This window comes from Colletotrichum phormii, assembly GCF_030913505.1.
Source record: "Colletotrichum phormii strain CBS 102054 chromosome Unknown BDP81scaffold_15, whole genome shotgun sequence".
NCBI classification, from domain to species: Eukaryota; Fungi; Ascomycota; class Sordariomycetes; order Glomerellales; family Glomerellaceae; genus Colletotrichum; species Colletotrichum phormii.
Window position 1 is genome coordinate 267,169 of NW_026851457.1, and position 232,951 is coordinate 500,119.

Below are 232,951 nucleotides of genomic sequence, written 5' to 3' on the forward strand. Positions count from 1 at the left end.
CCGCATGCCGGTTCCTCATGTTGGGTTTTGACCATCACCTTAGGTCAAGACCGTTCAGGAGATTCCTCCCGAGTCCGGTATCCACTATTGTTCGCTCAACTTTCTCGGCGCCGCTGGAGGAGAAACGCCAAGGCCATCGCCGAGTCCATCATCGACACCACTGATCTTCTCGGCCTTGCTGGGAGCACGTAACAGCGGCCAGTACTATACTTGTCGACAGAATCATCAAGTCAATGCTTTGCCTCGCAGGGCGGATGAGGTCCGCGCGCGCCGCTCTCTACAACGCTCCCGGTCAACCGCAGCTAACCGTGAACCCGTTATCGATATTGCTCTTACAGCACCCATCAATCGGGGACTCCGGGACTCGATATTGGTTTCGAAATAGACCCCAACTTCTTTGCAACGCTATGATACCAAACTTTTGACACCACTGTCGTCCAAGACTGATTGACATTCGAGCTGGGCGATCCCTGCCATGTCTTTACAGTTCGATGAGCCACCTCCGCATCATGTCAGGGGCCGTTGATATGGATGCCGCCGGCATCAGAGCAATTTCCCTGAATCGGATCGTTCTGGAATGTTCAGGACCCCAGAAACCCCTCATTTGAGCACGTACAAGGTTTTGACAGCTGCAAACCAACAGGCATTGAGTCGTAATAGACGGGGATAGATCGACGACCCTATATCGTCTACAAACCGCCTCAACCGCGCAAATTGCATCAGTCGCTGTACACGCAAGGTATACAGTGATGATCAGGAAGCCTGGGAAGTTCCGCATTCGACTCGAGGACTCGACATCTGATGCAACGCGAACGCGCGCTTTTGGTTGCGGACCCCGAGGCTCTCTATCGATGGCCACGTACATTCCAACGAAGCGGCATGATGCGGCAACCCCAGACCAGACCATAACAAAGTCCCAGACATGCAGACGTATCTGGACCATGAAGTGATTCAAAGGTCTCGGGGACTGGTTCCCGGAACGAGGTCGAAACGTGGCATGGCAAGCAGAGTTTGGGCACCCGAGGAAAGAATTAAGCATCTTGGATCTCTGGAGCTCGAGTCAAGCTTGAGTCCCTGACGCTGGAGTCAACGCAGACTGAGCCCACGACGCGGTTGCCCCGGGGCTCCCTGGCTGGCGGTCACGAACAAAGCTCGCACATGTGGTCCATAACGGCGGGGATGGTGCCTGCGGTTAGCTCCGCTCGGCGGTACTCAGTGGAGGATTTTGATGGAGCTTGGCATGAGCGGGCGGATGCCGGGCACGTCTCCAGGAGCCAGACAAATGGCTCCGTTCGCAGAGGGGCCGGAATAGCGCCGCAAATCATCTTGATCCAAAATAGCTGCAGGTCCCTGGCAAACTTGGGACTGAAGAAAGCTCAGCTGAAGCCCCAAACGAGAGAAGGGCTACCAAGGGGGCAACACGGACTCGAACGTCTAGGACGACTTATTTGTTCCCTCGTTTCTTCTGGCCATTTGCCTTATTTTGAGCCGTTGCCGTTCCGTTGTGCAGCTCATCCGAAGTTGATTGGTCTTGAACCCTTTTCCCCCGCACATCTCCAAGGTCATCCCTCGATTTGGTCCATGGTCATCGTCAGATCGATCTTTCTTCTCAACTTCTTTTCATCATCAGCTGACTCACAAGACGACCACCTCACACGACCTTTACCTCAGCTCTACTGCTATTACTGCTACTTACCTACACAGTATACCTCATACCTCTCAGTACGGATACAGAAACGGCAGCAACCCTCCTTTTGCTCGTGGCCGCCCCTCATCCTTTCCCCCCCCTTCTCTCTCCGCTTCTCATTCGCCTCGAACTGTCGTTTCTTTTTTCCCCGCATTTGCACAGGCAAGCCGCAAGCTGCACGCCGCACCGCACGCCGCACCGCACGCCGTACGCGCAACGGAAGACGAGACAGGAAGACAGACAGACACTGGACGTCCAGACGAGACGAGACAAGACTGGACAGAAACTGGACAGGACAGGACAAGACCGACAGCCGATCCCGACGGTCATCGAGCAGACATCGGACACGGAGTGAGAAGCTGAGAGCAGCAACCAACAAACCTTCATGCGCTAGCGACAACCAACAAGACAACCCCCCGACGCCATCCACCAGCCAGCTACCGACACCTCGACTGATGAGGCGAGGACTGACGAGAGACGCTACTTACGCTACGCTATCCGTACATACATACCTACCTTCCTCCGTACCCTACGTACTTCACCTCACAGCCAGGCCACACCTTACCGACCCTACCTTACCTTAGCTTCCTTCCCCTTCCCCTTCCCTTGCCGGTGAGGGGCTGAGGCGGCTGAGGCGGCCGAGAGTGGACTGGAACTGGCTTTTTGACCGGGGGGAGGCTGGGCTGCAGCACTGTCCGAGTCGAGGCTTGTTGCTCCACGACAGGTCTGCTTCTGCACTGCACTGCTTTTCTGCTGGACTGCGACTAATCATCACTCCACCGCGAAATCTCTCGCTCAAACTCTTTAACGGCCGTCACCCCTGTGACAAGAGTCCTGAGCCTGTCTCTGCCTTCTCCCTTCTCTCGACTGTTCCCTTATTCTTATTGCGTCATGTTTTGAGTGATGGACGACACAGATACCGCGAGAAATGCTGCGAGCAGAGCGAGCTCTGCAGAAGTGAAGGCCGAGTCACCAGGCGCGACCACCACCGCCGCCACTACCAAGAGCCAGCAGCACCACCACCAACAACAGTCAGCGCCGCCAAAGAGGACTGTATGCGATCACTGTCGAAGGAGAAGTATGCTGTTCCACTTCTCTCACGTTATTATTATCGTCGTATCTCAATTTGCATCCTCCTGCCGGCCCTCGCATTCATGAACTTTCGTGCGATTCTCCCTCTTCCCAGCAGTCTGCCGCCCGGACAGTCCATCTGTCGGCTTCATGGTACCATCCCGCCTTAGCTACTGCTGCCGCTGCTGCTGACGTTGCTTTGCTGCACGTCATCACCATCTTCATATTCATCACCGAGAACTGTTCATTTCATGTCCGCAACTCACGTCTCTTGCCACGTCTTTCATTCTTCTCGTTTCTCATACGATGGAGCTTATGAAAACTAACTCGCTGTAGGAATCCGTTGCGATGGCAAGTTCCCTTGTGAGCAATGCGTGCACGCTTCACTCACCTGCAAGCGCGAACATGTCCCCAAGAAGAGAGGACCGAAGCGTGGCCATGGACGGGTCATAAATGAGTTGCGCGCCAGGGAGTCGTCCCAAGGAAAGCAGCATTCAAAAGTCCAGAAACCTTTCAATGCAGAAACTGCGCTCGAGAGTCCTACAGAGTATGTGCGGCGTCGATTATCAGCAGCATGCCCGCCGCTGAACCTAGACAGCGTCGACATTGGGATGAGCGGTAGCGACCTTGGCGAAGCGACATCTCAACATTCGTCCAACGCGTCCGCAGCATCGACCCCGCCGAGCTTTTGGGCCGCCGTCACCTCGAACCCAGGACACAGCAACGTACCGGAGCCCAGAGGCATCTTTTCGAGCGATGAACTACGACCGAGAACGAGGAGCTATTTCCACATGATCCCCCAGCTGGTCGAGCTATACTACGAGCACATTTACCCCATCATGCCCCTCGTCTACATGCCGACCGTCCGCGAAACGATCAACCGACCCATGACGCCGAGCGAGAAGAACCTGATCTACGCCCTGTGCGCCTTAACGTCGATGCACATGTCTGGTAAAAGCATCGGTGCTCCTGGACCTACGTCTTGGGAAGTTGTCGGTCGCTTCTTCCTAGACGAAACCATTTCAACGAGGCAGACGTACGACTTCCTCGAGGATTTGTCCCTGTCCGCCGTGATTTCGTCCTTTTACCTGAGCACATCCTTCTTTGAGATCAACCAATCGCGCAAATCGTGGTACTACCTCCGGGAGGCGTTGACCAACGCACAGGATCTAGGACTCCAGGACGATTCAACATACTACGGGCTGAGTCGCGAGGAAACGCTATGCCGGCAGAGGGTTTTCTGGATTCTCTTCGTAACAGAAAGGTTCGTAACAAGCGGCCGCTGGGCGATTCAAACGTGAACGTGGCTGCCACATCCGAGATACTAACGCATCCTGTGCTACATAGGTCTTTTGCGATTCTCCGCAATAAGCCGATTACGTTCAAGAGAACACCATCGCTACCAACAACACGGCATCCCTACGAAGGCCCTGATATTCATGCCGGTTTTCTGCAGCTCGTTTCATCGTACACCCCTCTGGACGAATCGTTCGTGACGGCTTGGAATGAGGGGTCTGATCCCCGCGTCAGCGCAACAACGTTTTTGGCTCTGCAAAACCTTCTCTCCCTCCCTCCCGCGTTCCTCCGCCCACATGGGCGCTCATCACCACCAACCCAGCCTCATGGACAGCTGATGGGTTCTTTTGGTTCAACGTCAGCCTCGCGAGATGCCGGGGCGCCAGAGCCGACAGACATTCAGAAAGCCGACTTGCTTATCACACAACAATGGCTTCGACTAATTGTGTGGCAGTCGTCGATGAGACAAGGTCTTTTAAGTTGGACTAACCCGGCCGACTCGGGAGGTGGGGTGTCATCGGGCAGCGGTGTCGGTGGTGGGAACAGCATGTGTTTCTCGTTCCCTCTGACGGTCGCACGTGACACAGCCTCGATTCTGTCAAGCTTGCCCAGCAAAGCTGTCGAGGTTCACGGGATGGGTATCATGGAGAAGATTTTCGAAATCGGAACATGGTGCGTTAATGTCCTGGGGGCATGCGAAAGTGTTGGCTTCTCGACGGCGATGGACTTTACGTCAGGCGATATGGGTGTCCTGGGCAGTGGTCGAAAGGGGGCGAGTCTGGATCCGATCGAGTTCTTTGTGCGTACGCTGAGTGCGAGCGATAACTCCCGGAAACAGTTTGCTGAGAAGCTGCTCACCGCTGCCGGCGAGAACCCAGGAAGTATGCGAACACAACTCAGCCCCGCCATGTCTGGCATGAGTTCAGCCGCCGCGGCGATGATTGCCGCGGGTCAGGCGCACCACATGATGGAGCAAGGCTGGGGACAAGTCGGACAACAAAGAGGGAGCGTTGTGGGTGAAGTGTTCGACGACAACGAGGAGAACAATAACAACAACCATCAGCAGCAACAGCAACAACAACAAAGGCTAGACCTCGGCGGTAACTCTATGCACCATCCTTCTACTATACCAAGTATGGGATTGGGAATCGACCTCGGATCCGACCGCTTGACGGGAGGGATGGGTGGAGTCGACATGGACGCGAGCAGTGTCGACCTCATGAGCCCGCTAGGCCTGACTCGAAGCAACACCTCCGATATGGCAGCGATGGGCATGCCCGTATATGATACAGCCTGGAGTCCTAGTAGCGGCGGGACGGGGCCGCGAGAATACCCAGAGCATAATCCTGGACCGTATTCAAATCAACGTGAAGGGGGTCAAGGCTACCCCGATATGGGCAACGGCATGTTGATGCATGACCGGATGGCTACCGGTACTGGCGGTCCCGTCGGGGGTCCCGTCGGTGGGGAGAATCCTGGCACGGACCCGCGGCAGCAGCAGCAACATCAACAGCAACAACATCAACAGCAACAACATCAAGGGGATAATGGCGGTTATGACGGACGGAGACCGGAGGACAAGAACGGTGGATACCCAAATGGCGGCAGAGTAGGTCTGTGGTTAGGGACATGATAAGCCTGTTGCCACGTTGTTCAATGTTTGACGTTGGACGGACAGGTAGATGTTCAAGGCCAGAGTTGGCCGGATGTACTCATACTTCAACACTATTGGATAGGAAAAGGAAGTAGGACTGGACGGGCGTGAATTGGAGCATTTGCACAATCGGAACTAGGGATTTACGTCGGCCAAGGTTTATCGGGCAATGCAGGTTATCAAAGCTAGCTACCGTTTGCACGCTGGATGGCGTGTCGTAGCTGACCTGGGTGTCTAGTGACCATTTGGCGGGGTTCGGACTCGGCGGCATTCTACGCGTACATGTATATACCTCTGGAGGCGACACTGGATGAAAAGTCTCCCCAATATAACTCTGTAATCATCCTCTGGCGTCTTGACTCACTCATTGACCCGTTGACCTGCGTGTGCCTCTCCGGGCAGTCCCACAACCCGCTGTCCAAAGAAGGATGCCTCCGCGAGTGTGGAGAAGTGCCGGCCGTCGTGGCCCCGGATGTTCGGCAGCAGATTGGAGGGGGCTGCGGCAACCTGCGAGCGGGCAAAGGTACAAAGCTCGGGCTCGGTTGCAGGACTTGCAGGACACTTGCAGCAGTGTTACGGCGTAGTCTCCTGACTCTTGACTCTTGTTCTTCTTCTCGAAGGATGCGAAACCTTGTCAAGATCTCCCAAGCATGAATACGGATAGTCTGTAGATAAGCTTTACGCTCGTCACGAGGGCAATAATTGCCGATCTGACCCTAGTTGCACAGTTGCACAGTTTCGGAGGGCTTTGCTTTTTTGGGGGGAGGAGAGGACCAGGAAATGCTTCTTACAACTTACATAGTAGCGTCCTCCCACCCCGTGCCCTACCTGTGCGCATGCAGCCATCATCGAAAGCTTGGCACGTCAATTTCCCTATGGGATAATAAGATTGTCCACATTTCAAGTTACAAGGTGCCAGAGACGAGGTGGGGAGGGGTATATTTGATTTTAATTTTGATGATGACGGCGTCGGCGGCGGCAGGTATCCTAGCCTCGCTCTCGCTTCAGCATAATGTCTGCATCGCGACGGCGCGGTTACGGCTGCGGCCCGTGGAGGCGGGTGATTTACATGCGATTCATCGGATGAGGTTGGATGTTGAGGTTATGCGGTACATGTATGTGCTATTACATACATCCTTTTCTTCAATTGTATCCCCCCTCCAATTTCATCTCATCCCACTGTATCCCAAGATTTAGACTTTCGGGTCATTACTGTTGCTTCTATATTGCTTCTAGATCGTTTGATCTGGTCTGGAATGATCTGATCTGATCTGATCTAATATTAATGCAATTAATCGTATAGGCCTGGCGTCGAAACTGTGATTGTGGCGGAGGAGAGTCGACGGAGTATCGAGAGGGTGCGACTCATGATGAAGGAGGGCGGGTTCTCATTTGCCGTGACAAGGAATTGCACGATAGAGGAACGAATTGACAGCAACGACAACGATAGCGAGTGCGATATTGACAGGAATGACGAGGTGGTCAAGGCAAAAGTGATTGGGTTCATCGGCATCACGAGCCCGCCGCAGATATTCTACATTTTCCAACGAGAATCTTGGGGAAGGGGTTACGCCACGGAGGTGTTGCGGGCGTTTTTAGGGGCATACTGGGCTGGCAGAAAGATCTCCGGCGGTGGTGCCAACGGGCCCGACGGCAGACGGAGTCCGTCGTCATCGCCGGAGAAGGAGGCCCAGAGAGTATGGCATGGAGAGGAAGAACTTGGGGATGTATTGGAGGCGCATGTCCATGATGGAAACGTGGGCAGTGAAATGGTGCTACGAAGGTGCGGGTTTGAGTTTGCGTGGGAGACGGTCACGTCTGCGCATGGACGGGATGATGTTAGGTGTATGGTGTATCGAATTGAGCGACCGAGGGGATGAGAATCTGTCGAGTGGTTCGTGTAAGCCGTGGTCACGTAAGGAGGTCACTAGAGTGAATGAAGGTCATGATCAAATGTGTGGGAAGTAGGACGAGAGCGTCTCTAGGGCTCTCTCACTCTCATTCTGTCTTTTGTATCTCTATGTTTTTGTCGTGTCCAGGCGTCATTTATGCCTAGTAAACTTTTCCTCCTGACATCTAATACCGAAAACCCATCGTCTATTCCGAAAACGCCGGCCACCAATGCCTCAAGATGTATGTGTGTATCCCAGGTATACGAATCCCCGTATTTCCCCGTCGTAGACAGTTGTATGAGGGTATCAAAAGATATGTAGTGCTGCTGTAAACAAGCTCATGATCTGCCTCCCCAGAAAAAAGGATCTAAGAATCTAGAAACGTCCACCACGTCTTCCACCGCCGCGGCCACCACCGCGGCCACCACCTCCACCTCCACCACCGCCGGAGCCACCGGGGCGGCCCTCACCACCACCGCCACCGCCTCCGCGGTGTCCGTGCCGGCTCTTGGGCGCGTCGGGAATGACAACCAGACCTCTGGTTCCGCGGAGACCCATCTTGCCGATAGTGCTCTTCTGGATCGCGGGCGTCTCAGGGCAAGCGAGCGCATCACGGGCAAAAGTGTTGCCCTCGGCGACGAGCTGGTCCTTGTCCCACTTGAGCGGCTTCATCCAGTTCTTGTAGTAACCAAGCCAAGCCTGATAAATCTTTGCCTTCTGCGCCTCATCAATGCGCTGCTCCGCAATCTCGTACACTGCCTCAGCAGACGAAAGGTCGGCAGGGCGGGTTTGGAAGGTGATCTCCTTGAGGGTCCACTGCGGGAAGAAGCCCTCGACCTCGGCAACGATAAAGATGCCGCGACCCTCTGCACCTGCGCGAGCGGTACGGCCCAGACGGTGGATGTAGGACTCCTTGTCGGCGGGAATGCCGACCTGGAAGACGGAGGTGACGCCGGGGAAATCCATGCCACGGGCAATAACGTCCGTGGCGACGAGTATACCAGACTTGGAGTCACGGTAGTCGTTTGTCGTCTTTGTACGCTTGCTCTGGGAGATGCGGGAGTGTAGGACGGCGGTGGGGGGCATGCCGGGCACGTTGGTGAGAACGTCGCCATAGAAGTCGGCAAGCGCAGCCGTCGGGGCGAAGATGATGGCCTTGAAAGTATCCGGGCCAACATGGGCTGCCTCCTCGCTGATGGCACCGACCATGGCGGGGGCAACAGCGGCGAAGGTGGGCACTTTGATGAGGTGCTGGGGCACGCGCTCGTGGGTGTTTGCCTCGCCGGCCGGAATGGTGGAAATGAACTTGTAGCCCTGGGAGAGGACGAGGCCGGCGACCTGCTCGACGTGGGAGGCGATAGTGGCAGAGAAGAGCATGCCCTGGCGGTTGGTCTTTGTCTTGTCGGGAAGGGCACGGACAATGTCCTTGAGAGCGGGCATGAAGCCCATGTCGAGGAGGCGATCGGCTTCGTCGAGGACGAGGGTGTCGAGGTGGCGGAAGGCATCCTTGATGTACTCGTTCGACATGTGATCGATCAGACGGCCGGGGGTGGCGATGAGGATATCGCAGCCGTTGAGGATCTGCTTCTCCTCGCGGTCCTTGTTCGTGCCTCCGATGGCGATGCATACGCGATATTGCTTCAAACGCTGGAGGAGAGCCTCGGCCTCCTTGGCAATCTGCATGGCGAGCTCGCGGGTAGGGGAGATGACGAGTAGAGAGATGCCGGCGCCGCGACCGCGGTTGTTCGTGATGAGGGTCTGGATGGCGGGGAGGAGGAAGGCAATCGTCTTGCCCGTACCTGTCTTCGCCTGTACGAGGCAATCGCCACGCTTGGGAGGGAGGAGCTCGCCTAGGGTAGCGGCCTGGACGGGCATCATGTGGTCAAACTTGAGGTCTTGAGTGATGGCCTGGACTAGAGACTGGTCAACGCCAACCATATCGGCGAATCTCGGTGTGTCCTGGGGAACGGGCTCGGTGAGAGGCGGCGCCGTCGACTGGGCGGCTGCTGTTGCTGATGCTACCGGCGCCGGGGCGGGCTGGCCCAATCTAGGGGACTCGTTGTACGGCGCATCGCGGCGGTCACGTCTAGGACCGCGCTTCTGGTTGGAGCCTCTGCCTCTGCGATCCATGATGTCGAAATATGGAGATTGCTCTGGTTTCTGTCCTCAAACGGCGAAGATTCTAAAATGCCGTGGTGAAGAGTGAGTGATGTCAAAAGGGAAAATTTCCTGGAACAAACAGGGACCTGACGAAACTACTCTCACCTAAGCCTAGCGTATCTTCGATAAGGAATTGCAGAAAGAGCGATAAGAATCTAGGGGTCCTGCGCATTCTGTTCACACCGCTCGACCCACCTGCCGCTCTGCCCCTCTCCCGCTTAAATGGGCCTGCTGATGGGGTACGTCCTGACATTTTCAACATCTTCAACGGTCAACCAGGATGATATTTAAGAAAGATATTGTTTTACATCGATCAATCCAGCCTCGCATGAATCCTGTTTGGGTACAGCTATTAACATTAATTAACTAATGAGCTACCAGAATCCAACGCCAGAGCTTCAAACAAAAGCCCACCAAAGCCGTCTTTCACCTGCCCTTTTTCAACCCTATTTCGCCACGATTCAAGAGTGCACCTAGTTGAAGCCCCGACGAACTCAAGCAAAACAAAGGCATGAACGCCCAATTAAAGAATATCTCCCGAAATGTCTGGGTATAAAATTACTGAACTGATAGATGCCCGAGAGCCATGTGATTTGGGAACAAGAGGAACCTTACAACTGCTCTCGATAAGCCAAGTCCGTGTCCCTTGAGTGCAGGGGTTCAAAGGGAATGATGGAAACATAAGAGAAAAGACCACACTTTAAAGAGGCTCAACTCGGATTAAAATAATGACGATATACATAAGGGGCTTCCCCGCGAGGATGCGTTGAATTCTGGTCATGACCAGACTCTGTAGGTAACCCCCACGGCACTGCAGTCATAGGTGGTTGTTGCTGGGGGTAATTTTCGGACCTCAAAGGCACGGGTACCGTTCCGTGCCGGGGGGGAGGTAAGCGAAGCGGAAGTACTTGACCTTGGGTCGAGTGGGTATCGTAGTGTGAAGTCGACAACTCCTGAGGGTCCAGGGAGAGCGGAGAGGCTTCTTGAACCCTGCAATCTCTGTGAAATGAATGTTCTCTCTCTTGCGTCGGCTCACGACTCAACGGTCCTGCGGGCATGCTCCCGCTGATGGAGCTGGGGCTGGTCACCATCGTACGAGCGGGCTCTAACATGGTCTGCTGGCGATCGATATCGTCGCATAGACTCCCCAGGAACATCTTGTAAACATCTCCGTCGGCCGGTTCGGTATCGATGAGGTCACTGTATGCAGTTTTTGTCAGTACTATCAACTTCCAGTAAGTAAGGCCGGACGAGAAAATTACTTACGGGCATCCGTAGTTGGTCATGTCATCATCAAGATGCCTGAGCCTCTCGTATCCCTCTTTGTCGGTCCCAAATCGCACGAACTGGATAGTAATTGGGCGAATTGTTCCAATGTCTTCCTGGGCCTGACTGTGAAGGTTGTTGCGGACCGGAAGATCTTTGTGAAGGTCTCGCAAAAGTTGGAACACGGCCCTGAGATGTTCATCCAGTGTATTTCGTATGTTCATGCCGCTCCAAACACCATCAGTCAGAACAATTATAGTCTTCTTCTTGGGGTGTCGCTTAGAAAGCATCGCTTTTGTGTAGTCGTTGATGATTCGTGCTAGTTCCGGGACAATCATTGTCTTTTTGTCGTCCGACGATGGCTTGGCTAGCTTCATCGCTTCTGAAAATGTGCTGACATCTTGTTTCCTTGACTCTTTGATGAATGCTGCAGGAGGAGTGTCTGGATCGGTGAAGCAAAGTTCCATTCCGTTTTCATCATAGCCCAGAGACCGCCAAACCAGCCCTTCCAAGATAAACTTTGCATGTTTCCAGTGCGGTTTCATGGAGGTGCCGTTATCAACAAGGTAGACCTAAGGATTGTCAATCTCATATCACATCTTAGTGCAACAAGTAGACAAGTGACCGAGTCTACTTACGATGTCCCTCTTTCGAAACTCCGTCTCCAGTCGTTCATCAAGATGTTCGGTCAGGCTATCCGTTTTCCACGCTGCCTTACCTCTGACGGAAACCCGTTTCTTTTTCCCTAAAAAGCTAGTGAGACGTCGCCCATGGCCATGCTCTTCGAGAACTTCCATCACTTCCCACATTGTTACAGCAGTCCGGGGAGGTGGTACTTGAACTATGGTATTTCCTAGTGGCGATTGTATTCGCGAGTGATGACCTCCGAAGCGCTCCGACGCGTAATCTTGATTGTAACGGTAATCGGAATATTTCTGCGTTGAAGTGGCCTGGTCAGAAGGCATAACCAGGGCCAAAGTTGGTGGGTTCGGCGAGTTGCCTCTGGCTGGTCTATGAGCTGTTGGCCGAATGCCTTGGTCGAGAAGTTCTTTCTGGCTCTTGAAGTCAGGTTCCGTTGAAACTTGAGCGTTCCTCGATGCCGGCCGATTTGGTACGATAATTGTGTCATGTCGCTTGATTCCAGAGTGTTGTTCGTACTCGAGCTCTATTTGGAGCTCAATGGCTTGAAGGAGGTTTTCAATTCTGTTTGGAACCTCCTCAATTGCAATTGGAGACCGTTCCAATCGTCCTTTGAACCAATCCCGCACTTGACTGGCCGTGAATCTTTTATCAGGGGCTGCGACCAACATGTTTTGATCGACCATGTTTAGTACATCAGCCGTGTACATGTCTGTCTTTCGTGCCACTGCTCGAAGGTATTCGTGCCACTCTATTACTTCAGAAAGAACGGCGCCGTTGTTGTGGAAGGTGTCGCTTGTCTCCCCGGTCTTCTCGAGTAGGCCAGCTCTTCGAACTCTGTCATAGATCAAAACCCCTTGGGGTCCTAATACGACATAGGTTGCTGCGATAGAAAACACACAGCCAAGTGACCAGACATCACTTGTTTGCGTGACAGAAGGCTCTTGCGCACTTTTCCCATCCAGATATGCAGCCTTTTCTGGGGCACCTACGGCAGAAATGTGAGTAAGGAATATCCATGGCCGCCACACCTATTAGTAGTACTGACCATAGGTTCTTGTGCCTCCGGTCACTCTGGCCACTTGTCGACGATTATCTGCATTAGACAATTGAATGTAGGCCTCTCCAGGGTCCGCCAACTTGAATCTGTTGTCAACTCGAAGTATGTTTTCAGGTTTGATATCTGCATGCCAACTATCATAAGTGTCAGCATGATACCACAGTTCCAAAACTGTTCCAGGAATCTTAAGTGGACTCACGTGTTGTAGACCACGCCACCAAACTGGAGCTTATAGATAGACGCGAGCGCCTCGGAAATGCCAAACATTGCCTGCCAGAAACTCAAGATCTCCTTTGGAGACACAGGAGGTTCCAACTTGCGAATAGCAGTGTATAGATCAGAATCTCCGAGCTCCAGAACGATGTTATGGTACTCTCGCCGTTTCCCTTCGCCGTCGGTCTCAAGTCCCTGGTACCACCCAAGGTATTGGACCATTCCGTCTTTGTCCCTGAGATGTTGAAACATGTTGGCCTCGTTTCGGAAATGACTAATTTTCTCGAACTCGAACTGTTTTAGGGCAAATCTATATCGCTGTTTATTGTGATGTCAGATCCTTGAATAAATGCCACTATATGAACACCGTCGCCAACTCAGGCAGCAGGACTCAACTTACGTATCCTTGGGAAGGATCCCCTTGGCGCTTGAACCTTGCTGACGCCATCTTTCGTTGTAACGTTGGGCCAACCATCTCTTCGGGAACCTCGATCGAATATAATGACGCAGTGTTCTTGCGTGGTCCACGACCGTCTCGATGAGGCTTGATCTCAGTTTTCTCCAGAACGGGCATGATTCTGTCGAAGTACTTCTCTCTCATACCAAGTTCGAACTGCACTGGGCACCAGGCTAATTGAGCCTTGAAGAAAATATCGAAATATGTTTCGAAATCTCGCGCTCGTATCTTAGTTTTCAGCGTTGCCATATCGATCGGCAATTTGTTGTCGCTGAGACCATTTTCGCGAAACACGTCGATTTTCGATGGAGCACCGATTTCAATCAGTATATAGAAAATACAGCGATAACCCTTCAGAGCTTCCAGTTGCATCGTTGGCGGTTGCATGGAATTATGACGCAGCCAATGAGTCTGGCATAGCCTGTCGAGATCGTTCTTGAACCTGCGATGGCATGTCTGTGACCTATTCTCGAGTCGACGGGTAACATTTTCAACAATGATGAATTCTCCACCGCATTTCGAGACCCTACTCTCTTCAGCGCGAATGGTCTTGAACTCATTGAAGGCGGTATTGAACTCGGCACTGTAGTCGAATTGCGTGGCGTTGCTCATGGTGTGAGACATCGTTTCTGCCGCCTGGCCAGGGCAGATCAAGTAGGGGGGTTGTCTCTGGCACACGTATAACAATATGTGGTAACTATCGCACAGATAAATTCAATGCGATCTTGAAGACGTTGGTGGGGGTTTCTGGTGATTGCTTCGTTGGGCCCGAGTACGGAGTTGATGTTGGAAGCGAAGACGAGCGGGGAGGCCGCAGGCTAAAGCAGCGCAAGCAGGCAAGCAGACAGGCGGGACAAGTGCGAGGACACTGGATGAAATGGAGCGGGCGAGGAGGAAACCAACAGAAGAGCGAGCCAATAAACAATATTGGGAGGAGCTGTAGTTCCCTACTACAGGTGATGGGCTTCGCCCAACCCCCAGAAAGTGCGGCTGATGGGCGGCTGACCTGCATCAAGAACGGGGGGTCGCTGATTCTCTTCCAACAATTTACGTCTATTACTTCAAGGAATGGTTCGAACAACGACAAGCCGTCTTTATATCGAGGAACTCATGGCGACTCTTGGGGGAACGTAAACTACCTGCCTAAGAACCTTCGCTTTTTGGCTTGTCAGTCGAAACTGTCGGATTGGAAGTCCAATTCGGCCGCGAGTAGGGGCAGAGCATGGGCCACCTTGAGGGGGTACACTTAGACCTCGACTACCCACCCAACCTCCGGTTAGAATCTCCCTTCTACTCCTTACGCAGAATCAATCAATACAGAGATATTGATACTTCGTCACCCCCAGGACCCTACGGTTCGAACCAACTTCCCTGTGATAGGGATACCAACAGAAACGTAGCAAAATCTATGTTGATAAGGAAAACCCACCAGGACGAATCTCATCTTGCTCGATCTTTTCCCTGGCAATCGTGACATACCTACTTGTGACATGTCCATGCAAGAAGTGAGGGGTAAGCCCTTGCTTTTCTACGAAGGGGTGCGACCATCCATAACCTGGCCGGTAATATGGCTTCAAGAGGGGGGGCGAGTGTCTTACGTTGTTTATGACAAGGCTCTGGCACGACTAAACTACCTTGGATTGAATGAACCAGATCAGAAGTGGCACACACTGCTGGGAGCCCTCTCCGATTTACCCACCGCGTAAAACTAAAGCACCCCACGCAATATTCATACCGGAGACAGAGGTACAAACCTGCGACCTGAGATGCCTGGGTTCTATCAATCGAACACCCAGGCCATCATATATGCTATGGGTTTGCGCGTTTACACACTGTAAACGAGGCCATTGGACGCATTCTCCATGTCCTTGGGGTATGACGGTATGATCAGCTCCCAAAACTAAACAATAACATATTGCTCGTCGAACAGCACCTGTAAAGCCTTGGTTCGACTACTTTACCTACTCAACCACTCAATGATACCATTAGTCAGCGAACAAATGTCGCCTACCTGACAAGGGCAGCCTACTTTATGCTTGTTCGCGCACCGTGCCTTTCAGACGCCTTGCTGAGCCATCAGACCTCGCTGCCTACGAGGCATCCCGCCACGTTTCCATTTAAGTATCACCGAGTCCTCGGGAGTTTACCCTGCAGTTTCTACAGGGCTTTCATCACGGTCTCACTTGTTCTGAGAGAAAGCCTCGGGGGCCAGTCACCCTTCGCCTCCTCGAAGATCGCAACACAGATAGCAAAATTTCCCTGCGCCCTCATTCACACCAACATCGCTTCTCATCCACTGCTTGGAGACTACCTGTTAAAGTAACTTATCTGAAATTCGAAGAGGCTGAATATGTTTCCAGCCTTGAACAAAAAGTTCACCTCAACCTGGAGCCCATCGCGGACAAATACCAACGATGCAAACACCCAACAAGGCAGCGCAACTTCGGCAAACTCCCAGAAGCTCCAAAGATCTCAAACAATGCCGAAACCTCCCAGCGACTGGGTCACAGAGCATGTTAGCTCATACAACTTGAGATGGGATAGACTGCAAGAGTGGCTACTCAAGCACTTCGAGAACGACAATGTCAGCGCCATGGGTAGAGGCTTCAGTGAGAAACAGGTTCGTCTATTACAGTACAAAAAAAACCTGGAGATCTTCTAACCTGAGATGTAGCATCTCAATGACACCTACTTTTTCTATGCACCGCGTCGCCTCACAAAGGTTCGTCGAGTAATAGTCCCTGGTAGCACGCCATGAGGGCAAGCTTCATCGCATGGCATTCTAACCTCAAGTAGCAAGACAAGGACGCCATTGATAAAATTAGAGACAGGAATCCAGATGATATCACGAGGCAGGAGCAGCGGGAGATACACACTCCAGATCCCGAAGAACAGATAACAGATGAAGATTAATGGGACTCGAATGAATAGGTCAACTTAGTATAAACTTTTAGAGAAATCTCGGTTTTGTAGCGTGGCAAAAGTGAAAGTCGTGATTCTTCTTGAACAGCCCTATCTATAATTGTCACCGTTGCCGCTTTTTCATAGTCTCCACGTGTAAAGGCCGGCGTAAGATACCGGCGACCTTCCTCACCAGCCCCTCATCGCCCACCTCAGATAATGGTGCTTAACATTGAGGGGGGGGCTGGTTCTGGAGTTTTATTGGCCATTTGAGACTTTCACTCAAACTGCATGTGAATTCCGCCGCAAAGTCATTTGACCAAGTTTTACTTACCGAGAATAATCGGGCGTGGCGTTTTACCTGCTTAGCTGACCGGAGCCTGCCTCTGTGGAACGACTTGGCAAAGGACGCAGTCCATACACCTTGTCTCAATTGATGTGATAGGCGACAGCGAACGATGCCTTGCAGAAAGCCCAGGGGGGCTGACGCTGCTAGGCTTTTGCCGCCTGAATTCGTTTTCTCGATGTCTTCAATTCATGTTGTCATTTCGGCCTAAATCAGACATCCTAAAAACTCGTCATCTACCGCGCCTTTGATGGTTCAGGGGCACACATGTTTGTCAAAACTCCTTTTGATACTTTTTAATCTGGGAAAGCAATCTATCGAATTAGTCGACCTGCATCCACCATGCCGACTCCAACTCAGCTACCTCCTGAATTCGAAAGATCATATCTTGCATCAGACAGCTACCCGCTCAACCATGTGTCAGCTAGCTCTTATGGACAATCTAGCCTGTCAGACCAAAGAAAGAGGCTCAAGAACAGAGATCAAAGCCTCTTCGTCAGCAATGAAAAGGCCAAGATTCCAGTTCGTGACATAACTCTAGCTGGAAAAGTCAGCAAAGAAAACGTACTGAGCGATGATCACCTGAAAGAGTTTCTTAGCGATCTTAATGTGGTCAATTCAGACCCACAGAGACACACTGAGTCTTCCAGAGTCTTGGCATTTCAGATGGATGTAAAATGCCGATTTGTGTAAGCCTTCCGCATATTGGCTACAAAATTTAAGACTAATCCACTGATGCTCAGATTCCTCGTTGCGGAGAACGCTCTAGCACCTCTGGAGGCGCAATCCACGATGCTGAAGCGTCTCCTGACATTTTACCAAGTCATGCCGCAATTCCTGGACTTTCTCTACGTCTATGGATCCCCACACGGTGAAGACAAAAACCTTCGCTTCAGTGGTTTTAGGACAGAAAAGGCTCTCATAAATCCCGTCCCGGGGACATGTATTCCAGACATGGGCCGAAGCGGAAGGAGATTCCAGATTTGTTACAACTTGAAGACAGTAGGGCTCAAGTCTGAGCAACCTGGAAAACAGGTTGACAAGGTCTGGAAAATCAGGCAAGCAGCTGTTCATCATCAGTTTGACGTCGGATCCGGGGTCCAGAACTGGATATTCGGGGATCCGCATGCAGTGGTCAAAGGCCGTATCCAGGAGCTTTTCCATGAGAGTCGGGAACACTCTTCCAAGTTCGGAACGGTGGAGCAGTCACTGTTGTCATCTCTAGAGATACATCTTGCTCTGGCGAGGTGGGCAACATCAGAATGGAGATGGAATGTGCAGTCACTCGAAGAAATCATTGACAATCTGGTGAGCTTGTGCCAACAACATCCAAATTGCGAATTAAGTTTAATCAGAGCATCCCAGACACTCGATATCATTGCCATACAAAAGTCTAACTTGGATACCCTTGATTCTGAGTCCCTGGGGAGAGTCCAAGAGTGGGAAGACAAAACCAATGAAACCATCATGGTAATGGGATCGAATGCCGACATCCTAACTCTTTTGAGGAAGTTCTACAAGGAGCTTATTGAAGATCAGAATTTCCCGAGTTGTGAACTCCGAGCTTGTAAGCAAGCTGTCAACGACTTCGCATTTCAACTCGACGAGATCATATATGATACTCAAATGCAAATCTCCAGAGCCAAAGTCTTGGTGAAAATTGTGGCAGATAGAAAGACAATTGTATGTTCAAGACGCACATGGCACCCCATATGTTTTCACTGACTAATGTCTTGCCTTCTTAGCTCATTCAACACCTGCAGGCACAGACTGCTCTGGCTGCGTCGAAGCTCACAGCAAGTATGTACGACCAAGCCGATCGCAGTGCAATGGAAGCGATTGCCATGCGTATCGTCACAGTAGTCACTTTGTTCTACCTTCCAGCAACCTTCTCCAGTGTAAGAAATCAAGAATCTCCAAGTTGCAAACCTCTGGCGATGCTGACAAACACTTTAGACCTTTTTCAGCACAGACGTTGTGAAGTATCAAGATGGAGTCAAGTTTTCTGGAGTTGCCTTTGAAAGATTCCTCCAAGTCACCATCCCATTAATGGTCGTCACTTTCCTCTTTGCAGGAGGTTGGTTCTGGTGGGAATGGCAAAAAAGAACACGGAGCTCCATGGCGACCAGAGATGCGAACCCGGACATTTTCCCACTGAATGAGATTGTGTCAGGAAAAGTACGGTTATAGTTAGTCGATTTTCCCATGGCAAAAAGCCCATTTATTCTTGCTGTCCGTCTCTGTTTCTTTCGAGGTTAAATCATCTTGTCAAATTAGGCCATATTCCATAGCGAGGCAAACAACCGCACCGTGAAGAATAATTACTTAGTATTTTGCATTCCATCCTAAGACAGGATATGCAAAACTCTAGACAGTTTTGGCTATGTTAAGACCATGGAACAACTGCACGGCTTTGCAAGTACATGTATCCATCAAAAAAAAAAATAGTCAAAGGTCTGTGTACTTGGGCAAATCGCTGTCTCCATCTCAATTCCCGACAAACGTTGAGACTTCCTGTCACTCAATTTGATGACTACATTCTCATCTGATCAAACGATCTCTGTTATTGTAGATCCCTATCACCCTCTCCCACCGGATCTCTCTCATCTGCAATTGTATTTCGGCCTCGGGGTCGTTTGATCTCGGAGGATTTGTGCAAACAAGACTCCATACCGCTTGATCTTGGTGGTGGAGAAGTTGTTGCGGGAGACTATGCCGCTCTGTGTTATGGAACCGATGGTTTGCCTCAGGGCGCAAATCTACACACACCAATGCAGGACCATCACCGGTCGTAACCTCGACGAGCAACATTCCGCTAGACACCAATGTAGCCAAAGTGGGCTGTACGTCGATCGAGAAACTGTCCCCATCGCCGATAAATGTGAAAGCACTGTTGAAAGGCCCGCGACTCCTCAGTGGCGTCCGCACTTCCGATGACAACAGGAACACGAGTATTTCCTGAGCATCTAGACCAGTCACACTTACAATCTCACTCACGCTTCGGCAAGTAACCCTCCCGAGAAGAAAGTCACGTCAAGGCCATTCCCTAACACGAATGCTCTTCGAGACCAGCACGATAAACCCGGCAATGATCCAAGAGAACATTGTCAGGTTAAATGGATCGACGCCTGCAATACCCTCGCCGACGAGAAACCCAGACAGCAGCCCACCAAAAACCAAAAATGAGCAGCCAGCCATAATTGAAAGACTGTAGCGCAAACATCTGATCGTGATGGCAGATTCCTCTATCGCCCACCCTTGTGAAATGGCCGTGTGGGAACAAACGGCAATCGCTAGGTATACACGGAGCCGAGCTATATCAAGTGTCTTCGGCACGTGACACACCTCAGCTCCCTCCTTCCATATCACGAGCCTTCGCGTTTAGATACTCTCCTTAACAACAATAACAACAACAAGAACACCAGATTAACCCAACGATATTGCTACCGATCGCGATACCAGGAATACCTGTGTGACTAACCTGTGGTACACGCAAACCAACAGGCCGCTTTGCTTCCTCGGTAGGCTGATATAACATGGTTGGACGACTCAGTTACATGCGCAGGAATCGATGACCAGGGCTGGAACGTCCTCCGATGTGGAAGAGGGTCGGGGCTTAGCCTTTTCTCTTCAAAGAAGAAGGACTGAGACAGAGATCTGCCTTGATATCGATTCGAAGAAGGGAAGACTTCTCCAAACTCTCTGACGTGTCGCAAACTGACCTTAGCAGAGTAGCCACGTGCTGCCCTTTGGATCTTCGCTACCCTACCAAGCTCACCGACTGCAACACATGCCTGGAAGACAAAGTCTGACATGATTGGATCCATGCATGAAAGAGGAACCATGATTCTGACGAGTTCGTTCATGGATGAGATTGAATAGTCGACGTTGCTTTTGTTTGAGAAAGCCGGCACCGCAATTCTGAGTCGAGGTCCAGTATTTGCAGTCGAGGGATGCCGTTCACTTTCAACATTGCCAGTGGTACAAGGCTCAGTGATGGACGCCGTAGTCTTCAGAAGCACACTCAAAGCAGCTTGACTCATGCTTACTGCCACATGACTCGAGGAGCCTGTGATTTGAGCCTGTCTGTCTTGATATATGATGGCGGAAGCACCTCCTGCCTCGGTGGAATAAACCACGGCTGAAATATCGAAATCGTCCAATCGGTGGCCACTAGCATTTCGAGTCCGTAAGTCGGTCAATATACGCCAGAAGAGCTGGAATAGTAGTGCCGATACCTCTGACATGTTAGATTTGTATCTATCGGTCTGCAATTGTAAGACTTCTGGCCTGATCGTTGCATGCAAAGCAGGAAGAGCTGTTATCTCAACTTGGTCGAAATCGGGGTCAGACACAGAGTCGATGGAAGACACAGATACGCTGCGTGACCTGCTCCTGGATCTGGTTCTGTATGTATGGCGTCCCCTGCCGTCTCGAGGGTCCAGGGGATTCCGCAAGTTATTCGTGTCACGTAGAGCCGCTACTATATATCCCGGCAAGTTGTGACCCAAGACCTTCATCTTAGCCGACATCTTCGCAAGTAAAGTCAGCGTGATGGCATGCCAGGATGACCCAATTCTGGAGATCGATGTTTCGCCTGGCGCAAGGGACACAATTCGAGCCACTATGACCGTAATGCAGTCGATTAGAGCATAAAATGCTGGAAGCTCAGAATCCAAGACATCAAGTTCTGTTCTAGCTCTCATAGTGGCAGCGTTTTCCAGGGTTGGCTTGCATGCTTTGTGTTTTTGGATCGAATCAGACCAGCTTCCAGGATGATCTTGTCTTGAAAGATCCTCTAGAAGCCTTTAGCTATGCGAGACGATGGCGATGTCTTGGCTTGTACCCTCGATTCTCTGAGATCTCTCAAGCTTGGAAAGGGCGTTCTGATCGTGGAGACCATAAATGGCAAGGATGCAAAGAAGCCGGTCAGCCAAATACTCAAGCTGGGCGAAGCCAAAGCCCGTTATCTCTTCAGGTATCATTGGAGTAGAAGTAGCCTCCAAGAAACCCTCGTTGTTTTCTAAACCATGGGGAAGTCGATTAGCTTCCATGTCCCATAGCTTTTCCTCGATATCGTCGTCGATGTTGCAGCTGGAGAGACTACCAAGTCTCAGTGAGCGTCTGGCTTTGCTGTTTCGGCTGTACTGTGTGTTGGAGGCTAGATCGCTCTGGTCATCGCGCGGAATCCGAAGTAGTCTCATCTTTTCCATGAGCGCGTTTTTTTGTGACGTGATATCGTCATCACGAGACCAATCCATATCGCCTTCAAGTTCTATACCAGACTGCGGGCCTTTACTAAGGTCCCCATACTTTGCTTCGTCTTTGGGCCTGGTGATCGATGTAGAGCCGGACATGTTTGTAGGCTTAGATTTGGACGGTGGAATTGTGACGGTTAGGATCAGGGGGGCATTTGTTTGAATAACTATGGGTATGTGCAATTTGCAGGGCCGATTGTCAGCTGACATGAGAAATCAGGCGAACCAGTGACAAGTGCAGCAAGCCCCTCACCTGCTCGACTTTGTCCACCTCAGCATGCAGAGTCCCGATCAGATATCAACTTAAGATGTCTAACTCATACGAGCATTACGAGGCAAGGTCGTCTGTTGACGGAATAAAGTTTTGCGACACCTCCATCCTTCATCGCTCATGGCCCACGAGTATGCGATTACCCATCCACGTCCAATTCTCAACAGTCAGAAGCTTTCGTAGAAAAGCACAATGAACTCTGCAGCAACTTCCTCATACTTTGAGAAATTCCAAGACGCATTGAAGCAGTCACATCACGGCCCAGTGCCCAAAACCAACCCTTCTTCTAAACCTGCTTCTAGACCTGCGTCAAGAACGTTTACATATTCTTCTCTTTCTAGGCGCCCAAACGACGATTGGAGGTACGTTGACCAGGTCCGCGTGAAATAACGACAAAATCTTAGGCCTGGAGACTTGAGCTGACTCGATGAGGGTAGTGACACTGATCAGGGCGGAGACTAGAGAAGAACGCTCATCTGGAAGGGGAGAGCGACTCTCGGACTATCACTTCCTTGGAAGCAGTGTTGGAATTCACCAAATCTACTTTCGCAAGAGCAGAGGAAGCTCAGGATCAGATACGGGCGACTGGAGTGGCTTCATTCGACTACCTGTGGACAATATTTGAGCCTGGGCAGATCATTTACGAAAAGCGGCGTGTAACAGATAATAGCTGGCTTTACGAGCAATTTCTCAAGGTCAAGAACCTTGAGTTTGAGTACAGTGAGTTGAACAAGGCTGTCGGGATCTCCTTGTTGGTTGAGAAGATTGTTCATCAGCAAGCACCACAAGCCGGCACTTATCTTGTTACGAGCCAACGACAAATCAGATACTTCACTGATTTGAAACCGTTAACATCAGAGACAATTGGATTCACTCCGCTAGATATGATACAAGAGCCTGAGCGAGGGATCCTGCGGGCCAAGTTTATCGACCTCGGCCGTCGTTACTTGCATCTCAGCTCTCAACCCTTCACAGTGTGAGAGTATGAGGGTCCAATTTCCATAGGTGTCCGTTATAGAAACGACATAATCGAGGAAAAAAGACCATGGAATTTCTTGCAGGTAAGTTTTAGACTTTTCTTGTTTCAGCGTCCCATTCGAAGACAGGTGTGTACTGCTGGAATTCTCACCAGACATCTGGCTTCAATTTTGAGAAACTAACAGTGCCTCTAGAGGAAGGCGAAGGAAAGAGTTGTTGGTATACACGTCAGCAGGGGCCTGTGGGCCGGTACGAAGCTCAATAATCTTGGTATCGAACTGCGTATATCTGTGTAAGGAGGAAGTTGGTGGGCGTAGCCCACGATTCCTCCGTTGGGTGTAAGTAGGTGGAAGGGCCGTTTGCAACGGCCCAGACCACCTTCCAAATCCACCCTTTTCTGCCGTCAATATTCCAACAGTTGTGGTTGCCGATCGCACGCTAGGTTTCATCTCGGATCATGAGACTTCGAGCCGACACCCAGATGTACTACTACCTCTTGATGATGGCCAAGCTAACGGCAAGCAAAGCGACCCTTCGGAAAATGATGAACTCTATCTTATTTGTCGAAATCGCATTTCTGCATATCTTCTCAGTTCGGATATCGAAGCCAGCGTCATCATCTCTCATCTGCAGGATATTCATTGGACACCAGTTCGCTTGTTCCCCCGCTTCGTCGATATTGGCTTATTTCGTTCTTTGATACAGGAGCATACCTTCTTGGACGAGAAGAGAGCGCTTCCAAGATTATGCCGTGGCGTACGGGCTGCGGGCTTGGTACTATTGTTTCATGGGCCACAGAGCACAACTCGGAAAATTGCGACTAGTCAGTGCTTTACTCCAGACCTTCACTCTCACATCAACAACCGCTAATCTGCCTGAAAGATATTGCGGAGTACCTTCAAAAAGCTATCTTCCGAGTCCAGCTTACACCGAACTTCCGAGATTTTCATTTCAAGACATTGTGTGCTTCACTGTGGGGAACAATCATTTTGCTTGAAAGAGCAGACTCTCTGCGGTTGAACGATGACACCCTGGGTTACTTCCAGGGCTATTTCTTACGTTACCCAGGTGTCATCTTCCTGACGACAGAGAACATCAAAAATGTGGACAGCACCTTGCTTGGGGCAGTTGATTTAGTCACCAACTGCGAGGATGGGTGGGTTCAAGGCGACGATGACATGGAAGAGAGCAAGACCCAAAGGTTATGGAGGCAGCACTTATCTGACGAGCTCCCTGGTTCATTTAGTGAGTCTGGAAATCGTCTCCGGGACTTCTGCCACATTCTCGCGGACTTCGAAACCCAAGATGCTCGTATGTCCAAAATTCTACGAATGGCAGCTCGGCTAGCTGAGACACAGGGCGAGGTCGTCGGCGAGAGGCATGTATTTCGAATCATTCGGCAATCTCTTGCCCTCAGAGATCTCGGGAGCTTCGACGAAAGAACTCGCCAGCTAGCTCAGGCCACTGCTTAGCAGACTTCTTGGAGAAATAAACGAAGTTCTCGATTGGGCCAGATTGGTTTCGGGACTGGAAGCAATTTCTTGGGACTGGAATGAGTAAGCGATTTCGATGCCAGGTTTTAGACTACGCCCATATCTCAACCTCTTGTTTATGATCTCTCCAACATGTCACATTTAGTTCTGTATTTGGGACCGCAAAGGTTCTTCCAGTCGTTGGATTCAAGCTATCTCATCAATGCTACGCCGATGGGCTTTTCATCAACACAAATGCCTCCCGAGTCCCGAGACCTTCTCTCTATAAAACAGGCAAAATCAAACAAGCAAACCGCAGATGCCAACAACGTCCTTCCCTTATGCCTTGAAGAAGTCGGTGACAGCCTTGGTGAACTGATCAGGGTCCTGCATGGGCGCAAAGTGGCTGACACCAGTAAGGATAGTAACCTGGCTGCCGGGGATGGCCTTGTTCAGGATACCGGGAACATCGCGGTTGACAGCCTCCTCGTGCTCGGCGCCGGCAATCATGACCTTGGCACCAGCAATGCCCTTGAGCTGCGCGTCGGTGAACTGGGGCAGGGTGCCCTCCATCGTGGCAACCTTTGTCGCGAAGTCGGTGAAGTTGGCTCCGGGCTGGATGGTGCCGTACTCGGTTCTGCAGCGGGCAACCAGAGTAGAAAAGATGGCCGTGTCGCTGAAGGTCGCGTTGGTCTGGTCAGGCTTGGCCGAGGCGCCGAAAATGAAGGCCTTGTTAATGGGCTTGGCCGTGACGGAGTTGATCAGCGCCGCGAGGGTGGTGATACTGCCATCAGACCATCCAACGACGTTGTACGACGACACGCCGGCGCCCTCGAGGAGGTCGTGGATGTCGAGCGCCATCTGGTCGTACGTGAAGACGTCGTCCTTGTTGTACGTCGTGCGGCCGTGACCGCGGCGGTCGACGGCGATGACGTAGTGGCCCGCGGACACGAGGCGGGAGATGACGGAGCCAAAGTAGGCAGAGTAGCCGAGGCCGCCGTGGTCCATGACGATGGGGACGCCGCCGGCCGCCTTGTTGTACTCCTGGAACCACATCTGGATGCCGTTGATGGCGGTCTTGGCCGTGGAGATGGGGGTGGGGAGGTCCGGGGTTGCGGGGAGGGTCTGCCAGATGGGGGTCTGGCGGACAGCGAGGCCGGAGACGGAGCCGGCGACGGCGACGGCGGCCATGAGGGCGTTGTTGAAGTGCATCTTGGCGGGTTGTTTCTTGGTTTTGAGTGGAAACTACAAAGAAAGAATATGGTGACTGGTTGAAGAAAAAAAGAATGTGTGGGACAAACAAGTGAGAGACTGAGTGAGAGACGATGCAATTTGGGAAATCCAAAAGCGAAGCGATTGATGAGGGTGGAGGAGAAAAAAAGAAGAATTCTAGAACTTGTCGGAGAACAATCGTGTAAATAAATACACGATTGTCATTTGACTTCCTTCATCTCCCCTAGCTCATCGTCTTTTCGTTCCCCGCTCGGCGAACCGAAGGGCTGGAATTGAGTTAATTGCAATTCATCCAGTCGTGGCGGAGCAAGAACCTGAAAATAGGAGGCGTGGTGCCAGGATCACGACTCACGCAAGTTCGCAAACCCCGGCTTAGAGTTTTTCGCACTTTTCGCCCTCTCCGTAGCCCGCGCCCACAATCGGTGGCCTTTTCGGCCGGCCGTGCCGGGGGAGAGCCTCATCAAGACATCTAAACTCGGGGGGCCGCGCGCGGCAAGCGAAAACGAAGAAAGCCTAGAAGTACATAGTATTAGTATGATCTGTATCGTGGGATGACCAGGCGTGCTAGTCGGCTAAGCGGCAGCTCTCAAATGAAGTCGGACGACTCCGTAAAAGGTGACAAAATGCCACTATTTCGTTCGCAGACTCACAAAGGCAAATGGGGGCCATGCAGCTTGTTAACCCCCCCCCCCGCGAAGAAGTTCGGACAGAACGGACTGTTCCAGCCGTAGGGCTCCTCGCACACATACACAACACTCGGGAGGACCCGACTGGTTCATCACTTTAACACATGGGATGGCAGGGGTATCCTGCACAGATCACGTCTGGAGTTGATGGGGGCCCATGGCTATACCGCAATGCGTTGTTCCAGTCAGCTCACTCAGACTCTCACGAGCCTCAATGTTGTATTCTTCCAAGCCTTACTGGGCCTCGAGACTCAAGCCGCGAGCCGATACAACCGTCTCTTGCTCAGCCAAGCCCGGACTTTGTCGATACTCAGCATCGGACTTTGATCACTATAATAGTCGCAGCCATTCTGGAACCCGAGACCGAAGCGTAAAGTCCTCAACTAATGGATTTTGACCATTACTTCTCAAACATACTCTAAAGCCCGCACCGTGGCAGAACTGTAGAAGCTTTTATAGTATAGCAAGATATAACAAAAAAGTGATGCAACAAACTAGCAACTCCTTACTGATGAATCCCTTGCGTCGGGCCATGCTCCACAACCTTCCCCTTGTCCAGACGGATAAAGTAATTGGCGTCCTGAACGGCCTCGAGCCGATGAGCAATCGTGATGACAGTGCTCGTAGTCAACTCGTTCCTCAGAACCTCCTGCACTCTAGCAGCCGTCTCCTTGTCAATCGACGCGGTAGCCTCATCCAACACCACAATAGGGCTCCTTCGGAGGACGGCCCGGCCGATCCCAATGAGCTGCCTCTGTCCCTGGCTCAGGTTCTTCCCGCCGCCCTCGACGTGGGAGTACAGGTCCCAGCCGGGGCCCAAGACCCGATGGAGGACGACCACGCACTCGGTGTCGGTGTACTGGTGCAGCGGATCGAGGTTGTCTCTCAGCGTTCCCGGGAAGAGCACGGGATCTTGTGCTACGAAACTGACGCGCTGCCGCCATACGTGAACGTCCACGTCCGATAGCTTGTAGTTCCCGACGCGGATGGCGCCTTCGGAAGGGTGGATAGTCGCGAGGAGGGCGAGAGCTAGGGTGGACTTACCAGACCCCGTCCTACCGAGCACCGCGCAAGTGGAACCCCCGGGGATGGTGAAGGAGGCTTCCGAGATGGAGGGGTCCAGGTGAGGCGCGTACCTTAAAGTAACGTTGTCGAAGATGACGTCGTCCGAGTGGTGAGGCCAGCTGATGGGGGGCGTCAGTTCGCCGCAAGGCTCCTCGGGGATGTCCAGGAGCTCAATCACACGCTCGACCGAAACAAAGTCCATCTGCAAGGTACCGTACTGCTTGCAGAGGTTATGCGTCGCCTCGACAAATGCAGACGCGGTTGTCAGGACGAAAGCGGTCAAACCGGGCGAGAGACCCTTGTACAGCGCGAGAAGAGTGAGCGCAAATGTGCAGAAGGCAGAGAGGGCGTCGAATCTGTACATGAGCCAGGCCTGGAGACTCCAGTAGAAGTGATCCATCTTCTGGAAGGCATCCGTGACGACAATATTCATGTTTTGGAAGTGATGTTGAGCTTTGAAGGCGCGGATGGTTGCGAGTCCATCGAGTAGGATACCAAAGTTGGACATGAGAGGGCTGAGGGAGACCATTTCCAGTCTTCGGAGGCTCTGGGAGGTAGGCAGGAACCGCATGAAGATGTAGACGAACCAGAGCGTCATGCCAACCGAGAAGAGCAGAAAGAGCGGGGTGACTGAGGCGATGACGATCATGCTGGAGAACCAGGTGATGGACTGCACGGCAACTTCGCGCAGGGGTCTCATGATGCCTCCGTCGATCATGCCAATGTCGGAGACAAGGCGGTTCATCAAGCGTCCTACCGGAGTAACGTCGTAGAAGCGGAAAGTTGCTCGGCCGACTTTGTTGATGACTCTCTTGAAGAGATCTCTTGCCGCGGTGATGATCATGAGCAATGTGAGTCCTTCCGACAGCGTGTAGATCACAGCCTGTGCAACGGCGATCCCGAGATAAACCCACAACCAGGGCCTCAGATCGGTGTCTGGGTCCGGAAGTCCAGCAAAAAGCTTGGAAAAGTCGATACCGTCGGACGCTCCCTTCGTCGATGTCTCGTGCTTGTATGCCTCACCCCACGCCTTGAGGAACCAGTAGTTGAGAAGACTGCCCAGTCTAAACAATGCAAACACCAAGACTAACACAGCCCACCACTTGAGCTTACCAGCCTTGATGTACGTCCAGTAAACCGACAGCATGACGCCGCCATGAGCACGGTGCTCTTCTTCGATGAACTTGGATGGTATGGCGGCGTCTTGCTGGCTTTCGTCGAGGGTGTGCTCGTGCTCGTCCTGGTGAGCCGCCGGATCCTCGTCTTCCAGGAGGAACTTGGCGACTTCTGCCGATGCTTCTTCAGAGTTCAAAACGCGAGCGGTGCCGTCGACAACTTCGACCATCTGGCCAGCGAGATGAAGACACAAGTCCACTCTATGAGTGACGAGCACCACGGTCCGGCCTTCTACCAGCGGACCCTGGAGGACCTTCTTCACGATGGATTCAGCTGTGTTGTGGTCTAGAGCAGCGAGAGGGTCGTCCAGCAAGAGCACGCGAGACTGACTGTACACGGCGCGTGCCAAAGCGACACGCGCTCTTTGTCCACCTGACAGACCGATTCCATTTTCGCCCATGTCCGACAGGTCTCCATGCTTGAAGGTAGCCAGGTCGGGAAGTAGGGCACACGCATCGAGAGTCTGGGTATACCTCACAGAATCAAAGGGTGCTGAGAAGAGGATGTTATCGCGGATGCTCATGTGTTGAAGCCAGGGGCTTTGAGCACAATATCCGATGGGCTCTGTTGGAATAATAACGTCGCCTGTTTGCCGGTCAAGTTCTCCAAGGATTGCTTGGAGCAATGCAGTCTTGCCGGAACCGACTTTGCCAAAGATGACCGTGAGACCCTGCGGGAAGCTGATGTCCAGGTTTCTGAGCACCGGTTGCTCATATCCAGGCCATGAGAACGTAGCCTTTGTGAATTTGATATCGTTTGTGAGATGGTCGGAAAACACGCCGTCCTTGTCAGGTTCGCCCATGAACTCCTCGATACGGCCCATGGCGATAGATGCGTTCAGGACAACAGTGATAAGTCCCGGCAGTTCCTTGAAGCTGGTCTCCAGCAAAGTGAAGAGAGACAGAGCGGGAAAGGCCACATCAACGGATAGAGTCTTTCCGGCAATAAATGTGTAGGCGAAGAAAGTCGCCACCGGGAAAAGCGTGCCAGAGGTGATGTTGAGTGTGGAAATCGCGATGCTCCATAGGCCGGTGATGACCCTGGTCCTGAGCTCGCGTCTCCGTGTGACCATGATAGCGTCTAACCACTTTGACTGCCAGTCGTACCATCGTAAGTGCCTGATTCCTTCCACGAACTGCGACGTCGACTGCAACCGAGCATCAGTAGCAGCCCTTCGTACGCGCTCCTTTTTAAGAAGCTGGGTGATGAAGATGGTGTTGAGCATCTGGGCAAGCACGACGCAAAACATGCCAAACATGCACGACCAGCCGAGAAGCTGCCAGACGAGGAAGAAGGAGAAGATGAACTGGAGCGGTTTCACGACCAGGGCCGGGAACTCCCAGAAGCGCTGGGCAACCTCGTAGACGTCATTCCTCATCAGATTGAGAATCTTTCCAGTGGTGGCGGGCTGCCTGGATGGTTTTTGATCTTGCACCCGGCGGTACTTTTGATTCGTTGATCGCCCGCGTTTGAACCAACCGAATAGCTTCCCGAAACGGCTGGTAGGCTCGCTGCCACTGTCGTTGTCATCGGTAGCAACTTCTGTCTCTTCGTCATCGTCGTCGCTCTCGTCATTTCCATCTTCCTGGGATCCATCTATCATCTTCTCGGCAGCTGGCTGGCCAAAGCGCTTCCGCGACAGAGTCTTGGCGTAAAGTGTCGTAATCATCTCTCCGCGAGACCGCTCATAGCAGCGCCTCGAGAACCAGAGTTGGAACACGGCAGCCTGGCAGGCAATAAGACGAACGGCCAAGATGCCAATGGAGTAGAGGATAGACACCTCAATATTCTTGGACCCGCTCTGGATGGCCCGCAAGAGCTGCTGTAGTAACATCGGGACGGAGAGTGCAGCGGCGCATTCAACGATACCGAGGAGCGTCTGGATGATCAAGTCCAGGCCGTTTGCTAGGAATAGCTTGGGGGTCATGGGCCCGCGAAGCTCGTGAAACAGTCCGTGGAGGCGCTCATGCTGGAATTCGAATGGCAGTTGCCATACGTCCTCGTTGTGCAGCTGCTTCTCGTAGCCTTTTGAAATCATGGGCGCCATCCATGACACGGTCATAAATCTCCAAAGAGAGAGGTTGTCTTCGGGACTGCGGAGCTGGTCGGTGGGTTCGGTGCGCGCAATGTCAAAGTCACCGAGTGACGGGTCCCGTATCGGCATCGCTACAATACCAATGATGCCAACCAGGCTGATGATCGGGTCCGCGAGGACGAGAGTGTGGACTATTTTGTGAAGTCTGTAACTGAACGCCGTCGAGACAATTCCGCAAGCCAATATTGTAAGGTAGAGAAACAACAGCGTCTTGGGCGTCTTAGTAGGCCGGTCCACGGCGGTGATTAGAGCGGCGATGAACCAGGGGACCAAGTCCAGCAAGTCAAAAAGGCGGCGATGCGCGAGAGTAGATGACACGCCCTGGACCAGCCCGGCCAGAGCAACCGCGAATAGGTAGACTGTCCAGAATGTCCAGGGCTTCTTTAGAGATGGATGTACTGCAACCCCGTAGGAAGACTCCTGGGCAAAGCCAGAGCACCAGGCGGGTCTCCTGCGAAGAAGCGGTCTCAGGACAACGAGGCACAGCAGCGATGCCGCGACCGAGGCGCGGATGATGTTGGTGATTTCCATGACTCTAGAAGCATTGAAAAGTTCGGCCGTAGTCAGGATCGTCGTCGTCGTCGTCGTCGTCGTCGTCGCGTTCTCAGCTTGAAACTGTGCGTGGGATGGAGAGTGAAGGTGAGACGGGCCAGCAAGGACATCTTGGAAGGCGACAAAGCTATAGAACGGCAAACCTTTTGACGGCAGCTCGCCGCCGCCGTCCAGGTCTACGAAGCTACTCATCTTTCTGAAAAAAGTTTGGCAGCGATTGCTGCCGCTTGAGACGTGTGGAACCCGGAGCGTGGTTGCGATACCATCAAGCTCCCAAACCGCGGGGCGGGGTGAAGGTTGTGTCTTGGGTTGGACAGCGGGGGAAGGCAGATAACGGAGTGAGGTTGGAAAATCGGGTACCAGTACCGGATCTCACCGCTCCAAAGGTTCTCACAGTTTCAATTCGTCAATTGGTCAATGTAACGAAGCGTCAATTGGTTTAATGTAACGAAGGATCGGACGCAAAAGTGGTAGCCTTGTCAATCTTATTCCCGAAATCATGCCTGCACCTGACTGCTCACGTGTCATCTTCGGATAAGCGCTGCATTGTGTCGCAAAATTGGGGGGAAACCCATCGGCCGCATTCAGATGTTTGATAACCAAGATTGGGCGGTAGATGCGATGTGCTAGGCAGGACGATGAAGCATGTTCGCGAACAAGTCCTTCAAGGTCTGTTTCTGGACAAAGGGGTAAGTAAACGGCGAATCGGAGGGCCTTGGCGGCAGCAGTTCCCGCTGTCCCCGCTGGCACCGTCTGCCATCTGGGGCAGTACGGGATGCATCACGTGACCTGATACTATGTGCACCTTGATGTGTGTTACCTAAGGTACCTTGCCTTAGGTAAGCTAGTCAACTCCATGCAGACAGATGATTCGGATGACATAATGCATCCGTCGATTTGGCAAAGGGTGGGGCCGACTTTTGCTTCCGAACGGGACTCGGTATCCTAAACCGGCCTCTGGCCACGAAATTGATCCGGCTCGCCACCCGTCACTAATTCCCGGGCCCCCGACCCGTCTAGGCGGTGCAATCTGAGACGAATGTCGGTTCGTCCCAGCGTGCATCCCATACGAGACGGCCCCACAATGCGAACACGAACCCGATCATCCATGCATTGACAACTACAACCACAACCACACACACCTATTGTCAATCTCGACCACCCCTACTCCCCGCCAAAACCACCATCGATCTGCATTGCTAAACATCGCGGCAACTAGGCATATCCTACGCGAGTGCTACCGTCCACCAATCCATCAATGTGGGGCCTTGACACCGCCGTCTCTAATCAGAGGAGCAAGAATTGCGCTTATGCGGGGAGGGGGATGTTTAGTGAACGACTCGTCTCCCTCCCCAGCGTCATACCCGCGCTGGATCCCCAAGCCAGGGGCTAGCTAGCGATGGAGGAGCAGCAACATGGTATACAACCGGTCTCTAGGCGAACCCATCCGCACCGTTGCACTGTAGTGTGCGGAGGTGCGTGGGTATGGTCGACGATGAGACGACTACATAAAAGACTGGACACCCTTCAGGACCCCTTCAATGAGTTCGAAGTTCGTCCGTACTCAGCCCCTCACATCCGGTCCTCCTCCCACCATCTCACCGCTGTGAAAGACCACTCGCCACAATATGGCAAACGCAACCGACCCCGTCGCCGCCGCCGGCACACTCGACCCTCATCTATCGCAGCACTGGCCAGCAGCGACAGCCGGCCTCGTCTTCATCGTCTTCACCCTCCTCGCACAGAGCTTTTTCAAGGTCGACCCCGTAGCCCACGTGCCCGTCGTAGGAAAGGGCGGGAAATGGACGCGCAGAAAAGCGTATCTTGCAGGCAAGGGGCCGCAGCTGTACGCCGATGGGTATAAGCAGTTCAAGGACAGCATCTTCCGCATCACGACGTCCAAGAGTGAGTTTGCAGGAATAGGTCAAGACTATGTTGACAGTGACTTGCGCTGACTTACACGCCTTAGAGGAGGATACCATTTGCGTGCCTCCCAAGTACCTCCCCGAGTTGAAGAAGGTCCCCGACGATGTCATCAGCTTCACGAGGGCCATTGACGAGGTATGCGAAGAGCCGACCCTCTTCTTATCCCCTAGACTTTGCAAATAGTTCTAAATACTAACTTGACCAAAAGTCCATGCAAGTCAAATACACCCAAATCTCAAACGACATGCCCATCATTATCCACGCCGTGAGAGCGTCCTTGACCCCAGCTCTACGTGCGTACCGCCTTCACCCATCTCCCAATATCAAAGACCTCCTCCCAAAACTAACACCCCCCTAAACAGCCCGCCTCAACGAAGGCATCTCAGACGAAGTAATCGACTCCATGCGCCTCGAACTCCCCCAATCCCCCTCCTGGACCGAAATCAACATCAACGCCAAACTCCTCCGCATCATCGCAATGGTCTCGGGCCGCGTCTTCATCGGCTCCGAGCTCTGCCGCGACGAACGCTACCTCGACGCCTCAATCTCCTACACCGTAGACCTCATGACCGCAGTCCACGTCATCGCCCTCGTCCCCTCCTTCCTCCGCCCCCTGGTAGCCTCCTGGCTGCCCACCACAAAGAAGCTCTACAAGCGCCTCGCCGACGCCGAAGCCGTCTTCCGCCCCATCGTCACAGCCCGCAAGGAGGCCGCCACGAGGGACGATTACCGCGAGCCCGATGATATGCTCCAGTGGATCCTCAACGCGCAGTCGAAATTCGGGGAGCTGAGTGATCGCGAGCTTGCGTTGGCGCAGCTGGGGATTAGCTTTGCTGCGATTCATACCACGTCCATGACGACGCTGAATGCGGTGTACTGGCTTGCGGCGAAGCCTGAGATTGCCCCCTTACTCCGGGACGATATTCAGAAGGCTCTCGTCGAGTCTGGTGGGAAGTTTACGAGCAGCGCGCTGCAGAATATGAAGAAGCTGGATAGCTTTCTCAAGGAGGTGATGCGCGTGAACCCGATTTCAGCAGGTAGGTACTCACTCTTCACACACGCACCCACTTCCTATGGGGAACCACAGACTTGGCCTTTCATCCGGTCTAACACCCCCCCTCCAAAAAAAAATTCCCATCAAAAACTGAACCTTTCACCCCTTTTTAGCCTCCTTCACCCGCAAAGTCCTTAAAAACGTAACCCTCCCCAACGGCCAAACCATCCCCGAAGGAATGTTCATCGAGGTCCCCGCCGGCGGCATGAACAACGACCCCGAAATCTTCCCCGACCCAGAAACCTTCGACCCCTTGCGCTTCTACAAGCTCCGCGAGGCAAAAGAGCTCGCCACCTCGGGCACCAAGGCGGCAGAGGTCGTCATGCAGGCCCAGTTCGTCAGCGTCGGCACCACGCACTTGACGTTCGGGTACGGCAAACACGCCTGCCCGGGGAGGTTTTTCGCGGTGAATGAGATTAAGATGATTATGGCGAGTATTATCTGCAATTACGAGGTGAAGCTGCCGGAGGGCGTGACGGAGAGATATGAGAATTTGGCTTTTGGCGCTGCTGTGAGTTTCCCTTTTTCCCCCCTTTTTCCCCCCTTTTTCCCTTTTTTTTCCATTAAAAAGCCTCGATCTAGGGGATATGATTATCCTGCGACATGGAATGGAGTGATGCTGACGTGGACTGCTGCTAGACTGTTCCGGATCCCAAGAAGACAATCATGATCAGGAAGCTGTAAGTGGGCATTAGTGAAGATTGTGATACGGATACGGATACGAATTCGGAGAGGGATGATGAACTTTGCAGCAATGCGTTACTGTCACTCGAGAAGAGTGCGGAGTAACGAGCGATTTACTTTTTGAGTCATGGCCAGACCCTGCCAGCCTTCCTTATCAACCAAGTCCATCATCTGAAAATTTGGCAACATCCAATGTACATATAGCGCTTGAAATTTCCGTGATGCTTCTGGACTTGTATCCTTTTTTTTTTTTTTTTTTTTGAGATTTACGTTCAAGGGTCTGTTATAGACGGTATACTAGGAATGGGGGGGTATCAATTCAAACTTCCATATCGTCAACGTCAATCCTCTCAACCACGCTCCGCTTCGGCCACTCAATCCACGGCTTCCACTCGTCGTCCAACGTCCTCTCAATCAAGCGCATCACCGCGCTACTCCACCCGTCGCAAAGCCAGTCGGTCTTCTCACACGGCTTCGCCAGAGCGGCGTAGTGCGCCAGGATGACGAGCGCGGTAGAGTGCCCGCTGGCCACCATGTCGATAAACATGGCGGGCAGGGTAGCCGACCACCCCCACACCCCGCCGGGCTTCTCCCCCGCGCCCTTGCTCATCTGGTGCGCCCTCCGCAGCCCCTCCAGCGCCAGCACGCAGACGGACTGCGGGTTGATGACGTCGGTGAAGGACGCGGGCACCTCTCTCGCCAGCGAGGTGATGGCGTCGAGGCGCTTCTGGAAGGCCGACGTCGATACCCAGCCGCCCTGCGTCAGCACGGGCGGACGCAGCAGGGCGTCGAGGGGACCTCCGCGCTGCCTCCATGCCTCGATGGGCTGGAAGTCGAGGATGCCCTTGACGCCGTGAAGGAGGGAAAAGGACTGCGAGACGTCGCTGAGCGTGATTTGCCTGCCGAAGCCCTCGCTGTGTGCCACGGAGCAGATGCTGACAATGAAGATAAGCGTCGCCAGGAAGAAGTAGGCCTCGCAGTTGTCCTTGTTGATGTCGTTTAGACGGAGGGCGAAGAAGCGCAGTGCCTCATTCTGGTGGTTCACCGAGATGATGTCGTACTTTTTCCGCTCTTGCGGGTGGATGTGTGCGTAATGGAGGGCGGATAAGGCCAACAGGCCGTGCATGAGGAATTTCTGTTGTTGAGTTGTGGTGTTAGCAAGACGAACTGGTTCGCAAACCTCGAATCGTTCCATTTCACCCACCACCTCTCCACGGCAGAAGAAGAGGGGTGGAACGAAAGCACAGTTGGCCCGTTGGGGTAAGGTTCTGACATACGTGAGAGCAAGCCATCTCGGGTATAGCCGTCTTCCAGAGCTCTTCGGTACAGGCATCTTTTGGCAGGACGTGCCGGGTACTGGTGCTGTAGTGGTGCATCAGGCGTAAACTCTGTAGCCAATCCTCCGAGAGATCCCAGGGATCTGCGGCGGGGTTGCGAGGATCTGGCGCCGCTTCACCCCCGGGATAGGGAGGAGTGCTTCTCACTGAGGAGACGAGGTTAATTCTCTAGTTCTGAGCAGATGCCAAGGGTCTGTGAGATTGAGATTGATCATATCATACCTGCTGTGTTGGGGGTGAGACCTGCTTCACTCGCCGCTTCTTGCACGCCATGATTTGACTGCTGCGAAGACGAGGTGGACGAGGTTGTCACCCCCGCTGCCGCGGCCTGAATGGGTGCGTATCGTTGCGCATTCTGAGCAAGCTTGGCTGCGGCGGGTGGCGTGAGAGGCGCCGTTACCGATGCGGGACGGTCGAGTAGACTGCAGTGTGCCCCATGGGCAACACACTTCTGACACGGTCGTTCCTCGTCACACTACACGAGACACACACACAAAGAAACATGAGTTCATGTCTATACGTAGAGCGGGAAAACAGAGTCGCGTCGAACACCAGGGACGTTATCGTACCTTGACACGACGTGCTTTGCAGCGCTGGCAACCGTTCCTCGACTTTTTGTGACCGAGGCGCCTTGTACGCTTCTCCATGGGCGCGCGCGCGCGATGCCGGCACGGGCTAAGGGTGGTGGACAAGGGGTGTTTGAGGTACACCGTTGGTTGGATTTGTGGTGGAGAGATAATACACCGTGGATTCCGTGGGAACTGGAAGTGTCGAAGCGGGTTCGGGTTCGTAAGATGGCCGCGTGGGTGAAAGGGTTGGAAATGGCCAGGACTCACTCAGCAGAGAAATGAGGGAGAACAATGAAAGAAAAAGAGAATGCGAACGGCCAATGCACTGACTACGAAGGACGTCGCCCAATAAGGGCCGGTATTTGCCGAATACGGGGGGGGATTTCGTAAGTCAATTACGAGGGGGCCATTGAGGGAAACGAGGAACCTGACCACCTCAAGCTTCAAGGTCGCCTGCCGGGGGCTGTCCACAGGGCGCAGGTCGCTTGGCTGCTGCTGCTGGGGAAACTCTTGCAGATCAAACCGCCAGTCGTCACGCTAAGACTGTGGGGGAAACGCCGGTGGAACCGCTGAAGCAGCACGAGATACGAATGCGGTCTCACTAATGCGAATCCGAGGTTTCCTCGACGAGTGCCGCGGGGGAATAACACTCGGAGACTCAAACACAATCCTGAATCTACGCTATAAGGCTGAGAACCCGGGGCACTTGTCGACTCTTTCAAGAAGGCGAATGTTACCCGGACTGAATCATTTCAAAACTCTCTTTTTTTTAATGTGGGTAAAACCCGCGTACCTTATTTCTACGAGATCTGGTAGCCTTGTTCAACGACACGCACTGCATGGATGGAGTCCGTTCAATAATACCTTCTACAAGGGGGATTCGAACCCGAGACCTTCAAAAATCAAAATCACCGGGGGTCGAGCAGCTGGCGCGGAGGTCGGGAGTGAGCAGTCCCAACTGTTACGCCAAACGGTCTCCTCATCCGATGGTGACAGAAAGAAGCAAAAAACTAACCCATAGACCATGCCCAGCCGGTGACTGTGTGGCTCCTTCCCTCCAAGTCACCTGCTTCCATCAACGCCACTACAGTCAGAACAATATCAATGTTTGTCTCGGCAGGAACAGCGAGTGGCTCCTACTTTACTTGTCTTTCTTTCCCTCCACCTCGTTTTGAACCACGACTGAGCACGTAATCGATCCAACAGTCTACAGTGTGTCTCACGGCTCGGAGGACTCATCGTTTATGTGACCCTCGACAACATCGGAGCTGGACATTTTCAAGATCCCGAAGACTGGGGTATCGACCCTGCTACTACATACCTGCATAGAAATGGCAAGACACGGCTGCACGGCACTCGGCATCCTCTCAGCCCATAGCCCACTCGAGTCTCACCTCCATCATTTTCCTACCCGGGTCTAAACTACTACTGGCGCATCTCGCTCTTGAGAACAACGCGGCTGTGACGCGGTTCAATGGTGCCTAAATACTAGCTTTCATACTACATACTAGGACCTCGCAATCTGGGTGGATGCGACGCCGTTGGTGTTCACCCTGATGCCTCCATATTGGTGGGTATAAAGTCAAGCTGACTACCTTTGCTACGGCAGCCGCTCACGAAAGCTACTGTTGTTCTCTCTAGGCTGTGGTACAAAGAGATATAAAGTTAGGCGGCTGGTGAGTCCTTTTACTTCTGTCTGATTCTTGAGCCACTGCTTAGTTCTCTTTTCCCTTTACTTATAATCGCTTGTCCTCTGGCTCGCTGTGCATCTACATGCTAGAGCCAACGTATCCGTGGACAAATACGTTAGATCGACCGGGGACCACCTAACGACCGTTTAGGTTTTCTAACTCTACGGATTGATGTATTGAACCATAACCGATACCGTTGTTTGCCAACCAAGCCCATCGTAGATCCCGGTCCTATACTTCAAGTCTATACCGGTCCTTCCCAGATTGAAGGCAACAGCTGAGGCACTTGATATGAAAGTCTCAGGGCATGAAGTTATTTAGGTCCTCGGGCTGAGACTCTTGCCGCCGCCCATGAGGACAATACGGTAAATTGAGCTGCTATACACCAGTGCCCGAGCCATGACCCAACCCCGAGTCTCATTTCCCATCCTGTGACCCTATGGTTATGCCATCTAGTTATGTCAGGCCTTAGTCATTAAGATCGTGGCCTTGCCTAACAATAGGCAGACTTTTGATAGATACATGGAAGAATTCTCATTGCTTTCCGGAACTCATTTTACGGTCACGACACATGGAGAGATCCGCGACTGACGCGGAAAGCCATTATTCTCTAGAGAGCCTACGCATTCAGAGATACACACCTCATTTATGGGAGAGGATGGGGCCTCACTGGTTACTTTGCACGGTGCTCTCATAATAATATTCGATCTATTTTTATTCCTATTCCCATCTCCTTTTCCAATTCCCACCGTGATCCATACTTTCCCAACCTAGCTCAAGAAACGATACATAGCGCTACTTCCTACCTCCCAGCAACCCGCTGTCCAAGTAACAGTGTTCGATCTAAGGTACCTAGGGCTTCGGGCCTTGTACCGAAGGGAAATTGTAAGTCTTCTTCTCGCCCGCAGAGCGAGGAAGGCACTCAATCTTGAAACACGATTCATCATCTTGCTTGGAACAACTTGGGCAAGAGGAAGGCTCAAAAGGTGGAAAGTCGTCGTCAGATTTAAACCTGCTAATGATGTGGTTGAAGCAGTACGTCTCTCCAGGCTGGGCTTGGTCGATGAACTCGTTGATCCCCACAATCGGATCATAATATTTCGTGAGCATGGGAATGACCGCAACAAGAATATCCCGAAACTCATCACCATCCTCCGGCATATCGATATCGATGTTGAGACTGCTGAGGCTGGTAAAGACGTCTCGAAGGCAGTGCTGCCAGACGGACGTGTTCTGAACGTACTGATCGTACCGTAACTGATCCTGCTTCTCCACCTGCTGCCCGTTGTAGATCCGGATCACCTCCCTGGCGTCGTCGAGCTCGGCCTTCAGGCTCGCATACTCTTCCCGGAGCTTGCCGACTTCTTTGGCGAGGCGGATTCTCGCGGCGCTCTCCTTCTTCCACCATTCTCTGGCAATCGCGGGCTGGCGCTGGCTGTTGTCTTCCCGCTGCTGGTGGAGTTGAAATTCGAGCGCTAGTCTCTGCTGCATGCGTCGGAGCTTTGCGGCCTCGGCGTCCAGTCTGCTCTTGGATTCTGCGTCTGCGTTGGCTGCATGTGTGCCAGTGGAGGCATCACGGAAGTCAGAGTCCTCGATCCCGAATGGGTTGGCCAGCGGTCTGCGCTCCGACTGCGCTCTATCGATAGAGTCGAAGACTTGCGGGGTTGCTTGGAATTGCTGGTATGGCTGCTGCGACTGGGGTGCGCCGCTGTCTGAACTCGCAAAGAACGGTCCTTTGGGGCCCGTGATTTGCTGACCGAAGTTGCCTCCAGTGAATGGGCTGTTTCCCCTAGAAAAGCTCGACAGGTTGAGAGAACCAGTGGGAGGCGATGCGGGGAGCGTCATGGTAGACATGGCGCCTAACTGGGGAGATTGCATTGGAGGCATGTTCAACTGATGGAAGATGGATGGAGATGAAGTTGCTGAAGAGGTGTTATGGACCGCTAGTTGTTGAAAGGGAGTCGTAGGTATGGATCCGGAGGGCCTGGGTCGAAGGCCCTGTCCTCCTTGACTGCCGGCTCCGGTATTGGTATTCATCTTGATGCCGCTGGATAGTGACTGACTGCAATGAATGTTGCAGAAGAAAGTTTGATGGGAGAATGTCGAAATGAGGGCAGTATATAAAGTTAGATCGCGTCGACTTTGTGAATTGAACTACTCCTAGAAGATTTGTCTACTTCATTCCGGAAGATGGAATCTGAAAGACCAGGCCTCATTGAGCAATGTACCTAGATTCACATGTGTCTAACGACAGCCGGTCACTTGACAAAGAAACGCTACATTTACAAAGAGGAATGTGGTTATAAAACATCAGGAGCTTCAAACCCACGTTGGATGAGTTCCAAATCCCTTGTCATTTTGAGACATCGGCCTTTGAGGTATGAAGAACATGGCAGAAGCCAACTTACCCTGAGACAAGTGAACACTCATAATCTCCAAGACTGACACAGTTTTGAGTGGTATGCACTTGAGTATCAAGCATCAGAATAATGCTCTGATACTTTAAGCCTGGAGCTCCAAGAAGCGAATAGAACTGGAGTCTAGTCTCTCGGTTTCATAGGATATGTCGGCCTGTACCCTAAGCTATCGAAATGAAGCATGGAAATATGACTGCATTGTATTGTTGGTTAGATTGTAGCAAGGAGGGTCTGCTCACCGTTACTTTCCTCCCTACCGGTGGCATAGAAGCAGTCACGGAGGACCCCGAGTATAGACCCACTTAATCGGTGCCGAATTTCTGACAGAACATGCCAAGTCCGTGCACCCAGAGCGAACTGGTCTCCACTTAAAAGCCGCACCAGAAACCGACAGGGACCTTCATCGGCCAAAGGGCCAACCCTTAATCCGTTGCAATCGCGCATCGCCAAAATTTCGGGTCCTGCACCATACCAAGCTACCCATTGCACCACTACCAACCCGGAGCCTCCTACGAAACGAGGTAAAGGCGAACCCTCGAACAGCAAACCGACGAAGCAACAAGCGTACACGATACTGGTCAATTGACCCTCAACCCAGCCCCAGCCCAGCCCAGCCCGATCACACACACCAAGAATCCTCCCCCACCCCGAGCTCGGGAAAGAGCCGACACCGACAACCCAAACCGCCCAACATGAGACCCTCACCCGTCCTCCAGGTCCTGAAATACAGGCACCTGAAGCTGACGACCAAGGACGTCAACAAGGGCTTCTACAAGGGAAATCGCACGGGCGCCATGGGTCGCCACACAAAGTACGGTGGCTACGTGATTGAGTGGCACAAGGTGCGGACGTACGTCGTGCCGGAGGGCTTGAAGGATTTCAAGGTAAGGGACAGACAGCAAACCTATGGCGCATCCCCCGTTGCTTCATGAGAGCGATGGGATGGGGCCGTATATGGTAGACAAAAACGTTTTGGAGACTGTCTGGCTGACTTGGTAATGTGACAACTTTGTAGCTCACGCCATTCGTCTCCGATGCTGTGCGGCCCCTGAGGGGAGCCTACGCCACGAAAGAAGGTCCCCGCGACCCCAAGCTTTACCTCGAGAACTGGAAGCAAGTGAACGGTGTGGATTAAGGGGTGGAGTCCAGCTTCGTGGGAGGATCAATAAGAAGAAGAAGAAGAAGAAGAAGGAAGGCGTAAGAGAGCGAGACACGAGAGTCCGCTGATCGACGACGAGAGGTCGACGAATCCGAAAACAGGGGGGGGCAGAAACACATATTCTCCCCCCAAACAAGAGTGTACAAGAGCTGTATATACCCTCGACGCTGTAACAATATGTAACAAAAAAACACATATCCAACAACATTGCAGAAGGGTCTCGCAGAGTGTTAGGGTTCGTGAATGAGACCCAATGGCGAGAGAACAAGCCCCGCCAAAAGGGGAAGGTCTTGGAACTATGACGATGAAGGTTTGTATACACACTACAATTGAAGCTTTTTTATATCCTGTTCTTATTTACACAGTAAAGTCTCATACAGTCTGCTCCAACCCCCCACCATTAACAACCTCCTTCCCCTTCCCCTTGGCGAGGGGCAAATCCTCCGCCGCCGTGACAAAGTTCTCCAACGGCGGCCTCTTACTCTCAGTCTCTCCTGCTGCGGGAACCTGGGTGCTGGCCTCGGAAGCCGAAACCCCGTTCCCATTGACCCCATCAGTCGCATCCGTGTCCGTCCGGTTCAGCTGCGGCATGGGGCTAATCGGCCGGCTATCAGCGCCCGACATGAGCGTCACCATACTCGCCGTCTCAGCGTCCTTCTTGCCGAGACTGAACGGCAGCGCAATGCCGTCGAGGAACGGCCGCTTGCCTGCGACGCCAGTGCCGCCGGGGATGAAATCCGGGTTAAGGTGGTTTCCGTCGGCGGCGGCCTGCTCATTATGCTTCTCTTGTTCCTTCCTCTTCTCAATGAGAGCCGCTACCGGCGTTGCATCTTCCACCGCCGTCGTCTGGGAATCTTCCACCTGAAAGGGATCCGGCGTCTCCTCCTCCTCCGTCTGGTGCTCGTCCCGCACGAACCGTCGTTTACTGCCCGTAGGCGAAGCAAGCGGTGCAGGATCCTGATGCTCAATATCCTCAAACGACCTCGCTCCCTCGCCGCCCCTCGGCGAAGTCTGCGACTCCCGCGTCTGCTGCGACGTCCTGCCCGCGGCAGCGGCGGCATCGGAATCGGCCCTCTTCTCCCTCTTCGTCGTCGTCTCGTCGTGCTTCGAGCCCCAGAGCGACCACAGCGCCAATCCGATACTCTTGGTCTTCTTCCTGTCCACCAGCTCATCCGACGCCTTCCGTCGACCGGCCAGCGCCGTGGGCGGGGGCTGCTCGCCGTCGCCGAAATCCATGTACCCGTCCGCCAGGTCCTTGATGATGCTCTTGTGGACCTTGGCCTTTGCGCTCGAGAATTTCTTGTCAAAGGTGGCTTTGGTGTCGAGCCACCGCCTCACGGGCGTGGGCCTGACGACGCCGACCTCTTCCGACTTCATGATGCAGCCGTCTAGCTCAGATTCAGGGGGTAAGTCGGAGACGACGCCGCGGGTGCTGATCTTTTGCCGGATCATGTGCTTCTTGAAAGGCGGTAACGGCATGCCCGCCTTCCCAACCAGTTCCGGAGGCCCCGCGTTCTCCGTCTGGTCGACCCCCTCCTTATCAGAATCCGACGCGGAGCTGGAAATCATGGAGATGTCATCGTCGTCCAGAATCTCAATCTCCGTCTGCTGCGCCCTCGCCAGCGCCCAGGCGCCAAACTGCGCGACCGCGCGGTACATGTGTTTCGCGGGCCGGGTGAAGCTGAGCGTCGGCGCCACGTGGCACAGGTCGTCCCAGACCTGGAGCTGCACATCCGTCGGCTTATACTGCTTCAGCTGCGCCATCCCCGCGTCGTCGAGGCCCGGCGGCGGGTATTTGGCGGGATTCGCGCACTTGTGCGCCACGTAGATTTGCTCGTCGCGTAGGACCTCGCCACCACCTACCATGATGAGTAGCGGGCAAAGGCCGCCCAGGGTAGGCTGCATTACCGGGCTGACCATTGGATGGGAGAGCAAGGCGTTGGTTGTGTACATCTACAGAGCCGTCAGTATATCCCGTGAGAGCGAGACAGCACGAAGAAAAGCTTACCTGGATCTGGTCCTTGACTGTGGTAAGCTTACCGTCAATAGTGACGGAAAGCTGCAAGGCCGTCTTTGTGGGATCCGCATTTCCATCAGAGTCAGACGTGCCCCCCAACGTCTCGTTGCCATCGCCCAGCGCAATCGGCGCAGCCTGCTTCCTCTCGAGCGTATTAAGCTTTGTGGCGCTCTTCTCCTTGCCCGCCCGCGCCTTGATGGCCTGCTCCCTCATCATCTCCATATCATCCTCGTTCGGCGGCGGCCAGCTCCTGGACGGCTTGTGGTGGAAGCCGGACGACGGGATATAGTCCATCTGGTTATCCCCCGAGACGCTGGGGAACGAGTGCGTGAGATCGACCCAGGGGCTAATGAGGACCGCACCCGCGGGTAAAGGAATACCCCGGTCTCGCAGGATACACAGCATCGAGAGCACCATGCCGCCGCCGGCCGAGTCGCCCGCCAGCACGATGGTAGTCGGGTCCTGGACGGTGAGGAGGTAGAGGTAGGCCGCAAGACAATCCTGCAAACCGCAAGGGAACGGAAACTGCGGCGCGAGACGGTACCGCGGCGCGAGGACCCTCGCCTTCAGCTTGCGGGCGTGCCGCTGCATCTGGTAGCGGTGCTCGTCGACGCTGCCAAAGAAGTAGGCGCCGCCGTGGACGTAGAGCATCACCCTCTTCGTCTTGCCGTCGTTCTTCTTGCGCTCGTGGTAGTCTGCGCGCATCTCGATCCACTCGGCCTTGAGGGGGCTCTGCGGCTTCCGCCATTTCCACCACTTGCACCCCCCCACGGCTCGTATGCCTTGAGGTCCCAATTGTGCCGCAATCAGACCGGTCGATTTCTCGAGCTCGGTCTCGGGGATCTCGACATCTTCTACTTTGACCCATTGCGGGTGGGGAACCCATTGGGCTGTGAAGGCTTGGAGCTCCTCGACTGTGTGTTGGGCAGCGAATTCGAGGAAGGATCGGACGAGATGCAGGCCTTCGTCATAGGATAAGTGGGAGTTGGGCCCTCCCTTTGAGGTTTTTCGATTGAGGTACTGTGAGATTGAGGATCAGTCAATTGCTTCTTGAATTGCAGTAGCCATCGAAATCCCCGAGGGGGGTTGCATTGCGTATTCTGTGACATCAAATCCGGGGAAAGCTATGCGCTGGGGAATAGGGGAGAGACTCACATGTGAAAAGAGGGTGGATACGACGGTTGGCGTGACTGCCAACGACACCGAAGTGGTGTTGAGCTTCAACGGGTTCATGATTTCCTCGTTCTGGTCCTCCCTCACAGAGTAGAAAGCCGAAACGAGAATCTGCTGCAGCTCGCGCCCCTTCGACCTGCGGGACTTCTTGGCTTTTGAAAGCTCCCCCCTTTGACGAGAGCGGTGGACGATCCTATACGGTTTGTGGAACAGACCATCACGTCGCCGGAGCACAGAAGAAAGCCGTACCCTGAAACCTCCTCCCCCCTCCCCAGATGGCTAGAGCTCACTACCGGATTAGGGGACCGATGACATCACTTGCAGCGCCCAAGTGGATGAGCCAATGTCCGCTGGGCCTGGTCAACCGGCCGTAGCTTCATCACCAGCTGCCAGGATCATGAATAATGAGGAGACTGGCTGCTAAGATTACTTAGGCATGCGCTGATTTTATGAGATATTTCATAGGATTTAAGCGACATTTTGGACGCGGGCATTTGTCTGTCTTGAGAGAAGTTGCCCGGTGCTTAGGTGCTGGCAATTGGCGACCCAATTGTGCATCTCCAGCTGAGAGTTCCCTCCCGCACGGGGCCCTGGCATGCCTGGCTAGGCGCCGAGAGCGGGAACCGCCCGGGATGGGGTGGCCACGGTCCCCACACAGCACAATTGACAGTGCAAATCGTCGCATGCACTATCCATCCACCAGGGGGGGGGGAAAAAATTTGTGACCTGAACAAACTGTTACCGTACCCAAAATCTGCCCCTCCAAGATACCCCGCGAAAACAAGGTCAGTCAGTCGACTTTCACGCATCAAAGTCAAACATGGCAACCACCGCCCCCATCACGGCAGGCAAGTTCCCCTACACCAAATACAAACACCATCTACATTGAAACATCCTAACATCAGTGATGTAGAGGCCTGCCAATCAACCTTTGAACAAGCCGTCGCCCTCTCCCTCCACATGTGGCCCGCCCTCTCCCTCGCCGTCCAAAACCACTGGGGCGGCCCCGACTCCGCCGACAAACGAGACTGGTTCGCCGGCGCCGTCGCCGAAATCTTCCCAACTTTCACCAAAATCTCCGCCGCGGGCCAAGCCATGCCCGCCACCGCCGCCGCCGCCGCCGAGGAGCCCGATACGGGCTACGTCGAGACCATGCTGCTGCAGGTCATGCTGGACGAGTTCGAGGTCAACGTCGACGACGAGACGGGCTACGACGTCGCCGAGCAGATTGTCAAGCTGCGCGTCGAGTGCGCAAAGGGAAACTTTGCCGCCGTCGACGAGCTGCGCAACAAGTGGGAGAGCCGCAAGGGCGCTAAGGTGGAGGGGTTGTATAAAAAGGTGGAGGCCGGCGACCAGGATACCGATTGGGAGGACGACGACGACAGCGAGGAGGACGATGAAGACGACGTTGAGATGGACGACGCGCCTCAGCTCGTGCGTGCGCCAAAGGAGAAGCAAGAACCGGAGGTCGACGAAGACGGTTTCACCACGGTCACCAAGAAGAAGAGATAAAGGAATTGTCTTATAAGCAAAAAAGAAGCGAAGAGAGAGAGAGAGAGAGAAGAAATACCCCCTCCACCACCGCGACTTTGGTTCTCAAAAGCAAAATGCTTCACTAGGGGCCCCGCGTGGCTGATGTACAGATGTCCGCATAATTAAGAGCTTGTCATTCAAGCCAGAGAGAAAAATCCAAAAAGATCCCTCCCAAATCAACGCCTATCAGCAAAAAGGGAAAAGCATGCCGAATAACAGACACCCCCCTACTACTCCCAGTCATCGTCACTATCGTCGGCCTTGCGGGAGTCCTTGGGGCTGTTGGGGGCTTGGCTAGGGACGCCAGACGTGGCACCAACAACGTCGTAGCTGGTGTCACTGTCGGCCTGGGACTTTTCGTCGTTGGACTTGCGGGACTCGGCGGGCTTGAGGGTGGAGGAGGTCTGGGCGGGAGGCTGAATGGTAGTGGAGGACTCGGCTGATGGCGGGCGGGCTTGCGTCTGCTCAGTCTTGGGAGCAGCAGCAGCAGCAGGGGCGGGAGTGACAGCGGCGGTAGCAGGGGCTGCAGCACCAGGAGCAGTTGCAGTGGCCTCGTCGTCCGAGTCATCATCCCAACCAACTTCGTCCTCGGCAGAAGCAGCTGGGCCTAGTTAGCAAACAGTTGTGATAATCCAAGATGCCTTTACTCACCCTTGAGCAAATCACGTCGTCGGGTCTCAGCAGCCTCCAGGCCGTGTCTGAGGAAGTAGTATCTCTTCCAGAACTCGGCATAGGGAACCTGATCGGGCACGAGCTTCTCCATCGTCGTTCGCAGTTCGGGGTACTTGTTCAAGTCGTCGCTAATCTCAGCCGTCTTCTTCTCCGCGTCAAAGGTCTTGGCCCAGGTCGCGAATTCCTCCGTGGCAGGGTCCTTTGCGAAGCTCTCGGTGCTCGTGTGGATGACGTGCAGCTGGGCGTCTTGCCTCGAGGTGTGAATCACCCGCTTGCCTTGTGCGTCCTTGCTCTCGAACATGACGGCACCTCCCTGGTTGTTGGCGTCGGTGGGCGGCGCGATGCTGACCGCCTCCTTGAGGAAGTTGCTAATATTGGTGCCGAAGCGGAGCAGAGCTTCATCGGCGGCGTCCTCGGCCTTTTGCAGGTCCTTGAGCCGCTTGGCTGCCTCGGAACGGAGCCGGGTGAGGTAGTTCTCGGAGCTGCTCATGGCGTCGTCCGAAGCTGCTAGGTCTCTGGTCTTTGTGGGGGTCGTCTGGCTGTCGGTCTCCTTGCTCTTGTCTCCGGAGGACTCGTCTTGCGTCGTCGTGTTGACGGTGAGGGATCTCGTTCGGCTGATGATCGAGCTGAAGCCCTTGGATGCGTCCTGGCCGAGCTCCGTCACCTCTTTGGAGGCTTCCTTGTAAACTTCTTGTCCCTAGCATCACCGGGTTAGCCGGCTCCTTCATTCACTCCCTTGGAGCTCTTGTATGGTGCATCGCCTCACCTGCTTCACGGCACTTCCCAAGAAACCGCCGATGCGCATGCCCCAGGGACTGGACGAGATAGCCTTGTAGGCCTCCTGCAAGTCATCGTTCAAAGATGACTGCGGCTGGTCGGATTTGGTGTCCTTGGCGTCGCCATTCTTCTTATCGGCATCCTTGGGGAGAGAGTTCTCCTGGATGTGATCGTACGCCAGATCCATGGCAAGCGCGGCAGAGTCCAAGCTTCGTCGAGTCGACGCTGGTGGTTGTTTACTCGGGTGGTCTTTTTCGAATAAGCCCGTTGCGAGGCTAAGGCTGGTCGGTTCGTGCGGGAGTGGAGTTTGAGGCGAAGTCGTGCGATGTGTGTCGAGAGCTGGGTCTGGACGAATGATGTCTGGCTTCTGACATGAGGCTGCTTCTTTCCCTTCCGTTTCCCCCTGACGGGCCGGCTGGTGGATGGCTGCATGGTGGTCAATGCGGGGGCGTACAGAGTACGTCCACGAGTGGATCCCCGGCGCGGCCACTGCCGGAACCTCTTTCGTTTCTGGCATTTTGCCGTCTCCCATTCTGTTGCCTTACGCCGTGGTAATAACGAGAGTATCGCTTGCATCAAAGCATTCCATCACGCTCGAGTCTCACCTGCGGGCCGCCGCACCCGGAGCCAAGTCTTTGCAGCGCGAAGACATACCTCGTAGCCCGGTAACATCGACCTGAATTATGGAAACATTTCAAGGCGGCCGTCAGGGTCATGGATGAGGCGGGACCTATCTTCTGCACGAAGGGACCTGAAAGCGAACCTTTTGAGTTGTTGGTCCGCCCCTAATACCTTAACCCCCGCGCCGGGGACGGAATGACCTCAGCGCAAGCGCCTCCCCAGCCGGCACCTTGCGGTTCCTGTTCCGAGTTGCTCACCATGGAGGCATGCGTGGGCACGGAACGGGGACGGCTGCGGGGGATGGAATCCGGTCGATCTTACCTGGCTCTATGGCGAATTGCGGCGGCTGACCATAGACTTCGAACTTCGACGTCTTGGGTCAATCTTGGTCTAATCTTTTATCGTAAGCCGCCTCCCCAAATGGCGTGCTCCGTCATTGACCACATAGTATATAGCAGTGACAGCCGACCATCGTATGAGGGGTTGGCAGTGTGGCACATTAGACACCCGGCAGCTCTTTACATCCGTTCACCAAAACAAGCACGGCAAGCTCAAGTGATCCTCTCGGCGATAGTGTGCAACTTCGCCTCACCCGCCTGAGCCTCGCGTGCCTCGCTCTTTCGTGCCCTCCACTCGGAAGGAGGCCAAGCATATTCGCAAAGTCCCGAGACGCGCAGTGTGCAGTGTAAGCTTTTCGGGCGGAGTAGCGTCGGGGTCTAGACGCCCTTCTGGGCTTGTGGCGAATGGCGATTTATGCAAAAAAAAAAAGAGATGTAAGCAGAACAGACCACTTCTGGTCCCTGGACCAACAGTTTTGCTAAGGGTCGCACTACGACACAACAGACAGGTGTGGAGGGATGCGACGAGTGTAGGTGGGCCGTCGAGAGCTGTTATCTCGTGCTGTGCCATAAGGATAGGTATGCGAGTTTGTTCCTCGAGTCTGTATATCCCTGCCATGTTGTGATATCAGGGCCGAAACGGTTGCAGAGACGTGTTCGCTGTGTCATTTGTCATCCCAGCATTGGCAGCAGTATCCGTGGTAATTACTTCGTGCTTGTTTTCCCCTTGAAGCGGCACGTCCCACGAGGATGGCCAGGAAGACGATCACTTAGATTATCAGATCTAGGCAGCCACTGGTAGGCCCCTTTTTACTATTCGTACCAACGCCCGCTGCATGGGACCTTTTGCGTGAAGGGCTAAATAAGGCCAAGGCGGTCTCGCGGCCAGCAAAGATAAGAGTTCCAGCCAGTCATCCCCAGTTTCCAAAGTATGATAAACCGTAAAATAATGTACCTTTCTCTAAGTGTAGCTGCCAAGCTGGGTCATAGTAGGGGAAGCGTAAGCCTCGACATGGGCTTCGCCTGTTGCGCCGGACGCACTCGGGGTTTGAACGGGGCTTACAGCGGGATAATAGACTATCTTGGCCGATGTAACTGGATGGCGGATCGACGCTGTATTCGTACGGATAGACGCTACGACGGCTACCTCCGGCAGATATGGACATATGCCGGATTTACAGCAGCTTGCAGAGGCTGTGCGGCACGAAGCGGCTGCAGACTAGGTACACAGCTGCCACAGTACCTAGTGAGCAGTGAGCAGAATCTGATTATGGTGGCAGGTGCGGAGGATGGCCCTGACTCATATCCAGCAGGTCGGGCGCGCCGTTTGAAGAATTGACAGCCGGGTCAGGTTAGTGTCTTGGACGTTACGGGGAGAAGGACCCATAAGCCATGGAAGATTGCAGTCGAGGCCAGCAGGCGGAGCTCGCCCTTGGCACTTGGCTGATGACTGAGGTGACTACGGTCTGCTCCGTACGGATAGTGACCCGCCACTCGCATTGTTACGTCCAAAGTGCGATACCCACGTCATGCGATAGATTGGGCGATTTGGTATGGGCAAATTCTGGCTACTGGTGGCTGTTGTGTTGTGTGTTGAGATACCGGGGGAGCCTGGGCTCAGAATCTGCAGACTCGCGATGAATCCGATTGGTAACACCGGATGGGATTTCCTGGACTTAAGTCGGCCCTCGGTTGGGCAATGTCCGTCCGTCGGTACTCCACTCTGTAGGTATAAGTCGTCCTCGCTTCCATCTTGCCGGGCGGTCTTTGCCGTAGATATGTGTGATTGATTCCCAAAGTGATGTGAGAGAGTGAGCAGGTTTAAAGCCAACGGGGAGGCAGCAAGAAGGATGCGTGGCGAATGTTGTCCTTCTTCTACCTCTCCGTTGGTATTACCTTACTCCGTACCGTACCCTAGAAGATGGAATACATACATACATAGGACCCCTCGAGGCATCATCAGACTAGCACCCCCTGCAACAGTAGCGCTCGGTGCCGCGATCCCTCTTTCAGGGCGAGGGCAGCTCAGGTGGACAGGTTCCAAAGTGCCAGGTGCCAGCCGAGTGCCTGAATAGCAGGGAATAAAACCAAATGGAGGGTAAATGGAGGCAAATGGGGGAAAAGAGGACTAGAAACATGGACAATTGTGCAACAGAAATGGATCCGTCGACGGCTGGATGATGCGAAAACGACACCGGCGGGACAGCTGCGCCCTTCGCCTTATCGGTGGTACCGGGCCTCGGAGCCAATAGATAAGCTTCAATCGACCCAGACTGGCCCCGTTAGCGGTCACCTCCGCTGGGACCCCCCGACCTCTCCCACTCTTAGTGTACCTACCGCGGTAAGAAGTACGTATTGTGGTATCCCGGTTCGTACCTACCTTCCCCCCCTCGGCCGACCCCCTCCATCCCCCCCCTTCCTCCATTTGGGCGACCACGACGGCTGACAAATTGATACTGAAGAACGCTGAAATTCTTCCCCCTCCTCACCGTCTGCGGTCGTCCATTCAGTTCGATTCTCTCCACTTCCTACTCAGACGCATCTGCCGTCACCGCGAACCAACAACTTTTTTCTCACTACACCGCACACACGCATCACTGCACACCCTCTCCCAAGCACGTCTTTTCCACCGAATTCCGTGGATTCTGGATCCTGCGAATTTCTGTCCTCAGAGCATAGCAGGTGCCCCTGGAGACCGGCCTGTGAGTCAGGCAGCAACTTTGTCCCCGAAAGGCATCAACTTCTACCTTTCCACCCGCATCCGCATCCCACCCCAGCCAGCGTCGGACCATTGCATTTCGTCACTTCTAAGCAGCCGGACCACCACTCCTACTCGAGGACCTTATACTATCTTCAACCTCTTGACGGCGACTTCGACGTCCAAGAATCCCTCGGTGAAGGACCAGAGGTGTCGCCAAGTAGTCGAGTATTTCCTTGTCCCTACAGACGACATCACCGTTCGATCCGGCCTATCTGGAATCATATCCATCTTGACCCCGGCACCCTGAGCCGCAATCGGCACTCCGAGTTCGCCTTCTTTGATAGCCCTCTTGCACCGAATTGACTCCCGTTTACCTTACCTACACTTCGCCGCCCTCTTACACTCCTTTCGCAATGGCCTCCGCTACGAACAGTGGTTTCCCAACCAACTTCATCTTGACCCCGCAGCAGCAGAGCCTGCTCTACGCCGCCCTCAACTCCAACAAGCAGCAGCTCGCGAACCAGTCTCCCACCACCAAGGATAACTCCATGTCGCCTTCCTCTTATCAGACGTCGCCGGCGCAAGGCGCCGCCGCCACAGGTTTCCAAGAGAGTCCCTACCTCGACAACTACGACTACGACTTTGGTGACTCGAGCTTCGACTTCGATGTCAGCACCGTGGGCCAGGCCAAGATGATCGGCGATATCCCTGGTGGCGCTCAGTCGGCCAAGTCAAACAAGTCAGACTCGACCGAGAACGATGGAAATGACAAGAGATCTCACCCCGACGATGATGAGGACGAGGACTCCCCAGGCAACGACGCAAAGAGACGCGAGGGTGGTGAAAAGGCTCCCAAGAAGCCCGGCCGTAAGCCGCTTACTTCCGAGCCGACCTCAGTAAGTTTCAATGATTGTTCTGGCAACATCCATGATTCTAACACTTCCAAGAAACGCAAGGCACAGAACCGCGCTGCGCAGCGGGCATTCCGTGAGCGCAAGGAGAAGCACCTGAAGGATCTCGAGACAAAGGTTGACGAGCTTGAGAAGGCGTCCAAGGACGTTAACAGCGAAAACAGCCAGCTCAAGGCCAAGATCGACCGCATGACTTCTGAGCTCAACGAGTACAAGACAAAGATTGCAGCCATGAGCACCCGCTCAGTCTCCCACAGCAAGTCTCCCATGGGCTTTGGAAACTCCGCTATTGGCAACCTCAGCGACGTCAACTTCCAATTCGAATTCCCCAAGTTTGGAGTCTTGCCTGGATCTCAAATGCCCAATAAGCCGGCGCAACCCGCAAGATCCTCCTCATCGCCTCTGCAAGTCAACGGAAGCAACCCCGTCAGCCCTCTCAACCACACCAAGGACAACAGCCCTGGTATTATTGCCGGCCTTGATTTTGGTACCAAGGATGACCTCGCCACCTTCACATCCCTTTTCAGCCCTTCGCTTGCCAACGGGTCTATGGGCACCAACACATCTCGCGCCAGCGTCGACTCTGGCTCCTACACCATGAACAACGGCACATCCACAAGTTCACCATCAGCGTCATCTCAGTCAAATGGAGGCCCCAGCTCGTCTTGCGGAACTTCCCCTGAGCCCTTCACTCAGTCACCAATGGGCTTCAAGCCTGTTGATACCATGACCACTATTGGCGAGGAGTCGACTGGACAGCAGTCATTGTTTGCCGGTATCGATACGAACAACATCGACTGGCTTGCCCAGCAGAACGGTGGCCAGTTTGATCCCCAGCTCTTTGGCGGATACCGTGAACCGCAAGAAAACATTCTTGCTGCAACGACCTTCGATGAAAGCTTCTTCAATGACGCTCTCGATGCTGACTTCATTACACCATACAACATGGCTCCCAGCCCTAATGCTCCCAAAAAGAATCTCATCGACCAAATTGACGCTGCCAAGAACGCGGATGATGATGTTGTTAAGGAGGCTGTCAAGGCCGAGAATTACAACTGCAACAAGATTTGGTACGATACACTGCTACCTCGCAGTCACGAATCAGACACTGACAATTTCAACAGGGAGAAGCTGCAAACCTGCCCCAGTGTGCAGGCTGGCGAGTTCGATCTCGACGGCCTGTGCTCCGAGTTGCAGAAGAAGGCCAAGTGTTCAGGTCAAGGTCCTGTGGTTTCCGAAACAGACTTCCAGACTGTCGTCAACAAGTGGATGGGCAAGGACGCTGCTGCCTGCTTCTCGAACCAGGAGAAGAACCAGGCAAAGAACCAGGCAAAGGCCTAGGCCATCATCTCGACGTCTAATTGTATATTGGCATACATGAACCCCGCAATAGGTCAGGCGGCCACATCAGGAGGCATATCTGAGGAAACGGATGGGACACTTTGGGGAAAAGCAGGCGTTTAATCACGGACCAAAAACAAAGGGCAAACTCGAGGCTGAAGTTTTGACCCCCAACGGCAAAGGCGAATGGTTTTATTCATCCACATCGGACATCTAGATATGGCCGGGGGGAGATCTGGTCAGGTAGCAACGCGGACACCAGTCTGCACTCTACCTGGCTGGAGACTTCTCCCGAGAGAGAGATTGAGAATGGGTAAGGAGGCTATGATGATGAAATTCCAGGCAAGCTCAATTGGCTGTCTTTTTCGACAAGAAAGAAGGAACTTTTGGTTTTCTGCAGATGTAATTCTTTTGCTACAGTATTCGGCTAGTTTGGTTCGACAATGACGAACGAATAAGAGAATCTCCACATTGTGTTTATATATTTCCGTGTAAGGTATCGTTGCTGAAGAGGGCTATCGCTGTGTTTCAAACAACCCTAAAAAGTAAGATACTTGCTCAATGGTAGGAGACCCGTCCCGGGCGACACTGAGTCCGTATGTCCGTCCGTCCGTCGATGTGCAATGCTGAATCGTGTAGAGAGAGAGAGAGAGAGATGTTCATGACTCTGAAGCGCAACCTCGCAACACTGCCAAGGCTCGCAACTCTGTCAACTCTCTCAAGGCTCGGACCTCGGCCTTCGGACGCGGGCGAACAGAGACGGAGGTGCCGGGCGTTGTTGTGGGACCTAGGTAGGTGTTCCGGGAAGGGGGAAGGGGGATGCCGTATCTTTAATCCCGGCCGCAGAGGAAGGAGAAGCTGGGGTGCATGCTGCCAGCTTCGTAAGTCTGGGTTACAATCAAATCCTACGGGCAACCTAGGGTAGGTACAGTGAGTGGGTTGAGAAGTAGGTACGGGAAGCGCTGCTCTAGCTCTAGTTAAGGTACATGAATGTACATGGTCTGTCTACCTTTACCTACCTTATCAAGGGTGGGTTGGGAGGTGACATGGATATCTCAGTCAACATGGTATTTTAACAGCCATGCTTTTTCTGCCCTTTCCTTCATCACTTACTTCTTATCATCAAACCCCCAGGTCCCCCGGACATGCTTTTCAAAGAAAACCGAACCATTGCGGCGTATGTTGCCTGCCGAATGGAACGAGAGAGAAAATAAAACCCCTGCACCCGTCCGTCCGCCCGCATCCGTCTTTCCCGCATCCGAAGAGCGGGCGCGCAATCGAGGCGGGCAGGCAAAGTCAATAAGATATAAAAGGGGACCTCGGGGAACACTATGCGGCAGGCAAAGGTGGCAGACCGAAGCAGAAAGCAAAGCCCGAAGGACGGCGGACGGTGATGCCCTGGGCAGTTCAAACACCAGTGCCACTACCTTGACCTACCTATCGTGCCTAGGTAAGGTAGATAGGTGTAGCCAGCCCTGAATTCCCGTCCGCCTTTGTGAGCAAGGACCATTCTGTGGCTGTTGTCTTTTTTTTTTTTTTTTTCGTCTCATCAGGTTCCCCCCCTCTATTCCGCCCTATCTCCCCCCCGGTGATGGGGGGTTTCCTGGAAACAATGACTCTTGTATCCGGTCAATGTATGTAATGTCATGTCATGTCCTTGGAGGGACGGATAACTTGGGACATTGAAACGAAAAGTTGGATCGACCGGGTAAGGTACGGGACAGGGTAGAGGCCTCGATCAAGCTGCAAGATTGCAAAGACCTCTCTATATCTCTCCTCGGTTTACCTCTTCCCTCAAGCTTGGCCCCCCCTCGCCTTGTCTTTTCACCCACTCATCCCGTCCTCTCCCGCAGAGGTTTTGGTTTGCGGGGGCGGGGGGGGAAGGGCGCGCAAGAGAATACGGCATGAAGAAGTTAGGGTAGATGGACAATGGTAAGTTGAGATAGCTACTTCACCATGCGTAGCCCCCCATTGCCACCGTACTTGCGTGCGCAAGCACGTTTAAATGGTGTCATGGTCCGATGGGGTGATGTAGGAAGGCAAAATGGTAAGAACGGCACGTGGTGCTTTTAGGTTTATCCCCTCTCCCCGTCTCTGATGCCCGTCCTTCTCCACCCCCCTCTATCCCACCCGTCCCCCGCCCTTTGCAGGACTGCAGGAATAGCTCGGGGAAAGCAGACCATCACATGCAAGGGGCCAGGCCAAGGGGGCACGGGGGGTAAGAAGAAAAGAAGGACGGAAGGGGATATGGATGGATGGATGAGCGGTGTACGGTGTACGATGTACAGCATATCGGTTCGGAGTCACGGAGGATGCCGTGATACAGAGCACCTTTTCCTTCTCCTTTGCCACCACTCATGCTTCAACCTCAGCTTCAGTTATCAAAACGATCGTAAAGAGTAAGCTCACCGAGCCAGGAAGGCCTGCTTAGCGTCAGCATATACTGCTTTCCATATGTCTGCCCTGGTTCATGGATTTATATCCTAATACTTCGTACTCTCAGCCTGTTGACCTGGGTTTTTGCGCAAGTCTGGCTCAGATATTCGATAGTCTATCCCGGTAGTGTATGGGACGCCCGCACGCCATGGTAAGCTATCGTGGTACGCTACGTATATCCGTGTAAATGCCTGGCAGCGGCATGGGGTTTATCTCTTGGGCAATATCCGTACCCCAGGCCCGATAACAAACGGAAACCCCCGCATCTGGGGCAGTCCTGAAAAAGAGGACGAGGGAGAAAACGTACTTTATCCAAATGTAACTTGGTGCTGCTGGTAAACACCACTCACAATGTATCAAGACAGCATGCATTCGAGGGTTGCTGCTTGGACAGCCACCAAACACAGTGACAGTAAACTATCCCATCCTATCAGGCAAGCCCTCACTCAAATGAGGGAACTTGAGCTTCAGCTACGGATACAGAAGCTAGGTAGGAGCTATCGGGTCCTTTCCTACCACCAAACCGCCACCCACTCTCCTCAACCATCACCTTTCATCTGTCAATTGCCCCTGGACCCCCCAAAAACCCCCCCTGCACCTCGCTGTCAAGTCATCCATCGTCTACTATGTATGCAACTGATACCATACCGCACCGAGCTGGCGCTTCCTCCCCTTCCACCCCCATGCCTCCGTGCCTCCGTGCCTCCGTGTCCCCCCCTGTAGTCTGTCTGTATCCGTAGATAGTCTGGTTTACAGTCCGCCCCGTCGGCCGCCAAGACGGCATCCCCTCGGCATTTGGGAAAAAGCACAGGTGAGTCGTGCATCCATGCATCGTGGGCATCCCATCTCCATCAAGAAGGGAAAGAGAGGGGGGGGCAAGTGTCACTCTGCCGTGGGGATGCCATGCGTCCTGGCCCAGCAGGTCCAGTCCTCCGGGTTGGCCTGTCACCGTCTGCGCGTGGCCATCAGAAAAAGGAAATCCGAAAGAAACCTTGGTTTGTTACCTGGGAAAAAGAGGGGGTGCCGTTGTCGTGTGTGTGGGAGGCAAAGAGGAGGAGGAGGAGGAGAAGGAGGAGGAGGAGAAGGAGGAGGAGGACAAGGAGAAGGAGGATCTGCAAAATCCCCCCCCCAAGGACCGACTACCGGTTGCAGCATGCAGACGGCCAATGACGAGCTCGGGGACCGGGGCTACACTTGCTCCAATTGTCCAACGTCATCCAATCCACCCCCGTCTTTGAGCTGCCAGCCTCAACGACACCCATTGCCTCTCAAGGTACGGATCCAAACCAAGAGTGACGCTGGCAGAGAGGAAAAGAGGCTCCGGACCTTTGGGTCATTGGGGCGACAGCCACGCAGTCTTTGAAGATCGAGGCTCGAGGTTCATGCACAACACAATACAACACCAACCCACGAGCAAGCCTCCCCCGCAACGCATGTACAAAGTAGACTGTTATTACAAAGGGTATATTCTTGATGGTCTGACCTATTTCTCTCCGCTAGTTCACACTACGCCCCACCTGATGCTTCGTGAATTGGTTATTGCCCCGTTGGAATCCCTCCTTCTAGATTCTGCCATTAGGTAGGTGAAAATACCGGCCTAGGCTTCCATTCCCATCTCCTCGGGCCACGACCTTGACGAATGGATCCTAGCTGTCGTGAAAAGCATGCCGACTGCCATCGTCTTTCCTGGTCGGTGACGGCCTCACAATTTTTCTTGCGAGACAACCTGGGCCTGCCTCGTGCAACCTCTGCCCGCCTCGGCGTCGCAGTCTGTTCCCAATGAAACCTCTACAGTGCAACCCTTCCAATGGTAGGTACACTGGCTCTAGATTCGGTTGCTGGGATGCCACGATCTAGCCGTCATCTTCTCAGGCCTTTCACAGTGCGTCTTCGGGTAGGCGTGGTTCGGCGATTCCTTCGTGTTTTGCTGAATTCCTCGGGTATCGATCCATCACCGCTCCCTGTGCGTCTTTCCAACTCTTCCCAAGACCACGAGTGTCTTCTATCCAATGACTTGTCTTGCCCCCTCTTTGCCCAACACTCCCCTCTCCTTCGGCTTGGGGCTGTGACCTCTTCCCTTCTTGCCCCTAAGGAAACCAAATACGCCGCTCGAGCTTTCAGATTTGCCCTCGTTGATGGCGGCGTCTGTCGGCAGCGTGGCATCCTGCCGGGCGAGGTCAGACCAGCTGCCGCCACCGTCCAACGTAACCTGCATGCCACCTGTCGGGCTGGTGACCCTCTTTCCTGCAGCTGGCGGTGCCGCTCGTTGACTAGAATATTCGCTGGGATAATGCGGTATCGGAGGCGGCTTGGATACTGGTCGACGGGGAACGCCCGATTGACTGCTGCCCGGTCGTCTCTCCAGGCTTGAACTCTTCCGTAATGGTCCCGGGGGTGGCATAGGTCTTCCTCCATTCGTAGCCATTGCTGCCGGTGTGGCCTCGTCGGTGGTCAACGCCTGGGGTTGGTTCATGTTTACCATATCGCCATTGACGTATCCGGTCTCGTCACCTTGGCCGGTGATTCTACTACAATTAGCACGTGTGCAGTTCCTCTTGAAAATTCCCAAAGCTTACTTCTTGTACGCAGCCAGCGTGTAATCGAATGGGCGGAAGTCGTTTTCAATCATACGGTAAAGCTCGTCTTCGCGGATCTCCTTGTCTGAAGCGTCCTCCTTTAACCGCTCGCGGGGCTTCTGTCGTCGGGCCCGCGCTTCCAGAGGAGCCTCCTCCAAGAGCAATTCCTCGAGGTCGTACGTAGCATCAAAGTTTGTCTTATCCGCGGCCGGAACGAAGACCGGCTCAATCTCTTTCCGCTCCAGCGCCTCAAAATCGATCATCATGAAGAATTCGTGCTTGGTAAAGCTCTCCCACGTCACACCCATTCGTTGGTCACGGTTCGAGTCCAAGGCATCGCGGATGGCGTATAAACAGGGCAGGCTGACGGGTGGCGAAGTGATGGGGTATTTCGGGTTGGCGAGTTGGATTTGCTGGCTTAGGGTATTCTCCGAGTTGCCGTCGAATGGCCTCTGTGGGAAGCTGTCAGTCATCGTGCCAGCGGTGCATCTCGCCCAAGAGAAATTGACCCACCTTGTTGTATATGCATTCGTAGAATAGCACACCCAGCGACCACCAATCTGCACGAGCGTCGTAGCCCTTACCAGCGTACACTTCGGGAGCGAGATAGGCCAAGGTACCGGATTTGCTTGACAAAACCTTGCCGGGAATGATATCGGAGGCGACGTTCTGACTCGATCAGCATTTGGGCGTGCCAAGAAATGTTTCCGTCAAAACTTACAAAGTCGGTCAAATGCACGTGTCCATCGGCATCGAGCAGGACATTGTCGGGCTTCACATCGCGATGGATAATGTTTTGGCTGTGAATGTAGCGGAGTGCACATCCCAATTCGGCAATCCAGAACCGCACTGCGTCTTCGGTGAAGGTCTTTCTCGAGATGTGAAATCGTAGGTCGCCTCCGCTCATCAGATCGACTACCAGGTACCTGCACAATTGATGTCAGTTGGATGCATCAAGCATAGCCGGTTAAAGGTTGGTCCCACATGTATTCGATATCTTGGAAACTGTATCGCAAGTTGCAAATGAACGGATGGTTCACGTGCTCGAGCATCCGGCGCTCTCGTATGATGTTCCGCACACTTTCGGATCGTACGACTATTTCCATAAGGCTCGATATCAGTATGGAAAACATTGGATGGAGGTTGTACATCGCGTTTGGGTTGGGTAGACACGTCGAGGCGGGGGAGCAGTGAGGCGGTGTGTACCTTCATCTTTCCGGATGTATTTCAGGGCAAAAGACAAATTGGTGTCTTTTCTCTCGACGATGCGCACTTTTCCAAAAGCACCTCGACCGACTACTCGCAGCAACCGGAAATGGTTGAGGTTGACTAAATGGCGGGAAGGATGATGATTAGCTTGGCAACGGGAGATGGAGCAATTGAGGTAGCTATGGCGGCGGCGGTGGTGGTGATGGTGGGGGGAGAGGGAAGAGGCGAGATGGAGCACAAGACTGCGCGGTGCAATGCAGATGCAGAAGCAACAGCAGCAGCAGGCAGCCAATGTGTTCTCTTGGTGGTGCTAGTGGTGTTGATGGCGAATGTGTTGTTTGTGTGTGTATATGTGTGTGTAGGTGGTGGTTGGTGTTGGTTATGGTGGTTTCCCGTGTTCGTTGTGCTATGCAATGAATCCAGCGAGGGGAGGTGTTCGAGACATACCTTCGCCATCCAAGTCGATGGGCTTGCCCTGGCTGTTGCCCATTTCGACGGTGCAGTCGTCTTTTCAATGGCGTCTCACGTCTGCACTCTTGTTGGATTCGATCTTACGGGAAAAGGTGACGACTCGAGCGCACCATGATCCAAACGGGGGGCGGTGAATAATTTTGGGACGAAGAGACGGCGGCGGTAGTGGTGGTGGTGGTGGAGGTGGTGGACGTGAACGTGTGTACGTGGGAAAGGACGCGGATGTAGGAGGGCGAGCGGTAAATGGGAATTCGGGGCGGATGCGTAAAACGAGAGGAACAAAATAGCAAGGAGCGAGAAAGAGAGACAAGAGAAAGAGCGCCGGCAACAGAAATGGAGGCAGATAGATAGGAGTGGAGTCCGTTGCAGTCAGCTGGCACGGGGTGACAGGGGTGCGAGGGAGGATAGAGGGCCAGTTGCCTCGAAGGACGGTGTCAAAATCGGGGACCTTGTACTCTCTGTGAGGTACTCCGTACTTTTGGTTACTTGCTCAAGTTGCTCTCTTCCTTCCCAGGGCCCAGGGTAATACAGGAAGTACCGATGGATACCTTGCAGACACAATGGAAAGTAAAGAAGAGGGCTGTCTGAGAGGGTGCTTGCTTTGCTTTGCTTTGCTTTGCTCGCTATCCAGTAGGTACGGAGTAAGGTACGAGTAGGTCAGGTAGGTAGGTAGTGTGTGTCTGGACCTGCTTGCTGCAACAGAAGGGGGAGGGAGGGTTGATACAGAAGGGAAGGGGCAATGGGGATAGGATACCTGATAGGATTGAATGAATGAATGGGAGGGGGGAAGGGGGGGGGGGGGGGGAGAGGGGAGGACAGGCCAGACCAGGTCGAGGGTACCCCCAAAAGGGAGAGAGAGAGAGAGCGAGCGAGCGACACGGGCGTGGTGGGAGAAAGACGGGAAGACCAGGGGCTCAGAAACCAAGGTACAGCAAAGTACCAGAATCACGGCAAAAAAAAAAAAAAAAAAAAAAAAAGGTGCGCCGGATACTGTACTATGCCTTCTTGACTGTGTATGCAATGGAAGGTAAAGATTGTATGTATGTATATCTCTCTCAGGTAAATCCGTATTGACTGGACGAGAACATGGAAACAGAAAATAGACTCAAGCCAGAGCAGAGCAGATCCAAAGACACAAAAAGAGGGAAAAGAAAGGAGGCTCATTCTACTTTTTGTCTTTTCCTCCTCACGCTGAGGCCGGGGCTGAATTTCAATTTGGCCAGGACGGGACCGAGAAACCAGACAAGAAGAACATAGACTTGCAAATACCTTGCCATCACTTTCTCCTCGGAATCTTTACAAAAATCAAGGTACTTTACTTGACAAGCGGTAAGCACAAGTCTACAACATCAGGTATCCGTACACCTTTCCCATCCTATTCCATCGCTCAAGTAACTTTATCTGGTTACTCCAGGGGCAACGAGGCAGGGCAAGGCAATAAGGCTGGACCACCTCAGTTCGCCTCAGAAGAACTTCAACCGCCGCCGGCAACAAGAAAGAATGAAAGAAAGAAAAAAGCAGCCACGTCGTTGTCCTGTGCTGTCATGTCACAAATCCAAAGCCGCCCCCAAGCACTGACTCCCGGTGGGGGGTACGGAGTACGAAGTTATGAACAAATGGTACGGATGGTATCCCACAGAATTCCATGTGCCGTGTCCTACCTTACCTTGCCTTGCGGTGAAGGCCAGACTAGGCCGGGCTGGCCAGCCCAACCTATGAAATGGAAAAGTAAGGCAAAAGGCAGGGCCAAGGGCCAGGCAAAATCCATAGGTAGCAAAGTACACCACGATAGCTCGCTCCGGACGGTACGTGTGCCATCCACATAACCTTACCGCATCTACCGCGATAAGGTACCTCGCTCGCGTGCTTTGTGCCTTGGTCTTGTGCTTGCCGCGAACCCAAGGTGTGGGCGAGACACGGCTACATTTCCGATGCCCTGCCCAATGGACCGAACATTTGCGGCAATCTTCTTGATGTACTCCGTAGAAGAAAAAAAAAGTACGCTACTATGTACCGCAATGCCCATCAGGCCATATTCAAGAGAAAGCCGGCCTTCTAGTGTCGGCGACCACTTGGACCATGATCAATATCTTCTGCCCGTCTCGTGTCTGTGAGCAAATGGACGCAACGCCGGTCCGCGTTGTCATGTGGAATTGGGTTCCCGGCGTTGTTGAAGTTGTACTTTTTTGCTTTTTGGGGGCTCCCGTCGCTCGACTCACGGCGCCGAGGCTACTTTCTCCGCCGCTGGGACCCTACTACCAACTAAAATACGTGCCTACGGATACCTACCTTCTGCATGGCAAGAAAAGCAAAGGAACGCAAAAGACGCCGGGCCAGGATGGGGATGGACGCAGGATCGGATCGGTAATGTAGGTCAACTAAGGTTAGGTCAGCTTAGTGCAAGCTTGCTTTTTGCTCGAGGTTCATGATAGCGTGCCGATCCGTCGGGTGAGAATTTCCCTCTGAGTTAGCATGTGCGGACCACGTACATTTTGATGCATGCTACGGGATAGTAGAGCATCTCCAGTAATGACAGTACCTCACAGGCTCACTCCCCTCACCTCAGTCTTTCGCTCCATCTCTTCTCACGTTGTTCTATTCGTGCCTTGGAATTGCAAAGTGGGAGGTGGGTGAGCGGGTTGCTTTGCGAATGGCAGGGGGGGAAAACACAATGGGAATGGACGTGGGAGTCGGAGTGGGAGCGAAAGTGGGAACCGACAGGCTTGTGCAACGAAGCAGGGATCATGGACCGAGTAAGATGGTTCAGTCTCTCAGTCATCTCTCTTTCTCTCTCCCAGAATCTCAGAGAGAACCAGCCTCCAGCCTTCCAGGCCCAGTCTCCAGAAGAGAGCGAGAAACTCCTGTTTGCCCCTCATTCTAAGCCAGGGAGCATGCACGATGGGATGATGCTAGTACGCCGCAAAGCAACGCAACCTCCTGCAGCAAACCGAGACACCCTGAGCCTGCTGTTGGTTGAATGTTCCCTTTTCTTTTCTTCGTTGCTTCCTCTCACTGTCTGTCTGTCTGTCTATCTGTCTGTCTGTCTATCTGTCTGTCTGTCTATCTGTCTGTCTGTCTGTCTGTCTATCTGTCTGTCTGTCTATCTGTCTGTCTGTCTATCTGTCTGTCTGTCTCTCTATTCCAAGTCTCCCCCCCATTACGCCGCATGTACATGCCATGGTACCGTGACATTCCTCAGTAGCACTGCAAGACAGGACAGGGGAGAGACGGGCCCTTGCGAGAACTGGCCCGTTCCCCAGATTAGAGAATCCGAGACTCTCTTGGTGGAAAAAGAAAGCAACGACAAGACAGCCACAGACCGATCCCAAGACGCGAATAATGTCAATGGAAGCCTGAACCTGACCAGGTTCCCAGACAAGCCGCAAGTGAAGCGCGATCAGCAAACAAGCAAAGCAAAATCCTGCCCGGGGCCGGGAAGGAAAGAAAAGAAGAGACAAAGAGGCGTCAGGTTTCGGATGGTTCTGGTCGAGAAGGCGAGGAAGAGCTTTCCAGAAGCGAGCCAAAAGATGGAGATGAAGTCACCGCTGGATCTTTCTTAGTTCGAACTTTTGGCTCCTTTGACTTGGGATAGGTACGAGATGGCAAATGCCATTTCACTTTCCCTCCAGCCACATTGCGGCGGTGGTGGCAGTGAGGTCAACGGGAGAGAGAGCACACGAGCAAAGGAAATCCGAATGAGAGGGAAAGGGCCCATCAGATGGGAACCTGTAACAGGCGACCGTTTGTTTCTTCCCCTTGTCGTCAATGGATGACTGGGGCCGTTTCCATTTTGCTTTTGTGACGCGGCTGTCCACTGAAATCCAACAGAATAGGACTCTGTGTCTTTGAAATAGATTTAAGGGTATTTGAAGAGGCGCTTCCCGGCCCTCGGTCTCTGCGCGGGTAACAAAAGAAAGGTGAGGTTTGGTGAGGTACCTCATCGACGTAGCTGTTGCATGTTGCATGTTGCAGTACGAATATACGACGGTGCATGTGTAAGGAGGTGGAAATATCCGCAAGGTACGTATGTACGTAGTGGTACGGAGTACTTACGGATGGATACCTACACGTGAGCTCTCATGTGTTTCTGGGCCTGACGAGGTCTCATTGGCGCGGTCGGAGTGCCCGCGACGAAGCAGACAAGAGGGCAAATTAGGGAGGAGAGAGGGAACCTCATGCGTGCGCTCAGCTATGTGCTCCTTCCGTCTATACAGATGTACTCAGTAGATGTACACATGCACGTACTCACGGCCAATTTCAGCAAGAGAAGGAAAGACGATTGTTCTTTCTTTCCCAGTTGCTGCTGACTAAGGTGCTTCATCGCAAGGTACGTCTTCTCGCAATTACACCACCTTAGGCCCTTATTCATCATTTCCTCGAATAGTTGCAGAAAGGGAGCGTTTACCTTACCCCACGACATCGACCACACCTTTGATACGAAGCAAGAGTACCCAAACAAGGACACACTGGTGCGTCCGTCCCTTTTTCTGCGTCGGCGCCAGGGTTCAACCAAACTTTCAAGTTGCTCTTTCGGTAACATTGGGCTCAAGACTCGACTTGAAACGGGCAGCTCGAATGAACATACAGCCGACCTCAAGCTTCAACTGAATCAGCAGCTGCCAGCCTCAACTTCATCAAATCCCTAGTGTCTCTCGGTGTCTGCAAAACCCTCCGCATCTACCTTAGACCGTCCACTGCCGAGTCCTGCTCTCTGTCTCTGTCTCTGAGTCTGAGTCAGGGCAACAATGAATTGGGGCAAAAAGTCTCCAAGAACGGCAAAGTCCCAATGCACTAGCCAGACATCGGAAGAAGCTAATTCTTGCTTCAGCCCGCAGGCACATCGTCCGCCGCCCGCGAACCTTGCCAGCTGCAGCCATGCCCAGCCACGACAAGAGGGCATAACGCACGCGGCGTCCCACGCCATGCCCGCCGCTCAGACTGAGGTGCCGTCGCCACGAGGCCAACCGCCGAGGAACCGCCCCGGGTCTCGAACGGACCTTGGCCTAGCGAGCCGGCCGAGTCTTCCAGGCATCTTGGTCCCCAGGCTAGGAACCTTAGCTTCCCATGTTGGTTTTTTTCCGATGGGGCCATCTTGTGGTCGCTCTGAGCTTCCGAGGTACAACGATTCCGCACTATTCATCATGGGCGCCGCGGAGCTACCGGAGCATTGGGGACCAGGCTCGATCCGCAAGGACACAAATCATCAGACGTCGGATCTGTTGTCAAGTAGCAACATGGTGGAATCAACACGCTGAAGTCAACACCTCAATTTATCTAGCCAGATCCACTATTGGCACGAAAACGCAGTGCTGGGAACCAACAACCCAGAGAGCATGGAAACCCAGCGTCATACTAGCGCATTCCCGCATTCTTACGCCCACAGAAGCTGACACAGAAAACACGGATGCTACCACAGCCAACGGCATCCCGCCCTGCAAACGGGCGGCGCATAGTAGCGTTGCCGCTTTTAGGACAGGTTAATATGTAGGCAGCAACAGTTCAATGTGGCATCCTTGCCAGCCACGTGCGAAGAATGTGTGCAGACGTATCCGTATCCCACCTCCCGCAATCTTGCTTGGAGTCTTGGGCCGCTCTGCCGCAAACTTGAGGTGACTACGAAGACCTAACTGCTGGCCACGACAAGCGACCATAGCAACACCTGTCAATACTATAGGTGCGGCCAGATACAGCCTCGATGTGGCCCAAAATATCGTATCATGGAGCCTCGTCAAGTTTGCCGCGCTGATGCGTCATCTTACTAGGTGCAATGTCCAGCCCCTTTCAGGGCTGGAAGGCCCGACATTCTACGGAGTAATACGACTCGCGGCCATCGTGGGCCGGTCCAACCCTACAAATGATGTTTTCCCCGTCGGCGCGTTTGGCTGTGTGACCACTACTCATTGGGACTCATCGGCACCGACACTAAGCTAAAGCACTATTTAACACTATCGTTTTACATTACTACAAGATTATTATAATATATATAGACGTAACCTTATTCCTAGATTTTCGTACTATTTAACCTTAGCCCTTTTCTTAGCCTTTTTTTTTCTCTTTTCTATACTCTCTCCTCTCCTCTCATTAAAACATTCTTAAAATCGCTATTTTAATAATAATAAAATATTCTATATTAAAGGTTTATAAAGATCGGTTATTTATAACGCTTATTTATTATTAAAAAAACTTTATTTTAAAAGTATTTATAAATATATATAACGTGGTTTACCAGTCAGCCGTGCATATCAGTCAGCCGCGCATTTCCTTATCGTATACTAAGTCGCCTACATTATATAATTAATATCTTTTTCATTGTTGGTTATATAACGTTCAAATTTTTTCATTAGTCTTTGATAAGAGTCACCAAACTAAATAAAAAGTTTTAAAAATTAATTTCTATTTAGAAATAGAGTAAATATATTATATCCTTATCAAAGACCCATATTTCTATTCCACTACTTATTTCAATATAAAAAGATTAAAGTGTCTTTTTCTATTAAATTTAACTAGTTATATTTTAAATATATTATAAAAATACTGAAATCTTTTCAATTAGTTATTATTCAAAGAAATTAGGTAAATATGCAATTTAGTATGCGATAAGAAAATGCGCGGCTGACTGATATGCGCGGCTGACTGGTAAACCACGTTAAAATAATTTAATATTTGTTTTAATTATTTGGTTATATTAATTTAAGAAATAGTTATTTTTTATTTAAATAATTAGGCCGAGATAGGCTATTATTATAAAACTTCAATTTATATTATTAATTAAAAGCTCTCTTTCCCGCTTTAAAAGTTCTTTTATATAAAATAACAATATTATTATTTTAAAAGAATTATAACGTGGTTCATTAGTCAGCGACAAATATCAGTCAGCGACGAACTTTTTCCCATGCACGTAATAGTATTTACTATTGCACAACCATAATACATTGAATTAACTATTCCTTATTACTACTCGAATCGTTTGATAATTTCGTATCCTTAAAACAGGTTTGCGTATCATGACCGGTCTCGCTACATACACTATAGCGTCTCCGAGCTGGCTGGGCTCTCTTTGATGGACCCCCCTCCTCATCCTCTTGAGGTGCTGGACGTTTCCCTTTTTGTTTCCCTTTAAGCAAAACCTGAGATTCCTCTATATTAAGCGCCCCTCTAAGCTGGACCCGCGTCCTTTTAGCCCTCCGGCGCTTACCAAGTGTAACATTCGCATCCTTAAGGGTACGAAGCCGATTAGTCAAAAGAGTGATTGAGTGCGCCATTGCCTGCGTACCCTTTAACAATTGCTCAACTGCAGCAATAATTGGCGTTGGTGAGCTTCCTTGATGAGCAGTGATCCGACTTTTGATAAAATTGGACTGCGAGACGGTTTGTTGTGGGTTAGAGGGCGTTTGCAACTGCTAAGGTGGTGGTGTTGAAGGGTTGGCCACAGGAGGTGTAGGCGTCCGTAAACGTACATCAAGCTTTTCAATGACATGCTCTGGGTTCCATGGTGAAATTCCAGCGCCTTGAAAAGCAGCCCTAATGTTTTCTTCATTAAAAACTTTGTTATGGGCCTGGTAGAAGGCAATAAAGAACTCCGACTTGGTGATGTGGTTTATGGAGGCTTTGATGAATAGGTTGATTTCATCACCATATGCGCGTTTTAAAGGCGAATAAAGGGCAATATCTAATGGCTGTAGTAGATGTGACGAATGTGCAGGCATACTGACGGTTATAATATTGTTCTGCTTGCAGTAATTGTCGAATTCGGCCAATAAATAGCTCTCGTGGCCGTCGATAATAAGCATCCGGTAGACGCCCTTCGTTTGGTTCTTAGTATATTTGTCGAAGTATTTAATCTAGTTAAGACCCGTCTGATTATCCGTCCATCCATTATTGGTAGGTTTGATAACCCAGTCGCTAAGAAAACCTGATTCCGTGGTCCAACTAGCAAGGTGATATGCGTCTTTGACAATCACGAACGGAGGGATGCACCACCCGCCCAAATTGATACATTTAATAACTATAGCCCATTCACGGTTGCCAGGCTGGACAGACTTTGCTTTGCCGCGTCGATCAGCGCGTGTTATTACTATTGACGCGGTGATCATGCCCATCATAAAGCCAGTTTCGTCGAAATTATATAGGTCCCCCTCTTGGATACCATACTTGGCCATCATATTACATAATAGCGCAAACCACTTTGATATAACCTCAGGATCTTCTTGAAGAGCCCTTTGATAATCGTATGGACGATTAAACTTGGTTTTCAGAGCAGGCTGCGAGTCCACAAACCGCCTAGCCCATCGCTTGCCAACAGGCTTGCCATTACGCGCTCGTAGCAGGAGATTGGCCATATCTTCCACACCAGCGAGACGCAAGGGAAACCCTCTTTGATCCTGCTCAATAACGTATTGGAGAAGCGCTTTCTCTTCGATCACATCAAGTTTATGTCGTTGGGGTTGGGCACGTTCGCGTCGGGATCGATCGTTCATTCTATGGCGTACGGAACTTTCGGGGACACCGTAAGTCTTCGCAGCACGCAACATACTTAGTTTTCGGCCGGCGGCGCGGGCTGATCGGATAGTCTCGATGGCTAGAAGTATCTTGTCTTCTTGTGTGTAAATTGGCATAATGGTTGTGGAGTCATTACGCGTCAAAGGTTGGAGTGGTTTAATGCAAACCGCATTTGGGAAAAAGTTCGTCGCTGACTGATGAACCACGTTAATTAAAGGAATTAAAGTTTTTAAGGATTAAATTTTTAAATTGTTTTTTATTTATTTATAATAAAATAATAATAGATTTAATATTTTAATAATTATTTATAGTTTGATTTAAAGGCTTTTATTTTATTAAAGAGAGTTTATTAAGACAATTATAATTAAACTTTTTAGTTATTATAATTAAATTATAAATCTTAATGCTACGAGCAAGTCAAGGCAAACAACTGTGGCACAAAGTAAAAGCTTCGATAATGATGACTCCGCATCATTTTCTCTTGTTCTATATTATATAACTACGCGCCCACAGTGACTAACTATGGCAGACGTAACACTTGAAAAAAATAGTTATTATTATAATTAATTTTTCTTAAATAAGCTTAAAAAGATATATATTAATTTAAGTATGAGGTAAGGATTATATCATTTTATTAAAATTATATTCTCGTACTTATAACTTATATGAAATCTTTTCTTCGATAACAAGGTACTTGGACACTAAGCTAAAGCTCGTGCGTACCCGTCTGTATTCGTGTAATCCACTACGAGACGCGGCAGGTCGACTTATTGAGGAAATTCCTCGGCGGCTGCATTCTTCTTACGCCTTCAAATACTCGAGAAGGGATTCCTCAAGCATCTCTTCAAAACCTTTGACTTACATTCCGCCGTCGCCTTCGCCCTTGACGGACGGTGGTCCCACCCTTACAACGAAGTGCAGGGCTGGATCAATCCGAGACATTGAGCCGATGTGGTCCATGGAACAGGAACATTGTGCGGCCTTCTGGAAGAATTCTGCCCCTTAGATTTCCTGCCGTCCCAGATTAGCGACTCGTCTCTTTCCCGCCTGTTCTCCACTGTGCCACGCGGGTCCCGATAGGACCCTGTGCAGACGGGACGTCAGCCTCGACATGCTGCTGCGATGGTAACCGCTGTCGGAGCAAAAGACCAAACAAAGACAGCCTTTCCGTTCAACGCCACGCCCCGTCATGCATGTCAAACATGCACATGTCGAAATATCCAAAATAAGGAGAGAGGGAACCACCCTGTGCAACCGCCGTAACCCGAAAGAGACAAGTACTTGTTGATTCAAATCTCGAATATACGCAGTCACGAATGACAAAGATGCCACAAACACAGACCTCCGGTAGCAGCGGATGGCATGGAAGTCACAGTCTCGCAGTATGCGCAATGCCGACCCCAAAGATCATCCCAAAATCTGCAGGTTCCGTTTCATAAGTTCCAACTAGAGGAGCCTACCCGCGAACATCCATCACCGGTCATCTCCGTGTCAAACACGCAACGCGATCCCCTAGGCCCCCCCCCCCTTATTCGACATTGACAGCTGATGACACGCTGGCAGCCAGGCAGACCTTCTGCCGTCGCGGCTCACTTGAGGACTCTCCGCCGGCAATAACGTCGCGGTGGACTTCTCTTTGCAGGCTTCGCTTCTTAACGCTGCTGATCCCGCAGATCACATTCAAACCCAAAACAATACTGCCGCGAAAGTCGGCCCCCTTCGCCTAGTCTGACAGGCCCCAGAAGCAGGGGCCAACGGCGCCCCGCGAGTTCCATGACACGCCGCACGCATGGGTCGTATCGGATTTTGACATCTCGACGAGTCTGCCAGGAGCCTCATTTTAAACTAACCCCGTATTCAATATATTTAAGCTTGCCCACCTTCCATTTTTGAAACGGGGGCGCTATCACTGACACTTGGAAGGCTTGATGGCATATGAGAAGTCATGTGAAAGCAGCCAAACCCGTGTCCGTCGCGCGACCCTCGACGTTGCATTGAATATTGCGGCAAGCCGGAACAGATGCACGCACACGCCGGATGGCCAGCTCCTGCAGACACAGCAATGAGCGTCACGAAATGGGACTTGACGGTTGAATAAGATTCAGTCATGTACACGGCCGGTCAGCCTTCCTCACGAGTCGCGTGTCGAGAAGCAGAGTGCCACGCTCGATCACCCTGCTCACATTCCAACCAAATAGTAGGACTGCCGTCTATTTGAAATTTCTCCGTTTGAAAACTGGCCTCGAGCTCGGCTGGCTAGCGTGGAAACCATGTCAACTTGCTGCATGGCCATGAACTTGACAACGCATACAATCTCGGCTCTCGCCGGCCAGCCGGGAGACACAAGGCCGCCAGGCACGCCGCACCAAGGGGCGGGCGGCTTTGCTTAATACTGCAGGACTCCCCGAACGACGAGGCTGCGGAAGAACAAACGACCATAATAAGTAAGGTAGGTGGGCATCTTGCATACAGCATATACCGCGATGATACGGACAGATTTTGGATGAATTGGTCAACAGGATCCTAAACACGAGTCTCATTTCAGGCCGCATATGGCGTGCCATGAGGTAGTGTCAACCAGCGTTGCGCTTAACCTAAAAATGGTCTACAGTCATCGTTGTGTGCAACCTCATTCTGCACGCGCCAACATCGGCGCTGTGCCGCCTCCTATTTCTGTTAAGCTGGGATCACACATCCGGGCGTTTGGACAATTATCGTCAAGTGCCAAATCTCGCGAGAAATACGAGGAACATTGCAGTGAATGGCCCTGCTAATGGACATTTCCAAGATCGTTCCTGGGGAAGGCGCAAACGATCGTGGCTTGGTCCTTGTGAGGGACATGGACTCAAAGCAATGGGCACCCCGAAAGCCCAGTCTCGGAATTTGCATAGGTGGTAACGTTGATCTCTGAAAGGATGTAAGTCCGTTTGGCTGACTGCCTTCGGAATTGTCACGCAGCCATCCCGCGCCACCCGAGGCATTCAGCGAATCAAGCACTACTAGGCTCATGCATCGCTTCGGCCGAGATCTACAGCTTCAGACACGGGGGAGCGACAGCCAGGCCTTTAACAAGAACCTGCAGAGCAACGACAGCATCGCAACATGGCGTTTTGGCCCCTTGGTCAGCCACTCCCGACGGCTTAGACGCTCCTGTTGGACGTTATGCGATCTCCAGCGGTTCCAGACAACTGACAGCCAGCGAAAAAGAGCATCAAGTAACATTGACGATGAGGGACATTCGAGATGGTGGACATTGCATTCTGTCAATCAGACTATCTCGATGGCATACAGACCTGATGCAAGTCGTCTTTGCGACCGCAAGGCCAATCGCCATTCCCCTAGGCCTTCACCGCTACCAGTGGACGAACACGCGTCTCTTCCAATGACAATCCTCTACCGGATTGGACCAGAATCGAAACGATTTGATAAAGCCAAACCTTCCATTCATCGCGTGGCGTCGAGACCAAGTCCGAATGCGGCGCTGTCCAGAGACCGCCATCTGGTCAACTCGGCCGTAAAGGCTAGACGGCGCAAGATTCTGGATCTTTCCGAACAAACGTGAAAGCTCAACCTCTTGGCAGGGCTACAATTTTCGGCGACTGAGCCGCTCCAATGTTGATTTGCTGGTGGTGCAAGGCCACATGTAGAGGGTTCTTGTTGAGCTCACCAGACAAGCTACCGGGTAGTCACGGTATCTCGAGGCATCTTGAAGAGCTAAGTTGGCACGAGCTCCTGATTCAATCACCCGGTGGATGTATGCATGTCATTCTTTCGCTGGGTTTGCAGTCCGAGGATGGAGGCTTAGCATCGCAAGTAGGTAGTGAAAATAAGAATGATTAATGATGAGAATCCGGGGTAAGCCGCAAATGGCCAAAGTCGCACCTGTCTGGTCTGGCTAAACGTATGGATGACGTCATGGTCCGAATGAGAGCATCTCGACGTAAGGTATGGTAGCTCCTCCCTTCACGGCATATGTCGTGATTGTAACCTCTTTGCTAACCTCTCCACAGAGTATTCCCATTATACAGACTTGAATTGTTCAATTGAACTTACAATACCACGCCAAGCAAGATACAGCTACCACCATCTTGCTCACAACGTACCTCTTCGACCAATAACCACAATCCAAACCACAATCCAAACCACAATCACAAACCACAACCACAACCACAACCATGCAAGCTCTCCGCGCCCTCAGCCTCCGCACAGCGGCCCGCACGCCATTCCGTGCCTCACTACCTATCACTACCACGACCACGCCTGCCGCGACGAGAACCTTCACAGCATCCTCGACCCCGAGGTTCGCGTACAAGGACACCCAGGACCGCGAGTCGCTGAACCCGGCCTCCAACGAGGGCACCAAGACGGGCCGCGACACGGAGGTGGCGCACGAGAAGGAGGCGTTTGATCCGTCTACGACGCGGCCCAAGGGCGAGAAGAACGAGGACAGCAGCACTCTCGACGTCTCTGGCGCCAACCAGGCTGCGTCGAAGCCGCAGGGGGATAACCCCGGGCAGGGTAAGGGGAAGGGTGCTGGGGAGAAGGTGGGGGGCGGTGATGGGGGGAGGAGTAGTGGTGCTGGGAGTGCGCCGAAGGCTGGGAAGGCGTGAGATTGCCTTTTGTATAGGATCGTGATGTCGGGTCACGACTGAGGGTGAGAGAGAGTAGGAGAAGGTTCAAAGGGTGGTTGGGTTCATAGGAGATTCTATGATTGAGTGAAGATGGCATGGCATGTAATTACCTAGTATCATCAGTATCAAGCCTGGGTAGAGCTGGCGTTCCGTCTCGGCTTCAATTACATGACCATGGAGCCACCTCCTTCTACGCTGATGATGAGTGCTAGGTGATAGGCCATGGAAGTTACCTTGATGGACACTTGAAGGCGGAGGCAGTTTGTTACGCCTGAGAATACGAGCAAGACAGACCGCGGGGCTCTATAGCCGATGATTCAACCAAGTATTTTAACAAGCATATGAGCCGCATGGTCGAGGGTTTAATCGGACTGCAGAGGCCTCGGTCAGGCAGTGAAGTCTCCTGTCTATTTCGGGATCGTCCAAGTTCGACTCCTCGATCGGTCGTCCTGTCCCATTGCTGTTTTTGTCTTGTTACTTCTTTCTGGTTTTTTTTTTAATCGGTCGTCGTAATATGCAATGGGATATCAAATGCAGCCTCAACGCCAAACCACTCACTCCCGACCAAAATTCCAGATATCCCCTATCCCCCTTCCTACCCTCCGCGCGCCTACTGTCTCCCAATTCGTATGCTAGAGATCTCCATTCCAATCCTCTCTCTCCTCACGAACAACCCTTTCCCACCTCGAAGCCTTACGCATACAGCCCATCAGGATCATCATTCTCCTCCTCCTCATCATCCACCACAACAACAGGCACCTTCTTCTTGGTCAAATCCTTGCGACACATGGGACAGCTGCCTTTGCTCCTCAACCAAGGGCTCACGCACTCGAGATCGAAGCGGTGACTGCTGTGGCAAGGGAGCTCGACGACGAGCGGGTACTTGTCGTCGAGGAACTTCTCGGCGCAGATGGGGCAGGCCTCATCTTCCTTTAGCGTCTTTTTGGGGACGCGGTCGAGGGAGTCGAGGTACTCGTGGGAGACGCCCGGGATCTCGGTGGGCGGGGAGGAAATGTCTGATTCGAGGGCCTCGACGAGGGAGGAGAGGAAGGCTGCGTTTTGGGTGTTGGGCGCGGTGGAGAAGAGGGTTTGGAATTGTTGTTGGAGGAGGGTGTAGAGGGCTGCTGCGTCTACGGGGGTCGGTGTCGCGTGGGGGTTGTGGTGGGCGGCGGCGGCGGCGGCGGCTGCGCTGCTGGCGCCGGTGTGATGAGAGTCGGTTGTGAGGTTGGAGAGGAAGGAGGTGAAGGAGGACATGTCGATGCGGCGGGTTCCGTCTTGGGTTGAGGGCCCGGGCTTGATGTTGTGCTCGACTGTGTTTGTAGGGAGTTAGTCATTGTTGGATTGAGTTTTTTTGGGGGGGGGGAGTAGAGAAAGGTTGTTGATATACCTTCGTATTGTGTAGCCATGGTGGGCGGATGTTCTGCTGCTCCGGTTTGGTGATCTTCTGTGATATGGGGGAGAGCGATGAGGCCAGACTGCGTGTCGTCAAACGTCCACTGAGAGAATTCGGCAATCGAGGTTTGGTCAGAGTATGCGGGTGTAGTTTGGCTCAGTTTTCTTGGTGCAAGGGTGGAGGCTGCCGCGATGATGTGGCCTAGGCAGTCGTTCGGTGTCGCACGTCTCGGTCAACGCGGGTTGGGATGGATGGGAGAAATTGGAAAGGTGAGGGGAAAGCAGAGAGAGAGCTCCGCGGGGGTTGGAGTCGGAGCCCAGAGAAAGCTTCTAGCGCGGAGCTCGGCTGCAGGGGTCAGACACCCCGCGTCGTGTGCCTGTCGCCGCACCTTGCTTCATGAACCTTGTCATCTCAGCAAGCTTACCTCAATATCTCTCAATTTTGGCAAGCTTCTGTTTCTGTAATTTAATATCACGCCCTTATAGAACAGGTATTGGTTGACCTCTATCAAACGTCTAAACCCTGAAGTTTATCCCAGTGTGGTATGGTCTTTCCGAGTTGTTCGCAGGTAGAATTACGTACGACAGCAGGTTCCAAGCCAAAACATCCCATTAGTGGAATCCTACTTCTTGGTTGATAAACTCTTTCTGTTCCTGCCGTCATCATTGTCATGTTCTCGGGAGAGCCTTTGAGAAAGGCTTTGCCGGTGAAGAGCTTCTTTTGCAAATTCCGCATTCTGCGGTCGCGGATTCCGCGGCGGTGGAGTCTATGATTCGGCGGAGTATCCGCGTTCCCCCACGTCCGTCTGGTGGACCTTAACGCCGAAAATGTGACACTTACACGGCGATTCGTGGGAGCTTCCCCGGTTTAGATCTGGGAGCTGTTCTGGACATGTCTTGATATGAGCAAGCAAAGGGTCTTCGTCGGGGGGTTTTTTTTTTTTTTTTTTTTTTTGGTTCACACAAGGAAGCCAACTTGTTCGGCAAGGACAATGTCTTGGGGGTGCTTAAAGTGCCGAACAGGTCAAGCCATGACGGAGAAACAAGATCCACCATGCCGGCGTTAAGCAGCCCCAGGTGAGCACCGAGCTCTCCGTGTAAAGCGGAGCTCTGCATGACTTGCGGACTTTTCCCAGCTCGAGGTCTTCCGTCTTGGCTTTCCTCGTCCCTCACCTGCTCTCTTTCTGTTCCTCTTTATCTCTTCTTGGGCACCCAAAAAGTCTCGTCGGATTCGCAGCCACGGACACGGAATAACCTGAGGAGGATGGACCAGAAAACAGGTCGATAGGTAGGGCTTTCTAGCCGAGTACGTAGCTGCTAGTCATGTGTGAAATGTGCTTGGGCATCTTCAAATTCATGCAAATGCCGTTTGCCTGAATGCGAGATTTTGCTCCACGGTGTAAGTGTAGATGAGTAACCGCCAAGTAATGGTGATTTGGACTTCAAGGTGAACCGTGAGCCCCTCCCTTTCAGAGACGATAGCTCGAGACTCTATCCGTACGGACCTGATATGGAACCCCGATCGGACCAAGGAACGGCGAACACCCACCCCTCAATGCCTAACAAGCGTGGAGAAGCCCGTTGTGGTGATCCCGAGGCGGTCTCCCCGGCGTCATTCCACTTCTATACTCCGTGCTATGGATACTGCCATTGTAACGGCGTTTAGGAAGTGGAGTTGTCTCTGTCATCCAAAGACATCTATCTGCAATAACCTCTAAAGTGCACCTTCCGCAGAGGGCGGAACTAGACGGTCAAGAGATAGAAAGCCGCTCCGACCTCCCCTGTCCGAGCTTGAAAGATAAACCGTTCCAACTTTTCGCAATCGTCTCTTTTTTTTTTTTTTTTTTAAATTCTTTCTCCCCCCCGCTGTGGTTCGCAAACACCCCCCTCCCCATCTCTCTCCATCAAGTATCACCCCGGTCGTCAACGGTCTCCAGGCGCAAACGCAAGTGCCAAACCTTTCGTCATATCCAAGGAACATTGCTCGACAGCCCTCCTCTTCCACCTCCAGCTCAGCAACCAGCACACGCGTCTACCTCTTCCTCTCCGTCTCTCTAGACCTACCATCAAAAGGTACAATAGCCTCACACTCGTCCCTCTGTATCCAATCTCGCACTCCCCCTCATCCAGCCTCGTCTTAAAATCACCACACCCCCCTCCTACTCTCACGGTTTTGTCTCACCAAGTACACACAGACATTGTAAAGATCAAGCAAACTTCATTAGGGTTCGAAAAAGCACCAGCACCAAGCAAAGCTCTCATAAAGCCCGCATCAACATATCCCACAGACGTCCTGCACTCTGCTCTCGCGCCTCTCCCTCACTTCTTCTCTTCTCTTTTTTCTCCATAGACAGGAAAGAAGCACCAACAGCTGTAGCATCACAGACAAGATACCCGTTTACCACTGCGCCAGAATTACCAACCTGCCGGGCCCGCGTCTTCGTCGTATCAATCATCTCACCTTTTTATCTCTCTGTTCCATCGCGACAGAGAAAGCTACAGCAAACACTCAGACTTGTTTTGATTAATCCAACAAGAACAACAATAAACACAATGGCGCACAACGCCGCAGTCATCGGCTCAACCGGCCTCGTGGGCTCCCACATCCTCACAAACCTCATCACCTCGGAAGCCTTCGCCGCCGTCAACACAATCTCCCGCCGGCCCCCCAAAGCAGGCGGCCTAACCCTCAAGCCCGTCATCGAACAAGACACCTCCGCCTGGCCCCCCAAGCTCGCCGCCCTCCAGCCCACCCCCACCGTCGTCTTCTCCGCCCTCGGCACTACCCGCGCCGCGGCCGGCAGCATCGCCAATCAGTGGAAAATCGACCACGACCTCAACGTCGAGCTCGTGAAGGCCGCCAAGGCCGCCGGCTCCAAGGCCTTCATCTTCATCTCCAGCGGCGGCACCCGCGGCGCGCTGAGCACCCAGGCGCCCTACAGCAAGATGAAGAACGGCGTCGAGGACGCCGTCAAGGAGGCCGGCTTCGACCACGGCATCATCCTCAAGCCGGGTCTGATCCTCGGCGCGCGCGAGGAGAGCCGCGCCGGCGAGGGCGTCTTCCAGTCTGTTGTTCGCGGGCTGGGTATGCTGAACCGCGGCGTGCAGGATACGTTTGGGCAGGAGGCCGAGGTGATTGCCCGCGCTGCCGTGCACGCTGCCGTGCTTGTCGAGCAGGGTAAGGCGCCTGCCGGTCTGTGGGTCATTGAGGCGCCCGAGATTGTGAGGCTTGGGCGGACCGAGTGGAAGCACGGCGCCTGGCCCCGGTCTTAGGTGTCGGGAGGTCTCGTCTCGCGGGGTGTTTTCCGTGGTGCCACGGCGTCCGGCCAGGGCCACTCTTCTCGGGACCCAATGGCGTCTTAGTCCGTGGTTACGGCGACGCAGAGACATAGGTCACGGCCATCGCGGGATGATAGGACAAACCGTTCGTGTATCTGTCTTGAGAAAAAGCTTGTTTCGTGTGGAATCACGAATCTTGTCTTTTCATCGTCAGGTGGACGTTGAAAGATGAGGTTGCTTGCGTCTTGCAGTGTTGTTGGTCCACTCGGTAGCGAGGCCGTCAGCAACCACCATCTTGATTCGTCGTTTTCATTTTTATTTTTTATTTTTTTTCCCTTACCTTTTTCTCCTTGTTGATATTATCGGTTTTTATCAGTTTGGTGGAATTTGTTGATATCCCCTCGTGTGAGAAAAAAATACCACCCACACTGTCTTTAGATACACGAAGTTTACGTCCAGGTAACAGAATGTTGTATACTTGTTTAATGGATCTAGCTTATAACAAATTTACATCGGAAATGTAGTCAACTTGTGCCTCTCCCATGATCAATTACCTACGTCTTACACGGGATGAATGGACACATCTGTGAAATCATTGGACGACGAGATGCATGGAGATGACTGCATTGTCAAACGGCAGCCTCCGGCCTGCCGGCTTGTCCTCCCCCCCCCCTCCAAAAGGCGGAAGGAGGAACAGGAGGCCCCACTGAGGTTGGTCGGCGCAACGTCGTGCCCCTCCCGATCGCGAAATCGATAACGCACCTGGACCACAGGCGGGCAGGCGGCAGGCGGCAGGTGCTCCCACCCCCACTCGAGAGCCTTATCGAAGTCGCCCGAATCGCTGTCCACCCGCCCGCACTCTCGACCTTCCGACTCCAATCAGTCACACCGGAACGACGACCCCTCCATTTCATCCCACTGCCCCACCAACCACTTTCATCTCATCATCGAAGCGGCTCTCTCTCTCTCTTTCTCACCCAATGTCGCAATCTGTCTAACGTTTCTCACTCTCACACTTGGAAAATCTCGAGATCTTTTTTCCCTTGCTTCATCCCTCTGGTAGGTAATCTGTGCTGTCTCATTCCATCTGATGTTTGAATTGACAAATTTGCCAGATACCAAGCTACACTTTGCGTAGCTTACTGTTGGGAATTTCACTCACTCACCTGGTGTTGGATTAATCAGCATTGTGACAACCACGTTTTCCGACCACATCTACTCAACGCAGAAGGGTGTGCAGTGCTTGTTCAAAACACAGCAAAAAAGATGGTGGCATCAGAGACAACCCGTCCCCTCATCGTCGGCCCAGAGTCGGGCCCCGAGCCTCCCTACCCGTACAAGATGGAAGGCAAGGTCATTTCTGGCTTCGGCCGGGGGTCCAAGGAGGTAAGCCCGTTTAACATAGCTTCCCCCGTCACATCACTTCAACCCCTTCACCAACGACACCTCTCATTCTCTCACAATCTTCACACACAAACACCTCACTCACACCGACACCCACGATCCCCCAAACCACACCATCTCATCAAACCTCCTTCACCACCCCCAAACTAACCACCCACCCAAGCTCGGCATCCCAACCGCAAACCTCCCCGTAGACGCCACCCTTACCCCCTGGATCGACACCATAAAATCAGGAGTCTACTTCGGCTGGGCCTCCCTCTCCCTGCCCCCCTCGCACCCAGACCGCGTCGCCGCCCCCGGCACCTCCTCCACCTCCGGCTCCGGCTCCGGCCCCGCACAACCTCACATCGACTTCCAGCTCTACCCCATGGTCATGTCCATCGGCTACAACCCGTTTTACAAAAACACGGTCCGCTCCGCCGAAGTCCACGTCCTCCACAACTTCTCCGCCGACTTTTACGACGCGCACATGCGTCTGCTGATCCTGGGCTTCGTCCGCGACGAGCTGGATTACAAGAGCCTCGAGGCGCTGATTGCGGACATCAATACCGATTGCGACGTGGCCAAGAATTCCCTCGCCAGGCCGGCGTGGCACCCGCCCAAGGCTTTGCGGCCCAAGGGCACGGTGGATGGGTCGCTTGATGCAAAGTGGTTGGTTGGGGAGTTGCCCAAGGCTTGAATCAAAGTCTGGGAATAGAAAGAGCCCGGCATCTCTTATTCTCATGTCATATCCTCCATCTCATTGACTTCTCATGATCACGACACCCCTTCACAAAACGTAAGACGAGCACAAACACAAACGAAGCGTTAGAAATATAGAAGAATGAATTCCATTCCAAAAAAGGTTCTGTCTGTTCCAAAAAAAAAATATAGGGTTCCTTGGGTATTTCTCCTCTCTCTCCCCGAGGGGTTGGTTGGCTGAAGTGAAGTTGTTGTTAGGAAACAATGAAATATGTGACCATAGATCGATCCCCTCCAAAAGAAAAAAAAAAGATGCGCCTTTCCCGGCCTGCCCTCTCAACGGGAAGAGCCATGTCAAACAAATGACGAGAACACACACAATGAACCTTGAATCAAAAGTGAAAACGCCTCCTATGCCTCTCCCCGCTTCATGTATGCCCTGGTCGCCCCTTTTTTTCAAGTTTCCGCATCACACAGCCAGTCCATGAGTTTCCTTGTTCTGGGAATAGCATGGAAGAAACTGCGTCTGTCAGTCCATATCCTCATAATTGCTTAAGGGGGAGGTGTACTCACATTCATAACAATCAACATGGGGATATCGAATACGTCTCGTTTAATCATCCAGCAATACCGGCAGTCCACCTTGCCGTCCTTCTCAATCTTTGAGATACCATGCTCGCCATCGATTCGCGTAACGCGGTTGCTGAGTATGCTCTTGCGCGGGTCCTGCTGCGGCATCATATCTGACGACGCCGCGCTTTCCGTCTGCTCTTTAGTGCGGTACTTGAGGATCCGACACGTGCGATTGACGCTGCCTCTGCTGTCGCCAAAGGCAAGATGCGAAAAGTCGTCGTAGAACTCAACCACACTGTCATCGTCGAGGATCTCGGCAATGAAGACGGGCTGTTTCCGCGGCCCGCTCTCGTTCTTGATCTGATCGGCAAGCGTTGCGGCGGGCGCTTTTGGTGTTGAGAAGCCCGCGCGGCCGGTGCTGCGGCCACTGTTGGTTGTCGACCCGGTACCGCCGGTATTGACGTTCAAGTTGGGGTCGTTCCCGAGGAGGACATCCTTGGTCCAGCCTGTCAAAGCGATGAACTCCTTGTTGACGGCGGCAATCTCGCCAGTACGGCGGAGGACAATTGTAGGCGCCGAGGTGTGGTGCATGAACTCTTCGTATTCGAATAGAGTGCGTTGAAAACACTTCTCCATGAAGATGAGATCCTGACGGCTGAGGGTCTTGGTGCAGGCGATGAATGACGGGCGAATGCTGGCGAGGGCCTTTGCGATGCGCAGCGTCATGTTGGCAGAGAAGCGCTTCGGTAGGTAGTCGATGAGAGCGTGGAAGCCGGCGAGATATGGATATGGCTCCTTGACGGTCTCATAAATGGACGAAGGGTCGCGCTGCCTCTTGCCGAGGAGTGTGTGAGGACCGCTCTTTTGAGGGGCGCCGGTCTTTGCTTTGGGCCGCGTCGGGGCGGTTATGGTCTGGGAGTTTCCAACAGCGCCAAAGTTCCCACTTGGAGATCCTTCAAAGGTAAAGTTAGTAGGTTGCGGGCTGGCGGTGTTGTCTGTGCTTGGACTATGTAGGCTTGTTGGGCCAGCAGCAATGGCGTAGGCATGTGGAAGGCCATGTTGCAGATTGCCTTGTTGGTACATGCCGTTGGAAGACTGGTCTACACCCATGAAATCGTTGATCATACCGCTATCGTATACTTGGCCAAACTGGTTGTTTCCATTGTTGCCAAAGACGTTTGTGGATCCAAAGTTGACTTCACCACTTGGTCCAGACAGGGAGCCGTCGCGCGGAGGGGTCTCCGCTGCGCCGGATGACATATGCCCTAGCATGCCGAACTCCATGGCGCCATACTGGCTGCCAAAGTTGAGCCCTTCCAGATCAAAGTTGAAGATTGCTGGGTTGCTCGGATCGAATAACGTATTAAAGGGGTCGTTGGCGACCTGCGGCGAGATCATGCCGCCAATGGATCGAGCAGTGTTGCTCGGCTGCGGGAAAGACGGTGATATCGGCGATGGTTGCGGCTGATACGGTAGGCCATCGGGAATGCCGACGGGCGTTTGCTGGCCCGAATAAACGGGGAATGACGCGGTTGAGCTCTGACCGAAATATGTGCTCCCTGCCGTCGAGGCCGTGTCCGAGGCCCCGCTGTGATGCCGTTGGCCGTTGGGCCGGGCCGGCGTCGCGTTCGGATTGTAGTTCGGACCCAGCACGGGCCGGAGAGCTTCGGGCGGAGCATCATGCAGATACTTTGCCTTCTTGCGGACGCCGTCTTGGCAAGCCTCTGCGAGTCCACGCTTAATGCATCGCTGACAAGGTCGTTCATCTCCTGTAGCCATCCCATCAGCAAGGTTGTATCGCAGACGGCCATGTGAGTGGAGCAGGCAGCTAAAACCCCGGTTACCACGGGGTTTATGTCAAAGCATTACAAGACTTCACGGGTGTTCACTTGACCAGAGACTATCGCGAGCCGGACCCAGAGGAATCGGGCAAAGCTTACCGCAAGTCAGATGGGCTCGTTGGCAGGCGAAGCACGCCCGGCGAGCCTTCTTCCTCCTTGGTCGTGAAGGATCCTTGGGATCGTACTTCTTCTTGATCTCGCCGTTGGTGTCGGCGCCGCTGTCGTGAGATTCGGCCATCTTTTCGTCGTCGTCGTCTCTTACGGGCGTGTCGTCGTCGTAGTCGTGGTCATTATCTGACATGGCATCCGAGACCTCTGGCCCGGTATCGTCGTGGCCGTCAGGCATGGTGTCGCGGATTTATATATACAATCCTCCCCTTGGACAGAAAAGCGATAACGGCGTGCTTGCGTGGGAGCTGGCGCGGTGACGGCACGGCACTGCAAGCCCCGGTCCACGAATCTCCCTGATGGTCTGTTTGCGAAACCACACGGCTCACTTTCAAACGTATGTGGGCTGGCCCGGTGTCGCGCTGGATGGGCGTCGTAGAATAGGAAAGAAAGCAGGAAAATCCTCCTGCGTCGGTGTAGAGTGACACACGCCGGGGTTCTAGCTGGGCTACTGCCACACACACACACACACACACACACACACACAGCTCAAAAGTACACCACCGCTGCGTGACTAGCTACTCCCAAGACCAATGTGCGTAGTGGCAGTTCGAGTCTGCGAATAGGAGTCAAGCCGGACAATGGTTTCCCGTGGCGACGTGGTATGAGAGAGCAGGGCCAGAAATAGGCGCTGTGCGCTCCCGCAATATAGGCCGGGTAGAGCCTTGTTTTCTCCCTCTTTCTTCTTGTTCCTTTTGCGCCGCAGGTAGGCAGACGGCTTACAAGCAGGACAGGGCAGGGCAGAAAGAATGAAGGCGGCGAGCCTTGGGTCTCCTACAGCTCGTATCCTCAGCAGTCAGGAGTCTCCAATGGTGGGTTGGTGGAGAGAAAAGAGGCGTTCCTTGTGCGACGTGCTCGTCACGACAGGACTAGGTCTCTTGGACTCGATGGTTGGCGCAGTCGTCTCGAGACCGGTGTTCGCGTCGCGGACCACATGAGGTCGCGGGGACAAGGAGGTAGACTTGGTCGTTGGGCGGATAGCCGACTGACGGCGCTGGGCCGGGGTGATGTGACGGAGGTTCTTAGAGGTCGAGCGAGTAAATGGTATATGCAGGAAGCCGTTGCCCTTGTGCTTGTCTACTGCAAGCATTGACACGCGGTACAGGGAGTTTGGTGGACTACTTTGTAATAAGTAGCACTGGTAGGGCGGATCGCATTCGCAGATTCGTGATCGCAAGCGCAGCGGCGCAATTGAGGGGAAAGCGGCGTCGTCGGGGGTCGGGGCAGATTTTGGAGTCGTGATGTTTATCCTCGGCCGGGTGGAAGAGGAGCACGCGAGAGGTTTGTCGTCAGAGCTGACCGTCGGTAAAGAAAACGAGAGGGACGGGATAGGCAGGGTGCCAAAGTACGGGCAGTATCCGTTAAGGTAAGGTACTCCTCACAGGTAACGTACAGCAGCTAACAGCGCCCCAAAGAGAAAACGGATGCCCCAGCCTCGCTGCCGTTGGTCAAAGATTTGCGTGCTGAGCTGCGGGGTTTTTTCTTGGAGAAAATGTCACACTCGTCATTCGTTGGGCCGAGGGGGGAATGTGGGTGTATCATGTGGGTACCAACGGAGAAACCCACTATTCGTGCCTTGTGAGTGGTGACTACATGATGTACCACACAAATTACGACACTGAGGGTGTATGTAGTACTTCATACCATCGGTTCTCCCGTCGTCCTTCCCGCGACGGTGCACAGTCATCCAGGTCCTCGAGTCTCTAATTAGTTGGTGTTCTTTCCTTCCTTCCCGTCGCATCTAGACTGACAGACAGTCGGACACACAGCACCGTTGTGGACTGTGGATGTGGAAGGCGGTACGGTAGTTCCGAACAGAAACGGAAACAACCCATCTTCGTCTGTACTTTCTCTAGACCTAGGCATAGAAGGTACGGATAACATGCTGAGGAAGGTATGGAGTTTGAAAGTTGGGCACATGCCTGCCGCCTGCTCCTGCAGAATATCTCATGCACCTGTGTGTACTTGCCATGCCACTTGGGCCCAGACGCAATCCGAGCAAAGGTTCCTCAAGACACAAAGTCGCACCTTACATCCTCACAACTTGGATCCGGACCAGGTTGGCCAGGCCATATTCGGCTCACCTCACCCACGATTTGAATTTCATCACACCAAATTACATCATCCTCGACTGGACCGAAGGTCGACCCTAAGAAACAATGACCATCCGTTCATCATCTGCCTCGCCTTTTGGTCAACCCTTCCAATATGGCCAGGTTCAGTCGCACGGCATTACGTTAGCGACGCAACTCCAAGCCACTCTATTGGACATCTGGCATTCTCACTGTTCGATTGCTGCATGTGAGATCCACATCCAACTATCCGCTGTCCGCAGTCTGCCTGGTCCCAAGACAAGCCAAGCCGAGGGCCGAGTGACGACTTACACATAGCTTCAGGTCCCTGAACAGTCATGACATGCAAGTGCAATGCATGCCACGGCTCGCTAAGGATGTGGGTGGTATCATCGCATTGACTAACACTGATTCTAGCCGACGTGCCGAGCACCGGTCGGTCTATCTACCTGCAGTCCATCAACCATTCGGGGTATCTCGTTACATGTGAGCACAAAATCAACCAAGGCTTCTCGCCCATCATTGGCAGCCACTCGGCCAGCCCCCGTATGCCGCGTTACCATCCAGCCTTCTCGCCATGGCTGCCTGATGACCTTTCCATCAATGACAGCCCGACACCTTGGGCACTTGCAGACGGTTACTGCCGTCCACCTCACGACGATCGACGCGATCAACAGCCGCATCTGCTGCGCGCGGACTCCCGCTCACTAGTCGTCCAATAACGCCAAGTGGCAGCCCAGCTCGACCATCTGGGTCAGGAACGCGCCAACCATGGCAATATGGGCACCCACGACCAACAGCACCGGCAGCGAGGCTGCATATGACCACTGTCAGCCATTCATAGCTAGACAGCCTCTCTGCTGGTCCTCCACACCAATACGGGAAGTCTGTGCGATGCCGTTCACATCTGTTCCCTCACCGGCCTTCGCTGAATTTCTCGTTGCTTTGGCTCCCTCGTCAACTTTCTTTTTTTGGTCCGCTGTGGACTTCTTCGCTCTTTTGCCTTTTGTTACGCTTGCGTGGCGAATCGACTGCGACTTCTGATCTTCTTGCCATACTTGAAGAAGATGTACGGGAATGGGAGCATGGCTACCGTCAAGAAGGCGAGCAATGATGAAGCCCAGGAATATCCAAGTTTGTTGTACATCTGCGTTCCAAACAACGGGAATGCGGCTGTTGAGAGAGGAGTTCACGTCAGCACCAAGCGAAACACGACACCTCCCAACTGAGTGGTTGAGAGCGTTGGTGCCACGGGGCAACTCACCAGCGAACATGCATCGCACAAACGCATTACTTGCGAGGGCCGAGGCGGCGTATAGAGGATAAGCATCGACCTGTAAGCCCCAACTTTAGCACAATTCCTGTCGTGTAACATCCGGGCCTGAGACTGATTCCAAACCCCTGGAACGCCACAAGCGGGGAGTCGACGGGACATATTCCACTTACAAGAAACGTAAAGATTCCAGTGAAGACGAGGAGAATCCTGCGACACATCAAGACGGTCAGCTGCATACTGCTGCATACAAGATGGGAAAACAACATCACCCCAAGGTCCGTGGAAGCCTGACAAAGCATGCCTAACGGCCGAAAGCATACCCCAGCACATGAACCTGCAGAAGCCTGCAGAGGCCTGCTCAAAGCAACCACGGGGTTGTCTTATCACGGCAGCAAGATGCGCATGTTGCGGAACCACGGGCCTTTTTCCAACTTGGGGTCATGGTTGCGATGCTGTGCGAAGGGAAATGTGAACTTACCCAGCTCCAAAAATGCCGGATCCAATGATGGGCATGATCCAGTGCACATGAAGGCTCCATCCGAACCAAAAGATGCCAATGGGACAGAGGAAGGCACCCAGGATGACTGGCGGAAGGCGGAACTCTGGCTCGCTGGCACCCTCGACGCCCGTCTCCTTTTCCAAGTCGGCTATGAGTCGACTACGGATACGGTGCCACAAGGGGTCCGTCGCGGCGGCAAGGAACATGCCCACGAGGATGCCCAGGAAAGTGAGACCGACTTGCCACAGGTTGAAGCCATGGATCGTTGTGAAGACGAGGGGAAATGCACCGAAGAAAAGGTATAGAATACCCAAGAGAATGGCCGAGAAGATGTCGAGACTGAGAACCATGGGCTCAAAGGCAATAAGCTGGAAGGGACGCATCAGGGAGATGCCGATTGTCTTGATGACAGACTTGGTCATGTTCTCAACAGGGGCTTTCCAACGCTCGTCACCTGTCTCTTTTCGGATCTTGCGTGCCTTGGTCCGCAGGACGATCGGATCTGTAAGCAAAAGTCAGCTCTGGCAGGCTAGTCCAGGGGCGCACCCTCCATGGACACTCACGATAAGTCTCTGGGACAAATACGGCAATGGCTACCAAAAGCGCAAAGGCCCAGATGATCATGACATAGTATGTCCACCTCCAGTTGGCGTTGTAATTGACGAAGCCACCAATCAACGGGCCGATGCACGGTCCGATGAAGGGAGCAAGTGAGTACATGAGCATAGGGGCTTGAAGCTCATGACGAGCAAACAAGTCACTCACCGTGCCACCAGACACGGAGAGGAAGGCACTGCCCGACAGACCGTCGAAGAAGCGAGCAACGATCATGGTTGCAATATTCTTGGCGACTGCTGACGGGATGATCCAAATGACATACATGGACCAAGAGACCAAGTAGATGGGCCGGCGTCCGTAAAACTCGCTGAGGGGGCTCAGGAACATGGGGCCCAAGCTGATGCCAAGCACGAAGACTGACAGGCCAATAGTACCCACTAGTCGAGAGTTGCCGAATTCTGCATCCATCTGCGCATACGTCGAGGTGTAGATGGAACTTGCAGCGGTACTGTCTCACACGTCAACATCCATCTCGTTGCGGAGTCGAAAGTCAACTTCACTTACACGCACAAACTCGCGCAGGACACAATGGATACGATGAGCCACTTTCTCGCTTCGCCCAAACTACGTGGACTCATGGGATCGCTGTCGCCACCCTCGAACGTCACTTCATACTGGTCCCTTTCCTGTTCTCTCGGTGGGCTGTCGTTCTCTTGGTAGTCGTCACAGCTGTAGCCGTTCTGTGACCGCGTCCGGGTCAATGATCTCGAATGACGGAGTGACCGTGTACCGGCGGCGCCCGTGCGGATGGGCTCGAAGCCTGAGTCCTCGTGGACTGTGGCGCTGTCATCGTCCTGATTCGATGAATGGCTCTCGGCCTTTTCGATATCTCTTTCGACCTCGTTCATCATGGTTGTCGTTGAATGCCGCAAGGAAAAAAACAAGCAGCAACAATTCTCGACAATTTTTTTTAATTTTTTTCCCTCTCTAGTCGGTCTTACTCAGTCAGGGCCACTTGATAACGACTTGATATCAAGGGCACAGTAGTCGGCCGATTGCGGATGTCGGATATTTGTACGGATATCCCGCGTGGTTATTATGGGCCGGGTTCCGAGTTCCAGCGGTCGTGTGGATCGTGACAGGATCAGATCAGTCTCTTGCTGGGCTGGGCGTTTCTGCGAAGGGATGTATGTGCAGGGCAGTGGTTTTTATTTGGAAGTGGGAGAAACGGCTCCTCTCTCATTGCGACTCTTCCAATTGTTTCATGAGGCAGAAGAGGGGATAGCGAAAGAGGTGAGTGGAAGAGGACATATTTTTCTAGGATTTTGCAGTTTTCCCGATAACCAGGCAAAGAAAGGCGCGAGGAACTTAAAGTGGATGGGATAGTGGGGACCTCGCGCCATCGGCACCGCATCCATTCACACGCATTAGTCAAAGACGACCGGATGGCTAGACGGCGCGACCCGTTGGGTAAGTTTTCCCATGCGCTTCTCGACGATTATTCAGCCCAGAACGCGGTTCGCTCTTTTGAGCGGAAGCACACCCCGGACTAGGGTGGATCTCGTCATCGCGGCGAAAGGGAATAAGAGAGGAGAGGAGAGGTGAGGAGATGGAGAGGGGCATGCAGGCGTGTCATAGAGCCCCCTGGTGCTATGGGATGGATGACGCTGAGTTGGACCCTCCATCGCCTTGGGGATCTTCCAGTCCTGCATCGGAGCCAACAGCCTATTCTTGAGAGAGCGGATGGAGGGGGTCCAATGAGAGGGACCTTCAGTTGTTCGGCGCTGGTTCGCGCGAGTTTGCAATTGTAGCATTCTTTGGCTGCATTTGCGTTGGCCAAAAGGGTGGTGACTGAAAGGTGACGGGGTTCTCTCGGAAATAAACCGCCATGAGTATGACGTCGGAAGAGCCGAGATTCACCACGACCTTTTTGGGCTCATTCCAGACTTTCACAGCTCGCGGTTGCTCACTCAGTTAGCGCCAGCGGAAAGAGACGGGGGGACCCTCGGCGTCTGGGACAGGAGGCGCCTGTCACCTCTTGTCACTTCTGCAACGAGTCACAGTCGCTAAAATTGGCCCTGTAACCCTTGGTCTGTTCGACGATTCGAGGAAACCTACGTCGAGAGGTGGCGCTGAGAAGAAACCCAACCCGTCTTGGCGGAACTCCACTCACGGCTGTTAGACGCGGCCCGATGGAATGGTCCACCGATTACAGATACCTGTCACAGAGGACGTGCGAATCGCGATAGGCTTGAGGTCCATCTCCCCATCTATCATACTTTTTGTTAGCTTCCGAGTCTCTCTCCCCCCTCTTTAGATCTGACGAAATTGGTTCAGACTGCTCGGCATGTGGGCTTGTTTAGGTGTGGTCGATCCCCCGCTTTCTTATGTTTGCAGGGCCCAGTAGGGAAAATAAAGGGAACAAGCTGGATTGTCACATTGCCACTTTCGCTTCTTTCGTAGAGGGCCGAAGCCGCGAGAGGGTTGTCAATTGTCGGCAGCTTTTCCCGGCGCCGGGCGACCGTTACCTTGAGGTCTCCAGCTCAACCCAGTGTCTGTGCGTATTTCCAATTATTTTCTGACAGCTTTGCCACACACACTTTCCCGTTAACATTTGGGGCCTTTTCTCCCCGCCGGCGCCGGTTGCCGGTCGGGGCCTTTGGGGGTGGTTTAGATCGGTTAGGACTTTGAACAGTAAGGAAAAAACCACGTGTTTCTGATTTGTGATTGAGAGCCGTGGAGATGCGTTTAGGCTGAGTGTTTTCCTCGGAGTTACGATGAGGATTGGTAATACACACATTCACTAGCACTTGTCTATGATTTGCAACATTTGAAGCTCACTAACAGAACGAGACAGAATAGTGAGGTAGATGAGGCCATCCCCGATGGTGCGTGATTTTTTCATCATTTCATTTCCTCCCTTTTTCTCTTTCTCTCTCTATCTACTTTGATGGAGTTGAAATCATGTGCGGTCTCCATTGGCGTTATTATCATACATGAGCCCTTATTCATCCTTTCCCTCCGTATCTTTACTTACATGATCATCATGAACCCCAGCTAGCTATTCTTTCTAGTATACTTATGTTTCTCTCGCTTTCGTTGATGTTGATGTTGAAATGCAGTTGCTGAACCCTTGAACCCCGGAAATAGGGGCAAATGACAAGAAAACAATAAGAAGCAAAAACAAAAACGCCCATTGCATGCAAATAGCATATATGAAAACCCCGGTACGCATGTCGTCGGACAACCAAACGCACGTCGTCGACAACAGAGTCGCACAACCAGGGGCCCACCCACCAAGAACGAGCCTCCGGACCTCCGGTACGGAACTTCCGAACCGTATCCAGGTTTCCCTCCATCCCATTCTCTCACATCCGGTAGGTCTCCGCCAGGCTCCCAAAGTCCGGCACGGTCCCGGAGCAGTCAAAGTCCCGATCATACGCCTTGGCCGGCAGGATCCCGGCCGCGAGGCCCTTTTTATAACTCCACAGCGGCGCGCTCTCCGTGTCCCACGTCCAGTACCACCACCCCCACCCCTTTTCGAACGAGTGCATCTGCGCCTCGGCAAACATTTGCAGAAACTTCTTGTAGTCGCTGCTGAAGCCGCCCGCGTCGCCGTTGGCCGTGTCGCAGTCGCACTTCGAGTCCTCGGTCGGACACCGCGGCTCGAGGATCGACGTCGTCGCGTTGCCCGTGTTGTAGGTGCCCGTCCACCGGTTGCCCCAGCCGACATTCGTTAAATGTTTGGCGCAGTCCGTGTCGGCTTGGGACCACTCGGCGAACAGCGTCGGGCCGTAGCCCGTGGAGGTGTCCATGGATTGCTCCGTCTGCTCCGTCCACCCGCTGCAGGCGTACTCGACCTTCTTCTTGTGCGTGTAGACGATTTGATCAGTGTTGAAAATAACGTACTGGTGCACGTCGAGCGCGAGGTCGCTGTAGCCCGTCAGTTTTCCTTGCCAGTTGGCCAGGCCCATGAAGCCGTCACCAAAGACGACGACGCCGCCGATGCCGTTGCCCTTGACGAGCTTGTAGGCCTGCGCGGTCCACGAGACGACGTCGGCGTTGTTGAGGTCCACGTTGCGCGGCTCGTTGGCGAGGCCGTAAAAGGCGATGATGTTTTTGTAGCGGTCCTGGGCGAAGAACTTGGAGAGGCGGTCGTGCATGTCGAGGCTGCGCTGGGCGTTTGTCGCGCCGTCGGTGCCGTTGAGCCAGCCGATGGCGCCCTGGCGGCCCGAGTGGTTCCAGCCGTTTTGGCTTCCTGGCAGCCCGTGGACGTCGAGATTGACGCGGAGGCCATACTTGCGTGCCCACTCGATGCCGCGGAGGAGGTAGCGCCACGAGGTGCGGAAGAGGTAGGGGTCGCCGTCGTAGACCTCGACGGCCCAGTAGTTGAAGGGGATGCGGACGTGGTCGAGACCGGCGTCGGCGATTTCCTTGAAAGTGGACTCGGTGACAAAGGTCGAGTAGTGCTTCTCGAGCACCTCGGCCGTCTGCTTCGTGCCAAGGTGGTTGCACAGCGTGTACTCGTCAATGATGCCGAGGCGGGAGTCGTAGTTGAAGAGGGAAGGGGTGATGAAGGGCTCGAGGTTCAGCCAGCCGCCGACGTTGACGCCGCGAGCGGGCCGTGAGCCGTAGGAGTCCCAGGCGTCTTTGAGCGCCGGCACCTTGTCGTTTGCCTTTGCCGAGTCGTCCCAGTCGGTGTAGAGGCCCATGACGGGCAGGTCGCCGACCATTTGATCGGTGAAGGTGACGTTGAAGTCGGTTGTGTCCTCCCATGACCACGGATCGAGGTAGGTGCCGCGCCACTTCATCGGGACGCTGTCCTTGTTCCCGTCGTCGAGGGTCGTTTTCGTGTTGCTGCTCTTGTTGTTGTTCTTGCTGACCACCACCGCTACTACGATGATGATGATGAGAAGCACTAATGAGACACCGAGGCATATCCCTGTCGGGTGGTTAGTCAATGTCTCCATTTTCACGACTCGAAGCAACTTACAAAGCTTCTTCCGCTTCTTTACCGGTTTCGGAGGGTCTTCCATGAGATATTCCTTCTCGAAGCTGTGGTCGGAGCTGTTCCATCCTCCACCTCTCAAATGCCCTCGTGACCGTCCCTCCTCCATGATAGCGCCGCTAACCACACGTTTCTTCTTGTTCTTGTGCTCTTTCCTGGGCTTCTCATAGACCACTTCCCTATCCTCCTCTCGCCTCACCCTCTTTGGTCGTTCTGTGGGCGCATCCCGGTAGGCGGCTTCGCGTCGTGCCCTCCGTCTCTCCCGCCGTTCTGCATCTGCGTTGGCGTCCCTCGATGGCTTGCCACCGCCCGCGCCTGACTCTTTCTTCTCCCTTCTCTTTTGCCTCTTGACGTTATCCTGGTTCAGCTTCGCCAATGCATCCACGGATAGCGTTTGTGATCTCCTTTCGTCCCTGCTCTCGCCCGAGTCCGTGGCCGGCCGTCTGGATCCCTCTGCGCGCGATCGTCGTTTCTTGTGATGGTGTTTCTTGCCCGATGAGTCTCGTGGTCGATGCGACGACGGCCTCGAAGATTCACCGGGCGCCATTTTTCGTCGTAAATGTCGTCGGGTGGGAGATTTTGCCTAGGCGCCGTTGCACTGGAATGTTTGCGCCTCGGATGACATTCCTGGCGTTCGTTGAAAGATGCGGTTTTGCGGGAAATACGTATGCGTTGTGGACTCGTTGGCTCTCGCTTGGTGCCAAGGTACCAAGGTATTCCAATTCCACCTGCCTTGTTTTTTGGAGGTGCATTGGCGCATCGGCTGTTGGCAGGACAACAATCGACCTGAGCTCTGACGCTCTGCGCCCCAGTTTCTTCTTATCAAGGCGTTAAGTGGCTGCAGGGGGGTTGTGGCTGACAGGAGCCGCTTCAACCCCGCGAACGCCGTCGCAAGCCGAAGATTGACTTACATCACCCGCCATCCTTCGGGTTAGCAACGAGGTGCCTATCTCGTCTGAGCCGGCTCCCGTCTCTCAATTCCCTTCATCTCTACGGATAGAATTCACACAAACCACAAGGCATTGGCATCTTGGAAAGGTTTCTTTGGGCTCTCTATCTGTCTCTGTACCATTTACAATGAGGTCGTCGTCAATTTCATTACGTCCACTGCGGCGAGCGCTGGCGCCGTCGGTATCGACACAGCTGCTGTCGCCCCTTGTTGCGGCCCCCCGGCTCTACTCGACACACCCGCCCAATGCGAAGCTCAACATACCCGTGGACTATGCGACAACATCACTCCTCGCGCACTCTTCACAAACTGCTCTCGGCACGGCTGAATTACCGGCGGAGGTGCGCGATGGCACGACCAAGAAGATGAACCTGTTCCAAGCCATTAACGACGCTTTGTCCATCGCCCTGGCCGAGGACGACTCCGTCATGGTCTTCGGCGAGGACGTTGCCTTTGGCGGCGTCTTTCGGTGCACGATGAAGCTGGCAGAGACTTACGGTGCCGACCGCATCTTCAACACGCCATTGACGGAACAGGGTATCATGGGTTTCGCTATTGGCGCAGCCGCGGAGGGTATGCGGCCCGTTGCGGAGATTCAGTTTGCCGACTACATCTACCCAGCCTTTGACCAGCTTGTCAACGAGGCGGCAAAGTACCGGTACAGAGACGGCGCCTGCGGCCGGAGCGTCGGCGGCTTGACCGTACGGATGCCCTGCGGCGGAGTTGGCCACGGCGCCCTCTACCACTCCCAGTCACCCGAGAGCCTGTTCACGCACATCCCCGGTCTACGGGTGATCATGCCACGGTCACCTCTACAGGCCAAGGGTCTGTTGCTGGCGGCTATACGCAGCAATGACCCGTGCATCTTCATGGAGCCCAAGATTCTGTACCGCGCAGCCGTCGAGCAGGTGCCCACGGGGTCGTACACTCTACCGTTATCCAAGGCGGAGGTCCTGAAGGAGGGCAAGGATGTGACGATTATCTCGTACGGACAGCCGCTGTTTACGTGCATGTCAGCCATCCAAAAGGCCGAGGAGGAGCTGGGCATCTCTGTCGAGCTCATCGATCTCAGGACGCTGTATCCCTGGGATAAGGAGACGGTGTTTCAGAGCGTGCGCAAGACGGGTCACTGCATCGTGGTGCACGAGGCGATGGTGAATGCTGGTATCGGTGCTGAGGTTGCTGCCACGATCCAGGAGGATCCTGATACCTTTTTAAGGCTGGAGGCGCCGGTTGCAAGAGTTGCTGGATGGAGCATCCACACTCCGTTGCTTTATGAGAAGTTTAACATTCCTGATGTTGCTAGTAAGTGTGATCTCTCCGGTCTATTATGTTCAACGGTTTCTAACGAGTCCAGGGGTTTATGACAACATCAAGCGGGTTCTGGATTATTGAGGCCTGGTTAGGGACCAGGGGTGATGGGGAAAACAACAAAAAGAAAACTCGCAACATAGCACATACCCTTAATGACATGCCATTCATCTTCAGAAGTCTTGTTCCGGTAGCATCAAAAATGTATTAGATGCAAGTGGCAGTGAATCCATCGACATATTCGCTCCGTGATGACAAAGTACACAATGAGCCCACTTCCTTCCGCTCAAGTGGAGGTCTCGCGCTAACAATTGACACCCTTTCCCAGCCAATCCGCCCCTCCCCATGTCCCGCCTCCAACTGCCCCGCATTACGTTTCAACGTTCGAGTGAGGCAGACAGCTCTTCATCCACTCCGTCCAGCCGCAATCGTCACCGACTTAACGACCGACTGATTGCGCGACCAGAACCATTTACCCCCCGCCGTACCGGATTACAACCTCACAATGTCCCAAGTCGAGACCGTGTCCTCCTTCGTGGAGGGCGCTCCCCCAGGCGAGGTACCTTCCTAGCTCTCCCTACTACGCGCATGACGTCGCGAACCACACCCCAAGCTGACCTCGATTTGAAGCTCGCAGATGTCATTGCAGGTAAACCGCACTCGTCCTCCCAACGAAACTACCTCGAAGACGAAGAGACCAAGAGCTCCGAACGAATTGCTAACCCCGGCCAAGATATCAAGTCGCTCACCGTATCGGACCCCGAGATCGTGTCCAGCCTCGAGCCGGCATTCGAGAAGTACAACGAGGAACAGTTCGTCACGGTGAAGCTGCCCGGCGGAAGCCAGCAGGTGATCGTCAGCTCCCACAGCTCGCTCGGCGACGGCCAGTACTTTGACGTGGAGAGCTCCACGAGCTTCTCCTTTGACCACACCACACAGAAGGCGAGCAGTGTGCAGAGCTACGTTCTGGAGAGCGCCAACTCGGACTTGATGTAGGTTTTTACGGGAATGAGAGGGACGAGATGAGGGCAGTGATGCTGAGAGATACTACGCAAACAGCAAGTCGACGTTGAAGAGCCTCGGCCCCTATGTCCAGGAACACTTCCCCAACGCCGCGTACGGCGTCTACCCTACCGAGAACGATTCCAAGGTGGCAGTCATTATTGTCTCGAACAAGTACTCTCCCAACAACTTCTGGTAAGCTACCCTACAGAGCCTTCCCTAGGCTTTTCCAACCGCCACGGTGCACACTAACACATGGGTACCCAACAGGAATGGCCGCTGGCGATCCGTCTACATCTTCGACCCCTCCTCCGAGGCCCTCGAGGGCTCCGTCAAGGTCGACGTGCACTACTACGAAGACGGCAACGTCCGGCTGCTCACGAGCCGGCCCAGCCAGGCGTCGGTCTCGTCGGGCACGGGCGCGGGCATCGTCAAGGAGATTGCGGCGTCGGAGAAGAAGTACCAAGAGGAGCTCAACAGGGGGTTCACGAACCTGAGCGAGGGCGCGTTCAAGGGCCTGCGACGACAGCTGCCCGTGACGAGGCAGAAGATTGAGTGGGACAAGATTACCTCGTACAGGCTGGGTCAGGACATTGGCGGCGGCCGGAAATAGAGGGACGGCGGGAGACAGATGGGGAGAGGGGAAGAGGAAGAGAGTCTTTGATTGTTAAGGGCTACTACATATAGAGTGTTTGCTCGACTGGTGCATTCAGCATGCAAAGCTAGGAATGGGTTAAAAAGCTTTCTTTTTCAACACATCACTTGGCTGCTTCTTGTGACAATGGTTGTTTTACTGACGGCAATTTCACAGCCTTATGTAAGTCGTAAAGATACATGCATCATACCCACGTGCGGTTGTGGGAAGCTTGTAGATGGACAAAAATAGACTACGGAAGTCGCTCCTTACTTCAACAGAAGATCTTGAGTTAAATTTGGCAGATCTAGAACGTAGCTGAATTACCCCTTTCAGCCCGCCCATTGCCTTGATTATCTACGAATGAGAGAAGGGACTGTACGGGTTAGACGAGACGTTTAGCCAAACCGGCGGGAATTACCCAATCGGGTAACATATCGCGATGCCCTTTCCAACGACCGCAAAAAAAAAAAAAAGTTATCGCAGCCGATTATCTCAAGAGCTGCATCTCGTTTGCTTGTTTTTACCCCGCGCGTTCCCCGCCTTTTGCTCATTACCAAGTCGTAAGTGGGAGGCTTAAAGGGAATGACGATACCGGAGGGACGGAGACCGCACGGGACTGCCTCGGCATCATCCCGAATTTCCCGAACGTGATTGCGGGATTGGGGGGATGTGGCTAGGTTCCAGGCGGTTTGGCCTAGATTTGTCAATTTTCAGGAATTTCGGCCGGGGAGGTTAGGATTGGTCTGGTGTTGTGGCCTTCTTCTTTATGTATTCCGTGTGTTCATGATGAGTGAAGTAATGTTCCGTTGGAGAGACTGGACTGTCCGTATGCTCCGTGGGATCCGGACTCTTTTAATGGTCAGTGATCAGTCCGTCCGAAGTGTGTATGTGTATGTGTGTGCGAGGTAAAGATATGCAGTGTAGTAGTGTATCCCGTACGTGCGCCCAGCTGGACCAGTCCAGCCCGCCCAGGAAAACCCCGCGGAACGGCGCAGATAAGGCAAGATCCGAACGGAACGATAGCGTCAGGATTGGCGACGAGGGGGAAGTCGCAGAAGGCAAGGGTGGGGACGGCATGTATCCTCGTGGAAGCGGGATTTGGGAGTCTTTGGATTCGCTGTAATGACCTTGCAGCGGTACGTGTGGGCAATTCGCGGGACTGGTGTTGCAGTCGGGCTGCTCGTGAACCACCGTACCGCGAGAAGCAACAAGGAAGCCTAGGAAGCAAGCGGCGATTGGCAATGCGAGTTTACGAACACGAATAACTGGGGACTCGACCCCGGAGACATACTGCGTAGGCCGTGCCGGACGGACAACTCAAGACCCTTGTGTATTACTGCGGTATAGTACAGACACTCGGTGTGCTGGCACGCTGGCTCATGCTTGGGGGGGGACGTTGCAGTCGGTTTCCTCCAAGATTCCTGTAATACGGGCTGGGTCACATACTGTGTGTAAAAGGGCCAGTTGAATAATACGACGGCCACGGTAGCGGACCCCGATGTGATTCCGCCCCGTTGGAGCATTGGAGGGGCCATGCGTTTCGAAACGAGCTAGCAATCCGCTCTCTTTCTCAAAAGTGTTGATCAACCGCGGAAGCTGGGGGCGGTAAAGAGGTGGAAGACTAGGTAGGTGCGGAGCACCCCAGTACTAAGCGGCGATGGTTTAAGTTTTGCAGCGGGAGCCCTGACTCGACATTTTCGCTTTGAGAGTATCAACGGGCGGGGTGAAAGTGAAGGAGACTTGGCTGTCCAGGAAGGGCAGTTTTACCTAGGTCCTAGGTCCCGGTTGACGGGTATGGCAAATCGACACGGGTGTTGTAGGTGATTATTATACGGAGTACAAATAAATACCTTGGTCTGAAAGGCAAGGTATTGGGGTAAGTATGTGACGAATGTGTAGTATGCATCAAACGGTGGCGGCCTTGGAAGGTGTCAAGTGTCTGGCTGGGGTTCAACTACCCGAGTGCGACGCCGAGAAGGAGGCCGGCAAGCTTCTCCTCTCCGGACTAAGCAAGAAGGCCATGGAACTTGTGGAAGTAGTCGGGTCCTTTCTCTCTATTGTCACTTGTCTACGAAGGCAGTGTTCTGTTCTGACTCTCTCCCAAGTTCCGCCAGCTAAATTGGTTCCCCCCTTTGAAATCGCACCTTCTTCCTTGTGCTTCGGCCTGCGGCCTGCCTTACCTCTCCAAGTACCCCCAGCCCACATTTACTTCCAGCGAATCACGGCAACTGTGCACTAATTTCTCCCTCTCCCATTGGCTCAAGGAACTGTCCACCCCTGAGCGGACCGCCGGTACCCTCTTTCCTCCAAGCCCACCTCTGTGCTAAGGTACCTATTGTGAGGTGTCCACAGTCCATCAGTGACCGCTTGGTCCCAGCAGAAGCTTCCATCAGCTGTCAGTCCCAGTCCGAGTGCTGCGCTTTCCCCCCGATTTTTAACGGGGTCCCGCGATAAAGCAGTGTGAACGGGCTCAACAACATCCGAGAGACCTCCTTCTCGTCCGACTCCTTTTTCCTACTTCCTTCTGCACCAAAACTCCTCCTTCTCTCACCTAATCACATCCTCCCAAGCCATCTTCTCGCCTGCAATTATTCCCCTCTCGCCCTGTGCTGCACAAACCGACTCGAATTCTTCACACCGAATCCTAGCTAAACAGCAAGGACCCTCAACAAACTTCCCACCCCTCCGATAAACAAAGAAGGAAAAAAAAAAGGAGCCACGTTTCCCACCAACAATCCTTTGCGGTCTCTACACACAAATCAGTCACAATGGGCGCTGTCGAACTCACCTACCAGGATGTTGCTGAGCACAACACCAAGAAGGACATCTACATGGTGATCCACGACAAGATCTACGACTGCACCAAGTTCGTCGACGAGCACCCGTAAGTAACCAGCTAGATCTGCTTCCGCCCCCGCCACTCTTGCGCCGGTGGCCCTCCTCTGGAGGGTTTCAATCTCTATTCGATTAGTACTCCCAACTGACTTTTTTCTTCCTCCACAGCGGTGGCGAGGAGGTTATTCTTGACGTCGGTGGTCAGGATGCCACCGAGGCGTTCGAGGATGTCGGACACAGCGACGAGGCCCGCGAGACCCTGGACCAATTGTACCTCGGCGACCTGAAGCGCCAGGTGAGTTCAAAACAAAACTCCGGTTTTGCCGTGATCGCGCGCGCATTGCCTAAGGCTACAGAACGCGATTGTACTGACCTTTCCTCCTCCTACAGCTCGGAGACCCTGCCCCCAAGGAGCAGGTCGCCGCCGCCAGCTCATCTTCCAGCACCGAGAGCCCCGGCTTCGGCATCGGCCTGTACGCCGTCCTCCTCGTCGGCGGTGTCCTCGCATACGTCGCCTACAACTACCAGCAGCAGCAACAGCAGCAGTCCGCATAAGATCCAAGCTAGCTGCTACGGTCTTGGACTTTTTTTCACAGCAACGCGGGAAGTGCTGAGGGGGGATGGGGCTCCCCAAAACCGCCGCCACTCCCCGAAAAGGGGGAACGAGGATGCGCGCGCCGCCTCGGCGACGAATGGGGAGGCTTCGGTCATTGTCTTCAACAGGCGGAAACTTATGTTTGAAGAGCGAGAGAAGGGGGGGCGCAAAGGTCTTTCAAAAGCCTTTGCGTCACCCTGAGGTCCCATGGATGTGTTATGAGCTGGCGCAGACGGGTTATAGGGGGAGCTTTTATTCAGCGGCAGAGGATCTGGCCGGTCGAGCAACGACTGAGCCGAATCTGCCGGGAGAAGATATGCTTTTAATAGAATATACGTTCTGGTCATGATTGTTTGTTGGAGATTCTGTACTGGATATACGGGGTAGTGGGCGTCGTTACGCTAGTTACACGGTAACGCAACCGTTCAGACCATCGCGTTCTCTGGTGATTGAACAGGCCCTTCAGCAGTGAGATGAACATATGGGAGCTTTCGGTGTGGCAATTAAGAGTACAGTCACGATAATCTTACACGCGGAAAGAGTGAGTTTGATCTGTTACAGTCTCGTGAGTTGCTACATGCTTGAGTTTACAAGTTGCCTTGAGAAACCGACCTCTTCTCCCAAGAAAGCTACCGCTCTTGCGTCAAGCTGCTGTTTCCACGAGCAAGCGTGGCCCGTGCAAATTATGACCCGCATCCAGGTCCCTTCGCTGTCCATCTCGGAGACTCAATGTGCTGGAAACCCATTAGCTCGGAATTTTTTGCTTGACAGGCGGAATCGGGGCGTCTCCATATTCCGAACCAACCGGATCTCACCGTGGCTGAGTTACCTCACTATCCAGTCTCCACTCATTCACCAGCCACGTCCGTGCGCCACATTTTCGAACGTGCCGTCCTAGAGAATTGAACTGACGGCAGGCAGGCAGGCAGACATCCTACAATTCATTACCTTGAATCGACAAAGCAGCTTTTTCTCGCTGCTTTCCCACTCCGGCTGCCAACTTCACGTCGCGGACGACTATCTGCGGGGGATAATCGAAACGGGAACAAAGATCACGGATATTTGCAGGCTTCTGGGGCGAACGGCGATCGACTCGAGGGAATACGGTCGGCGACTTTGGAGGCTGAAGCTGGAAAGCTCGACGATTGCAAAAAAGGACGGCAACGGTGCGAAGCGCGAGCGACGACCAATCCGGATTGAAACGAAGGAGTTGGGCTCGGCTGAGACGAAGGAGGAAATATTGCGAAGGGCCTCTTCTGGCAGCATCTCCTTTGCGGCAAGGCGGTCTTCGACGTGGTTGCCTTTGAGCATCGCAGGTCGGCTTTCGGGGGGAATTTTCCAGCTTCCTACGACGCCAACGAAAAGCGAGACCTTTCGCACATTCGATTAGAGGCCAGACGAACCCGCCGCGTGGAATACCGTGACGTTGGGAAGGTTCTCGCAATCCTTGGGTCCAGACGCAAGCGGTCCACTTGCGCTACGATTTGCGCCGGAGATACGTCGAATGCTCAGTATAGCCACCACTTTTCGGCCAGTCACGTCGTAAATCAACCTACGACTACACCTTCTGGCGCAAGGTTTTGGATAGGATCTCTTCCTGAGGCCACCACGCTCGTCTTATTACTAGACATCGTCCTGAGCTGTCGGCCCGTCAACGACTATCCCGCAACGAAAGCCACGAGCTTCGCAAAGACCATCAACTACGACATCGAACACCCTCCAAATCGCCCATCATGTCTTCCCTCCTCGAAAAGCAGAAGGCTATGTTCAGCAGCTCGCTGGCCTCGGCCGCGAGCAAGCTGCAATCTAAGAGCACATCTCTCGCGCCGCCGTCACCCTCCCCGTCCGTCGGCAGCACGGCGTCAGCATCCAAGAATGACACCACCGCATCGGGCAAGCGGAAGCGCGACCCCAACGCAATTGTGTACTCGCAACCTCAGAACACTAGTTTTGGTCAAGAGGTCTTTACGCAGATGCAGTATGCCCTGGAGTGGCTCAAGGGTAAGGACGAGCCCAAGACGGCGGCCGAGATCTTTGACCACCTGGGTCAGACCCGCAGCACCGACAAGCACAAGCAGCAGCTGGTGGAGGGCATGCGGCGGCACCCCCGCATCCAGTGGGTGCCCGACCCGAAAATGTCGGAGCAGACGTGGCGGACAGGCACGTACGTCCACCGCCCCATCATCCCCGGCGTCAAGAACAAGATGACGCTCCTGCGGCACCTGCAGAGCAAGCGGGACGCCGAGGGGACCAACGTCAAGGACCTCAAGGACGGGTGGCCTGACTGCGACCAGGCGCTGATGGAGCTGGAGCGCGAGCACAAGATTCTGATTGTGAAGACCAAGAAGGAGCAGCACCCGCGCGCCATCTGGCTCGACGACGCGACGCTGCACCACCACGTCGACGACGAGTTCAAGCGCATGTGGAACGTCGTCGAGGTCCCCACCACCGACGATATCGTCAAGAAGCTCGTCTCTGTTGGGCAGAAGCCGGCTAGCGCCGATCCTAGCACTATCAAAAAGGTCGACTCCAAGAAGCAGCAGAAGAAGCGGGCTGTTAGGCGCACCGGCAAGACGACCAATACGCACATGGAGCATCTGCTCAAGGATTACAGCCACATGGTGAAGCGGTAGACACACGAATTACCCCCCAGTGTTTATATACAGGGAACTGCATTTCGAATCGGCGTTTTGGGTTTTGGGCGGCGGAGAGAGACGACGAACGGACGGACATACTTCATTTGGCAAAGACTCGGTTGCTACCCTTTTTTCGTGTCTAGTTCTTTTTCCTTATAGACGAGTGGGTGGGTTCACGATGGGCTTTTGTGCCGCAGTTGATGCAGAGGGCATGCATTTCGCTCATGCAGCATGCAGAGAACTAAGAGAGAACCCCCCTCCCCCCCCCCCCCCCCAAAAAAAAAAAGACAGAAGAATGATGAATATCCAACATTATTGCATTCTTTGACGCTGCGCTATGGGAAATGATGTTATTGCCACCGCAATGCCATATCGCTGACCTCACCGAGGAAGAAAATAAGACCCAAACTAACAGACAGGACAAACCACCAAGCCCCATATCCTCTTCCTTCATCATATTCCCTTCTCTCGCCGTAGCCAAGGTATGTAGCAGCAAAGCAATATCCTCTCACAGAAGGGAAGAAGCCCCTCCCCAAACCACCATCAGACTCAATGGCCCTCCGTAACCCGCTCAAACACCCTCAAAAACACATCCGGCTCCTGATTCCCACCAACCCTCCACCTGCCCTGCACCGTAAACGTCGGCACGCCCGTAACGCCCGCCTTTCTCGCGCCCACAACCTCCTCATCCACCACTTCCCCCGCGCGATCGCTATCGAGCGCGGCCTCGACGTCAGCCTCATCCAGTCCCGCCGCGGCCGCCGCCGTCTTGATGAGGTAGTTCCTATCGGAAATATCGGCGCCGAGTTCAAAGTGGCCTCGGAAGAGCGCCTCGAGGAGCCGGTCTTGGGCTAAGGGTCCCTTGGAGACGAGGGCGAGCCGTAAGAGTTTGTGGGATTGGCGCGAGTTGCCGGTGCGGCCTGTGACGTTTAGGTTTATGCCGGCGGCGGAGCAGACGGAGGTTACGCGGGCTATTGCTGTGGGGAGGTCGCCTGCTAGGGAGAAGCGGGTTGTGTACATTTCGCGTTTGTCGTAGCCTTTTTTTTTATATGGGATATGTTAGTGGAGGGATTGTTTTACTGTTTGGTGCTGCAAAAGTTTGATGGTATGGTGTTGAGTTATTTGAGGTTGGGTTGTGAAGATTGGAGAATGAGAAGAGAGCGAGGTTGTGTTTTTTGCGTGTAAGTGAGGGTGGAGAAGCGTGCGTGAGGCTTTCGCCCGCTTGGCAGCCATTGGGGACGGATGTTCATGTAAAGCCTAAGAGAGAGTGAGAACATACCTGTGCTCTTCAACGCCGGGCTCAGGTAGAACGGCTTCCAGACGACCTCGAACTCGGTAGAGGGGTCCACGGCGCGGTATTGTGAGATTGCGCGGTCGAGATTTCTCTTGCCGACGTAGCACCACGGACATAGCAGGTCCGTGACGGCCTCGATTTTGATGACCGGCATTGCTTTTGTCTCGATGGATGATACGCCTCTTGAAAGTGTCGTTGTCAAGTTTCGACTTATACTGACGAAGAGGGGGTTGTGACGCCCGAGGGTGAGATGGATGAATGGCGATGAAGATTGGCGGCAGTGTAGTAGTCTTCGTTGGACCATACGATGGCAGACCGCTGGGGGAACAAATATGATGAGTTCGATTTGGATATCGACCTTGCAAGTGCTTGATGTATGATGATGAGTAAACGACCGATGAGAAAAAGACTCAAGGCGTTCGTTATGCCTTTCTCTCGCTTGTCTCTCGGTGCCGCCTAGGGCGTGCCTAGGGCGTGCCTAGGGCGAAATAAATGTATCGAATGGTCGGTCGCCTTTGATAGTGTAAGCCACAGGAAAATACAATTTGTCACTCCAAGGTTGAACTTGACAGTCCCGGTTCCAAAACTCTGTTCAGGGAAACACTGGAAGTGGAGGGAGGCTTTGGGATCAATCTGAACTGCTGCACCTTCTGGAATTCTTCGGAAACAGTAGTAGGAGGGAGAAGAAGCAGAATAAAGAAGAGGTGTGGGTATTAAAGTTTCCTTTTACACCTGTGTCCAACTCTGACAAGTTTTGCGGCGTCTTGCGGATATATAACAGGGTAATTTGCCCGTAGCCCCGTCATCTCATGGCTTTGCACCACCAGTCTAATCCCATTGTTGGCATATGGTGTCTGTGTGCATGTGTCTGCGTATGGGTGGTGGTGGTGGGCGCGTGGGTTGGGTGGGATAGTTTTGAAACCCAACGCAGAGAACAAAGTACCCAACTTGAAGAAACAAAGTACAGACGCAGACGTATTGGAATACTAATCAAACGACTTGTAGCTTGCTCAGCGGGCTGGGTGATTGATGAACCACGAATGCGCTCCCGAGAACGCGAGAGAGCGAGGGCCACTTTTCCCCCTTCTCGTTCTCTCTTTCTGTTTGTGACTATTGAACTAGGTATTCCAAGTTTCACCCCTGTATGACGGTGTCACCCTCGGATCAACACCAGATACTAGAGAATAATACATAATCCTTCCTTCGTCCTCCCGTCAAACCACGTTCCTCTCCCGAGAGAGAGAGAGAGACACACACACACACACACACATACAACCTCGTACTCTTGTCTCTTTCTCTAATATCGACGACTAATCCAAAGAAAAATGACCAATTTCTCCGGTGCAAGGTGGGAGGTGGGCGTGCTGATTCCCATCTCTACACAAAACCACTCCCCGAAACCGAGGCAAGAAAAGGGCGTCCAGAACGACAACCATCACGGCATCCCATCGCCCTGGGTTCATATATAACGTTATGACCGGGGAGATAACCATCAGAACCATTCGCAAAACCCCCGAATCATCTCGGATTCAAGACTGAAAATGTCAGATCCCACCGGATCCCGCCGGCTGCCCCCCTCACCTGAACGCGAACGCAAGGCTGCTTGGAGGACCAGAAAAAAAAGTTCACTAATCATTTTCCACACGGCTTACCACAGAAACTCGGAAAGCGCCAAGTTTGATTTGAATACGGAACTCGGAGCAACAGACGCCGTGTGCCTCGCTCCCCACCGGGTTTTGATTTTCTGATTATATCATCATTCCCGATTACATTTAAAAAAATGAAGGGAAAAAGGAAAGGTACGAGTGCGGAAAAGAAGGTGAAAGTACGGGAGTAGTAGAAAATCGCCTCGGATTCGATTCGTAAGTCTCGGCGCTTTCGGTTCTGGGGCCCGGGTTGCCGCCAAGCAGGTATTCTCTCTCTCGCCATTATTCTTGTTGTCACATAACCCAGACCGAGGACTCTCTTACTCTTTCCTAGCCTTCCAACTATTTTATTATTTTGAATGTCATTCCTCTCATCTTCCATCTTCTTAATGAAATAGAATGATGAAGTAGAATAGAAACCCATCTCATCTCACACAATGACCTCTTGGACTGGATGGCACCAACAACAATTACTTTCAGGTAGGTTAATCTCAAAAAGTAGTAGACCGCAAGCCCCCGGAAAACTCACGACAAACCTCAACCGAAAAGCCCTCTCATAAGACACCGAACCAGACCCCAATACCATAACGCACACTCACTGCCTGCCGGCTGAGCCCCTCCTCCTATAGAAAACTGTACTGAATGCAGCTTCACCATCTCAAGGATGGGTGATGAGTAAGAGACAACAAGTGACAGAAGGACAAGAGTGTGTGTATGCGAGGACTACCAAAAAAGTATGCACAACATCTACCAATCATTTTCGTAACATCTGCCCAGAAAAACGAACGCGTAACGCGCAACCTGTTCGCCTTGTAATACCTTTTTGCGACTTTTGCGACTTTTGTTTTTTTTCGGCTGAGAACCAACCAACCAACACCGCCAAGTGCAGCGTGCGTGGTGGGACACACGCCAACTCCGGATCGCCCTCGAACGGGATCTAGATTAATTTCCACCTCCACCGATGATGCACAGGCAAGCCGCACGCGGCAAGCAGATGCACGCACACACACTGACCAACATGGGATCGGTCCTAAAGCTCTCCCGGTCGCCTCACGGCTCTAGCTCCGCCTGTCTCAACTGCGAACCAGGAGAAACGTGCATACACACCAGGGGCAAGTAAAGATTGAGGAGAGAAACAGATTGCTGCGCGCATTCATTGTCTAGTACAGAGTACAGTGTTGCATACAAAATATTGCAAATAAAACACAAAAGAGCCACGTTCCTTTATCGAGCGAGTCTCCGCCAAATCCGTCGGCGTGCTACTCAAGAGCACGCCGTGTCCTGTCTGGGAACTCCTCCCAACCTTTTTTGCCTCCAGCCAATGCCCATGGAGACCCAGCCATCATGAAGTGTGCTTTCCGCCAGTCTATGATAACAAAAGAAAAGGCGATTGTAAAACGAACCGGATGACTGCCCGCCCCTTGGTATCTTCCTGACCTTGTCCCGGTGCAGCCCGCAATATTAAAGTTGTATGTTATTTACCGTCCCCGCCCTTGCCATGCACAAACTTTTCGTACCGCAAAAAGAAGATAAATCCACACCAAGGAAATCTTTTCAGCCATCCGCATTCCTGGCAACCCTCAAGGGCTTCAGGAGTGCGGCTAGCGATAGTGTTACATGAACCGTTCCTAATGAGCACCTGCCCACAGCTCGCTTTGACGACCCTTAATGTCATAGGCGCCAGCAGGAGGCTCGGTGCTCTGAGGGCGGCGGACCTGAGCTGGGTTGCCGTAGAACATCTGGCCGCCGAGCGAAGGCGCAGAGGGGTAGGCGTCGGGGTCGGGATAGGTGTATCCGCCGCCGTTGCTGCTGTGCGAGGGCGACGGCACGTGCGACGGAGACTGCCATCCAACGGAGCCCATGTGAGGGCTACCGCCAGCACTTCCGGGGCCAGAGTGCTGCTCGACGCTGGGCTCGAGTGTCGGAGGCGGTCCGTAGCTGGTGGGGTGCGAGGTAGGTCGCATGCCAGTGTTGTAGCCACCGGAGGAAGTCGATGCAGGGCTGCCAACATGCATGTCTCGCTGCAGGTGAACCGGAAGCGAGCTGTTGCCCATGTACTGGAACTCAGAGTTGGCTCGGTGCATGCTGTCGGCACTGGGGGACATTGAGAGTGTCCGCTGGCCAGGCGAAGGCGTCGTCAGAGGCGACCCGCGGTTAGACATGGCGTCTCCGTCAGAACGGGTCGTGTTCGCCTTGCCAGTAGCTCCGCGAGCAGCCAGAGCAGCAGCGGTAGCCGCAGCGGCTTCTTCTACCGTACCGGTATGGTGGTTTTGATGTCTTGTCAGGGTAGTACGGCGAGTGAACGTCTTCTGACAATCGGCGTACGGGCACTTGTACGGACGCTTTCCGGAGTGGATACGACGGTGGCGTGCCAGAGAACTGCTGTCGCTGAAAGGCTAGGGTATGTTAGCACACAGAAAGGATTCCTCGATGGAGTCAGCTTACCTTGCCACAGCGCTCACACATGTGAGGCTTCTCTCCGGTGTGGACTCGCTGATGAACAGTGAGTGCAGATCGCTGAATGAACTGCTTTCCGCAGTTGGGGAAATCGCAGACGTGAGGGCGGATTCCACTGTGGATACGTTCTGGAAGCAAAGTCAGCGATGCATCATCACAAATCTTCATGGACAACATACCGTGACGGGCAAGATCGCTTCGGCGAGCAAAGCCCTTGCCGCATGTGCTGCACGGGTAAGCCTTAGTGGGCTGCTGAGGAGCCTGCTGCTCGGGTGCCTTGTATTGAGGCATGCCCTGAGACATATCATGCTGAGGGATTCCGGGCAAGATTACAGGACCTGGTCCCATGTGGGAGACAGGCATCTGCATCTGCATTGGAGCGCCGACCATGGCGCTGGGCGATGGGTAGGAACGCGGAACGCCTTCCATTGCGTGACGGGAGTGTTGAGAGTATTCGGATCCATGGGGAGAACCGGCACGGTCCATGGGTGGTTCGGGCATGTTTCTCGCGGTGAGTTGGGGGAGTTGATGCATTTGACGTTCGGGAGTAGATCCGTTGTGAATGTGTTGCATAGCGGCGGCACCTCTTTGATTCATCAAGTTGCCAATGTCCATTACCTCGCCCGGAATAGGCGACCTCATATTACGGCGAAGAAAATCGCTAGCAATAGTCGGGATCCCTGCGTGGATAGCCAGCTTGGGATATGTTTTCGGACGGTTCTCGGCGTCAGACGAAGGTGACTTTGAGTTTATAAAGACTGCGCTGTCTAGAGAGAAGGTTGTTAGCATGGTGATCTTCCGAGGGGCGAAGGCTCTGAATAAGGGAGGTGCGTGAGGGCGAGGTTTTTGGGGGGCAGCACATCGCCACGAGTGGAAGCGTTTGAGCAGCCGCCGCAGGCAAGGTTGTGTAGAGTTATTGAGGGCGGGGGCAGCCTGGGCTGGGCTATGGCATGACTAGATGTGCCAGGAGCACCCGGCGGCGGGCCATTTGAATCAGACTGACGGGTTTCGCTCGCAGGCTTACCTTGTGCGGATGGTGGATGAAATCCGGGACAGACCGATCACAGATCACAGACCAGTATGTTGCTCGTTCTCGAAGTCAGGCTATCCACTAGACTTGAGCTTCGCCTTGACCGTACTGAAGAATTGACGATGTAGTCAATCGGATCTCTGATCGCAACGCTCGTTCGGGTGGATGTATTCTTGGTAATCGGAGATATATAGCGATTCCCAGTATCGTCACAACTCAGGATCGTGACGTGGCGCAATAGAAAAATTTGTTTGTCGGAGGCACAGCCCACTACGTATACGTCGAAAAGTCGCGGGGTCAAGACGTGTGCTGATCGCTCGTAGTATTTGAGGACAGAATGACGATGTCTTTCTTCCGGATATGCCTGGTTGAACCGAAGGGTGACGGAAAAGGAGAACGAGAGGGATAGTCAGGGTATAGAGGGCGGCTCAGTCAATATGACCTAGATGACGCGCCACTGGTTAGTGATCTCGTCGGCATCTAACAGTAGACAATCGAGAGAAAAGGTTGATGTGGCATGCACAGTAGAGCATGTGCGAAAGCCAAAGGATACGTGAAGAGGAAGAAAAAAAAGACTGGTGCCTCCGGACCGAGGGCTCGACCAGTTGTGTCGAGAAAGATGGGTGGGTGTTTGTCAAAGTTCGCGTATAGGTCTCGGACGAGAGATGAGGTAACAGGGGCCAAGAAACCTTGATCGGGGGTGCAGACGGTCCGGCAGGGTTAGGAAAGAAAAGTGGGTCTATGAGAGAAAGCGCGGGAAAAATTGCTGAAGCAGCACCTGGCAGGAGAGGCCAGGGCAGCCACAGCCAGGAGGCGCGGTAGGTGCAGGTGCATAGGTACGTATCGTTTGTGCAGCAACCGGCCGCTGGCACAGCCACAAGAATGGAAGACGCGGTGACAAAAGAATTCGCTTGCTGCTGTTTGACTAACGAGCGGAAGCAAGGTGAAGCCGAAAAACAAAACAAGAATGGGGTGGCAGTTAGGAGGGGAGAAAGAAAAAAACACTTGGGCTGTGACTTGAAGTTGACTTTGAAGTGTGATGACGAGGAATAGATGACAAGTGATGGTGTATGCAAATTCAAAAAAAGAGACAGGAAAAAAAATTTGAAGCTTCGACTTACTGGTGAGAGCGAGCACTGGGTATCTCAAGGTTGGGTATCCGTAGGCGTTGGGGGGGTTCTGTTCTGGCGTTGGAGATGGGAACGTTGCCCGTCGCAAGATAATGGGGGAATAGGACAAAAAAGAAGATGAAAAAAGAAAGCACGGTTGACTTGAGTTTTGTCGGTGCTGCAGAGGAAGTGTATGAATATGTATGGAGAAGGAAGTCGAGGTGAAGGGACAGGAAACAAGGTAGTGTAAGGTCGGCCCTTGGCTTGTTGGCGTTGGCGCGTTGGCGTCTCCGTAGGCGTTGGCGTGCAAAGGGTCGAGTGAGGGCGAGGGTGAGGGTCGAGGGTTCGAGGGTTGTGTGTGCGTTGTATGGGAAAGAGCAAGGGGGAAAGGTGAAGGGAAAAGAAGCTGTGACGCAGCAAGCGGAGCGCAGACAGGGACGGACGGACGGGGTTCGGCAGGTGTTATAAAAATGTCAACCACGGAGACGATCCTTTTAGTGAGACCGGGGGGAGATGGAAGAAAGGAAGGAATAATGGAAGGAAGGGGGGAGGGGTGTACGATGTAGGGGCACGGCACGCATACGGATACAGCTTGTTGTTGCTGGGCCTGTCTGCTGCTCCTGCTCCTGCACCTGCTCCTGCACCTGCTCCTGCTCCAGCTCCTGTTCCTGGACTGGTGTGGTTTGCGTAGTAAAACGGATCGGTGAGAAAAAAGAATGGGGTCGATACGTCGAGTCGTCGAGTCGATTCGGTACAAAGTATCCGTATGAATGACTGGCAACCTGGCTGGCTTGGCTTAGCTTTTGCTTTTGCGTTGTTGTAGCTTGTTGGATGGATAGAGGGAGGATTGGTGTCGGAAAGAAATAGTTTGTCCTTATTATCCTTATGAATTGAACGAGCTTGGTCGGAAATGCATGTACGAAAAGAGGTAGACAGACCAGACTACGGATATGAGAGATTGCAAAAAAAGAGAAAAGAGGACAGCGTGTGATATGAATACCTATCTTCCATGCAAATTGCTACATTAGCTGCTTGACCCATTGCACACACACACACGCGACCACACAACCACACATCTCACATACCTCAGATACCTTCCGTTTCTATTCGTAAGGTACGGACGATACATTCATACATCATACTCACACATGGACTTGCGCACACACGCACGTATCGTCAGTCTTGGAACAAGAAGAGAGGGTACATGACATGTCGAGAACCAGAGAGCGCACCCAGTACATGGGTACGAGAGCACAGAGGTACAACACACTTCACGCTCAGTACTTTTGCGAGCCACTTGGATACTTGGTTACTTTGGTAGTGCATGGAACGACCTTCATGCTAAGTTGAGGTAGGTACTTCGTACCTGAGGTACTCTCCAGGTCGGGCTGGTGTTGCCGCATGGAAAGAGCAACGACACATGAACTGATTATGGGTACGAGGGTGCGTGCCCCCTTCCAGGTTCCCCTGTTGTCTTCCAGCTCTCCACTACCGAGTCCCCCTGCAGTTGTACCTTCCTCACCCTTTTCTCTCTCTTTCTGCTTCGCCCATGCCCTGCTCCCTCTCTTTCCCATTAGGTTCCTCCGTCTCCTGACTGGCACCTGCTACCTTATGGTGCAGGTACCTCCAAGTGTGCCTGCCACAGGCTGCTCTTTCCGTACCTTGCCGTTGCACGGTGTACACAGTGCTGACAGTGCGAGGCCGATCTTGTCTCTTCGGCAAGTTGAACGGGGCTCCAGTGTCCCTGCCTCTGCTCCACACTGCTGGGCCTGCTCAACCTGGAGTCGGCGGCGATCGTCTCTGTGCTGCCGGTTGGGCCACCGCCGACCTTCAGGGGGTGTTGGGACCATCTTACGAGCTCGACCTATGCGTGAAGCGACCGTCTTTTGGTGTCTTCCATTTCCCATGTATCCATCTCCCAGAGAAAGAAGGGAGATCATAACGTGCTTCCATCACGGACAAATCCAGTGACGACAGACGTAGTGGCTTGGCTGAGGTAATTGACTATAATGAAAAGTGCCAGTGGCCAGATGCACCTGCCATGAGCACTGACTGATTGATGCCTCACAACGGGTGTACCTTACATGATGTACCTTATCCGTATTCCCAGAGAAGAAGTACCACGGCACAGCACCTTCTCCAACGTGAAGAATTCGTAATGTACGGACGTGTAGCGGCAACCGCACTCAACGTCCTGCTATGCTTTCTTACCATCTGACACGTCCCCGGTTCTGCTTCTTCTTAATTTGTCTTATGCCAAAACCCTGCGGCTGACTTTCGTGCTAGGTTCATGCTTTCGACGGTTTGCGGCTTGCCAACGCCGACGGAGCACCACTACACCACTGCCCTCAAGTCTCAACACGATGAACGCAATCGACAAATGGGCCGTTGACAATGCAGACAAACATCCCTCCTGTTGTCAGGCCCATCTGCAAGCTATGCATCATCAATGGACGAAAAGAGGAATAGGGGACCATCTTTCATCACTCGAATCCGCTACTGCTGTCACCTCCGCTGCCCATCATCATCACCCTCAGCCCGCCGCCATGCAGACCCAAAGTAATGTACGAATACCTCCATCCAACTCTCAGACTTCTCCCCCCTTCTTTTCTTCCTTCCTTCCATTCACTTCAGGGGCGCCTCGCCAAATCAACAAGCCTTGCTGCGTACCTTACGTATCCCTTTCGGATGCACACAGTATGCCCTCCGGCTGGCTGGCAGCTGGCTCGTCTAACACACCCCCCAGCAATGCTATTTGGCTTTTCTCTCGTTTTGCCTCGTCATCATCAAACAATCGGGTTATTTCTGCCATCATCTCCACCCCGGTAGTGGGTCACTCTTCTCCCACTCAGGGGCGAGAATGGCACATCCAATTTACCTTTCGCAACCCCACAGACAAAACCTACGATAGGGCGGACCAGGGGGTTGGGCGCTCGCATGTGTTTCCTATGCCTCGAGAGTCGAGAGTCAGGCCTTGCCTCTGTCGATTCGCTTTTACTCCGGTTCAGCACTTCACCAAGCAGCTCTCTGTCTCTCTCTCTTGCGTTGTTCTCCGTCGAGTTCAACAAACGACTTTGGGTCTATGATGGAATGCAAAACTTCATCCTGCTACCAGACAGACATCTATCTCAGCGTCTCTCTGGACAAACGGCTCAACCTGTATCGTCCACTGCACACGAATATGCTGCCCGCATATCGACATCTACGTCTGCCAGCAAGCATCTATTAGCGGCTACCCAACAGCACTCAAAGCTCGTCAGATAAGCTAGACTTGGCGGTGCTATGACCCTGCGCCAGAGGAATGTTCCAAAGCTTCCATGTGGTCACTCCCCTTCTCGATTGGGCAATCACCGTTGGCGCTGGCCGAGCACCCTCGAGCGTGCGCTGTCAATGAGGACAGACAGAGTGTGGTCAAAGCCACTCCATTTCGCAACGCCATTACGCCGCAGTACGGATACGGATACAACGCTACGGGTTCCAATACTGGCGATGCTGCTACCCATCCGCTGTAGTCTGTAGAGTACATCGCCAGTCCGAATATCCACCCTTGCTTTCCGGTTGCTACAAACTGCAAATGAGTACACTGATGGTTGACCGCACCTCTCTTTACCACTCATCTCCCACGAACCACGCTCATCAAGACAACCCGAGACCCGGCCGCCGCAGATGCTGCCAGTTCCCTCTTGTTTGCGCTGGCTTCCTCTCGGCGGCCGCTTCTACAAGTTCCATTGAAAATGCCATGGGCTGCAATGTTACGGCAACGAGGTGCAGAGTGCCATCTAATGAACGCTCGGACACCTCCAAATTTGCTACCGCCCTCAGAGCACGTATCAAAGTCGCGAAACAAAGTTACGCTGGAGCTGTTTGAACGCCCCCCTGCTTTTATTTCTTGCCCATTCCTATTCGGCTCTTGTCACTGACGTTTAGCGCAAAGCCAGGTCTTACGCCGTATGGATGCCTTAGCATAGCCAATCTCGATCCAAGGGCCCTGTAAAAAGTGCGAGGGTGCGACAGTACAAGGTGCAGGGGCTCCCGGCTGCTCCGCCACACCAAAGATTCAAAGGGGCATGGTCATGGAAGGGCTCCATTGCTTCTGGAAAAGATTGGCTGCTTGCCAAAAACTCTGTGGAGAGCCGTGTCAGTGTCGATGTCGATGCAGAGGCCCGACAATCAGGCACGAGCGGCTCGAGATTGACAAGATGGTTTGGCTGATGCCGTCACCGTTGTCATGTGCCCAACTATCGGAACCGGGGTCTGCCCACGGCTCTTGGGACGACAAACAGACTGGCACATTGGAAGAGAGACAGAAGGACAACGGCTGAATGACTTGAAATGGTTTCTCTCTCAAGTCTCGACGTCCTCTACGTCCGTACCGCTCACTGATCTTTTGTCTTTTTGTTCAACTGGACATCTCGGAAACCTACGGCAGCACTGTGCGGTTCTGGTCCAGTGTGTCTCTGGTAGGTCTCTGTCAAAGTACCCCGTACCAAATTTTGTAACGACTTTCCCAAGTTTACTAGAGGGCGAATACTTCTGCACTAAAACTCGGCAGCAGATGTGACAATACAAAAAGCAGAATCGAATGACGCGACGGGCGTACGTCGAATGTATTCTCGACGGATCGGGTCCCCTCGTCCAAAGCCCTACATCGGCCTCACCTAACCTGGGCAAGCTCATAGCAAATATGCATGGCTTGCCATGTACGAATAGCCATCACGCGTAAAGGTGCAACGACGACATCAATGATCAAGACGCAGATACCGCCTGTTTGGCGAGGATCTTCATTATCATTATGGAGGACTCTGCTTTCGGGGCCGCCCTCTGCGCGCAGGACAACTGAACATCAGAGCTAGGGAGCAACGGCCAAAAAGGGGTGTTGCCATCATCTCTGACAAGAAACCCACAAGGATGCGAGCACAAACCTGGCGCAAAGTTCAGTGCGTGGGGAGGCCTGGTGGCTCTCGCATGCAGCCAGGAGATTGATGCTAGGCCTAGCGGGGAAGGTTTCCAGAAGCCTTCTGGAAGGCATCGACGGCGTATGAGCCGCCGTGGAATTACAGCTGCGTCAAAGGGGTGGGCTGCGCCGCCGTCTCGCCGCTTCATCTGCGACGAGGGTGGGGTGCGCGATGTCAATCTATCCCTGGAAGGCCTCTTTCTCCTCTCCACTCCTTCTGGAATACTTCGAGAAGGTTGGACAAGTACAAGGGTCCCCGGGTAATTGGCCGACGAGCACAAGATTACACGGACTTTCTGCTGCACACGGCAAGGCCCCAGAGCCAGGCACCTGTGTCGTATCAGCCTTGAACCGGGGGACGCTCGCGCGCGCAGACTGGGGGTCCGTCTACCACTGGCCCATTGGCTGTACCAGTATGAGATCCATGGCAAAGGGGCGTGTGTCAAGAACGGGCCTTGGGACCTCAAACACGCCGTTGACAGCGCGCCGAGGGCTTTGGACGTATGTTTGTCGCCCTGGCCGCCCGTTCGAATGCTCGCATGGCTGCCTTGACTTGCGAACGGGACAGCCGGCTGCAGAGGAGGGTTGGATGCTGAAGGACTGGACGATTTGCGATGCAGTGAGGCTCACAGCATGACCAGCGTCAAGCGTCAGGCGCCAGAGCACTCACGACAAAACACCAGACTGAGAGACAGGGCCTTGTCGACCACGGTCAAGGTAATGTCCCGCGGCTCTGTTCCCGAAAGCTCAGACTACATAGTCCCAAGGCCCATTGACGGCCGGCCCTCTGCGAATTACACACAGTACCCGCCTCGCCAGGGCTCAGCTCAGGCACGGGCGCATCACGGCATCTCCCACGGCTGAAGCAACCCACGGCTTATTACAACCGTCATGCATGGTCCATGGGGTGGTCCGGGTGACAAGGTCATTGAACTAGCGAGCCTCAGCGGAGATTGCCGCAGTCGACTTTGAACAACGATTGTCTGTGCGAGCCGTCCAACTGCGGTTACAGAGAGCCCAATCTGTCGAAGCTCACGAGCTTTTGGTGGCATTGACCCCCGGTCCCCCCAGCCTCTTGACCGCAAAGAGGTAGAAGAGCTAGCGCACGACTGTGAGTAGATCAATCGATGTGGCACGGACGGTTCAAGATTAAGAACAGGCATAGAAGCAGATGAGCGAGGCGGTCAGTCGGAGGCTGGAGACTCTGCTGAGATTTGCTGCCAGACGATTAGGCGACAAAGTGCGGATATCCAGAGTACTTCACCTCAGCTTAGTACTCTTGTCATTAGGGCGAGGTGAGTTGGTTGCGGGAAGTCTGCAACCATCTTGGTGCATCGCGCATCGTCCCAAACGGCAAACATGAGCTAAAGCGTGCGTGTACGACTCAGTCAGCAAGGTGTGTCGGGACAATCTGTTTCAGAAGATATGCCCAGATTGGTCACCAAGCACTAATGGTGTCGAATACAGGTTGAGTGTATCCGTACGGAGTATTTTCTCGTATGTTTGCCAGCTGATGGAACAGAAGCCAGGTCGAGTCTTGGGCGGGTGGCATCCAGCAACTCGTTGGATCCGACTCCATGCTTTCTGTGCTTGCCCGTCGGCGTACAGGTTGCCGTTGCATCATCAGCAATAACGCGGGCATCAACGCAACCCCGGACCACTTTGCCATCTATTGAGCACTCGACCATGTCAACTCGAGGGCTCTAGGACCGGCGCTAAGGCGAGATGCCTTGCTTCTAGCGCAAATAGCCGTTGCTAGACAGGTCGGCAGCGGCTGGCAAGAGATGGATGATTGGCGTACGCCAATGCTTGATCTTGTAGGCTTGGACAGCTTCCATGATTGTTCCATGCAGGCTTCTTTTCTATTCATCCTTCCATGAAGGATCGCTTACGATTGTGCTACGCGATCCCTGGGCCTACTGCGGCCAAGTTTGTCACTGGCTTGATGTTGTTCCCAAGTTCCTTGGCAGCAGCTAGCAGTGGCTTTGGCAGCGGGAGAATTGTCTACTCAGAGGTAAGGCACACAATATTCCTTTGTGTCTGTATCTGTACCCGTACTCAACAATGGGAGGGATACTCGACGGCCTAGGTACTAGATACTCCGCACACTGTAGCGACAGGGCCGGACAGTGCGTCTAACTGTACAAACAAGTCTGACATTCAAGCACTCTAGCTGGACCGCTGGGTAGTAGTACCTTACCTAATGTACGGTGGACAGCTGCGAGATGCTTCCTCCCGCAGTGGCTTGACCGTATCCTGCCGCCGCCGGCTGCCTTCCTTCGATTCAGCGGGATCCAGCCTCATGCCATGGGCCATGGGCCATGGCCAGTGCCTGCCCCTTGCCTGACAAGTTCTGTTCCATTTACACATCGTCAGCTCCGGCCGGCGGGTGGTGGTGCTTCTTACCCTGTGATGCGAACGGAGGGAGGCACTGGCAGGCCAAGCGCAGGTGGCCTCTGCTCTTCCCTTGCCCTTAACGGAGTACATTGTTTCTGTGTCTGTATCCATATTGTTCTCTCACGGCCTCACCCCATTGACCAAACCCAAACATCCTCCCGTACAGTCCGATACTCACCAGTCTTTTCAGCCTTGGCAGGCCTTGCCATGCTAGCAGCTTCGGTGAGGGCCGCGAAACCGAAGATCACGTCTATTTTCGTCCTTTCTTCTTCTATCCGTACGTCTATTTTCTCAGGCGCCAAGAAGCCAAAGGTATCGCCATGGTCGACGACGATTCGACGCATAAGTTCGCTCGACGCGGGAAGACGGTTCTCGGACTCAGGAAACTGACCCTTGACGATTCGAAATCGAAGCCGGCGATGCGCGGGCACACCCTGCATTCGGGCCTCCCTCACTTGTACGCGTGACACAGTACGGCCTAACGTCTGTCACCTCACTTCAATGCAAAGAAGAAGAAAACATCCGTCTTCCAGCTAGATGTCTCCCGTGCCGTACTATGGACCGCCGGGCCAGATACAGCAGACGAACACCGGGCCTGATCACAACCCCGACCAGCGGATGACCCATTACCTTTACCATACCCAAGTCAATTCCCCGTTCAGATCCGCCCCCAATCACCAAGGTATCCGTACAGAGCGGTGGGTTTTGTATTGGATGCGGCAGAGACTTCAAGGCCAAGCCTCAGTCAACCTGACTTCCTACCCAGGGGAACGTATTGTGGCGGATACACATGTCAGCCAACTGGATGCTCCCCGCCAGCGAGCTAGTCAGGATCAAGGGCGAAAAGGGACAGCAGAGGGAATTCAGACATTCACTGCGAAAGCGTCACCAATAGTTGCGCCCCAGACTCTCAATCGCAGCCACTGCGAGCAGCAGTTTGAGTACATAATCTCTCTCCATCAACGGCCGCTCCGTCGAGAGTCCAGCACCTGCCACTGCATACTTTCGTCCATTTCCGCAGACAGCCATCCTTCCTCGATCTGGACATGAAACGCCCGTGCCGAATCGTGGCCTTTGGGGATCTCGACCACTGTCAGTTGCAACACCACATCCGTCCCTTCATTGGCACGACACGGGGAGGCGCTAGCTTCGCCTTGCGTTGCTTGCCTTACCTGGCATCGAGCAGGCGAGGGCGACGAGTTACAACGTCAGGTCAAGGCTTACTGGCTCAGGAGTCAGGGAGTACCAGACGAGGCACCGGCAGTTGGAGGGATGTGCATGTTAAATCTCGTTAGACCCACTCACATGAGGAGACTACGTCTGTTAGCTAAACTTAGCTGAGTAGGATGAACTGAATCCGAGATGACCGCCGGCCGGCTATGCTACGCTGTCTTCGTGTGTTCCTTGAAGGGCACAGTTGCACTCTAGAGCTGTCAACTGTTCATGGCCAGGCCTCCAGCAATGCTTGCTTGACGAGGGTTTGACGGCTATCATCACATTATAGGGTCGCAAAGTTCAACATCGTGGCCCGTTGGCCGTTCTGGTACTCATCAGCCACCACCAAACACAATGGAACTCCCCAGACAGAAACGCACACTCCTCTTCACCGGGAAGACGGTGATGCATGGACGCTTCTCTCACCAGGCATACCATGCCTCAACGATTTCCAAAGTCTAGGATTCGTCAACCATAAATGGGCAACCCTTGACATGCTTTTCTGCTGGACCACTCTGCGGCGGTACCGGCATTTCCGCTGTTCCACTATCATCCTGGCAGCAAGGCAAAAGGTTGACACACCACGGATACAGTTGACCAAATCCACTGGTATTCATCAGCTACAGACGTACCGTACGGGTACACAGCATTTTTATGAGGCCGCGGCAATGGCATGGCATCTCAGTAATAATGATCTATCGGTACAGAGTCATCTTGCGGGCGGGACGACAACGCGTCGCACGGAAACCGTAAAGAAAGAAGATACATGTCAGAGATCGGCAGGCGACGCGTCCATCTTTTGCCGCTCGGGAATTAAAACGTCACGCTGGCTACACACACGCACACACGCGACTGAATTTTTTATATTTGGCTTCTGGAAGACATCGACGCCGCCGCCGCCGCCACCCCCCGTTGACGAGTCCCGGCCGAACTGGAGGCTGTTGACCTCCACCTTGGGCAGCATTGGGCTTCTACCAACGGTCATCTCAACCTTCGTCTCTTCATCCTGTCCTGGTGCGCAGGAGGCGAATTGATCGCTCAAGCATCTTCAAATCCTGAAACCACCATCAAAGGTTCATTCCGGCCGAATGGCGAGGACTGAGTCAAGATTCCTCAAACTTCACAGGCTGAGCCGCTTGCTCCACACCCTCATCGGGGCCGACGGCCGCTGGGAGATACCCACTTCACCCTTCCAGCTCATTGTACATACGAATACAGTTCACTCTCTTTCGCGTGCGTGGCCTTTATCAGAGTTGCCAGTGTTCCTTGGAACAAACAGGCAAAAGGTTGTTGATTCGACAGGATTCCAAGCCAGGATTAATCTGCTCAATCCCTCTGGACTTTCAAATACGAGGCTACTATGCCTACGCAAGCAGTCTGGATTGCATGCCATCTGTTCTGTTCGGGTGTTTGAAGCCTCAAAGAACGAATATCAAGCTTTGCCCGGCCCCATCAGCCTTGCTTATGACTTGTGAGCGAGCGTCGTAGCGTCTCCCATGGGCCTTGCGTAACGGTACGGGCTCCAGCGGGGAGATCCATGACGATGGCTCAGCTAGGAAAGCTGCCTGATCTGGCCTGACTCCGCGCGGTTTGGCCGCTCAACAGGGAACCTCGATCTTGCGGGAGCAATGCCGACCCCGGTCAGCCTGGGTCGCGTCCGTCTGGCTGGAATCATCGACATCCGACACGATGGTTCACCCGTAATTACCGAGCAATTTGGTCAGTCGGATGAGCGAATCTGGGGGCGCTCAAACCACCCGAAACCTGCAAAGAACAGAATCGATGCGCTTTGTGCTTGCAGCCCTTCAACGTCGCCAGAAGGAGGGTATGTTTGTGTTCGAGAATGAGGTCCCGGCCACAAGACTCGTTGTTCTTGAGGAGGTGCGTGCGGCAGAAACGTTGGCCCATCCAGCTCCAGGCTGTGCCGCCTTCATGCTTGGATCTGGTTCCAGGGTTTGGCTTGACGTTGCCGAGCGGCCGTGGGCATCTGCCAATTCTCCGAGGCCCGCTGTGACGGTCCAACGAAGGTTCCGGGCACATCTTTACCAGAGCACCGAGCTCAGTCAGGGCTGCATTTCGTTATTCTTGCCCGGTTTCCTCGTCGGTTAAGCAGTCGTTTGACAACGAATCAGCTTCCCCTAGTGCAGTTTTCCAGTCGGACCAGCAGGTGTTGCAAGTCACCCGCCAGACAAGGCCCCGATGTGGCTAGAAACAGGCGAGACATCTGCACTGGGGGTCGACCGCACCTCCGCCAATAAGCAAGACTTCGTGACACGTAACATGCCCCGTTGGCGGGATAACGCGAGCTGGCTCAGGCGGTTCAAGTGCATCTTCAGCTCTTGGCCATGAAGAAGCATTCTCGTCTTTGAGTCGCGTATCCAGGCCGGTCTCAACCGGACAGACGATAAGCTTGGGGATTTGCGACAACCCAGGGCTACATTCCGTGGTTGATCTCCACGACCGCAAAGACCATAAAGAGGCCTTGCGTTGTTCGTCATCTCCCTACGGATACTAGGCGGACCGGTCCGTAAGGCCAACCCGGAGCCGGTGCGTAGTGCCCAAGGACGGGCCAGAAACACACAGACCAATCGTGCCGAGTAAACGTGTTGCGGCCGGACAGGATTGAACCACATCCGTATCAAAGGAGCAACTGTAACTCGTCAACTTGACTTCGCAGAGACTACAACTGACAGTGCATGCCTATCGATTGCTTTAGCCTGCCGTCGTTGAGAATGGGGCCTGATACGTTGCATTAAACCACGTGTGAGAAACTTACTGATAGAACCGCGGTGCATAGGGGTCGGGAAATGAGGCGTTGAGACAATCAAAGCTCGGTGAAGATGCGCTTTATAATTCGCTTTATAATTAACACGATGAATCATCCCCCTTCTGGACATAGGGAAAAATCACGCAAGATAGCCAGTCATATCTGCGACATTCAGACCCACGATACCCACCTCCCCGGCTTTCAAATTCTCGAGATGAGTCCGACGTCTTGAATCCGGGGAGCGATGTGCACCTTTTGCCCTACGTGGACGGCGGGTTTGGTTGACCGAGCTTATGCGGCATGGCTCTCAAATGTGCGGGATGCCAGCCCGATTCGACGGCGTCTCGATCAATCAGCCGCGGGGTCGCGTCGGATTCGCCCTTTGGTCTTGACCGAGGAAAGGATACCGGCCGGCGGCCATCCAACCCTGCCCTACCATCCTCCTTCCAACAGGCCAGCGCATATGCGAGAAAGAGTGTTCGTTGCGACTGTCGGTTCAAAGCTCGTTCTCGTCCCATCATGGCCTCTTGCGAAGGGGAAATCTCGCCATATTTATCCGCTGCATAGGCAAACTGCAGGATCAATAAACCCCAGCTTGCAGCATCTTTTCGCCCCGGGAACCAACATGCAGTCCCAGCGTTTAAGATTGTTTGGGGGTTAGCCAGTAAGAACAAACGCAACAATAGCCAGCGTTTGTGACCCAACAATAGGAAAGCGAAAAGCGCGGAAGGCGGTCGTGGTACCCGCCTCCGCGTGATCTACGCCGCCGAGTCCTTTTTTTTTTTTTTTTTTTCTTCTTTCCGACGACCCCCGAAGCGGCCCGGTCCTACGCTCCTTATTCGCGTTTTGACTACGACCCCCCTTTCGTTGTTTTCTTGTCTCGTCATTCCCCTGGGGGTTTGGTCGGTCCCGCCCAACCGGTCAAGGAACCAAAAGCAAGTGACGACCCTTATGCGCGTGATGGAGGAGGAATGAGACAAGAGGAGGACCGCGCCGGACCTAGCGTGGACCTGTCATCAATGTGTCAAATGGTGTTGTCGAATGGGCTTGCTTGCTGGCTTTGCCCCAACCACGAAACAGGGCTGTGGGATCAGAGACGATGGTCTCATCGGGAAATGTACCCGTCTTTGACGAGGCGGATTCCATATCTCACCGACGGACTGGAAGGGTGGTTGTACCTCTCTCTGGCGCATTGTCTTGTTTGCCTGTCAGACTTTCTGTTTGGGCTGTTCAGCTGCTCAAGCTGCTGAAATCTTTTTTTTGTTCCCTTCCTCTGCAGCCGGGAATCGAGTAACGTCAAGTGTCAAACCTCAAAGTCAAGGGTGGTGGGGGTTTGGTCCATTGGTGTAAGTCAAGCAAGGGCTTGGCACTTTGCCCAAGGAGTCGTCAGTGGGCATTACTACGTGCATGCGTCCTTTCTCCTTCTCCTCGTGGCCAAGCATCCAACCAGAGAGATATAGAGAGGGGAGACCGAGTGGGATATGGCTGTCTTCTTGTCGACAAACACCACCTCGCTCGGCGCGCATGTTTGCCAAGGGAGAGGCGTAAGGAGAGACGCTCCACGCCCCCCCCCCCCCCCACCATCCACTCAAATATCGCAGGTCTTATAATGATGTAGTAGTAATAAGTACGGCAAGCTAATTGGTATTGTATTATCGAAAGACAAAGACTGTGAATGAGGCAGATCCCCCCCTCTCTCCTCCTCTCCTTTCCTCTCCGGGGCAAGATGTCAGTCAAACTTCCAGGGATGGCATGGGATGAAATTGATCAAAAGGGGGGTCCAGTCAGTGGGGGTGAAAGGGAAGGTGCAGGAAGCGTGAATAACAGCTTCCTCTTGATGACGAAGGGTGAAGCCAGTGATTCAGGAGTTTATCTCTGAGGGGGGGGAGGCCCAGAAACCTCCGGGAAGAATGTATAAAAGGCATCGACTGGAAGCCTCACATCGTTGAGCTCTTTCCCTTTGTATCACAACATCAACTTTTACAATCCTCTACTTTCTTCTACCTACACAAAGTCAGTTATTTCTGTCCCATTGACGCATATCAACCTCCTTCCTTCACCGACACTTCATACCACGTCATTCCCAACAGAATAGGACGGAAAGAAACATCAAGCAAGACGGCAACCTGTAGTAAACAAAGCACCTCAAATCTCCTTTTCCCCAAGGCACAAGAAGAAGAAGAAGAAACAATGGCATCCCAATCAAAGATGACGGCATCCATGCCTGCTCACGGCAGCGTGCTCGACATCGGCGGCGGAAGCATGTCCTCCACCATCCTCGAGAACCTCCAGCGCGTCTTTGCCGTTGCCGCCAAGGGTAAAGTCCCGACCATGCCCGACGAGCTGCTGTACAACGACGAGGGACTGGCCATATGGGCCGAGGTCATCTTCACCCCCGAGTTCTACCAGACCCGCGACGAGATGGTCTTGTTTGAGAAGAATAGCGAGGAGATGGCGACCGTCTACATCCCCAATGACGCCACCATGATTGACTTGGGAGCCGGGTAAGCAGATATTACTTTCCTTTGTTCATGTTGATAATCAGAGTGCTCATTTGCTGACTATGTCTTTCTTTTCATCTACAGTGACATGCGCAAAGTCAACTTCCTCCTCAAGGAACTCGCCAAGCACGGCCGTAACGCTACATACCTTGCCCTCGACATCTCGAACCACTCCCTAACCTGCAACCTCGAGGCTCTGGCCCCTGAGCACGCGGCTGGCAGCGTCCGCATGGCAGGCCTCTGGGGTGACTTCAAGGCTGGCCTCGCCTACTGTGACGACATTCCTTCCCCTCGAGTCTTCCTTTCGTTGGGATCTGTCCTCTTCAACGACCCCTGGAAGAAGGCCGTTGCCTCCCTTCGTGAGTGGGCTGCCCTCATGCGCCCCGACGACCTCATCCTCGCCGGCATGGACGGCCATGATGTCACCTCGACCAAGGTCTGGGCTGCCTACCACACCCATCCAGTACTGTTTGAGAGGTTCTTCCACAATGGCTTCAAGCACGCCAACGTCCTCCTTGGTGAGAAAGTCTTCAAGCCTGAGGACTGGGAGATCTGTGGTGAGATCGAAGAGGATGAGAAGCGCCACCGCTTCTTCCTCAAGGCGAAGCACGATGTAGTGGCCGAGAAAGAGGGCAAGACGCTGAAGCAGGGTCTCAAAATCGACTGGTTCGACGCCCACAAGCGAAATGAAGAGGACGTCCGCAACATGTGCGCAGAGGCGGGCCTCGAAGTCGTCAAGTCGTGGGCCATTGAGGGTTCCGACATGCGACAGTACCTCATTCGCACTGCTGCCGTTGAGAACTCCATTGACGAGACCGATAGTGCCATCTACGTCCGCGGGGAGTGAAGCATCTCCGACAGCTAACAAGGTACACTGGGCGAGCAAAGGATGTACATAGAGGCAGATGTGTGATCCTGGGTCTTTTCTCCCATTACGTAAGGACGGGGAATTCTTTCAAGGGGAGATGGACGACTCGAGATGTAACGACACGACGGAAGCGCACTCGCTTCCTTAGATGCACGATAGGAAACAAATACTTGCATAAGATAGCAAGGATTGCAGGTAAAGAGTGCTCCAAAAAGAATAGCGTGACGTATTCTGCAAAAAATGCATCTCTCTTTCCGAATGTTTGGTCAGCAATACCCCTCTATCTCTTCTAGATCAAACACAAAGTCCCTTCGGTAGACACAATGTGCGCCACGAGTGGCTCCCACCAGGAATGTCGCTCTGAAATTCTCGTAGGAAGGTTGGAAGAATTGTCGTCATCTACGTTGCTTGTCATCCATTGACGGATACGCTGAAGCGAGTTGAACGCAGGGGGCACACTCTGGTAGGTGTCTCTGGTTAAAATTTGAACCTCATGTAGGATTTTCGTCACTTTACTTACTGAGCGACAACTTGTGCTGACGACCGATTGAAACCAGTTCAGGGCACAAAGGCTGTGTGCCTCTGTCGTGGCTACGATTCCTAGGAGGAAGACCGGAAAGAACGGTGCTTGTGCGGTGAAGAAGGTGCCATATGTTGGCATCATGCCAATGCATTGTACTAGTTGATCAACCTCGGACACAACGCTTGGGTGAGAACGAGGCAGCCTGTCGAGGCGGCAGCGCAGGTAGATGAGGGCTGCTAGACGCCATGCCTCGGCCGTTACTTCCGTCATAGATTCTGCGTCCGTCACAAGGCCAAAATCGTTCCGCTTGATGCGATCTCCGAGACTGCGTTGGTCTAACAAATCTCGAGATTGATCTGACCGAGTCGTGGCTGACGAGGTCGGAGACTCGGCTGCGGGCTGAGTCCACTGATGTAATTTGCCCAAATCATCGCTGATTGTTTTGATGCTCGATGGCATGTGGAAATCGTTGTCACTGGGGTCTTCCCACAACCATTGTGCCAAACTTGTAATCTGAGCGAAACGAGAAAGAAGTATCGGCGACATGCCACAACCACCGTGTATTCTTCGACTCTCCGGTTCAGTACCATGCAGCAGCCAGGAGAACCGCTTCTTCGTGTTGCTCGAATCAAGAGGGGCCATGGGAAGGGCTAGGATGGCGGCCCTGGCAGCGATGATCATGTTGCCCATCTGCATATCAGAAGGTTGAATGTTGGTGGGTCTCCAGAAGCGATGACCCGGATCTGAATTATCCAGCAAATGACAGGCGAGACGAGCACCTTGGAGCCAACGAGGAACCGCACTCGGCGGCCGACGTTGCTCCGGGGACACAACATCGATCATGTTTAGAAGTGTGACGGCGGCAATGAGGCTGTTTGACTCGTGTTCTGTGGAGCTGGGATTCCGAGCCTCCTCTCTCAATGCCATTGTCATGAGTAAGACGGCTCGTTTGTAGTGTGCATTGACGGCCTGTCGAATGCTCTCTTCGGGCTGGTAGTCGAGGACATAAGTTCCAGCGAGCGCTAGCATCGCGTGTTTGACACAGGAGCTGTCCTTCATTATTCGGGGAATGTTGACTAGCCAGCAATTCGTCTTGTGGAGGACACTCCGACCTGAACACCATGCCTTGACGTCTTGAGAATGTTAGCCATTCTCCATCTTGGCCAGGGGTGTCGAGACTCACAAAATTGGAAGAGGTTTTTGTCACAATTTTCTTCGAGGCCTGCCTCGAGCAAGAACGATTGAGAACATAACTCTGACAGGAGAGCCTGGGGATCACTCGGTTGTATCGTCTGCCGGCGCGGCAGGCAGGCAGTCCTCGACTTGCCGTTGTGGAACTTGATGTACCCATCAACAATAGTTCCGGCCTGTATACGACTTTTGCCCAAGACGAGACGATTCGCATCATCGGCGTTATCCTCAAAGGGATTCGTTAAGTCCAAATCCTCCACAGGGTCGGTCTCTATGGTGGGGAGTCGCGGAGAGAAAATCACGTCTGGCGGTGGGCGAGGAGAAGCTGGAGGGCCATACAATGCACCATGTCTAGTCGAAGTCGTCGACGGATCAGGGGTTGCTAGTTTGCAGTTAGCCAAGGATTCGTCGGCAACGGCTCCCAGGACCTTGTGCCATAATCTTATACTCTTTGTCCGTCCATCTCCTCTCGTACCTTCCAAGGATCGCACGATACTAGACGGGAGCGGCACAGGCGGCTTAGGAGACGTAAAGAAACCCGTCTAGCTTACAAGGTTTTGATCGTGCCAGGGGTCGGCTGTCCTCGCGGGGTTTAGACAGTCGACGTCTTTGCCGGGGAGTGTTGGATCCATGAGAGAACCAAGGGAACTCGGAGTCTCCTCCCGGGCTCCATATTTGGGAATTCTGGACATTGATGTTGGAGTTGTTGTCTCCGGGCGAGGGTGTAGAAGCAGGTGTCGATGAAGGTGTAGTTGTAGGAATAGAAGCGGAGGCTGTTGAATAGGAAAACAGAGGAGGATCCTCGTCCATGGGTTGGCTTCTCTTCCGCGGCCTAGTAGCCATGACTGTCGCACCAAGCATGCTACCTATGGAGCAGGACCTGGATGGGGACGGGGAGGGACGGAAAGCAGCACGGAACACGGGATGCCCAAAGGCACGTACAGAGTACACGAGACCAGCGTGCCCAGGTCTGTCCAGAAAGGAGGAAACGAGGTCGTGGGGGAGTGTGTGCACGGGTGACGGGTGCGATAGTTTGATATTCAAAAGTGGATAGTGGTGGAGGGAGCGATGCGAAGTCCCACGTCTGTGGTCCACGACAGGGCCAAGGGGGGAGGTGAGGTCGGTGTGAGACGCGACCGGGACTACCTTAGCTAAGAGCCTAAGGGTGCTAAGGTACGGTAACAAATGCGGAAAGTGGAGACAGCGGGGCGGTTAACGTAAGCGCGAGCTCCCAGGGATGGAAGGAAGCGTGGACGTGGTGCAGGTGGGTCCTAAGGAGGAAAGATGGGCCCGAAGGAGAGAACAGCACCAGCACCTGCCACCAGCACCAGCGCGAGCACCCGGCACGAGCGGACGAGAGATTCTAGCAACGACCAGCAGTAGGCCCCAGCACGCGCTACTGTCAGGGTGAACTCAGGATGCCTTGCCGCGCCCGCTAGCTGAGAAAAAGGGGTGGATACCGATAATCGTACACTTGCCTGCCTTGAGATAAAGTAGGGAGGAAATGTGAACGGGAATGGAAGCGAATGGGGGAGAGCCAAGGTATGGAAGGTAGGAGGAATGGAGTGGGGGTGGCAGATGAGGCAACGCGACAATCTGCAAGTGACAAGAGACAAAAAACTGCCACAAAACTTGATCGACTGGACGGGGATTAGGTGACGGAATGGAAGCTGAGATGGAAGTCTTCAGAGGCAGAGAGCAAGCAAAGTTGTAAGCGCACAAGCCGCGCCGTGCGAGTGTAACTCCAAGAACCCAAGTTGTGGACTCCTCTGTCGTGCTGCGTACAAGGTGCTATCACCGGTACGGAGTACGGGCTGAACGGAACTGAGGTGTTGGTGCTTTAATTTAGTTTGATAGTTCTTGGTGATGGCTCCACTTGGACTGGAGGATGGTCAGAGCCAGAGTCAGCCGGACACGAGAAGTCTGCGTTGTCCTTTTGTCCCCTTGAAGTGGCCCATTCCTTGCCGCACGATTCCGCCGGGCAACTGAATTGTTGGATGCTGACTGCTAGGATTTTGGGGCAAGGTAGGTAGCGAAGAAGTATGGTATTTGCCGAGACAAGAGAAGACGGAATAGTGGTTGGCAAGACGGATGGAATTGGGTAGATGTTACTGGATGCTCGGGCAAGATCCGGCCAACGGGCGATTCAATCTAGCTGCCGTTGCTCCAGACTTTTAGATTCCAGGTGAGTGGAGGCAGTTGGGTATCGGTAAGTAGTTGACTGTCGAATAACGGTAAGTATGATCGAGTTGCCAACTCGCCGAGTGAATGCGCGCTGTTTCAACGTCTTGGGCTTGACTTGGAAAGCACGGGGCGAACGGGGGCCGGCGTGTCTCCCGCGCGCGACGGAATGTTGTCTCTGCTAGTCTGTCTCGTCTAGAAGTAAGTACCTTGGTTTACTTTAGTCGTTTGTTGTGGATTCAGGCAAGACGGCCCCGGCGTCGTTGGGCTGATGTTGGAGCGGACGGGAGAGACAGCGGGAACCCCCTCAATGTGCGGATAGCGCTGCGCCCAGAAAGCAAGACAAGGGCGAGCCGCGACGTGGAAGCGCAAGTGTGCACTTGGGGCTTGTCAAATGACCTGATGTGCCGGCCGTGTCTTGATTTGGCGTCGAGTCCGTGATTTAGAGTTTCAACCCACTGGGACCTTCCCGCTCGTCGGATAGTCTGGCGGCTTGCCCGTGTAGGACGAGACGAGACGACGTAGCTGGAGACGAGATGAGATGCCAGATGAGTAACTTGCGTATTCGTACCTGGCACAGAGCGGAGCGCAGGGTATGCTTGGTATGGTAGGGTACTTCGTACGGACAGACGGTGCAAGGTAGATGCAGTATCCGTAGAGCCGAGTACCTTCAAGTAATCGATCATGTAAGCTGGTAGCTGGTCTGTTCGAGTTGCACAAGGCAAAGTTATCGTTACACCGCGATAGGTCGCCCTGTCTGCCTTGCCTTAGCGTGTCTGCGACTGTGACGCGATTTTTACATTCCTTCTGCTAAGGTAGGCTGGATTGGCATGGAAGCGAGAAAAGGACGGCGGGGGAGGGGATTAGGAAAAGACGAAGAAGAAAAGGCCGAAGCAGCAGGATTGGATCCCCTTGAGTGAAGGAGGGAGCGAGACTCGGGAGAGGGGTCCAAAAAGTGTGTGTGTGTGTGTATGTGTGTGTCCCATCGAGGGCGCGCACACCGACAGCCCAAGCAGCTAACAAAAGGGAGGTGTGACCCAGCACGTGTGTCTCAATTGGCATCAAGCATCGGGGCCACCTCCGAGAAGGTGATTGAGTGATGTGATTTGACACACTCCACGTGACTATGAGTAGGTGGCTGGAGAAAAGAGATGGGAAGGAAGGGACTGGAGAAACGAATGAGATGGGTAAACATCTACTTACCCGAGTACCTTGATCTTGACGTCAGATAGGTACCTACAAAAGGTACCGCCTGGATCCGGCGCCTCGAGCCACCTTCCTTGCCTAGGTAGGTAGGCAGGTAGGTATTCTAGGTACCTTACTCGGAGGAGGAAGGAGTCGAGAAGGAGGGCGTTGAGGACCCGGAGAGCGATGTGGAGGCGAAGATTGAGGTGGAGGTGGGCAAAAGAGACAAGAGGAGGAAGGAGGCGACAACAAGACGGGCAGCAGCGATGCCAGATTCTTTCCTCCCGTCACCAAGGCAAGGTGCGGATATCTGATCGGGCTCAGACCTCACACGCAGCAGATGCTGGACGTGGACGTGGACCTCCACTGGGCGCCGAAGCGGTGACGGACAAGAGAAGACTGCGACGGCGACTGCGACGGACTGCAACTTCGGGTGAAAGTGGTCCTTGCTGCGTGCGCAGGTCACGCCAGGCGAACTCTAAGTCGGGGGTCGGGGGGTGAGCTTAATTCGACAACTCCGGACCCTTGGAGGCGCGTGTTTGGGAATGTGTAGTCAGGTATTCGTGTCGTTCTTTGTCGACGTCCCAGAAAGCAAGATGATGAATTATCATGGAAATCACCTGAGCGCGTCGCACGCGGGTAAGATCAGGACAGGATGGATGGCATGTAGATGGGCAGGTTGTCAAGAAAGCAGAACCCCGCACGTTCTCGAGAAGGGGAAATCGAACAAGTGGACTGTCTTTGTGGCACAGCAGGAGAATCACACCCAACGCATTTCCCTGAATTGTGCAGTCACGAGTGGACCCACGGGAGGGCCAGGAAGACGCGATAAGGTAAGGTAAGGAAGGTGCGGGTACTTCATGGAGAATGGAAGAAACCTGAGGGCATCTGCAATAAAAAGAAAGCATGGTGAGAAGGAGGGAACATGAGTGAGGCAGGAATGTCGGACAGGAAAGTGACTCTTGCCAAGTTGCCAGAGCTTGCTGAACGATGAAGGGGTATTTTCCGAGGCCGATCTTTACCCTTCGCCTCCCCCCTCCTTCCCTCGTGTACGAAGTCGCGAAGTATTGATGGTGCCCCCCTTCCCCATCTTGCCCATGTCACAGTTGTCACTAGGTATCCTCGCTAGCGTGCCTTCCCAACAGTGCCCCCCCTCCCTCTTTCCCCGCCACCAACGACCTGCATCCGCCTGCCTACTGTAATCTGTTAGTGTGCCAGTCTGCAGACATGGGTTTCTGAGGCACGCCTTTCCCCATTTGCTTGCACATGCATTTCTCCCTGGTCCAATGTTGCAAATCGAACGAACCGATCAATGCTGCAGCAAGCGGGTTCGGTCGCGCGGACTGGGACTGCGGCGGGCAACTTGCAAGTCTGCGGCGCTGCGCCCAGCTTGAATTGTGAAATGGGTATTTGCCGCTTTGCAGCTCGCCCACAGCTCACAGCTCACCAGCTCCCCAGTATTCGTTTCTGTTCTTGACTCCTTCCAGGTTCCCAGTGGTGAGTGCCCACATCAACTTCCCTCCTTCCCTCGCCCGCCCCACGCTCGTCCTGCCTTCCCGACCCTGTCCTGACCTTTCAAGTTCCATGACATGACCTGGCCGCCGGCCATGGAGCCCAGGGGATCGTGGCATGCGTGGTATCTTGGTCTTCCATTCCGTTCATGTTTTCTTTTTCCTCTTCTTGCCTCGATGCTCAATCAACTGCACGATTCTCCGAGAGATACGACGTGGGGAGGGTTTGCCGATCCCTCATGCAACAAAATGCCTTCGGATACCAAGTTAGGTTGACGTACAGGCGCCCAATGTCCGTACGGATACCGACGGAGGAGAAGGGGTCTGGCAACCATGATCAATAGCTATCACTTGCAGCACATCTTTTCTGGTCCTCATGCAAGATGAGAGCAGGTCAGAACTTCAGCGTTGCTTCATCCTGGTCGACGGATGGTATCCGTACTTCATTTCCAATTCCAGCACGCTGCAGTTGGGCAATAGGTTCTTTCTCAGCTTGCTTCATTTTGCAGGCTGTTCCTGGATCCTCATCTCTTTGTCTCTCGTTTATCCGCGGCCATGACCCTTGCTGATCTGAGGCGTCTGTTGGGTGCCACTATCACCATCGTGGACATCATCACCTTTCATCACCCAGACCATAACCTTGACCTTGACCTTGACCCCTTCGGCAAAGCCGCGCAACCAACAGAAGAGGTACCAACGGTCTGGTCACTATCCGCACCGGCACCGGCACCGGCTCTAGCACCAGCTTCCAACATGCTGATCGACATCATCGAGATGCCATCAACGGCGTTCGAACGGGCATCCTTCGGACAAGCCCCTGGCCCCCATGTCTTGCAATTACCATTTCGTCAGGCTACGCAAGGTACGTCCACAAAGGCGTATTGACATGCTTCTAGCTCCCAACTTACCGCATGCTGCAACGCCCATCCAGATGATTAGCGCGAGGACAGGTAGCGCCATGCTCCCAACCGTGACTGACACCGCCTTTTCTTTGGCGTCTTTTCAACTTGTAGGAGAATCGAGACCGCGAGTTGCCTGCCCCGAGTGTACAGCTCTACAAGGGCACCTCAACCAGCATTCGGTCCTGCCTGTCATCCGTTGCTGCCTTCCCTTCCTCAAAGTTCGATATGGTAGATTGACAAAATACTTCGTACTTTCCTCACCTCACCTTACTTTACCTTATGTTAGGTAAGGAAGGTACGGAGTAAGGTAGGTACGGTACCTTGGTCTCCCTGCGGCCGTGCCTTGGGTTCCATGATCCCCACCCTGTCAACCTGCCTTATGGGTCCCGGTAACGGTGCCTGCTCTCTCATCCACTTCCCACGCCGCAAGGTACCTTGGCACGCTTAGTTAGGTATGGATACTCCAGTCTTTACGGATGCTCTGGACATTTGAACTTCTCCTTCAGATCGGCCGCGTTCTGGGCCCCCTCCCCGAACCTGCCCTGCCTCGAGCCGCACAATTGCTTCTTCCCGTCGCTGCGTCGCAACTGCGTCGCTACTGCGTCGCACCCATTCCCTCTTTTGTCTCGCTCTGCTTACACTTGGTCTGCTTATCCACCACCCACGCGAAGCCAACCGTCAACCCACCATTGGCCCTTGCACCCCTTCCGTCTTAGACATGCAGAAACATGCAGAATGCCACTCCAGTTCTCCTCACGGATGGCCTCGTTCGCTTCTTCTCTTCCTCCACTTTCACTTCCTCCTTTGCGCCAAAGGGCTCCTCTACTTGCCTCACTCGCCATGTCATGCCCTCCTCTTTCGTGTCGTGTCTTGCCCCCCTCCGCCCACCAAGACTTCTCCTCCAGGCTCCTCATCATTTCCCCCTCTCCATTTTTGGCCCCCCCTCTCAGGTCCCCTCTCTCTACTGAGCCTCGGGAGTCCTGACTCCTGGGACTTGGGCTCTTTGCTTGACCGATTCCTACGGGCGTAACGAGGCAAGGGACGGGGCACTACGACTGAGACCGCATCTGCAGCTACTTGGAGGATTCACCACCACTCTCTCATCTTCATTTCCTCACACGCACCTCTCGCCAATATCGTCGCTGTCGCCAACACGCCATTGCATGCTTGCTGCGTCTTCGGCGAGTCGTTGCCCCCTCGTGCCAGTCTGAGATCCGCTTTTTGGCCGTCTGCCGCTCCCCTCAGGTCCCCCCGGCCCTCGCCCCGTCGATTGTCATTCTCCATCCATCAGATTGATTCTCTTTCTCTCCTTGCCTTCAACCATTCACTCCCTTACCTTAGCTTCTCCTCTGGCCTTATCCGCCGTCCCTCGTGCGTGTTTCTGCTAGACTCGGGTCTTATCTCTTTTCTCTTTCCCCTCCCCCGTCACTTTGTTCAACTCAACCCCCTCTCCACCCGTCTCCATCTTCCAAGTTCTACTTTCCCCTGCCCAAATCCTACAAACTTTTCCTGAGTTGTGACCGGGACGTTGCCTCTAGCACTTCTCTAGCTCCATTAACACCAACGCCAACGCTTGCCTTCTCTCAACGTCTCGACTCCTTGTAAATCCCTCCTTGGCCTGGCCAGCATCATCGAGCTTGCCTTTTTCCACAAAGACCCACTTGGTCTACTTCGAAATGGTCTATTGAGCTGCTGTCACCACCGGCCTCGTCCTCACTTCAACATCGGAGCTTCGAAATTCCACCGTAATACTCGCTCCAAACGACAAATCAACCGTTTCGACCTGCTGTTTTAACTTGGCACAACACACTTCACGACCATCCACGAACCGGCACCATCTTTATTGAGTTCATGCTTCGGGCTGCGCCACCTCTTTCAACATGCCTCTCGATATCAACTCGTTACTCAACCCTGAGAAAGCCGTCAACCGGGAAACGGAGGCTCTCATGATGTTCACGGGCATATTTGATGAATGTAGAAAGACGTTTCCGCGGCACAGTCAGAAGGAAGGGGAATTGGCGTACATGGCAGATGTCATGATGCATGTTTTGGACGCCTTTAAGAAGTTCACCGACGACTACCTGACGAAGGAGCGCTTGGAATCGACAGGGCACAATCTCGTAGACCAGGCATACCGCGCCAATGGGTTCAACGATATGGGCATTCTGGAATTCGCAAAAACTCAACACAAAATGTTAACGTGCGTACAAGTACATGTTTTCTGGCCGTGAGAGGTGCGCAATGCTGACGGCGTTTCTAGCAATATGAAGGAAGAGATCAACAGTAGTGCGGGCAATCTGAAGACTATCAGAGATCGCGCAGCTCCACCACACCAACACAAATATCCTCCAGAGTACAGACAGCACCCTTTGGCTTCGGATTCCAGCTCTAGGTCGTCATTTTCCGTTCTAGGATCGAGCTCGACAACGGGGTTCTCTGCGGTGGGATCTACGGCATCGTTTTCTGATAGCTCACGTACTTACCATCCGTCTGATGGTGACAGACGATCAACAAGCCCACCATCTCCACATGACGAGGAAGAGGAGGAGGATGACGATGTCTTGGATGCGGACGACTCGGACGACAGGAACCCGAATCGCGTGGATATGGACTCTCTTCGACACAGAGGCAAGGGCGAGTATAGGTGCCCTTACTGGAGGACGTGCCAAAAAGGGGGTCAAAATATCAATGGAGGACCCAAAATCTTTCATCGGAACTGCATGTACAGGTATGACGGCTGATTCCATCTCTGAGTTCAACGCTAACATGAGCAGGCAACACTTGCAGAAGCATTCCAAACCTCACAAGTGCCAACTACCAGGGTGTCCAAATAAGGACGGGTTCGCCAGGAAGGACCAATTAGTTCGACATCAGCAAAATGTAAAGCACGATCAGCCCTTACCATTGCCTGGGCCTCGAAGGTAGTATTGCATCTAAGCTCATGAAATAGTCTGCAGCCGGGTTGAATCCCGGGTCAGCAACCGGGACGACATCCGGGACAGGCAGGGCGAATTCCATTTACAGCACGATATGATGATTGGGGGCAACAGCGGTTTTTTCTCTTTGTTTCTTGCTTGGTATAAGGGACAAGCATTCCACGGCGTTGGGCTAGCACAAAGTACCATTACTCTCATGTTGGCAGGGGTCAGCGACAGTCATTTTGGATTGGGATGCGCACACGATGCGCCTTGCATGGGGGAACTGGTTGGTCAGAACAGTTTGGTTCTTGACTATTGAGTGGTTGGCTGCTGTATGAGAGTACCCTAGGGATTAGCCTACCTATGAAAAATTGGCACAGAAAATACGTGCACAAAGTATTACGGACCACGATCGATGTTGGTTACCAAATATCATTTTGTTGGCAAAGAACCCATGCCTATTGGACAGCTCTCTGTATCCTTGCGCTGCGCCGTCTTTCGAAGAAAACTCGGAAGAGTCCAACAAACAGCGAACGGAGGAAACGTTTCAGTCGGCAACATCTGCAGGTGATGCCGATTGGTAATTCTTCGGGCTTTGCGGTGTGCCAGTGAAACATGGACAATCTCATGCGGGCGCCATCAAAGATGACAGTCGAGAGGCATTGGCCAAGGTTGTTGCGCGCTCTCTACGGATACAAACGAACAGTAGGTGGGTGACATGCCTGCCGATTAAACCTGGTCGATACTGACTCATTGAGGGAGAGTCGTCGACGTCGACGTTTTGTATCATTTTGGATTACCAGGTATCAATTAGTTTACGCTTACTGCGGAATCCTTCAATGCTTCAAGACGGGGACTGGCATACGTAAACAAGAAGGGAAAGAGCGGGCGTATTCGTACTAACGGCATGAGATGCCAGGACGTGGACCGGCAAGACGGCTCAGAACCTGGGAAGGGCTGGGAAGGAAAAAAAAGAGGGAAGGGGACACACTCAAACTAAGCGAGAGGTGTGCCGTGGGCGTCAGCTTTGTGTGTGTGTGTGTGTGTGCCTCCCCCGTTTGTGAGTTCTGGACCTTGCAGGCTTGGGGTGGGCAGGCAAGGCAAGGCAGGGAAAAGGGCTGGCTTGCTGTGGGAAGGGCTACGGAGGCATGCCTGCCTGTCACTGTCTGTCATCACTGATCAGATGTCGTGTCGTACGGGAAGGACGCTGGCGAAGCTGGTGCAACAACACCTCGTGGGCAGATCGTCTCCCGAAGGAGATGTGCGAAAAAAAAAAAAAAAAAAAAAAGGTCTGGTCACTACAGGTGTTTCTGAACCCTTACATGGCGAACCGCTTCTTCGCATGCAATTTACACCTGCACTTCATCTACAAGCGATTGGACACGGGACGGCGGCAGAGCGTCTATGATGGGAGGGGGTTTCACGAGGTGATTGCCTCACTTCTGACATGCGCCTTTTTCTCGAAGGGGTTGGAGATATACCCTACCTTGATGTCAGATCATTGATGGAGAGGGGGGGGGGGGAATATACGAGAATGACAGACGCCGCAGCGAGAAAGAGGCAAATGCAGCAAACGTGTAAGGGAAACACAATGCACCAGGTAAGAGAGAGACAGAGAGACAGAAGTGTGTGAGTTCCCAAGTTGGTTGGGAAGATACTTTTTTTTACACACTAGCGCGGGGAGGGGCAGAGAGATGATGGGTAGCGCACGCAGCAAGAGTGCCCAGGCTTGACCATGAATTTTTGATGGAACATGGTATTTTCTAATGAGCCTGTCTGCGAACCCGTATCTCGAAAATCGACCATGCTGACGGAAGCGAATTCCGGTAGGGATGCAGTCGATCGAGTTGGGGTGCCCCTAGTTAGAAGCGCGCCAGAGAACTGAGAGAGTATTTTTCTCGGCGTTTGATGAAGAAGAGGAGAGAAACTGCAAGAGACCACAAAGGAGAGAGACAGAAAGAGAGAGAGAGAGACGAAGAAAGAGGAAGACTGAGAGATTGAAAGCGAGAGAGCAAGGGATTGACCAACAAGTCCTTTCGATTGGATGCTACGGCAAGAAGACCGCTTCAACAGATAGCTGGAACATGGCGCATTCTAGGAAATACGGTCAGGCAGCGAACTGATACTACTCGGTAGGTGAGGTAATTGAACCCAAGACCACACCCAAAAACAACGGTAAAAGCAACGAGAAAACGGCCAGTCCATCCGGAAGGGTAGCAATGTCCGGAAAGAGTCTTGAATTTGTTTTGTGTATGCAACTCGCAAGTTTGCTATCTATACACCCATCGCTACTGGCCTTACTCGAGACTACATCGAACAAATGAGTGAGAGCTCTTGGCTGGTATGAGAGGAGAGGCAGTAATAATGGATGGACTGCCATCTCCATGCGAGGGTAGACTTGCAAGGAGGAACGACCCCCACGTGGACTGTTTTTGGATGGAGTTGTTGAGTATCCATCCGTACGAATCGCCCAACGCTGGATTCGTCGTGACCTGCGTTAGTGATATGGAGAATCTTCAAGGGTTGTTGTCCCGCCCTAGGCGTTTCCTGGCGTCTTTAGCATTTCCTCATCAGCATTGCAGGCTCGCAGAGTATGGATAGAGAGGTGCCTGACCTGGGTCTTGAACATTTGTCGAGATATCATTGATACTAGTCTTCTTTGCCGAGAAAAGAACGCTAGGCTAGGGGGTGTTCTTGATGGAAGCCAAGGGTAGTTGGAGCTGTTGAGCTATGATTGGTCAGTTGAAAAGGAGCAAAGGCCGAGCCAATGAGAAGAGACGGACGGTTTGGCAGTCGAACAAGGCAGGGCCATGGTGCAACACTTACCCATGGCAAGACCCCTACCCTTCCTGGATATCAATCTACCTTAGGGTCATGAAAGAGTACGTACCTACTCCGTTCCTTCCCCCCCCCCCTGACCCTTCCTCCCCGTCCTCCACTCCTCCTTCCCTACACCCATGGATGATGGACCATGGCAGCTGCCTTACCTAAGGTAACTTCAAACCCTTTGAGATCGTGGCTTCCTTGCTCGATTCCAACGACCTCAAGAGACCGCAAGCGCATGGAAAGGCCCGCATCCTCAACGGCAAACCCCCCTGGTCCTCTTCATTACTCGCTTACTGCACCCCCCTCCAGAGTCCCCTCCAACACTCTCGCATCGAACAAGTCACAACACCAAGCCCAAAGCAACGACCATCCATCTCAACGTGGTCTACGCTAGACTACACTACACTACCAGGCAGACGTGACCACTGACAACCGATACCTACGTTGTCAGATTGTTTGGTCTCACCTCACTCGGCGCCGCCTGCTGCCACTCCCGAGAAGAATACGCCGCTTCTGTTGCGACCTTCTGCTCCTTCGCCCTTTGCTTCCTGTCTAACCCCAACTCTCTTTTTCGCCACCGTCTACTGATGGGAATCGACCGTCGTGGCCGTGTCGTGGGTATACTCACTCCCATGGTTCCAACAACACAGCACACACGGCATGGCTCCATCGAATGCAAGTCGTATTACCCCGTCCTGCTGCGCCCATGACCATGTACATCTGGGACTTCCCGGGGCTCGGCCGCCTCCATTCACTCTAGATCCTCACTCCAGGGATTCAGAGTCAGGCCATTCCAGGTCACTTGATTCCCCCGTACGATTCCCAGGGAGAGCCATGGCGAGTTTTCCTATGACATCCCAAGTGTCAGTGTCGACGTCGGTCCTTCCCCGAGTGGACGTGTGTGTGTGTCGGTGGTCGGTTGGACGTCGGCATCTAATCTCGCGCGTGCTTGCTGCGCGGGTCCCTTGGAGTAGAACGGATATCCGCGCGTGAGCCGTGGACGATGAAGGAACGGATGGACGGAGAAAGCCATTGAGGCGTAGGCGTAGGCGTGTGTATCAAATACTTTCTCCCTTTGCGGAAAATACGTTGCTCTTTTCTCTCTTCTTTCGGTCTTGGAGATGCTGACATCTTTGTCTATATAAAGACTCGAGCCGTGCCCGGAGTGATGTGAGATTTTACTCGTATTAGTCACAATCAGCTCGCAGGAGCAAGATACATTGCAAACAAGAAACGTATCATGGCCAAGTCAGCGCCCTTCACTGTCCCTCAGGGCACCGGCGTCAAGTCGGAAACCTTCATCGTCGTTGGGGGAGGCATCTTTGGCCTCTCGACGATCCTCTGGCTCCGTAAATACAAGCCCGACTCCGGCATCGTTCTCATTGACCCTACCGCCCTCGCCAACCCCAAGGCAGCGTCCCACGATATTTCCAAGATTGGGAGGAATGACTACCCAAACCTACCTTATGCGAAGCTGGCCATCGAGGCCTTGAAGGTTTGGGAGACTGACTCCTTCTGGAACCCCTTCTTCCACCAAGTCGGCATGATCCGTGCTGAGCCTCATAACAACAAGGACAAGAATCACAACGACAAGGCTCGAGATGTCCATCGCACGCTCGGCCACGAGGCTGGTGCCAGATGGATGACCCCTGACGAGGTGCGAGCTGAGTGGTCTGCCTTCGCCACGGCCGACTTTGCAGGACTCGACCGGGTGAGGTATAACCCTCAGTGCGGCTGGTTCGAGGCGGCCAACGCCCTCGAAGCTGCTCGCCAGAGAGTTGTCGATGAAGGGGCTAAGCTCATCACGGCCGAGGTCACGAGCTTGCTATTCAACAGCGCTGGAGACTGCACCGGAGTTAGGCTAGACAACGGACACGAGGTCAAGGGCGTCGTGTTGCTCTGCACCGGTGCTCGTACCTCGTCGTTGCTCCTGGAGAGTGCCCCTGAGCGGAAGGAACTCCACGCTGGGGATAGAGTCGTTGCTACCGGCGCCGTGAGCTTCACTACCAGCGTTCAGGGGGCGCACAAGGACAAGTTTGAAGGCATTCCCGTGCTTAAGAACCGTCTTCCCTCGGTCAAAGGTAAGTCACTTCTACTGTTTTACAAGAACAGATATTGACGAGAGAGTAGGCGAGTCCATGTCCATGACTCCGGATGGAACGCTCAAGTTCAACTGTGATATGGCTTTCACATATCACCAGCTCCACGCCATGACCGGCAAGAACATGTCTCTAGCACCGTCGTCTCCAAGCCTCACTGAATGGACCGAAGACGGAGTTCCCGAGCGACTCAAGGAACAAGCTCGCAGGACCCTTAAAGGCCTTTATGGAGACGAAATGGAGGGCAAAGTGATTGAAAAGTACCGCGTCTGCTGGTAAGTCTCTCGTCTTTTCGTTTGCCGTCGTATCACCGTAAAACTCGGCCTGAGATATGCTTACACAGCCACACACAAAACAGGGACGCGACCACGCCTGGGCACGACTTTCTTATTTCCCCTCATTCCCGCTGCAAGAATCTCTACGTCGCGACGGGCGGCTCGTTCCACGCCTGGAAGTTCTTCCCCGTCATTGGCGAGTACGTCGTCAAGATGATGCACGGCAAGCTGGAGCCAGAGTACGCCGACATGTGGGCTTGGGACCGTAAGCCTGGGGGACAGGTTGCCAACGCCACGTATGATATCGAGGGGGATCTGGGGGAGTGGATGAAGGGCGACAAGGTCGAGTGCTAGATTCACTTGGCTTGACTTGATGGTTTTGACTGCCCAGGAAGACGGGCTGGATGATGATGTTGATGATGGTGGTGGTGATGGATACATACATGCATTGCTGGCGTTATTAGACGAGGTGCATCCTATGCACGGGGGACGCGGGCGGTGATGGGAAACTGCATTGGTATTCTTGCATCCGACACAGGCATCCGACGTATGGCATGGGGATACGCGGCATAACGCATGGGGGGCATCATGATGGGGATTACATCTGGGTATCATAGGCAGGCAGTAACAATGCGCGTTGATGTTTTGTTCTTCTTTTCTTATTGAGAGAGGTAGTGTTGTCGAGGTATCAGTACGTGGATCCTGGGCCGCCTCGAGCACACTATCTATCCGTATAGCTTGTTGATCAGTATCGGCATCCCGAAGCCGAAGGGTGATGAATCTGTGCCGAGGTGCAGTGGCCAAAGTTTTCGGATGTGCCGAGGGGAGGGAGGTGAGGTGAGGTGAGTGGTTAAGTCACTCTGCTTTTTCTGCTTGAAGGGTGCATGGGATGCTGTTCGCTAGCTTCGCATGTCAGAACCAACAACTGAGATACCTTTCTTTTCTTTCGTGTCCCGGTGGCTCGGTTGGTTGGAACTTGTACCCCCAAGATAAACCCTTTCTGGACATACTTGGGGGACACAAGAATGTCAGCCGTCTTGTATCATTGGACCGCTTAGAATGCTTCCTTGTGTTGGAGGGTGTTTTAAACTTGCATTTGCCTGCCCAGAAAAGTGTTAGATCACGATGTAATCGTCAGGGATTTGGGGGGGCTGGGCGTGGGTGCAGTTTTTTTTTTTTTTTAGTTTTTTTTTTTTGGGTAAACTGATCGTATGATGCGGGAGCGGGAGCAGACCACCTTTGCATTTATGATTTGCATCATCAGGGACTATTAAATTTCCATGGGGAAAACAGTCTGGAGCATCCAGATCTTCATCTGGGTCGTGGGGTGCAGTTCCGTAGTTGAATTAGGTGAGGTTAAGATAAGGTGACCTTGGGTACAGTTCAAGTCCGGATAGACGAGGATCTTTTGGTGTAGAGATATGAAAGCGCGGGTTCATGTACTGCAAAGGGGTTATGTCTCAGCAGATCCAATGCAGTGGAATAGTTATTGGTGTTTCTCTTCTTGTGTGGCGGTGTACCCCAGCTTGGCAGCTTCGCTCAATACGTCAAGTGATGGCTAGTACCCGCTGCGGGTGGTTGCAAAACTACAGTAGTCTAGAATCGTAACCTCGACATGTGTTGTTTACAATTTGTGTGAGCGTTTCGTGTTGTAAGATTGGAGAGATGCCACACATCCTGTCATCCCTTATTCCAGAATAGCAGCATCGTCGAGGTTGATCTTTAAACAACTTGGACTAGCCAGTGCGTGCTGAATTTCGATATGACTGAGATATGACGCAAAATGAGAAAGAGTAGAATTTGAAGCACCCGTGAAGTGCCCATGCTGTTTTTGGTTTTGAGCCTCGTCTTTATACCTAGTAACCCGCCAAATCCAAGGATATACCAATGTATATACATACCGTGACATGTAATGTCATTCTCTCGCTTCTCTCCCTTTCTTTCTCTTCTCGGTGCGACTCTCCAATAACTGACTAGTCGCATCGGCCCGATGGCTAAGGATGTTCTTTTTTGCAACCTCAAAGTGGCTTTTTTGGCCTTCTCTTGAGCGGCCTAGGTCTTCAACTCCTCCTCGGTCCTTTGTGCGACCTTTCGCCCTTGCTCGAAGCTCCAGCTGACGGGGGATTGCTAGAACCTACCAGTAGGCGGTGACTCAAACTTTCACGAAGCTGGCTCCACTGGACTGGAACCGACTACGAAAACGACAAACCGACCCGCCGACTACGACGACCCGTTCACGGCCAGCTTACCCTCCGTCTTTTCGAGATAATTGACCAGGGCCTCGATCGTGCACACCTTGAGCCCGAACCGCCTCGCAAATTCGATGCACTGCTCGCCCCTCATCATACCAGGGTCCTCGTGCACAGCCTGGCCCTCAACGGGGACACCATCATCGACAATCTCGCAAATCGCCGCGGCCTCCTTCTTCCCCGCCAACCTGCAAAAGTCAACCGCAGCCTCAGTGTGGCCCCTCCGCTCGCGCACACCGCCCTCGCGCGCGCGCAGAGGCAAGACGTGGCCCGGTCTCCGGAGGTCGTTGGGTCCCGAGGCCGGATTGGCGAGGACGCGGCAGGTCAAGGCGCGGTCGTGGGCGGAGATGCCCGTGGTCACGAGGGGATCGGCGGCGTCGACGGAGACGGCGTAGGCTGTGCCGCGGGGGTCCTCGTTTGTGGTGACCATGGGCGGGAGGTTGAGGGTTTGGAGGAGGGAGGGGGCGAGGGGCGCGCAGACGTAGCCTGAGGAGTGGCGGATCATGAAGCCCATTTGGGCTGTGGTGAGGGATTCGGCTGCGATGATGAGGTCTGCTTCGTTTTCGCGGGAGGGGTCGTCTAGGACGACGAGGAATTCTCCGTTGCCTGCGTTGTTTGACGAATCAGTGGATTGTGTCTATGACGCATTGGAAGGCGGACTCGGTGGATGCGCACGCGCGAGCGGAAGAGGGTTGCGGGAAGGGTAGGTTCTGCGGAAGTTCCGGGGTGAGGAATACTTACGGAATGCTTCAATGGCGTCCGGAATGGAGTCGAACTTTGACTCGTCTATTGTTGAGGAAGGCATTGCTGCGGCTGGTGTATGGAGAGGTCGAGAGGGGGTTGTTGTCGGTGGAAAGAAGAGAAGGTGAGAATGCCCGACGTAGAGGTGGTGGTTGCGGTTGCGGTTGCGGTCGAGGCTGAGGTTTCGCTCGTGACGGTGTGGTGGTGGTGGTAGTGGTGGACGGACGGGACGGAGGGGTGAGGGGGAGGGGTTGTTGTTCAATTGAAAAGCCCGATCCCCGCGCGCGCGTATGGAAGATGGCAGAAATTAGGTGCTAGCTTGGGGTTCTGCGGGCAAAGTTCGGTGGCCCAGGGGGTAAGGGGAGGAGCGGGTACGGGTCTCTCTTTATCGTCTTTTTCTTTTCCTTAGGTTTTCTTCAACAGGAACGCACCCGAGATTCCGTCATGCGGAAGGAGTGGAGGCAAAACGGGCGGAAGGTGATGGGGCTTTTGAATTCTGGGCCGGTTCCGGTTTATCTGATCCTGGAAGTTGGAGGATGATAGGATCTGGTAAGATGGTATAGTCTTAGGATGATTTTCAGATATTCATCAATTAACTCAATGTTGGACTTTAGGATACTCTTCAAATACCAGATTGCTAATTACAACGTGTTCAATAGAAGATGTCAACCCGCTATGTGGAGGATTGCCTTTATAAATGTGACATGTCGTCGGCCGGCGCCAAGCCGGCGCAAGGACGACAAAAATCAAAAACCAAAAAACCAAAAAAAAAAAAAAAAAAAGGTCCCGAGGATCGCTCGGCTTTGTTGGTTGACTCATGGGATTCGCCGGCCGACTTTTAGTCTGCACCTGTCATCCATGTGCTTGCGTGCGTGCAACTGCACTTTGGACCCTGGACATTTGTGGTGGGATGAGGAGGGGCTGAATGTTCCTGGCGCCGAATGCGCCGAGGAATCGGCCAGCGGGCATGACATCTCGGGCGGCGGTCGGGCTTTCAGAGTTCTGATGCGGAGCCACCATTCCTGGCACCTCGGAGAGTCTGTCCATTCAACTCATTCAGCCCATTGTTGCTCGACTTTCAAGCTGCGACTGGTGCGACCCGGAATCGTGTAGATTACATAAGGAACCGTCAGAATTACACATGGGCGCTGACAAAGCTTCCTAATAAGCACCCGCGCGCGGCCACGTTCTAGCCAAATGAGCCCATTTCCAGGCGGATTCATCTTGCAACTTTTAGCTGGCTTCCGCCAAGTTCGATTATTCTGGGCGGCTCTTCCGAAGGCCTGCATTTGAGCACAAATGAATCTCTGAATCCTGCGTGTGCTGCAATCCCAAGTCGTTGTTCCTGCTCTGCTCTGATACCTTACCTTACACGTGGATGATGCTCCCGGTCTTGACGGAATGTCGCACCTGCAGATAACGACGGGAGGTGCAGAATAGACCGGGGGGAGCTGCCGATTCGAGAGCACTCTGATTCGGTGACAGCGCCGAGGTCGCGGATAGATTCTCCAATTTATCCCACCCCCGGTGCCCCCAGCACGTCACAACTCTGCTTTGTCATCATTTTCTCCCTCGAAGCTCCAGATTCCCATCGAATTCTCCCGGCACATTCAAAACCCCCACACCACGATCAGTATCCACGACCACAAATCGCCATGGCCTCTTCTCGCTCGGCAAGAGCCGCCCTGCTGCGCGCGCTGCGGTGGACAGGTACAACTACTCAGCCAGCCTCCCGCGCGGCCGCGACGTCACTCCCCCTCCGGACGGGTTCCAGTCCTGCAGCAACAGCTACCGCCGCCGCGCCGCTCCAATTCCGCCGGCCGAGCTCGACCTCTTCCTCGTCCTCGACCTCGACGTACTCCTCCGTCTCCCCCGAAGAAGTCGAGCACTTCAACATCCTCGCCGCCGACTGGTGGGACCCCCACGGCTCCTCGCGCCTTCTGCACCTGATGAACCCGCTCCGTCACAACTTCATCCGCGACTGCCTCGCCAGCCAACCCGATCCGTCATCCACACCCACACGCTTTCTCGACGTCGGCTGCGGCGGCGGCATCTTCGCCGAGAGCGCGGCCCGGCTCCCCGATACTACAAAAGTCACGGCCGTGGACCCCACGCCCGGCGTGCTCGCCATCGCAAAGGGTCATGCCCGCCGTGATCCGGCGCTGAGGGGCAAGTTGGAGTACAAGGCCGCCACAATCGAGACACTGCCGGTCCCGACCAAGGCGGAAGATTGTTATGACGTGGTGTCGGTATTCGAGGTTGTCGAGCACGTGTCTTCGCCGGCTGAGTTCCTCGATCGCTGCGCGCCGTTTGTGAGGCCTGGCGGGTGGCTTATTGGGAGCACCATTGCGCGGACGTGGACGAGCTGGTTCACGACGAACCTGATTGCCGAGGATATTTTGGGCATTGTACCCAAGGGCACACACGATTGGCGCAAGTACATCAATGACGACGAGCTCAAGGGTATGTTCATGGGGAAGGGATGGGAGATGCCGCGAGTAATGGGGGTTGTGTATGTGCCTGGGCTCGGATGGAAGGAGGTCAAGGGCAGCGAGAAGGTTGGCAACTACTTTTTCGGCGTGAGGCGGGCGGCGTGAAATTGTTCACCTGCAATGTACGAAAAGAGGTTTGCGTGTGTAAAAGTAAATGTATACTAACGGGCACTGGTGATACCCCCTTACCTAGAACTGGCTGTATGGGGCGAATGGACCACTTCAAAAGACCGCATCTAATGCGCGGCAGGTTCCAAAGCACATGCTTGTTCGTGCGGGTATGAGAGTTGCGGCTGACGAGGAGTCACGTTGATGGACTGCTGAGTGATGGCCGGTGCTACAAGTCAAAGTTACGGGTGGTAATGTATTGGTCTCTTTTGAGGTTCGAGACTGTGGTGGCCGCTGAACATCGTGTCAGCATTCATCAGATGTCAGATGAAGGCGTTTGACCACGAGCTGGTAGCCAGGGATCAGTCAGTCTCCTTAGTGCATCACGAACTGGGTCGTTTTAGTTGCTCCTATGAGGCTCATTCGTCATTCACACATGGATCTTTGACCTATTCCTGCTTCATCCGCGTGATGTCATGGGAGCTAGACTGTACAGTTGCAACTACCATTTAGAGAAGCACGTGAAATCCTGGACCTTACAATTGCAACTGTAAGGTAGTCTCGGTTAGTGGGTCTTACAATGGCCAGGAGAGCAAGTGCAGCATCTCCGTCTCGATGTCGTATGCGTAAGTAGCGAAGGAGCCTGCCCAATCAAACCTGGCTCAAATGAAATAAGACTATGCTTATCTGCCGCATAGAAACGATGGCGGAACCCCGTCTCTCTTTCTCCTAGGAGACCCAAAACATGTCTCCCCACGTATTGTTCCATATCCTCATTCGTTGGTGGTTTCGGGAGACTAAGGCAGAAGAGGGTGGTGTCTCTTTCTCCGCGGCGCAACGAGAGCCGCCCGCTGTGGGTCATAATGCGGCACTTCTGATTCGTCTCTTATTCTCTTATCATCCGATGGTCTCCCACCACGTTATCGAGTCACTCGACTTGAAGGCCGTACAATTGCTCAATGGTAATACCTACCCGTGCCACCACAAAGTACTTTGACCCCAAACTCTATGGAATCCAAACCGTGGAGATAGTCAATCAGATGTCATCGTCTCAGCTCTGCGACCAATCAGCGCTCGTCGCTCTTGGGCACCTCTGGTTGCTCGTCCGTCTCGCCGGAGATGCTGATCCCAGCGGATCAAGCTTGCACTGACTTCATTGTGCGCCGAGGGAGAATGATGCGTCTTTTATGATGGCCTAATGAACTCGACGACCGCTGCTACTCGCTTCAGTAGGGAGTCTCTACTGTTTCCTCGTTTTCTCCTTTCGATTCTCCTCCGCTCTCCGAGTGTACTCTTCCTGGTTATCGTGTCTCGTTGGTGATCTGCATCTTTAACATGGCGGAACGAAAGAGACTCGTCGTTGTCGGCCTGGGAATGGTCGGCATCGCCTTCATGTGAGTGATGCGAGCCACTACGTGGTGTGATCTACTAACTAACTGTTCCAAGTGAGAAGATGCTGAAATTAGACGCCCGCGCAAACGAGTACAGCATCACGGTTCTAGGAGAGGAACCTCACCTTGCCTATAACCGCGTTGGCCTGACGAGCTTCTTTGACCACCGCAAAGTCGAGAATCTCTACCTCAACCCAGAAGAATGGGTATGTGCAGACGTCATCCATCCTTATACTGGTTTCTTTTGCTGATTCCTTGACTAGTATCATAGCACACCTCAAGGCTCTTTGGGATACCATGTCAACACCAGAGTCACTGACATTGACTCCCGAGCCAAAACGGTCACCTGCTCGAATGGAGAGGTCGTACCGTACGACATTCTAGTCATCGCCACCGGCTCAGATGCCGTCCTTCCCAAGCACACACCCGGGCACGACGCAACAGGCGTATTCGTGTACCGGACGATAGACGACCTTATCAACCTCATCGCGTTTGCCGCTCAAAGGAAAGGCACCGTGGGAGCGGTCGTCGGTGGTGGTCTCCTCGGTTTGGAGGCTGCCAAGGCAATGATGGATTTGGACTGCTTCGACAAGGTGAAGCTGATTGAGAGGAACCGGTGGGTGCTGAGCCGACAACTAGACAACGACGCCGGAATCATGGTCGTGGACCAGGTCAGAGACCTCGGCCTCGATGTGCTCCTCAGCAAGCGTGTGGGCAAGATCGAGGTGACGAGCGACAACCATGTTCAGAGTGTCGTCTTTGAGGACGGTGAGCGTATGGACTGCTCCACTATATGTTTCGCCATTGGTGTACGGCCACGAGACGATCTGGCGAGGAGAGCAGGCATCAAGTGTGCTGACCGTGGCGGCGGCATCGTTGTTGGGGATGATTTAAGCACCAGCACACCAGACATCTACGCCATTGGGGAGTGTGCAAGCTGGCAAAGTCAGGCATTTGGCTTGATTGCTCCCGGAGTCGAGATGGCCGACGTTCTTTCTTTCAACCTCACACAAGCCAAGCTACACCAGCCCCGGTTATTCAAGAGACCCGACCTGAGCACAAAACTGAAGCTTCTGGGTGTCGATGTTGCCAGCTTTGGCGACTTCTTCGCCGACAGAGATGGCCCGCAATATCTGCCTCCCAAAGTGGCAAGGAAAGCAAAAAAGCACGACGAGCAGAGCACCCTCAAGACCTTGACAAACGGCCTCCCACCGGCCCCTGTCAAGGCCCTCACATACCGCGATCCGTTCCAGAACGTGTACAAGAAGTATATCTTCACCGAGGACGGCAAGTACCTGCTGGGTGGCATGATGATTGGCGATACAAAAGACTACATCAAGCTAGTACCCATGGTCAAGAACATGAAGGAGCTGGACATGCCGCCCAGCCAACTCATCCTCGGCGCGAAAAAGGAGGGCGAAGACGACGGGGACGACTTGACAGACGACACCCAGATCTGCTCATGCCACAACGTGACCAAAGGCGATGTGGTCAACAACGTCAAGGACGGGACCTGCAAGACGCTCGGCGAAGTCAAGGCGTGCACCAAAGCCGGCACAGGCTGCGGCGGCTGCATGCCCCTCGTGACGACAATCTTCAACAAGACCATGCTGTCCATGGGCAACGAGGTCAAGAACTACCTGTGCGCCCACTTCAACTACTCCCGCGCCGACCTGTACAACATCATCCTCGTTAAGAAGCTGCAGACATTTGAGGATGTCATGCGTGAGGCCGGCAACGACCGGACCTCGCTCGGCTGCGAGGCGTGCAAGCCCACCATGGGCAGTATCTTTGCCTCTTTATGGAACCGTCACGTCATGGACAAGCCCATGCACGGTCTTCAGGAGACCAACGACCGCTTTCTCGGCAACATCCAGCGCAACGGCACATACAGCGTCGTCCCGCGCGTGTCTGCCGGGGAGATCACTCCCGACAAGCTCATCGCCATTGGTAACGTGGCGTCCAAGTACAAGCTGTACACGAAAATCACTGGCGGACAGCGCATCGACATGTTTGGTGCAAAGAAGCAGGATCTCTTGGACATTTGGCGGATGCTGGTCGAGGCCGGCATGGAGTCCGGGCACGCGTACGCAAAGTCGCTGCGGACTGTCAAGAGCTGCGTGGGTACGACGTGGTGCCGGTACGGCGTCGGCGACAGCGTGGGCATGGCGGTGCGGTTGGAGGAGCGATATAAAAGTATTCGCGCACCGCACAAGATCAAGGGCGGCGTCAGCGGGTGTGTCCGCGAGTGTGCCGAGGCGCAAAACAAAGAGTGCGTTGACTGAAAACCCTCATTCTCCAATCAAGAACCTGCTAACTTGTTACCTCAGCTTCGGTCTCATTGCCACAGACAAGGGCTTCAACATCTTCGTGGCCGGCAACGGCGGCGCCAAGCCAAAGCACTCTGAGCTGTTGGCCAAAGATGTCCCACCCACCGAGGTCATCCCCATCATCGATCGCTACCTCATGTTCTACATCCGCACCGCCGACAGACTCCAACGCACTGCGCGTTGGCTCGAGAACCTCCCCGGGGGCATCAAATACCTTCAAGAAGTCGTTCTGGAAGATAAGCTCGGCATCTGCGCCTCGCTCGAGGCCCAGATGCAGGAGCTCGTCGACAGCTTCTTTGACGAGTGGGCCGAGGCCATCAAGAACCCGGTCATTGCCGCGAAATTCAAGCAGTTTGACAACACGGAGGAGACGCTCGTGAATATGGAGGTCGAGCTCGACCGCGACCAGCCGCGGCCGGTATCCTGGGCGCCTGACTCCGCAAAGGAGGACTTCAAGGGGTTGAAGGAGAGGTGGAGTAGTACAACCTGGCAGCCCATGTTACCGGCGAGTCACTTTTTCGGGGCGGACGATACGCCTAATGGCATCTCGGCGACGGTGAAGCGCGGGGATACGCAGCTTTCTGTGTGGCGGGTGAGGGGGCGGTATTATGCCACGCAGCAGATGTGTCCTCACAAGAGGCAGTTTGTGCTGTCAGACGGGCTTATCGGCGAGGAGCCTGGCGCCGCGGAGACGTGCGATGATGCGAAGAAGCCCGACTCCGGGTGTAATGGCGGCCCTGACACCAAAGGTAGCAGCGGCGGTAACGAGGCAAAGAAGCGGCCGGCTCCGTGGGTCTCCTGCCCGTACCACAAGCGCAACTTTGACCTCGCGGACGGGAGCTGCAAGAACGACGAGGAGGTGAGCATCGCGACGTTTGCCGTAGAGGAGCGTGCGGGCGACGGGATGGTGTACCTTAAGCTGCCGCCCGTTGAGGAGCTTGATGCGGCGCTGGGGACGAAGAAGTGGATGGTGAAGAAGGGGGAGGCCGGGGCGGCGCCATTTGAGGCGCTGGATAAGAAGATTCATTTCAAGGGCCACCGGGCCAAGAGGCCTGGTGTCAAGCCGATGGGGGCTTTGGGTATGGAGAAGGCGAGGACGATGGTTGTTGGTGGTGGGGGTGGGTGCGGGAGCGCGCCGGACTGGTAATGACTTACTTGTGATGGACGCTGTGGGTTTATGGATGAGTTTTGCTATCCGGGAGGCGATCCACTTATTGTTGGATATCGACCAATAAGAGCGTCGCTACGACCCCAAGCCACCGGACGCTTAAGTAAGCATTCACCAGTCGCAATTAACGGTCGCAATTGACGATTTACGTAAGCAATTAACGGTCGCGGTGAAGTGAAGTACGTACTGAGATCGGCGATCTCATTGGCCAGCGGCCATAATAAGTGGATCACCTCCCGGACAGCCAGAAACCACCTCCCGGATAGCAAAACTCTTATGGATACGGCGTTTGCTCTTCGACAGATGGGAGAAGATGGGGCATAGATGCATGGGACGGTGCTTTGGTATGACTGATTACAGAGGCAAACATGAGCGATTTTGACCTTGAAGAAAACGTATTGGTGATTAAGACTCGTGCCCTCCTATTTTAGATGGTTTAATACTACACATTTTCACACTCTGGAATATGAATCTCTCCATCCAGATTAGGTGCCTCTGTCCGTCTCCCTATCCGTACCCTTGGCTCCACATCGGTGGACGGGGCACGGAGCAGCTGGCACGCGGCGTGAAAGTGGGACCGGTCGATATCCGGGCAGACCTCTCCGGCGCCGTCCTCTCATCTTCCGTCTCAGGCAAAGTGGTATTCAGACGATAATCCGACTACAAATTTGAACAATGTGACGATAATCCACACCCAATTGACTGCTCGATTCAGGCTGCACTGGACATTTCGTCAATCTACTAGGTAGCTGGTCCAGGGACAGAAGAGAGCGGACCGGGGAAAGTTCGGAAGCGATTTCCATGGGAACGCTGCATCTCCACTTCACTTCATTATCACGCTTGCCACTTTCATTCTCATCCATCTCATCTACCAACTTTTTAATCTCATCACTGCGGAACGTCTAGACATCCAAGACGGCTCAGTAACCTCCCAGACCTATTCTCTACCCTCGTCCACGACTCAGTTTCACCACCATTCACAACCCCGCCAAAAAATGGTTCATCACGACCCCAACGCCAACCACCCCGTCGGCCTCCTCATCGAGCCAAACTCGGACGGCTATGTCGTCCGCCGCTTCCCCCACGACCACACAGATCTCTACGGCGAGGACCCAACCGATCTAGAACTCCCCGGCTCCCACGGCCCCTTCAACCTCGTCCACGTACGCTGCCACAATGCCCTCAGAACGACCACCATGGGCAGCACCAACGTCACCGTGCGCACCATCCAATTCGGAGATGACGACGACGCGCTCGAGGCGGCACTCGCTCACCACACAGACTCCCTCGTCATCGCCGTCCACGGCGCCTGCCCGCCCCAAAACAGCCCAGACCAGCCGCCCACCAGATCCGCCGTCGGCGTCCACCTCGGCCCCGGCAACCCCCTCAACCGCGCCTGCCGCATCCCCGACGCCAAAGACCGGGGCCAAGTCATGAAGGATACCGACGGCAGCGACGGCCGCAACCGTCCGCAGCACACGCAGCAGCGCGCGGATCTCTACGCCGCCATTGCGGGGCTCATGGAGGCGACCACGATTGCCACACGGGGCCTGCCCGCCCGCGGGATGCGGTCGCAGCCAAAGCCGTTCAAGTTACACCACGTCGTCGTCAAGAGTGACTCGGCGTACGTCGTCGAGGGCGTCGCGGGCGGCAGGAACGGGGAGCCGCCGCACATGAACAAGTGGCTTGCCAACGGGTGGAAGAACACAAAGGGCGAAAAGGTCAAGAACGAGGATCTGTGGGATAATTTGATGCTCACCATGATGTCACTGGGTCAGGTGGGCGTAGCGGTGGAGTTTTGGCAGGTGCCCAAGAAGGAGAATAAGGAGGCCGACAAGCTTGCGAAGCTTGGGCTCGAGCAGGAGGTTAACTTCTTTGACGAGAAGAGTGTCTTTGGCAAGGAGGATCACAGCAAGAAGCCGGATGCTGTCGGTGATCAGTTGGTTGCGATGGAATGATGATTACACTTGCAAGTTGATGGGACTAGATTTGGAAAATTTGTGGCGCAGAAAAGGCGGGTTGGATAACCATTGACTTAGATCATATTAGAGTATTCAGTGCCGGAAAGCAGTAGAATTGCTTCCGGTGAGCGGGAGGACCTCAATCACAGGCGTCTCGAAAATCTCCCAGTTATCCGACGCCTTGGGGTTACCAAAGGCCTTCAAAGCCGCGATACGCCACCTAGTCCGTGAGCGTCAGTCTCTGTGGCCACAAGGAGTGTAATAAACTTTGGATGAAAGACGACTTACTTATACTTTCCAGGCTTAATCTGGCTTCCGTCAGCCAGCTTGCCGAGCCACCACGACTCGTAGGGCGAGTCGCGAGACTGGTCCTGCAGAGGGTACGAGAAGGTGTTGTTCACGCTGTCGGTGGCCGGGTCGAAGACGGGGTAGTTGACACTATTGTAGACGTCGAAGCTGGCGACGGAGCCGACGTACTTGTTCTCGCCGACGACGGGAGGGTATACCCATTCGCGTTCTTGGTAGGTGGGTTCGTAGACCTACAGAGAATTCAGGGTCAGTAATCTTCGAGGCTTTGGGAGGAGGTGCAGTGCTTGCTTACATCCCAGCGAACCTGGCGGGAGCCCCAGGTCAAAGCGACTTGGAGTCTGACAAAGTCTTGCTTGGCGAGGGAGAGGTCAAAGGTGAAGCTATTGGGGGGGGGGAGGTAAGTCTGTTGTCTCCTTTAGTTGTATACTTGGAAACGTACCTAGACTTCTCGGAGAGCAGCGTCCGATTGACACCAGACGAGACACGGGGGTATCCGTAGGAAGTGTAGAACATATCAGCAATATCATGCTTGATGCTGCCGCCGACACCTTTGAACGCTTGTTAGAGAAGGTCTCGTTCAGGGGAAGGAAGCCAAGTCATACCGTAGTAGGGCACCGAGAGCACATCGCCAGCGCTCGATCCAATGAGGATCTTGCCGCTGAAGACGGGGAGTCTCGAAGCATTGAGACCTTGCGGAATGTCAAAGGAGAACCTGCGTCTTCACGTTAGCCACGACTCTCTACATTCAGCATTCAAGAGGAAAACTCACTTTGCAGTCCTCGTCTGCCCAGGCCCAACCTTGAAACCGCCCGCCGGCAACCCAACAACAGCCGCAATCTTGACCGGCTCAATCTCAACAAGATCCTTAATCCGCGGCACTGCCAAGATCCCCGCATCAGCAGCCTCAGCAGTCCAATACGCCTCAAACCCAGCAGCATCCTGCACCGTAAAGATATACTCCAGCTCCGTCGGACCGGTATTCGTGACATCCACCTGGTGGTACCGCGAGAAGTGGTGCGTGTCGTTCAAAGCAAATTTCGTCTCCCCGGACAACTGCGAGGTAGCGTTCAACACGGAAACGGCATCAATCAACCCGCTACCGACCTGGATCGGCGGCGCCCAGAACCCGAAATCCTTGGTCGTGCCATCGGACCAGGGAATCGCCCTTCCCGAGGCCACGATCCGCGCGTGCAGCGTTTTCGCGAAACCCGCCCCGTGGAGGGAGCGGCCGCCGTGCGCGGAAATATACAGCGCCGCGACGCCGGCAACGTACGGACACGCCATGGACGTGCCGGACAAGTCGCGGTAGCGGTGCCCGATGTACGGCGCAAAGATGCGTCCCCCCGGCGCCGTGACGTCGGGCTTGAGCTCCAGGTCAAAGGTGCCGCCCCACGAGGTGAACTGCGAGGGTGTCCCGCCGCCGGCGTTGTACATGGCGACGTAGTTGCTGCTCTGGTCCAGGGAAAAGTCGGCCGTGACGTTGCCGCCGGCGATGACCGTCTTGACAATGGCCTCGCCTGCGTCCTTGGACAGGAGGCCCCATTTGCTCTGCGCCCAGCCGAAGCCCGAGAAGCCGACGACGGGCCTGTCGGTGAGGTAGAAGAGCATGAACCGCGCGCCGCGCTCCTGGACCCATCGCTGCCTGACAGAATCCTGGCACCCTTCGTCAAATCGCACGAGCGGGATGGTATTCGTGAAGTTTAGACCCTCGGGGAGGGGCGAGCAGGCGTCGTTCTCAACGCTGATGTTGAGCGTGACGGGGACGATGGGCCACCCCAGAATCTCGGCGGGGAACAGCTCCTCAGCGGGACGGTAGCCGAGGATGGTGCGGTTGGACTGGCCGTCGAGGGTGAAGGTAGCCGCGAACTGGCAGGCCGAGACAATGGAGGCGTCGGCTGAGCCGATGGCGAGCACGTTTTTGCCGGCGGCACCGCTGCTGGGGAAGAAGGGTCCAACGTCGCCCGAGTTGCCGGCGGCGATGGTGACGACGACGCCCTGCTCTACGATGCGGGAGGCCACGAGGGCCCAGGCGTTGTCGGACCAGCCGCCGGTGGAGCCGACGGAGGCGGTGATGATGTCGACGCCGTCGTCGTAGGCGCGGAGGAAGGCTTCGATCAGGACTTCCTCGGCTGTGCCCTCCTGAAGTTGGTGTTAGAGATCAAGGGACGGGGAAGCCAGACTTGAGTAACTTACATTAGGGCCGAAGACCTTGTAAGAGTAGATTGTGGCTTCAGGGGCAACTCCAGTAAACCTATCGGCACGTTTAGCTGAGGTTTTCTCTCGTCAGGGTAGCTTTGGATGTTGTCTCATACTCGGAGCTCTTGCCAGCAATGATGCCAGCCACATGCGTTCCATGGCCAGCTTGATCCATGGGGTCCTCATTAGGTTGACGCTCCGCACCGGGGTAAGGCCAGTACGCTGCGGAAGTCAGTCCCGTCAAGCATTACCTAGCTCATCGTGTAGTCAAGAACTCACTATCATCACCAACAAAGTCATACCCGGCAGCAACCTTACACCCCTCACCAAAGCACCCACCAAGCTAGCCATCTCTCGTCAGTATCATGCTCCTCAACCACCAAACCCACTAGACACCAGACCAGAAAACTCACAGCAGGATGCGTATACTCCGTCCCCGTATCGACAACCCCAACCTTGACGCCCTTCCCAAAGATCCCCTGCTCATGGAGCTTATCCACCCCCGTCATCCAGTGAATAGAATAATTCAGCGCCCTCGCATCATCGCTGAAAGAGTCGCCCGCCACAACGGGAGCAAGCTGGATGCGCGTAGAATGCCACGCCTTCACGACGGGCAGGATCGCCTCGAGCGAGTCCGTGTTCTCGCTGTCCGACTCGACGGCGATGCCGTTGAAGAGAGCCGAGTCAAAGACCTTGAGGATCTTGCTGCCGGGGTTGTTGGTCTGGAGCTGCTGGACCACGGCATCCTTGTCGGCTCCCTATCAAGTGTTCATGGCGTGTTAGCATTATTTGTCCTTGGGTTGATATTCTCTTTGGGAGAAATGGGGATGACGAACCTGCTCGAGTTCGACAATGAACTTCTTGGGCGCGACCGCCGTGTCGTTGGAAGGACGAGCATCCTCATCGACGGCGCGCCGGGAAACTCGGGCTGTTCCCGCGCCGGCCAAGGCCAAGACGGAGACGAGGGCACTCGTGACACGCATGGTCGGTCAGTCAAAAAAACGAATATGTGAATCACAAACGAAAAGGATCGTTCAGAAAGACCCAGTCAGTCCCTGGCTCTCTCTCTCACTTCAGCACCCACGACATACTCGCCGGGTATTTCAGAGCCTTTATGAGAGTGAGTCGTTGGTGAGCCATCCCCCTCGCTCTCGCGTGATACCATGGGACCTGTTGACGATCTCGTATCGAGAATGTCGACACCACGACATGCCATGCAGCTCAGTATGAAGAACCCCGGTCTCCCGTCCTTATTCGACAGTCATCGCAGCGACATCTCCACCCCTGAGGCGACCTCATTGTGAAAGCCAAGCAACGGCGGTCCACATCTGGCCATGGCGTCCAACACCCAAATCCTACATATCATTCCGTGCCTTGCATCGCACCTGCCATCTTGAGCTTGGTAACCTAAACCTTCACTCTATTCCCGCGCATATCTTTAATTTTCGGTATGCACGCTAGGGACGCGCATCTTCGTATTCTGGAAATCCCGGGGGTAATAGTCAGAAGAACATCGGCCGGCGGGCTTCGGAGTCCGGTAGCTATTATCGCGAGAACCGCGCTTCGAATGCCAAGTTTCTTCGGATGAGTGGTGCCAGAGTTTGCAGCTTACTTCGGAATGATCCGTGGAGTATTATTAGGCGGTTGATGCTCGTATGAATGATGATTCCACCTACCCCGCGGCGGATAAACCTATGTGTCAATGAAGGTCAGTTGCAAGTAAGCTTGGAGGACAGCAGCGTAAATGGGTGTACGGATACTTACATGCTGGGACTGTGGAGGCGAGCAGATGGTTCAATCTGTAAGTCACGGTTCGGTCACAGCGAATGCAAAGGGGACGAAAGCGAAGTGATTGCAAGGTAGTATTCATGATTCGAGAATAAGTAAAAAAGAGCGAGGACATAGCGTGAGTCTAAATCTAAATGTTTTCCATGAGCGTTGTTGCCGTCAAAGATTGGTTTTCGCCTCCCAACCAGCCGCCTCTCCCTGTATCTCTCAACAAGACCAGAGAGAGACGTATATGTATTTTGTAAAGAGAATGAGAAATAACATGTAAAGAGACGGAGGCTTTTTTTGCCCCTCGTCCCTGTTTCCCCCCTTGGCTATGCGGGCGCTCGCGCGAGAGAGGCAATTCGTAGACCATGAACGAACGCTATTGTTCAAACGCGATAGTTATGTGTGTGTATATAAAAAGAAGTTATACATCATTATACAACCAAAATAGGCCCCATGTGTCGGAAGTGAACCGGACCCCTGACCCCAAGACCAAACGTGACAAGAGAGGCGCGGCGCGGCGCGGCGCTGTTTGTTTTGCGGCGCAAAGCGCATCGCGGCCCCCGGGTATTTGTGTTTTTTTTGTTTCGCATCGCAGTAATATTTGCATGATCTCTTTAAGGCTTTGATACCTGCTCCTTTCTGAAGAACTTGAAGAAGAGGATCGGGATCACCAGCTGGAAGCCCAGGCAGATCCAAAACCAGTAACTTGAGACTCCGGGCATCAGGCCCTGGGAGAAGTCAGGGAAGGTAGTGTTGGGCGACAGAGCATTGGGACTCGTCGCGCGCCCCAGCATCGTGAAGGCACTGCCCACAATTTGTGCGCCAATGAGGACGGCCAACACGTGCTGGCGAGTCAGCGTCGCGAGCAGCATCATACCCAGACCGACACCCTGGATGTTGTCCAAGAGGCCGAGCCACAGCCACAGGCAGCGAGACAGAATGGCCGAACCAACGGGGCCACCAGCCCAGGGGAGGTACATGCCCATGCTGCTGGTACCCCAGAGCATCTGCGCCCAACGAGGAGCGCACAGGCCGATGGCGAAGATTGGCAGAAGCCATGTGTGGCTCTCGGAGAAGAAGGAGAAGCCGTAGAGGATGATGGACCAGAGGACGACGAAGAATCCAAGGGCAAGGAGGACAACACCCCATCCGGGGATGAACTGCGAGGCGAAGAGGAAACCCCAGTTGCGACCGTAAGGCGCCGACAGCCAGTAGTTCTGGATGATGATCATGATGAAGAAGACGGGGACGAGCTTGCGGCGGGCAAGGGAGATGTAGAAGCCAGGGATGTTGTCGGGCGCCTGGCGGTAGTAGTCAGGGAGACCGAAGAACAGGACAATACCGATGGACCAGAGCATGATGGCGACAGGAATGCAGACGACGATACCCTTGGAGATGTTGGTACCGTCGAAGAAGGCCAAGGGAGAAGTCTCCGGGGTATGAGTAAGAGATCCCCAGTACCAGAGCATCAGGGAGTAGACCTGCGCAACACCAGCGACGGCCAAAGCACGAGTAATCCATTGCTTTGTGGGAGCACCACCTTCGTCACCAAAGTTGAGTGCGAATGACAAAGCACCAGCGCTGGCGCCAGCTGCGTAAATGGCAGTGGCGGCGTCTTGCATAGCAGCGCTGGCTTGCCAAGGAGTCAGGTAAGGCGAAATTCCGAGCAGGGCGAAAGCGAGGCCGAAGAACAACCAAGGCAGTGACAGGGCGTAAACGGACTTGGTGAAGCGAACCAGGATCCACCACAGAGCCGATGTTACTAGGTAGGTAGCGGCAACAATGTAGAGCTTCAAAGGCGTCTGGTTGGTGTCACCCGTGAGCAGGACAATCTGGTACGAGTTGATGGAGATGACTTGGGCGAAAGCGAGGAAGAAGGCGTAGATGGGCCAGTCGCCAATGCGAATCGACAGGAGCTTCTTGAGACCTGTCGGCGCATTGTAGTTGTCGCCCAGAAGGAACTCGTCGTCAACGGGGCTGTCATCGTAGCGGGATGCTCCTGTGAGTCCGCTCGGAGTGCGGCTACGGCCACGCTCATCGGCGTCGAACTTGGCACCGAGTCCCTTGCTGGATCCAGGGCGGCTGCCAGGCGCAGGGCTTCTTGATCTGCTGTGATCTCTCCGGCCGAGCTTCGCGTCTCTGTATCTTGCGAACCACTTCTTCTCACTCTTCTTGAGGTAGTTTTCAATGCAAAGATCTGTGCCCGAATTCTTGGCCGTAAGCTTGCTGAGCATCTGCTCGAATTCTTGGTAGAACTCTCCGTTCTTATCAGTGAAGTTCTGGTCCACGTTTTGCAACTTGAGGTCGTGGCGGTCACCGACGACATCGGGCAGAGACAGCTGAGAGCTGTTGCGCTGCTGCTTGTAGAAACTCGGTTGGGGCAGGCCAAGGGCGTCGCCGAAGCCGGGAGTCTGAGGAGAGGAGACGTCGTTCTGGGCGCGAACCGCGAAGCTGTCTACACTGACCATACTCTCACGACCGCTGGCCCACATGCTGTCGCGAGGCGCAAGCATGCTGTCACGGCCACCGATGGAGCTCGAGAAAGAGCTGCGACGGGAGGAGGAGATCGTCGACCAAGGCATGTTGGGTGTCTGGAGGTCGGGAGAGTTGATGCGGCCCGCAGGGCTAGCAATACGGCTTGGTGGCGGGAGAGGAGAGGGAGCTCTCGAGCCCGTAGGGGTGAGCTCAGCGCCATACTCGCTGACAGCAATGCTTGATCTCAAGGAAGAGTCGGTAAGGTTGCGGATGCCGCCTGCCTTCTTCTGCTTGGCAGCCTCCTTGTTGTGAACCTTGATGGAGTCGTTGTACAGGGTGTCGAGCTGTCTGATCCATTGCGCGACGGGGAAACGCTGCTTGGCACTCCAGGCACGCATGAGAGCTCGCTTCCTAGGCTTGCAGGCAAGAGCTGAAGCAATGGCTTGCTTGAATTGGTGAAGCAAATGCTGGGGACTCATTGACTCAACGGTGAACCAGAAACCGGGCATCTGACCCAGGCCACCGACACGGGCACCAACACCCAGGGCACCCTTACGACCGAATTCGACGGCGACGAGACCGAAGGGCTCGTCACGAGAGGGAATGAGAGCGAATTCAGCACCGCTGAAAATGTAGGGAGGCAGCTGAGTGAACTCAGGCTTGCTGAAAACACGGCCAGGGTACTTCTCCATGAGCTTGGCCAGCTTAAGGGCGGCAAACTTGCCGTACAAGTCGATGACTGGACCAATAGCAATAAGCTGGACAGAGGGATACTTCTCGAGGATGCTGGGGAACAGATCGGCAATCAAGTCGACACCCTTTTGCAAACTCCATCTACCGACGAAGACGAAGAGATCGGCGTTGGGGTTCACATCAAGACCGGCCCACTCCTGGGCTTGTCTCCGGAGAGTGGCGCGGTTGGCTTCGAAGGTCTCGTCAATCTTGATTTCGTCCGTGGAGTTGGAGATATCGTCCTCGGGGTTCCATTCGCCAGTATCGGAAGGATCCGGGTTGGGCAGCTGGCCAATGTTCTTCAAACTCCAGAAAATGGGGTAACGAGCCAGGGAACGGTCACCGTACTTCTTGGACACACCCACGGCACCGAAACCGCGCTGGTGGATGCGGAGGTAACTGGCGGCGGCGTGCAGCAGGTTGAAAGCGGAACCGTATTGAACGTAGTCCTTTACGACTTTGGCGGGAAGGTTGAAGACACTGTAGACTTCCTTTTGCTCTTCTTCGGTTCTCATGGGCCACATGCCCTGGAATTCGGCATTGTGAAGAGACAAGCAAACGGGGATGGTCTGCGGGAGGAGATAGAGGGGAGCAGCAGCTCCATGGTAATCGTTGATGTGGTAAATGTCGGCGTTGAAGCGCTTGATGGATTCGGCAATACAGCTGTTCCAGGCACAGTACAGGATGGCACTCTCGAGATCGTCCATACGCGCGATGTAGGGGTCGGCCTTGGTTTGCTGGCGGAAGATGGGAGCATCGAGGAGGACGTACGTGATGTTCTTGTAGACGTGGTAGTTGACCTTGACTTCGAAGGAGTCGCCCATGACTTCAACGAACATCGGTTCGGCTTCGTGGTCCATGGGGTATTCGACGTCGCCAACGCACGGGACAACCCAGATCAAGTCCACGTGGGAAAGAGCTTGACTCATGAGCTTGGCCATGACACCAAGACCACCGATCTTGATGCTGATCTTCCAGTCTTCGATGTTGTACTCCATGGTGGCGATGAGGACCTTCCTTCGGGGGGCGCCACCGGTGGCTGCAACGGCAGCCGGCGTGACGGTAGGAGAGGGAGGAATTTGGGACATCTCGAGACTTTTGCCTTTTTCGCCGAAGTTAATGTTGGACTCATTCCCGAGCTTGAGTGGTAACCAACCCTTCTTGGAGAATCCTGATTTGTTAATCTTAACTTGGTAGAACCCCTTCATATAGATCCAGCCAGCCAGTCCAGCCAGGATAATGGGCATGAGGCCGAGGAGGAAAAAGAAGATGATCTGAATCCACATGTTGCCTTGGGGAACGGCGACAAAGTTCCAATTGGCGTCGTTGAGAACCAGCTTGTACGAAAGCGCAGGCATCGGAGGCGGCGAGGTCAGGTTCACGACGTTGTCGGACAAACTGCTGGGGGGCAGACGGTCAAGGACGCCATCGCCGTTGGGGTCGCCATAGATGAAGGAAGCATCAGGCTGATTGTCCGGGTTGATACCCCAAAGGTTGAGCTGGATCTGGGCGGGCCATTCGTACATGAAGTGAAGCTCCCAGATGTTGTCGCCGACTTGGGTCATCAGGTTAGGCAGGCCAGCATCGTAACCCCACTTGTTAAAGGGTCCGTGAAGGAAGATGTGAGGGAAACGGCGCGAAAAGGGGATGACACTGTTGTCCGCATGCTGGATAAAAGACGACGAACCAAGGGGCTTGCTGAAGTACTGAACCATAAGATGCTCACCCTCCCACTTCTGGAGGTCGGTACCTTCCCAGGCCTGCGGGACCATACGCTGCCTCGCTCCGGTGTAGGGCATCCAGCTGCTCCAGGTTGAACCCCAGTTGGTGCTGTAGCGCCACTTGTTGGCACCAGGAGCGGCGTGGTTGATGAAGTATTCAGTGCCGCTCTGCTGCATCAGAGACCGCGAGTAGTTGGCGGAAGCGGGGAAAACAACAGGGTTGATGGGCTTGCCGAAGCGGAGGAGGAAGTGATCCGTAGTGTTTGTGGCTCCATCGACAGTGATCTTGACAATGCCGTCAGGGACGTTCTGGAGGTTGGCTGACCACTTCCAGACCGAAGCAATAGCGCCAGTCCACGACTCCTTCTCGATGGGATCCATGGCACCGCACACGGGGGTATCAAAAGTGATGTTTGTCTGCGTGTTGGCGTCGACGTTGACAAAGGCAGAAACGGCCTTGGTCACATCGGCACAAGTCATCTCGGTCGAGAACTTGAAAGCGATGGGAATCTTTCCGTTGGCATCGGTAGAGTCGATGGGGGTGTCATGACCGGGCTCGAAACCAGTGATGGAGGGAGCAATGTCCAACCATTTGGTATCAGCGACGTAGGCGCGGAACTCGAATGGCGTCATGGTGATGCTGCTGAGGCAGCCGGCCTTGTGACCTGCGCCCTTGAAGCCATTCTCCTTTGTCGAGCTTTCAAGGGTGATGGAAGCATCGGTACTGAACAGGTTTCTGACCTTGGTGTTGCCGTCGAAGGGCGAGAGGAAGGCATCCGCCTCGTTGGAACAGTCGAACTCGTAGGTGGTCTCGTTGGGGCTGTTGTGGTACACCAACCAAACGGGGTCTCCAGTCTGGTTCTGATTGCTCATGTAGCCACGCGCGACACTCCAGATTCCGGTCTCGGTCGCAGTGGGACTGCCGGAGTACAGGACGCCGTGAGTCTTGTTGGAAAGCTGCTCAAGAAGCCAGCCGCCCTCAAGAACGGGGTACTCTTCGCGGAAAGAGAACAAACGCTTCATCCAGTTGCGTACTGAGGCCGAGGGATCGCGGTGATCATACGCGACAGTCTCGTCCTCGCAGCCCTTCTTACCCTTGTTGATGGGCCAGCCGACGTAGACGGAGTTGTTACCGGCGTAGCATCCGTGTGCCTTCCATGCCTGAGCAGCCGAGAAGGCCTGACGACCGAAAACGTAGTTGTTGGCGGTGTTGTCCAGAACATAGAAGTTCTGCTCCTCGCCATAGTAGACGAGTGGTGCACCGGGCAGAAGCAGGGTGGTGATGAAGTAGGCGAGAAGCATGCGCTCAGTTCCCTTCTCAATGGCGGGCCAGCGGAAGACATCCTGGTTGGTGACACCATACAAATGGCGGGGATCGAATTCTCCAGTGTTGGCGTTGTAGAAGTCGTTGGTCAGAATCATTTGGTTCCAGGTCTGAACCCAGTCGGTCGGCAGATCGTAACCGGCCTCGAGGTTACCACTCAAGCCGAGGAAACGGGTCATGAAACGGTAGATGGAGTAGTGGAACGCGCCGGCATCGAGGGCGCTCTTACCCTGCTCACGAATGAAGCTGCCAGAGGTGGAAGAGCTGTTGGAGTCCAAGGTGGTGGCGTCGGAAAGCTCGAGGGCGGCGGCCATGGAGGGAGTTCGGCCACGGCCAAGATAGATGGATCCCAGAGTGTTACCACTGGTAATCTCACCAACGACCATGAAGTTTTCCTTGCCAAGATCCTTTGCGCACTTTCGCATGGCAGTACTCCACTCAGCCTGCGCATCTACCGTGACCTGGACGGCCTTGTCGATACGGAATCCGTCGATGTCGAGTGTCTGAATCGTCATGCAGGAGAAGAGCTCGAGACGCTGGCGAACTGAGGGAACCCACTCACGCAGACGATCTTGCACGGAGGCGAACTTTGCCAATTGACGCTGCCAATCAGGGAAAACACCGAAAGCCTCAATGTCACCAAACTGATCAAAGTCACTGTCGTAGCAGCCTTTCAGCTGAGAAGAGACATCGACCTTGTTTCCGTCCTCGAACCAGAAAGTCGGGTATTCGCAGGTTTCGTTGTATTCGTTGCCGATGTCGAAGTCGAGGTATCTTCTCGACGTCTTCCATTGAACCTGATGCTCCGAAGTTGAGAACGGAGTGGACGTGTTGAGATACCCTTCGAAACCAATCAAGTCACCCATGCTAGAGGAGGTGAGCAACAAGAAAAAAGCCCCACGCGAGCCATCGGATACTTACGTTGCCATAGTCTGGTCCATAACCACATACATTCCTCGCTTGTGAATTTCATCAATGGCTTCTTGCCATGCCGTGATGTTACCATAGTGCTTGTCGAGGAGCGTGAGATCGAGAGGCTGCGAAATGTCAGTGTTCATTCAGATCATCGTCTTGTGTTTTCTGTGCTGCCAAGTGATTATCGTACCGAGTATGAATCCGCCTTCCACGGGTCGTTGATGAAGGGTGAGCCAGCAATGTAGAGTGCCTTGATTCCCATGCCCTGAATGTAATCCAACGTGTCGACGAGGCCAGCCAAATCTCCTCCATGACGGAGCTGGTTACTCATGATATCATGTTCGAAGAGTGTGCCATTGGCGTTGTCGTTATCGGGGTCGCCATTTACGAATCGATCGATGAATAATGTGTAGTAGGGAAACCGCCAGTTGGGGGGTGATTTTGTGAATGTGTGGCCATCTCTCTTTCCCGAGTATTCGGCAGGGCTCTTTGCTAATCTGTTGGTGTTGAGGTTGTAATCGATTTCGCTCGCGGTGTACTTGAGGCCGGAAACGAGGGTGGATGATGCGGTAAGGAGTGTAAGTGCCCAAGCCAATACTGAATTAGACATTTTGTGTGAACTCTTACTCGCCGGGAGGGGCGAGTGAGCAAAAGATTGTACAAGCAAAAAAAAAAAAAAAAAAAAAAACCAGGAATGAGTGACGAAGTGAAGCTCGAAGGAGTGTGGTGGTGACGGGATGGGGGGAGGAGAGAAAGGCCGCGAAGCAGACCAGCAAGCAAGCAAGAACGAATGACGGGATGAGTTGCAAGGCAAAGCGCGGGACGGATGGGAAGAAAACTCGGCCGTCAACGCCACGCTGGTACTGGTAGAAAAGGGGGTAATCTCGTGGGAGCTTGGGTCAGTCCAATTGCAATATGCCCCAGGCTGAAGGCGGAAAGGGGGATCACTGGCGAAGGCACAGGCATAGGCGCAGGCATAGGCACAAGAAGCACAGGCACGGGAATTGAGGGAACAGGCACATGGTACAATAGCAGAGTGGCTGGGGGGGCCACCGTAGAAGAGTCCATGGAAAGGATCTTTCCGTCCGCCTCGCCTCTCAAGGCTCCAGTCTGGCACTGGCAGTCTGCGAGTCTTGGGTCTTGGGGCGAGAGTGGGATGGGGATGGGGATGCAGGCGAGCAGGCCGCAGGGCCGCAGGGCATCGATTCCGTGATGGGCGGATGGGGCCCCTTCTGCAGGAACGGGCTAGCCAAATCGTTAGCCCTTCCTCTTGGAACCAGGACCTTTCTGTGCCTCTTTCTCCAGTTTCCACTGTCCAGAGGATGAATGGATGGGAGAGGCTCAGGCAGGTGTGAAGCCCTGTAAGTGAAAGGTAAAGAAAGGTAGGTACCTGCTCCCTCTTGTTCTTCTGACCCCTCTTTCTTGGTACATGACAATGTGGCTCCGGGGTGTGGTGGTCTGGGCTAATTCTGGCTATACGAAGTTGGAATATGGATATGCAGAGGGTGCAGGCAAGTGCCTGGGTGGGAGCGAACCATGAGTGCGATGGGAGATTGGCGGGCTCCGTCTTGAATTACCATTTTGGACCATGTCCACAAAAGAGACTGTCCAATACGGTGGCCCCGAGGTCAGCGGCGAGCAGGGGTGAGGATGTCATTCTGGCCAGTGTGCGCGTAGCGTGTTGAAGACCAAGGATAAGCCGGCACGGTCTGGTGCATCTTGTTGGTCGGTTCGGGCGAGCTCCGTCGTCGGTCCAAGTATCCGCTGTCAGTCGGGCCCCTGGCTCCAAGGACGTGCTCTCCTGTATCGAGTCAGTTTTACTTCGGGCGGTACCCCCAGCAAGAATACGAGACGTTGGAGACGAACCAGGCTGTCAGGACGGATGATCCATGCTGTCGAAGATTATCCAGAAAACAGTGCTTTCCCAGTCGGGAACAATTGGGGACTTGAGGCTCAAGGGGCCGGACCCGTTCAAAGGCGGTGGGCAACGGGAGGTGCGAGGTGCGGCGTGCCTGGCAGGCTGAGGGTGGGCGTCGTTGGCAGATGGGAATCGGAGGGGTTCATCTCAGCTAGCATAAACCGTTTATGCTCAGAGGGCGATGGTGTGGCACCCCGTCCGTACTGGCTACTGCTAGCTCGACCGGCTGTTGCTGCTTCCTGTCCAACAAGTCACCAAGTCTTTCAGGACTGAGGTGTTGTAGACTGTAGTGTATCCGTAGTGCGCTCCGTACTGTGTAGTCAGATGTCTTAGTGCGGCGTGGACTGGGCCAAGCCAGGAACAGGAACACGTCGGGCGCGTCTGTCTCATCGTGATCGTGACGTCGACTCGTGGGGAGGCTAACGCAGGAGGAAGCGACAAGTCTGCCATGGCGGCATGGAAGGATTTGAAAAGGAAGGACGGGAAAAGCAAGTCGAAATTGGTCTTCTTCTGCCTAGACCTCGCGCATTAGTATCGCTAGCAGCGCTGAGAAATCACGCTTCAAGGCGTAGCCGCAGCTTACCTAAGGTCGCACAAAATGTGAATAAGTATGTACTTTGGTGGATGCAACAGCGCCGAAGAAAAGGAACGACACTGGGCGAAGAGTGGTCCCAACCCTGGGGAACTGCACATGGAGCTTGGAAGCATTTTCCCCGAGTGACACCGTGTGGCAGGATTGGAATGCGGGAGGAAGAGAATGTCGACTGTCTGATGTCTCCCGAATCCCACTGGACTGGGAATGGGAGAAAGGCGACAACCCCTCAGCCACGGGAGATCCACTTGGCGACATCTCGGCCAATCCTTGGCTTCTGCTCGATTGACATCAGCCACACAGCACAAGCGTCACAAGGCAGAGTGCGGCTTCCCTCAAGCCCTTTCGCTCCTGCTGTCCTTGACTCTAGTTCCCGAATCCTTTGTGAGTTTGAGGTTTCCTTTGGTCGCCTGCCACCTGCCACGCCGGCAAAAGAGTACATGTCAAGAAACTCCACTAATCTGTCACTAGCTCTTTCATTGTCCATTTATTTTTTTCGTATACGTACCGCTACGTACACAGTGTTGGCGTGGAAGCAGGGCACCTGAAGGACTTGACCCACTTGGGCACGAGGAGGTAGCCTCGAATAGGACGGCTGGGACCGGGGTACTAGGGCCAGGGGTCGGTCGGAGGAGCACCTGCGCTTGCTGCCGACCGGGGCCGGGCCCCCTTGCACGAGTCCACGACTCCTACCGCGGTGCAGCACTCGCCCGCGACGATCGGCCGCATCGCACAAGAGCGGTCGGTGCTTTCAAGCGAGTCAGAAGAGAGAAGCTCTCTTGGTTCCTTTTACTGGTGTGTCTGGGCATCTTCTGGGCGCGCAGTAATGGGAACTTGCCACTTGGGAAGGCCTGATGCCACCTATGGTTCGCTGCTGTGAGTCGCCAGAATCAGGACGGGATTGTCTGGAGCAAACCGAGGAAGGAGGGGGGATGACTGAGAGAAATAGGGACAGTACGGATACCAAGGTGTGAATGGGCTGCTGGATATGAGGAAGGAGACGAGTCCGGAGGGGAAAGCGGAAGGGGTCATGTTCGCCCAAACCAGAAGCCACGCCGAGCTGAGTGAGCCAAGGGCCCAAGACCACGCGAACTCCTTTTTCTTTGGTGGCGATGGCTCTTCCTTTGCCTCGCTGCCCTGTCCTGCCCTTTGCCTGCACTGTGTCTCATCGTGACAGAAACACGACCAATTTTGATGTTGGTATCTGGGGAGTCCCATGCCCTTCAGCTGTTCAATCCAAGTTCCGGTTTCCAGGAGTTGGCGAGAAACTCGGTTCAGGGCTCCCTCAGCCTTCAGGAGGTCCATGTTCCATCAAGCGAAGGCCGTCTGAGGACCCGCGCATTGCACGGCGAGGGGCTGCCTCGAAAGACTTTATAGAGTTTAGGTGAGTTCCCCAGTCAATTCAGTACTCCCCTCTTTCTTCCCTTCCTCTCCCCTGGTGAAGAAAGATACCATGGTGTTGGGTTGTTTGTGGGACAGGGCGGTGGGAGTTGCGTCCAATTTGGGACTGATTGCCTATGGCCGTCCAATTGTTGTTGATTATCTAAGCGGCCAGCGACAGGCAATGGCGTCTACACTTGGCACTTGCACCAACCACAAGTCAGCAGCACACAGACTCCTTTTTTTTTTCTCCAAATTGACCTCGGGCTTCTTATCATCTGTCAACAAAATTCAGACGCCCGTCCACCTGCAGGACACGCTATGCACTCCAGCTACCAGATTGCCAGAACAAGCAGTCAGGCAGGGAGGGGAAAGAGCTGGCAGAATTTGCTCTCGCACTCTCTCTCGAACTCGGCTGGCACTGCTTCGAATGCGAGTGACCAAACAGGCCCCAAAGCCATCAAATGCCGTCTCATCAAAGACTCTCGGGTCTCAACAAGAGTCTTACTGAGAGAACATGCGGCGCAGACAAGCAAACAACAAGCAACGCGGGCTAATGACAAGACACCAAGCCTCCCGTTATGCAGCGCCGCTGCCAAGAAGACACCAAGAACATCTATGTCAATCTGCGCCTTCTCAGGTCCAGCTGGCTTCTAAGTTCTGGATACCTAGTGAACAACTGAATCACAAGTTCGCTCGTCACGAGAGGGCCAATCTCGGTCGTTTACAGCGCCGTCGCGTCGCCACGTCTTTACACCAACGTCGTCAGCGCCAACCGTCAACCCGTCAACAAGACAAAGCGCGCTATCGACGTTGTTCATCAGTGCCCAGCGTGTGCCACTCGAGTCTTGGTGCCATCCAATGCGACCAATGTCACTGCCGACGTGACGTCCCATGTTGTGGTACCACCACTCCTTATTGGGATAAGCTCGCAATCCCATTCCAAAAAGTTCCCCCGTCTTTCCAAGGCCGCACCGTTGGCGGCGTTGGCGGCGTTGGCGGCGCTGCCCTGGCGTTTCTTGGCAGGGGAAACGAGGTTTTCCAAGCAGCCAAAGCCAGATACGTACCTTTTTGGATTGGTTGCTGTCCAAAATAACACAGGCTTGTCAGGTTCGACCTTGTACCAATCCCATCCCTCATCTCTCTCGTCTCTACGAAGCATTCGTACTCCGCACCTTACCTTCACAGCAAGGACACTGCCATTGCTCCTTTCCATTGGTCAAGCTTTCGCCCATTCATCACAGCACCGTCCGTTTTGCTGTGCCGTTGGCGGCAGTTTCCCACCACCTTTTCACCCTTTTCACCACACCACTTTGACGGTTTGACCACACACCATCACAACCAACGACACTCCCATTAATTATTCTCATCCTTTTCCCGCCCATTGTCACACCTGGGCATGTAGGCGTCGATTGGCACCTTTTCAAAGCTATTGTTACGGAGTATATCCTGGCTGTCCTCACTCAGCACACAGCTTCTGCTCTCCCTTCTCATTATCCATCCATTTCGGTGTTTGGGGTGCTGAGTACGCAACTCTTTGCTAATCCTACCTTACCATCCGCCTCTTGGGCGGTTTTCCACCTCATCATGTCGCTTCTGCAGTCTCCTGCTCCCTCTCCTCTCCTTCAGACACAACACTCTCCTCAACTCACCTTACGCTCGGGTTTCTTCCCCGTCAGTGTCACTATCCCCTTCTAGCGCGGCACGCCTCCACACCCCCCGGCTTGGCCGCCGTATCAATCATATCGTATCCCCGTGGTCTCTCTCTTTTTTCCTCTGCTTGGGTTCAATTTCCCGTCAATCAGTTGTTGGTCATGGTTATTGACACACTTGCGCACCCCGTGTGGGCCACGTCGTCCCATTCGATCCGAGGCATTGACATTTGCGGCCAAGTACGGCAAAGTTGCCAGGAACCGTCATTTCCTCCAAGCCATCCCCATCTTCCAAGCCCATCCGTCGTCCCTCGGCCTGTTGTTCCGTGACCCTCATGTCTTTGTCTGCTTCTCCGCGCTGTCTGTCTCTGGTACCTTGCATTGGTTCATCCGTAGTTCCGAACCCTCTGCCCAATGCCGTCAGAAGGTACGGAGTACGGAACAATATCGAGCACTATGTGCCAATGCAGATACGCATCCAACGGACCAACAATACTAAGTTTGCCTAGTATCCGTAGACCGTACCTAGTCACCTACCGAGTCCACCACACTCTCGTTTTTTCCCTCTGCTGATCGACCCTCGTGTTCACAGCGTGAGTCTCGTTTTGACGCGCTTGGCCCCTCTTCTTTCACTGTCAACCGATCAACCGACTCCACGTCCTCCTCTAGTCACTCGTCTAATCTACCCGGGCTTCCCACCCCTTTTTTCACTTGCAAGCTCCCAAGAGCCAGTCACTCGTTGCCACTCCATTGAAGGGTTCCCCGTCCATTCGTTCATCGGTCCTGTCCCTCTTACATCCCAAACGTCTATATCGTTGTGTGTGCGCCGCAAATCCTCTCCGACCCTATCCATTCCTTTCATCACGCTCGCACCCAAGCGCAAAACCAATTGTTAATTCAACGCCCACACGCGGCGCAGTCGTTCGTTCAAACAGACATCATCAATCACAATCATCACCATGCGTACCTCAACACTTGCGTGGGCCGCCGTCACGGCCCTCTCTGCCCTCGTCGAGGCTGCCGACCTCGAGGCATGGAAGTCCAGATCCATCTACCAGATCATGATTGATCGTTACGCCCATACCGATGGCTCGACCGATCACGAGTGCGAGCTCTACAAGTTCTGTGGTGGCACATGGGCCGGCTTGACCAACAAGCTCGACTACATCCAAGGTTAGTAAATGCTGGAGATGATGCATCACGGGCTCTCTCTCTCTCTCGCCCAGAGACCTCGGGCCTCACAACTGACCATGACCACCAGGCATGGGCTTCACTGCCATTCAGATCAGCCCTATCGTCAAGAACATGGATGACGACACCGCCGTCGGTGAGGCTTACCACGGCTACTGGTCCCTCGACAACTACGCCCTCAACGACAAGTTCGGTACCTCGGACGACTTCAACAACCTGGTCAAGGAGATGCACAACCGTGACATGTACCTCATGGTCGATGTCGTCGTCAACAACATGGTTCAGAAGCTCGACAGCCTTCCCCCCAAGCTCGACTACTCCAAGTTCAACCCCTTCAACGAGGAGTCCGACTTCCACCCTTACTGCAACGTCACCGAGTGGGACAACAGCACCAACTACCAAGACTGCTGGCTCTACCCCTACGGCGTTGCTCTCGCCGATTTGGCCACTGAGAAGACCGCCGTCGTCGATGAGTTTGGCAAGTGGATCAAGGAACTCGTCTCCAACTACTCCATTGATGGTCTCCGTATCGATGCCGCCAAGCACGTCAACGATGCCTTCCTGCCTACCTTTGTCAACGCCTCCGGCGTCTTCGCCTTCGGTGAGGTCCTGACCGGAGCCCCCGCCGATTTCTGCCGCTACCAGACCCTGAACCTGTTGCCCGGCATGCCCAACTACATCGAGTACTACCCCCTCAACAAGGTCTTCTTCGGTGGTGACATGAACGAGCTCGCCGACTGGCGCTCCCAGGCCCGCGATAGCTGCACCGACATCTTCGCCCTCGGATCTTTCGTCGAGAACCACGACATGCCCCGTTTCGCCGTCTACGATGAGGACATTGAGCTCGCCAAGAACGCCATGGCTTACATCCTTTTGACTGACGGCATCCCCACCGTCTACCAGGGACAGGAGCAGCACTTCAACGGTAACTCGACTCCCTTCAACCGTGAACCCCTTTGGCAATCCAAGTACGACACCACGGCGCCCATCTACCAGCTCACCTCCACCCTCCTCAAGACCCGCAACGCCCTCCAGGCCACCAACAAGGACTTCGCCACCACGGCCTCTGAGCAGCTCTTCGTCGAGAACACTCACCTGTGCCTGCGCAAGGGCCCCGAGGGCGCCCAGGTCGTCTTCTGCGTCACCAACAAGAGCTCTAAGGGCGACAGCTACCAGCTCAGCGTTGGCGGCTTCAACCCCGGTGATGCTGTCGTCGAGGTCACCACCTGCGGCACCAGCACCGCCGACGGCACCGGTAACGTCACTCTGTACATGGAGAAGGGCGAGCCCCGCGCTGTCGTTCTTGCGTCTTCCATTGACGCCACCAAGATCTGCCCCAACGGCACTACCGCGGCTGGCCAGAGCAAGAGCGCGGCTGGCTTCATCGGCAGCAGCATGACCCTGGTCCTGGCTTCCGTCATGGCCGTTTCTTTTGCGCTCCTCGCATAAGCAACCACTGCTTGGTTGTAGATGTGAGACATTGATCAAGGGCGAAAAAAGGAAGAAGCCGAGCAAGAGAAGAAGAAAAAAGGGCGTGACTCGGGCGGGGTGTACTGCGAGCCAGACACATGTTTTCTTCTTCCCAATGTCGAGATTTTTTTCGCAAAGCGGAGTTTGGATAATTCAATGGCGGCTATCATGAAGCAGACTACCATCATCTCTTATCACCATCTTGTGTGTAATTATCCTCACCCCCCGGACCGCAGATTCCCTCGAAGCTCTCACGTGGTCTGGTGAGTAATGCATATTTCCCTCCTTTATACTGTACTTGTTTTATTTTGCTTGCATTTGTTCATAGTGATACCAGACCAATCTTTTTGCAAATAAATTAGTCATAAACATCAACTTGAGCTTCTGTGAGAATTGACAAAACGACATATTCAACGTCCAGACTTGTAATGTCACAAGCGTCACATTTGCATGCTCTATGAGATAGATCATTGATAGACTTATTCCATCGGGTACGGGTAGCAAATTCCGGCCGTGAAACTTCACGATAGCGGCGGATAGCTGGGGTTCCATTGTCTGCCCAGGGCTGTTCCAAATCGAGAGACACGCTACGGAGTCAACTCCTCCCCAAGAATTCGCCCGCCGGCTGCACAATCGCGTATCAAACGGAGGCCGAAAACAGCCGAGTCCATAGTATCGTGCCATTCAGAATGGAATCGCATGAACGGTGAAGAAGCAATTGCAAAAACCGAAACCATCACCCATCACCCAAACAATCCCCGTTATTGTTTATTTATTTGTTCTGCCTCTACGGAGTACCTTTTTTGCTCTTAGTTTTGCTTTCTTCGGCACCGAACGGTTCGGCGTCCTCCGTAGATTGATTGGGGCCAAGCTTTCTTTCCCTCCAAGGTACCTTACCAAATCCCTACTTCTGGCATTTGCACAGCCACCACGTGAGTTGACAAAAAACACAAAAAACTGGATAACGATAGCTTATCGGGTATCCTAAGACTATCCTTAAGTGTAAAACGTGGAGCATTCCCCCCTTCTCAGGTACAGGTACGTTACCCGACCTGTTGTGCCGGGTTCCCTGACACGCTGAGAAAGGTCTCCAGTGAAAAATACACAAAGGATCCTTTGGCAGCTGTTGCATTTTTTACAATGGAGAACGGTTGAGTGATAGACAATAGGGGCTTGGGTGGAGGGTGTAGGGCTCCATCGATCTATCGGTCGGGTCGGACGAGTCGGAGTCCAGGGCTTCCATTGTGTGTCCCACCGTCTAGACGGGCTACAACACCAGTACCTTGCACTAAGAAACTCAGCGCGCGAGAGAGCCGGGAGGCACAAGAGAGAGAGAGAAGAACATAACGGACCGAGCCCCGTTTTTTAGGTAGCCCCAGCTGCTTAAAGCAGAGTTGTTGTACCTGACCTTAGTGCTTAGTTTATGGAGAGCTATTGGAGCCGCTCGCTTGGGGGTGGGGGGGATTGGATAGGGGTGGGTGTGTTACCTTATGCAACGTTTAGTTCCCATTTTATGGGGCACGAGTATTCCGTATTAGACTTGAGCGCGCACACGGTGTGGCCACACTTCACACTTTTCACGCTTTTTTCGATTTTTCGCCGTTCGATACGAAGGGATCGGCCGTTGGATGGGTGGAAACCAGGGGGCGGAGGACTCGAGGACAACCGAAGGAGGGAAAGGGACAAAGGGAAAACCGTTGGTTGGCTGGCGAAACATGGTTCGTTAAAACAAACGGGATTTACAAAGAAAGGCTGTCCATCCGGAAACCAGTAACCTCTTTTTTGACTACCCAATAGGAATGGAGTTTGGAGTCCTCGGCAACCCCCCGATTGATTGACAGTTTTGACAATATTTGGACTGGAGACTGAAGTCTGAAAGATACGGATCCTGCCTGTCCCAGAGACGGAGGCGGAAAAAAAAAGGGACGGCTTGGCAGGCTGAATGGTTAACGGTATCCCGTAAGGTAGAGTCGCAGGAGTCGTAGATTAGGGGGTGGGATGGACTTCTGCGCGGGCTGCGCGGACGACGCGCGCTGTGCGTTCGGGACGCGAGAAGGAGGGGAGATAAGACATGCATAAGATAGAGGCACATATTCTGCACTGCAAGCCTAGAATTCTTGGTTGCTGCCGGTGCTGCGCTGCATTCTACTGGTATACTTTTTCTTATGCAGCTTTTCCTGCTGCTTGCAGTTCTGAGACCTTGGTTTTTGTGCACATCATGTACGAAGTATCCGTACGATGCAGAACAAGCGCCCGTCGCCATTGAAGCGATGTGATGAGATCCCCCCCGCCCCATCCCCTAAAGCAAGGCAAGATAATGACGGGTGATCACTGGGCGTCTGGACGTCTGCATGTCTAAGACCTCTTTATTTTTCTTGCCCCTTCCTTCCTGCCAGACGTGCCAGAGTTACTCGGATTCCTGCTTGTCTGACTGGTCGATGGGAATCACAATGCACAGGCCTCGGCAGATGAACTTATGAAGTGTCTCTGGGCTCGGGGAGATGGGCGGATATTGAGAGCGGCATGCGGGTGTCCTCAATAGGCTTGGCGCTTTGCAATCACGGGTGACGGAAGACTTCGACGGTTCGAACCACCACCAAGTGACCTCTGACCTCTGACCAGTCTCCTCGCCTCTCTCTCTCCCTTACTTCTAGACGTGACTTTCCTTTTTGTTTCTCAAGAGACATATGTGTGTTGACGAGCTGAACTGTTAAAAAAGTACTCACCCGCGTGATTAAAACTTGCATTTGTTCTCTGTTCGTGATTGGGGAGGGGGACGATGTTTCCCTGTTTGCTCTGGCCTTCTACGTTCTTTCGTGGGAAGGTGTCACGATGCAACCTCCACCGCGTCCAGCGTGCCATCGTGCCATCCAACGAACAAAGCATCTCGCAGCTGCCGCTATCGAGCCCGCCCGGGCTTTCTATCTAGGTAGGTATTCTGCGGGGGATGCTTGCGAGTTTCATTGGGTGAACAACACCTTCGGACCTTCGGAAACGAAAGCAAACAAACCGTGTACTCTGTAGATCGCTTTTTTTGCTGATCTTACTACCTCATGATAAGGCACAATCTATCCAAAAAAAAAAAAAAAAAAAAGATGGAGATGAATGGGGACTAATGCTCGAGCCCTCGACGATCTTCACTCAGATGCCGGGCCATCTTCGGCCCCCTCCCCCCGTCCTGTCAAAAGCTTCCGTGCCTTTCAGAGTCAAGAGGGCCAAGAAAACGTCCATTGCCCGGTTCGTTCTGGGAGTTATGTTCACCCTTGCAGAGTTCCCTTGCAGTTGGAGTCCCCTCGCGAGGAAAGAAAGCTTCCGAAGGAAAAATGTCTCTGGATGGGTCGATGGATCCTTCCGGCTTCATTCTATCAGAAAAGTTCGAGACTCATGGTAATGTGGTATTCTCGCAAGGAAAAGCGAAAAGGAAATCTATTTTTGAAGAAAAAAAAGAAGAGCCAGCCCAACGTCGATCCTCTCTATCACCCCCCGCTCCAGCCGGACATTTCTTTCTCTAATCCCACCGATGCTAAGATTCCCTCATCGTTTTCCCTCATCTCTCAGGGTGGGGTTTCCTGCGTTATTGTCTGTTAACCGTGATTACTCTTGTCCCTCGGTTTTCTTTCTCTCACCCATACTCCGTATTCAATTTGCAAACAAGGCATATAAGCCTACAAGGTTATAAAAAAAAATTTTAAAAGTCCATTACCTTACGGCCGGGAACTATCTTGGTCCGTGAGAACCCAGCAAGGCCACGAGGATCGGCAATGTGGGAAGCAAAACTTGATGTGGGAACTCGGCGTGTGCTTGGGAAAAGGGAAAGCGGACGCATGTCTCATCGCCTTCATTTGACAGTGACATGAAGGTCTTGATTATTGCTTATTCACACATGACTCTCCTGCCTGAAGCGAGACTTTTGGTTCTCGGGTAGAGGGCCAACCATGCATGCATGCGTCTCTGGGTCGAGATTTTCAGAGACATGCATGCCGCGCGCTCTGTGGCGACGTCGCGACGAGGCTGACTTCAGGCCAAAGGCACTTCGTACTCGCTTTCTTTCTTTGCACGATTTCCGGTACTTGCTAGATACCCTGCGTGACGATCTTCATGATGTGATGAGACTGTTGGTTTGGTTGCGTCTTGTCCCGTAGTATGCACCGCGATATCGATCTCGTCGCTTGGGGGAGTTGGCGATCAATTTGGGCAGTCTAAGTGGTTCGTTCGTCCGATGATAGTTTTCAGTTTCCCCTGTAAAAAAGTATGTGTTCTTTAAGCATTGGGAGTGAGGAGCGCATCGCCATTGACGTGCGAATAAGGCGAATGTTTAAGCAAAATCATTCACAGAGGCAAAAACGAAGATCTCGGTTATCGAAGACATCAAAAAATTCCGAAACCGAGAATCGAACTCGGGGCTATGCCTAACCTCTCACAGAGATGAGAGGGCATCATGTTGGCCACTACACCATATCGGATGTTGCTGTCAGGAGAGTAAGTTTGACTCAATGAGTAGCCTAGCGGGTCCGCGAGTGCACGTGACTGACAAGCACAGCAACAACAACACAATCTGAATACATGAGATTCAAGTCTTTCCTTCGTGGACGAGCTCCTGTGAAATGCACACGGAACTATGGTCTTCTAGTCTTCAATGCAGTGTCACATGAAGTAGTTCGCCGTGCTCTTGGCCTGTCGTCTCGATAAAGTTCTGTGGAATGCTGACTTACAGGTTACGAGGGAGCCGCATGTACGACCTCGTTTACGGATACGTGAACCGGACCACGACACATGCGTGCTACATCCCCCAGTTTTCAAAGTTTGCATCTCAGTTGAACTAGGTCAAGTAGCTTGGGCATGATTTCCAGCTGATCGGAATGCTGGATGACGGATTTAGGGACGGTTGCTACCGGCCACTCGCTCGTGCTTCCCGAGAGGGAGACGTTGTCTGCCGAGGAATGCGGAGCGGCACTAGATGCGTGTTCGAGGGAATTCAGTTTTGACCTTCTTTTGACTTCTGCTTGTCCCTGGAGGGGGTTGGGAGATGCCGGGTCATCTTACGTGTCAACAATTGATTTTAGACACTGATTAAATCACTTTTCAAAATCCAAAAACCTAGTACTCGTTTTAATTCCCAAACCATTAACTTTTAAAATTCACCTAAATGACCGACTCAGCTTTCCCAAAGCATTTGCTCACACGACCGGCCCTCCAGGTCCCTTCAATCTGATTTCTCTTAACCTATGTCCATCTCCATGGCTTCGCTCCAGACGACTACTGCGGTAGAAGTCTCATTTCCATCCTACACACTGAGTATCACCAAGCTGCCAGCACTTTGATACTCGCCTGCGAAACAGACTTTGGACGAATCAAAGTTTCAAATGCGTCAAGATGAATACATAAGAGCTATTATTACTAATATGATGGGCTGGTCTAGTGATCTAACCCCTTCGTATACACACAGCACTCACGCATCTCAAAGCAACCATCGACAAGACGTGGCCACTCTGCACACTCTGTATGAAGACCGCCAACACACTTTCTAAGCGAGCTAAGCTGCTGTCATCCCCCCTCAACCGGTGTTCGTCGGCTAAGCGACCAGGTAAGATCAATTATGAAGGCTATTCTGTTCGGTTGCTCATATACACACCCGCTCGCCGCCGTGGGAGATGCTGTCATAGCAAAGAGCTAGTATATCACATCAGCCCGAGCAAAGAAGATATGTACCATTTGAGGTTTGAGGCCATATAGCCATCGAAACCCCTTCGTTCGCGCCGTCGGAAGCCACCGATTCATCCGCCGGCCCGGTCCCAAATATCCGTGACCTTGAGGGGAAACGGGGACCGATGGCTGCCAGATCACAAGAGCACGAGTAGATTATATTGATACTCCAGAATCGTCCAAGATCGCATGTGTTTCATATCACAGCACGATTCCACTCTCCGAACTGTACTCCGGGTTTGTTATCGCGGTCAAGTTTGGCCACTGGATGACTCTCTTGTGTAAGAGACATGGTTATCTAGAAAGCCCGTCTTTTATCCTCATCAAGAGACTATGGGATGGGATCTCGGCCTAAAATGATACAAAGGCAATGTAGAGTAAAACACACGGATATGTAAGCGTTAGGAAGTGAATTATCGAGGGAAAACCGGCACCTCTCTTCTCTATTGGCGATGTAGCCCCGGTGTCTCCCCCAAGCGGCTTGGAGAGTATGCTCAGAATAGCAGAGCGACTGGGCGACACAGACTTCGCCGTCAACAACGATACTGTTGCTGCGAATTTGCTCTTCGAGTCCTGTGTTTCTCGGTGTCTTCACAAAGTAGTGGCATTCACAATCGGCTCACTTCCAGGTTACCGTTCCGAAGCACGCCCAGCCTCCGATGGCCAAGGTCGAAGGAGAACAACACTATAGAGCCGTAGGTAGGAAAGTTCAACGTTGATCCAAGGCCAGATTAGATGTAGTACATCAAGCTAGCCCAGGACGTCTGTTGTGAAGTTTGGCCTATAGTGGTGTTGGAGCAAGATGCCATTTATCAAAGATTCTCTGGAGCAAAGAGGAATTCGGTCACTTGCCACTGCGCGCCATTCCGTGATGTACGAAAAAGCCAACTCCGTCTGCGAGTTGCAGCACAAAACAGGGATTCCTAGTCCTCGAATGAGGCGTTCGCGACCTAGATGAGACGGACACGTGCCTTTTTATTTCCGTCTGTTCTTTTTTTGCCCAAGGTTTAAGCTGAACTTTTGCAAACTAGGATGACGCCTTTATTCTGATCTGCTGTTTAAGTTGAAGGGTAACAACAGAAGGTTTGCAGTAGTCCCATGACTGCGGTTCTTAGGCAACTTGAGTCTGGCGATTTGAGGTTCAACCAAAACCCCTCGTCAAGTCACACCTTGGGGCTTACCTCATCGGATGAAAACAGCATTGACTGGGGCTTGATTGACAAGACCATTGTCGATTTTTGTCATGCCGCTTGGGAACCATCCCCCTGCCAAAGCGCCTAGATCGACTGTCCAAACACTCCTGTGAAAGGAGAACGGCCGACGTTTTATACGCTGGAACATCTTGATTTCGACACTTACATCAGTTGAACTATTGAGAGAACCGGACGACAAGTCAATTGTAAGAAGAAGCATGCAAGCTATGCGTAGGTATATCTCTTCACTCTAATCTCAGTCCCCATCCCCCCTTTTCCTCATCGAAGTAGAGACCCATCCATCACCTCCATCTTCCCCATCAAAATATTCTCCACCTGCCTCTTTCTAAATAGTACAGAAAACAGTAACACCCCCCTCAGCAGCCCCATTCTGCGTCATCTGGATATACATCGCCGGCGGACTGCTGCTCCCCGCAGGACAGTTCCACTGGTTCTTGAACGCCGCCGGCAACGGACCGCCACTAGTAGACTTCTTGGCGCCCGTGCAGTAGGTGTTGCGGTTGGCCTGGCGGCAGGGGTTCGGGCACGTCTCGTCGCATGAGACCGGGTTGGGCTTGGGGATGGGCTCGGGGAGGGCTAGAGCGGCGGCGGTGGCGGGGAAGAGGAGGATGGAGGGGAGCTGCATAGTGGCGGTTGTGGTGGTTCGGTGAGTGGGTAAAGGTGTATGTTATAGGCGAGGGTATATCTTTTGGTCTGTTGGTTTGGTGTAAGACAGTGTTGGTGAGTGAGTGACTAAGTGAGTGTAAGTATGATAAAGAGAGAGCTAGTAGTATAATAACGACGAGAACTCGAAAGTGAGAAGGGATAATTTATAGCCTATAAGTTGCTAGACATATTATACTTCTTCTGCCCGAATCGTATATCAAATTCGTCTTCCGTATACACGGCAATATCGGAATCCCGTCGTGCCTGCACAGCGAAGTAAACCGAATCAGTCAGACTATTTCACTTCTCATTCCATCCTATTCAGGTACGTATTTGCGCCGTGACCCGTCAACCCCGGAGTCCGGAATGAACGAAGAAAGGACAGACCTGTAAGATGGCCGTCGTTACGGCATCGAGTCATTGCAAAAAATCCATCTCATATTAATGAAATATCAAGCAAAAGCCAGTTCCACCCAGTGGTCCAAGAACCACAAGCGCGCGCCGCCGAGGCGGGTTGTGGTTAACGTGGATTAAGGGTTTTCTGGGAAGCAATCATTTCAGACTCCATCTCATCTTAGTCAGTGTTCCTGGTTTCGGGTAGAACAGTTCGTCTTACTCTCGAGTCTTCTACGCTTCTCCGTCAAAACCTTGTCCTTCTTCGGAGTACGGATGCCTATCCGTGCTACGGATAGCCACCCGTCGTCTTCTACGAGTTTCAGCCGTTGGCGGGGAGGGGGGAGTAATCCAGATTGAGAGTATCACTGAGCCTTCGAGAAGAAAAAAAAGTATCCGTACGGCCAGCCCGTACGGAACAACTCCATTTCGTTTACGAAAAAGATAACCCGTCTTGAAATATCGGTGATGTTATATACTTATAGACATGATGAGCGGCAGGCAGCCTTGCTTTGCCATCGCTGTAGCCAACGACTACGCTGCAGACTCATCGAAAGCGAGGGCTTTACGAAGTCTCACTGGTGATGTTCTGCACTTACATTCCACAATACTAGCACCGGGGGACGGCAAGAGAGCCTCGATGAAGAGAAGCTGATGTATGAACCAGTCAAGTCATTTGTCCTTGTAAGTTCCTTGAACAAGCCTTGGAGGCTCAGCTTGCTTGCCCCAGGTTCCCTGCTGTCACTCATCCCGCAAATGCAGAGAAGTCCCCACTCAGTAAGTAAAGTTAAGTTGCATTCATCTTGATGGGGTCCTCCTCGGCATGAGTGACGGCATGGAGGGGCCGAATCTTGCCATCAAATGCCGGATTAACTTCATCACTCTACGGATAGATAGGCCATTTCCCGCAGCGCAAATACATCGAGTACATGAACCACGTAGTCAAGATGGACCGTTGAAGAGCTCACGAGGGCATCGGACGGCAGTTCTCAGTCACAGTCACACAAAAGGACAAGGCATGTTGTGTTCAAGAGGTCTCATTTATGCGTTGTATACTCTACACAATGGTGGAGTCATGCTCCATGCTGCCGACGCCGATTAACCTGCCAACACCAGAGACGAAAAATTGCATGGAATTCTTGGGTACTGTCTCTTTTGAATCCCGAAACGAAGCAATAACAACAAATCTATGGAATTTAGAGCTCGTCGTGGGAGGGGGGCTCGTCCTCGCCACCAGCGCCACCGGCGCCCTGGTACATCTTGGAGGTGATGGGGTAGGCGACGTTGGACAGCTTCTCCTTCTGCTCCTCGAAGTCCTCGGTGTTGGCGGTGGCGCCGTTCTCCTCAAGCCAGTCGGTGGTCTCCTTGACAGCCTCGAGGATCTGACGATAGTGTTAGTAATCTGTCGGTACACATGAAAGGCATTGTGGCAACTTACAGTCTCCTTGTCCTCGTCGTCAATCTTGCCACCAAGACCCTCGTCGTCGTTGACCTGGTTCTTCAGGGAGAAAGCGTAGTTCTCAAGACCGTTGCGAGCCTCAATGCGCTCACGGGTGGCCTTGTCCTCCTCAGCGTACTTCTCAGCCTCGGCGACCATGCGGTCAATCTCGTCCTGGGTAAGACGACCCTTGTCGTTGGTAATGGTGATGGACTCCTGCTTGCCAGTTCCCTTGTCGTGGGCAGAGACCTTGAGGATTCCGTTGGCATCGAGCTCGAAAGAGACCTCGACCTGGGGAACGCCACGGGGCGCGGGAGGGATGCCAGTGAGCTCGAACTTGCCAAGAAGGTTGTTGTCCTTGGTAAGGGAACGCTCACCCTCGTAGACCTGGATGAGAACGACGGGTTGGTTGTCGGCGGCGGTGGAGAAGATCTGGCTCTTGCGGGTAGGGATGGGGGTGTTGCGCTGGATAAGCTTGGTCATGACACCTCCAGTGGTCTCGATACCGAGAGTCAGGGGGTTGACGTCCATGAGCACGATGTCCTCAGTACCCTCCTCACCGGAAAGGACACCGGCCTGAACGGCGGCACCGAAAGCGACGGCCTCATCTGGGTTGATACCCTTGGAAGCCTTCTTTCCGCTGAAGTACTCCTCAATCAGGGAGACAACCTTGGGAATACGGGTAGAGCCACCAACGAGAACGATGTCGTCAACGTCCTCCTTCTTGACCTTGGCGTCCTTGAGCACCTGCTCAACGGGCTTGAGGGTCTTCTTGAAGAGATCCATGTTGAGCTCCTCGAACTTGGCGCGGGTAAGAGTCTCGGAGAAGTCCTTGCCCTCGAAGAAGGCCTCGATCTCAATGCGAGTGGACATCTGGGAAGAGAGGGTACGCTTCGCCTTCTCGGCCTCACGCTTGAGCTTACCCATGGCCTTGAGGTCCTTGGTGATATCGACGCTGTTCTTCTTGTTGTAGGACTTGGCGAAGAAGTTGATGATGCGCTGGTCGAAATCCTCACCACCCAAGTGGGTGTCACCGGCGGTAGCCAGGACCTCGAAGACACCCTGGTCGATGGACAGAAGAGAAACATCGAAAGTACCACCACCAAGGTCGTAGACGATGATCTGGCGCTCACCGTCGGTCTTGTCAAGACCGTAGGCGATAGCGGCGGCGGTGGGCTCGTTGACAACGCGGAGAACGTTAAGTCCAGCAATGACACCGGCATCCTTGGTGGCCTGGCGCTGGTTGTCGTTGAAGTAGGCGGGGACAGTGACGACGGCGTGGGTAACCTTCTTGCCAAGGTAGGCCTCGGCGACCTCCTTCATCTTGCCCAAGATCATGGCGGAAACCTCCTCGGGGGTGAAGCGCTTGGCGGAGCCAGAAACCTCAACCTCGACGACGGGCTTGCCATCCTTCTCGATGACCTTGTAGGGGAAATGCTTGATATCGGACTGAACAGCCTTGTCGGAAAACTTCTGGCCAATCATACGCCTGGAAGATGGTTAGCAATGGTATATTGAGAGGTCGACGGTCGGGGTAGGAGCTCACTTGATATCGAAGATGGTGTTGGTGGGGTTAGCGGCGGCCTGGTTCTTGGCGGCGTCACCGACGAGTCTCTCCTCCTCGGTGAATGCGACGTAAGACGGGGTGATACGGTTTCCTATGAAGCAGAAGCGTCAGTAAAATTGCTGGAGTCGGGGAATGGGGAGCAGGAGCAGCTGCAACCGTGTAGACTTACCCTGGTCGTTGACGAGAATCTCAACCTTGCCCTTCTGCATCACACCGACGCAAGAGTAGGTAGTTCCAAGATCCTAGAGATTGGGAGTTAGACTGGTCGTCCATTTTTATTTGGTTCCGTTGGCGATAAGAGGAAGGGCCGACAAAGGGCGCGTCGCTAGGGGGCTAGGAGGTGTAACTTACGATACCGATGACAGTTCCGTAGCTCTCAGTGTCCTGAGCCTGGGCAGTCTGAACGAAAGCCAGGGGAGAGAAGAGGAGAGCCATCCAGGCCAAGAGGCCGAAGCCCAAGGCCATCGAGTTTCTGGATCTCGACATTGTGGTGGTTTTTTTGGCGGTGCCGTGAAGCTCCCCTATGTGGTATTGGGATAGCTCTTGGTGTCGGGAAAAAAAGAAATGAGAAAACGTCAAAAGACGCGCTGTTAGAGAGAGGGTTTTTGGATTCCCTTCTACTATTTACACACCCAATCGAGTTGAGGTGGCTTTGGCAGTGGTGAATTGGGAGAGGTCAAAAGTGTCGGTGGTGGAAAGGAAGAGCTGCCGCCTTTATGAATGCCTTCTCCAAAAAAAAAGTCGAGGTGTCCAGATTGCACAAAAGGCCAGATTTCACGTTGCGAGGCGCCACACGTGACAGGGGTCTCTTCCTTTTGGGGGGTGGGTGTCGCTGGTGGATCCTCACTGTGTGGACCCTTGGTGCAGCCGTACTCTATTTGGTGTCTTTTACTCTGTACCAAAGGCAGCACTTGCACTCAGCACCTGCAGGTGAGCAGGAGGTAGGTACCAAATGCACTGACTGGCAGCAGCAGCTCGGCAGATGGAGATACCCAAGGTTGGGATGGCAGCAATTAGGTGCTTCGGGGGACACATCTCCGTTGCAGCAGGACAGTGAGCAAGTACCGTGCGACGATTCTCCCCTAGCCACGGGAGTCAAGGTGCGCGCGCCTCACCGCTGCCGCTGCCTGCCGTCCGCACTGGGGTCAATTCCTTTCTGCCCCACCAAGGCTGCGATTCTGGAGATTTCGATTACAGGTGGCCCCCCCTGCTGGGAGCTGCTGGGAGTTTAGGAATTGGGACCTTGAACGTGGCCTTTCCGTTCGCATTGCTTCCACAACTTCGGTTGAGTTCTACGCCGCAGCAGCGTGACAAACTTCAAAGGCACCTTGTGTTTGTTCGTTTGTCTCCAATTGGAAGTGACTCACGATCCAGCAAGAAAATACTTGCCCCAAAGACGGGAGGCAATAGACTTGGCCACTTCCTTTGCAAATACACTTAGGTGGCATCTGATTGAATCTTGGTAGCCTTGCAGTGTCCTCTATCTAGTAGTATGTTACCTGTCCCATTCAACCTCCAAGCAGCTGGGAAAGGAACAGAGTGGCCTCTACTCGGTACTCCATACCTACTTACCAACCGGTCCAACCCCCATCCATCTTCGATCTCGGGGCCATGCGCGCCTCTCCCCTTTCGAGAATATTCCCACCACCTACAGCCTGCGGGGGGGAGGGGAAAGGAGGGAGCGCGGCAATACGGTAAAGGGAAGGTGCTAATTCGTAGGTAAGGCGAGGGCGACAAGGCAAGGTACGCGACACTTTACCTCACTTAAGGTGCTCTAAGCAATGCCATCCCGTCTTTCGCCCTGAGATGAGGGGGGGACCCAAGGCCCGCAAGCCGTAAAGAGGGGGGGAAAGCATGCAGGGGCTGAGCTTTGGCTGCTGGCCCATGCTCTCCCGAGGCGGCGCGTGGGCACGACGGCATCATTTCCGTCGGTTTAACCGGACGGGGCCATGTCAATCTGTCCAATTTGGCCTTTTCAAGAGGCAAGATATCATTGATTGAGCGCTTGGAATGATGCCAGATCCCACCCCAAAAAAACACAGAGAGTCATTCACGGAGTCATCGACCCCCAAAGAAGGAAGGAGGATGGCAAAAAGTGAGCGTAGTCAGCTTGCTTCGTAAAAAGACACAAGCATAATCAAGGATCCGTGGTACTTGGAAACTGATCAATTCGCATCTACGGGATATCTAAGTTATGAATTAGGCACGCCCCCATTGGCTGCGCTTCAACTAAAGTTGCAGCCAACTCTATTTTCAGCACACCCAAGTGACCCCAACTCTAATCGAGCCTCAATACCAGCGCGCTGCCTGTCGTAACTCGCACGCCATGCGTGGAAAGTATCTCGTTTCGGTCGTCAAGTGCCCACCACCTGTTATATGCGAATCCGCGCCACGTTGCTTCTTTTCGTTTCTGCACCGTTTTATTCCAATAGCCCTGCCGCGATTGTCTCGCCGCCACTGCGGAGCACCACTCGCTGTCCAGCCTCCAACGGCACCTTGGAGTCCAGCTTGACAACAACCCGCGCAACCTTGCCCGGCTGCACGATCTTGGGGTTCTTCTTCACCGTCGCCCCCGTCAACTTATCCAGCACGGCCGGGATGACCTCGACTCTTCCAGCCGCATGTAGACGACCACGGTGGACGTCCACTGGCATCGGCATCAAGTGGTCAAAGGCCAGCACCTTCATTGTCAGCCTATCGCTCGTCTCGATAGGGGCCGCCTTGGTGCTGATGATATCGCCCACGCGTACGTGGATCGGGTCGATGCCGTACAGGCCGATATTGACGTTCTGTCCCGCAACGGCCCATTCTTGTACATCAGCGTCTACCTCAATCGATCGTATTGAGGCGGACTCTCCGCTGGGTTGCACAATCAATGCCTCGCCGTTTTGTACCGTGCCCGATTCTATCCGGCCAGCTACAGTGAGTTGACTTTGCTGCGATCTGTAGATTTCCGAGATGGACATTCGGAAAGGCCTCTCTATCGCTCTCGCCATCGGATCCGAGTCTTCCAATGCTTCGATGAGTGTCGGACCTGTGTACCATGACAGACCCTCATCGTCTGGCTTCTCCACCAGATTGGCGCCGCTGAGTCCGGATATGGGTACGAAGGTGACGTTCTTGAGCTGGAAGCCGTTGCCTTTCATGAAGCCAGTGACCTGCTCCGAGATCTCATCAAAGCGATCCTTTGACCATCCGACCATGTCTAGCTTATTCACAGCTACGATGACCCGCTGGACGCCCAGACTCCTCAGGAGTAGAGCATGCTCTCTTGTCTGGCCCTTCAAGCCCTTCTCGAAAGCTCCGGTGTTGGCGTCAATGACGAGAATGGCAAAGTCTGCCTGACTTGCTCCAGCAATCATGTTGGGGACAAAGTCCCGATGACCAGGGGCGTCAAGAATCGTAAACCGCGTCTTTTCGGTCTCGAACATATTTGTGGCGATATCGATGGTAACACCACGCTCACGCTCCTCCTCTCGCTGATCCATCACCCAGGCAAGGGCGAATGACGATTTTCCAATCTTCTCACCCTGGCGTCGATAACGGTCGATCAGGTGTTGCTCAATGTACTTCAACTCCAGGAGCAATCTACCCATCAATGTGCTCTTGCCAGCATCCACGTGTCCTATTGAGTGTTAGAGGAGCATAGGGGAAAAGAAAGGTGCTGATCCACTTACCGACCACCACAAAGCTGGCACTTCTCTTGTTCTCGCTCTTTGCGAATTCTTTCACAACATCCAGCTTTTTATTCTTTGGTGCTGCTAAATCGTCGAGTTGAAGTTGTTTCATCTCAGAATTTGGGGTTTGTGAGCCAGATGATTTGGCCACCACTTTTTTGCTTGCGCTCTTCGCGGCAGCGTCGAACTTGGAGCCCGCTAGAGAGTATTAGAGTCAGCATCTTACTGTGTCTTCGCGAATCGCGAACCTTTCGCCTGAGCAGCGAGCACGACATCGTCGGGGCTTGGTTGGGAGAAAGCGCTGGGCACATAGGTTGAAGAGTCCATGTACGGCAAGGAGTACGTCTGAGAGGCGGCGGCAGCATCTTGAGCAGGTCCGAACAGTGTCTGAGCAAAGGCAGACGGTCTTGAAGATGGCACCACGAAGCAGTCATCCTCAGCCTTCTCACGATCCTCGGTAGAAAGTTCCTTGGCTGTGTCGACATCCATACTGACTGCTTCAGAAGTTGCGTCGGCCTGCTGCGGTGGTGAGACCGGTTTTGAGGTCTGAGTCCTTGCGGCGGGGTCCTCTGCCAACTTTTGTCGCTTGGCTAGCATGCTCAACCCGCCTCTCTGATTCTCCTTGGACGATTCGTCAATGGCAAGAGTTGACATCCTCTTCTCAGCTCGATCAACCTTGTCGTCTGTCTTGTTCACCTCGGTCGTCTTCTTCTTCCGTGCTGCAGCAAGAGCCTGGAGTTTTGAAAGCTTGGGCCCATCGCCGCCGCCCAGAAGCCCCCCGGGAAGGGAACGAGGGGGGACAAAGACGGTCTGTCGGCTCTTGGGAGCGTTCATCCATGGGATACCGTGAAAGTAAGAAGCAGGGGAGAGTGGCACCCTAGGAACTGGATATGTCGAAGTTGATACCATGTCGTAAGTCGTAGTCTTGTCGTCCATGCTTCCGCAACCAAACCCGTCTGCTACCGAAACGCTCAACTTCTGGTACTGCCGCCACCCCTCCGGGAAACCTGACCTCACATAGCTTAAAAAGAAAATGAACTTACCATCCTTGACCACCTTCTTCTCCTGCTTGGGCGCTGGTGGAGGTGCGATGAATTTCTTCTGTAGATAAGACACCGTCTTCTCGGTGTCGTAATAGTAGTGCCACAGCGACTCTTGGATTTGCTGCACAGTCACTTTGTCGGCATCAGGGCCAAGAGTACTCTGAACTGTCGCAATTCCTATTGCCATGGCCTCACGATCCTCTGCGCTGAGCTGCTCAGCCTCTCCCTCCTCTTCGTAATCCTCGCCCTCGAATTCGTCGAGGGCCTCCTCATAATCAAGGTTGCGAACTGCCTGGTGGCGCGACATCTTGACGTAGTTGAGGTAGGTGAGTTTGATGTTGTTGGTGGATGAAGTGGTGAGAGGGGTGTCGTAGAGGACCAAGGCTTAATAGTCGAAGAGTGAGATGTGCGTGAGATGTGATTCACTCACTCGATAGGTATTGGGGGATCGAAGCTCTTTAACAACCGGATTTGCAGCTTTTCGGAGATGACGCTGTGGACTTGACTTTGGTCCTGGCGTGAAAGTGGCATGTGTGGGGCGCTTGCGGCGCTTGGGTCATGGCCATAGCAATAGCCATGGAGGGGCAACCACGTCCATGGCGGGGTACTTCTGCTGCCTTCCAGGCCTTGCCAGGCGGTGAGCCTCCGGATTATCTGCACCCCGGCAACCGAAGCTTCTGGTCCCCCAGAATGGCAGGCACCACCAATTATTCAGAAATTTTGGTCCACCACGACCCGGTCCTTGGAGCTCAACCCCCCTCAACGCACGATACCTCTCCTCCCCCGGCGTCACTCCCAGTTGAATCGCACTACCTATCCGAACCCCCAGCGACGTGCGAAAACCTTCAACATGGCTATGAGTATGTGTTACCCATCCTTTTAAATTTCATAGTTGCATGCAGCTAACATCATGTCTAGACCTTGATATGGCCAATGGTACGCAATACCACGCACGATCCGAGCTTCGAGACTGCACATACTGACGGAATGATACTCTAGCGGCCGTGATGAAGGACGAGCAGGGCCGTCCCTTCATCGTTGTCAGAGAGTAAGCTCGCCCTCTCTTTCCATGAACCCCTGATAAGGAGCCCTGAGACTGATCGCCCCGCAGCCAAGGAAAGAAGAAGAGACAATACGGCAACGAAGCCGTCAAGAACCACATCCTCGCCGCCAGAACGGTCGCGAACATCGTCAAGACCTCTCTGGGTCCCCGCGGCCTCGACAAGATCCTCATCTCCCCCGATGGAGATATCACAGTGACGAACGACGGCGCCACGATTCTGCAACAGATGGAGATCTCAAACCACGTCGCCAAGCTGTTGGTGGAGCTTTCAAAGTCGCAAGATGACGAGATTGGTGATGGTACAACCGGTGTCGTTGTGCTCGCCGGAGCTCTCCTTGAGCAGGCAGCAGAGCTGATCGACAAGGGAATCCACCCCATCCGCATTGCGGACGGATACGACCAAGCTTGCGACATCGCCGTGGCGGAGCTCGACAAGATTTCAGATGTCATCGAATTCAGCAAAGGAGAGACAGGAAACCTGCTCAAGGTCGCGCGGACAAGTTTGGGCAGCAAGATTGTCTCCAAGGCGCACGACCAGTTCTCTCAGATCGCAGTGGACGCTGTCCTCTCCGTTGCCGACCTGGATCGGAGGGACGTTGACTTTGAGCTGATCAAGGTCGATGGCAAGGTCGGAGGAGCTTTGGAAGACACCATGCTCGTCAAGGGTGTCATTATCGACAAGGATTTCTCCCACCCCCAGATGCCTTCCGAGGTCAAGGACGCCAAGATTGCCATTCTTACCTGCGCCTTCGAGCCCCCCAAGCCCAAGACTAAGCACAAACTCGACATCACCAGCGTCGAGGAGTACAAGAAGTTGCAGAGCTACGAACGTGAGAAGTTTATCGAGATGATTCAACAGATCAAGGACGCCGGTGCCAACCTGGCTCTCTGCCAGTGGGGTTTCGACGATGAGGCGAACCACCTCCTGCTCCAGAACGGTCTGCCTGCCGTGCGGTGGGTTGGAGGACCGGAGATTGAGTTGGTGGCTATTGCGACAAATGGTCGTATCGTGCCGCGATTCGAGGACCTCAAGCCCGAGAAGCTCGGAACCGCAGGTATCGTCAGAGAAATGACTTTTGGCACAACAAGAGAGAAGATGCTGGTCATCGAGGAGTGCGCCAACACCCGTGCGGTGACCGTCTTTGTGCGCGGTAGCAACAAGATGGTGAGTTTTTGACGAAATACTTGAGATTGCCCCTAAAACTAATCCCGCTTGCCAGATCATCGACGAGGCGAAGCGCTCCCTTCATGATGCCCTGTGTGTCGTGCGCAACCTTGTCAAGGACAACCGCGTGGTCTACGGTGGTGGTGCTGCCGAGATTGCCTGCTCATTGGCAGTCGAGGACGCCGCCGCCAAGACCCCTGGCCTTGAGCAATACGCCATGCGCGGATTTGCCGAGGCCCTCGACGCTGTTCCGATGGCTCTGGCCGAGAACAGCGGTCTGAACCCCATCGCGACACTGGCCGACATCAAGAGTCAGCAGGTCAAGGCCGGCCCTGGAGTCCGTGGCAAGCTCGGTGTCGACTGCATGCAGCGCGGCAGCAACGACATGAAGGATGCGTTTGTCATCGACCCCCTTATCAGCAAGAAGCAGCAACTCCAGCTCGCGACGCAATTATGCCGTATGGTCCTGAAGGTCAACAACGTCATTGTCGCTGGGTCTGGCGAGGAAGACTTTTAAAAGTTTATAAAAATGGTAAAAAAGGGTTCTAGATAGGTCTATGGTGTTTGGGATTATACCAAGCTGTGTACTATGCAAATAGAGAGGCCCCCCACGCAATGTCGAGACCACCATTTATGTCCTCCCGGATGTAACAACCGTCTAGTGCTTGCCCGTCTTGCCACTCACTTACTGCATCCAACCTCTCTCGGGGCTGTACTTGAGATACGGCTCCATCTCACGGTAGAAGGTCTGACGGAGCTCGGCCTGCTGTTCCGGCGTCGGGCGGGTATCCTCGCCCTTGCGACGCTGCCAGCTCTCCTGCGTCTCCTTAAGGAGGGCCTTGGGGTCCTGGCCCGTGGCGTCGGCGAATTCGTATGATCTGTACTCTGTGTTTTCCCAGCCAGTTGCTACGTACGCACATAGTCAGTCACGGCTTCCGTCTCACTCAACCCATGTCATTTGGGAGTCGTAGAAGGTATTCAAAGAAGAAACAAGAGTCTCAAAAAAAACCGGAAGGGAGAAAACGTACCTTTCTTGGGAGCAATCCCGTACCAATCATCCGTCAAAAAGTGCAAAATCCCACCGTGCGTGACAACCACGACCTGCGCGTCCCCCTGCACATTCCCGCCCACAAGCTCCCTCAACGCCCGTCTCGCCTCAGCAGACCTCGTCTCCAGCTTCTCCAGCGTCGGCTCCCACCTCGAATCCGGACCGGCCTTGCCGATCCAGTCCTCGGGCACCCTGCTGAAATCCACGCGGCCGGCGAATTCCGCTTCGATATCCTTGATCGCGGATCCGGTGTCGCAGGGGGCGTCGGAGACTTCTTGGACCTCGGGCAGAGCGAGGACTTTCAGGGGAGGAGAGGAAGACTTGTTGGCGTCGTCGGAACCGAAGCCTAGGAGACAGGTGTAGAGGGTCCGGCGGAGGGGGCTGGCGACGAGGTGGGTGATGCGGTCGTGGTGGGGGAAGGCGGCGCGGAGGTCGGCGCACTGCTGTTTGCCCTTTTCTGTTAGGAGGGGGTCGCGGAGGGCTTCGTTTTCGAGGGAGAGGTTGTGGAAGCCTTGGGCGTGGCGGACGAGGTGGATTTGGACGGGCATCTTGAAAAAATGTGTGCTCGTCTAGGTATAGTTAGATGAGGGAATGTGTCTATGGTGATGAGATGGCGGGGTGACGGGGTGGCGGGGTAGAATATGTCGTGTATCTTGTTGCACAATGTCTTTGATTCTATTGAAAACAGAAAAAAAGTTGATGTGATCTAATTGAACTTCTAGATTTCTTAACGAAGGCGAAGAAAAAACAGTTTCTGAACAGATGTCGGATGGTTCACGATCCAATTATATATAAAAAGGTCTAGCAAGTGAGAGTGCTCCGTTGTGGAAAGTGAGCTACGTAATGCGTCCCTCCCCCCGTTCTCGGGAAAGTTTCCTGGTTTGGTGTGGGTGGGCAGTCGGCGGAGTGAATGGGAAAGTCTGTCAAGCCTTGTGTCTAGAAATGACTCAGATGAACCTGCCTTACCTTGGACGGGCGACGGAACTGATCTGAAGTGCCTAATGAGCTACCAGAGTAGAGTAATCACGACACCGGACGGTCTTCCACGTGGGCTAATCGTAGTGCCTTCTAAGGTTCTGTGCCTTGCGTTACGTAGGGGCGCTTCGCGTTGCTGGTTCCAACTCTCACGAATGCTGTAGGCTGTAATAGCGGACCGCAGTCGCACCATTCGGCGCCGATGACCGGGGCGGAAAGTGGAGTCTTATGCCGCGCTGGCGCCGTGCCGTGGTTGGCCGGAGGGATGAACGCGGGCTTGGTCATTAAGTGTGTGATTGGCCCGGCATGATGAGCGGGTGGCCGACTCCATCAAAAGCCGGTGGAATGAATTTCTACTTCTAGACTTGCTCCCCGGCGGACTCGTGACTCAAGAAGAATGTTAGTTTGAATGATAAACATTGGGTAAGCCATTCTGAAGAGCTACACTCTTCACCCAGATGAGCACAGTTGACGTGCGTGAAGCTTGTTATGGAAATAAAGATGAATTGGGATCTCTGACCTGAGTCGATAAATGGGACATGTTCCCTACATCACAGCCACACGTTGAATAGTAAACATGATCCAATAAAAAGTTTCATTTTACAGCTCATTCTCAAGTCTGAAGATGCTAGTGTTGGGCTCTCCCTGACCCTTAAACGCCGAGTACCGATGGCCTGCATGCTTCCTGATTACTTTCCTCTCTTTCAAAGATCAATTAGACTCTCCTCCACTGCCGGCTGCTTAGGCGCGTTTTGCGGAGCAGACGGGAATGATTCCTGGGTATATCCACTGGTGTACTGGCCTTGCCAATGCTGTTGGGGGTGCGCCGATTGCTGCGGTACTGACGGCTGCCAGTAGCTTTGCTGCTGGGGCGGAACCTGTTGCTGCGTGGGCTGTGCCGGCTGAGCAGGTGTTTGGGTAGGTGTTTGTTGGGGTGGCATGGACTGTCGGTATTGCACTGGCTGCTGAAGATTCGGGTAAGGGGACGGGTTGGGATCCGCATTCGGCGGAGCAGAAGGAGGTGCGCTGGGCTGCTGAGGATGGAAGTAGTAAGAAGCATTAGGATCCGTCGAGGGTGTGCCCGGGGGCTGACCTGGCTGGTTCTGGTGATTTGCTTGGGGAGGCTCGCTCGGAGCATAGGGCTGCTGAGGCGCGTATTGGCCGTCAGGTACGGGACCAGCTCCGCTTCTCCAGCTATCCGCCCTTTGAGGCTCCTGGCCAGGGTACGGTCCTCCCGGCGGACCAGCCATAGAAGCGCGCTTGTCAAAAGTCGCGTATTGAGGTTGTGGAGTGTGCTGCGGGTGCTGAGCGTAGGCTTGGGGTGGTGGTGCCTGACCGTAGTCCATCTGTTGTAATCCGGTATAGAAGTTCTCGGCCGGACCGGCACCCCCAGGTGCACTGCCTTGCAGTGTAGGATAAGCGCCAGACTGGCGCGGGGGAAGGTTATATCCTCCTCCGATAGCGTGCTGGCTGTATGCCTTGGACAGGCGCTCTTCCAGCATTCTGTCGTAATAGCGGACAACGGTGGAGAGTTTAGCATGCAGATCGAGTAGCGTATCTTGAAACCGTGTTAGAAGAGGAACGTTTGGGGTTTCGGGGTGACTCACCATGCTTGCTCATAGTCTCGCCGTACGTACGGGCAAGCTTAGGTCGCAGTGTGCCGATGCTATCGTAAAGTTCTTGGATTTGTGGCTCACGCAGGATGGTGCCTGGGGGTTGTGTTTGCAGGCGGTCGACGAGAGTTGCAAAGAGGTTGATGTTCTCAGCCTCAACCGGTGTAAGCTCGTAGTCATTCTTGGGCAGGGAAAACTGTTGCGTAGGGTTCGGCCCAGCACTGGAGGTGTGCTCCTTCAAGACTGCCGCATGTCTCTGCTTCTGCTCCTCCATATCAGCTAGCGAAGCGGCAATGGCAGCCTTGAGGTCGTCGTCTTCCTCTTCCGCGCCGGAAGACGCTGCAGGCGCAGAGCTTCCGTTAACCTTTGGACCCGAAGGACCATTGGCCGTAGGTGCAACGTAGCCCTGAGAGTAGCCTTTCACCTCCTCCAAGCTCATAGCTAGCGCCTTCTTCAAGTCTTCGTCGAATGCGTCGTCGACGCGGGCGTTACGGGGTTGCATGGCCGATGTGCTTCGAGTCTTGTAGGGATAGGTGGGAGATCGGTCTTGCGGCAGCGGCGAGGGTGGTGCGGTACCTCCCTTGGCCGACCGATCCATGAGTTTCGCATAGCAGCCGTCGTCGACGCGGACGGGCTGCATAATGCCGAGGTGGGGGAGGGGTAGCGACTTGGCTGAGCATTGTTGATCGAAGCAGTTGCCGCAGTTTCGGCAGTGATGCTTTCGGTTCGTGAAGGTAAAGGCGGTTCGGCATCGCATGCAGACGTCTGAATCTACCCACTCGGGGGGCTTTGAGAAGGATGTCAGCTTGGGTCGGAAGGATAGGTGATTTACAGCCGTGAACTAGAACCTACCGCGCTGCTGTCGATCATGCTGCTGGAGACACTGATCCTGGGAGGAAAGTTGTGACCTTCCCGCTGCAATGTCTTGTAGACCTCCCCAATGTATCCCAATTCAAGACGTCCTTCGGTGGCGGCGGCCCAAGATTGTATCAACTCGAGGATCTTCTGCTTCACTTCGTGGTTGACAGCGGCGGGCCCGACAGCTTGGAGTAGAGAGGTCAGGTTGTCCATGAACTCCCTCGAGGCGATTTCGGCGAGGAAGTGAGTGCCTCCATTCTTTACACACGTGTCGGTGAGCTGCGGGTAGGGTTAGTCCAGTCACGAGTGATCAGGCAGCAACGAAGACCTACATTCAGTGCGCTCAACTGGGTGTTAGGGTTCTTGTTGCCGATGCGCCTCTTCAAGGAGCGCATGGCCTCCTTGGGTTGAACGGTCTTTGATCTGATGACATCAGAGATCTCGAGATTCAGGGCGATATCCTCCCTGTATCAAGGTCAGAAGAGCATTACGAGGGATGACAGAGGGTCGTACAAGCTGCTGCCTGTGGCTTTCTCAATTTGCTCGTCCAAGGCCGTGTTGGCCGAGCTGGACCACCAGCCCATCATTTTGAAGGCTTGGAAATGTTGTGTCGGGCGGGGAGCTAGAACAAACAGGCGTCTATCGATCGTCGGGGATGGTTTACCTAGCTGAGAGAAGTGGGCGCGCAATCGCGAGGCTGTCGTCGTCTTTGTCGTCGTACGTAAAGCGGATCGGATGGGTTGCGCGTGGGTATGTAGGAGATGTGGATGGAAGGCAAAGAAGAAAGCTTGTGTGTTTCTAATGGTTGGCCAGATGCAGCAGCCTCAGGGTCGGGTGTGCGTACACAGTAAGGTAAGGCCTAGTTGGAGATGCAGCAGGCTTAGGCGTAGTCGGCATAGGCTAAAGCAGTGGAGGCGTGGGCAGCTGCGGGCAATAGTGTCGAGCACAGTCGATGTTTGCTGGGTTACGTTGGCTTAGTACGAATGAGCAGGGGTTGGAATGTGTCGGACGGTGGATTTAGAGTCGCTGCCTTGGGTTGGAGGAGTCTAACTCTAGCATCTTCGGGCAGGTTGCTGTCGTCGCGGACTCGTAGCTGCTCCGCTTGGAACACGGCCCTGTGACGAACGGAGGTCTCCGCGCTAAACCCAAAGGAACAGGGGATTATTAATATGGGGCATTTGGGGGATTTTGGCAAGGCCAGGTGCCCATCTCAGCTCGTTCCCGTTCCCCCCAGAGCAGGTACGTATCCACGATGACGATGGCGGTGGAGCATGTGTGGCGCGTGCCATTTGAGGCTGAACTGCTCTTTGAATTGGGTGAAGCATGGGAAGGGAACTCTCGAGGCTTGACACCACCTGGGCAAGTGGGCAGCTACGTAATCAAGGAATCTGACTAACTTGCAACCAGGCGAATAGGTGCCTGACTACATCATGTTCATCAGCTTCCGGTGTACGGTTCTTCGGCAGGCCTCAAGTAACAAACAATGTATCTTACTTTCGGGACGGATGCTCTCATCGAAGGAAATAAACAATTCAACTGCCTAAAGTGGGCATTCATAAGCCAAGTTATATTGGTTGTGGCGCTGCATGATGTGAGTTGTCAGGCCAAGGACGTGGATCATCTCCGTCAGTGCAAGTCGCCGCCCAAAACTCGGGGCCGGTGTCTTGAGGTGGACCGCCGTGGACGAGAAGCAGGGCACTGCCCGCCAGTTCCAGTGCCCGAACCGCTGTTTAGTCTGGATGCGCCAGTTCCCAAGGTACTCAGGGCAGTAAAAGATGACCTCCACTGTGGTGGAAGGTGGTTGATTCCCCTGCTCTCCAGCGCAAGTTACAACGCCCTGGCAGGCCTAGAAAAAGAGTACGGGCCCTGTCGGAAAAGGCACCGAGTCACCCCTCCCCAGCACAGCCGCCGCAACGGTACCGTTTCCTCTCCACAATGTCTTGCTATTGTTGAAACTGTTAGCGCCAGCCAACGAGGCTGTCCCTCCACCAAAGACCATCTGGCTTTCACAGGACCGCTGCGCACCTCCAACTCCATCCATCAAAGACAGACATTCTTTCCTTTCGACCATCCTACCTGACAACACCACGACCCTTCTTTTCCCGAGCTTCGCCTCGATTTAGAGAACAATGTCCATTCAAGCCCGCCCTGCAGCACCCAAATAAACGATCCTGCGGCCGAACCCAAACGACGCCTACAATAGTAGTCTCCGTCTCTGCCACTCATGACGAACCCGTCGCCGACTGTCGTTGCGTCCGCGTCCTGTCCTCGTCCCACCTACCTCGATTCCTCCGATTTCCACACTTCCTCGACACTACCATCGATAGCTTCCTTGTCCTGCACCCGAGTCACCAAGCTTACAACGACATGATTCAAGCTCCACACCCGATTCCAAGACATCCATTTCCGTTCACATGAGCTCCACGGCCTCCTCAGCCACCAGAACCGTCCTCGGCGGCGGCGGTCCGGCCTTATCCAACGGCTCCGGATTACATACCTTCGCTATGGGCGGAGATGGGGGCCCTGCCGGCCGCGGCGGCAAGCCCCCGCTACCACATATAGATGACCTCACATCCACCGCTCCTCACATCGACATGAACCTACCCTTGCGCAAAATCCTTGAGATGGCCGACAACGCTATGCGACAAGCCGAGACCTTTCGCGACTTTGGTCGACCCGATATGGCCTTCAAGGAGTACATCAAGGCCTCCCTGATTGCTGTCAAATACGTCCCTATGCACAACGAGTCCGTGTCGGTCAAGGGTGGCCGCGGGGATTTGAACCGCATTTATACCGCTCTCATGAAGAAGATAGATTCACAGCATGGAAACTTTGAGAAGATCAAGGCGGACATCATTGCGGATAATCACAAGACGGGCATCAGGCCCACAACATCAAGACCAACCTCCATCAGCAACGGGGATGCCATCCGCCCGCGGACACCGCAAAGCCCCCCGGTCCTTAGCCCCACACGAGCCGAAGCCGGGACGCAGGTCAACGGGTCGCCGGCAACGAAAACGAAGCCGGCCGTCCAACCGAAACCCCAGTCGCTGCATGGAAACGTGATACGTTCCGGGGCCGGCGGCCCTGGCCTTCCTAAGAGCAAGGCCGCCGAGGACCTAGCTGCCCGCTTCGCCAATCTGCGAGGACCGGTAGCATTGCCCGGCCAAGATCCTCGCATACGGACGCACCCCATTATGCCCCCAAGACCGGCAGGACCGAGAGCGATGCCAGATCCGCCCGACAAGCCAAAGGTGGCTGTCGTGACAAGCCTTCCGGATCTGCCCAAGATGCCAGATGCGATCTATAGCCCGGCCAGGGGGACCGTATCCAACGAAGCGGCTTCACTACCTTCGAGTACACCAAGAGGCCTGTTTAGTCGGACAGGCTCTTCAGCATCGATTAATACCGTCGTTGCGGCTGGTAGATCATCCTCTGACTACTTCACTGCCACCAACCCTGCCGCCACTCCCAGAACGTCTAGCATTTCGATACCCGAGGGCGACTCCGTTACTGCTGAAGATCTAATGAACTATATCAAAAGGGGCTCCGCAACCCTACAAGTCTTAATCATTGACGTCCGAGGCCGGGAGGACTTTGACGAAGGCCACATACTTTCGCAAGCTGTCATCTGCATTGAACCTAGCATTCTCCTAAGAGAAAATATCACATCGGAGCAAATAGCTGAGAGTATGGTTCTCTCGCCGCCCCAGGAGTACCACCATTTTGAAAGGCGGGATGCTTTTGATCTCGTGGTATTTCACGACCAGGATTCGGACTCAATACCACGGTACATTTCTCCCGATATGGACGCCGCCGCTTTGTTGTCCCTTCAACGCGCCTTAACGTACTTCAACTACGGCAAAGACCTGAAGAACCCCCCTAAGCTGCTGCAAGGAGGCTTGGATGCTTGGACCGACCTTATGGGCAGAAGCGCCCTCGCCACATCACAAACTGCCGGTGCTGTGAGAGCACCCATGGCTCGCTCTCCGTTGAAACCTACCATTTCCATCTCTAAGCCTAGTAGGAAGTACAAGGTGACGCCGTTGAAGCCCGAGGAGGTCAAACTTTGGGAGGAAACATTGCACAATGCTGAGATCGAGACGGCACGATCTCCCGGCTTCGTGCATGTCCGCAGTACGGAGGAATTCTTGAGAAGATTCCCTGCGGTAGCCACAGAGCAGGAGTCCATGCAGTCGCCAATCAGCCCAGATAGGCCGAATCATGGCTATCCCCAAGGTCATGGCGATATCTATTCTGAGCTGCCATCGCCGCCTACTCGACCCGCACCGGCTGTACCTCGTCCGAGTTATAGTGGCTTATCACAGAACCAGGATGACCACGAGGCCCACACTGGGATCGCCATGGCGGTTCAAGCCCGGAATCTCAAGCAGGGTCCCCTCGCCCGTCCAGACTCTCCCTCGATCGCAAATGCTGTCAAGGATGGCCAACATATCACAGGTCTCAATAACCCTGGTGTATGGTGTTATGCCAACAGCACAATTCAAGTCCTTCGGATGTCGCCTGGGTTTGGCAAGGACCTCGCCTCGTTCGAGTGGCAAAACATGTACAAGGTGCCAAGGAAAGCCGATGAGAAGAATGATCACCCCCAGCTGATGTCTCGGATCTTGTCCAACTTGTTCCACTGGCTAGACTCTGGCAAGTTTGACGTCATGAAGGCTCAAACGCTTATGGTTTGTTTTGCCCACTCCCATTCGTGTTGCAAATGCTAACAAGCACTAGGACTATTCTCGGTCAGTCTGTGAGAAGAGCCGTATCAAAGACAAGGGTGATGAATTCGGAGGCAGTCGACAACAGGATGCTCAAGAGTTCATGTCATGGCTCCTGACGTACCTCCACGACGAGACAAACCAACGTCGAGACCGTGCTGACCCAGACAAGATTCCTCCACCACAAATGGGGGGCGGCAAGTCAATGTTGCAAGGCAGTTACGAGTGGTGGGGCCAATACCAAAGGAAGAACTCATCCATCGTCGACAAATACTGGCGTGGCTTGGAACTTTCAACCGTGGTCTGCACGCAGTGCAATAACCGCACATACACCTGGTCTCACTACGACTTCCTTTCGGTGCCTGTCAACTCGAGGCTACACACCCTCGAAGACTGCTTGAGATCGCTGCTCGAACCTGAAATTCTCGGCGACTATCAATGCGACAATTGCAACAAGAAGGTAGAGGGCAGAAAGCAGTCTAGGCTGGCACGGATGCCCGAGCTGTTTTGTCTTTCTTTGAAACGCTTCAGCTACCAGGATTACAGCAGAGCATCAAAGGACAGCAGCAAAATTACCTGGGACTTTAACAAATTCAACCTCGACGAGTTCTTTATACCGCCCGAAGAACGCCAGACCGTGGGCCCTCCGCCGGACGAGAAGTTTGAGCTCCCATTCGACTACGAGTGCTATGCTGTCATTGTCCACTCGGGATCATCCATCAGTACTGGACACTACTACGCCTATGTCAGGGACCCCCACAACGCGGATCCTACGGTTTGGTACAAACTCAACGATTCCAAGGTCACTAGAATTGTAATCGATGGGACGGGCCGAGGGTCTGACCTTAGCGATACGGTGTTTAGGAACGGCAGCAGTGACGTGCCGTACTTAATCTTCTTCCGGAGGAAAGGCGGCCGGTCGACGGGGAGATGAGTAGGTGGCGGTAATAGAGCATTGGAATAGGAGGGAAGAGGATGTAACACGGCGAGGTACTGGAAGATTCTGGATCATCTCGAAAGCGACTCTTTTTCTTTCCTCTTTCCATGTATAGAACGGGGATGTGCATGTGTTGCTTTCCAGGCATGGCAATGATGTGTGCAAGTGTGTGTGGTGTATGTGTTTTGAGCGCTTTACAAGCATGGCGTCTAGGCGGTTCGTCGAAAGCCCCTTTTGTTTGCATAGGGGAATGGGATTCGCTATGAGGCCACGACAATATAGTTCATACAATGAAAGAGTTTCCAAAGGCTTACATCAATCGACTTTTGACCCTGAAATCATGTTTGACGAGGGGAACCTCTTTGTCTGGAGTTGAAAGAAGCCGTACATGAAAGCGTGTTCGGAGAAGACCTCATAGGGTAGGGCGAGTATCATTCTTTGAGCGTTTATAAGATGGTGCTCGTCTTTTCCTGCCTGGGGACCATCGTGTCCCATTCAATGTTTTTCAAGACTAATCTGATGTCAGGTTATCCGTGGTTTGAGACCACAATCCAATTGATGGGCGGTAGGGATGTGAATGGGAATTGGTTGTCATTGATTTCTTGGCGCGGCCATAACAGTCAGCATGCTCTCGTAGCATGAAGGTATTCATATTTTGAATTCTTCCTGGGTAGTTTGGGTCACCATGGGTTTTGGATACTCATGGATTTTCATGATTTGGGTACCCATGGATAATTGGGTAGTTAAGATCACCATTGGCAGTTTTAGTCCCCATGGGCAATGGTGAATTCGGTCACCCTTGACATGCTCGTAGGCTTTGGAACGCCGCGAGTCTGGATTCCCATGGAATATGTGTAGAAGGCAACAGTTTCGCGATAGTAATTGGGTAATAGTGTACAGATACATCCAGATAGAATCATTTGATACCTTGATAGGACAATGAACAATTCATACCTTTCCTTTCCTTTCCATTTCCTCCCTCCCCTCCCCTCAACTCCACTCGGCTTACTTTCCATTACTAATCCATTTCCAAGCAGTATATGCCAACCAGGGGTTTAGTGTAAATCAGTACTTCCAAGCATCGTCCATTTTAGTTGCCAAAGGCCTTGTCCATCTGCTTCTTGTACTTGTCCTTGATCGCTCTTCTGTTGACCTTTTGCGTCGCGGTGACGAGACCCTAAAGAAAAAGGTTCATTAGCTGCTGCTGATTACAGTAAAGTAGGGGCGAGGGAGGTGTTTGTCAAAGCTTACACTATCGGGTGTCCACTCCTCCTCGCAGAGGACCACGCCGCCGACAATCTCGAGACCAGAGAGTCCGGCCTTCTTGCCGTTGGAAACAAGATCCTTGAGAACGGCATCGACGACCTTGCTGTCAGTGTGCATGCTATGCTCATCAACACCAAGCTTCTTCGCCTCCTCGGCGAGAACCTTTTCATTGGGAGCCACGACAGCGATGGCGCGGGAGTGCTCGCCGTCGCCGTAGACCATGATGTTGGCGACAAAGGGGCTGCCGCGGTAAACGGATTCCATCTTCTCGAGGGCAATGTACTCTCCGCCCTGCATCTTGACAAGGTTCTTGACGCGATCAATGACCTTGACGTGACCGACCTTGTCGAACTCGCCAATGTCACCCGTCTTGAACCAGCCGTCCTCGGTGATGGCCTTGGCCGTCTCTTCGGGGTTCTTGTAGTATTCCTTCAGCACGGCGGGACCCTTGACCCAAATTTCACCTTGGGGAGGGTTGGAGTCGGCGTAGTAGTTCAGATCGGGGATGGACACGAGCTTGAGGTCAACGGCGGCGGGAATGGAACCAATAGCATCGGAGGTATACTCCAGGGGGTCACCGAGGGCACCGTTGGCAGCTGTCTCGGTCAATCCGTAACCTGTCAACATAGGCGCCAGAGTCATGGATAGGAAGTGCTTCGTCCCATCCGAGATACCGCTCGCGCCATTCATAATGAAACGGAGACGACCGCCCGTCAACTCGCGAACCTTTTTGAAGACGACACTGTCAAAGATGGTAGCGCCGGGCAGTCCGTACTTGACCATGAAGGTCTTGTAGTTGAAGGCTCCCCAGAAGAGGGCCTTGACGAGAGGGCCAGAGCTGTTGACCTTGGCAATGACACCCTTCTTCACCGTCTCCCAAATTTGCGGCACACCAACCAGGGCCGTCGGCCGGAACTCGCGCATGTCACCAGCGCAGTTCTTGACCGACGTATCGGAAAGCGTTCTTGGGTTACCATAACCAAGGGTGCCACCCACGAACAAGACGAGGTTTTCCAGGACAAGTTCAAAGATGTGGGCCAAGGGCAGGTATGCCAGGACATATTCCTTGTTGCTGACACACTCTTCGACGCAGGTCCAGAGACCAGTAACTGAGCGTAACACTTAGCATCTGCAGCACATTTGGGCTCACGGAAGATGACTTACTTGCTGCCACGGTTCCAGCGTGAGTCATGGGCACACCTTTCGGCGGACCCGTGGAACCAGAAGTGTACATGATGCAGAACAAGTCCTCAGGCTTTGCCTCTACGGTCTCAACGGGGTTCTCCTCGCCCAATGCGCGCACCTCCTCGATACTAACAAGTTTGATATCGGGGTTGGCCTTTCTGAAGGCGTCGACTTCAGTGCCATCGGAAAAGAGGGAGCTGTTGTTGTAAATGACAAACTTGACATTCTCGGCCTTCTTCAGAGCCCCGCTTGCTGTCTTGAGGAGTTGAGGGTCGAGGTACATAGCATCGGCATTGGACTGGAGCAGCGAGTGCTCGACGCCGCTGGCGCCGAGGGTATCGTAAGCGGTGACAATAGAGATGGACTGCGAACCGCAGGCGTGGGACATGGCCATCCAGTTTGCGCTAGATTCCAAAAGGTTGGGTTAGCTTCTTCTCGGCAGGCCCAGACTCGGGGGGGGTTCGAGGGCGGAGTGCTCGGGACTTGGGAGGATAGGTAAGGCAGGGACAAAGAGGGTTCTGCTCTCGGACGTACGTTGTAGTAGCGAATAGGTGGACTCTGCTTCCTTTGCTCAGACCCAGCTTCCGCAGGCCTGAGCCAATCTGGTTGATATAGGTGAGGAGGTCGGCATAGGTCAGGTAAGAATAACGGGACAGCTCAAAGAACTGCCACTCCTTTTCGACCTCTATGACCTCTCCATCGACGTTCTTGGGGACCTTCTTCTTCTCCTTGTGAAGGTGCACAAGCTTCCTGGTTCCAACGGCAGGCTCGTTAGGGTAGACCTGGGCACTCCGCTTGACAATGTCGTAGACGGTGTGGACGTCGGGGTGAGGTTGGGTTCGGAGGCCGTTCTTGGCTTTCCAATGGCGGCGGGGAAGAGTCTCGCCCTCAACGCGCTCGTAGCCAGGCGACTCGACAGAGAAGGGAGGTTTGTGCACCTGATACAAGGGCATCACGCCCGTCGTGTAGTCTGGCATATCGGCGGCGGTTGGGTTCGTAGGGGAGCTGGCGTAGAATAGGGCGGTGAGGAGAGCGACGAAGAGGACGAGGACGGCTGTGATGTTGGACGGAATGATGGCAAAGGTCACGGAAGGAAGCCTAGGGACGATGAACGGACGCAGAGTTGGCGGATGGGCCGAGGGAGGGGAGGGAGCTTTGAGGTAAAGCTCCGGGCTTCTAGGTGAGGTAGGTAAGGTGAATGAGGGCGGTAAGTTTGAAATGTGAGGTGGTCGAAGTCGAAGAGGTTGGCCGAAAGGATTGTAGGGTCGGAGCTTTTTCTCGCAAAGATTTGGTAAAGATGAGGGGGAAATGTGAGACTTTGACAGAGAGGAGGAGCTTCGAAATGCTCTGGCCGTCGGCTAGGTTACGTAGCTGTATCCGTACCTTGGGGAATGGTAGCTGTAGGTGCTGCACACGAGACTCGAGAGCAGTGCGTACCTTAAGTGCGTGAGGAGTGCGAGTGCGGGCAGGAGGCGTAAGAGTTAGGTACGCAGCTCAGCGAAAATGGGCAACGGGACTTTAATTGCGTCACGGTTGAGAGCTGGGGAGCATGGGGCATCCAATGGAATGGGGCCTGGAGCTGATAGACAGGCAGCTGGCAGGGACTACAGGGTAGGGATGTTAGGATGCCGCAGCAGCGCAGGTAGCCCAGGAGGTACTTCGTAGATCCGCCACCGGCCGATACGTGGGCCTCCCGCACACCAAGCAGGGCACGTATCTTTCATGCTGTCCCCAATTCTGAGGTAATTCCCGCTTCTCTCATTGCACATTGCCTGGCATGGAATACTCTCTCTATCACTCTTTCTACTTTTCCTGTTGCTACTATTATTCCTATTATTATTCTTATTATTATTATATCTATATCATACTTCTTTAGACGTATTCTATATAGAATATTTAGAAAACAATACTGATAATAATGATAATAGAAAAGTTAATGATAGGAAGAATAGAAATAGAGCTAGGTACTTCGTGCTGGGCGGCAATCCATTGTGTCACCCACTTGCCTGGGCTGCTGGGCACACCTGTCCCTGGGAGCATGGAATTCTGAGCCACTAGTCAAGCTCCCTGCCAGGCCGGGCTGCATTTGTCTTGGTGGCCGCAGACATGAGAGCTAATTAGAGCTACCTCTGTCGATTATTATCAGCCTCTAGGTTACCTTGCTTGCAACGTACGACGACGACAAGGGGACGGGTCATGGGCAGCCACGACAGCTTGGAATCTTGTTACCAGATCTTGTTCCGGCGATTCCAGAGAGTCTCAACATACGGCCATATGACCTTTTGTTAGTCAGCCTTTGGGCAATGTGGCAAGCTCTGGAAGCTGGAAGAGCTGGAGAGGCATACGTACGCCAGTGGCACAGCATCGCTCTTTCCCCAACCACCACACCTTACATCTGCAACATGCCCATATGGAGAAGGACCCTACTTGCCTCGGCCTCACAAGATTCAACAGCAGCAAAGACCGAGTGAGACGGCAGCTTCTTGTGGACCAGATGCAACCCGCCAGTCGCTGTTCAGTCAGAAGTTTAGAACCATCAACCAGCACCAGGGCCCCAAGCTAAGCAGTTGCTAGCGTGCGGATAAAAAAGAGGGGAGGAAACTGGGCTGCTCCTCCTCGGCTTGGCACGTTCCTGTAACCTTGGGCAAGATGCAAGATGCGAGATCGCTCTTGCCTACTGAACCCAGAAGGTACCTATTACCAATGAAGGATATGACAACTCTTTCTTGCCTATCCCATCTGTACATACTCCAAGTCTGAGTAATAGATATCTGTCCACTCATACGAATACATCTTACGTGTTCTCAACACTTGATCAGTCAGTCTTGGAAACTCTCCAGATGAGCTCCAACCCCGCCCATGCTGATAACTTGGCAACTTGTTCTCTCCAACAATTATCCTCAACGCTCAACAATGCTAGACTCCATCAATGATAACCATGCACTAAAACTGGACAATGAACAAGCACATGACAGACATTTCGGTGTCAGCGGCGGCACACGCTCGAGTCCGAGCAGGGAAGGTCGGAAAATGTCCAAGACCAGAGACTGCAGTCTGCAGAGAACTTCCGATGAAGACGGCGTACCGCCCGAGGAATGGTTTTGGTCCACATCTCGATATCGAAATGGGCTTTTGTTCAATTATATTCTGCAGGCCTTTTGACTCAAAAAAAACCGGGACAGAACCACTCGCGCCACGACGCCGATTCGACGCCTATGAAGAGTACGAATACGTACCCCCGACCGCCACGGAAACACGGCTTCTTTAGTCTCGGAACTCCTCTCGTCAAACCTCGCCTATCTACGCGATTCTGCTGACAACTGACAATCACTGGGTTCTTCATCCGCTCACGTGCAAATTCCAGCCTCAGTTGCTGACACATGCGGCGGGCATGCACCGACAGCCGAGGCCAGAGCGAAGAAAAAGAGGCTCCAGTGGCTCCCTGCCACTGGGACCTGGGTGGCGGGTACCACTGTGCCACTGTCTCTATCCACCAGCGGACCAACCCTGTTTTACTCATACTCTGTACGAAGTACGGACAGCATCTTGAGCATGCCCCCAAACGACAACCCGTTCGTTATCCGAATTCCGTTCACGACAGAGTTCGGTTCATCTCACACATTCGATCCAGCCGCTCGCTGCACCGGGATGGGGGGCCCGAATGGATCTCCGACTAGGAGACGGCTTCTCTCAATGACCGGGGTCTTGATCGGGTCCGTCTGAACGCTCGGCCCGCATCAAGAGAGAGTGTGCAAGATTGGGATGGACGGAGTGTTGCTATAAACTGCTCTTTGACCGGCTGCCACACGATGAACTCTCACCGCGTGCGGTCCGGATCTTGACCTGAGCCGCCTTCGACCGCTTGGTTTGGTTTCTGTGGTTTCCGTGATAATTCTCTTGGCCAACGCAAAGCACGCCGTCGCCATGGTGTGTAGGATGTTTTTTGATGTTTTTCGTCTGCTTCAAGCACCTAGCTGGAACAACAAGCTGAAGACGTTACAAACTCCTGAACCGGGCTTCCATTGTTGGTGGCTCAGTGTGGCCATAGCTTTCTCAATGTTCAAGCGACATTCATGCAGGCTGGCCGTGGACTTTTCTTCATGACGACAATGAAATCTTACTCAGGCGCACGACTCGGGAGGATTGGGCAGGGCGTCAGCACAACACATGTCGGCAGTTTCGTAACGTGGGGATAACCTCAGAAGTGGTGAGATTCGAGCAGCAGGGCAGAGGCGGAAGGATCGCAGACAAGAAGCGGCCAGCTTTGCCAACCTCGAAATAGGTGTGTGTGGGTTGGGTAGGACGTGAGAAAAAGCAACCACAGCCAGAGAGGTCCAGACACCATAATGCCTCCCAATATACCAGCCTGTGCCTGCCTCCCTCACGCACGTGTGCTGCATCGTCAGCTTTGATAAACATGCCTCCCCAGCGTCGGGCCCGTCGTTGTGCTAGCGGGATCTACGCTGGTCTAACGGCTTACACTTTGGAACTAAAACAGCACCGCTCGGCACTCCCTCGTACCACAGGGCCGTGTGTTTAGCCTCATCCTCTACAGACAGGAACGCCGCACTCATGTAAACATGCAGCAATCTAGCGGCCCTGCCGTGGGTGCAAGCAAGCAAGTAAGCCAGATGGTGTCCTCTGCTGCAACTAACGGCCATCGCAGTTCTAGAATGGACTTCCCCCATCGGACTGTAACCTCCACCATCATGTCTCTCCCGTTCCTCGCGCGGCCAATCAGCTAACACCAGCGGCAGGGCCGCTCGACCTCCGACCTTGCTGCACAGTTCTCGAAATATACTCGTCGTCACCAGTGTCACAACAATGAAACGCCCCTTTTGCAAGCCCCGAGCGTGCGCCTACACAACGTGCCCCAAGAGCCACAACACAAGCACAGAGACGCCCAAGGGAGGCCTGGGTCCTGTCGCCTGGCGGAGACTCTGGAAGGAGGCGGGGAGGCGCAACTCCGAGACGTGTTGTCGGCACGGCATTGATGATATTAAGATAGAGTTATGTCGCAGCTGTTTCCCTCTCCCTTTCGAGATGAACTCCTGTCCTGTTTCCCGCCGATCTAGAGCTGCTGACTGGCTCCCAACATAGCCCCCTGCTTCCTCTCTCGCGGTAGCTAGCCATCATGTCGCGATTGTGTGGTATGCGCCCTGAAGGGCTGGTGAGTTGCTCCCATTTCCCTGGCCTTGGCCAGTATCCCGCGACGTTACAGCTAATGCTCCGCCCAGACGGTGGATTCGAGGTTCAGCCCTCTTCCGTCGATGTGTTTCTTCGATACCATCATCATTCCTTTACCGGCATGGATTCGTCTTACAGTCACTTTCGCCCTTTTCCACTTCATCGTGCCGGTCCTCATCGTCGACAAGATCAAGCGGTATACCGTTAAGAAGGAATGGCAGAGGCACGCTCAACTATCCGTCTACTTCTTCTCCATACTCGTCGTCTTCCTGATGGAGATTATGGAAATTGCCAGACTCGCAGAGATTCGCTATGCCATTGGCCTTCTTCCCTTCGTCTTCGCAGGCTGCGGTGTATGCGCAGTCATGCAGGCCACCCGCGGCATCAAGGGCAAGATTCGCAACTGGCAGGTGGCCAACATCATCTTCTGGCTCATGAGCATCGCCGTCACCATTATCAAGATCCTCACGATTCAGCGCTCCAGCATGCGATTCCCAGAGTTCCGCCGAATGGGAACTGACTATCCGACGACCCACCAGGTGCAGGACTTGGCCGTCATTGCCGGATTTTACGTCCTCCTCTTGGCCAACGAGATTGCGCTCTTCTTCCAGAAGACTTGGGAAGAGACTGTCGACGCTGAGAACATCAAGAAGCTCCGCCTCACCAGGTCGATCAGCGACCAGGCCCGCTACGATCTCACCCGGGCTATCGAGGAGGGCTACTACCCCTCGGGCGTTACGTACCTGACGCTGAGACTCGAGGGCGAATCCCAGAGCGAGAAGGCCGTTAGCAAGGACGACATCCTCAAGAAGACGGCCAGCATGGACGCCTCCATCGCAGGCTCGTCTTCCAGCGAGAAGACGGCTGGCAAGAGGCTCATGGATGAGGATTCCATCGAACCAGTGCCCATGATACCCCCTAGCTTCAGACGCAACAGCGAGCGGTGGTCGTCGGCTGTGACCCTCAAGGACGCTGCCGGAGACGATATGAACGAGAAGGTCGGTGGCAAGGAGAACAACAAGAAGCGTGGCAGCGAGAGGTGGTCAAATGCCATGACGATCAAGGAACCCACGGCTCTTCGTGACGGTCATGATAAGCGCGTGTCAAGCTTCGCCTCCCCGATGGTCGCCGACATTGACGAGATCACACCCTTGGACCCTCCCTCCACCTCATCATCCAGATACGAAGATGAGCATGCGGCGCAGAAAGCCATGCTCCTTGACAGCCCCTTCCCAATGAAGGAACTTCCCGACAGGCGCTCCTTTATGCTCAAGCCCTCGCGCCCCAACACCGAGAGATGGTCCAACGCCATGACTCTGCGCGGCGAGCCGTCGTCCGGCAGCGGCAGCCAGGAGCCCTCGCCCAAGGAGCACAAGGAGTACATGCCCGCGGCACCCCCGGCCGCGGCGACGGCCCCGACCACGCCGGAGCGCAAGGTCTCGGCCAGCGAGCGGAACATGATGAGGAGATACTCTGACGCCTCCACGCGGTCCATCAGGAGGTTCTCTGCACGCAGCGACCTCCGCGAGGCGGCGGCCACGGCGGCGGCGTTTGTGGATGGCGATGAGCCGCTCACCTCGCCCACGGAAGCGCATCCTCTGCAGCCGAATCACCACACGCCATAAATGATCACCGCGATGACACCACTACGAATTCTCTTACCACCTTTACGCAAACTGTGTATCCCATCATCTTCGAATGCTTGATATGAGGGAGGCTAGTGTATAATGAAAAAATATGTAAATCCAACCACAAGATAGGTACCGGGTAAAGGCGTCAATCGATTGGGATTTTAGAGCGGCCGCCGGTCAGGGAGGCGTTTGGGATCGGGGTTTTCTCGTCTTCTTCGCTTGTAGGTATCCCCCCCTTTTTCACTCAACTTTCCTTTTTTTCTCCCATGTAAAACCACACACACTATTTAATGAGATGTTGGGACAAAGTTTCAAAAGAATATTTCTTCTTTTTTTTTTCTTTTTCGCAATATAGATCGATTAGGAAATAAAGGGGAAATGCTGGATGATGAGTGGCTTATGTTTTCAATATTGTGACGTGCTTGACTTGTGCGATGCCACGGTACACCACGGACGTCAATCGATGTTTTCCCCCCGGCGCTAAAAAATTGCTGGTCGGTGTGAGGCTCCTTTTTCTGAATTTCGGTGTAAGATTAAACGACCCTGCACTAAAGTAGGTATGTTCGGGACGACGGCAGGACGGGTGGGCGTAGCGGGTAAATTAGGTAGCGAAGTGAGCGTGGCTTGTGTGGCTTATATGGCTTTGCTTTGACTGATGGGTTTATTTTTGGGTAGGGACGCTATGGTATTCGTACTGGGAAGATGAACGCGTTGGTCTTTGGGTGTATGGAACATTGCACAACTAGGACTCTGGCGTGTGTTTAGTTAGAGCTTGGCTTTGTACGGATGTCGCTTATATACGTTGCTTTGAAAATTCTCAGTATTGTCGAATTGTACCTCGTCCAACATGTGAAGAACCTATGGGTAGTTATCCAGAAACCAACCCGTGGGGGCCCAAACCGTCCTTGGAGATACAAATTCTTGGGTACCCAAAATACCCATGGGGATTTAAACTGTCCGCGGGGACCTGAGCTGCTTAATAGGTGATCCTGACGCAGCGATATCCTAGTTTAGGTATCTAAGTGCACGAGTTTTTTTTTGTTTCTGCCCTTCTTTTCCTTCTCACACAGGAAACCAACTGGGCATTTCCTTGCATTCACTCAGACTCATCGCGCAGCATACTGAGGAACAGCAGGTAACTTTAATCCAGATTTTTATTCCGTTGATGGCGGTGTATATATCACTTTGTTCACGTATAACTACATCTCCCTACTAGCCCATACACATGGAAGACAGGCGACCTATATCTCGGGATACTAAGATATAATTGCCGCCTTGGTTCCTTTTTCGCTCTTTTCTACCACTCAAGTGGCTCTGCTTCCCGGGAATCGCCAAACCATTCAGCACTAAGGGCGCTTAGTTGGTCCCTGAAGTGTTGGTAAGACCCCCCCTCTGTTGCTGTTGCTGGAGAATCACGCCCAGACTTCTAGTCCCGGGGCGCACGCGAGCTAAGTCCCTCTCTCACAGCCTCAAGGATCAAGTCCTTGGCCTTCTCAACGCCGTCGGCGTTGCCGATGACTTCAATGGCATCCTCCTTAGCATCGTTACGGGGAACGTTGATCTTGCAACCACTCTGCTTGCGGATGGAGTTGACCTTGCTGCCACCCTGGCCGATGACATAGCGGTAGGTCTTGGGGTCGGGCAGGACCAGGTAACCCGTGTGGGTGTTCTTCTTTGCCTGTTCAATGGCAGAGGCGATCGCAGCCTTGGCCTTCTCGAGGTTCTCGGGAGAGCCACGAAGGACCCAGGCAATCTCGCCATCCTCGCCAGCAGCGCTGTCCACAACCTTCCAGGAGTGGGCGTCAGCGGTGGCATCCTCGTCATCGGTGATCAAGGGCAAAGCACCACCGTTGCTGCGGCTGGCGGCAGCGCTGGGCTTAGGAGGAAGAGCCTGTCCAGCGTGGTCGACCGAAACCTGGTGGTTGTTGCGGAGCTGGCGGAAGAACTGGCCGTTGTTGGAAATGGAGTGGTGAAGGCTGCGCGGCACCTGGAGGGTCTCTCCCTCCTGCTCCTTGACGAGCGAGGCGATATGCTCCTTGGCCTTCTCAACGTTCTCGGGACGACCAGTGATCTTGACACCAGTCTTGCCGTCGCCCTGGCGGGGAATGTCAATGGAGACGGTGAACTGGGACTCAAGCTGACGCTTAGCGTCTCCGCCACGGCCGATCAGGGTTCTGTGCTTCTCGATAGGAACTTCGAGAATCTCAGTAACCTGGCTCTCCTTCTCTGCGACGATCTCCTGAATCTGTGCAACGATCTTGTTGACGATGTCGGAGCGGCCCTCAACCTTGATGGTGTTGCCATCAGCCTCCTGCTTGGGGAACTGGATGGTGCGCGCAAGCTCGCGGCGGTCGTCAGAACCACCAGCCTTGACAACGAGGTCGCGGAGGTTGGCGCCTAAGTAGTGTTAGTTGAAGCTACAGAATCCAAGTGGCATAAGTGATCTTACCTCCAGAACCAATGAGAGACTTGTGGTGCTTCTTATCCACTTCGATAGTCTGCACAACGGTGTCGTTGAAAACGTCTCGCTTCTCTTCAAGAGCCTTCTTGGCAGCAGCAACCTGGGGCTTGGTACCCTTGATCAAAATCTCCACGGTCTCGGCGTCGCGAGCACTGGGGATATCAATCTTGGCACCAGTTGCTACGCGGAGCTCCTCCAAGGCAGCACCACCCTGTCCGATAATGGATGGGACTTGCTTCTGCTGGACGGACACAGTCGCGGTGAAGGAAGTGTCCTTGAGGTACTGGAGGAGAGAGAGAATCTCGTCGCGGGCCTCATCCGCTCCCTTCTTGGGACCACGGACAATAACCTCGTCGGGCTCCTGCTGACGCTTAGGCTTGCCAGCATCGCTGCTGGCGTCGGCGTTTTCCTCGTCCTTCGCGTTCTTGCCGGATCGGGGGAAGAAGATCAAGACCTTGTACTTGCTTTGCAGGCGGTTCGTGACGCTGCCGCCCGCACCAATAAGCTCGCGGTGGAACTTGGGATCGACCTTGAGGACGTGAGTGACCTCGTCAGCCAGGGTGCGACCCAGGGAGCTGATGTGAGCCTTAGCGGCCTCGGCCTTGGCCTTGGGGCCCTTCAGCTCGACCTGACCATCCTGGACCTGGATCTCGACGTCAAAACGATCACGGAGCTCCTTGATGTTGGAGCCGCCCTTGCCGATAAGGTGGTTGGCGTACTTCTGGGAGAAGTCGAAAGACATGGTGTAACCACGTTCCTTCTCATCCTCCTTCTCTTGCTCGACAAAGGCAATGACCTTGGCCTCGAGGTTCTTGACAGCGGAAGCAGGACCACGCAGGTTGACAACAGTGCCAACCGAAGAAACGCGAATGGGGATCTGGTCGTTGGCACGGTTGGCCTGCTCCTTCTTGATGAAGCGACGGAGGCGCTCGTGGAACCTGTAGAATGCAATTAGTGTCACAAGCTTGTGCGAATGGGCACGACACAACTCACTTCTGGGGCACATCAACCGAGGCTGATGCGATCTGCTCTTGCTTGTTAATGATATCCAAAATCTGCTTGCGAGCCTCCTCCAGGCCCTTCTGGAAGGCCTGGATCTCATCCTGAGAGGGACGACCGGTCTTGATCTCAGGCTTGGGCTCGGAGGCAGAGGGTCCCTCGAAGACCAAAAGGACAGGAGCCTCGGGCTCGCCAGATTCAGGGAGGATGACGTGAACGCCATGGCTGTTAATCATACGAGGGCTGACGTCCTTAACCAGGTAGTTGTGGTAGAAAGGGTCGACAGGAATCGGGGCGATTCTGGCAGGAGGAATGGCATGGACAAGCTTCTCAATTGCCGATTGAGCCTGGAGAACGCTCTTGCCGTCACGCGCGTACAGCTCATAGGGCGAGGCGCCAGCAGAGGTGAACGGGGTGTTGATGTGAGTGTTGTGAGCACTCTCAATGTTGTCGAAGAGATCGCGGTGACGCAGGTAACGAGTGACGTTGCGAGCGTGCGTGTTGACACCTCCAGGAGCGTTCTTGTGGAATCTGCCGATGTCGAAAGTGGAGAATTGCATGTTCATGGCTCTGTCCATAGCAGTCTCGACACCCTTAGTGAGCTGAGCTGCAGGACCAATGACAGTGACAGAGTCGTCATCCTCATCAGTCGGCAAAAGGATGGTGCAACCAGTCTGGTTGAAGAAATCGTCAAGGGTCTCGCCGCGGCGGCCGGCGATGAACTGGTGACGACCCTTCTGCAGACTGAACTGGTCGATAGCAAGCTGGTTCTGGAGCTCCTGAACACGGCGCTCGATCTCGGCGCGCGCAGCCTGGACGGCAGCGCGGTCACCCTGAAGCTGAATGTGGTTGTCGGCGGCAGGAGTGAAGACGGGGCGCTCACCCTCGTTCGCAACGAGATTGCGGCCACGAGGAGCCCAGATCTGGTGGGCAGGAACGCGGACCGTGACACCGTTGTTCTCGTAACGACCGATGTGGCTGTTTCCAGGGCCCGCAATGAAGGGGTAGAACTCAGCCGGAATACCCTTAAGCTTGCTGTTGAGGTTGGCGGTGCGGTCGCCAGCAATTCTCAGGATCTCGTTACGAGCAGAAGCGGCGGACAAAGCGTTGCCCTCAACGAGGACGTCAATGGTGGAGTCATCATCCTCGTCGATGGGAGCACTGCCCTCCTCCGCCTTAGGGAGTTGGACTCGGGCGCCAGACTTCTCCTGGATAGACTTGATAACAGAGCCACCCTTTCCAATGATGTGGGCACGAGCAGATTGGGGGATCGGGACCTTGATGGTAGTCTGAAAAATGGGATGTCAGCAAGGGTGTGTGGTGGATAAAGAATTGGCCGCCTACCTTGGTGCCAATTTGCTGGACGAGATCCTTGAGGGCCTGCTGAGCAATGTCCTGGGGACCCGTGGCTTCGAACCTCAATTTTCCGTTGGATCCGTTTGACAAGGTGATGTTGGCGCGCGACTTGCGGTTGATGTCCTTCATGATATCCGGAATGGGGCGCTTGAGCTGGTTGCGCGGGAGGATGAACTGGGGCTCCAGCACAACTGTCTCAACGTTGCGACCAGGGATCGACATCTTGGGGGTAGCAACTCCCGAAGCGGGAGTCGAGGAGCGGGAAACACCGTTGGCGGGGGTAGAGGCGCTGCTCTTGGCTCCCCAGATGGGGGTGACGTTGGGGCCAGTGCCCTTGCCCTTGGAGGTTCCAAGCTCGGGGAATAGCTCATGGGAGTGGGTATCGATCTTCTTTCCAGAGGCCGAGGCTTCCTTCTGCTTGTTCGCAGCTCTGCTGGAGCTGGGCTCGGCCCAGGAAGGAGCGTCGCCGGACTTCACGGGGAGATCCTCATCGGGGACGTCCTCGACAGTGGGGTGCAGGTCGGCATGGGTTTGGAGGAGGCGCTGGGCAGCTGAGGTCTCAGCGCCGTTGGCAACAGTGGAATCGGTAGAGGCCATTATGAGGCTGATTGACTATAGTTGTCGTTATAGAGAGAAGAGTTCGATGGTGTGATGGGAATAGGAGGGGATCGGTATATCTGCAAGGGGTAACGACACCTAGTTAGCTGATGTGTTCTGCTGGAGACGCAAGAACGGCGGAAGCGTCCACTGAAGGAAGGGGATTAGAAGAGAAGAACGAGATAAGAATACTCACAACTGATGGTATATACGGCAGTGGGACAAGACCAGTAGAATCAGACCTCCGATGAAAGAAGACTGAAGCGTGAGAAACCGTAGAGCAGCGAGTAACCGATGGGAAGATGGATTTTGATGCTGGCTTAGAACATTGTGACCCTAACCGGCAACAATAATCGTATCCAGGAAGTTGAATCGGGGAGGAGAAAGTTGGCAAAGGGAACAGGCCAACCAATTGATGGGTTGAGAGGTGGGAGGATAGGTAACGGAGATGGATTTGAAGGTTCGGGGGGAATAAGGGTGAGGTGGAAGATTCTCGACTCCACGATGGTCGAGCTGTTCAATTGGAAAGTGGAATTTCTGGCGCGGGCAGGGGTGCTACTTCCAGAAAGGTTCCGCCTGCCAGAGGTCCAGTGCTCCAACCAGCTCCACTCTTGATGACCCCACACTTAGCCTCAGCCACAACCTAAATTGTTAGAGTGCCCAGGCCCAAAGGGTCAGCCGTTGCACCTGGAAGGAACGATGGCCGGAAGAGAGCTCCGGCGTCACGTGGGGCCGCCTGACGACTTGGGCTCGGCGTCGGGTGTCCGCATATGTCTCCGGCCTCCGGCGCTTGGACACCGATGGTTCGTGTAATTTCCGAACATTTGGAGCCGTCGAGGACCGAAACGTCAACGATGCAGTCAAGCATTTTCATAACGGAGTATGGTCCGTCTCAAGAACACCCACTCAACGTACCTTAGTATGCCCGTCCTGATGCTGAAATATCCCCGCTGAATTCCGAGGCCGGTTCCGTTCAGTGGCCAACGCTCTAGAATAAAGCGACCTCGCATCTGAGTTTTATCCTTGATTCAATCCGTATTCAGCTTGTCTCATGTGTTTGACTGCCCTGGCAACCTACCGGACAAGAACAAGCGACGATTGAGATGTCGTTGACAAGAAGCATGGCCCATGCATCGGAAAATCGCAAGATACATTTTCCCCGGGTCGATAAAGTGAGAGTTGCGAAGCTGCCAACTGGGAAGTTTGGCTGGTGTGAAGGAAACGTACGGGAAATCATCCATCTAAATTTCCTCGAGGAGGGCATCGTCGTTGCATTTCACTTTTCAACTATCGGAGTTCGAGTGTGCGAACTTATGAGGCTTAGGGTGATGACTTTGGAGTCAACAAGTCCAAGAAAAGGCAATACTTTCAAACTTCTGATCAGCATTATTCCTTGAGCCATTCGCCAGTCTGTCACTGCCAGTCGTAAGTAGACCAATGGTTGCCACACATATGTAATCGTCCCCGTAACGACGAAGATTGGTTGCCTGATACCATGTACTCCAGCAAGCTGACAAGCCTGTGCTGGTTTGGACCAGAAGCAGAAATAGTAGTATTGATAAGGCCTCCGGTGCTCATCTCTGCATTCCAAGATGTCATACCAATAGCCAGCGTTGCACCATGGAGTGTTCGTAAATAGAAGATATATGCAGGAAAACCAAACCTCATGGGCAAACGGCTGGGGTTTCCTGACCAAGGAGCTTCAAGTGGCCTCTATCAATTGCTTAGCACCATCGACACACGGAGCTTGTGAAGTAAATCAGAGAAATGTCGTAACAACTCCGTACCCTATCAACACCAGGCCACCCGCGTAACATGTGAAAGGGTGATACTCGGGTTGCCTCTCGTCAGTAATCACCCACACCTGAGAGATCTGGCCTACAACTCTTTCATCTCGAACCGACAGAATGGTTCACCCAATCGAATTGAACCCTTGGCCTTTTCGGCTGGCTATCCGACACAGGCATCGATTGCTTGCCAAAGAGCAAGCTGCATTGTGCAGGGACGGTTGCTAGGGAGCTTCTGGCTTGTGTTCTTGAAGTAAAAACACAGAAGCATGTCACGTTTTGACCTACATGGCTGAGCAGACATTGGCAGCAAGGAGCAACATGAATTGATGGGAAAACTCCAGGTCGTGAGGTCTTGAAGCGCAAAAGGTGCGGATTCTTTGTCAGCCAACAGTACGCCGTTGTAAGCCAGATGGAATCGACGTGAAGGGCGCGCAAAGTGGTTGACAGAATGACATGTCGCTTAACATGGCCTCACTTCCTATCTCTAATACCATTACTATTGGTATCGTCCATTCACATACTCACTCTCTCTGTGATCCTTTGAGTGGATCCCTTGGAAGCACGATTAAATGACCAAAAAAAAGGGCTACAGTGACACGGAAGGGGGCTATCCATGGGTTAACTGGCACACCATTCCATCACCCACTCGGCGAGGTCCTCATCGTCTATCAAACCATGACTGTGTGTTCCCGCAATGGCATTGCGCAGAAGAGTAATTCGTATAGACTCTGCCTTTTACTCCCCAGATGACCAATACCTTAGATGAACGTGTGAGTTGGACCCTTCATACACCTGAGAGTTTGGGGCATGATGAAGTTTGCTGTGTATGGACACGTCTGCCAGGATCTACACAACCTTATCCCTTATCCCCTCCATTTCCCTGGCAAGGAAACATCCAAACGATTAATAGAGAGTGACCAATGCCGAATTACTCACGTTGAACAAGGCAATCGGCTCGGAGATGCCGGACTTGAAGGTTCTTCGATATGAACTCGACACGCCCTGCTCACGATGTACATGAGGAGATTACGGCTATTTTTGCTTATAACACCTACGACTACCCCGCCGCAACTTGGTCACTTGAGTTCGCGTCGCAAGAGGGATGATCCATGAGTTCCTCAGCTTGGCCATTGTGCCCAATTCGCGGGGTTCTCTGAGCGAACGGCCTTGAACCGCAGTCGCGGCCTGGCGCACCTCGCCTGACTTCCTTCAAAGACTCAAACTGAGCTACCATGAAGTTGATTCGTCGCACGTGTGTATTGTCAACTTGGGTCTGGATATCGCGTCCCTGCTAGATCGAGTAACCGCACAAAAATTGCATGAATGCTTGGCATCAGCAATGAGGTTGTCTTACACTAGTCTTCCTATAGCGGTAGAGCCAAGCCATTGAGCTCATCGAGACTGCTGGGGAATGGAACCAATATCACGAAATTCAAGGCACGATATCCGTATGAACCCCAAGCAATGAGCAAATGGCAGGTGTCTATGAAGGACTTCCATCTCCTGGCAATTGAAGGCCCCTCAAGACGCAATCAGATGAATTGAAAGAGCAGGGCGCGGTGGGTATTCCCAAAAGAGCTGCAATGATTTCGACAGGCACCACTCGTTTGCTTGGTGGGCGCCCTCGGCATCCCCCGTCTCTTCGTCAACACTAGTACAAACGGGACCTTGCTTGACTGGTGTAACGGCTTTTTGATTAAAAACATGGAAAGAGAGAGATGGGGGTTTAAAATAAGATCACAACGGCCACGCTACTCTTGTAGGGAGATGGAGCCAGCCACGGTTCGGTTTCGAGAACCTCCTCCAAATTCAACGCCTCGTAGATCTAAGATGACTCTCGGCCCCAGCACTATCGCTGGTGCACACCACCAAGCCGCACGGACGTTGACGATGGAATAGCACCATAGGTACGGACAGAAGATGGATGGTGTGTGTCCGTAGGGTATGGGTCGCCCAAGATAATCTCTCGGTTGAGCAAGGAGTGTATCATTTCCCAATTAGCGAGGCCCCAGGGGCACTGAACGGGAAGACGGGCGGGAAGACGGAGGTAATTAGGAAAATTGTCGTGATTCTTCAAGGATTCGTGCAGCCAGCAGGGCAGGCATTGGCTCTCGTGGACTGGGGGGTCTATGCAGACACTTGTGACTGGCAGATTGGATATTGAGGAAAGAAAAGAGTTGAGACATATCCGTAATAAATCATTGCAGTGTGGGAGACGCCGTGGAAAGAGGCCCAAAGAGATGAAGCATTGCCTGGACCCTTTGTGGAGCAGGAAGCCCAAGTCCCCGATGGTTTGAAACAAAGATCCAAATTCCAATAGAAGCCAGGAACGCGCATTGGCCAGCGAAGCCCCGCAATGAAATTCCGGCCGGCGTGAGAGCATCTCAGACATGATACGTACCTTTACACAGTAGTTCGGTCCTGATCTTACCTAAGGTAGGTAGCGTCGTGCCTCGCGATAATACCAGTCAAGATATTACTACACGAGAGCGCGGCGGCTCAGCCCGACCAAAACGAGGATTGCAGCTTACCAAAGTAGTATAGATCGTCAGAGGGGATGAACGACGATATATTCGTGCCTTACGTGATACCTTCTACTTCGGAAGGCGAATTCTGGCAGGCTAGAAGAACCAGGGAAGGCGGAAAGAAGGAGCGGACGCGGCGGGTGGCCGAAGCTTACCTTCCCTTTGCCATGTTCGCGTGCCTTGTTCCTACCTTTAAAGCAGGCATTCTAGGCCCTTCATTCGTCGGATGATGACGGCGAGATGTTCTGATGTGCGGGAGAAAGCGCAAGATGACGGTCATTCCCGCGGTTAATTGGACCGGCCCGTGGCTTGCCTGGCTCTGACCAGAGAGAGAGACGGGATTTGATCACCTTGAAAGTTATCAATGGGTGGGCGGGAATTCGTCGTCGGAAGGGTCTCACTCTTAACACCCAACTTTGGGCAAGTATTCGTCCGAGATGAGGTGTCGCATCGCCATGTAAGGCGACCCTCGTCACGAGAGCATCTCATTTGACCGTGGGTAGGTAGTTGAATTAGTTGAGCGTAAGGTTTCTCGAGGTATTAATGATCAGAGACAACGCATAGTTGGTGAGAGTCCTGGTCGGCATACCCCTGCTGGACGATACGGATGAAAAGAGGCTATCCGGAAGGAAGAGCCCAAACCACCAAATGCCCACGACCGACGAATGTGTGGTAGGAACCTAGGTGCGCCGTATCTTGACTGAAAGTCTTTCGCTAGGTACCTACATCATCATGAAGGGCTGTATGTACCTTCTCCCCATCACCAAGGTGTCAATGAATTGGAAGCCACGCAAAAGTAAGTACGTGACTACCTACCTCTATCTGTACAGATGGCCTCATCTGACTTTTTCTCCATGATAAGTGTTATTCCCGGGTGCTTCTTTTGGGTGCCAACGTCATGTCAGCCCAGTACGACAAAATCTCTGTCCATACGGTCGCAATCGCTGGGACATTCCCGACGCAACAAGAAAGCATCTCCCTGCCGGCGCGAAATAAAGTCAGTTCAAACAAAACAACCCAAGGCTCAAAGCACCTCAGAAAAGAAGCTCGGGCAAAAGAAAAAAAAAGCAAACGCCCTCATCTCGTCTCTCTCCCTCTCTCTTTTTCTTTGCCTTTCGAGTTTCGACCCCAATTCACTTCCGCTTGCCCTCCCCCTCTGCTCCGTCCTCCCTTCCGGCCCTTTCCCTTTCCCCTCCCCCTCCTTCTCAATATCGATCCTCGTTTGGTGTCCTCCTTCCTCGAATGCATTGTTTAGGCGCCAGGGGATGCCGAACCGCCGGCCACCACGGGCCAAGGTATCATAGACGGGAACAATCCTCACATCATCTTCCATCAAACATGGCACCGAAGCGGGCATTCTCCTCGATATTATAATCCAGCATTGCATGCTTGCCTAACCTTATACGCTCCTACTATCTACATTTCCGCATACATACAGTGCTCTTTCTACACATCGCTTTGCGCGAACCAGACATGCATTGCTGTCTGTATCACTTACGTCAGTCAGCCCATACGAGAGCCTTTTCGTAAGCAATGGCAAAGCAATTAACTTTCCGAGCTTCCAAGACTGCCAGAACGGGAGCTGCAGGCAACGTCGCTCGCCCAGCTTCCGAGTTCCTGTTCTGCCACACCAACTTGCCGGGTCAGACAGCACCTATGTACGGAACTGGATTCGCAGCAATGCAATGCACACTTGGCCGTTCCATACCGAGACGACATGGAGGACTCTATCCCTCTTGTTTTTCTTGCTCCAGGTTAGATTCAAGACCCTTGGTGCTTCAGCTTTCTCCCCTCCCTCCCCACTGACCTGACCGCGACGGCGAGCCCGACCCCTGACCCCCGAATACCCTGGCTTCTCCCTACCGCATTGCATGCCCGCACTACTTTTGCAACTTAACAGCCCGTTAGGCTAGAGCCGACATGCGATCAGCGAGTCCCGTCGACCACTGTGGCACTGACCAGAGCCACCCATCTCGCACCTGAGATTGACCAAGGATCGACCGTCAGGTATGAGGCTCCAAACAAGACAAGCACACAAGCAAGCACAGTCGAGTCGACTGAATGGGGCACGGGCGCGGGCTGGAGATGCACAGCACCGATGTCGACCTAAAGCAACCCCCAACTTTAAGGCACGGTGCAACTGCAACTATGTGAGGAAGCACAGAGAGCAGCAAGCAACAAGCAGCATAGCTAGCTACCTCACCTTGGCCAAGCTACCTCGCGGGTGTTGCTGATGGTAGTTGCCGTAGCTCTGCTCTCGAGCTCGCTGTTGGTTGCTTTGCTCCCGGTTGCTGTTACTTCTCAGCTGGGGCCCGCTGTGCTTCTTCCCGAAAGCAATCAGTTTGAACCACAGACGCGGCCCAGGGCCTGCGCCGGTGTCTCTGCCCCGGCTCTCTCTCTCCTACCCTCCCAAACACGCCAGCGATTCGACGTCGAGCCTCGGGGAGCACACAGATGATACTTGGGGTAAGTGGAAGTCAATCAACCTGTCTATCCGTACCTTGGCTGTCTGCATTATCATTTTAGTCCACCAGCAGGGCGAGGAAAGCTCAGACTCGGGGGTTTTGTTGCTAAAATACTTTGCATTCTATTCTGGGGTACGAGGTGTTGTGCGATGCACATCTGTCACAACTACGAACACGCCCCCCTGGCTGCTTCTATAGGAGACACCATTTCCATCTCCTGTCCTTGATATAGGGACCTGCAAGTGCGAGTCCCCTCACCTCCGTGTTCAAAGGAAGCTGTTCCGCCGCCGGTGGAGCAAGCTCGTCTCGCGTAGTTTTGCCCGAGGTAGCCTTGCTCAGACAGCCTAGGTACGGATACAGGGACACTGGAAGTTTCCCGGCGATGATGATGACGATGAGGGGCACACGACAGGGCATATGGTCGACAGTGTCATCTACTGCCAGGCACTGTGAAGGAAATGGCGTCGATTGCTTGGTGTCACCTGTTCAATTGCGACTGTTGGTTGGGCCGCTGGATGTATTACTGACAAGTAACAACGGCCCAGCCACTTCGCTGGATCGGCCATGTCGGGATATGAGCTCGCAGAGACGATTTTGGTGATACGTCTGGAAAGAAGAATAAGAAAAGAAGCTGGTCGCAGGCGCCTAAAAACGACGAGCCTTTCTCCGTCTCCGTCTCCGTCTTGGTCTCAGTCTCAGTCTACGGGTGTATGCGTGGACACTGGGAGTCAGGCTGGAACAAAAGTCAGTCCCGAGATGAGGTCATTTCGAGTACAGCTTCGATGGCTACCTTGGGCTACACTATGAGAGGAACATGCAGGCGGATCAAAAGTACAAGTTTCTTCTTTGGACTGCAGCGCATCTCCAGCACTTAGCACGCATCACAAGTCGGCCAGTCGGCTGTGTGTCGCGGCCAATCAGGAGGGAAAGCGCTCGCGCTCGCTGGCAAGTCGAGTCGTCCTTTCCTTTCAGAGTTCGGCCGTATGTGCTATCAAACGAATGACTTCCTAAGCTTGAACCTTTTCAAGATAGGCATTGGGGCACGATGACACCAGCATCTTGGAAGGCTAGTTAGTCAGAGGCTCAGGATGGATAACCGCGATACTGCAGCGTGGGCTTCAAGGACGTTTGGAGACAGGTTATTACGGATACACACTGTGTTTCCTGCTTTGGAGTCTTGTCGGACACCATCTGAAGTCTGAAAGCAAGGCTTCGTGCCTTGGTCAAGGTGAAAAGTGTGTGCCCCTCCCATCCAGTCCTGCAGCCAGGGCTCTGTCATCTCAAAGCGTATCCATAGAGGCATCTTGGGGAGTACTCCGTAAGGCAGGTAGGTAGGTACGGAGGAGTAGGTATGGTAAAAGAAATGGGAGGCAAGGCAGGAAAGATACGTACCTTACGTTGCCGGATGAGACCCCACCTCACAGGCTCAACTCCACGGCGTCTCCACCTTTTCCCACACCACCACACCACACGGCCACGGCCACACGGCCACACGGCCCCCAGGCTAAGGCAGCCCGTCCGCGTCCAGTCCATTTCATCCTCCGATACCTACTTCGTACCCACCAGCTGCCACGCCCATTTTACACTACCTCACGGCTCTTGCCCACTTGACTTGACCTCTTCCAGTCGGTCCCTCTCGTGCCTCTTCCACTTAAATCTATGGACGGAGTACGTACTCCATATAGACCCGCTCTTATTTCCCAAGCACCAAAACAGACTGGGAAACACGCGAAGAAGGAGAACAGAACAAGCAGAATGGAACCTCCAACTCCACCCGGTAGTGTTTAGTACCTTAGTCACAGTCACAGTATTCACTGACGTTGCTTCCTGGATCCTGCGTCTCTTGTAGTCTTGCAGCCCGTGAAGAAAGCAAGTCACTGACTGACGCACGACCAAGCTGGATTGGATTGCAATTCGCGAGTCTTTCTACTGTGATTCTGTACCGCGCAACCTGCGTCCCACCAAGCCCAGTCCAGCCCAGTCTTGTCTCGTCTTATCCCCCGCCGCTGCATGTACACTACGGATACATGATACATTCCCTTGGTTCGCAGCAAATTCGACCAGCACTGGCAGCACCAAGGTAATCAGCGAAGGTAGTCCCATAATCCATTCCTGCCCTGGCCTGACTGCCCGCGCTTCCATCCACCTTTGGTTGATTGCTCACTCCACTAGCACCTAATTATCTTCCTGTTCGTACTTTGTACTGAATTTGTTGTCGTGCTGGCCGGCTTGCTGGCGGTTTGCCCCAGTTCCAGCTTTTCTCGAATCTTGCCAGCTCCGGGTCCCAGTAAAACAATCCCCCGTCGCTCCGTCGTCGTCCACTTCAACTCCTCGCTCCGCAGCCCACCTCACCTCACCTCATACGGTCCAAGAATCCACTTCTTTCGTCTCCATTCAGCCAGTGACAGTCAGCGTGTCCCGGTCCCATCAAGCACAGAAGTTGCTGCGAAGCTTGCGACCCAGCGCCTACTACCTGCTTTTATACTGTACTTTACTGGGCCAGTGGATAGTGGTCACCACCTCAAGTACCTAGGTACCTACCCTCCCATACGGTCCATACCTTACTTTAAGGTACCTTACCTTATGCTTGGATCGATTACCGCCGCTGCTTGCTAATTAAGACCAAGACCAAGGCTAAACCGCTCTCCCTCCCCCCTCTGTCTTGCACGCCTTCCCGGTTCACTCCCCGACTCGAAAAGTCTCGAGACACGGCTGTCACTGCAACTGTACTTGTGTTTTTGCTGCCTCCTCCGCCCTTCCTGTTGGTACCTCTGGCCCCTCCACACGCCTCAGTATACCTTGCCTTCCAAGCCTTATCACCCACCTCAACGTGAGGACGGGAGACGGTAGACTCAGAGACTCTCAGAGCAGACCACCACCACCACTACCACCGCCGTCGCCGCCGCGTGCGTACCTCTCCCGCCGTCCACTCCACGTCTCGAGCACAAGTCAAGGGGAGACAGCATCGCATTGTGCCCGTACCGAGTTTTTTCCTCCTCACACACCCTCTATTCATACCCTCTTTTTTCCCTTCCTTTCCCTTTCTTCGACGTTTTAGGCTTTTTAGGGTGTATCATGGATAGCAGCCAGAGCACGACTATTTCCAACGGCACCTCCCAACGTCGCAGGCTCACCAAGAAGCCGCCCTCGTCCTACCAGCAACACACCCGTTCCTCGAGCGGTCTCGATGGTGGCATCGACGCCCTCTCTCTCCAGAGCAAACGCAGCTCTACCTCGCTGAAGCGCGCTCCTTCCGCTCCACCAGCCCGGACGACCCCCTCAAACGCGCCAGCTGCTGCTTATTCTTCTGCCTCTGCCTCTGCCTCTGCTTCTGCTTCTGGCTCGGCTCAGAGTTCTGGTATTCCTCTACCCGGCCTTGCTTCTTCTGCCGCTTCCAACAGCTCCTCGCCCCGTCATCTTCCATCAAGTCAGACGCACCTTCCCAATCCTTCCCCCATTCTGCCTCAGGGCCAGTTCGCCGCCGGAGCTGCTTCTGCTGCTCCTTCCCCAACTGCCTACCACCACCCCCAGCTCCACGTTCAGGCCCAGACCTCCTCCTCCTCCTCCTCCTCCTCCACCTTCCACGCTTCTTCTGCTGCCGCTGGCGCTTCTGCTGCTGCTGCTCACGGCCACGCCCAAACCCACACCAACGCCTTTTCTCCTCACCACCATCAGCTGCACTTCAATCACCAAAACAATTTCTACCAAAACAACAACACCAACAACAGTCCCGTAGGTAACGGTTTCGCCGTCGGCATCGCCCACAGCACCGATCGCCCGCTCGATCCCGCCGCTCCCTCGCCCTTGTCGTCACAACCCCACGACGAATTCATCGGCGCTCCCTTTGACGGTGCTGCGGTTCTGAACCGCATCGAGCAGACCAAGTCGCCTGTCGCCGGTCAGCCTCCTCACTTCAACACCCCCAACTACCACCGACAAAACGCTCCCGCCCCGCTCATCAAGTCGGCGACCGATTCGCGCATCAAGGGCCCCGCCCTGAGACAGTCCCAGAGCTTCACGAACGATTCCTCCATGATGAACGAAAAATCACAAGGTGGACGGGTGACGGAGAACTCAATGATCAGCCCCAAGAGATATTCGGACGAGGCAAAGGAGCCCCGCATGGGCGTCCTGCGCAAGAAGTCGGGCTTCTCTGGCTTCATGAACAGCCTCGTCGGCACCCCAAAGAAGCCAGTCATTTCGGCGCCTGAGAACCCCGTCCATGTCACCCACGTCGGCTACGACAGCTCTACTGGCCAGTTCACCGTCAGTCGGCCCTCAATCTCCCCCAGCTCCATGTTTTTGCTCTCCTGTCTATTTGAGCTTCTGCTCGTTCCCTGTTTCTGTTTCTCCTCTTTGTCCTCGTGTACTTGGTGTGGCTGACTTTTTTTTTTTTTCTCTATGACACAGGGTCTCCCCAAAGAATGGCAGAGATTGATCAACGAGAGTGGAATTCCCGAGAAGGAACGCAGGGAGAACCCCCAGACCATGGTTGACATCATCACATTCTACAAGGAAACGACCGAGAAGCCAGCCGAGGATCAAGTTTTGGAGAAATTCCACGATGCTAGAGCGCCTGACTACCGTCAGTATGCAAACGCGAACTCGCCGTCGGGTGCCATGTCGCCGGGCATGTATCCGCCAACCACTTATATGGGTATGTCACCAATGATCAGTCCACCTGCGAGCCCTAGGTTTCCAACTGTCAATCATGAAGGATCTTTCGAAAACCCCCGCCAGCCGCCGCCCGTCCCTGGAGTTTCGGGAGGCAAAGGCTCCGGCAAGGACATCAACCTGATGCCCAGCCGCCCGGCCCCGAAGCCCCCCGTCAGCATGCCCTCGTCGATGAGGACCGCCCCCTCCAACTATCCCGGCAAGGACTCCGGCATTGGAATGTCTCAGCCCGCCGAGGACCTGCCCCCGGTCGCCTATCAGCCGCCCAAGGAGAGCAACGTTCCCATGCTACCCGAAGAGCATCGTGGAGAGCACCGATCCCGATCCCGATCCAACTCGCGTGCCGGCGCCCCCGCCGCCTACGTGCCCCCCACGCCTAACCCGCAGACTGCCCAGGCGAACGTTTACCAGCAGCAACTCATGCAGCAACAGCAAGAACAGGCCCTAGCCCAGGCCCAAGCGGCCATGTCTGGTCAGATTAGCCGTGCCCCGAGCAAGAGACAGCCCGGCCAGCAGCCGACTCCGCCCCAGTCGCAGCACCAGTACGCTCAGGGTCCCACGGCAAACGGTGGTCCCGGCCAGCGACAGCAGGTTGGTGTGCCTGGCGCACCTGGTTCCCGACCCAGGCACCGACCCCGCCAGAGCACCGGTATCGATGTTGTCGCTGCACTGAAGCGCATCTGCTCCGACGGCGATCCTCGCGAAGTCTACAAGAATTTTAACAAGATTGGACAAGGCGCGTCAGGCGGTGTGTACACCGGCTACGAGCGAGGAACCAACCGTCTGGTCGCTATCAAGCAGATGAATCTCGAACAGCAACCCAAGAAGGATCTCATCATCAACGAAATCCTTGTCATGAAGGACAGCTCGCATCCTAATATTGTCAACTTCATTGACAGCTTCCTCTGCGGAGGTGAGCTCTGGGTTGTGATGGAGTTCATGGAGGGCGGCAGCCTTACTGACGTTGTCACCTTCAACATCATGACCGAGGGACAAATTGCCTCCGTTTGCAGAGAAACACTTAAGGGCTTGCAGCATCTGCACTCGAAGGGAGTCATCCATCGCGATATCAAGTCTGACAACATTCTCTTGTCAATGGAAGGCAACATCAAGCTGAGTAAGTTTCGAGCGATATTTGATACCATGGCCAAACCAAACTAACACCAAGTAGCCGATTTCGGTTTCTGCGCAACCATCAACGAGGCCCAAAATAAGCGTACCACTATGGTTGGCACGCCTTACTGGATGGCCCCTGAAGTTGTCACGCGTAAGGAGTACGGGCGCAAGGTGGACATCTGGTCTCTGGGCATCATGGCCATCGAGATGATTGAGGGCGAGCCGCCATACCTGACAGAATCACCTCTCAGAGCGCTGTGGCTGATTGCTACCAACGGCACACCCCACATCAAGGAGGAGTCCAACTTGTCAGCAGTCTTCCGAGACTTCCTGTACTTTGCCCTCAAAGTCGACCCTGAGAAGAGAGCCAGCGCGCATGACCTCCTTAGAGTGAGTATATTCGAGATTTCAAGGATAGCCTTATACTGACCTTTCTTTAGCACGAGTTCATGAAGGGCTGCGTTGACCTTTCTCAATTATCGCCATTGGTGCGTGCCGCGAGAGAAGCTCGGCTTGCTGAAAAGGCTAGAAAGGGACAGTAGGAGGGCTCCCTTGGCCATTCACCCAAGAATATCTTCAAGCGGTTGAAACATCGACATTAATCACGACCTTGACGACAACATACATCCAAAATGGGGCTGCCCCTTACCTGTGCATTAAGATACCCCAGGAAATACTGTTGGCCACGACACACCCGGCTTGAGGTCGTTTCCCACCTCCGCTCTGCACAACAACTTTGGTCCTCCTTTGGTCAACCACTTTGGCTCACGGCATGCTTAAGGAAACCAGTGTGTGCCCGCGCCTTGGCTTAGCCGCCTTTCGACCCCAATCATAACTCTACTTGCTTTCAAGATACCACATCAGGGCTCTGAACCATTTTCGGCTTGGACTTTCTGACATTTCTTCTTCTCGACGGCTTGCACACGCAGCATCATTCAGCATGTTGGCGATCAGGCAAAGCCCTTTTATGTGACGGCTTTTCTCTCTTCGATTTACATGGAGGCGACCACGATTCTGGACTCGGCAACTGCCTTCAAAGTCAGACTTGGGTTGCATATGCGCAACCCTCTCTTCCCATTGGATCAAGACATCCGCTTTGGACCAATCATGTTCCCAAAGTCTAGTGGCCAATGTCACCCTGGATATGGGCTACTAAGGGGGGACGAGACGATGAATCGCACGATTTGATTTGGCCAGCGGGAATGGGGGTGGCCAACTCTTTTTTTTTTTTTTTTTTTTTGGGGGGCAGACAGGCAAACCCCTTTTTCAACCTGTCTTGTGGGGATTTCTCTCTACTCTGTACAGAACACATCCGAGAAAAAAAAAAGGATCGATTTTCAGATGAGACGTCGACGGACATTTACAAGAGGCCATGTTCTCGGCTCTGTGGTCCCTCATGTCTCAAGCCCACACAGAGGGGCGTTCTTAACTGGTCATGCGCGGGTTGATGTACCACCGTGGCGGTGGCACAATGGCTCTTCTAGACAGACTCGACTAGGTAGAGGAATGGACCCTCAGGCCCAGCAGGCCCAAGAAAGTTAAAAGCAGTGTAGCCTTGTCTTCCCGGTGATGCGCATGCTGTGCCGTGCTGAGTGATTATGTATACTTATACATCGGGTGTCCCAGCTCCCTCTCGAAATGATATCTGACATGCGCTCAAGACCCAATTCGATCCCTTCTTTCGCAGAGCAGCATTTGCTCTGATATACTCTACTTTTCCATCCTGAATAAATCTGAATTGGATCCACCCGGCTGTCCCTTCACGTTCATGTCCCCCGTACGGCCATGCCACATGGAATGACAGTTTTGACGTCAAGTAGGCCCGGGTTGTTGACAAATGTGTCCTTTTGTGTCTTTCGCCACGACTACGGCTGGACGCCACTGGAAAGGGGCATGGGGAAAGCCACTGCGCTTAAAGGGAACTGACTATCAAGGTTTTTGGAAAGAAATTGACTGGCATAGCTTGAGTTCTTTTGTTTTTTTAGAGGGGGCTTGTGGCTCGATACCTTGGATGGTACTGGAGGTTTCTGAACCCTACCTCGTGCCTAGCCCTTGGAGGGCGTGTATGTATGTATACTATGCGCTTGTTCATTACCACATGTGGCTGTTAGTTGTGGGCGTCTACTCTTCGTATTTTTTCTTTCCTTCTTGGTTCATCGTCTTGTTTCTGGGTGGGGGGAGGAGGCAAGTTTCGACGAGATGGGCTTTATGTAGTCTCTCGAGTATCTGAGGGGGGGTTAATAGATTCAGGAGATTCACGAGAATCTGTCGAACCCGGGCATCAAGTCATACTCATGCTGGGACTGGGGGCATACTTACTGGTCGATCCCAATTCACACAGAATACATAATCCACCTACGCATTGAATGCTCCGGAACGGCCTCGTTTATAAGTAGCCCGGATGCAGCAAGGCGCAAAGAGCTCAAAGCGTACTAAATAACGGGGCTTGGCCGACTGTTCGTTGGGACTGATAGGCCTCAGGAAACAATACATATCAATCGGTGAGCTGGCTGCTCGAGAAGGATAGCACGGTCGCCCAATCCTTCTCTTCTCTAGACAAGAAGTCTTGAAGATGCCCTCCAGGTTCAGTTTCTCGTTTGCCTTTTCTTACCTGGCGATGTAACAGAAAGCCCCCTCCCGGCGGCTTCCTCTACTGTATATATCGTGTGCAGCATCACCCTTTCTCATAGAATGATCGTCTACCTTCTAGAGAGACGATTCACGATCGTTGGGATACTTGATGAGATGTGTTCCCATCGAAGTAGCAGCTCAAGATTCTTGCCCTGTAGCCCGGAAGGGGGGCGAGGGCTTGTTCGTATTGAATATTGTGAAACTACCGAAGTTATATCAAGAAATCCCTCCGAGGAAAAGATGACGAGAGAAGGGTGTTCCTGAAAGTCGAGTGGAAACTTGACATTCTGAACGGTGACTGTGAGATGGTTGTCCCTTCTCCTTAGACTCATCAACAATGGCTGGGAGAAAGCACAATTCGCATTTAAACGGCACAAGTCAGAGCCCCGTCTAGGGATCTTTGACAGTAAGGACATTGGCTCTTTCTCACAGCCAGGACGCCTTTATTTTAGCCTGTGCTCTCGATTCGTTCCTAACGGCGAGTGTGGATGTATAAAGTTTCCTCGTGAATAAATGGGGGAAGACTTTCTTTGCGTACCATTTAAACCCTTTGTAGTCTTGTGAAACTAGTTGGTTCTTTTTTCAATTGAGAGCATAGTCGAGCGACCTTGGGTGATGTGTCTGTCCCAGGGGGCCATATAGGCGATGGGTGCCACGGTGCCGGTGATGTGACCGACGGATGGAGCACCAGACGAAGTGGCGTGTGCAGCGGCGGCACTCGCACGTCTGCGTGGAATGCACCATTAGGGTGAGGGCAATTGGTCTCCAACTCAGCTTTTCTTTGTCACAGTGATCACTGTTCCTCGCTGCGTGACTATTCGTGTTGATAGCTTATCGAATAAACAAGGGGTACCGGATCGCCATCAAGCGAGAGCATTATCTGAGTCCACTCGGAGCCTCGAACCTCTAAGGATATATCATGATAGACCTGTATCTTTTTACTCAAGGGCTCTCGAACTTTGACAGCATCACTACCATCGAGGTGGGCAGAAGAAATCGCACTCCTGACCAAAGCAGCTCCGGCTAAGAGACAGTAATACCTAGACTGGGTTATCGTGCCAAACACCGCCCTATACGGAACCCAAGATGCAAAAGGAAAGTTGTTCCAGAGAGTAGAGCTAGGAGCGGACGAACGTCGGCTAGGTTGGTGTACTCTGCCCTCCCTTCGGTTCGCAGTCTCATCGATGACTACTTGCTAAAGGGAGACAGGAAGACGGGAGGAAAGGACAAGTGCCTGCTGTCTGGACATGGTTAGAAAGATTCGAAACAGGGCAATTCAAACCCTTCTAGTAGGCCAAGGGGCTACGTTGCCTTTGACACAAGATCACGACTCCCGGTGTGGCCACTTACACCCAGGTATCCGTACAGTAGCAATCTGCCTCCTTGAGTATCACTTCTCTAGCCTGACGGCATGAGATCTCACTCGCCCAAGGCTTAACTGTCAAGGCAGGAGAAAACTCTGGCCCCATGATCTGAAGGAGCCAGTGGGTACCCGAGCAAATGGAATACATGAAATCCATGGATGCGTATATACACCCACGTGACTGCAGGCCGCAGTGGCTGACCGTACCTTCCCACACTGGCCATGGCCACGACCTGAAGAGAAGAAGGGTATATACCCCCCTCAATCCCATTCCTGTCACCAGCCAGCAGGCGCCCGTCTAGGATGACGGGTCAGGTCAAACTGGCTGGATGGTGGAGTGGTTTATGGCTCAACAATTAAATCGCCAACCAGCCTACTCGACGACAGGCTAAGCGTATACGAGAGTACCCGAGTTCGAATCCCAGCATGAGCACTAAGAGATGTAGCCCCCAATTCAGCACCGGAGGGGGTGAACTCTTCTTACTTGTCGTTGTAGTTGTGAATTCAGACGTGCTTAAAAATTCACCTTTTTTTGCTTGGTGATATCGTGATGGCATCGACCACTCTGGTACCTCACCGAGGGTCACGTGTTTGGTATTTACATAATCATCGAGGTCGACACCACGCCATCATATCATGATTCAAGTTTCCGTACGGAGTACTGACCGCCCGGCGCCCGGAAAGCAGGGGTCACGACTCCCCGGCCGTGCTGGGAAGCCTCATGCTCTGCGTCTGGTGTGTTGGAGTGAATGCCCCCCCACAAGAGTCAGAAGGACTCGTGAAGGAAGGGTAAAAAGTCCAACTGAGAG

General features: G+C 53.7%; 62 protein-coding genes and 1 non-coding gene across 63 annotated transcripts; 31 read left to right on the top strand and 32 right to left on the bottom strand.

The window, feature by feature from the left end:
• Positions 1-1,054: 1,054 nt before the first annotated feature.
• Positions 1,055-2,510, top strand: BDP81DRAFT_56504 (uncharacterized protein). The gene has a single exon (XM_060595993.1). The coding sequence runs from the start codon at positions 1,159-1,161 to the stop codon at positions 2,269-2,271; it is 1,113 nt and encodes a 370-aa protein (XP_060442881.1). The 5' UTR covers positions 1,055-1,158; the 3' UTR covers positions 2,272-2,510.
• BDP81DRAFT_56547 (fungal-specific transcription factor domain-containing protein) lies at positions 2,432-5,727 on the top strand. The gene is made up of 4 exons (XM_060595994.1): positions 2,432-2,765; positions 3,095-3,305; positions 3,357-4,022; positions 4,106-5,727. The coding sequence occupies exons 1-4, from the start codon at positions 2,591-2,593 to the stop codon at positions 5,685-5,687; spliced, it is 2,634 nt and encodes an 877-aa protein (XP_060442882.1). The 5' UTR covers positions 2,432-2,590; the 3' UTR covers positions 5,688-5,727.
• Positions 5,728-6,525: 798 nt separating this feature from the next.
• Positions 6,526-8,054, top strand: BDP81DRAFT_432508 (GNAT domain-containing protein). Its single transcript, XM_060590790.1, has 2 exons — positions 6,526-6,823; positions 7,012-8,054. Exons 1-2 carry the CDS (start codon positions 6,666-6,668, stop codon positions 7,586-7,588), a joined length of 735 nt encoding a protein of 244 aa, XP_060442883.1. The 5' UTR covers positions 6,526-6,665; the 3' UTR covers positions 7,589-8,054.
• BDP81DRAFT_378490 (DEAD/DEAH box helicase) lies at positions 7,976-9,855 on the bottom strand (the record flags this gene model as incomplete). Its single annotated transcript, XM_060586796.1, has 1 exon — positions 7,976-9,855. The coding sequence occupies exon 1, from the start codon at positions 9,728-9,730 to the stop codon at positions 7,976-7,978; it is 1,755 nt and encodes a 584-aa protein (XP_060442884.1). The 5' UTR covers positions 9,731-9,855.
• Positions 9,856-10,101: 246 nt separating this feature from the next.
• Positions 10,102-14,231, bottom strand: BDP81DRAFT_473213 (uncharacterized protein). The gene is made up of 6 exons (XM_060594647.1): positions 13,339-14,231; positions 12,925-13,256; positions 12,714-12,859; positions 11,665-12,653; positions 11,027-11,598; positions 10,102-10,960 (listed from the first exon to the last, which is right to left on the bottom strand). Exons 1-6 carry the CDS (start codon positions 14,017-14,019, stop codon positions 10,471-10,473), a joined length of 3,210 nt encoding a protein of 1,069 aa, XP_060442885.1. The 5' UTR covers positions 14,020-14,231; the 3' UTR covers positions 10,102-10,470.
• A 1,643-nt stretch (positions 14,232-15,874) lies between these two features.
• BDP81DRAFT_396268 (uncharacterized protein) lies at positions 15,875-16,308 on the top strand (the record flags this gene model as incomplete). The annotated part of the gene is made up of 3 exons (XM_060588162.1): positions 15,875-16,015; positions 16,070-16,117; positions 16,192-16,308. 3 exons carry the CDS (start codon positions 15,875-15,877, stop codon positions 16,306-16,308), a joined length of 306 nt encoding a protein of 101 aa, XP_060442886.1.
• Positions 16,309-17,434: 1,126 nt separating this feature from the next.
• Positions 17,435-18,832, top strand: BDP81DRAFT_325021 (uncharacterized protein; the record flags this gene model as incomplete). The annotated part of the gene is made up of 4 exons (XM_060584942.1): positions 17,435-17,950; positions 18,008-18,325; positions 18,388-18,540; positions 18,599-18,832. The coding sequence occupies 4 exons, from the start codon at positions 17,435-17,437 to the stop codon at positions 18,830-18,832; spliced, it is 1,221 nt and encodes a 406-aa protein (XP_060442887.1).
• A 2,618-nt stretch (positions 18,833-21,450) lies between these two features.
• On the bottom strand, positions 21,451-21,999 carry BDP81DRAFT_396270 (uncharacterized protein; the record flags this gene model as incomplete). Its single annotated transcript, XM_060588163.1, has 1 exon — positions 21,451-21,999. One exon carries the CDS (start codon positions 21,997-21,999, stop codon positions 21,451-21,453), a length of 549 nt encoding a protein of 182 aa, XP_060442888.1.
• A 70-nt stretch (positions 22,000-22,069) lies between these two features.
• BDP81DRAFT_473214 (uncharacterized protein) lies at positions 22,070-23,151 on the top strand (the record flags this gene model as incomplete). The annotated part of the gene is made up of 3 exons (XM_060594648.1): positions 22,070-22,073; positions 22,513-22,533; positions 22,694-23,151. The coding sequence occupies 3 exons, from the start codon at positions 22,070-22,072 to the stop codon at positions 23,149-23,151; spliced, it is 483 nt and encodes a 160-aa protein (XP_060442889.1).
• Positions 23,152-24,960: 1,809 nt separating this feature from the next.
• Positions 24,961-25,833, bottom strand: BDP81DRAFT_396271 (Alpha/Beta hydrolase protein; the record flags this gene model as incomplete). Its single annotated transcript, XM_060588164.1, has 1 exon — positions 24,961-25,833. One exon carries the CDS (start codon positions 25,831-25,833, stop codon positions 24,961-24,963), a length of 873 nt encoding a protein of 290 aa, XP_060442890.1.
• An 881-nt stretch (positions 25,834-26,714) lies between these two features.
• BDP81DRAFT_432517 (ABC transporter) lies at positions 26,715-31,461 on the bottom strand. Its single transcript, XM_060590791.1, has one exon. The coding sequence runs from the start codon at positions 31,405-31,407 to the stop codon at positions 27,046-27,048; it is 4,362 nt and encodes a 1,453-aa protein (XP_060442891.1). The 5' UTR covers positions 31,408-31,461; the 3' UTR covers positions 26,715-27,045.
• Positions 31,462-32,621: 1,160 nt separating this feature from the next.
• On the top strand, positions 32,622-35,369 carry BDP81DRAFT_378498 (cytochrome P450). Its single transcript, XM_060586797.1, has 6 exons — positions 32,622-33,333; positions 33,398-33,489; positions 33,563-33,647; positions 33,717-34,391; positions 34,522-34,919; positions 35,048-35,369. The coding sequence occupies exons 1-6, from the start codon at positions 33,057-33,059 to the stop codon at positions 35,090-35,092; spliced, it is 1,572 nt and encodes a 523-aa protein (XP_060442892.1). The 5' UTR covers positions 32,622-33,056; the 3' UTR covers positions 35,093-35,369.
• BDP81DRAFT_432519 (fungal Zn binuclear cluster domain-containing protein) lies at positions 35,267-37,331 on the bottom strand. Its single transcript, XM_060590792.1, has 4 exons — positions 36,999-37,331; positions 36,652-36,904; positions 36,370-36,575; positions 35,267-36,227 (listed from the first exon to the last, which is right to left on the bottom strand). The coding sequence occupies exons 1-4, from the start codon at positions 37,074-37,076 to the stop codon at positions 35,412-35,414; spliced, it is 1,353 nt and encodes a 450-aa protein (XP_060442893.1). The 5' UTR covers positions 37,077-37,331; the 3' UTR covers positions 35,267-35,411.
• A 2,210-nt stretch (positions 37,332-39,541) lies between these two features.
• Positions 39,542-40,576, bottom strand: BDP81DRAFT_493528 (uncharacterized protein; the record flags this gene model as incomplete). Its single annotated transcript, XM_060595358.1, has 1 exon — positions 39,542-40,576. One exon carries the CDS (start codon positions 40,574-40,576, stop codon positions 39,542-39,544), a length of 1,035 nt encoding a protein of 344 aa, XP_060442894.1.
• A 981-nt stretch (positions 40,577-41,557) lies between these two features.
• On the top strand, positions 41,558-42,444 carry BDP81DRAFT_353018 (mitochondrial ribosomal protein L27-domain-containing protein). The gene is made up of 2 exons (XM_060586237.1): positions 41,558-41,990; positions 42,122-42,444. Exons 1-2 carry the CDS (start codon positions 41,799-41,801, stop codon positions 42,239-42,241), a joined length of 312 nt encoding a protein of 103 aa, XP_060442895.1. The 5' UTR covers positions 41,558-41,798; the 3' UTR covers positions 42,242-42,444.
• Positions 42,239-45,861, bottom strand: BDP81DRAFT_432523 (uncharacterized protein). Its single transcript, XM_060590793.1, has 3 exons — positions 45,438-45,861; positions 44,274-45,302; positions 42,239-44,218 (listed from the first exon to the last, which is right to left on the bottom strand). Exons 1-3 carry the CDS (start codon positions 45,513-45,515, stop codon positions 42,638-42,640), a joined length of 2,688 nt encoding a protein of 895 aa, XP_060442896.1. The 5' UTR covers positions 45,516-45,861; the 3' UTR covers positions 42,239-42,637.
• On the top strand, positions 45,841-46,967 carry BDP81DRAFT_378509 (Pre-rRNA-processing protein TSR2-domain-containing protein; the record flags this gene model as incomplete). Its single annotated transcript, XM_060586798.1, has 2 exons — positions 45,841-46,303; positions 46,369-46,967. Exons 1-2 carry the CDS (start codon positions 46,276-46,278, stop codon positions 46,965-46,967), a joined length of 627 nt encoding a protein of 208 aa, XP_060442897.1. The 5' UTR covers positions 45,841-46,275.
• Positions 46,968-47,218: 251 nt separating this feature from the next.
• On the bottom strand, positions 47,219-48,624 carry BDP81DRAFT_396279 (BSD domain-containing protein; the record flags this gene model as incomplete). Its single annotated transcript, XM_060588165.1, has 3 exons — positions 47,219-47,589; positions 47,640-48,357; positions 48,427-48,624. 3 exons carry the CDS (start codon positions 48,622-48,624, stop codon positions 47,219-47,221), a joined length of 1,287 nt encoding a protein of 428 aa, XP_060442898.1.
• Positions 48,625-52,510: 3,886 nt separating this feature from the next.
• BDP81DRAFT_451527 (transcription factor PAP1) lies at positions 52,511-54,349 on the top strand (the record flags this gene model as incomplete). Its single annotated transcript, XM_060592633.1, has 2 exons — positions 52,511-52,993; positions 53,045-54,349. 2 exons carry the CDS (start codon positions 52,511-52,513, stop codon positions 54,347-54,349), a joined length of 1,788 nt encoding a protein of 595 aa, XP_060442899.1.
• Positions 54,350-58,787: 4,438 nt separating this feature from the next.
• BDP81DRAFT_451529 (kinase-like domain-containing protein) lies at positions 58,788-61,060 on the bottom strand (the record flags this gene model as incomplete). Its single annotated transcript, XM_060592634.1, has 6 exons — positions 58,788-59,310; positions 59,362-59,813; positions 59,875-60,030; positions 60,083-60,287; positions 60,346-60,457; positions 61,018-61,060. The coding sequence occupies 6 exons, from the start codon at positions 61,058-61,060 to the stop codon at positions 58,788-58,790; spliced, it is 1,491 nt and encodes a 496-aa protein (XP_060442900.1).
• A 10,997-nt stretch (positions 61,061-72,057) lies between these two features.
• On the top strand, positions 72,058-73,395 carry BDP81DRAFT_432553 (uncharacterized protein). Its single transcript, XM_060590794.1, has one exon. It carries the CDS (start codon positions 72,548-72,550, stop codon positions 73,100-73,102), a length of 555 nt encoding a protein of 184 aa, XP_060442901.1. The 5' UTR covers positions 72,058-72,547; the 3' UTR covers positions 73,103-73,395.
• Positions 73,396-73,461: 66 nt separating this feature from the next.
• Positions 73,462-74,475, top strand: BDP81DRAFT_56847 (uncharacterized protein). The gene has a single exon (XM_060595995.1). The coding sequence runs from the start codon at positions 73,716-73,718 to the stop codon at positions 74,148-74,150; it is 435 nt and encodes a 144-aa protein (XP_060442902.1). The 5' UTR covers positions 73,462-73,715; the 3' UTR covers positions 74,151-74,475.
• A 292-nt stretch (positions 74,476-74,767) lies between these two features.
• BDP81DRAFT_56852 (uncharacterized protein) lies at positions 74,768-75,666 on the bottom strand. The gene is made up of 2 exons (XM_060595996.1): positions 75,559-75,666; positions 74,768-75,481 (listed from the first exon to the last, which is right to left on the bottom strand). The coding sequence occupies exons 1-2, from the start codon at positions 75,575-75,577 to the stop codon at positions 74,865-74,867; spliced, it is 636 nt and encodes a 211-aa protein (XP_060442903.1). The 5' UTR covers positions 75,578-75,666; the 3' UTR covers positions 74,768-74,864.
• Positions 75,667-78,116: 2,450 nt separating this feature from the next.
• On the top strand, positions 78,117-78,836 carry BDP81DRAFT_396285 (uncharacterized protein; the record flags this gene model as incomplete). Its single annotated transcript, XM_060588166.1, has 1 exon — positions 78,117-78,836. The coding sequence occupies one exon, from the start codon at positions 78,117-78,119 to the stop codon at positions 78,834-78,836; it is 720 nt and encodes a 239-aa protein (XP_060442904.1).
• A 1,166-nt stretch (positions 78,837-80,002) lies between these two features.
• Positions 80,003-81,141, top strand: BDP81DRAFT_56888 (riboflavin kinase). Its single transcript, XM_060595998.1, has 2 exons — positions 80,003-80,228; positions 80,410-81,141. The coding sequence occupies exons 1-2, from the start codon at positions 80,109-80,111 to the stop codon at positions 80,923-80,925; spliced, it is 636 nt and encodes a 211-aa protein (XP_060442905.1). The 5' UTR covers positions 80,003-80,108; the 3' UTR covers positions 80,926-81,141.
• Positions 81,142-81,183: 42 nt separating this feature from the next.
• BDP81DRAFT_56883 (transcription factor) lies at positions 81,184-83,996 on the bottom strand. Its single transcript, XM_060595997.1, has 3 exons — positions 83,441-83,996; positions 81,501-83,269; positions 81,184-81,447 (listed from the first exon to the last, which is right to left on the bottom strand). The coding sequence occupies exons 1-3, from the start codon at positions 83,685-83,687 to the stop codon at positions 81,397-81,399; spliced, it is 2,067 nt and encodes a 688-aa protein (XP_060442906.1). The 5' UTR covers positions 83,688-83,996; the 3' UTR covers positions 81,184-81,396.
• Positions 83,974-84,776, bottom strand: BDP81DRAFT_432562 (uncharacterized protein). Its single transcript, XM_060590795.1, has one exon. It carries the CDS (start codon positions 84,597-84,599, stop codon positions 84,306-84,308), a length of 294 nt encoding a protein of 97 aa, XP_060442907.1. The 5' UTR covers positions 84,600-84,776; the 3' UTR covers positions 83,974-84,305.
• Positions 84,777-85,938: 1,162 nt separating this feature from the next.
• Positions 85,939-86,427, bottom strand: BDP81DRAFT_56904 (uncharacterized protein). The gene has a single exon (XM_060595999.1). It carries the CDS (start codon positions 86,262-86,264, stop codon positions 85,995-85,997), a length of 270 nt encoding a protein of 89 aa, XP_060442908.1. The 5' UTR covers positions 86,265-86,427; the 3' UTR covers positions 85,939-85,994.
• BDP81DRAFT_56910 (uncharacterized protein) lies at positions 86,428-87,243 on the bottom strand. Its single transcript, XM_060596000.1, has 3 exons — positions 87,028-87,243; positions 86,846-86,915; positions 86,428-86,754 (listed from the first exon to the last, which is right to left on the bottom strand). Exons 1-3 carry the CDS (start codon positions 87,154-87,156, stop codon positions 86,591-86,593), a joined length of 363 nt encoding a protein of 120 aa, XP_060442909.1. The 5' UTR covers positions 87,157-87,243; the 3' UTR covers positions 86,428-86,590.
• Positions 87,244-87,331: 88 nt separating this feature from the next.
• On the bottom strand, positions 87,332-88,822 carry BDP81DRAFT_324934 (major facilitator superfamily transporter; the record flags this gene model as incomplete). Its single annotated transcript, XM_060584931.1, has 3 exons — positions 87,332-87,858; positions 87,920-88,422; positions 88,479-88,822. The coding sequence occupies 3 exons, from the start codon at positions 88,820-88,822 to the stop codon at positions 87,332-87,334; spliced, it is 1,374 nt and encodes a 457-aa protein (XP_060442910.1).
• Positions 88,823-90,794: 1,972 nt separating this feature from the next.
• On the bottom strand, positions 90,795-93,593 carry BDP81DRAFT_408135 (beta-glucosidase 6). The gene is made up of 2 exons (XM_060589037.1): positions 92,908-93,593; positions 90,795-92,856 (listed from the first exon to the last, which is right to left on the bottom strand). The coding sequence occupies exons 1-2, from the start codon at positions 93,467-93,469 to the stop codon at positions 91,283-91,285; spliced, it is 2,136 nt and encodes a 711-aa protein (XP_060442911.1). The 5' UTR covers positions 93,470-93,593; the 3' UTR covers positions 90,795-91,282.
• A 406-nt stretch (positions 93,594-93,999) lies between these two features.
• Positions 94,000-95,266, top strand: BDP81DRAFT_396290 (transketolase; the record flags this gene model as incomplete). The annotated part of the gene is made up of 2 exons (XM_060588167.1): positions 94,000-95,176; positions 95,229-95,266. 2 exons carry the CDS (start codon positions 94,000-94,002, stop codon positions 95,264-95,266), a joined length of 1,215 nt encoding a protein of 404 aa, XP_060442912.1.
• Positions 95,267-95,687: 421 nt separating this feature from the next.
• On the top strand, positions 95,688-96,797 carry BDP81DRAFT_396291 (F-actin-capping protein subunit alpha; the record flags this gene model as incomplete). The annotated part of the gene is made up of 4 exons (XM_060588168.1): positions 95,688-95,741; positions 95,813-96,174; positions 96,242-96,379; positions 96,455-96,797. The coding sequence occupies 4 exons, from the start codon at positions 95,688-95,690 to the stop codon at positions 96,795-96,797; spliced, it is 897 nt and encodes a 298-aa protein (XP_060442913.1).
• A 2,635-nt stretch (positions 96,798-99,432) lies between these two features.
• BDP81DRAFT_56997 (cytochrome b5-like heme/steroid binding domain-containing protein) lies at positions 99,433-100,219 on the top strand. Its single transcript, XM_060596001.1, has 3 exons — positions 99,433-99,705; positions 99,825-99,951; positions 100,047-100,219. Exons 1-3 carry the CDS (start codon positions 99,590-99,592, stop codon positions 100,209-100,211), a joined length of 408 nt encoding a protein of 135 aa, XP_060442914.1. The 5' UTR covers positions 99,433-99,589; the 3' UTR covers positions 100,212-100,219.
• A 1,795-nt stretch (positions 100,220-102,014) lies between these two features.
• On the top strand, positions 102,015-102,884 carry BDP81DRAFT_324911 (transcription initiation factor IIE subunit beta; the record flags this gene model as incomplete). The annotated part of the gene is made up of 1 exon (XM_060584930.1): positions 102,015-102,884. The coding sequence occupies one exon, from the start codon at positions 102,015-102,017 to the stop codon at positions 102,882-102,884; it is 870 nt and encodes a 289-aa protein (XP_060442915.1).
• Positions 102,885-103,186: 302 nt separating this feature from the next.
• On the bottom strand, positions 103,187-104,813 carry BDP81DRAFT_432576 (thioredoxin-like protein). Its single transcript, XM_060590796.1, has 2 exons — positions 104,167-104,813; positions 103,187-103,924 (listed from the first exon to the last, which is right to left on the bottom strand). Exons 1-2 carry the CDS (start codon positions 104,483-104,485, stop codon positions 103,437-103,439), a joined length of 807 nt encoding a protein of 268 aa, XP_060442916.1. The 5' UTR covers positions 104,486-104,813; the 3' UTR covers positions 103,187-103,436.
• A 2,642-nt stretch (positions 104,814-107,455) lies between these two features.
• Positions 107,456-108,899, bottom strand: BDP81DRAFT_462769 (uncharacterized protein; the record flags this gene model as incomplete). Its single annotated transcript, XM_060593939.1, has 3 exons — positions 107,456-108,223; positions 108,273-108,412; positions 108,464-108,899. 3 exons carry the CDS (start codon positions 108,897-108,899, stop codon positions 107,456-107,458), a joined length of 1,344 nt encoding a protein of 447 aa, XP_060442917.1.
• Positions 108,900-118,150: 9,251 nt separating this feature from the next.
• Positions 118,151-119,181, top strand: BDP81DRAFT_57083 (uncharacterized protein). Its single transcript, XM_060596004.1, has 2 exons — positions 118,151-119,064; positions 119,120-119,181. Exon 1 carries the CDS (start codon positions 118,312-118,314, stop codon positions 118,822-118,824), a length of 513 nt encoding a protein of 170 aa, XP_060442918.1. The 5' UTR covers positions 118,151-118,311; the 3' UTR covers positions 118,825-119,064; positions 119,120-119,181.
• On the top strand, positions 119,155-120,116 carry BDP81DRAFT_57070 (uncharacterized protein). The gene has a single exon (XM_060596002.1). The coding sequence runs from the start codon at positions 119,484-119,486 to the stop codon at positions 120,021-120,023; it is 540 nt and encodes a 179-aa protein (XP_060442919.1). The 5' UTR covers positions 119,155-119,483; the 3' UTR covers positions 120,024-120,116.
• Positions 120,117-121,132: 1,016 nt separating this feature from the next.
• Positions 121,133-121,836, bottom strand: BDP81DRAFT_57073 (uncharacterized protein). The gene has a single exon (XM_060596003.1). It carries the CDS (start codon positions 121,620-121,622, stop codon positions 121,167-121,169), a length of 456 nt encoding a protein of 151 aa, XP_060442920.1. The 5' UTR covers positions 121,623-121,836; the 3' UTR covers positions 121,133-121,166.
• Positions 121,837-123,946: 2,110 nt separating this feature from the next.
• Positions 123,947-125,104, top strand: BDP81DRAFT_451543 (histidine-specific methyltransferase; the record flags this gene model as incomplete). Its single annotated transcript, XM_060592635.1, has 2 exons — positions 123,947-124,260; positions 124,342-125,104. The coding sequence occupies 2 exons, from the start codon at positions 123,947-123,949 to the stop codon at positions 125,102-125,104; spliced, it is 1,077 nt and encodes a 358-aa protein (XP_060442921.1).
• Positions 125,105-125,259: 155 nt separating this feature from the next.
• On the bottom strand, positions 125,260-127,888 carry BDP81DRAFT_57112 (fungal-specific transcription factor domain-containing protein). The gene is made up of 4 exons (XM_060596005.1): positions 127,391-127,888; positions 126,832-127,221; positions 125,646-126,781; positions 125,260-125,585 (listed from the first exon to the last, which is right to left on the bottom strand). The coding sequence occupies exons 1-4, from the start codon at positions 127,698-127,700 to the stop codon at positions 125,415-125,417; spliced, it is 2,007 nt and encodes a 668-aa protein (XP_060442922.1). The 5' UTR covers positions 127,701-127,888; the 3' UTR covers positions 125,260-125,414.
• A 6,610-nt stretch (positions 127,889-134,498) lies between these two features.
• Positions 134,499-135,359, top strand: BDP81DRAFT_451544 (uncharacterized protein; the record flags this gene model as incomplete). Its single annotated transcript, XM_060592636.1, has 2 exons — positions 134,499-134,818; positions 134,879-135,359. The coding sequence occupies 2 exons, from the start codon at positions 134,499-134,501 to the stop codon at positions 135,357-135,359; spliced, it is 801 nt and encodes a 266-aa protein (XP_060442923.1).
• A 4,243-nt stretch (positions 135,360-139,602) lies between these two features.
• BDP81DRAFT_324874 (FAD dependent oxidoreductase) lies at positions 139,603-141,090 on the top strand (the record flags this gene model as incomplete). Its single annotated transcript, XM_060584925.1, has 3 exons — positions 139,603-140,443; positions 140,490-140,736; positions 140,820-141,090. The coding sequence occupies 3 exons, from the start codon at positions 139,603-139,605 to the stop codon at positions 141,088-141,090; spliced, it is 1,359 nt and encodes a 452-aa protein (XP_060442924.1).
• Positions 141,091-142,956: 1,866 nt separating this feature from the next.
• On the bottom strand, positions 142,957-143,790 carry BDP81DRAFT_324705 (DHBP synthase RibB-like alpha/beta domain-containing protein; the record flags this gene model as incomplete). The annotated part of the gene is made up of 2 exons (XM_060584907.1): positions 142,957-143,591; positions 143,727-143,790. The coding sequence occupies 2 exons, from the start codon at positions 143,788-143,790 to the stop codon at positions 142,957-142,959; spliced, it is 699 nt and encodes a 232-aa protein (XP_060442925.1).
• Positions 143,791-145,576: 1,786 nt separating this feature from the next.
• On the top strand, positions 145,577-146,323 carry BDP81DRAFT_271692 (3-demethylubiquinone-9 3-O-methyltransferase; the record flags this gene model as incomplete). The annotated part of the gene is made up of 1 exon (XM_060582935.1): positions 145,577-146,323. A coding segment is annotated over one exon (747 nt), but the record flags the coding sequence as incomplete, so codon positions are not given.
• A 1,102-nt stretch (positions 146,324-147,425) lies between these two features.
• Positions 147,426-151,407, top strand: BDP81DRAFT_57227 (nitrite reductase). The gene is made up of 4 exons (XM_060596006.1): positions 147,426-147,720; positions 147,773-147,923; positions 147,981-149,989; positions 150,048-151,407. Exons 1-4 carry the CDS (start codon positions 147,662-147,664, stop codon positions 151,192-151,194), a joined length of 3,366 nt encoding a protein of 1,121 aa, XP_060442927.1. The 5' UTR covers positions 147,426-147,661; the 3' UTR covers positions 151,195-151,407.
• Positions 151,408-152,210: 803 nt separating this feature from the next.
• On the top strand, positions 152,211-153,173 carry BDP81DRAFT_451549 (uncharacterized protein; the record flags this gene model as incomplete). Its single annotated transcript, XM_060592637.1, has 1 exon — positions 152,211-153,173. The coding sequence occupies one exon, from the start codon at positions 152,211-152,213 to the stop codon at positions 153,171-153,173; it is 963 nt and encodes a 320-aa protein (XP_060442928.1).
• Positions 152,786-156,664, bottom strand: BDP81DRAFT_482709 (subtilase; the record flags this gene model as incomplete). Its single annotated transcript, XM_060595026.1, has 11 exons — positions 152,786-153,396; positions 153,465-153,715; positions 153,778-153,865; positions 153,925-154,033; positions 154,088-154,197; positions 154,255-155,624; positions 155,679-155,736; positions 155,798-155,903; positions 155,961-156,024; positions 156,095-156,439; positions 156,518-156,664. 11 exons carry the CDS (start codon positions 156,662-156,664, stop codon positions 153,270-153,272), a joined length of 2,775 nt encoding a protein of 924 aa, XP_060442929.1. The 3' UTR covers positions 152,786-153,269.
• Positions 156,665-158,071: 1,407 nt separating this feature from the next.
• On the bottom strand, positions 158,072-165,234 carry BDP81DRAFT_396305 (alpha amylase; the record flags this gene model as incomplete). The annotated part of the gene is made up of 3 exons (XM_060588169.1): positions 158,072-164,576; positions 164,631-164,746; positions 164,815-165,234. 3 exons carry the CDS (start codon positions 165,232-165,234, stop codon positions 158,072-158,074), a joined length of 7,041 nt encoding a protein of 2,346 aa, XP_060442930.1.
• Positions 165,235-170,740: 5,506 nt separating this feature from the next.
• Positions 170,741-173,248, top strand: BDP81DRAFT_408151 (alpha amylase). Its single transcript, XM_060589038.1, has 2 exons — positions 170,741-171,339; positions 171,428-173,248. The coding sequence occupies exons 1-2, from the start codon at positions 171,126-171,128 to the stop codon at positions 172,804-172,806; spliced, it is 1,593 nt and encodes a 530-aa protein (XP_060442931.1). The 5' UTR covers positions 170,741-171,125; the 3' UTR covers positions 172,807-173,248.
• Positions 173,249-177,203: 3,955 nt separating this feature from the next.
• On the bottom strand, positions 177,204-177,290 carry BDP81DRAFT_t231. Its single transcript has one exon. It is a non-coding gene; the product is annotated as a tRNA-Glu (tRNA).
• A 2,779-nt stretch (positions 177,291-180,069) lies between these two features.
• Positions 180,070-180,369, bottom strand: BDP81DRAFT_396307 (uncharacterized protein; the record flags this gene model as incomplete). The annotated part of the gene is made up of 1 exon (XM_060588170.1): positions 180,070-180,369. One exon carries the CDS (start codon positions 180,367-180,369, stop codon positions 180,070-180,072), a length of 300 nt encoding a protein of 99 aa, XP_060442932.1.
• Positions 180,370-181,978: 1,609 nt separating this feature from the next.
• Positions 181,979-184,273, bottom strand: BDP81DRAFT_324775 (hsp70-like protein; the record flags this gene model as incomplete). Its single annotated transcript, XM_060584914.1, has 5 exons — positions 181,979-182,164; positions 182,221-183,709; positions 183,767-183,878; positions 183,957-184,029; positions 184,139-184,273. 5 exons carry the CDS (start codon positions 184,271-184,273, stop codon positions 181,979-181,981), a joined length of 1,995 nt encoding a protein of 664 aa, XP_060442933.1.
• A 1,667-nt stretch (positions 184,274-185,940) lies between these two features.
• BDP81DRAFT_482713 (elongation factor Tu GTP binding domain-containing protein) lies at positions 185,941-189,015 on the bottom strand. The gene is made up of 4 exons (XM_060595027.1): positions 188,508-189,015; positions 187,713-188,420; positions 187,465-187,662; positions 185,941-187,412 (listed from the first exon to the last, which is right to left on the bottom strand). The coding sequence occupies exons 1-4, from the start codon at positions 188,812-188,814 to the stop codon at positions 186,208-186,210; spliced, it is 2,418 nt and encodes an 805-aa protein (XP_060442934.1). The 5' UTR covers positions 188,815-189,015; the 3' UTR covers positions 185,941-186,207.
• A 342-nt stretch (positions 189,016-189,357) lies between these two features.
• Positions 189,358-191,252, top strand: BDP81DRAFT_396310 (T-complex protein 1; the record flags this gene model as incomplete). Its single annotated transcript, XM_060588171.1, has 5 exons — positions 189,358-189,367; positions 189,426-189,443; positions 189,507-189,555; positions 189,619-190,735; positions 190,791-191,252. The coding sequence occupies 5 exons, from the start codon at positions 189,358-189,360 to the stop codon at positions 191,250-191,252; spliced, it is 1,656 nt and encodes a 551-aa protein (XP_060442935.1).
• Positions 191,253-191,420: 168 nt separating this feature from the next.
• On the bottom strand, positions 191,421-192,331 carry BDP81DRAFT_451556 (histidine phosphatase superfamily; the record flags this gene model as incomplete). The annotated part of the gene is made up of 2 exons (XM_060592638.1): positions 191,421-191,641; positions 191,764-192,331. 2 exons carry the CDS (start codon positions 192,329-192,331, stop codon positions 191,421-191,423), a joined length of 789 nt encoding a protein of 262 aa, XP_060442936.1.
• Positions 192,332-193,462: 1,131 nt separating this feature from the next.
• Positions 193,463-195,816, bottom strand: BDP81DRAFT_325048 (VHS domain-containing protein; the record flags this gene model as incomplete). Its single annotated transcript, XM_060584944.1, has 5 exons — positions 193,463-194,316; positions 194,366-195,158; positions 195,224-195,508; positions 195,562-195,694; positions 195,743-195,816. The coding sequence occupies 5 exons, from the start codon at positions 195,814-195,816 to the stop codon at positions 193,463-193,465; spliced, it is 2,139 nt and encodes a 712-aa protein (XP_060442937.1).
• Positions 195,817-197,643: 1,827 nt separating this feature from the next.
• BDP81DRAFT_396313 (ubiquitin carboxyl-terminal hydrolase) lies at positions 197,644-200,893 on the top strand (the record flags this gene model as incomplete). The annotated part of the gene is made up of 2 exons (XM_060588172.1): positions 197,644-199,923; positions 199,973-200,893. 2 exons carry the CDS (start codon positions 197,644-197,646, stop codon positions 200,891-200,893), a joined length of 3,201 nt encoding a protein of 1,066 aa, XP_060442938.1.
• Positions 200,894-201,706: 813 nt separating this feature from the next.
• Positions 201,707-204,796, bottom strand: BDP81DRAFT_353098 (AMP-binding enzyme). The gene is made up of 4 exons (XM_060586238.1): positions 203,882-204,796; positions 203,327-203,751; positions 202,148-203,271; positions 201,707-202,073 (listed from the first exon to the last, which is right to left on the bottom strand). Exons 1-4 carry the CDS (start codon positions 204,322-204,324, stop codon positions 201,987-201,989), a joined length of 2,079 nt encoding a protein of 692 aa, XP_060442939.1. The 5' UTR covers positions 204,325-204,796; the 3' UTR covers positions 201,707-201,986.
• Positions 204,797-207,993: 3,197 nt separating this feature from the next.
• Positions 207,994-210,566, top strand: BDP81DRAFT_378581 (uncharacterized protein). The gene is made up of 2 exons (XM_060586799.1): positions 207,994-208,517; positions 208,585-210,566. Exons 1-2 carry the CDS (start codon positions 208,482-208,484, stop codon positions 210,157-210,159), a joined length of 1,611 nt encoding a protein of 536 aa, XP_060442940.1. The 5' UTR covers positions 207,994-208,481; the 3' UTR covers positions 210,160-210,566.
• A 1,025-nt stretch (positions 210,567-211,591) lies between these two features.
• BDP81DRAFT_324877 (KH domain-containing protein) lies at positions 211,592-215,578 on the bottom strand (the record flags this gene model as incomplete). Its single annotated transcript, XM_060584926.1, has 4 exons — positions 211,592-212,562; positions 212,615-213,564; positions 213,620-214,914; positions 214,970-215,578. 4 exons carry the CDS (start codon positions 215,576-215,578, stop codon positions 211,592-211,594), a joined length of 3,825 nt encoding a protein of 1,274 aa, XP_060442941.1.
• A 9,855-nt stretch (positions 215,579-225,433) lies between these two features.
• BDP81DRAFT_324370 (uncharacterized protein) lies at positions 225,434-228,690 on the top strand (the record flags this gene model as incomplete). The annotated part of the gene is made up of 4 exons (XM_060584882.1): positions 225,434-226,624; positions 226,769-228,149; positions 228,204-228,538; positions 228,589-228,690. The coding sequence occupies 4 exons, from the start codon at positions 225,434-225,436 to the stop codon at positions 228,688-228,690; spliced, it is 3,009 nt and encodes a 1,002-aa protein (XP_060442942.1).
• Positions 228,691-232,951: the final 4,261 nt, after the last annotated feature.

What these genes read in the sequence shown, in the direction of transcription:
- BDP81DRAFT_56504 (XM_060595993.1), top strand. Translation starts at nt 1,159, where the DNA reads ATGTGGTCCATAACGGCGGGGATGGTGCCTGCGGTTAGCTCCGCTCGG.
- BDP81DRAFT_56547 (XM_060595994.1), top strand. Translation starts at nt 2,591, where the DNA reads ATGGACGACACAGATACCGCGAGAAATGCTGCGAGCAGAGCGAGCTCT. An exon ending in CGATCACTGTCGAAGGAGAA is followed by an intron (nt 2,766 to 3,094) that starts GTATGCTGTTCC and finishes AACTCGCTGTAG; the next exon opens with GAATCCGTTGCGATGGCAAG. An exon ending in GCGCTCGAGAGTCCTACAGA is followed by an intron (nt 3,306 to 3,356) that starts GTATGTGCGGCG and finishes GAACCTAGACAG; the next exon opens with CGTCGACATTGGGATGAGCG.
- BDP81DRAFT_432508 (XM_060590790.1), top strand. Translation starts at nt 6,666, where the DNA reads ATGATGACGGCGTCGGCGGCGGCAGGTATCCTAGCCTCGCTCTCGCTT. An exon ending in GTTGAGGTTATGCGGTACAT is followed by an intron (nt 6,824 to 7,011) that starts GTATGTGCTATT and finishes TTAATCGTATAG; the next exon opens with GCCTGGCGTCGAAACTGTGA.
- BDP81DRAFT_473213 (XM_060594647.1), bottom strand. Translation starts at nt 14,019, where the DNA reads ATGTCTCACACCATGAGCAACGCCACGCAATTCGACTACAGTGCCGAG. An exon ending in GGTGGCGTGGTCTACAACAC is followed by an intron (nt 12,860 to 12,924) that starts GTGAGTCCACTT and finishes CACTTATGATAG; the next exon opens with TTGGCATGCAGATATCAAAC. An exon ending in AGTTTCGAAAGAGGGACATC is followed by an intron (nt 11,599 to 11,664) that starts GTAAGTAGACTC and finishes GACAATCCTTAG; the next exon opens with GTCTACCTTGTTGATAACGG.
- BDP81DRAFT_432517 (XM_060590791.1), bottom strand. Translation starts at nt 31,407, where the DNA reads ATGGAAATCACCAACATCATCCGCGCCTCGGTCGCGGCATCGCTGCTG.
- BDP81DRAFT_378498 (XM_060586797.1), top strand. Translation starts at nt 33,057, where the DNA reads ATGGCAAACGCAACCGACCCCGTCGCCGCCGCCGGCACACTCGACCCT. An exon ending in CGTGAACCCGATTTCAGCAG is followed by an intron (nt 34,392 to 34,521) that starts GTAGGTACTCAC and finishes ACCCCTTTTTAG; the next exon opens with CCTCCTTCACCCGCAAAGTC. An exon ending in ATTTGGCTTTTGGCGCTGCT is followed by an intron (nt 34,920 to 35,047) that starts GTGAGTTTCCCT and finishes GACTGCTGCTAG; the next exon opens with ACTGTTCCGGATCCCAAGAA.
- BDP81DRAFT_432519 (XM_060590792.1), bottom strand. Translation starts at nt 37,076, where the DNA reads ATGGAGAAGCGTACAAGGCGCCTCGGTCACAAAAAGTCGAGGAACGGT. An exon ending in GCAAAGCACGTCGTGTCAAG is followed by an intron (nt 36,905 to 36,998) that starts GTACGATAACGT and finishes TGTCTCGTGTAG; the next exon opens with TGTGACGAGGAACGACCGTG. An exon ending in CCGAGATGGCTTGCTCTCAC is followed by an intron (nt 36,228 to 36,369) that starts GTATGTCAGAAC and finishes ACTCAACAACAG; the next exon opens with AAATTCCTCATGCACGGCCT.
- BDP81DRAFT_353018 (XM_060586237.1), top strand. Translation starts at nt 41,799, where the DNA reads ATGAGACCCTCACCCGTCCTCCAGGTCCTGAAATACAGGCACCTGAAG. An exon ending in AGGGCTTGAAGGATTTCAAG is followed by an intron (nt 41,991 to 42,121) that starts GTAAGGGACAGA and finishes ACAACTTTGTAG; the next exon opens with CTCACGCCATTCGTCTCCGA.
- BDP81DRAFT_432523 (XM_060590793.1), bottom strand. Translation starts at nt 45,515, where the DNA reads ATGAACCCGTTGAAGCTCAACACCACTTCGGTGTCGTTGGCAGTCACG. An exon ending in TATCCACCCTCTTTTCACAT is followed by an intron (nt 45,303 to 45,437) that starts GTGAGTCTCTCC and finishes TCAATCTCACAG; the next exon opens with TACCTCAATCGAAAAACCTC. An exon ending in CAGTCAAGGACCAGATCCAG is followed by an intron (nt 44,219 to 44,273) that starts GTAAGCTTTTCT and finishes ACGGCTCTGTAG; the next exon opens with ATGTACACAACCAACGCCTT.
- BDP81DRAFT_432553 (XM_060590794.1), top strand. Translation starts at nt 72,548, where the DNA reads ATGCATCGCTTCGGCCGAGATCTACAGCTTCAGACACGGGGGAGCGAC.
- BDP81DRAFT_56847 (XM_060595995.1), top strand. Translation starts at nt 73,716, where the DNA reads ATGCAAGCTCTCCGCGCCCTCAGCCTCCGCACAGCGGCCCGCACGCCA.
- BDP81DRAFT_56888 (XM_060595998.1), top strand. Translation starts at nt 80,109, where the DNA reads ATGGTGGCATCAGAGACAACCCGTCCCCTCATCGTCGGCCCAGAGTCG. An exon ending in TCGGCCGGGGGTCCAAGGAG is followed by an intron (nt 80,229 to 80,409) that starts GTAAGCCCGTTT and finishes CACCCACCCAAG; the next exon opens with CTCGGCATCCCAACCGCAAA.
- BDP81DRAFT_56883 (XM_060595997.1), bottom strand. Translation starts at nt 83,687, where the DNA reads ATGCCTGACGGCCACGACGATACCGGGCCAGAGGTCTCGGATGCCATG. An exon ending in ACGAGCCCATCTGACTTGCG is followed by an intron (nt 83,270 to 83,440) that starts GTAAGCTTTGCC and finishes GGATGGCTACAG; the next exon opens with GAGATGAACGACCTTGTCAG. An exon ending in CCATGTTGATTGTTATGAAT is followed by an intron (nt 81,448 to 81,500) that starts GTGAGTACACCT and finishes TGACAGACGCAG; the next exon opens with TTTCTTCCATGCTATTCCCA.
- BDP81DRAFT_432562 (XM_060590795.1), bottom strand. Translation starts at nt 84,599, where the DNA reads ATGCTTGCAGTAGACAAGCACAAGGGCAACGGCTTCCTGCATATACCA.
- BDP81DRAFT_56904 (XM_060595999.1), bottom strand. Translation starts at nt 86,264, where the DNA reads ATGCGGCTGTTGATCGCGTCGATCGTCGTGAGGTGGACGGCAGTAACC.
- BDP81DRAFT_56910 (XM_060596000.1), bottom strand. Translation starts at nt 87,156, where the DNA reads ATGCTTTGTCAGGCTTCCACGGACCTTGGGGTGATGTTGTTTTCCCAT. An exon ending in CTGGAATCTTTACGTTTCTT is followed by an intron (nt 86,916 to 87,027) that starts GTAAGTGGAATA and finishes TGGGGCTTACAG; the next exon opens with GTCGATGCTTATCCTCTATA. An exon ending in TGTGCGATGCATGTTCGCTG is followed by an intron (nt 86,755 to 86,845) that starts GTGAGTTGCCCC and finishes CTCTCTCAACAG; the next exon opens with CCGCATTCCCGTTGTTTGGA.
- BDP81DRAFT_408135 (XM_060589037.1), bottom strand. Translation starts at nt 93,469, where the DNA reads ATGGCGCCCGGTGAATCTTCGAGGCCGTCGTCGCATCGACCACGAGAC. An exon ending in AAAGAAGCGGAAGAAGCTTT is followed by an intron (nt 92,857 to 92,907) that starts GTAAGTTGCTTC and finishes ACCACCCGACAG; the next exon opens with GGATATGCCTCGGTGTCTCA.
- BDP81DRAFT_56997 (XM_060596001.1), top strand. Translation starts at nt 99,590, where the DNA reads ATGGGCGCTGTCGAACTCACCTACCAGGATGTTGCTGAGCACAACACC. An exon ending in AAGTTCGTCGACGAGCACCC is followed by an intron (nt 99,706 to 99,824) that starts GTAAGTAACCAG and finishes CTTCCTCCACAG; the next exon opens with CGGTGGCGAGGAGGTTATTC. An exon ending in TCGGCGACCTGAAGCGCCAG is followed by an intron (nt 99,952 to 100,046) that starts GTGAGTTCAAAA and finishes CTCCTCCTACAG; the next exon opens with CTCGGAGACCCTGCCCCCAA.
- BDP81DRAFT_432576 (XM_060590796.1), bottom strand. Translation starts at nt 104,485, where the DNA reads ATGGTCCAACGAAGACTACTACACTGCCGCCAATCTTCATCGCCATTC. An exon ending in CCCGGCGTTGAAGAGCACAG is followed by an intron (nt 103,925 to 104,166) that starts GTATGTTCTCAC and finishes ATAAAAAAAAAG; the next exon opens with GCTACGACAAACGCGAAATG.
- BDP81DRAFT_57083 (XM_060596004.1), top strand. Translation starts at nt 118,312, where the DNA reads ATGTCTCCCGTGCCGTACTATGGACCGCCGGGCCAGATACAGCAGACG.
- BDP81DRAFT_57070 (XM_060596002.1), top strand. Translation starts at nt 119,484, where the DNA reads ATGCTTTTCTGCTGGACCACTCTGCGGCGGTACCGGCATTTCCGCTGT.
- BDP81DRAFT_57073 (XM_060596003.1), bottom strand. Translation starts at nt 121,622, where the DNA reads ATGTGGTTCAATCCTGTCCGGCCGCAACACGTTTACTCGGCACGATTG.
- BDP81DRAFT_57112 (XM_060596005.1), bottom strand. Translation starts at nt 127,700, where the DNA reads ATGCTTGGTGCGACAGTCATGGCTACTAGGCCGCGGAAGAGAAGCCAA. An exon ending in CAAAAACCTCTTCCAATTTT is followed by an intron (nt 126,782 to 126,831) that starts GTGAGTCTCGAC and finishes AACATTCTCAAG; the next exon opens with ACGTCAAGGCATGGTGTTCA. An exon ending in TCAGCACAAGTTGTCGCTCA is followed by an intron (nt 125,586 to 125,645) that starts GTAAGTAAAGTG and finishes GACACCTACCAG; the next exon opens with AGTGTGCCCCCTGCGTTCAA.
- BDP81DRAFT_57227 (XM_060596006.1), top strand. Translation starts at nt 147,662, where the DNA reads ATGGCGGAACGAAAGAGACTCGTCGTTGTCGGCCTGGGAATGGTCGGC. An exon ending in ACCTCAACCCAGAAGAATGG is followed by an intron (nt 147,924 to 147,980) that starts GTATGTGCAGAC and finishes TTCCTTGACTAG; the next exon opens with TATCATAGCACACCTCAAGG. An exon ending in GCCGAGGCGCAAAACAAAGA is followed by an intron (nt 149,990 to 150,047) that starts GTGCGTTGACTG and finishes TTGTTACCTCAG; the next exon opens with CTTCGGTCTCATTGCCACAG.
- BDP81DRAFT_408151 (XM_060589038.1), top strand. Translation starts at nt 171,126, where the DNA reads ATGCGTACCTCAACACTTGCGTGGGCCGCCGTCACGGCCCTCTCTGCC. An exon ending in CAAGCTCGACTACATCCAAG is followed by an intron (nt 171,340 to 171,427) that starts GTTAGTAAATGC and finishes CATGACCACCAG; the next exon opens with GCATGGGCTTCACTGCCATT.
- BDP81DRAFT_482713 (XM_060595027.1), bottom strand. Translation starts at nt 188,814, where the DNA reads ATGTCGCGCCACCAGGCAGTTCGCAACCTTGATTATGAGGAGGCCCTC. An exon ending in GAAGAAGGTGGTCAAGGATG is followed by an intron (nt 188,421 to 188,507) that starts GTAAGTTCATTT and finishes TTTCGGTAGCAG; the next exon opens with ACGGGTTTGGTTGCGGAAGC. An exon ending in GCTCGCTGCTCAGGCGAAAG is followed by an intron (nt 187,663 to 187,712) that starts GTTCGCGATTCG and finishes AATACTCTCTAG; the next exon opens with CGGGCTCCAAGTTCGACGCT.
- BDP81DRAFT_353098 (XM_060586238.1), bottom strand. Translation starts at nt 204,324, where the DNA reads ATGCCAGACTACACGACGGGCGTGATGCCCTTGTATCAGGTGCACAAA. An exon ending in CGCTGGAACCGTGGCAGCAA is followed by an intron (nt 203,272 to 203,326) that starts GTAAGTCATCTT and finishes TGTTACGCTCAG; the next exon opens with TTACTGGTCTCTGGACCTGC. An exon ending in AGGAGTGGACACCCGATAGT is followed by an intron (nt 202,074 to 202,147) that starts GTAAGCTTTGAC and finishes CTTTTTCTTTAG; the next exon opens with GGTCTCGTCACCGCGACGCA.
- BDP81DRAFT_378581 (XM_060586799.1), top strand. Translation starts at nt 208,482, where the DNA reads ATGTCGCGATTGTGTGGTATGCGCCCTGAAGGGCTG. An exon ending in GTATGCGCCCTGAAGGGCTG is followed by an intron (nt 208,518 to 208,584) that starts GTGAGTTGCTCC and finishes TGCTCCGCCCAG; the next exon opens with ACGGTGGATTCGAGGTTCAG.